The 215,667-nt window shown below is 36.9% G+C and overlaps 3 protein-coding genes and 1 long non-coding RNA gene across 6 annotated transcripts; 2 read left to right on the forward strand and 2 right to left on the reverse strand.

Moving 5' to 3' along the window:
* Window positions 1-24,076: 24,076 nt before the first annotated feature.
* LRRC69 (leucine rich repeat containing 69) lies at window positions 24,077-115,547 on the reverse strand. 3 transcript variants are annotated; one of them, XM_020288913.2, is made up of 10 exons: window positions 115,447-115,547; window positions 115,048-115,157; window positions 112,201-112,386; window positions 95,351-95,477; window positions 92,294-92,366; window positions 86,952-87,147; window positions 79,836-79,907; window positions 47,115-47,219; window positions 41,560-41,739; window positions 24,077-24,453 (listed from the first exon to the last, which is right to left on the reverse strand). In XM_020288913.2, the coding sequence occupies exons 3-10, from the start codon at window positions 112,381-112,383 to the stop codon at window positions 24,343-24,345; spliced, it is 1,047 nt and encodes a 348-aa protein (XP_020144502.1). In that variant the 5' UTR covers window positions 112,384-112,386; window positions 115,048-115,157; window positions 115,447-115,547; the 3' UTR covers window positions 24,077-24,342. The 3 variants fall into 3 exon arrangements, with proteins under 3 accessions (XP_020144502.1, XP_020144504.1, XP_020144501.1); XM_020288915.2 differs by lacking the exon at window positions 115,048-115,157 and having other exon boundaries at window positions 86,952-87,072; XM_020288912.2 differs by lacking the exon at window positions 115,048-115,157.
* Window positions 101,696-117,207, forward strand: LOC105869112 (uncharacterized). The gene is made up of 3 exons (XR_012920184.1): window positions 101,696-101,742; window positions 103,997-104,055; window positions 117,120-117,207. It is a non-coding gene; the product is annotated as an uncharacterized LOC105869112 (long non-coding RNA).
* Window positions 117,208-125,897: 8,690 nt separating this feature from the next.
* OTUD6B (OTU deubiquitinase 6B) lies at window positions 125,898-143,208 on the reverse strand. Its single transcript, XM_012760730.2, has 7 exons — window positions 142,983-143,208; window positions 142,135-142,286; window positions 139,143-139,223; window positions 133,931-134,243; window positions 131,882-131,943; window positions 129,017-129,123; window positions 125,898-128,276 (listed from the first exon to the last, which is right to left on the reverse strand). The coding sequence occupies exons 1-7, from the start codon at window positions 143,200-143,202 to the stop codon at window positions 128,192-128,194; spliced, it is 1,020 nt and encodes a 339-aa protein (XP_012616184.1). The 5' UTR covers window positions 143,203-143,208; the 3' UTR covers window positions 125,898-128,191.
* Window positions 143,209-166,735: 23,527 nt separating this feature from the next.
* On the forward strand, window positions 166,736-214,889 carry PIP4P2 (phosphatidylinositol-4,5-bisphosphate 4-phosphatase 2). The gene is made up of 7 exons (XM_076005168.1): window positions 166,736-166,959; window positions 185,119-185,267; window positions 191,154-191,260; window positions 192,313-192,436; window positions 201,916-201,968; window positions 212,073-212,163; window positions 213,342-214,889. The coding sequence occupies exons 1-7, from the start codon at window positions 166,854-166,856 to the stop codon at window positions 213,483-213,485; spliced, it is 774 nt and encodes a 257-aa protein (XP_075861283.1). The 5' UTR covers window positions 166,736-166,853; the 3' UTR covers window positions 213,486-214,889.
* Window positions 214,890-215,667: the final 778 nt, after the last annotated feature.

Consider the following 215,667-nt stretch of genomic DNA (forward strand, 5'->3'; position numbering starts at 1 on the left):
TCAGATAGCCACTGCCCTGTCTGGGAAAGGAGTGACTAGTTCTCATAAACACACTGTAATTTCTTCTCATGGGCTAAGAAAATAAGTATCACAATTAGCAAATATTTGTGGCTAGAGATCTTCCCTGTCTCTGAAACTGTTCATTCAGTTTTCTCTGTTTCTCTAAGCCTGTAATTACACACTTATGCTAGGGTAACTGAAATTTTTTGAGGAACAACATATGGCTCAAACTATTGTTTGAAGTGTCCCTAACTTTTTTGTGGTGCTGCCGCCTTTTCTCATAACTTTAGGGATGAGTGTTATCTTTTTAAGAAAGTGTGTTACATTTTATAATAGAACAGACAATCAAAGATTTTTATTTTATGATTGTTTCTCTCAGCCCCAAGAAAAAAAAAGACTGCATTTCTGAACTGTTCCACTGGAATTAAACCAAAAAGCCAATATACTAACTGAAGTTAGGGAGCCAAGGAAAAGATTACCATGTATATAGTTTACTGCAGCCCCTTTTAATGCGCATTTGTCTAAAGACTAGAAATCTGGTTTCTGGGATCCTTTAGAATAACAAAGTGCTTGGATCCCTTGGCTATTTCTAAGGTCCCTTGCTGTACTTTCACCCATTGTTTGCAAATTAAAGTGAAGAGTTGCTTTCTGTTTTCCAAAGATCACATCTCTGGCTTTGAATTTGTGCAAAACTGCCTTTCTTTTTAAATACAATGAAAAGAGAGAGAGGGAGAGAGAGAGAGAGACACTTTATTTGTATCTACAGAATAGAATCTTCTTTTTCCAATCGTTTACATCATATTAAATTTCCAAATTATTCAACAGTTCAGGTTTGGAGCCCATAGAGAGAGCCTCATTTAGAGACTAAGTTGTAGCATTTTAACCCTACCTCTTTCCATGAGAGGTGGACTCACCAGGCAAATGTAAATCCACTCTTAATAGAAATGTTATATTGCTTTTCCTTCACAAAAGTCAATCTTTTTTTTTTTTTTTTTTTTTTGAGACAGAGTCTCACTTTGTTGTCCAGGCTAGAGTGAGTGCCGTGGCATCAGCCTAGCTCACAGCAACCTCAAACTCCTGGGCTTGAGTGATCCTTCTGCCTCAGCCCCCCGAGTAGCTGGGACTACAGGCATGCGCCACCATGCCCGGCTAATTTTTTATATATATATCAGTTGGCCAATTAATTTCTTTCTATTTATAGTAGAGACGGGGTCTCGCTCTTGCTCAGGCTGGTTTTGAACTCCTGACCTCGAGCAATCCGCCCGCCTCGGCCTCCCAAGAGCTAGGATTACAGGCGTGAGCCACAGCGCCCGGCCTACAAAAGTCAATCTTTAACTTTGTTTTATATGTTATATTTTATGTGTGCATGTATATATACATGTATACATATGTATACATGTGCACACATGTATACATGTGTGCATGTATATATACATGTATACGTATAGATGTATACATGTATACATATATATAAACACATAAAGTACCAATTAACAGCCATTATTTGTGTAATTACAACCATTTTAAAATTTGTGTTAAATCCTAGTAGCAAAGAATTCACATTAACAGGATTTTCAGAATTGAAGGTGAATTTATATAGAAGTACCTAAATCACATCTGTGCCAGCAATTATTCTAAAACAGTTTAAGATCAGAAAGGAGGAGAAATTAGTTTAATGAAATACTTCTGAAGTCTCCCAATCAAAAAATTCCTAAAATTTAGAATAAATCTTTCCTAAAAATCTTTTTAAAGCTTAAATCTGGACTTCCAATTCCAGATTTTTCCCATTCTACATACATTCATATTAATATTACCTAAAGCATGCCAAATTTTCACTCCAGAGCATGGATCACTCCTACATATAACCAGCAATACCAAAAATACTCAAAATTTTTATGAAGAAATTTCTTCACATGCAAGATTCTTAGAGTAACTTGACCAGCCCATAAAATTCAAGAAGGCTAAATATGTTTATTCAAAAGTTTCAATGACTAAGAGTGGCTTAAAGTTCAGTACTACACACCATCTATATGAGATTCTCAATCCCTATACCAATAAAAAGATGAACTTATTGTCTTCTACTTCATACATGGACCAACAGAAGAATTCTTCTTAAAACCTCATTTGATCATATCAATGATATGTTTGAACTTCAGTGATCTCCAATATCAAACTTAAACTCATTAGCAGAAGCAATATAGACCTTCTCTGTTTCCCTACCCTTACGCTGCCTAGTTTCCTATCAATTCTATTTAATTCAGCATTTTTTTATTGAACAATCATAATTTGCTAGATTCTGTGAAGTGCTGTAGAAGGAAGAGGGGGAGGAGGGGGATATTGTCTCTATATTCTAGGATTTACCATTTCATGAAGAAAATTTGAAAATGTATAACTAACTTAAGGCAGAACAAGATAAATAACAATCAAGTTATACAATAAGTGATGTGGGGAGAAGGGAGAGTTGCATTCTCATTGAGAACAAGGGCTCCTCATCTTGCCTAGACTGTTCTAGCAGGTGAGTATACTCACACACATTACGTTGACTCTTCCGTCTATCTCTATACTAATTTTTTTAGTTGCATGGTCCTTTCCATCTTCTTTACATCTTGAGTAAATGTTTAATTTACTCAATATTTACCTCCTCCATGAAACTTTCCCTGATTTCTCTCCAGTTCTGCTCCTGACAGGTGATCAACATTTAGGTAATTCTCAGTCTATTCGTGGGTGTAGAGCTGCAGTCATTTTCACTGTTTATTGGTTTTCTTCCTTTAAATCTATTTCATGTGATTTTATCCAGTCTGATTCATGAGATTGTAAATTCCTTTTGAGCAAGGATTATTGACATAATTTGCTTTGCCTCTTTTTTTAAGATCCAGTAGAAGGAGCTGTAGACATGGGATTTGCTTAATAAATATTAACAAACAAATGTTTCTACTCCTGAAACCACCCAAAAAATCATTTAGTCTATCTCAGCTTGGTTTCCAGATGGTGCTATTAAAGAATCAGAGAAAATAGGTGGAAAGAAAATGAGAATTAGAGACACCAGGAGGAAAACAAGAAGAGATTTTTATCTTCCTCAATTTCTCCCAGTTCTCTCACAATCTAAGGAAAGTTCTTTGTTCAACACAGTTCTTTTTTCTAATATTATAGAATCTGGAGAATGGAGAAAAGAAATATTAGATGGGAAACGCAGGAGGAAGGAAGGAGAAAAGGGAGATGTAGAAAACCTCATGAATTAGGGTTTCAGAGAAAATTTTAGAGGGTGGCAGGTAAGAGCCTCTGGGACAGTTACGAAGTGTGAGGGAAATATATATATCGGATCACATGTAACAGTTTTGAGAGACACAGTAAAGACTGAAATTTTTCTCACAATATTTTTGATCGCGGCATGATGATTCTTTGAGAGTGGTCTGTGTGAAGACTGGGACGTCTAAAGCACTGATTTATATCTAGGTTACACCTGGAAATGCAGACGCTAACATTGGAGGGCATCAACTCCAAACTCATACCCACTTCAGAAAGTTGATCTTCCACATTTCTAATAAGAAGACACTACAGAAGGCCCCCACCTGAGGGGGAAGGTGAAGGCTGAAACTAAGGCCGTGCTGCACTCAGAAAGCCACATAACTGGCATGGAATACATCCACACAGGGGAAGCAAGATTTTTTAAGTCCATCAGACAGGGTAACTTTTCCTAATTTACCCAAAGCTTCATATAGGTTAGCACAGTCTTGAATCCAACTTCTGTTTAATCCTTCCAATGACTGAAATGAACAGGTGTAGAAAAATAACTTATTCCAATTTTCAGACATTGTAATTGTTAGAACATTTTTTTCCCAATTATTGAGCCAAAATCTGCTCCTTAAGATGTCTACTCTTTAGTCTTTATCCTAATTCCAGTGACATATAACAATCTTAATCCCAATGACATATAACACATAATTAGGCTTTCAGCTTCAGGCCTAATTAATTTTGTGCTACCCCCCACCCCTAAAAGTTCCGACTTTTTATGGTGCTATTCATTTTAGAAATACTGTTACATGCAAATGTGAATGCACATATATCAGTCAATTACAGTCCTGAAGACTATAATTGTCTTTCTCATGATAGGTCATCAGTACAGCAGGGTGAGCAAAATTCTATGTGCTCAGCAATGCTTGCTAATGTGCCCTACATTGCCTTCTTTGAATTAAGTAGAACTTTCCAATATATTTCTTTTTTTTTTCCTTTCTGCCATTATTTGATAATCTATGACTTATTTTAACCCATTGTAGAAGCCAAAGGGAGATAGCTCTAATGAAGTTTTTTTTAAAAAAAAATGCCTAGAAAATGAATCACTTATTCATTCAAATGCACATTTTACAATGATACAAGACATTTCCAAAGAAATGATAAAGAAAAAAAAAAGGGAATGATAAGAAAGAGGAAGAGGAGGAAGAAAAAGAAGAAAGAGAAAGGAAAGGAAGATAAAAGAGAAAGCAGTAAAGAATAGTAGTTCATTGAGGATTAGTAAAAGCCCTTTCTCATTTCTGACGTACAATTGGTAAACAATAAGTAAAATAATCTGTAACTGGGAACACATCATGGCTTAAGAAGATTTGAAGATGCCAAAATTACCAAGCACAGAACTGGACATTCACCTCCCCAAGAACTGCGTGATTGTGGGTCTGTAACTTGCTTTAGTAGCCCTATTTCTAATTTAACCCCCATGCTAAAGGATATATGTGTCTGTTAGAAGACTATGATTGTGCCTCTTTATGTATGCTTATATTTTTATTCACTACATGATATGTTTTTCATCTTTTTACTTTTAACCTATTTGTGTCTTTATAGTCGAAGCAGGTTTCTTGTAGGTAGTATCTAGTTGGGTCTTGCTGTTTAAATCCAATGTGCAAATCTCTGCCTTATTTAGACCATTTACATTTAATGTGATTATTGATATGGTTGGATTTAAATCTACCACCTTGCTATTTAGTTATCTGTGAATTGTGAGATGTTCTATTCTGGCTAATGAAAACATGAAGTAGGATGGAAATATGGAAACTGTGTGAGTTCCTAGGATTGCTCCTTTTAATCATCCCTCCCTCTTATGTGCTGATATTTACTTTTGCACATGCAGACCTCTGGGGCTCTCTCAGTGCATCTCTCATCTCTCTGGTACTCTGCCATGTGAAATTTAGCTGCTTTGGATTCAGATTCACTAGAATCCTAGGTCCTTCTCTGCAATGCAGGAAGACTGCTGGTCTCCTCACAGGTTCTCTTCTACCCCCCCCCCCCCACACTCTGTTGCACCATGTCTTGCAAACTTTCCTAACAGAAGCTGAGACAATCATAAAGCTTATTTTATTTATTTTGTATCTCTCCAAGATCATTATCATCTGTTGTCTAATGTCAAAAACCTTGACACCATTGCTTTATGTATTATGTCAGGTTATTTTTATTTATTTCAGGCAGGAGTGTAAAACTAATCCCTGTCACTCAAAACTGGCTAGAAATGGAAGTTATCCATTATATAATATGGCTTTCAAATAGTCCACCATAATTATTAACTTCTCCATGACTTATTATGCTTGCCAATTTTCCTTTTAAAATGTGATACCAAAGTTTAATACAACATTAGCTGTGTTCTGAATTTAAAAGTATAAATAGTACCATACAATTAAATTTTAACTTTTTCAAACCCATCTCTGTTAAGTGATATATTCTCCATACATTTTTTATGGAGGAGTTTTTTATAAAAATCTAAACATAACATTTGATTTTAAACCGCATCTGATATCCTGAATCTGGTTAATTAATTTGTTGTGTCAAAATCTTTCTTAATCTTATTCTATTATTACTAATACTGATAATTATGTTTTTCACTTCAACATATTCGCTATTCCTCCGAACATTGTTGTCTGTATGAGTTGGCTCAGGATGTCATAACAAAATGCAATAGACTGGGTGGCTTAAACAACAGGAATTTATTTCTCACAATTCTGGAGGCGGGAAAGCCTAGATCAAAATGCCATTTGATTCTGCTCCTGGTGAGGGCTCTCTTCATGGTTCGCAGATGGCCACCATCTCCCTGTGTCCTCACATGGCATAGAGAGAAAGAGGAAGCTTTCTGGTGTCTCTTCTCATTAGGATACCAATCCTATCATGATGGCTCCTCCCTCGTGACCTCTTCTAACCCTAGTTACTTCCAAAGCTCCCATCTCCAGATTCCATCACATTGAGTGTTAGGGCTGCAACATATGAATTTGGAGGGAAACACAATTCAGTCCATAGCATTACCCAAAAATTGACTAAGCATGCCACATAAGCCTTTATAAAATCATTAACAAATAAGAAAAACCAGACATATCTACTAGTCCTTGGACTTCAGAAGGAAATTTATTTAGTACGAATTATTTGAGAAAAGTCAGTCAAATAGAATTTTTTTTCATTTTGTCTAAAAAGGTATTGTAAGAACTCATGTCAAACTAATTACTGAAATCAAATGTATTATGTCTTTAACAGTCATGTATTACAACTTTTCAATACATACTTCTATTAAAAATGATATTGAGGCCGGGCGCTGTGGCTCACGCCTGTAATCCTAGCTCTTGGGAGGCCAAGGCGGGCGGATTGCTCAAGGTCAGGAGTTCAAAACCAGCCTGAGCAAGAGCGAGACCCCGTCTCTACTATAAAACAGAAAGAAATTAATTGGCCAACTGATATGTATATATAAAAAAATTAGCCGGGCATGGTGGCACATGCCTGTAGTCCCAGCTACTCGGGAGGCTGAGGCAGAAGGATCACTCGAGCCCAGGAGTTTGAGGTTGCTGTGAGCTAGGCTGACGCCACGGCACTCACTCTAGCCTGGACAACAAAGTGAGACTCTGTCTCAAAAAAAAAAAAAAAAAAAAAAATGATATTGAAGTTTGTCTAAAAACTTCATTAGACTCCCCTTCTGGATACAGAGTCCCCATCTGGAAGGGATGATAATAGCAGAGAAAAAAATAGAATATACTATTTGTTGTATTACTCAGAAGAAAAATGGCTAAAATACTTCATACAGTCAATATTGTTCCATAGGGATCAGTTCTCAAAAAAGTAAATTTCCCTGACATTATCAAAATAGTGTTGACATTCAAGGGAAATTTTCAAAACTAGAGGAAATTCAAAACTAGCCTAGATCTTATAGTGTTAGCCTCATTAAATCTCTTTAAGTTGAAATAATACTAGAGGTCACCTCCAACTAAAAGGACTCAAGCAATGTAGAAATAATTTTTATAATAGTTCTGAGAGATGTTCTCTTGGCTTTTTATGTGCAAAGTTGCACTTGTGAGAGATGGTAGCTTGGCTTTTGATGCAATATTCTAAGATGCTAGACATAATTACTTTTAGGGCTCTTAATTGTTAACAAGGAATGTTTTTATCAAAAGACAATTATCAGATATGTAGAAATATGAGTATGTGTACAAAGTTAAAAAGTAATCAAACTGCTCTCATGTATATGATTTAAAAGGTCAAGAATTAAAACTCAAGTTCCTACTCATCCATTGCTTTGACTTTCAAGCTTCATGGCTTGGTATTGTGTTCTTTGTGTCAAGGATCAATAGAGCAAAATGCAGAACATTTGTACTTTGATAAAAATTGAGAAGCTATTTATTTTTGCCAATATTTTTCTTCACCTTTCTGGTTATTAAATAATCAAATTACTACTATAAAAGATAAGATTTAGGAAAGTATAGAAAATTGTTAATAAAGAAAAAAATATGTTCCATAATCACACTGTAGATTTAAATTTGGGTATAGTTTGTTCTAGTTTTTTTTTTTCCTATGAAATGTTTTTCTTTACATAGTAGAGGCACTATGATACACATCACTTTTCATTTCACTGAACTTTATATCATATGCCTTTGATATGTCATCAAAAACTCTGAGAGAACACCATTTTTTAAAGACTACATAATATCCCTTCAAAAAGATGTACCATAGTTTACACACTCATTTCCCAAAGAGTTGCTTCCAATTTTTTTATTACCACAGATAACACTGGGACAAACATCTTTGGGCATAAGTCTTTATCCAGATTTCTAATTATTTCCTTATAAGTAGAATTATTAGGGTCCAAGTGTCAAAGAATCATTACTAATGATGTCATTTTTATTGGTAGATATTTTTCCCATGCTCCAATTAGGCTTTTCTGGGTCAACATCCCAGATATTTAATAAACTCATTTTTTGAGTGGTCTAACTCAACAGTCATGTGTTGACCTCTACAACACTTAACGATGTCTAGTTTTCTGGATCAATTAACTTTGCATCCAAAATCAGAGCATTCTTGCTTAGACTTTCCTGGGACCTTAAAGACATGGAATATATTTTTCTTTTGAGCTTGTTTTTACTTGCTGGTTTACATTCCACAACTGACAGCATAATTCAAGTATGGGCTACCACTAATGTCTTGTTCCCTAAAAGCACATAATAGTATTCAGAAATTCTCAGTGCTCAAGCTTATTTGTCTCAAGCCGGCAAATTGAGTGTCTAAGTATAACTCAGACAGTGGAGCCAAAGTACCGTGATAGGAAAAGGGATGGTGAATAATTACAGATTTATCATTTATTGGAAGATGTAGACATGTTCACAAACCATTCTGGTTTGTTGAAAATTCAAAATTTTAAGGGACTTTTTAGGCCTTCCACAAAGCATTTCTTTCACTTCAAGAAGTAGCAAGTAAGGAATAGTTCCAGAATTCTCATTCTCCCCATTAATTAGTGGTACAACTGAAATTTACTCTAGAAGTTTCAAGGATTACATTATGGTGATATTTTGTACCATATTTACTGCATTACTGGGAGCAAAATATATATATATATATATATTAGGGCAGATAAACCAACCCTTAAGGAACCCATTAGTTTTTATTCATGCCAAAAGGAACATAACAAACAAGAAATATTGGAAGTATTGTACTGTGGAGCCAGACAACCAACCAGCACATTGGCAAGCCAAACTGAAATTCAATGCCAACTTTTCAAGGTCTTTGAGGGAAAGATTTAGATAGAGTACCAAGGACAATGCTTGGCATATGGGAGAGGCAGTGATAAATGCTTATTGTTGGCACCCGTAAATTTCTTTCATTAGTTGTTAAGATAATTTGAATAATGTTTGAGTCTTTCAACAGTTTTTAGTTGCATTTTTTGTTTGTTTGTTTGTTTCTTTGTTTCTTTGTTTGTTTGTTTTTAGAGACAGGGTCTTACTTTGTCACCCAGGCCGGAGTGCAGTGGCATGATCCCAGTTCACTGTAGCCTCCAATCCTCAGACTCAAGTGATCCTCCCACCTCAGCCTCCTGAGTCACTAGGACTACAGGTGCTTAACACCATGTCCAGCTACTTTTTTAAAATTTTTAAAAACTTTTGTAGAGATGGGGTCTTATTATGTTGCTCAGGCTGGTCTCTAACTCCTGGGCTCAGGCAATCCTCTTGTCTCGGCCTCCAAAAGTGCTGGAATTACAGGGGAGAGCCACCACATCCATCCTTGTTGTTACTATTTGAAGTCACTGCTTTATAGGTTACTTTAAAAATGTTTTAATCAGAATGTTTTTGATACATCTCCACAGAGTACCATACCCAAGAAGTCCCAGTCATGAGGGAGAGTTATATTTCAGGATACTTAATACAATTGGGATGGTAGGAGATTTTAAAACCAAGGACCTTAAGAGTTCAAGGTCTAAACTGCCCTTCTGGAATTTATTCTTGATAACAGGAATAAGACAGATTGTATATATGATCTTTCCCACATTCTAACCAACATCTTATGCAGATAATGCTCAAAAAGTGAAGCTAGCAAAAGTGGCTATATCACATCAATACAACAATTTCTGAACCTGATGACCCACTTTGAGTATAGGATAAAAAAATATTTTCATATCCCACCTCCATTACCATGAGCCCTCTCAAAGAGCAACCAATTGAAGGTAGAGAGTGTATCAACTTATCCATACTCCAGAAAAATAAAGAAACCCCACCACAAGAATATGCCTTTTATTCCTGGCAGCTGTGGGATGACCATCAGTTAAGACTGAGTTGGGGAAAATGGAATACAATGTCTTTCCTGCTAATCTCAAATTCTTTTGAAGAATCCTCTGTTGTTGATAATATAATCAGATTGAAAATTCAATAGATAGATTCAAAAACATAGTAAAAGTAAAACCCACATAGTGAAAAACTGGGGGACCACAGAATGTCAAAGAGGAATGTTTTTATGTGACGAGGTATACAGTGATACTGTTATTATAATAGAGATGGAGAATGGGAATCTTGGAATCTACCACAAGAAGGTGATGATTACACCATAGCAAATGATACTGAGAGGGTGAAATAAAGGATTAGAGATAGAAGTCCATCAAATACAGACAAAAGAAAAGGAAAGACGAAGCCTTCAAGAAATATGGAATTTAGCCATTAGAAAGTTGTATAGTGAAGTCTGGGAGAGAAGGTTTATTGCAGTAGTGGGTGCAGACACCAGAGTTCAGTTGGTTGAAGAATGAGTGAGTAACATAAAAATAGAGGCTACTCTTTCAACGAGAACTAAACAGAATGCAGACGAAGCTCAAGGTTTTTAAGGTAGAAATCTCTAATCATGTTTATAGATTAGGAAAAGACATGGCAGATAGAAAAAGAGTGAAAATGGGCCAAGCATGATGATAACAGATGGAGCAAGTTGGACAGAGGCAATAAGCAAAAACATTAAGTCCACAGATTACAGGAGCATCTTTTTTTTAAAAAAAAAATATCTATTTTTCAGACAGGAGTGAAGGGGAAAATACACAGAAGGGAAAGAGTGCAAGATAGAGGGGAAACAAATTGAGTTTTTGTTAAACAGTTCCAAATTATCAGGAGTAATAGTGGAGGCAGCATTGCCAGATTTAGCAAACAAAAATGCAAGGCACCTAATTAAATTTGAATTTTAGATACACAAGGGATATTTTCTTGTAGTATAGGTATGTCCCATGCAATATTTGGGACATACTTAACACAAAAAATAAATGTATTTGTTGTTTATCTAAAATTCACAGTTTTCCAGGAGACATATTATAGAAGTCTTTTATCCAAAACACAAATTCAAATGGGCATCCTGAGTATTTTGGTGTAGTGAACTGGGCTGGAAACACAGTTACAGAGTTTGGGTCATGTTCTACCAGTGGACACCAGCTTGCTGTGTGATCGGGACCACATCTGTCTAGGAGGGGGCAGCAGTGACAGTCGGATGGGTTTGAATTCCAGTTCTGCCACGGCTGGGCTTTGTAATGATCAGCCAGTTTGGTTGACAGAAAGATTAAGCGAAATAATTGGCTGAGAGCACAAAGCACGAAGGCTGTCACAGAGTAAGCAGTTGACAAATATTAGCCATTGGTGTGGTGGTGAATGGCATTAGGAAAAGTTCTACCAGCAGTCTTTTGTTTTGTCCCATGCATATATAAACTGCATACAGTAGATAGTATTATCGGAACTATTTGTAATAATATTGATAATCAGTGTTAGTTTGATTTCAGACTTCTAAATCAGACATTCATGTTTAAACTATAAACAGCACGTTTATAATAAACATAAGCAACAGTGCTTCCTGTCGTAACTTTTACAAGGTTAGTGCCTTTCCTGCCCTGACTCTTGAAGCAGCAGTGCCACCTAGTGGTTGTGAAGTCAATAATGACCAGTTAAGAACACCTGGGTAAAAGTGGCAGGCTTTCTCAGCACAGAACTTACTGAATTTCTATCAGTGATCAATATTGATGGTAAGTGATATTTCATGTGGCATATTACATCAATTCGTCTCACTTTTCCCCATTAAAACGTGTGCACTCTACCAACACGCCTTCACTTAACTCCACCTGACAGACTAACTTTGTGAAAGAAACACTCCTGCTGCCCAGGAGGTTTTAATTATGCAATTACTCAAATAGTTCTGGACGTCTCATAGCTTCTTCTAACTCTATTATTCCCTAGAAACTTTGGCAGAAGGGGAGGGAGAAATGAGCAGAGCTGGAAATATGAAGCCTTAAGGCTTTCTCAATTACCAGCTTCAATTTTTTTTTTTTTCATTCTATTTAGGTTAGAGGTTTTTATTTTCTTTCTCATGCAGTCAAGAGGATCTATGCTTTTCCTTTGGAAAAGAAAAGAAATTTTCCCAAAATCCAAATTAAGATTTACATATTTGATTACCAATTTTGTCTCTGTATTAATTGGGGACCGGTGTCTGCTCCAGATATATTATGTAGCTTCTGCCCTGAGGGCTTCTTAAAGAAATGAGAGATTTCTAGCTTATAAAGATACGCATGTAAGTAAAATTTTCAAGAAAAAAAATAGCAAACGGGGCAGTTTTTGTTTGCTTCCAGAAATGTCAAGAGAAATTAAGAATCCCAAGTAGCCTTTGGGGGAGATTTTACTCTGACCCCATTTAATCTATTTCTTATGTGAGAGTATTATAGAATCCCAAACTAGAATCCCATGGTCTAGTGGTCAGAAGATGGTTAAATTAAGTAAACTTGGCATTCAAACTGGTAATACATCAACTCAGATATGGCTCAAGAGTTATTAATCAATGACTGTTAGAAGTATTTCCTGAGTTTGTTTGTGAGAAACATATATATTTCAAACGTTGGTTAGAAATCAGTCCTTTTAAAGAACCAAGCTTTTTTCAGATATATTTTTAAAATCCCCAATGATTTTCAATTACTGAATGTTTCTGTGGCTCCCAGACCTTTTACAGATTTTTCCTCCCCCAGGCTCCCCTTCACCCAAAATCTTTCATAAATATTTCATAGCTGACACTGTTTCACAATGTCTCTAGACTGGTGGGAATTCTGATTTGCTCTCCTTTTTTTTTATTCTGACAGGAATGAGTAAAGATATGAACATGGATAATTTATTAGACTCTGCATGCCACAGTCCTTCAAGTCAGTCCCAAACATCAGTGAGAATATGTCTCCAGTAATATTTCTTTCCATCCCCTCTAACTCTCCTTTTCTTCTTGCTGCTTATTTTTGGGACTTTAGGGCCTAAGCCCTCAATGACCAGAGCTAGACGGCTTAGACACAATTCTTATCCTGCAGAAATTCCAGGAACTTACTTCCCTTTGGGGCTCCAACTCCTACACACCTGGGAAATCTGCAGTGCATCAATGATCACTCCTGTAAGAAAAGCTAAATTTGAAGTAACAGGAGATATCGTGCAGTCCTCTTCAACTCATTTAAGAGTCAGATGAGGAAAAGAATCATATGTTCCTCCCTGAGTTTACTTCTTAGCTGAATATGTCTGAGAAAATCAAGTAGCAACACAAAGACTATCTAACAATAATAGCATGTCTACTCATTGAATGAGAAGATTGTTTCTAATCACAGTTATTTCCCATCTGAAAAAAATATATATGGTTCTCATACAGGTTTAGCTGTTTTATTTAAGAGCATGAGATAGTTCAATGTTTAATTTCTCAATTCCCTCATGAGACTTGAGAATAGACCAGGTATTTTACGAAGCCCCCAAAAAAGGGCAAGGACAGGTGCCCTTTACTGCCAAGTCTCTTGGCAGCACTTTCATAACAAAAACAGAAGAGCCACCCAATTTTAATGCATGCAAGAACCATGACTATGTGTCATTACTTTACCAATGGCTTAATGGTTAAAGCTACTTGGCTTCTTAAGAGACCTAGGAGAGTTTCCTTATGCACAAACCAATTAATGAGGCTTTGAGGGGGCACCCTGAAAATGATAGGTTTAACATTTGGAGCAAAAATAAAGAAGAAAACTTCACGACATGGCCAACAGACTTGCTTAAAGCCAATTAAGTTATAGAGCTAGTGAGGTCCAAAATATATTCCTAACCAACATTACACACCACAGAAGGATGGTGGTGACGCTTTGAAGAGCAAGAAAAAAACAGATACCAGAACTCTCAGAGAATCGAAGATTATAGAATTGAATTGAAGAGTATACTAGACTAAAGAGAAATTAAACTATGTGAAATATAAAAATGATTTTAAGATTCACGGCAAACTGGCATTAAATCCTTTCTTCTTATGGACCCAGTCTTCTACATCTGCCATTGGATCCATTAGGAATAAGCAGATGTTTCTGAAAACCTGAATTTAAAATATCATCCTTAAGAGTATTGGAGAACAGGAGAGCTAAAGAGCAGAGAGAATAGGTGCAGGAGGGTGGAAGGCTGTTCTGAGGGCTGGCAGCAAGTAACAGCATTAAAGTATCTAAAAAGTAGCATGTGTGTAGCAACAACAAAGTTGAAAAGATTCTTATGGGAATTCTGGCTCTCTGGAAGACTCTGAGCAAAGCACAGGCATTTTGGAAATGAAACACATTGAACTAAACAGGGAGCTGAGAATGTTAGGCTTTGCCACTGACACAGTGTGGTTTTGGGCAAGTTGCTTTACCTTTTCAGGTTTCAGGAACATATTTGTTTGAAAAGTGAGATGACATCAGGTTCCATGCCACTGTCACACATCTTCTAAGGGGCAAGCTACTTACTGTCCTTTCACACCATCGCTTCGGTGGCCAACTTCTTCCCTCCTTTTTTATCCTCATGTTACCTCTTCTCCCCTTCTGGGCTCATCCCCCTTTGCATTATTGCAAGGACCGACCTGATACATCTTAACTAGGCTCAAATAAATTATCTTCTGTTTGAGGGTTTCTTCTTCATCAGAGTCTCACAAGGATACCAAAAAAAAGCACAATTTAAATACAATCAGGCAAGTCCGCGGAAGCATCTTTCCAACCCAGGGCATTCTCCACCAACTTGGAAGCGTTCCCAACATACTTCAGTTCTTCCCATGAACGTGAAGCAGATTTCTTGGCCAGAATCGCCAAGCCTTAATTTGTCAGTAATCACCAGCTTTCAGAAATGCATCGCCTTTCTTGGAATCACAGAACCCAAAGGAGCTCCATGAGATCATTTCATCCAATCATCTATATGCTCTAAATGCTTTTTCCCTAGAAAAATCAACATTTTGTTTAGACTGAAGCTTCATTAGAGGTATATTATAAGCCTGCTAGGCATAGGCAGTGCCCGATTCTTTTATACAATACTTAAACAGCCTTGTGGATGTCCTATCAGCAAACGCCAGCTCCACAAAATAGGCCACTTCAGGATGTTTGGCAACATCATCACTAGTTCTCCCCTCCTCGTCCCCTACTCAAGCGTTCTGACACTTTAATTTCCCCAAATCAAGCCACTATGACTTCCTTAGATGCTTCTGAAATTCAACAGGACATGTTCAAGCAAAAGAACTGATCATGGGACATGTGTCCTAGGAAATCTATTGGTACTAAGAAAATGGGAATGTCTTAAGAAATACAGTACTGTATAGTGGAAAAGTACTTTTCTAACAATAATCCCTTTCATGAAAAGAGAGGTTTGGAATCAGTAATAAAATACCTGGAGTCTATTTCCTAACAGATTCTCTCAGTTTCTCTAAATACCTCTCTAAAAACATAATGTTTCAGAATGCTGGTTCATAATACAGACTCTATATATGAAGAAAAATACCAATAACATATTATAAACAGATTCATTTGGTTAGAAATAAATAATCCCCCAAAATGTTTAGATTGAAAGAACTTAGTTCAATGAATATTTCTTTCAGGAAGGTTAAACTTTATTTTTTGCATATGTACTTTTAAAACACATTCAGAGAAAAAAATTAACTTCAGATCAATTTTATTTTTTTTAACAAGTAATTCTGGTCCTAAATGGACTTTGTCATCTTGGAAATCTTGGGTCATTTTTGTTATATTACACACTAAAATAATCATATAACATAACAGATGACAATTACATGTACCTACTTTTCTAAAAGATGACACAAAGGCCCGGCACTATGAATAGGAAGTTTTTATTAGATCAGAAGAAAGGGACGGTAGTAATGCCAGATGATTTTCTCACCTCCAGTTCCTGCCTACCTATGGAAGAGAATCAACATAAGGAAGAAAGACAACGCACATGCATGTGTGTGCACACACACAGTTGTCCCCAGCCTTTTGGGCACCAGGGACCTGTTTCATGAAAGACAATTTTTCCACAGACTGGGGCCAGGGAGGAAGGGGATGGTTTGGGGATGATTCAAGCACATTACATTTTTTGTGCATTTGATTTCTATTCTTATTACATTGTAATATACAATGAAATAATTATACAAGTCACCATAATGCAGAATCAGTGGGAGCCCTGAGCTTGTTTTCCTTCAACTAGACAGTCCCATCTGGGGGTGATGGGAGACGGTTAATTTCTTATGGTCTCTGTGTAGTCAAACCTCTCTGCTAATGATAATCTGTGTTTGCAGCCACTCCCCAGCACTGGCATCACCACCTCAGCTCCCCCTCAGATCATCAGGCATTAGATACTCATAAGGAGCAAGCAACCTAGATACTTTGCATGTGCGGTTTACGGTAGGGTTCGCACTCCTATGAGAATCTAATGCCACCACTCACCGGACAGGAGGCAGAGCTCAGACGGTGATGTGAGCCATGAGGAGTGGCTGTAAATACAGATGAAGCTTCACTGGCTTGCCTGCCATTCACCTTCTGCTGTGTGGCCTGGTTCCTAACAGGCCACGGACCAGTACAAGTCCATGGCCCAGGCGTTGGGGACTGCAGCATAAACACATACACACACATTTTCCTGTGTCATACTGTACTTGTCTCTTGCCTGGAAATGAGGAACCTAACAGCTACCTACTGGTTCCATCTTTTTTCTTACAGTTTTAGGGTTTAAAATAATCCCCCTTAAACTGCAAATGGGAAAACAGTGATTCAGAGTGCCAGAGTCTTAATTCCTCAGGGGCAAAGAAAATAAAAAAGAAACAAAAACAAAAGAAAGGTTTTTCATCACAGACACAGCCAGACCTTACTAGGTGGCACCCTTCCAAAAGTACTTCTGGTGAATTTGAAACAGGCTCGTGTGTGCCTTTGGCCTTTCCCCCTGGCCCCTCATTAATGGAGCTTTCTGTACATGTCCCTTGATCTTTGCTCTCTGGGACTATAATGTATAAGGAAAGGAGTTGTTTATTTGTTAGAATCCTATCCAGAGCTAGTCTAAAAGGGGACTTATATTTGCAGGAGAACAGCAACAAAAGTATCACCTTTTTGTTTCTTTGAAACCATAGTCATCAGCTGATATAAGGATATGATTCATTGCTCATCAGAATCCATGGCTTTGATCATATTTTTCTTTCCAGTAGCCTGCTGAGTGTCTTCAATAACGTCCAGCTAGTATCCTTCATTTCCCATGTCTAAAATCAAAGTCATCGTTTCCCACCAAATCCAACCTCTCTTTCTGAATCCTTTACCTTGCTACTAGCCATGCACCTTCTTACAGATACCCAGATAAGGCACAGATAAGAGAAAGCTTGGTGGTGTCTATGTCTCCACCTCCTTCTTTGCTCTTTGATGTTCAATCAGTTCTGTCTCTAAAATAAAAGTCTTCTAAATGTATCTCTCATGTTCAATTCCCATTGCCATTAGCTCAACTCTCGTTCAGAGTATTCGTGTGGACTCTTACTATATACCCCAATCTGTCTTTTTACTCCTTTCTTGTTCCCTCTTCATTCATCTTGCACACTGTTGCTGTTACCTTCGACCATTTGGTGTTTTTAGCATGCAATGTAAGTAAAGCATAAGTTTCTAGAAATTTAAGGTCCTCCATGACACCAATTACAAGCATTGACTGAACACGCAGTGTGCTGCCAGGCTACGTGCTTTCCATTCATTAATCCATCCCATTCATTCAACCCTCATACAGTAACCTGTTTCTGTGTTACAGGTAGTGAGGTTGCTGACAGAGGCCCAGAGAGGTGAGGAAACTTGCCTACAGTCAACTGCTGTAAGTAGAAGAGCATGAGCAAAGTGTGCCTGGACCCAGTAGGAAGAAACAAGGAAGTGTTCCAATTAGAGGGAACTGCATATAAGAGGCCCAGGTGGGAGTAGCATGGGAGCTTCAGGGCACTGAACAGATGACGGCTGGAGAGAAGTGAGCTTAAGGAAAGAGTGGCAAGAGGTGAGACCAGGGAAGAGGTAAGGAAAGCTAAATCATACAGTGCCTATGAGGCATGTTAAGGAGTTTGGACTTTGTCTAGAACTTAACTGGTGGCCAGTGAGTATTTCTATGTATGCTTTGGTTCAGAGCAGTGTATTCATCATAGACAAAAACTAGAAAAGGCTCAGGATGGAGAATTGGTAAACAAACTTTATTCCAGCTACATCATGGAATACTGTTCAGTAATAAAAAAAGAGCGAGCTCTTGATATATGCAACAATATGGATGAATCTTGAAACCATTATGCTGAGTGGGGGAAAAAGCCTTACAGAAAAGAATACATCATTGTATGATTTCTTTTAGATGAAGTTCTAAAACAAACAAAATCTATCAAGGAAAAAAATCAGAATAATGGTTACTTATAGTAAACAGAATAATGAGGCAGGCAGGACTTTACTGGAAAGTAGGCTTGCCAGATGAAATGCAGGATTCTTAGTAAATTTGGAATTTTCAAATAAATGTAGAATTTCTTAAGAATCTCTATGCTCCAGACAATATTGATGACATTAGTATACTAAAAATGTATTCATTGTTTTGCTGAAATTCAAATTGACCTAAGCATTCTGTATTTTTATTTGTGAAATCCAGCAAGCTTATAGTGAAGAGACATGAGAGAACTTTTGGGAGGGGGTATGGTAATGTTCCATATCTTGATAAAGGTTTGGAAATGCATTTGCCAAAGTCATGTAAATTTGTGCAAATGGAGTGTTCATTTGTGTAAGAAAGAAAAGTATGGAACTCTAATTACTGATATGCAATATTAGAAGGGAAATATACTGATGTCTGCAACTAACTTCAAAATGCATAAAAATACAATGGATTAATGACTGGATAAAGGGATGAATAGATATATAATAAGGCAAACATAATAAAATGCTAATTATAGCATCTAGTTCATGGGCATGTGGGTATTCATTGTAAAATACTTCCAACTTTTCTGTGTGTATGAGGATTTTTATAATATAAAGTTAAGGGAGTAAAATCCCTGCCCTGCCCTCATGGAGTTTGTATTATAGTGGAGTAAGACAGACAATAAATAAAACTGGCAAGTATATTGCAGAGTGAAATAGTAGATGAAGGATGGGAGAGACAGAAGGGAATGGCTTTTGTGCATGCTGGGGTGGCCTCATGGTTTTAAAAAGGATGGCCAGGGTGGACTTCCTGAAGGATGTGGGGGCACGAACCTGAAGATCACAGGGAAGAGTGGTCCAGGCAGAGAAAACAGGACATTGAGAGTGAGGCTGGTGGGATTCGAGCAGAGAGAGTTTGATCTGACGTATTTTAAAGGAATCCTTCTCTGTTCATTGTGCTGGGAACAGATAATAGTTCTCCAAGGCATTGTCCATTTTTAAGTTTAAATAATGTCCTCCCTATGAGAGGTAGCAGTAGATATTTGTTCAGCAATTATAAACATGAAATGAAAATCACTCAGTGGAATATGGACATTTTACTCTTTTAAGTAGTACTTTCTTTTTCCAACCAGTGTTACTTACTTGACCGAGGCATTTTCATTCGTCAGTTTTAAAACATTTTCTTTCTTTTTTTTTTTTTTTGAGACAGAGTCTCACTCTGTTGCCCAGGCTAGAGTGAGTGCCGTGGCTTCAGCCTGGCTCACAGCAACCTCAATCTCCGGGGCTCAGCGATCCTACTGCCTCAGCCTCCCGAGTAGCTGGGACTACAGGCATGCGCCACCATGCCCGGCTAATTTTTTGTATATATATATTTTAGTTGGTCAATTAATTTATTTCTATTTTTGGTAGAGACGGGGTCTTGCTCAGGCTGGTTTCGAACTCCTGACCTTGAGCAATCCGCCCGCCTCGGCCTCCCAAAGTGCTAGGATTATAGGCGTGAGCCACCACGCCCGGCCTTAAAACACTTTCAATGCACTTTTTGTACTCTATTTGGAAAGATAAAATAATAAACTATATGGATCCCCTGATTTCTTCAGCCACAACAGAAAGAAATCACAGACTTTGGTTGTATAAAGTGACCAAGGCTTTTTCTAATTTTACTAGGAGAGTGGTGGCTATGATCCGGCTTCTGCATCCTCCAACACACCCACCTTCTTCCTCTCTCCACATATTCATAAGAATAAAGGGCATTATGTGATTTCACATAAGGTGGGTCTTGTGCAGCCCCTGCCCCGTGCTGTCTGCCTGCAACCCAGGACCCAGGCTTCACGCTGACCGACTCCCTCCACTTGGGTCTGCAGTGATGCTGACAAGCCCCAACTTTCTTCCTGAGGCCCAAACGCTCGCCAGATCTCTCAGCTGCCCTTGGATAGCCTGACTCTGTGAGCTGCTGGGTCCTGTGCCTTCCCCAGCCCACTTTCTAAAGCAGCCTTGCTCTTCTAGTTTTTGTAGCTCATTCTCTCACCCACCCCTACACCCACGTTCGCATGCAGCAATGCCCTACTAGCCATCTTCACTCACTCCAGCCATGAATCTAGACACCGGGCGCATGTCCTGGACTCCCTTCAACCTCAGGTGACTTCTCTGGTCCCTCAGAGGCCTCTAGTGGGATGAGGACCTTTTAAAAGTCCTCTCACTCATCCTGGTGTGCTATGGCAGCTCTCTGAGTCTCAAAAATCCCTTTGGAACTCAGGTCAGGAGGCTTCGTGCTATTGGGAGCCCTGTGGCCTGCAGAAGGCTCCCAAAGTACCAGCAGTGGGTTTGCAGATTAAGCTGCCCAGGGACTTTCTCAGAGTCAAGAGGCAAAAATATTGTTTAGCAAGAGCAAGTGACTTAACCATTTATTTTCTCACAGCTGCAGTCCAGAAAATAACCTAGCCAACAAGGAACATGCAAAGACATATTTTATGAAGAAATACCAAGGAGACTTCCAAGTGTCATTCTGGAGATTTTAGAAGCCTTACCAAGTAAAAACATCAAGTCTGCCTTCATTTAAAACTTTCATAGTAATCTCCATTAATAAATATGTTAACTTAAAGAAAATAATGTTTTTTCAACTCAAAAGTCCCCCAAAACCAAATATTCTTAATGGTTTATTGCTTTGATTATAGAAAAATAATATCAATACTTTATAGACAGATCTAGCAACTTTTTCCCCAATGGATTCAACTAACAGCATTCTGAAAAGTTGTTATCCCTTTTTAATTCTCCTTCTGAGGCAAATCTGAGTTAAAAACAAAAAAACAAAAATTCCAGCTGAGGCAGGCAGATTGCTCGAGGTCAGGAGTTCGAAACCAGCCTGAGCAAGAGCAAGACCCTGTCTCTACTATAAATAGAAAGAAATTAATTGTCCAACTAATATATATAGAAAAAATTAGCTGGGCATGATGGCGCAAGCCTGTAGTCCCAGATACTGGGGAGGCTGAGGCAGTAGGACTGCTTGAGCCCAGGAGATTGAGGTTGCTGTGAACTAGGCTGATGCCACTGCACTCACTCTAGCCTGGAAAACAAAGCGAGACTCTGTCTCAAAAAAAAAAAAAGCAAAAAACAAAAATTCCAGAGAGCACCCATGGAAGAGACCAAAAGAGGAGAAAAATTGAATCTAGATAATTCACAGAAAGTCAATGCTCTTGTTGCTTCAACTTCACTAGAATAAATAAACGTTGGTTGTAATTGTTAGAAAATGAAAATATTTTGCAGTGCTTCAGATCCCAACAGTAGCATTTCAGATGGATTACAGATTAGCATGAAAATACTACACACTCACATGCACATACACACCCACGTGCACATACACACTCACATATATGTAGAGTAAGATTGATTACATTTATGATTTAATTAACCAATGATTCAGAATGTGGGCTGGCCAGAAGCCGAGGCATCTTTCCCCAATCTGGTTCCCACAGTGATGCTTGATACATGACCATGCGCCCGGTAACACTAAATCAGAGTCATGATCTTTTTGAGCACATCTTTAGTCTGGGCTTTTAGCCTTTTAAATACTCAACTGGTTCCTATTCATTATATCCGTAGAGGCCACACATTTACTGCTTCAGATGTCTGATCAAATGTTACCTTATCAGATCCGGACCGCCCTATATAAAAAAGTATTCCCTATCTTCAGAGTCCTACTTTACTTCTCTTCAAAGTACTTACCACCGTACCATCAGTCTGTTGCTCATGGTCTGCCTCCCTCCATTAGAAATTAAGCTTTATGAGAGCAAGAGCCTTGCCCATTTTGTTCATTGCTACATGCATAGACCAGAGAACAGTGCCTGGTGAATAGTAGCCCCTCAGCAGATATGTGTCTAATAAATGTATACATGGGAAAAGGACAATTTGTGAAGAAGAGATTCTGTTCTGTTTGAGATATGTTGAAATGGCGAAGCTTGGAAACATGGGTTAAGCAGGGAGAAAGAGATTTAGGAGGTACCCTCCCAGGGGTGATAAATGAAGCTGAATGAAACTGGTGGGAGTAGATGATTCATTTGGTAAAGAAAAAGTGCTAAGCGGGAAGAAAACAGGACTGAGTGGAAAATCCCACAGAAATCTTGTTTTTAAGAGCAAGGTAGAGAAAAGAATTCAATTAAAGGGATGGAAAAAGGAATGACCCTAAGGCTTATAGTTCCAAGAGGCAGAAGATGTTCTGTCGAGCCCAAACCAAGTGGACCACCGGCCAGATGAGGAGCAGGTAGGCTGGGGAGAAGCACTGTTGACCTTAAAGGCCAGTTGCCATGGGATGGTGGGGCAAAAACCAGGCTGCAGGCCCTTGAAATAGAAGGACAGAGAGAGAGTGGTGAAAGTATAAGGAGTCAACATTTTCTTTCATGTCACCTGAGATGGGAAAATGGATAAAATTTCTTCCCTAGGACCAAGTTGACACATAAATTGTGGCTGAGATCATGGGATAAAAACAGTAGACAAAACGCTTTTTCAATAGCAACAGGATGAAAATTTTTCCCTAATCAAAATCAACTTTCTGAGTGGTAGTTTTCCCTCAATAAGGCTACGTGTAGTTTATTCCTGTAACTCATTTTTAATGAGCTCCTGTGTCTTTCATTTGTACTTTGGGTTGTTTTTTTTTTTTGTTTTATTTTTGTTTAAAATGCATTCTTGGTTAATGGAGCCTTTAGAAAGTTACCTTGAGGCTTCATTGCTGTCTCAGGGGGGGCCTGAACCTTGTTCTGCAGAGTTGAGGGCCTCTTTGCTGTGCTCCATTGATTCAGCTTCCCAGTTATGCCAGAGGCAACTCTGATGCATAAGGAAATATATCCTGAGTTGAACTCACAAAAGGCCTAGCTAGGAGGGTGACATGGTAAATGAGACTCCATTCTGCTTTCCTCAAAAAGGACCACTGAGCAGTTACATGAAAAAATATATTTCTAGGGGTGTCTAAATATAAAATTATGATTAAATTTCTAGCTTTTATGAATACATAGCAGTCCCATCTGTGTCTACCCTGTGATTTGAAAGTATGCAAAAAAAATCACCTAGAGGATTTGTTAAAATAGAGATCACTGGGCCACACTCCCAGAGTTTCTGGTTCAGTAGTTCTGTGGTAAGACCAGATAATTTCCATTTCTAACAGGTTCTCAAGTGATGTGGGCATAGGCTGTGCTCAACAGAAAGAACCTCACTTTCAAGAACCACTGGTCTATGCTATATATTTCCATAAGTATACTATATATTTCCATAACTTCTTAACCTAACTTTCTGTTGTCCCTCAAATAAAGTGAGCCAAATTCTCATTTCAGCACTACTACCATGGCTTCTGTACATTTCTCTTGTGAAAAATGTTTTTTTTAAAAAAAAAAAAATTGAAATGTTAAAAACAGTAACAAAGTGATGTGAAGAGTTACCAAACCTGAGTTTCCAGGTTTCTAAGCGTTTTTAAGTAGAAGGAAGGTCAATAGATATTAGTGGCTCAAATGAAATCACACAACTGTAATACAACTACCTAGCACTAAAAAGTGATTCTCTTTCAACTGCAAAACATTGATAAAATAAATACTTACTTTTCCCAAAGTCTCCCAATACTTATCTAGAAAAGGAAGGTGATAGTCATAAAATGACAGGAAAAAATAACACTCATTTGCCACAAAGATCTTTATTTTTCCATGTTTTATTATGTTTTCAGACCAAAGAAAAAATGGCACACCCAGAATCGAAACGAGCTAAAGGCAGATTGTAGTGCTTCAACTGGAAACTTTATAATTGAATTATTTTTCTTCCTTTGAGTAGTAGTGTGTGGACAAAGACAACGAGCACAGTATGGTGTCATAAATAGGGTCTGACTGACTGAGTGCAGAGCTGACCCGGCAAGTCGAGTGGTGTTCTCAACGAGCATCTCACCTGTCCTACGCCTGACCAATTGCAAAGAGGTTACGGCCACGATGAATAAAACATTTGTGACAACAGGTGAATGTTTGGAGAGGTACCAGATGTAGATTTTTGCTTATCTTCCAGTTCTAAAAAGTAAGCATTAAAAATAAAATTAAGGCAGTGCTTAATAAATATTTTTGATTACAATAAATATTTGCTTTCTCAGAGGGTTCAGAACACTGATTTCTAAAGAACACCCTATTCTATTTATGGTTGATTTGTTCTTTTCCCACACACAAATAAACAAACTTAACTAGTTAAGAAAGGTATGCTGAACACTAAACAAAATTCAAATGATAGTAGATTATATGCACACTTGGGAAAAGAATCCTTATTCAATAAATGATGCTGGGAAAATTAGATAACCACATGTACAAGACTGAAACAGGATCTGCACCTCTCACCACTCACAAAAATCAACTCACAATGGATAACAGGCTTTAACCTAAGGCATGAAGCCATAAGAATTCTAGAAGAGGCTCGGAAAACTCCTCTAGACATTGGCCTAGGCAAAGAATTTATTAAGAAGACTCCACAGGCAATTACAGCAACAATAAAAATAAATAGATGGGACCTGATGAAATTAAAAGCTTTCTACACGGCCAAGAAAATAATCAAAAGAGGGAACAGACAATCTACAGAACAAGAGAAAATATTTGCATGCTACACATCCGATAAAGGGCCGATAACCAGAATCTACAAAGGACTCAAGCGAATCAGCAAGAAAACATCAAACAACTCCATTAAAAAGTGGGGAAGAAAAAAAAAGAAAAGAAAAAAGAAAAGAAAAAAAAAAGTGGGGAAAAGACATGAACAGAAGCTTTTCAAAAGGTAGACTAATGGCCAATAAAACATATGAAAAAATGCTCAACATCTCTAATCATCAGGGAAATGCAATTCAAAACCACAATGAGATATCACCTAACTCCAGTGAGAATGTTTTTTATCAAAAAGTCCCCAAACCAAAGCAACAGATGTTGGTGTGGATGTGGAGAGAAAAGAATACTTATACATTGTTGATGAGACTGCAAACTAATTCAACCTCTATGGAAAGTAGTAAGTATGGAGATACCTGAAAGAACTAAAAGTAGGCCTACCATTTGATCCAGCAATTCCACTACTGGGTATTCACTCAAAGGAAAAAAAGACATTGTATAAAAAAGACACCTGCACTCCATTGTGTATAGCAGGACAACTCACAATTGCAAAGATGTGGAAACAACCTAAGTGCCCATCAGTACATGATTAATAAAATGGATTAATGGATTGATAAAATATGGCATATATATACCATGGAGTACTACTCAGCCATAGAAAAGGTGAACTAATACCTTTTGTAACAACCTGGATGGAAATGGAGACCATCCTCCTAAGTGAAGTATCCGAAGAATGGAAAAACAAACACCACATGTACTCACTATTAAATTGGAACTAAATGATCAACACTCATGTATACATATGGTAGTAAAATTCAATGGAAATCAAGCAGTTGGGAGGGGGGAGAGGGGACAGGTAAATTCACATCTAACAGGTACAATGCACACTATCTGGGTGATGGACCCACTTATAACTTTGACTCAAGCTGTGCAAAAGTAATTCATGTAACCAAAATGTTTGTGCCTGTGTAATATTCTGAAATAAAAAAATAAAAATAAAATAAAAAGATTACATGTGCTTTTATACAAACATATTCTTATAGAGTCTAACCATAAAGTATTTGGGATGAAGATGAAAAATGGAACAGAATCTGCATGAACCTGACTTCTGTCCTACAGGGGTATTCAATCGATCAATCAGCAAATATTTACTGAACTTCACAATGGACATCTGGGTTTTGCCTGCCCAGAAGCCATTTCCCATGGAAATCCATCTTCCTAACATTCTTTGTCCATTGTCCACATGTTCATTAAGATCTTCACTGGCTGAGCCTCAGGCAAGGTTCCCAATACATGACTTAAGTTTTATACTTCAAGTATCTCTGATCTTACTTCTCAGTGCACAAAACAGGCAGTTAGAACCCTGTTAGCCAGTGTAGTGTACACACCCTAGCCACTTATGTTTGGGATAATGGCAACCACGAAAGCTTACCATCTGTATGCTTTGTAACCAACTTCTGAATTCAACACAACTCTCAGAGAGAGAATCCAAAACGGAGTCACACAGCTAGTAGTGTAATCGGTTGACAATGCTACCTAGTTTTACTGTGAAAGCATTTGGCCAACATCGTCACAGCACACAATGAGAGATTTGATTACTGTTCTGTTCACTCTTCCACGAAAGAACTTTGAGATCCCATTTAAAGGTTCAAACAGGTAAGCATGGTTATTAGTCCACCCTTGAGAGCGTAACAGCCTTCCAACCCCGGCGATAGAGCAGTGGGGAGCCAAGGTCGTAGGTCACGTGACCCTCAAGTCCACCTTCAGCAGTGACTGTGAGGCACTGAGAAGGACACGTGGCCCTATCCTAAGCATAAAACATTGTGGATGAAGGTGAAACATGGTACAGAATATCTACAAACCTGGCTTCTTTCCTACAAAGATGTTTAGTATGTTTAGTTGATTAATCAGCAAACATTTATCGAACTCCCGAGTGGGCATCTCAATTTTGCCTGTCCGGCATCCATTTCCCATTCTGCTGGCACAGAAGCTTACTTTTCCTTTTGGTGAGTCACCTCCCTTCAAGTCTCAGTGCATATGTTCGTGGAGAAAGAGGGCAACTGATTTCACTCCCTGGTTCAAGATACCACCATGTAACTCGGGCCCAGCCAACAACCCAACCACCTCGCTCTGACAATGATGATTGGTCTGGGTTAAGCACATAGTGCAAGACAGTCAGGAAAGCCAATGAGCATCAGCCACAGGACTTTCTAAATCTACTATTCCTCTACTCCCCAAAGGTGCAATTTAGGAAACAAAGCTGAAAACAAAGCTAAGACAACATAAAGCAGAAACAATAAAAGAACAGATTCCTAGTGACAACTTTGGGAATCTTATCTAGCCATGCCTAAATATTCAGATAGACCCATCCCTGGACTTTCTTTATGACTTGAGTTAGTATGTGAATTGGGTTTCTTTAACTTGCAACCAAGAGTCCTGATAAATTATAAGTAACCTAAAAGCTGCTCAACATTAGGCAAAGTGCCAAGGATACAAAGATATATAGCAAACAATCCCTGCTTCTAAGAATCTTTTTAGCATCTAGTTGGAAAGACAATAAACACACACACACACACACACAAGATAACTAGAAACAGATGGCTCAACTCACTTATGGGTTATGTATGAGTGAAAAGAAGGAAGATACCACTATAAGCTGCATATTAAGCAAGATTTCACAATATAAGAAAAAGGTGAGCTGGGTTTGAAGAGTGAGAAGGATGCGGGTCTCTGGAGAAGAAGAAAAAGGGCATTTCAGGAAGGGTGAACTATGACAGTATAAATTCAAGAATGTGCACATTGTATTGGAGAAACAATACAGTATAAACAATAAATAGACCATAAAATGTGAAATCATGGGATATCAACAACAAATACATTAGTCCAGAAGTAAAAAGAATTACATATTTTTCCAATGACAGACACATAACCATGTATAATATTTTAAATCTACTCTATATGGCATAATATTGATTATCTAACTAGATTATAATGGTTAAGTGATGAAATTGTGTTTGGAGAACTAAACGACAAAAATTAAAAGCCAAATGTAAAAACAAGCACCACATATACTCACCAGAAAATTGGTATTAACAGATCAGCACCTAAGTGAACACATAGGAACTACATTTATTGGGTGTTGGGCAGGTGGGAGGGGGGAGGAGGGGATGGGTATATACATACATAATGAGTGTGATGTGCACTGTCTGGGGGATGGTCACGCTTGAAGCTCTGACTTGAGGAGGGAGGGGGGGCCTGGGCAATATACGTAACCTTAAAATTTGTACCCCCATAATATGCTGAAATAATAATAATAAAAAAAGCTAAACGTGGTCTTTTCCCTTTCCCTATAGTAGACAACCCTCTCACCCAACCATCTCTTCCTGACTACTTCTGTAACATAACTTAGCTAGAACTAAAGAACTATTGAAAATAAACCATGCTATGTACATTTCACTCAGTTCCTGTTCAGGAAACTAGGACAAATAACAGAGCCAGGAACCAAGAGGAGGAGGTTAGAGAAAGAAACAAACATAAACCAAGGAAGAAGGCAGGGCATCTGATTTGCTTTGTCCAGTTTCTCCTTGAGGTGAAAAGTTTATAATAGAAACTATTAAAGGCATTTTCTATTTCCACTGTGGTTTTAGCCATTTCCCTTGTGCCATTAAGAAATTGCAAGCAGGAATGCAAAGTGTCTGTGTCCCTCTTTCCCCTTATAGATGGGGATACTGTCTAGTTAATTAGAATAAAATGAATGTTTTATTTAGCTTTTTAGGAGCTTATTTAAGTAAAGTCCCATCATCAGTTTGATAGTGAATGTGAAACTTTGCTGATGATTCTTCTCTAACTTAGTAATTTCTATTTCTCATAAGATATTTCTCAGAGACATGAATTGTTTTTGGAAATTTAAAAAGATTTGACATCATTCCTTGGTAATACCCTTTTCCATCTAGACTCATGTCTTCAGTAATGTTTGCATGACAAAAGAAATTCACTAAAACTTTACCACTTGATACTCATTTAAATTTCTATTTTTATTTGTGGCCTTATTGCATTTGTTTCTACCAGTATGACATATGTCCATTTCAAATGAGCATATTACCAAGGAATAAAGACACTCCCTCTTGTAAAGGAGCTCTTTTCACAAACTTCAGTTAACAGAACTTCAGGACAATTACTGCTTTAGTCATTATTTGCAGATAGAATTTAAAACACTCAATGAAATATCCTTTTAGCTAATCCAAGGTCAGAGAAGAGGAAAAGGAGTTGGTCTATGATTATGCTTTTATTTTGAAAAGATATCATTTTAAGCTTTAGAAAGTGAAATTCTATACTAAAGTTTTATTTTTAACCCTTAACATTTCCCTTACATAGACTAGGTCCCCTACTTGTTTGCATTGTACTTAGCGCTCAGCGTTTCCTGCTTACATCAGGCCATCAACTACCTATGGAGTGACTAAAAATGATGTTTAAAATCCAAGATGAGTGTTCCGGATGACAACTCCTCCATGTCAGCGGTGATAAGTCCAGCAATGGGCACTGCTCTGAAGTTAACTGCTCCATTTAGGAACGGTAGCCATACATTTGGATTTGCCAACAATAGTCCTGGCTTCCTGCTGTTTGTCCAGCTATTATTAATAATAATGTCCACTTTCACTCTCAAAAGCATCTTAGCTTAGATGATACATTCTATGGTCTTTCCCCCCCTGGGGGCACTTTGGACTGAGCAGAAATGAGAAAGAAAATTCTGCTCATGTTCCAGCCAGCCATGCAGCTCAAGGGCATTCTCTCCCCTGCAGAGTGGTCCTGCTCTCTAACACCACCCGGGCACAATCAGTGTCCTTTGAACTTCACGTGGAAGGTTCAAGGTTTTGGTGATGCACTGCTTTGGGTAAATAAACTAAAGCCGGATACAATTTAAGATTCTTTAGAAGAAGAAAAATCATAAATACCGCACAAAACTGTGCCTCTAGCTGGCAGTTTAAGAACAAAAGGGAGAGTTCTCTAAAAGGATAAGAGGACTTCTAGTAGTTAAAGTAATCAAGACACAGTGCATGAGTTAATTTACATTGTAATTGTTTTTGCTATTTTCTGAATAAAATAATAAGGAATATACATACCATTTCAATTTTTCTAAACAATAAATACTTATTACTTTCATGACTGTTTAGAATTAGAAATGTGATGCCTTCTGATCCTCTTAATGCCTGATATACGTTAAATTGACTAACCACGGCATAAATGTTTTAAAACCTGCATTCATTTTCACAGTTGGCTGGTTGAAATGATCGGTTTCATAAATGAATGTCAGTGGTATCTTAACAGTAATAACTTTTTACTGCAAAGTGAGATTTTACTCTAAAAGTAATGAGTAAAATTATTAAATGTAATCTTATGTTTCATTACTGGCAGCTTGTCATAAAAAAGGAATTAAAGTTACAAATTTTCATTTATTTTCATAAAGTAGATGAACGTTTTCACTCATTTATAGGGAGACCTACTCAGTCTAATCTCTTTTGAGGGTAGTTTTAATTACATTACATCATTCAATACAGGGTTAAGAGTTCATGTTCCAAACTGTTCCCTCCCTAAACTATTCAACTTTAAAGGAATCTGGGGAAATGTTAAGTTCAGCTAACGAAACTATAAGAAATGAAAACTATCAAATGCATATCTTGGGCACAGGATCATTCAAGTGTTTGGAAAGGATTTTATGAGACTATTTAAGTTACCTCTAAGTCATTGTTCAAATATGGCCCAAGTTAGTAGTAACTAAAAGGGATTACTTTTGTTGCTGTTTCAAAGATTTATATCATTAGTAGCTAATATTGAAATATCAATTACATAGAAATTATTGATAATTCCATAATTGCTAAGGACTAACTGAACTCAGATGGCAGCGCTATGACATTTGGAAAAAGGCAAAAGCATCTGGATGAATTATGGTAAAGGTTAATATTTGAGATTGAGTAAAACTTTTCATCAACTGCTTCCCAATCCTCCTCTCACTATTTCAAAAGGCAAGCATGACATAATCTCACATTCACCTGAATAGAAGCAATTACAATTCAATATTTGGTTGTTTCTGTATTTTATGTCAATAATAAAGACTCTTTTATCGTTCAGTTTCTCCCTCCTTTCAACGCAAACCCTGTTAGAAGCAGAACATTCTGTAGAGCACAACAAGGGCACCCAGACATTTATCAAATGGGTTCTCCCTTCTTGCTAAAGTATTTACTGTAAAGATCAGCAGTCTCTAAGTTTAGATCCTGAAGATATAATTAAGAAACTTTAAAAATTTTAATAGAAAGGGATGCTTCTAGGCAAAGTAGTTTTTGTATAATTTCTGTCTACTTAAGTGGAAAAGCAGTATAAAACTCTAATGATATATAAAAGCAACTGCTTACCAATGTGGTTAATCTGATTATTATCCCCAAGTATTTTGGACATGTTTTCACTCTGCTTGCACTCTGGAAACAGGGAACTAAACAACCACATTAAAAATAATTCTTCAGTTGACAAGGATCTGGTAACATATATTCAAATCTCAATTTTCTTGATCAATTTGTAACAATTTTAAATATCCTTAAATTTATTTAGTATTATCAACAAATCTGTACTATATGCTTATACTAATTTCATTGTCATATACTTTTTCACTATCATATACTTACTAAATGTTACTAGTTTAACTTTTTAAACGATCCGATTAAGGTTAGAATCAATGCTTACTTCAAAGTAAAACAATGTTCCTTTTTAAAATTTTCTGACATTCCTATGCCTTTTGCCTATCAATGTATCTAGAAATATAATTCTACCTTTTGAGTTATTTTCTCTTAGTGCTTTGAAGACATTATACCATTTTTTTCTGTCATCTATTACTGGCTATGAGAAATCCGCTTTCAATCAATTGTCACTTTTTTATAGGTGATCGATCTCTTTTTAATATTTTGTTCATCTTTAGCTCTTACTAGTTTCACTTCGGTGGTATACAGTTTTACGAAAATGTGTCTATGTATGGATTTGTTCTTGTTTATTCCACTTGGCATTCACTGCGCTTTTTTATCTGACATTGTGTGTTTCTTCAATATTTGAACATTTTCAAATAGTTAGGATTCCTAACATTTCCATTAGTTAGGATCTATACCCTGGTATCTGGCTTATTTTTTTAACCATTATGTTTTAAACCCATGCTATATTCTTATGCCACTCTGTTGCTATTTTTATAATGTACTCAGACATATTTAATTGAGAAAAATATATTGTCACTTCCCTCTAAATGTTTAAACTTAAATTATGTAGATAACAGATGTCTTTATTCTCCTATTCTTTCTTCCATCTTTATTGTTTCTTCAGTGATGACTAATGTTAACTCAATGTGTGTGTGTGTGTGTGTGTGTGTGTGTGTGTGTGCGTGCGCGCACGCATATGTGTGTGTTTAAAATCTTGTAAGAAAATTCTCCCATCTATCCGAGCTAAACGCTAGAGGTTTCTATGTTGTACTCTGCAACTCAACAGAAGAAAAGCCTCATCTCTTTCACGTGGCAGTGTTTTGAATATATGAAAGTAGCTCTTGGGAGTAACTGTATCACCATCAATCAATGAATTTATTTGCACTTTCTTTTATGGTTCAAAATAAAAATGTACATGCTACAGTGTGGCAAAAAGATACCTGAAGGTAGTATCAGGAGGTATCAGGTAAGCTAAATTACTAATTCTATTATTTGATAGATTTGAAACTTGTGAATAAGCTACTTAACTTTGCTTACCTGTGGCATGAAGACAATGAAAACTAAATCACAAAGCTAATATGAGTATCAGGAACTCATGTTACTCAAACATCACCCCCTTACTCAAACATCACCCCCTTAGACTCCTAAGTAGTTGTTTGCTCTGTCTGTGACTCTGTAGCATGGGTACATAACGCCTTATGATAATGCTTATAATACTATATTTTAATAAATAGTCTTTGATCTTCTCAATAGCAGGGACTGTATGTTATTGATCTTTGGATTCCGACAGCCTAACACAGTACCTTGCGTATAGTTAGCACCCAATAAGGGTATTAGAAGAAAAATATATTAAAAAGTCACTTTGTAAGTGGAAAAGCACTACCATTATTTACCAGTTGTTTAAAAGCATTATTTATTAGTTGTTTAAACTTTAATACCCCCTCTTTTTGACTTAGTCAATCCTTTAAGGTGATAGAATAGCAGAGGCTTATGTATGATACAGTAACCAAATTCTAGTCCTATTAATTCCTAAAAGTAGCAGTGCATATTCAAAACACTAAACTCTTCCTGAGTTGGTGTACAACATAGGCTAATTTTAATTTTCATCTTCTACTAGCTCCTTTCACAGCCTACAATCATGCACATATTTACTCATCCTCAAAATCTTTCCTGAAGCCTTACCTCACTGCCAAGAAATATCCTATAGCTCCCCTAACTTTTCCCTTTCCATTTCTTGGAGATTAGTCAGGATTGCTGGCTTCACTTCCGTGTTCCCATCAGGCTTCCAACGGGTGCAGCCTACTTCCAGCCCTGCCACTTAATGGCACAAAGAACACTATCTTCCTCCTCCAATATTCAGCCCTGTTTTTTCTCGTCAGCTCTGCATCTCTCAACTTGGCATCTTTAATGAGCTCTTTCTTGAGCCCAAATTGGAGTGAAAGAGCAATGAAATGTTCTCGTGGCCACAGAATAGTGTGGAAGTGGTTGAAAAAGTACCAGCAAACCAAAAGGGACTTCAACGTCAGAACAAGAAGACAGAGAACATAGACGGAGAAGAAGAGATCAGTGGGAAGTAGACCACTCCCCAGAAGCCACCATCAAGTTACGACCATATTTGAGGTCTAAACAGGATGAGCACGCACACCTCAGAGGATGCCCACAAGACACAGAGGACACTGGCAGAACATATGGCTCGTATTTCCTAACACCACGACACAACTTAAGAACTCCACAGGTTGCATAACACAGGGAGAAAGGGAGTGGAAGGAAATTCTAAAGGATCAAGATTAAATCTGAGTGACCTAAAACCACCACATAAGCCTTGAATTACTTAGAATAAGTTTTCCAGTAGAATGAGGGCCCAAATAGAAGGTAAGTTCAGTAGAAGAAAATGTAAGAATGTCCTATTTACTGCACGTCTATATTTTACAGCTGAAAATGTTGTACCCACTCTGCACGTGTTCCAATTGTTCTTTCTCGTTCTCTTTTGCTGACCCCTGCTTTTGCTCATCCTATAATACTGTTGTCTTCAATGGTTCTGTCCTTTTGGTCTTCTCACCTACTGGGTTGGTCTCCTTGAGCAATCTTCATTCCCATGGCTTCAAGCAGCACTTATATAAATAGTCCTTAAATCTACATCACCAGGTCCAACCCCTCTTTGTCAAATCAAAATGTCATCTTGCTATTTCACTTGCTTTAACAACTGTAGGTAGCTGTTGTGCACTAAATTTGTGTCACTTCAAAATCCATATGTCTTAATTCTCAATATCTCTGAGTGTCACTAATTTAAAGTGGTTAAATTACATTTAAATAAGGTCAGTTAAGGTGGGTGGCCCTAATCCAATATGACTAATATTCTTATGAGAAGAGGAAATTTGGATATGGACATGTATAGAAGGAAGATCATGTTGAAGACTCAAGAAAAATGTAGCCACATACAAGCCCAGAAGAGAGGCCACAGAAGCAGCCAACCCTTTTTTTCGTTTTTGTTTTTTTGTGGAGAGAAAAGGTCTTGCTCTGCTGCCCAGGCTGGAGTGCAGTGGCACTGTGATAGCTCACTGCAGCCTCAAACCCTTGGGCTCAGGTAATCGTCATACCTCAGCCTCCCAAGTAGCTAGGACTATAGATGTGTGCCACCACACCCAGCTAATTTTTTTATTTTTTGTAGAGACAGGGTCTCACTATATTGCCCAGGCTGGCCTCAAACTCCTAAGCTCAAGCAATCCTCCCATCTCAGCCTTCCAAAGTGCTGGAATTACAGGCATGAGCCAACACAACTGGCCTAGCCAACCCTTCTGACACCTTGGTCTCAGACTTCTGTCCTCCAGAATTATGAAAAGATAAATTCCTGTTGTGTAAGCCACCAGGCTGTGGTACTTTGTTAGGGCAGCCCTCATAACTAATACAGTACCTTTCGAAATTGAGTTCACACTTCATACACGTCATCCTCTCCCACTGCTTCTCTCTCCAACCTTGTCTCTCATCTCTCATCCCCCACCTTCAGTGAGTTCCCTGTACTCACTGTGCAACTTATCTGTTACCTCTGCACAGGCAGTTGCCTCACCTGAAATGCCTGTCCACTAGTTCTTTATCTATTCTCACGCCTTCCTATCCTCCAAATCACATCTCCAAGCAATGCTTCTTAAAATAATTCTAACCTTTATTATGTATTCTCCAAGTGCCCAACACAATCACTGTGACAGGCCCCAGGGATAAACAAGGGAATGCTCCTTCTCCTCATACACCCTGTGCACTGCCACATCTACTTATCACAAGAATGCAATCATTCTTTCTTGTCTGAAGGCCTTGATTTTTTTTTTTTTAAAAGAAGCTATCCTTACTGAGCACCTACTGTGCTAAGTGCTGCTTGCCTTCACACTACCTCATACACCCCTCATCACAGCCCTGCGCCACAGGCACTATTATTACTGACATCTGACAGGTGAGAAAGCTTAGCCTGGAAGAGGAAATTGAGACGATGCAAGTGGCAAGTGGCAGGGCTGGTCATCACACCTAACTCGTCAGGTTCCAATCCCCTTATGACCCCACTTCTCCCCGCTTCTCCCGGGAACATGTGAGTTCTGGATTCCCAGCCCCTGACAAAGGACCTGACACACAGTAGGCAAAAGGTAAATAGGTTTGAGTAGGTAAATAAATGATGACAGTAGTTGTTTCTTTAACATAAATGTCTGAAATTCAGTTGAAGTGAATGGGGGGTGGTAACTGGGTTGGACATAAGGAAGGTGGCCCAGCCTGTCTGTTTAAGAACAAGGAATAACGTGTGGGTTCCCTCCCCAGACCTTCCACTTGGCAGCTTGGTGAATTTGGCAGAATTACTTAATTCTCTGGGCCTGGGATTTTACACTGGTGTCATGGGGTTATTTTGGACATTAATTGAGGTACTCCAGGTGACATGTTTAGCATGACACTAGGCAAACACTCAGCACCAAATAAATGTTGGCTCTGATTACTTTTACTAGGTTGCAATTTCTGAAAGAGAGACTTGAAATGAGACTAGCAGCTCCACAGGCGATTTTGAGAAAGAATCTGTCAGAGCACAAATGAACATGGCAACATGTCCAAGGTGTTCAGAACATGGCCAGTGGAAAGCAGGGTGTTTTGGTAACTTGCTCCAAGTAATCTGCTAGACTGTACTCATTAAATGTCTCTTGAACACAGCAATCCATTCCAGATGATAAAGTAAACAATTCACAAGTAGGTTACGTATGTGATCAAGATTATTTATTTACTCCCAACTTGAGAACCAACATACATTTCTATCCTCAATTTCCCACTAATGAGCTCTCTCTCTCTCTTTTTGTTTAATGTCCAGCTGGTTTTGACTTTTAAATTTATCCTCAAACTATCATTCCAATGTTCTCTTTAGCTACATGGCTAATTCTAGGTCCAGGGTCGTTTTTTTTTTGTTTTGTTTTGTTTTTTCTTAAACTTTAACATCATCCCTCATTGGCAGTATCTCTGCCAGATTTTTCTCTATGACACTCTTGACGTAATATATTGACAACCTAATAAAAAGAGGAGCTGCTATTCAAATCCAGATATTCTGATTTTATCATTCATTCGCTAGAAATAAAATATTTATCAAGCATTGTGTTAAACTATATATAAGAGAGCAAATACTCAAATACTCTCTCTATGTATGGTGAGCAAAAACAAAATGGTCTTTGGATTTCTTGAGCTTGAGGTTCAATGGTAGAGACATAAAACATCAAGTAAATAAAAAAAAAAAACTTCAAATTTGCTAAATGCCCTGGTGACCACCAAACTTTCTGGTATAAATACTGAGTCAACTTTAACAAAGACATTTCCATAGCAAGAGCATCAGGAATTGAAAGACTGAACAACTGAAATGGCTATTTCCTATTATAAATAACTTTTATAGAAAAACTCTACAGTAGAGCCCAATATTCATGTAAGTGAGTTGAGGATGCTTTCTCTTATTAGATGTTTCTTTTTCATCTTTTTTTCTTACACGAGGGTAAGTCTAGTACAAATATAAATTTTACATGACTGGATCAAGAGAAAAGTTCTCTAGCCTTCCTTTTAGGCTCCCAATTCCTCAGAAAGTATTTTGCAAACCTGGTACCAAACTGGATTTTGTCGATGGTATGAATTTGTTAGAAATGATTTCTAGAAGGAGTGAGACATAATCTTTCTTGATTATTTTAGCACCGTTCCTTCGTGCTAAGTGTGAGCTCATCCACGAAGAAGTGACGGCAGCAGGGTATTCACACGTAACATTTTAAAGTACTTAGCAGTTTCAAAATCTCTGGTAAAGGACATTGTTGAGAAAAATGTTAGTAGCTCTATATCACAATGACAGCTGACTTAAATCTTTTACTTATTACTTGCTCTGGGGATCCTGATAGTCTATTGTACTCCTATGTAAACACCTGATATCAGGTGATGTGAACCCCAGTGGTAGTTCCCTGACTTCATTCTACAGGATTATAAATTACCTAGCTGACCTGGCTGTCGTAAAATCTGTGCTTTGCTTCCTGGAAAGCAAGCAGGGCAGTAGTGGGAACCACCACAGCCTACGCATGGGTTAGCATATCTGAACTAACCTACGTGTTTTCTGGCCCATAAATACTGTGTCATCTATTGCCACTCTTAGTAAAAGCTCTCGACTTGGTATGAAGGACAGATTTATTATTTATGTATTTATTTATTTATATTTTTCATAATTATAATCTGTTCTTTTATTTTTGCCCTAGAAAGTCACACAATCTCTATAGGTAGGCCACTTTCTTGGCTTGTGTTAACATCAAATTTGTTGTAAGACGAGATGTACCCTTAAAGGCAGAAAATAACAAGAGGTAAGGCCAATGGAGAGAAATATCAAAAATCGGTGACTCTAGGTAAAACGTATACAAAAATGGTTCACTGTACTATTATTCACTCAAGTTGTGTGTTGCTTTCCAATTTTTCAAAATAAAAAGTTTGTGGGAAAAAAAACAGTTTGTCTTTACTGAACTTCATCATGAACAGCGCATGTCGTGAATTTCATGAAAGTTTCACAACTACAGTTTTGAAAAGGATAGTGCAGTTCTGGCATGTAAGTGGCGATGATCTCATCCAGCAGTTAGAAACTTTAAACCTACGAAGCCACAAGTAATAATGCTAGTGAAAATGCATGCTCCTCATTCGCATGCGCTCATCGAGTATCCTTTGGGAAGCGCAGGCTTTGAGAGGCCTAATCCCAGCACCTCAGATCCTCAGTAACGCGGCAGTCTCGTGTGCAGGAGCCTCTGTTCTGCTTCCAGCAGGATAAATTGAAAGCCTTTCAGCATATGAATTCTAAGCAGCAGACTGACAGCAAACTGTAGGATGTGCCCGAAAGCAGTAAAGATTCTCGCTGGTTCCAGAGTAGGGCCCGTATTAAGGTGTGTTTGTCGTTTTCTAGGACTCCACAGTGAAACCGTCCCTTTACATCCCCTCCTTTTCTTCTTTTACCATTACCCATACCACACCCTTGTCACGAAAGCTAATTTATTAATTCATATATTCAACCAATGATTTCACCTTGTTAGTATATGCAAGGCAGCAAAGGAGGCCTTGTTTACTAAGGTGAGGAAAACACAGTCCTTTCCCTGTGGTACCAGGACAACCCGAAACAGGTAGAGAAGAAACTCCCAGCCCTGGCTGCACATAAAAAATCAACTGGGACCCTTTATAGAAATGTGGATGACCAGGCCCTACCCCCACAGAGTCTAAGTTAGTAGGTCTAGGGTAGGATATCTGTTTTTAAAAGCTCTATTGGTAAATTTAGTGAGTGCCTAGCAATAAGACAGGTGTAAACAGACTCACAACTCAGGTCCTTTATTGGCACAAAGGCTACTGGAGTCTAACAACACCCTAAATCATTAGAAAGGCAGGATTTAGAATCAATCTCTTCAGAGAAAGAATATTAAAGGTCATATATCTAGCTCCCCACCACCACACACACACACACACACACACACACACACACACACACACACACACACACACACACATACACACTCCCCTAACACTAAATCCTAGATTCCTCAGCATGCCTAACAGACTGGATAGGAGTCTATGCCTTCTTGTTGCTCATGCTCTGTGATTTTGCAGGAATCTCACACTCACCCATGTCCCAAATAAAGCCTGTATCTCTCCTCAACAAATCTGCTTTTCCCTTACTCCTTTTACTTCCCTATTTCAGTAAAAAAAAAAAAAAAAAAAAATTTGCATCCACGCAATTCTGTAGGCCAGAAAACTGGGGGTCTAAGTCTCATTACTTCTTGCTCCCAGATCTGTCTCCAATCCACCCACTTCTTTCCAACACCACCACCCCCATCATCTCTCACCTGGTTTGGAAAAAATAGCCACCTGCCTAATGTCCTCAATTCCTTGCCCCCCTCTAATTCATTCTCTACTCAGAAGTTATCTTTTTAGAATGTAAATTAGAATATGTCACTCTTTGACTTAAAATTCTTCAATTGTGTCTCATCACCCAGTGAATAAAAGCCAGATTTCTAACGTGGACTACACGATACTTGGTGATCTAACACCTGCCTGCCTCAATTCATCTATTCATTTAATATTCTACTCACTCCAAACCATTTTTCATTTCTCCAAATCAGAAAATGATTTCCCATCTCAAAGGCTTAATACACACTGTTCCTACTACCTGGAAATGTTCTTCCCTACCTCTTTATCTGACCAACTTCTTCTTTTCCTTTAGGTGTCATTTAAAATATCCTTTCCTCAGTGAGAACTTCCCTTACCCCTAATTTAAAGGAGGGCTTCCCTGTTACTGTTGCTGGTGGAACTCCTCTGTTACGAGTTGCTTTGTGTTCTCTTCAAAATTCATATGTTGAAGTCCTAAGCCCAGTGCTTCTGAAAGTGATCTCCTTTGGAAATAGGGCCTTTGCAGAGGTGGTCAAGTTACAATGAGGTCAGTTAGGTTGGACCCTAATCAGAAATGACTTTTGTCCTCATAAGAAGAAGAACTTTGGATACACATGCACATAGAAAAAAGATAATGTGAAGAGAAAGAAGGAGAAGACAGCCATCTATAGGCTCAGGAGAGAAGCCTGAAACAGCGAGTCTTCCTCACAGCCCTCAGACGGAACCAGCCCTGCTGACACCTTGGTTTTGTACTTCCAGCCTCCAGAATTGTGAGACAATCACTTTTTCTTGTTTAAGCCACCCAGTTTGTAGTACTAATACTTTGTTACAGCAGCCCTAGCAAACTAATATACCATTCTTATAGGTCCTAATATTTATCAGCATTTATAACTGGGTTTATTTGTTTCCTGTTTATCTCCCTCACCAGATGATAGTCTTTAGAATGGTGGGAACTGCATCTCTTTTTATTTATTTAACATTCTCAGCAACCACTGTACTAATGCTGGCTCAAGGGAGGCCAAGTGTTCACCAAAAGCAGAAAGGAAATTTTGGTGATAAGAGCAAATATTGGATAGTTTAAAACAGATATTGGAAAACTACAGTCCCGAGGCCAAATTTGGCCCACCTCCTGTTTTCGTCAGACTTGAGAGCTCAGAATGGTTTCCACATTTTTAAATGGTTGAAGACAATCAAAATAAAATAATATTTCAAGACATGTGAACAATATATGAAATTCAAATTCACAAATAAAGTTTTGTTAGAACACAGATACACTTATTTACATGTTGTCTAGGGCTGCTTTCATGCTACAGAGGGGAGTCAAGCAGTTGTGACAAAGATCGAGTTGTCCACAAAGCTTAAGATATTTACTATTAATATCTGGCCATTTACAGAAAAAAAGAGGTTTACTGACTCCTGTTCTAGGATGTGTTCTATGGGCTCCCAGAACTGCCCCGGGGTACACAACTCTTGGGTGACATAATGTTGTGGGTGCACACTCTGGTGCATATCCAATGTGCTAGAACATTCTCAAGACATCCACGAACCAGCACATTCACCTTTTCTCTACCAACAAGTCCGCAACAGACTATTGAACAGTTCTTCTCCCAAGGAGAACATAGTTCTAGTTTTATTATTAAGGTTGATAAACAAAAGGGAATTGCTGATTAAAAATTTTCAACTGTCATGAAATTTTGCTACAATGTATATATTGTGATAAATGAGGGAGTCTATAAATGAAAGTGGAATGAGTTATGATCATTGCAGACATATCCAAATTTGTCTATCCAAAATTAACATGCTATCATAGAAGTCAATTCTTCAGTACAAATGTAGCTAGTATTGGCTGATTTAAATAAGGACAAAAGACAGAAGTAGGTGTTATTCAAACGGCAGCACCATTTACCTTTGGTGGACGAACAAACCGAACACATTCCAGCCATGGGGTTATAAAGGGCTTCCCACACACAGCACATGATTTTTCCTGAGCGATTTTGTTCTTGACCTCTGGGTACCATTCTAAGGCATGCATTAGGAGAGGATTCTGTTCTGCTAGCTCATTCATTATAAATCGTAATGTTATTTCCTAAATTGAAAAAGAAGAATATGGTTCCTCAGGTTATTTTTTTCTTTCTTTCTTTTTTTTTTTTTGTAGCAGTCACTTTCTGACCAAGTCATGTTATTTTCCAAATAACTATCTTATATTACATTGATTGCCATTTCAGTAGATCAAATATTTGGTTTATTCCTCAGATATTGTTAAATTAAGACTCTGTAGTATAGTTAATGAATTACGTTATAAATGACTGTCACTGCACATAAGTTTGGTTTTCATTAATGGAAGAACAGTAAGTTGTATGCACTGTAATATTTCTATGTCTCTTACATATAACAATCCAAGTCATAATAAATTTACAGTCCATATTTTATAAAGTTAGATATAGTTTGGGTCCAAATTTGGTACCTCTCATTACAATAAGCAAAGACAATACAAACTTTGAGACTGGATTCAAAAATTGATTCTGTCATATTCACCAAGGTCTAAATCCTCTACTTAAACTGTGGTGCACAGACTGCATCACCTGGGAGCTGATTAGAAATGCAGACTCTCAGACACACTCCAGACCTACTGAGTCAAAATCTGCACTCTAACACGGTCCTCAGGTAATCAGTATGCACATTAAAGGTTGAGAGGCAATAGTCTAAATCACTTGCAGCACTGAGCACCTGCATAGCGTCATCTTGGTAAAGAGCAATGATTTCTATGAACTAAATCTCTGAATTCAGTCTGTGCTAAACCTATGCACATAGACGTGATCAGAAAACTGACTTTGTGCAATAATAATATTATATTTTTATGGTGCTTTTTAAAAAATTTTGGGATATTACAGGGGTACAAACATTTTGGTTACATAAATTGCTTTTGTACCATTACAGTCAAAGTTATAAGTGTACCTGTCCCCCAGATAGTCTGCGTTGTACCCACTAGGTATGAATTTACCCATCCCCTCCAAAGAGATGGTGAAGAAATGGAAGTTACCTTTCACTAGGCCATCAGCGACATCATCATCCCCAAATAAAAATATATTATATAATACATAGAATTAAATCTTCATTTGACCAAGCAAAGAAAACAAATAAACATTTGCCAAAGCCCACTAAATGTTCTCCATTGTTTATGCCAGTAGCATGGAAGTCCTGTATAAACAGTCCTGTTTGTTACACAAACACTGCTTGAAATTTTAATAGTGTTTGGGGATGGTTTATTTGGGACTTTTTTTTTCTGACCCAAGTGAAAGATTTCCCCATAGTATTAAAATAGTCCACATCAGGCTCTGATAGGAATCTCTAGAAATACATCCATCCATACATACTCTTTCACTTATTGACCCCAGTTCAAATCTTGAACAATTTTAAAAATAACAACAGAATTCTATAAAATGCTCTGTCCCTGTTTCCTGTTCCCCTGTCCCTCCCAGTTAAAACAAGCACCAAGCAAAGCTGCCTTGATACAGCAAACAGCCCTGGCTGGCTAGGTTCCTAAACTGCATGACTTCCTACCCACTTAAGCGCCTTCTTCTGGCTAGTTACAAGACTGAGGTCCTGCTTTCACACTAACATTACGGGGACTCCTAAATCAGAGTCACCCTCTCTGTCACCCTCTCTCCAACTACTTAAGCAGAGCATAGCGTGTGATTCTGAGTGATATACTTATCATACAGGTGGGCTTTCACCTACACGAACTCAGTGACTAGGTCTCACCACAGAGCTGCAGAAAACTTATAGAGAAGGATTCTCTCCCCAAAATAGGAGATGGTAGAAGAATTTACTGCAGTACATGGGACCTGTGGATAGGTCCATCCAGATCACTTTTTCCATTTATGATTTCTGGACCCAGGCATGTTTGCTGCACTCAGTCTATCACTTGACAACTCTTACATCACCCATTAATTTATATTCTTCTCCTACTCGCTGCCAATGGGTTACTTTGGAAGAATAACATATACCATTAAAATATAAAGCTATTACTTGGAAATGTGAGGGTATATAAAATAAGATACTGTTGGCATGACCAAGAGTATTTTTTAGGACACCTCTTAGAGATACATTCAGTGTGGTTTTTGAGAATAGACAATTTAATGATAGTCTGATTCTAGTGTTATTTAAAAGTCAAGAAATCTTTTGTGGCTAAATTGTTCCTTTTGAATACTATACATGTTATTTCGTGAGAATATCTGTAAGCTAACTATATACATTCAAATCCATCATAAATTGAAATGAGGTTGCATGTGTATTCTTTTACTTTTCCTTATGTGTGATTTTTATTTTATTATTAAATACTATTAAATAAATATTATTAAATAGTTTTATAAGTATAAAAATTATAAAGTATAAAAAGAATGAATACTTAGAAGGAACAATAAACTTTGGAACTATGATATAATCAATCCTTACTGTGTGTATGACAGGCACTAAAATACTGCATCAAGAGCAAATATTCTGAGCAGAGTCAACTGTTAGTAGATACATAGGTGCAAATCCTGTCTGTATGCCATATTATCTATGTGATCCTATTTGGACAAGTCCTTAACTTCTCTGATCTTGGATATCTCATCTAAAATAGAGATTTTTCCCAACACTAACCCATAGAGTTTGGAGAATTAAATTAGATAACAATGGTAAAACACTTAAACTGGCATGTATCATAATAATGCAGTATATTGTGGTTAATAATTTATATAATCTGGTCATTAGCATTAAATTTTAGTTCATAAATCTCTGAGGTGAAGCAGTTTGTAAAAATCTTTACCAAGTCCCTAGTAATCATGTATTTGAAAAGAAAAATTACAAGATGTTTTTAAAATAAAAAGGAAAGAAAATTTTATAAAATTAAAAAAAAAAGAAAAAAAAAATCTTTACCAAGGCATAGCCTGTATCAAAGCCCTATAATTCTTTGACACCCAAAGGAGTTTAATCAGTAACATTGACCAAATGCCCAGTACAAATGCCTTTAAGTACAAATATAAAAAGTATAATCAATCTGTCACCTAAGAAAAATTTTTACAGGTAAGTTCAAAAATGCTCAAATAATTTATATACTGCAAGCAAAAATAGGTATTTCTACTAAATATATTTTAAAAATTAACTCTTGTGCTCCTGGACCTTACAATTTTGAAAATTAGAAGACAGAAATACTGCTCTCTCATTTTGAATCTTGGTTCTAGCCACAGGGCAACATTCTTGCCCTTGAGGGCTCTCTGTCAGACTGCTACCACAGCATGTTAATTGCTCACTCAGCCTCCTCCAGGAACCAGGACTTCTTCCAGACCACAACTAACTACGCTGTCTCAGTTTCCTTCACTTTTCTGCCCCCCCCCCCATCTAAGCCAATATTGCAGCAGGGGGTCTGGAGTCCAACTGCTGCAGTTGGCAACCTTGTCCCAACACTTAGTAGCTCTGTGACCTTGGGCAAGTTATCTGACCTCTCCGTATCTCAGGTTTTTTATCTATAAAAAGGGAACAACAATGCCCCTATCTTTTCAGGATTAACAAAGGAATAAATTAGTTTATTCCTGCTAAGTGCTTAGAACAGTGCCTTACCCATAGGAAATTTAAAATAAGTGTAAGCTACTACTATTATTATTATTCTGAAATGCTTGATGCAAGAAGAAAAAAATAGTTTATAAAGGAGTTTTAAAAATTAAATACTACAGTTTTAAATATTGTTTACAATTACATTTATTTATTTATTTATTTATTTATTTATTTATTTATTTATTTATTGTTTTTGAGACAGAGTCTCACTCTGTTGCCTGGGCTAGAGTGCCATGACGTCAGCCCAGCTCACAGCAACCTCAAACTCCTGGGCTCAAGCAATCCTACTGCCTCAGCCTCCCGAGTAGCTGGGACTACAGGCATGTGCCACCATGCCTGGCTAATTTTTTCTATATATACTAGTTGGCCAATTAGTTTCTTTCTATTTATAGTAGAGATGGGGTCTCGCTCTTCCTCAGGCTGGTTTTGAACTCCTGACCTTGAGCCATCCGCCTGCCTTGGCCTCCCAGAGTGCTAGGATTATAGGCCTGAGCCACTGCCAGGCTTACAATTACATTTCAAATGAAAAATATTTTTACACAAGAGTAGAAAAGAATGCTATTTGTGGAAATAGTCTCTGAAAGGGAATAAGTTTGAAAAGAACTAATCAAACTTTAAAAGCTACCAGTTCTTTCCTAGGGATACTATGGACATGAGCTAGAAATTCACCATGAGAGTGGTCATTGTAGCTTTGTTTATAAAGGCCAAAAATCTAGAAAGTTATTAATAATCTAAACATCCAATATTTAAAACTATTATGGGGAATTAGTTAAAAATATTATGATGTCATCATATAACAAATTGCCATGCATTCATCAAAAAAAGATATCACAGTCTGAGTTTGGGGATTTTTTTTAACTGGTTGAAAAGATATTCACAATACTTTGAGTGAAAAAAAACAAGTCTTTAGTATGTAGCTTTTGAACTCATCTTTAATAAAAAAATGTATATATTCTGGATACATAGAAAGTTTTAAAAGAATAAATGCCAGAGAGAAGAATGGTTATATCTCTGCATACTGAATTCTTAATATTTTTATCAACTTCTAATGACTTATTTTTTTCTAATTTCTCTAAATGAGCTCATATTAATTTTGTAGTATGCAACTGTTTAAAAATCAGCATATTACAAGTTTTTATTTCCTTCTTTGCTCATCTGTGTTTTCTAGTTTTCTGTATGTAGTAAACATGTATGACTTATGCAATAAGAAAAAAAAATTTTTGAAAACAAGGTTGGCTGTTTCCTGCAGCCAGGAAAGTTGAATCCTATGCAATTCCTAAAAGTCTTATAACGATCCTGCACATTCAGCTACACACCCAAGTGGATCTGGGAACTCCAAATTCATGATGCAAAATCGCAGTCCAATGTGGAAAGATCTGCAACTTTGGCTTGTTTATTACCAAAAGAGCCCTCTCATGTGCTTTCCTGTTCCTTCTTTTGATGCCATCAACTGGTTTTACTGAAGTAAACATGCTTTCTGGATTATATTCCCTTATCCAGTAGGGATGGTGACAAACAGAAAGAGGATGGGAAAGGCAAAAACCTCACTAAGAATAAACCACATACGTAGTGAGACAACATTGAAAAAATACTCGAAGGCTAAAGTCAAAATGAATTTCTCTCTTTTCTTTTCATCCAGCAAAATATTTCCATTTCTCTGAATTAAGTCACTCTGGACATCAGAGAGGGTTACACACTAGATTCTGTAAGCAAGCGGAGAAGATTACGTGTAGGATCTGCATTGCCAACGCACTAGGGTTACGTTAATCATTGGCTGGCTTGGCGAGAATGTTTTAACTGAAAACTCTTTAAAACTTAAATCATGGCTTTGGTGTGAAGACTTGTGTGAATGAAGTAAGGCTTCACCTGTAGGCTCCAGACATCGTCCTCCTTGAGTGCAGCGAAAATTGGCTGCTTTAGGAACAGTGGGTTTCCCTCACAGTAGAATTCCCTCAGCTTCAGATTCTGAAACTTTTAAAACAAAATAAAAATGTTATGGCACAACAAAATAACAAACTTTACCTCTGAAGCTACATCTTCAATAAAATAAGATTAAAATAACTTTATTTAGGGTTTGTAATTCACATTAGCATTTTTTTTTCTTCGAGACAAGGTCTCACTCTGTTGTGCTTCTGTGTAGGCTAGAGCACAATGGCATCAGCCTAGCTCACAGCAACCTCAAACTCATGGGCTCAACTGATCCCCCTGCCTCAGCCTCCCCAGTAGCGGGGACTACAGGCACATGCCACCATACCAGGCTAAATTTTGTAGTTTTTGTAGAAATAGGGTCTCCTTATGTTGCTCAGACGAGTCTTGAACTCCTGGCTTCAAGCAATCCTCCCCCCTCAACTTCCCAAGGGGCTAGGATTACAGGATTACAGGCATGAGCCAACATGCCCAGCCCTTGGTATTTTGACTTTAGTTGCTAGAAACAAATATTTATATGCAAATATAACATTTGCAAATGTTATATTTGTTAGAAAACCAAGCATAATGAAAAATAACATTCTAAAATATACCAAACTCCAGATCTCAAAGACTATCTTATGATCCATATATGTTCAATGAGGAAGGTAAAAGAAATATTGGAACATTAGAATGTTCTCATTATAACCTGTTGTACATAGTGAAAATAAAGACAGAAGGAAAATGTATGCTTCATAAGGATATTTAATCTTCTACGTAGAAAATCTAAAACCAACTGGAGTATACCACTTTGGTAGAAAAGTAAGAGATTTCCTTATGTTAATACCATCCCTTGCCTCCCAAGAACCCATGTGGCTTCTAAAGTTAAACTAATTTAGGGAGTTACTTTTCTGAGCCTAAATTTCAGTTATAAAATGAAAACAATAAGACCTATCTTCCGTGAAATGCTGGTAAACCAGTTCCCCGGAAAGAAAAAATTAAAAAGCCCTGATTTGTGGTGTGTGTTGACTGCATGGTGTAAAATGCTCCTACAATAGCTGATTTAAGTCACTGAACACAGAGTTGCAAAGAGACATGCAAAATCAGCTCACCTGAGCCAGGATGAGCTGGCTTCACACCACTGCATCTCACAATATTTATGGGAGAATTAGGGGTATTGCTGTGATTTCAGCTCAGGATTTGAAACATATAAAGCACTCACCAAATTAAACATAATTGCTTTAAAACATCTTTCTGGGGCATCATGTCATTAAGTCTCAAAAGTTACAGGAAAGCTTGTACAACATAGACAAGATTTTAAAATAAAATATAGAGCTCAAGGCCACGCTAGTGTCACCTTGAGTCCTGGTCTCAAAACAGACATTCTAATTTTCTGAATTCAGTTTCCTGTGTTATCCATCTCAAAGGAAAACCTAAAGAGTTGAATTCAATGGCAGCCCTAAGTGAGTGTTTGGTGTGCTCAAATGAAAAGGGGCATTCCTTGTGCTTATTGTTCTATATAACTGTCATGTTTTCCTCTCTGTCCTAAAGAATATCATTTGGAAATTTATAACTAAACTCACAGGCCTTTTTATAAAAAAAAAAAAAAAAACTGATGCAAAGTTGAACACCTTGGTATATCTAAATATCATTTCAAATTTGGCCATGGGTCAAAGGGCATGCATTTCTCTTCTGGGGTTATGTTTTTCTTTCTTCAAGTCCTGTCACTATTCTTCCATCAAACACAGCAACTCACTGTACATAATCTATCAGAAAGAAGTTATCTGAATGGAAAGAAAATTCAATAATAGCCTATGCCTTACAGCAGTTAAGTCCCAATAAGCTAAAGTCACACAATCTATTGATGTCCCCTCTCAGTAAGTTGCAGTGTGACATCTTTCATCCCCTCTTTCTACATACACTATTTAGTTTCCTGTCAGCCTGGCTTCTTGAGAAAATAACATTCTTTGCCATTATAGTCACTCCAGCAGTAAAATCAGCTACATTCTCCCCTGATAACAAAATGCTGATAGGGCTTCTCAGAGTCTTCGCACATCCCTATTGAAACAACTAGTGTTATGAGTTTAATCTCAATTGGGGCCATTTTGCAGGCATTTTTGTTGTCACAACAAAACGATGGGGAGAGTGCTGCTGGCACCAAGTTGGTGAAGGCCAGGGATGCTGCTGAGCATCCTACAGTACACAGGACAGCCCCCACGGCGAGGGATTATCAGGCCCAAAATGTCAATAGTGCTGAAGTTGAGTGGCCTGGTTTAGAGGCACAAGAGCATAAAATGTCACCGAACCCATTGGATCTGGAAAGGAGATTGGCAGCTGGAGGGAGATGAAGGTTCAAAGGAAGGTTTTTATTTATTTAACAAAAAAGGCTTGAGTATGAGATGGTGTGTGCCAATATAGAGAAATTTAGGGAGAGGAGAAAGAAGGAATAACTAAAAGAGAAATGATCAGGTGAAGAACAGAATGATCTCTGGATATTAATGTCTTTTAATTATCTTCTCCTTTGTGGCCAGAGGGAAGGAAGTGCAAGTGTACCCATGGATAACTTTGAAGGTGCAGTGTTGGATGGTTGAAGGAGTCAGACATGATCCCTTCAATTTTGTCTTTGAAACAGAGAGGAAGACTATATACTAGGTGAGGTCTGAGGCAAGATGTCAATGTGGATGGAGACAGGAAGAAAGTAGTAAAGGTTTGGGATGTCCTACAATTTTCAGAAAAGGAACCTGGACAGGGACACACCAAAATATTGTACAGAAGTGCTGAGGGCTCCATGGTCATCTACATATTAGTGGTGATGGCCCCTGTCTGCGTAAGTATGTGCTTCCCTTTAGGATTCAGCACCCCAGATCCAACATTAAGAATTTGCATCTATTCCTGAAAATGCCCTGGAGGAAAAAGTTAAAAAAAAAATAAAATAAAAAGAAGTAAAAACAAACAAAAAAGAATATTAAAAAAAAAAAAAGAATTTGCAGAATGAGTATGTCATAAAATAAGCAAATTAGCATATTTCATGCACTACAAATTAAAGGCCATAACTCATCCTTTATGATTTAGTATGGATAGAGAAAGAAATAACAATATACAGCTCTAAGGGACTCGGAGTAAAAGGAGAAGTAGAGGGACATGAAGTCTCAATGGCCGAAATGAAAAGATGTGGATATAAAGCAAGAAGAGAGCTGAACATAGGATGAACCAATGTGCATATTGCCACACTGGACTTTAATTCTTCAAATTTAGAACAGGGGAAGGTGATGCCAAAGTCTAGACGTGACTGTGCTTGTGTTTGCTGAAATGAAGACTGGAGAAGCTCATTAAAATCAAGGATTCAAACAGAAAACTTTGAGGCTAAGTTTTTGTATCAACTACTTTCCTGAAAAACAGTTGCAAATGTTTGGCTGTCTACCGGAAATCTCCAGCTTGAATTCCCACAAACACCTGAAAATTTGAACACTGCAAGCCTGAACTCACGTTTCCCCCACATTTTGCCTTTTCCTTTTTCTAATCACTCACATCAAATTTCTCACCACGTGCTGTCAATTCTATCTTCTTAAAACTTTCAGAATCAATCTTCTCTTTCCATCCCCGCATCCCATTCACCTCCTCACCACCCCTCACAATCTTCTCCTACTCCTTGTTCCTCAGCCTTGATGAGGGCTTTGTCTTATGTGAACCATTGCAATAACACCGTAATTGGTCTCAGTGCAAAGTTTTCCTAATGAAATGGTCTTTTAAAATGAAAGTCTGGTCATACTACAGCCTTGCTTAAAACTTTTCAAGGCTCCCTTTTGTCCATAAGGATAAATTCAAAAGCCCTCATGTGTCCTACTCAGTTCTCCTTGGCCTACTCTACCGTGTTTCCCCGAAAAGAAGACCTACCCATAAAATAGGCCCTAGCAGGATTTCTAAGCATTTGAACAATATAAGCCCTGCCCGGAAAGTTAAGACCTAGTGATGGGCGTGGCTACACAGCGTATCTGCACAACCCATGCATTTGGTCTCGGTAAAGAAGATGAGCAGCCCTTCTCATTTGCCCCATGAGAGCTCTATTGCTCGACATGAGAGATTGGGGCCAATGGTTCTAAAGGAAATAGAGTTGCAAGAAACTCAGGATGGAATTGGGGGTTTGGAAAGTTATGATGATGTTCCAGAAGAAGACGACTTAACTATATTTGAATAAATGTAAATTATTGTACCGTACTTAAAAAAAATATACATTCCCTGAAAATAAGCCCTAGGGTGTCTTCTTGAGGAAAAATAAATATAAGACCCTGTCTTATTTTGGGGGAAACATGGTACAACAGTATAGCCTGGTAAGCCCCATCTTCATCCTTCTAAGCCAACCATACAGAGGTACTTAGAGATCTCACAACAGGCCTGTGATTTATCTCACATTTATTATCCATGCTATACTTTTTTACTCTCCCCACACCCAGATCATCTCTTCCAGACTAAAATATCCTGCCTCTAAGCTTCTCCAGCCTCTGTCAAATGTTTCCTTGTCTCCTCCTTGGGCCCCATGTATAAATGCATCATACCCCCTATAAATACTCTGAGATAATCATTGTTGAAAACTCTACCTTCATCTATCAGACTTTAGTCTCTTTAGGAACTATGTCTTAAGAGACTAAATAAAGCAAGCTCAAAAATTCAGTATCGAATGCATAGCTGATGTTCAATAAATAAATGAACATCTTCTCAGAAACCCTAAGCACATCCAGCTACCCCAGGCACCCAAGATTTTCAAAGGCCTTCATCTCCAGACTTGGTAAATTCTTATAACTGTTCCCACAAAGCCCCAGGCCTCAGGAACAATAATACAAATTCAGCAAGTCCTTCTGTCGCCTCAGACCAGCCTAAAGTAATGGAGGAGGCCAGTTTTAGCAAGAGCAGTTTTAATGTAAACAGAGAGAAAGGAGGCTGAGATTTCAGATGGAATTAAAAACAGAACCAATAAGCTGGCTATGGCAAATTACCCTGCACGCTGCAGGCTGTCTCAAAGCTCACAGTTACCCCTTTAGTGGGAAGTGGGATTTCTGAATAGGCTTAAGGTTGAGTTTCGAGGAGGATAAGATTTAAATGTGGGGGCTATAGCATCCAAAAAATAGATTCAATCAACAATTCTGAAAAAGGGTATGAATAATGTTTGTGACCAATGGGAAATTCAAGAAACTGTAAGATGAACTTGATATCTAATCAGAATTGTGTAATGATTAGGCAGATGATATCATCTGCATAGAAGAAAGCCAAAAAATCTATCCTGGGAACCCCCTCTCCCGGCCTGCATGAGTGGGAGGAAAAATAGGCAGAAAGTGACTTAGGGTCATAATCCTTCAGGATCTGCTGGATAATTGTGACAAAAGAAGCTCCTCAGAGGAACTTGAAGAGAGGAGGCTAGGAGCCAAGCCGGGAAGGAGGAAGATAAGCCAGCCTATAAACACACTCACACTCACACACTCTGAGACCTTCCACTTTCTGGCCAGAGAAAAGCAGCTGAAGTCCGACGCCCAAGCCCAGGCCCTTCCCTGTCTTTAATACCTTCAGGCCTCTCCATTTAAGCAGTGCAGAAAGAACTGATCTGGAAGCACTTATTTGTGTCACCTCACAGTCCTCACCCCATGTGTGCTTTAAACCCCACTTCTGCCCTTGAACTACCTGAGAGCCCACAGCCTGAAAGAACCTCTGTTTCTACTCTGCCCAGTGTGTGCTCCTCCACCCATGGGATCCCTTTACAACATAAATCAGATCACATTGGCCCCTGCTCAGAACCATCAAGGGGTTTCTCATCTGACTCAAAATTGCTCATTCCTCACCCTGGTTTACAGGACTCTGTTAGACTCAGAATGAATCGTGTTTTCCTCACCCTGGTGTACGGGACTCTGTTATGATTTCTTCCCTGTACAATCTCTGTGGCCTCATCGCTAGTGCTTGCTCTCTCACTTTCTCCATCTCTCTCTCTCTCTCCACCCTGGTAACATTGGCTTTCTTCCCAAGCGTTCTCCACCGTGGGGCCTTTGCATTTCCCTGTTCTTGGAACAGTTTGGTCTCAGCTCTGTCCACACCATTATAAGTCAGAATAAAATGCAATAAGATCGTCAGCAGTTTGAGAGGGGAAGCACTTATGATCCAAAGACTCAATAAGCAGAGGTTTTCATTAACGTGCAAAAGCATCATGAAGACTTTCTCATATGTGCATGAGATATGTACCTTAGCCAAAGAAAATTACTCAGGACACACAGCAGCTGAAGGAGAGTAACAAAAAGCAAGAATGTAGGGGATATACTCTTTTCACCTGTCAAAATGCAAAGAATAAAAATTAGAACACACACTGCTCCAGTGAAAACAAGATTAGGGCGATCTGGAAACACATTGGCAATGTCATTTAAAAGATTGAAAGTTATTCTTATTACCCTTTGAGTAATTCTACTTAAAGGAATTTATTCAAAAGAAATATTTAAAATAGGAACAAATATTTATGCATAAAATGTATCTCTCAACATTACTTAAAATTTTTTTAGAAAACCTCTTTCCTATATACAAAAATGCCTGGCAAGTTATGTTATATACTCGAATCCTCTGAATCCTTGGACTCTCTGACTTTTCATTTCCTATGTCTCAAAAAACCTAACCTTGTGTCTTCCCTGATATCAGCTTTCCTTGCCTCTGCACCCAAGCAAACAGGTGCTGTCTTGCAGAGTTACATCTCAGGACTCACCATAAATTCATCATCACCAACTTCCAGTGTGCCCTCAGTGATTGCTGGCAAGTCCAATCTAGTTAACATGCTCATCTAACCACATTTTCTTTACTGACTACTCACAATTCTTTACCTGGTCATGAAATAGTTCTCCCCAGAGCCTAGCACATTGTCTTTTCATTTTATGTTCCTTTTCCCTTGGCAATTTTACCACACTCATGACTTTGATTAAATCTCCATGGCAATCACTCTGGATCCACATCCTATAGCCAACTGTGCACTCAAAGTCTTCACATGGGGGGTGTCTTAAGTATACACCAAACTCACTGTGTCCAAGACTGAACCCATGATCCGCCCTCATATCGACCCACCAACTTGGGTCCTAATGTTGCCTAGTAAATGACAGAGGGAAACAGGAAGATAAAAACAAAAAGCTACTTCTGTGCTTATCAAAACATTTGCCTCAATTTTATATATTAATTGTATAGTCTCAAAATTTAGGAACATATTCCTTTTTGTTAGATTGCCCCAGAATCTTTTCTCTCTATTAGGGAGAAAATCATCTAAGTTAATTGCAGAGAATAAAATATTACCTAGATAAAACAAGTTAACAGCTTATCAAGGTGTTATTTTAAGTGGACCAGGAAGAGAAGAGGCCATATCAATTGTAGCACACAACTTTTCATCTGCTGCAAACAGAAATGAAATAGACTCTTCCAGTCCTGGACTCTTTCCAACCCATTTTACTCTGTCATCCATCATATTTCATCACATTTCATCCATCACAGGAACTTGGTAAACCCATGACACAAGAGTAGGAGAAGAGAAGCAGAAAATCTTTAGTGTTGGAAGATATTATAATAAACCCTAGGAAGTTTGAAAAGAGACAGAGGTAGAAAGAGAAATCAATACATATTGTTAACCCTGCCATTCTACTGCTAACATCTACAATCCCTTGTTCCTCAAATATTTCATTTGCATTTCTCCTTATTCTCTTACTTTCTGCTTTTGAAAAGAAAATGTTCCACTTTCCAATTGGACTGGTTATCATTTGTTGAGTACCAAACCCAGGAGCGTTTCAGAGCAGTGATTGTGTAAACCTGTATAAAGGTCTAATACTATTGGCATCAAAAGAGCCATTTTTGCTCATTATATTAAAATGAGCTTAACAAAATAAATAATTCTTAAATAATTATCTTGAAGTGTGATTTTTATTAAATGTATATAGATAAATGTAGTTGGTTCCTGTATGATTTTATCCAAATAAAATAGAATATGCAATTGAATATTTGCCTGAAATCATGTCTAAGAATCAAATCAGATGGAAAATAAAAATATTTGTCAGATCTTTCATATAATACTTAACAAATAACTTAATAGAAAATAACCAAAATTTCTTTAAAAACCTGTTAACATTTACCCTTTTCAGAATTGAGGCTATTCCTCATATAATACATAAATATGTGCATTGTAAGTTTTGATACTATCCATTCAAAATTGCCATCCATGGTACAGACTGTACATTCTTTATGTGTTAGTTAAACAATCCTTGATTAAAAGATATTGCAATTAGAAATAGAGAGGCTGAAGCAGGATGATGACTTGAGGCCAGGAGTTCTAGATCACCCTAGTCAACATAGTGAGACCATGTCTCTACCAAAAAAAAAAAAAAAAATTAAAAATTAGCCAGGCATGTTAGTCCTAGTTACTTAGGAGGCTGAAGCAGGAAGATGGCTTGAGCCCAGGAGTTCAAGGCTATAGTGAGCTATGATTATGCCACTGCACTACAGTCTGGGAAACAGAGTGAGACCCTGTCTCTAATAAAAATAATTTTTAAATTTTTCAAAAAGAAAGTAATTCAGATCTGATTTCCATCCCACCAAAAAAGGCTATAATAACCAATTTTTAATAAAATAACCACATAGTTAAATAACTATAAACATAAGTAAATCAATTAAATAGGACAATATTATAATATTTCAAATATATTTAAACTTATTTACTGTGATGATTAATTTTATGTGTCAACTTCACTGGGCCATGGAGTACCCATATATTTGGCTAAACATGGACTAAACCACAGGCTCTGTGGGCTTGCAGCTTGCAGACAGCAGATAGTGGAGTGGTATTTCTCAGCCTTTGTGATCACAGAGCCAATTATTTATAATAAATCTCTTTCTGGGAGGCAGGGGATCCCATTGGTTCTATTTCTTTGGCAAACTCTAACATGTCTATTTAAGAGATATCATGGAGAGGGATGGTGCCTGAAACCATAACCCAAAGAAACCATTAAGGAAAGAGGCAATGAAAATATGATGGCAACTGGCAGATGAAAATGCCATAAAATAAATTTTATAATAGAGATACTCACAAAATGTTAAGTCATCATATGTGAGAGATAAGAGATGACTCATAAAGGAGATGTTGTTGCACTGGACAAGAAGGAAATACACCAAAATGTGAAGAGTGGTCATCTCCAGAGAGGATCTAGAGTGGTCCTTTAAAGTATGTCAGATAATGTCACTCCTCTGTTCAAAGGATTCCAATAGTGTCACATCCCACTGAGAACTTAGCCCTGGCTCTCAAGATACTTAAAAATTAGTCAAGGATACCATCAGACATATACTAGGGCCACCAAACTTTCCCTACTCTTTTGGTGCTCCACCTTCTAAGTGCCATCACCCTCCCAGGGACCCTGTCACCTGCACATTTTACTACCCTGTCACATGATTCTACTGCTTGGAAACTGAACTGTCTGAACAAGGGCTTAACTCTTGAACCAAAGAAAGCCAGTCATAGCCTGGCTACAAATTATGTTTCAATCATCTAGAATCAAAAGCTATGGCCTAATAACATGTTCTTTGGGGAATCTGAACCAAGAACGATGGAAATGATTTGCCATTTAATTCTGAAAGCTGAAATGGAACAGCTATTGTGTCAGGAACTGGAGCGTCTGCAGTGGGCTATGTACACACTAAGGTTGTAAGGGAGCAGAAACAAGGTAGAAGTAGATGAAGCATTTGGAATATGGCTACATTATACGAATAGTGTAACAGGTGTGATGACCTACATGTTCATGGAGTGGAAGATTCCAGAACCTCCTTGAACTGAAAACCACATGCTGGCTCCAGCACCTCTGAGTTCTGTCCAGCCTCACCGTATCTCCTGTTTCAGTCTCCGTGAGATTCTTACTACTCCTTCCTATGTAACTTTAATTACACTCTATTTATGTTGCAACCAAAGAACCAAAAGAAAGCCGGCACAGTAATTTCAACATGTCATAGATTTTTCTTGCCTCACCCTCAGCAGATAGATAAGTTTCCCCAATGTCTCTGAATTGCTCCAAACAACCTCATGGCTGCTTTTTTGGTGAATTCTCCTTTGCAACATGTAAAAATCCACTCCCTTCTCTCAATCTAAGATTCTCAATACTTAGTCATTTACTTTTTAGAAACAGTCTTCTTTTCAGGTTTTTATAGCCAGTTATATAATTAGTACCTCTCCACTGAATAGGGGAGCCATACACCTAGAGATGCACTTTCATCCACATTTGTAATCCTCACAGACCTGTGAGAAAAGCAGGAATGAGCAGTCACCAAACTCTATAATAGGCACTTTCCTCGGGGAATAACAAAGATGTGAAAGTTCCAAATCTCTCTGCTGGGATAGTCTACAATTCAAACTGGAGAATTCCATTTTAAAATTTATTCAGACCAGGCAACAATTCATAGCAGCAAACTAGAAGAAAGATATTCAAAGACTTTGTGAAAGCTGTTCATGGTTTGAAAACTAATTGTGGGATCTTTGGTCTTCCATATTTCTTATCCTGACAGGAAATTAAAACTTGAGTGGCCAAATTCATGATGAGAACCACAGAAAGAATGTCAGTTTGTAGCTTCTGACTTGGTTTCCACACAAAACCAGGTGTGGTTTTAAATAAAGCCTCTCAAAGGCATAGCATCTTTGATTCCACTAGTATATTTTCACTCTTCTTCATTCATACTAGATATTCAAGGGATTCTTGAGGGCTTTTCTTTACCTTCACTTCAGTCACTACTTTAACCAAAAAACCCCCTGATTTTTAGCTTTTCACATAACTTTATCTGTACTTAATAGTAGACTAGAGAAAGCACTGGGCTTAAAGGATGGGGACTGGGTTCAATTCATATCTTCCACACAACCTCTGGGTACATGTCATTTATATTAACAGTATCTGATCCTGTTCCTCACCTATAAATAAGAGTAATAGTATCCATCTCACTGAATTGTGACGATCAAATGAGGGATGTTTAAAGAACTTAGTAAACTTTAAGACAGTGTAGAAAATTAAGGTACTACACCAACGTGTAGTCCATTATCTAAAGTAGGCAAAGCACATTTCTTGCCTTCTTTCAATAAAAAAAAGGCTTGTTAGGATCAGCCACTATTTTTTCTTTTTCCCTCCCGATCCCCATTACTGTTATGGTCTGAATGCTTGTATCGTTCCAAAATTCATATGTTGAAACAATCCCCAAATGTGACAGTATTAAGAGGTGGCCCATTCAGGAGGTGATTGGTTCATGAGAACTCCACCCTCAGGAATGGGATTAGTAACCTTAGAAAAAGAGGCCCAAGGGATCCTGTCTAGCTTTCCATCATGTGAGGACAGAGCTACAATACACCATCTTTGAAGCAGAGAGCAAGCCCTCACCACCAGATACCAAATCTGATGGCTGGCCGCTTGATCTTAGATAGTCTAAATTTATAAATAATTTTTATAGTTCATAAATTACCCAGTCTAAGGTCTTTTTTTTACAGTAACCCAAATAGATTAAGATGATTACTTTGTTCCCATTAATCTCTGCCAGGCAAGAGTGAAGGCACTTTAATATCCTGCAAGCTTATTAGTAAATTGATACAAGTACTTTCAGTTTCAAGATGGTAAAACTAGGCACATTTAGTAGTCTCCCTCTCCCATGCCAAATCCTGGAAATGATAAGAATATAAACTTTAAAATAATAATACATAAATAGCCACTTAAACACAGGAAGATAATTTCTCCCAGGAACAGAAACCACACGTAGATGGCATCAAGAGAAGAAGGAAGCATCAACCCAGGATGAATATGGAAGCCCAGGGAAGAAGTTCCACCAAAAAATAATTAGGGGATTTCAATATGCAGAGGTAGTAGAGACCTTCAGAGAAGAATGGGCTCAAGGAACAACTGTCAGAGGGATCACTATAATCTCTTCTGGAAATAGGCAAGATGGTGGACTCAACCCCCGACTCTTTACCCCATAGCCACACTCTACTCCCATCTCTACCTCCTTCCCCTGCATCCCACACAACTATGGCCTTGTAGGAGATGTGCCTTGAGTAGACAGAGAAGCTGGGTCCCTGAGTGGATTGCATCACCAGAGAGAAATCAGAATGCATTGCACTTGCTGGCATATTTCAACCATTTCCACACTCTCACTGATCAACGCAAACTCCTGTCAGAACTTTTTTCTCTCCTATAACGTAAACTGCAGAAACAGATGCCAGTCTTTCAGGGGAACCTCAAGTACCCCAAATTAAAAAAATAAGCTGAAAGTTTAAAAATGAAATGACCTGATAATCATTGAGTGCCAATGCCATTAGAGATAATAGATGGGAGAATTTATAGCAGAGGAAAGAGAGCTAATAGGATAGAACTATAAAATAATTAGTATAATTAATACATTCAGAGAGATGTGTGAAATATTGCTTACATAAAGCAAGAAGTAATAAAAAAGAACCAATTTGAAAACTTGGAAATGTTTACTTAACAAAAGCTTTCTGAAGCAAAATTTGACATTTATCAAATCAGAAAAAGTGTCATAATTTTCGATCTGGAAATTACATTTCTAGAAATCTTTCCTAAAGGAAGAACTAATGGTAAATACAAAGAGTAGTTACGCTTGAATTTATGGAAGAATTTTTATTGTGTTAAGAAGTCTTAAAATTCCTACCTACCAAAAATATAAAAGACTATTTAATTACACATATATCAGTGCTAAATAGCCATTAGAGACAATGATGTAGGAAAATATTTTAAACCATGGGGAAATATTTACAATAAAAAATAAAATGGTATGTTATAAGACATGTACCGGAATGTATAAATAATACACTAATATGTACAAATAATACTAATTTTACTAACACATTAACATGTGTGCATATTCTATCTTTTGAAAAAAATTATATGTGCATGTGTTTATATGTACTCACACACATATTTTTAAAAAAACATAAAAATAGTAAAGAAATAAATCAATATGTTGATATGATTCCCACCCCTCCTTGGTCAGATCATGAGTAATTTTGCTTTTCTTTTTTATTAATACCTATATATATTTTCCAAATAATCTGCAGTGAAAAGAAATTTTTAAAAGATTTTCCATTAATCATTATATTTCTGTCACTCTTATTGAGACTACCAACCTGTAAACCTTCAGAAGACACATTTGGGAATGACAGCATTAGGAGACGGACTCCTCCTATACTGGGTTGAAAGACTGAAAATATAGCTTCCCAACATGGATAGAATTTTCCCAGGGCTAAAAATATTTCAAGAGTTTCAAGAAAACTATATCAACATCTGTGCTTATTCTAAGATTTTCTCAGAAGTTTGAAAACTCTCCCACATGTCTGGCAGATGAGGTAAAAAAAAAAAAAGTAAGAAATGCTTTTTTCATGTTCTGTACTGATTCAGCTTATACATTTCAATTGAGGGGCATGATATCATTGCCAAATGGTAAAAATTGATTTTGAGGGGAGGTGAAAAAATCTTAGATATTAAAATAGTTTATGGCATCAACTTACAGGGAAATTTGGCAAGGTGAAAAAGAAAAAAAAAGATAAAGTAATTTAGTTATTATAAAAAAACAAAAATAAAAATAAATAAAATAGTTTATGGCCATCTAAAGCTCAATCTTATCTGACAATATAAACTTTTATACAGAATAGTTCTTATATTAAAATTTCAAGGTGAGGGGGTAGTTATAAGGGGGAAAATGTCTAGTAAGTCTCCCAGGTGAGGACAAAGAATAATGAAAAAAAAATGTTACATATCCAGGGAAGGGGGTCAAGATGGCTAACTAGAGACATGGCTTGCTGGACCAACCTAGAGGGAAGGAAGGGTTTCAGATAAAGGAGAGGGGAGAAAAGACAGCTTAGGTATAGGTCAGAGAGAAGTGCCAGAGCCTGCCAAGGACCTCATGGAGGAAAATTGAGAAGCAGAGAAGGAAGACATTAAAGGAAAAAAGGCGAGGAGCAAACCCAGAAAGGCTCAGAGCCCAGTGAAGGGGTAAGGGGGATCCCTTTTGTTTCTCCCATACTCCTTTGGTGATCAGTGGGCTACTACATTACTTGGATGCCCCCATGAGGCCAAGCACTGCAGTGACTGTGGAATTATGGGGAGAACTTGCATGATCCCAGAGCTTGGACATTTCATGTGGGCTTCCCCTCCAGGGAGACTGCAACCAGAGGAACAGTGGGAGCCAACAGTGGGAGCCCCTCTCTCCAGCTGGTGCATCTTCCAGTCTGAGGTTTCCACAGAAAGGGGAGCTCCACACCTTTCCCCTTGAGGACCTTCAGTGGAGCTGGGGAGCCCAATCTCGGAGATGCACACCAGTGGGTCAACCATGCAGACCAGATTCTGTGCCCCTCTGGATTCTGAAGGTTGCTGAGGGACACAGGGGGAGGTTTGGGAGTTGGACTCGGGAGGCGAGGGAGCCGACATGGGTAGAACTGATGGGAGAATCCTGTGGGGGAGGGAGAGTTCCAGACATGGCAATTTGTGGAAGCTCCCATCTCCCTCACAGAAAAGCCACCCTGTCAGACTAGGGTGGGTCCTATGGCAGGGAAGACTCCAGCCCATGGCACTGTAGCAACCAAGTGTGGCACATGTTCAGGTGTGCTCATTTGCAACCAGACGCCAGAGGGCAAGGGTAACATAAGAGGGACAGAGATCACTCCCAACAGCCATTTGAGGAATTGCAGCTCCTCCCTCATGAGCATCATTTCTGGTCTAGAGAGCCTGCCTTGACCTCCGCCCAGCAGCTCCCTCTAACAGCTGGGGAAATTACTGAGCCATGAGAAGACTTTGCAAAGCCTTCCACGGTCACACAACATAACCAAGCCCAGTCTCCCTCCTCCACCAACCTCTGCTGTGGTGGTGATCAAGCAACCCCCGAGAGCTATAAGGCCCCTCCCAAAAGGGACTAGAGCTTATCACAGGCACAAAAGAACGTCTCTGCAGTTGGCTCTTTCCCACATCGACTACTGACAGGGAGAACAATTGTGTAGCTCATTATAGCATCTACCAACTGAATCAAACAGGACATGGTTGATTCTTATAAGCATGGCCTACCATCACAGAGATTAAGCTGGGGGTGCCAAAACAATTCATGCTGCTGGGAAGAGGTGAAAACAGCAGGATAGAAGCAACCTGAGGGGACACTGCTTTTTAGAAGAGAGACAAAAGTTATATGCAGCTCAATCTGTGTTGGGTCTTCCTTGTCCACTATAAAGTTCTGGGCTGACTGGGGGGCTACTCAGTGTCTGTGCAGAGACACTGCACCAGAAAGCAGGTGCAGCCAAGACCTGGTGCCCACCAATCCCAGGTTTCTGCAACCAATGCCATCCTGACCACTCTAGTGGATGAAGCCAGGTCCATGTGGGACCCAGCCTTCCGGCAGTAGCCTTTGCATCATTCCCACCAGGCCAGGGAGGGAAGAGATGCTCCTTCATGTTGTGCTCTGTGACTAGGGGCTGATCATACCTCCTCCTCAGAGTAGGAGCTAAACAGAGGAGGAGCCCCAAACACAACAGGTGCCACTTGGTAATCCTGGGGCAATTGCCCCAGTGGGTCCTAGGTGTAGGGGAGAACCTTGGCTGGCCAGCAGTTCTGGCCTACCTACATGGATCCTGGACCCCTGAGACAAACCCCTGCCTGCATGACTGGGCAACTATAGTCCCCATGCTGGTAGAACAGCCCCCCATATGGGCAGCTCTGCCCACAAAATCTTGCTGTGCCCAAGTATGAGACTCTGCCTCTGTAGCTCCAGGGCCCCTGCCAGGCTTGAGACTCCAGAGTTGTGCCTAGAACCCACGACCCCAATCCTGAGTCCCCACCACTATCACTGAGCCAGCAGAACCTCCGTGAGGTCCAATACTTTACTTGGGACCCCCAGCCCTGAGTTGCTGTGACTCCTCGACTTGGTTCGAGAGAGTTCCCAGCAAAGTAGAACAGGCTCCCTACAATCCTATTAACCCAGAGCTGACAGAAGAGAGAGGAGTGAGATGAGAAGTAACAAGCAAAAGAACCCTGGCAGCATGAAAAAAACAAAATAGTTTTACACCACCAAGGGAATAAAATGGAGCTACGGTATTGGATTCTACCCACAAGGAAATTGCCAAAATGACAGAAATGGAATTCAAAATATGTATGGCAAATAAGATGAATGGAATTGAAGAGAAAGTTGAAAACCAACAAAAAGAAGCCAAAAAAATATTTCAGGAAATCAATGAAAAAATAAAAAAGTCACTAGAGAGCTAGACAACATAAGAAAGGATATAATAGAACTTAAAGTAATGAAAGAGTCATTTAGGAAATTTTCAAAACACAGCAGAAAGCTTTAACGACAGGCTAAATGAAGGAGAAGAAAGAATTCAGAGCTTGAAGAAAAGAATCACAAGATAACCCAGTCATTCAAAGAGGCAGAGCTGAGTATTAAAAAGAACAAGCAATCACTGAGAGAGATGTGGGACTTGGCGAAGCAAACTAACATTTAAATTATAGGTATCCCTAAGGGAGCAGAAGAAAGAGCTAAAAGCATGGAAAACCTATTTGAGGAAATTATTGAGGAAAATTTCCCTGGTACCACCAGAAATTCAGACATATAGATACAAGATGGACATCAAACACTGGGAAGACTCACAGCAAATAGCTCATCTCCAAGCCACAAAGCAATTAACCTGGGAAAGTCAAAATGAAGAAGAAAAGTCTGGAAACAGCAAGATGAAAGCATCAAATAACCTTCAAAGGAAAATAATCATCAGCCTAACTGCAGACTTCTCAGTGGAAACCTTACACACAAGAAGGGATTAGGGCCCCATCTTTAATTGACTTAAACAGAAAAATGGCCAGCCTAGAATTTTGTATCCTGGAAAAATAAGTTTCACAATTTATAGGGAAATTAAGGCTTTTCCAGATAAGCGAACACTGAGGGAATTTGCCATGACCAGACCTGCCCTACATGAAATAGTTAGAACAGCACTATACATATATCAGCACAACAGATACCCACTAGTGTGAATTCATCTTAAAAAAAAAACAACACCAAAAATTACAACTCTTATAAAACAATAGAACAAGAGGTAAAACAAACCAATAAAGGACTATTCAAAAGGATAAATAGGCCAACATCCCATATATTGGTGCTATCAATTAATGTTAACAGATTGAATGCTCCTCTCAAAAGACACAGGCTGGCTGAATGGATTAAAAAACACAACCCCAGTATCTTCTGTCTCTGGGAAACACATCTAAACAACAAAGATGTACACAGACTCAATGTGAAAGGATGGAAAAAAAAAAACAAACAGTCCATGCAAATGGAAATCAAAAGAGAGCAAGTGTAGCCATTCTCATATCCGATAAAATTGACTTGAAGTCAGCAAAGGTAAAGAAAGACAAAGAGGGTCATTACATAATGGTAAAGTTATACAATGGTGAGTGATTCACCATTATATAATGGTGAGTGATTCAACAAGAAGACATAACAATGTTAAATATTTATGCACCTAACACAGGAGCTACCAGGTACACAAAGCAAATTTTACTAGAGCTAAGCAAAAAATATATAACACCATCATGGGTTTCTATATTTGGTTTGACATGTATGTTAACATGTATTCTATTATCTTCTAAGAACTTTAAGTGGTTTATAATAGAAGACATAAAAATTGCAGCCAATAAAATTAGAAATCAAAATATAGGAAAAGATGATTCTAAAACTGTAGTCTCTTAATTTTTTTTTCTGAACTTCTTGGCAGTCATGGCAAAAGGAATATTAAAGGGTTTATATAATTTTAATTATCTGATAAAGTTAAAAATATATAACTATAATAGAAATGTAATGCAGCTATTAAGCAGAGATTTACCTTAATGTGGTCTTGGGAGAATGAAGAACGCACAGTCCTCTAAAGGAAAGTGGAACAGGAAAGCAATATACAACCAAGCAAATTGGAAGTTGAGGGAGGTGGGATCAAGATGGAGATAAATTCTCACATAAAGGTCAAAGAAGATTCCTGAGATTCTTTCAATGTTTGTGACTTGTCATTGGATAAAACGCAGGGAAACGGCCATGATCAGGCCATTCAGTCATTCATTCATTCAACAAATATATACTGCATGTTTATTAATTGCCAAGCACTGCTCTAGGCAATAAGAATACAGCAATGAACAAAGAGGTGAATACCCTGTTCTCATGGAAATTTGCATTCTACTGGGGGTAAAAGAATGGAGGGTGAACACGCAGAAACAATAAGCAAGCAAACAAATAAATAAGTATATATTTATTACAGTGGTAAGTGCCATACAGAAAATTTTAAATTTTGATTGCTATATTGATTGGGTGGTCAGGAAAAGCTTCTCTGAGGAGTTGATATCTGAGCTGAGACCTATATGATAACAAAGAGCCAGCCACAGAAAGACCAAAAGGGCGACTATTCCTCCAGAAAGGCAGGAAACAAGAAGACCATGATACCACTTAGTCAGAGAGCCAGACATTGTACCTATACATCAGCAAAAGAATAGTTTGATTGAGTCAGAGTTAGAATGCTTTGCTACTCCCACTTCTGATGCCTGTAGAAGACTCCTAGAAATTATCAGAGGTGAATGTTCACAAGAAAAGGAAAATAAATGTATTGGTTGTTGAAGAAAGCAAATGGATTTTTCAGAATGAAGTTATTCAAGTTTTTCTAGTCTCTTAATGAAATCTATTATAAACTTTCAATTCTACAATCTGAAGAGAAACCAGAGTATCAAAAAAACTTTAAATTTTTGTAATGGAAAACAAGGTAACTCAGGCAAACATTTCAATGAACATAAGTAACAAATATTATATATATATATATATATATATATATATATATATATATATATATATTAAAGAGCTTAAAATAACATCAGGAAAAACCAAGATCTAGGAGCAGACAGATATCCAGAGAAATAAGTGCTACATTTGGAATCACTTTTGCTGTCCTGAGATCAAAAAGGTGTTCATCAAAAAATAAGGATACATCAGACATTATCTAGGCCCACATAGATATCAGTGCAGCTTTGGATTTTCTATGTGATACTTAAGAATGGAAACCGCCTTAAAGTGGTATGATATTATTACTGTCTCCATTGAATTAAAGTGATGTCATATTATTTTTTCATGCAAAAGCAAATGAAAATTTTATCTAAGAATTTACCTCACTAAGCCTTTAAGTTATTTTCAAAAATAATTTTTCAAATATAATGTCCAAATCATAATCAAAAATAAAAAACTATATTAGAAGAAATGATGGTATACAAGGTTGAAAACTGTTTCTCTGGAGAAATCTGTCTGATATGAATGAATGAATGAATCTGCACAAACAATGAATAACAGAAATCTCCCCAAAAGTTCTCTCCAATATTGGATTTTCAGCCTCAAGTATTAAAACACCTATGCTTAACATGTTCTGGGAAATAAAAGCCAACTTTAAAAGTTTCAGGAGATAACTTAAAAATATTTAAAAAAAAAACAGTGTATTTGAAAAAGAAACAACCAAAAATTGTACCAATAAATAAAATTTAAAATAATAACCTAAAGGATGGGCTTAACAACATACAGATATAGCTCAAGAGTAAATTATTAAATTATAAAATATATCAGGAGAACATATTTAGAATGAAGCATAAAAAACAAAAGAATAGAAAACACGATAAAGTGCTCTATGATTATGCTTGTGAATAGCCACTGCACTCCAGCCTGGGCAACATAGCAAGATCCGATCTCTAAAAAAAATATATTTTGAGACTTTCAAGAACTTCAAAAATAAACTTGAAGAAATAAGAGTTTCTGAACTTGAAGATAGGTCTTTTAAAATAGTTAGACACACAAAAAATTAAATTAAATTAAAAAGAATGAAGAAAATCTATGGGACATATAGAACACCATTAAGCAAACAAATATTTGCATTATGGAAGTTACAAAAGATAAGAACCATAAGGTCATCTCAATAGATATAGAAAATATATTTCATAAAATTCAATACCTCTTCATGATAAAAACTCTCAACAAATAAGGTATAGAACAAATGCACCTCAATACAATAAAGGTCATATATGAGAAACCCCTAGCTACCACTATACTCAATGAGGAAACCTTTCAGAAAGAAAAAGTTGAAAGCTTTTCCTTTAAAATCTGGAACAAGACAAGGATTCTCATTTTACTACTCTTATTCAACATAATACTAGAAGTCCTAGAGTAATTAGGCAAGAGAAAGAAATAATAGGCACTCAAAATGGAAAAGAGGAAGTCAAATTGTCCTTCTTTGCAAATGACATGATCTTATACATGGAAAAACCAAAACACTCCACCAAAGAATTGTTAGAATTAATAAATAAATTTAGTAAAGTTGCAGGATACAAAATCAACATACAAAAATCAGTATTTCTGTACAGCAATAATGAAAAAGACATCAAGAAAGAAATACCATTTATAATAGTTACAAAAATAAAACAAAAAACCTAGAAATAAATTTACGCAAGGAGGTGAAAGAGCTCCACAATGAAAACTACAAAACACAGATAAAAGAAATTAAAGAGGACACAAGAAAATGGAAAGACACTTTATGTTCATGGACTGGAAGAATTAGTATTGCTAAAATGACTGTATTACTCAAAGCAGTCTACAGAGTCAATGTAATCCCTATCAAAATATCAATGGTATTCTTCAGAGAAGGAGAAAAAAATTCTAAAATTCATATGGAGCCACAAAAGACCCCAAAAGAGCCAAAGTAATCCTGAGGGGGCAAAAAAAGTAGAGGCATCCCACTACCTGACTTCAAAATATACTACAAGACTATAATAACCAAAAAGCATGGTACTTTTATAAAAACGGACACTTAGACTCAAGGAACAGAATAGAGAACCCAGAAATAAGTCAATATATTTACATCCAACTGATTTCAACAAAGGTGCCAAGAATATACATTAGGGAAAGGATAGCCCCTTCAATAAGCAGTGCTGGAAAAACTGGATATCCACACACAGAAGGATGAAACTAAACCCCTACTTCTCACCATGTACAAAAATCAAATCTAAATGAATGAAAGACTTAAATGTAAGACCCGAAACTATAAAACTATTAGAAGAAAATATGGGGGAAATGCTTTAGGACATTGGTCTGGGCAAAGATTTTATGAGTAAGACTTCAAAACCACAGGCAAATAAAGCAAAAATAGAGAAGTAGGATTACATCAAATTAAAAAGTTCCTACACAACAAAGGAAACAATCAACTGAGTGAAGAAACAGTCTGTAGAATGTGAGAAAGTATTTGCAAATGATTCATCCTACAAGGTATTAACATATATAAGAACTCAAACAACTCAACAGCATAAAAACAAATAACACAATTAAAAATGGACAAAAGATCTGAATAGACATTTCTCAAATGACCAACAAGTAAGTACATGAAAAAATGTTCAACATCACTAATTTTCAGGGATATGCAAATCAAAACTACAATGAGATATCAACTCACCCCGGTTAGAATGACTATCACCAAAGAGACAAAAAATAACAAATGCTGGCAAGGATGTAGAGAAAAAGGAACTCAAACTGTTGGTAGGAATGTAAATTAGCACAATCATTATGGAAAACAGTTATGGAAGTCTCCCAGAAAAACTAAAAATAGAACTACCATATGTTCCAGGAATTCCACTACTGGTTATTGATTCAAAGGAAAGGAAATTAGTATATCAAAGAGATATCTGCACCCCCATGTTTACAGGACTATGATTCACAGTAGCCAAGATATGGAATCAACCTAAGTGTCCACCACTGGATAAGTGGATACAGAAAGTATGGCATATATACACAGTAGAATACTATTCATCCATAAAAAAGAATGAAATACTGTCATGTGAGGCAACATGGAAGAATCTGGAGGACATTATGTTAAGTGAAATAAGTCAGACAGAAATATAAAGACCCCATGTTATCACTCATATATGTGAGCTCATAGTAGTAGAGAGTAGAATTGTGGTAATTGTTACAGAAGCTGGAAAGGGTAGGGAGAAAGAAGGGATAGAGAGAGGTTGGTTAATGGATGGATACAAAATTACAGCTAGATAGGAGGAATAAGTTCAGTGTTCCATAGCACTGTAGGGTGACTATAGTGAATATAATTCATTGTATATTTTCAAGTAGCAAATTTTCAAAAAGATAGGATTTTGAATGTTTCCAACAGAAAGAAATGAGAAATGTTTGAAGTGATAGAAATGCTAATAAATCTGACTTGATCATTACACCTTGCATATATATATATCAAAATCTCACTCTATACCCCATAAACAAGTACAATTATTATATGACAATTAAAAATTGTAAAAATAATGAAGATGGGTAAATAGATTTATTTAAAGTTCTTGCATTATCTAAGAAGAGGGTGTAAGTACCAATTAATAATAATAGTATTATTATTGGAAGTGGAAGAATTTTTTTTTAATTTTTAGGATAGTCGGTTAAAACAAAAGTAATATGGTATAAAACTTCCTTACTAAGATTTTAAAAACTGAATCATAAAAATACCTAATCATTTCAAAAGAAGACAAGAAAAGAGAATGTAAGGAACAAAGAATGAGTAAAACAAATTAAAAATACATAGTAAGATATTTATTTTACCCAAATAAATCAAAAATTACATTAAATTTAGATGAACTAAATACTGCAATTTAAAGAAAAAGATTACTACATTGGATTTTTAAAAATGAAGTATCATATGGTATTTATAAAAGATATATCTAAAATATAAGGATATAGAAAGGTTGAAAGTAAGGAGTGTAAATAAAGTATATAAACATGAATCAAAATAGTACTATTATAAATAGCTATATTAATATCAAAAAATTAAACTTTAAAGCCAAAAGCATTATTAGTAAGAGTTCAGAATATATGAGCATGGGGCAAGTGATCAAAATTTTAACAAGCACCATTGCTGATTCTTCTGTACTCCAAAATCTATTTGATAAGGATATATTTTATAAGGATTAAGGCCTGGAAAATATAAAAGAATAAATAGTAAATCCCTTAAATCAGGGTTTCTCAATCTGAACACCAACATGGTGGACCAGATAATACTTGGTTATGGGCAACTGTCCTAAGCATTACAGAATGTTTAGCAGGATCTCTGGCCTCTACTCAGTAGACACCAACAGTACCACTCCTCAGTTTTGACAACCAAAAATGTTTCCAGATATTGTCAAATATCTCTGGGACAGGGGGTGCAAAATTTTCCCCAGTTGAAAACCACTGCCTTAGAACAACTTTGTGATTACTCGTTACAAATTAATGATGTTTCAGACAGAGCAAAGCAGTCATGTTTGTTAGGTAAAATACATATCCACCCACCCACCCATCTATCTATCCATCCACCCATCAAGTATTTATTTGGTGCCTATTGTGTGCCAGGCACTGTTCTAGGCATTTGGAATACATCAGAGTAAAGAGACAAAAGTCTCTGCCTGCAAAGAGATTATTTGGTGAGGGGTGGAGGAAGATAGAAATCACTGAAATAAAAATCAATGCTTAAACAGTTTGCAAAAGAGCCACATTACTATATTTCAATCAAACTTTCTCTTTAAAATATTTCTCATTCTTTACTAAGTTTACTCTCTGATAAGTACTGGCCCTGACTTTGAAATCATTTGAACTTCACATTTGTCATAAGGCAGAAAACATGGAAGCTCTGACTCTCAGATTTTCTGAGCAAATATGCCTTTCCTTCCTACCTCTCAACAAGTGAGGTGGATATTGCTTAAATTTTGGAATCTTCATTTTAAAGATAAGCAAAGCATCCCTTTTATCTCCTCAATCACTTCCATTAGCCACTTGGCTAGAAGAATAAAATTTCCAAGGGAAGCTAAACACTGCTCACCAACCACCACACCATGTGAAACAGGGTCCTATGCAGCACACACATTTTTCAGGCCTCCAGGACCAGCCTATCTTTAATTTTGATAAAATCACATATGGAAGTATTAATTGAAAATCAGATTAATAATTTAGCTACACAGAGAATAACAATTGTACACCCTAACTTAATTGGGCCCTTGATTTTTAAACCAGAGTTTGCAAAAAAAAAAAAAAAAAAAAAATCATCATTGCATCCAGGGTAAATTTCATGAATTTTCTCTATGCTTTCATTCCAAAAAAAGTCTACCCGTGACATTTTAGAATTAGAATGGAGAAAGAAGCAATAACATATAATTCAACACCCTTCTCTTTACCCACCCCCATATAAGAACTAGCAGAAAACATGATCTCATTCTCATAAAAGTAGTGACAGGGAAAGCATTTAGTCAAGTTTTGGAACTCACTAATTCTATATTAGCTAAGCTTACATCACTTACATAAAACCGCAGAACCCACATGGGGTTTCCATTAGGAAAGTATTGGCCTGTATCCCATTTTTTAAAAGGTCAGTGAATGTTGTTTTAAATGTATGTCTCCTAATAAACTGAGCCACTGAAGGCAACATTGACAACCAAAGAAAAATATAGTATTTTCAAATCAGGGTCAAATTTTAGAGAGGCATTTAATGAGCTTCAAGGACAGAGTATAGCTTTCCTCAATACTCAACAGAGACAGAAAATAAAGTATCCATATGGGAACAAGAACAAAGTGGATCTCTAATGTTGCGATTCAAAAGAGGCCGAATAGCAAAGAAGATGAGGTGAACAACTGGGATTTCTCATGGCTATTTGAGCAAAACGGATACTTTAAACAAAATCACTAGATTGTGCTGATATTTGGGGATGTTGTTGACCCCAGTTTTATGGACACTTCAATGTGTATCATTTTTAAACTTTCAGGCTATTTTCTAACCATCTTGAGAAAGAAGTTGGAAAGTTTTGATGGAGGTTTTGATACAAGGCAAGTGTCACGATTTCACTTTCCCAAGGAGTTTCTTTCCCACAATTGTATTGCATTTTCTAGACCATTCAAGGACAGTTTTGATCAGGGACATGTTGAAATTGGAAATATAACATTCTCCAAGTGTTCAATCGGTTTCACAGAAACACTTCTTTTAAGCCAAAACTAAATGATTTCCCTGGGAATGTTTGTGTGTATGTGCACATATTTGTGTGTAAATGCTCATACATGGAAATCATTCTATTGAAGGCAAATGAGTTCATTTGTAAACAATGAAAGTCATTTAAAAGTAAAAAGGTTTTCTTCACTTGACTTTGTATTAAGCAAAAAAAAGGTGAAATAACAAAAGACCCTGGGAACATTTGTGAAATAGTTAGGCTTTATGAATTAGACAAGTGTCAGGCAGAGTGACAGCAAACCAGGGTCTGTACCATGCTAGATGTCAGACAGTGTCTAAACTCAAGGACAGCATAGCAAGATATGCCAAGACTGGTGTGGATCAAAATCCATCAGTATTGGCTATGAATAGAAAGAATCACTATAAACTAAAAATCCGAGAAAAAACCTGGGTAAGAAGTTGGCAGCAATTTGAGTAAAGAGTCTAAGAAAAAGGAAGTTCAGTAACAAGGGATCCTAGTTTCCAAGAAATCTAGTCTGGCAATCAGCAACCAAGTGAGCCAAGAAGGAGGGGGAAAGGATGAGACAGAAATAAGTAGAGAATCAATCTTTACCCAGGGAAAGGGTTCTATTTTTTTGCCTAACCAAGGTAGGCCAAAAGAAGGCAAATGGGTCTGCAGATGAAAATAACATGGAATAGCTATTTGGCAAAGAGAACATGGAGAGTAAGAAGCAGAGTGTGCTGCTGAAACCGTGCCACCTTTGTGCACCCTTGGTCCAGACCAGTAGTTACCCTGGAACTTGCAAGTTAGAATCAATTATTCAAGTGATCTCATGGCTTTGAAAGCCTTCAAAGACACCCATGAATTTGGGGTGGATTCAGTGGTAAGGTAGCTCAGATCAAACCGAAAGATGAAAAGAAGACATCTGATATCTATCATGTGCCAAGCACTAATAAAGGATTTGTATACATTATCTCATTTAGTCATTCATTCTATCATTGCTGACCACCGACTATTGTGTCAGACATTTTCCTGACAGTGTTATGATACAATGTTATTAATATCCCCAACTTACACAGGAAAAACAAACAAACAAAACAGAGTAATTGAGCTATGTGTCCAAGGTAACACAACTGGTAAGTTGTTAAGCGAGGCAAATTTAATTTTTGTTTGGGAATAATGGATTCAGATCTTGTGTTCACTATTCAAACAATTTGTGTTTCTGGGAAAGTTGCTTACATTTTTTTCTCTCCTGTGTTTCTCATACTGCAAAAGGGGAAATGCTTTCACTATTCTCTAACTTGATTGATGATAATGCTAAAGAATTCTTGAGGGAAAAGGGGAACACTGATGAAATGGAATAGGTGCTATAACTACTATCCCCCATAAATAGTCCAAGCATAATTTTTCTCATGACAACACCATTGCACGAAGCTTTCCCTCCTTGTATTTTTGTTCTTATAAAAACACTATGTGCCTACAAACCTTAGCGATGTACAAATACTTAAGATTCTTAACTTTGACACAGAATCTGTTTATGTAAGCTACAGATTCAATGAATGCTAATATCATGAATTTGAAACTGAAAGAAAGCAGCAACTGTGGAAAATGTAGCTTTGGCCATAATTTATATCTTTTTAAGTATACTTCTTGTCTATTCTCAGCAAAACACTTTCTCACAAGCTGTCGCATTTATCTGTGTCCTTATAAATGTTTTAGCTAAACCTGAGTTTCACTTCCAAACTACAACCACCTGTTGTCAATGGGAAATTTTATAAAGACAAAATGCAGAAACGATTAAAAGTAACAGGGTAAAGATTTGGGCCTTCCCACAATTTCTCCAAAATAAAATTTAGCGTTAAAGTCACATGCTAAAAACCTCTTCAACATTTAGATTGATGAATCAGGAAGCTTTGTCAATGGTATACATGCACCAAGTACATCTATAGTGTGACTGAAGAGGAATAAGGCTAACTCGATTAAGCAACATACAAAACAGAGCCTCCAAATGGAAAGGCATTCCTTGTGTTCACATACCAAAATTCTAGTTTCTATGTCAAATATTTTTCCCAGTACACAAGAATTCTATTGTTCAAGGAATATTCCTTGAGTATCATTTTAGTCAAGGACACAGTGAAATTCTCAGAACCCAAACTCCCAATTAGATAAAAGAAATGCCTTATTTATTTGTGTAGCATAACAGGGACCATCCTTGCCCGTCACTCCTGGGGCAAAGAACAGATTCTCAGAGGCAGTGTGCCAACGTGGAAGGAGTCCTGAGCTTACAATCAAGTGTCCAGAGTGCAAGTTCCAGCTCTACCACTGCTCTGTAACTCAGGCCAGTGGTTCTCCAAGTGCAGTCACCAAACTTGCAGCATAAGTATCACCTGAGAACTTAATAGAAATGCAAATTTGGGGGCCCCAAACTCACTGGCTCAGAAACGCTAGGGGTGGGGACCCAGCTCTCCGAGTTTCACAAGCCATCCAGGGGATTCCCATGCACCCTCAGGTTTGAGGGTAACAGCTTCAGACAAATTACTTCTCTGGAGCCTCAATATTCTCAGCTCCAAATAGGAATAATGATAGAGCCAGGTGTGGTGGCTCATGCCTGGAATCCCAGCAATTTTGGGAGGCCGAGGTAGAAGGAGCATTTGAGGCCAGGAGTTTGAGACCAGGCTAGGCAACACAGTGAGATCCTGTCTCTACAAACAAACAACAACAAACTTGAAAATTAGCCAGGCATGGTGGTGCATGCCTATAGTTTAGCTACTCAGGAGGCTGAGGCAGGAGGATCACTTGAGCCCAGGAGTTTAAGGTTGCAGTGAGCTATGATCATGCCACTGCACTCTAGCGTGGGCAACAGAGTCTCTTTAAAAAAAAAAAAAAAAAGAAAGAAAGAAAGAATGATACCAAATCTATCTTCTTCAAAGGATTATTCAATATCAAATAGATTTGACAGCATGGAAAACTACTTTGCAAACTTGCAAATTACTAGCTAATGGCAAAGTATTGATCAAGAAAGATAACTTTTAACACCATTTCTCAATTTGAAAAGAAGTCATAATACTTCGTTTAGGTGGTTAGATAGATCGCTCATGGAGAATTCTAACAAAGAGCATTACTGAAATGTGAAGTTTTTCTGTTCGGTCTGCAATGTTTTATATGTGATATTTTGTTATAAACTTCACATTAAAGACAAACCTCATGGTGCCCCCTGGTGATGACTATTAAAACTTTTTCTCACTTTTGTCAGGTCATCTTCTTCAAGTGATTGCAGTTTGAAAAATAACTGGACTCCTGAGGGGAAAAGGAGCCAGAGAAAGAAGACCTATGTTTAAAAGATTTTTTTAAAAATTGTTTCAAAGGAACTATAAAACTCAGTAATTTACTTTCCTTTCTGTCGAAAGGACTCAATCACAACTACTTCAGAGACTGGGTTTTCTACCCTAGGGAAAGAGATTAGTAACCCTTTCTTCCAAGAAATCCCACTATGATATCTTACCCAAATCCCTTCTGCAGCAAATAACTGTGTATTTTTTCTTGTTCCACTATCAAAAGTTATAAAGGCAACTGGTCACTTTCCCCCTTCCTATTTTGAATTCAGTGATGAAATTACCACCTACCTCCCCCCTTCTTTTTCAAAGCTAATTAATGCCAGTTTCTTTAATTTTTCTAATTTTAAATTCCTTTACTATTTATCCTTTTCTTAGGACCTCACCAGGGCCCACTTCAATTTTTAGAGATTTCTTAAAATACAAATTCCAGAGTTCCCACAGAGCAACACCCATATTTGTCCACCTGACTCTCCAGAGTTAGGAGCGAGTGTGGCCACCACGTTTGTTGAATTGAATTGTCATATAAGCCTCACATAGGAGAGATTACGTCTGCTGCACAGACAGTTGGTAGATAGAGTGCTAAAGAGTTCAGTGTTCTACGAAAGTATAATGCTTGAAGAGTGTCCCCCCAAAATTCATGTCCACAGGCAACCTCAGATGTGACCTTACTTGGAAACAGTCTTTGCAGATATAACTAGTTAAGATGAGGTCATACTGGATTAGGGTGGGCCACAATTCATTATTCTAAGAAGTGAAAACAAAGAAATGTTACTTTAAGCCCCAGTTTGTGATACTTTGTTATGGCAGCCCTAGGGAACTAACACACCAAGCATCACTGTTTCCTGCACTAACTTAACAACTGGCAGTGTTTCCATAGATTGTCCACTGTCCACTACAGGCCATATTTCAGAAATGTTACTCTCCCACCGAGAGATAAAAATAAAAGACATTTTTTCAGATCATCCTTTTCCTCAAAGGCTTGTTAATTCAAAATCTGATTCTAATCCCAGCAATAAATTAAAATGTAAGAAAAAGTGACCATATGATAAAGAAAAGGTACAAGAACACCCAATCATTAAAAATTGCATATTTGAAGAATATTCATTTAGGGAAAGTACTCAATATACAATGTTAAGTGAAAATGAAAAAGTAAGATACACACTTATTTATGTAGTATAATTTCAATTTTAATTTTTTTAAGTGAGCATATAAAAATGAGATGTTTGAAGAAAATAATGAACAGTGATATCTCTGGGAGATAAATGTAAAGGTATCTTACAGCTTCTTCTTTCTGTACTTATTTATTTTCCACATTTTCTATAATGAATGAGTTATTTCTATAACTAGATAAATGCTACTTACAAAAGGAAAAATGAAGAAAGGGGAACTAAATGGGTAGAAAAAAAATTATCTTAAAATAAATCTTAATACCTATTCATTCAAGAAACAGAGGACACTTTGCAAATGACTAAAATAAAAAATTTGATATGTCTTAAATTGGAATTAGATATCAAATACCTTTACATGAGAACCTGGGAATGTACTGAAATTGGGCAATAATATATCAAATCATATCAGCCTCCAAGTTTTGCTTTCTCTCTACTGATCTTTCTACTATTTTTTTTTTTTTTTTGAGACAGAGTCTCACTTTGTTGCCCAGGCTAGAGTGAGTGCCCTGGCATCAGCCTAGCTCATAGCAACCTCAAACTCCTGGGCTCAAGCAATCCTACTGCCTCAGCCTCCTGAGTAGCTGGGACTACAGGCATGCGCCACCATGCCCGGCTAATTTTTTCTATATATATCTTAGTTGGCCAATTAACTTCTTTCTATTTATAGTAGAGACAGGGTCTCGCTCTTGCTCAGGCTGGTTTTGAACTCCTGACCTCGAGCAATCCATCAGCTTTAGCCTCCCAGATAATCATCAACTAGATTTAGTCATCTATCCTCTATGTCCATCACTTGTCCCATCATTTACCTCATCTATGAAATGTGGAAAACTTTGATTTTGAACATCTTGGACCAAAATAATTTGAAACAGTTGGACCAAAGCTCAGATAAATGCACAGATGATCTTATTGTAGAGTGTTTGCTGAAATTTCTGAAATAGGTGCTACAAAGATGGAATCAACTCAGATCCTGTCAAAATTATTTTAAATTAATGGGACCTAAGTAATGGTGTTTAAAATTAGAAGTAAAAAGTAGAACAGAGGATACTAGAGGCTGGGAAAGGTAGGGGGAAAGGAGGGATAAGGAGAGATGTGTTAAATGATACAAAATTAAAGCTAGACAGGAGGAATAAGTTCTAGTATTCTATACCACTACAAGATGACTATAGTTAACAATAACATATTACATAGTTTTAAATAGCTAGAAGAAGGATACTGAATGTCCCCAACACAAAGAAATGATAAATGTTTGACATGGTTGATATACTGATTACTCTGATCTGATCACTATACATTATATGTATTGAAACATCACTATGTACCCCATGAATATATGCAATTATTATTTGTCAATTTAAAAAATGTAAATACAGAATCACTTTGTAGAAGAAACAACAAATTAATAGCGCTACTAAGGTGAATACTAAATACAGTTTAGGAACATTTTTTAGATTTATTCATTTAACAAATATTTGAGTTGAAATCCAAGACACTGCAGGTATAGAGGTGAGAGTATTCCTTCTCTTTGGAAGCTTACCGTCTAAGAGCGAGGCAGACTTAAAAAAAGAATTACTCTATTATATGGCCCAAGCTACAGTGGTACCATGAGAAGTTTGCTTTGGAAGTCAGACAGGTATCACAGGACATGAAGAGTTGAATTAAGACCCCAAGGATGAATAAAATCGTGTAGCATTTTTTAGGTCAATAGTAACAATATCCAATTCTTACTAAACATTCAATCCTGTATATTTTTGGAAACAATGTGGTGATTCCTTTAAAAATTAAACATGGAATTACCACATACTTCAGGAAGTACACTTCTGGTTATATTCACAGAGAAACTGAAAGCAGAGACTAGAACAAATTTGTACACCCATGTTCATAGCAACATTATTCACAATAGCCAAAAGGTGGAAATAACCCAAGTGTCCATCCATAAATGAGTGGATAGAAAAAATGTGGTATATACATGTAATTGAACATTATTCGGCCTTAAAAAGGAAGGATACTCTGATCCATGTGGTCAGATGGATGAATTTTAAAGACGTTATAATAAGTGAAATAAGTCAGCCACCAAAGGACAAATATTGTAGGATTCTACTTATATGAGGCACTTAGAGTAGTCAAATTCAGAGACAGAGAGTAGATTTGTGGTTGCAAAGGAGTGGGAAAACATCCTATTTCAGAATATTTATATTATAGAAACTTCTTAAAATAGGTGCTACAAAGGAGTGGAGAGTTAGTGTTTAATGAATACAGAGTTTCATTTGGAGAAGGTGAAAAAGTTCTGGAGATGGTTGGTGGTGATACTTGTACAACAATGTAAAGGTTCTTAATGCCACAGACTCTACACTTAAAATGGTTAAGATGGTAAATTTTGTTATGAATATTTTACCACAATAAGAAGCCTGTATTTGTTTCTAAAACAAAAACTTGCACTCATTTTTTCATATTTAAATGATCCTCAGTATAAAATATTACTCTAGGGGGTGAAAGGGACTGATATCTCAATTTGGAGCAGATTAATCAGAAAAACAATTCATGTATCAACAACTATTTATTGAAGATCTTCTGGATTGATGGGCTTCTCATTATTACCTTGAATGCTCAAGATGCTCACTTGGATATGAAAATGCAATATGAAAAACTGTCATTTCTTTTCCAAAAGTTAGAATTTGCCAAGATGAATGGTTTCTCAGTTAGTTGAAATAAAACAAGTTCAAAATTCATTCCCAAATGGAAAATGATGCATTTTTCATTGTTTATGGCTTAAAAACAACTAACAAAAGTGTCACCTTTGGATTAATTACAAGGGATAAAAATTTATGCTCTGGAAAGTAATATTTTCAAAAAGTCTGAGGTGACCAAAAGCAGTGTGTAATAACCAAAAAATTTAATCATAACTGATATATTAAAATATTTATGATAGCAATTAGAGTTCATTCAGTTCAAACAAGTTCAGCAGGCACAGAACACAAAGAAAAGCATGGGAGGAAACAGTTTTTGAAATTCTAAAACAAAGCAAAACTTTGAGTCATTTGTATAATTTAAGCTTCCAGTTACTACAGGTTTTACTGTCTGCTCATACTTTTCTATTCGCAATGGCATAAACAAAATTATTTTTCAATTATAATAGAAGTTGACTTTACTTACTCCTAATGGAAATATCTGAATAAGATTTCCAGCTATGTCTAGGATTCTTAGCTTTTTAAGTTCACAAATTTCCTGTGTCAGAAAACAAAAGAGAGAGAAAGATATTTTAAAATCTAACATTTAATATCATTAGTGTTTTTTTAAGCTCGAACTTGATGGAGGTGACCATCTTTTCTAATTGCCTACTCAATTCTTCAGCACATCTTTCCCAAGGGGATCCCTATGTCCTAGATATCTTTGAGTTCTGCATTTCCTCTGACCACTCCAGGGCAACATAACTTGGTAGCTATGAGTTAGACTACTTCTACATTCAAATCTCACCTCTGGCAGTTACTAACTATAACTAACTATGGGCAAATTTCTTAATTTTTTTGTACTTCAATTTCCCCATATCATTCCATTTGTAAAACGTAAATGTTAATAGAAGCCCCAACTTCCTATGGTTGTTGAATGGATTAAATGAGTCACTAAGCATCTGAAAGTGCTTACTAAAGGACCTAATATGTGCACTCAATAGATATTTTGTATATTAATATAGAAAGAATTCTTGAGAAACAAAAAACAGATATAATCCTGGACAACTCCACCAGTATTTATTAAGCAACTATCTCTTGCTCAGCACTGTGCTATCACAACCCTTTCCTTATAAAGGAAATAAAATCTGTCACTGTCTCTATCTACATGGCCAATGTGACTCTGCATTACCATAGTAACCACCTAGTTGTTATGGTGCATCTGGATTCTGGTATTTCTACTAGTAAGCAAAGAATAAGTACTTTTCAAAACCAGAAACATCAAAAACATTTCAAAAATTGAAAGCTATTGGTATAACTTACTAAATGGTCCCAACCACTCGTAGAGGTATTTCTGAAATGTCACTCATATTTTGATGGCCAAACCTCTCCGTAGGGAGATGGTATGTCTCTTTAGTCATGACTACTGTTTTCCTCTTCAGTCTTATCGCATGTTATCATACGCTGCATTCTCTGGAAGCAGATGCTGAGATGGAATTTGAGGGACTAGAGGTTTATTGGGGATCCACTCTGTAAGAGACAGGGTCAGGAAGCAAGACTGGGCAGATGGGAAGTTGAGGTGGGATCCAGACTCAGTAAAACCTTGTTCAACTGAGTGGGGAGCTCTAGAATGGATGTTGCCCATCCAAGTTGTTCTCCATCAGGCAGAAATGGCCAAGCCTTTAGACCCCTTCCTTGCTCTGTCACAGGATGTGGGATGCTCTAGAAAAGCATGACCTTTTCCTAGAGATCAAGAAAAGAGCTCTCTGCAGCAAAGGCAGACCCTGAAAGAGCTGACAGCTGGAGGCTGTCTGCCATCACCACTCCCTACAGCTAGGCAGCAAGTCCTTGAAGGGGTATCTGCTGTGTACCACATGTGTGCTCCTCTTGTTCAGTCTTCCATAGTCTTCCATCGCCATCATATGCGCCTTAGCATTGTATTCGCCACAGAGATGTTCAGACTCTTGATTTGTTCTGTCAGTATCCACGTGTTAAGATATAAAGACTTCTCACTCTACCTGAAAACACTTGGTAGCGTTCCTTCTGTTGCTGTTGGCTCTTTTTTTCATGTGTTTGTTATTGCTGCCCTGACTGCTGCTGTTACTGCTGTTGATATTTTTGTTACTATCTTTTTTTTTTCTCTTTGCATCTGCACATTCCCCACAAGTCTTTAATGAAGGATTAAACAATTACAAATAGGCCATAACTAAGTTATTGCTGAGAATGATAAGTGTTACAAAGGGTTAAGAATACAGATTTATGGGGAAAACAATAGGACATTTGGTGTTAGAAGGTCAGAAAAGGCTTCCTGGAAAAAAAAAATAAAATTTAAGCTGAGATTTTTTTGAGATCTTTGGGGCGTATAGTGGTCCATTAAGAGGAAACAGTTGTTTGGGATAAAGTATAAGTGTGATGTAATGGTTAATTTTAGGTGTCAATTTGACTAGATTAAGGAAGAATCTAGAGAACTGGCCACACATTACTTCTGAGTGTGTCTGTGAGGGTGTTTCCAGAGGTGACTGGTTTGTGAGTTGGTGGACCAAGTGGGGAAGATCTGCACTCAAAGTGTTTGGGCACCATCCAACGGGGCAGGGATCTGGACAAAAAAAAATAAATGGCAGAGGAAAGGTGATTTCCTCCCTTGCTCCTGGGGCTAGGACACTATTCTTCTCATGTCCTTGGACATCAGAGCTCCAGGCTCTCCAGCCTTTGGACTTTAGGACTTAAACCAGTGCCCACACTCTTCCTCACCCAGGTTCTCAAGCCTTTGGCCTCCAACTGAGAATTACCCCATCAGCTTCCTTAGTTCTTGGGCTTTCAGACTTGGCCTGAGCCACACTACCAGCACCCCAAGGATCTCCAGCTTGCAGACAGCCTGTTGTGGGACTTCTCAGTGTCCATAATCATGTGTGCCAATTCCCTTAGAAATTCCTTCTTGTATATCCATTGATCGATGTAAATGTCTTACTGGTTACATCTCTCTGGAAAACTCTGACTAATAATACATCTAGTATAGCTAAATCACAGACTGAGCAAAAAGCACTAAGGAAGGAGGAGGTCAGGTTATGAAGGGCCTTTTATGAATGCCATGTGTATTAGTTAGGATTCTTTAGGTTGCAAATGAACAGAAACTCAACCCAAATTGACAAATAGGTAAATTGACTAGGTAACAGGGAAATTAAACAAAAAATGCTGACACTATATATGGCTGGTTCCAGGTGCTCTATAAGGTCATCATCTCTTTCTATTGTGGTAACATCATTAAAGTTAGTCCCTCCCAAAGAGTGGCAAGATAGACACCGGCATATCTGGACTTACATTCCTCCAAGTTATCAATCCCAGAACAAAGAATAATACACTTATTTCTGCCAGTCCAGCAAAGTTCCATGTCTTTGGCCTAGCTTAAGTCATATGCCTATCTTCAAACAAATCACTATGTCCAGTGTGATGGAATATTCTAAATGGCCAGTCCTGGCCTGACCAGTGGGTCACATCAGCACTAGGCAAACCTTACAGATTAAGGAAGGGAAGATTTCACAACATCAAATCATGACACCATTGTGGGAAGAAGCAGAAATGGATGCTTGGTAGACAAAAACAACACATGTCTGGTATGCTGTGTTGAAGAGCTTAGATTTCATATAAAGCAACCATATATTTCATGTCAACTATATACTGGGCACTGAGTTAGAGGCTAGTATTCACTACAAAAAAAGAGTTTTCAGTTAAATTTAGGAAACGCTTTCTTAACAAAGTCAAGCAGCTTTAATGCAGGACTTCTCAGTACTTTAAAAATGCTAATATATTTTGTGAACCTCTAAGAAGGAGTTATAGCACCTTAGTCAGTTTGGGCTGCCATACAAAGTACTGCAGACTGACCAGTTTACAAACAACCGAAATGTACTTTTCACAGTTCCGGAGGCTGGAAAATCAGGTGGCAGCATAGTCAGGTTATGGTGAGAGTCCTCTTCCAGGTGGCAGGGTGCTGACTTCTTATTGTGTCCTCACATGGCCAAGAAAAAGCTAACGATCTCTCTAGGATACCTTTTATAAGGGCACTAATCCCATTCATCAGGGCTCCTTTCTCACGATTTCATTACTTCCCAAAGGCACCACCTCCTAATATCATCACATTGGGCATTAGGATGATATTAGGAGGCAGAGTCTTTTTTTTTTTTATTTTTTTTGAGACAGAGTCTCACTCTTATAGCCCAGGCTAGAGTGCCATGTGGCATCAGCCTAGCTCACAGCAACCTTAAATTCCTGGGCTCAAGCGATCCTCCTGCCTCAGCCTCTCAAGTAGCTGGGACTATAGGCATGCACCACCATGCTCGGCTCATTTTTTCTATATATGTTTAGTTGTCTAGCTAATTTTTTTCTATTTTTAGTAGAGATGGGGTCTCACTCTTGCTCAGGCTGGTCTTGAACTCCTGAGCTCAAACAATGCACCCGCCTCGGCCTCCCAGAGTGCTAGGATTACAGGCGTGAGTCACCACACCCGGCCTATCCTTTAACAATAATAAATTGTTGGAGGAGACAAACATTCAGTCCATAATGGCATCTTTTACCACATATTTTCTCAGAGGAATATGCAGGACTCATGTTCTTTGGAGAATACTTTGGGAAATGATGCATTAGGCCATATGTGGATCATTCTTATTTTAGCTCCTAATTACCTACCCTTGTTTATGATATTTGAAATTCTTTGCTGGTATTTTCAAACACTGCTGCCATTATGACCAGCCCACAAATCTAGCTACCTTATTTCTACAGCAACAAGAAGTAGATGTTTACATTTCCGTAGTGTGATTCAAATGTATACCCTGAATTATGATTTTTCTAATACCCAGTTTCACCTGTTGAATTACAGTTTCATGAAGGTTGGGTCTTAAAATTAAATAGAACCCTTCTTGATAAAAATTAAAGTGTTTCATATACTGTCTCTTTTAATTCTTCTACTTAAAAATACATATCCTCAAATCCAAAGAGATTAGCCTTCCATGACCTCACCTACCATAAAAGTGTAAAAGTTTTGTCTGAAGAACACATTGATCAGTCTCAGGTTCATGTTTTTCTCAATGGGTTATTTGTTTATACTCCATAACACGTTAGAGAAATGAATGAAGTGCATGACCTACTAGGAGTGGGATATAAAATATAAACACAAAATGCACATTCATGCAGATATACACATAATTTATAATGTGCTAGCAAATGGTTCATAATTTGTTCTTTATCAAAACAAATGAGCATTTTCCATAATGCCTCATAATTTATAATGCAGACCAAAAATAACAATGATAGATTGAATCATATTAAATGTCTAAGGATATAAATGATCATAGGTATTATTTACATGAAAGTTCAGGATAGAACTGGGTAGCATTTAAATTCTTAAAATCTTAAACTTCTTGGGACTTATAAAATTATAGTAAGAGTAATGACTTACAGGACAGAGCTTTAAGTCAGACAGACATGGGTTTGGACCCCTTTCCTATCCTTTATAAACTGTATCCAACTTATACAACCTCTCCATTCCTTATTCTAAAATAGGGATAAGAAGAAGATCCGTGACATAGAGTAGTTATGAAAAATAAATGATATAATGCTTCATTGATGCTGCTGCTGCTGTTGCTGCTGTTGTTATTATTTTCTCCTCAAACAAAGAAGTTAAACTTTTAATAGATTTATTTTGTAATTTCAAGATATTTTCTTGCTTATAGAAATTGGGATGTTAAGGAACTTTTTTTTTTTTTTTTTTTGAGACAGAGTCTCGCTTTCTTGCCTAGGCTAGAATGAGTGCCGTGGCATCAGCCTAGCTCACAGCAACCTCAAACTCCTGGGCTCAAGCAATCCTCCTGCCTCTGCCTCCTAAGTAGCTGGGACTACAGGCATGTGCCACCATGCCCGGCTAATTTTTTCTATATATATTATTTGGCCAATTAATTTCTTTCTATTTATAGTAGAGACGGGGTCTCGCTCTTGCTCAGGCTGGTTTCGAACTCCTGACCTCGAGCAATCCGCCCGCCTCGGCCTCCAAAAGAGCTAGGATTACAGGCGTGAGCCACCGCGCCCGGCCTGATGTTAAGGAACTTAAGAATAAAATTTTGAAATATACTGATTTATAGCCTCCCACTTTGGCATAGTTTCACAGGTCACATTACAGAATGTGTATATATAGATTTTTTTTTTTTGAGAGTCTCACTCTGTCACACAGGCTGGAGTGCAGTGGTGCAACCATTGCTCATTGCAATCTCAAATTCCTGGGCTCAAGGGATCCGCCTGCCTCACCTCTCAAGTAACTAGAATTTCAAGTGTCCACCAGCATGCCCAGTTAATTTTTTTTTTTATTTTTTTTTTATTTTTGTAGAGACAGGGTCTCACTATGCCCAGGCTGGTCTCAAACTCCTGACCTCAAGTGATCCTTCTGCCTCAGCCTCCCAAAGTGCTGGGATTACAGGCAGGAGCCATTGCAGCAAGTCAGAGTTTTAAAGCAAATATCCTCCTGAGAGAAAAAAAAAATGAAACCATAGGGATTTTCCATTTATATGTGTACTCTATTGATTTGCTACTTTTTATTCCTCAATTTCCTATACAACATGCATTACATATCAAATTAATTCTAATTTGCATAAGGAAGGAAGATAAATCCATTGACAGGTTCCTAATAGGAAAGCACTCTCAAACTGGGAAATTTAAGGAGAGTTTAATAAAAGTTTGGCCAGGTTTAGGGAATGAGGTTCCCTAAACCAAGAAAAGTGGTTCCCTAGACCCACAAAGTTCCCAAAAGCTAGCAGCAGGGAATTCTTTACATCACGGTAGGTCAACAAAGGGAAATTAATAAGAGGATCACCTGATATTATCTGTAGCCTTCCAGAAAGGCACACAGGCAATCCACAGCACCCTGCCAGAGAAGGACCATGGGAATGCCATGGGGTACTCACTACCCTTTCACTTCCTGCCCTTTCACCTCCTGCCCTTTCACTTCCTGCCCTTTCACCTCCTGCCCTTTCACTTCCTGCCCTTTCACTTCCTGCCCTTTCACTTCCTGCTAGTGCCTCCCATTGGCCATATCCAAGAGGAAGCCAGAGGACGGAGGAGCTCACTGATACCCATACAGTTCAGACTCCCCGGCACAGAGCAGGAGGGAGAAGGATGGAGAATGGATATGGAGGGAAAATGGAAGAACAGAATGAACTTGTATTTTGTCCTGTATATAGAGTTTCCAGATAGAATGTATCACTTAAATTTAAATCTCAGACAAACAATGAATAATTTTTGTAAATGTATATCTTACATAATACTTGGGACCTACTCATACCAAAAAAAAAAAAAAATTTATTCATTGTTTTATCTGAAATTAAAATTTAAGTGAGCACCCTGCATTTTTATTTACTAAATCTGGTAGCTCTAGCTATGTAAAATAATCGAAATTTGAACCTCCCTCTGTCATAGGGATTCGGGAATTGACTACATCTAATCTGAGGGAAGGCAAGTGATGGCTGCACTCAGATAACAAAACCTAATTTAAAACCACCTCCCCACCATATTGAAATGAGTTCTCCCCCAACAAGAAAATAATGTGACCCCAGGTTTTGCTTACCTCTGGCAAAGTTTCAATGTCGTTACAGGCCAGACAAAGCTTCTGGAGCTTCTTTAAGGACCCAATCTCTCCGGGTATGCAAATGAGCTTATTGTGGTTAAGTTGAAGTTCGGAAAGATTTCTAAGGAAACAAAGTTCTCTAGGAAGGCAGGCTAGCCGGTTATGATTTATACTCAAATACTTAAGACGTTTTAATCTAAAAAAAAAAGTATATGAATGAAACTCACAAGAATAAGAAAGTCCATTGTTTAGGCACAACTTATCAGAAGTGAGGTGTCTATTTTTTGTAACTTATCCAAATCTTACTTCAATCAAGTGTTTATAACTACTGTAAATCATTTGAGCATAGAAAGTCTTTGCTGAAATTTAATTTTTAAACATATTTTGTAATCAGGTGGTTTATGTTCAAAATATGCTATATAACCAAAACCTAGATTTTAAACAAAGAAAATTCTATTTTTCATTCTTTATGCAAACACATTGGCCATGAGGAAGCTAAGGAACAGAGAAGGACATAGACATACATATGCATACGTACACGTGGATATAGATAGATATAAGTATATATAGAGAGATACAGATGCATCCAGTACCATACAGATGTGAGTACTGTTTAATTGCCATGGAAGTTGCAAAGATGGACCAGCCAAAACTTTCACTCTTTTGGATATCATGGTTCAGAAGGAAATGCCATAAAGTGAGAACAGAAAATGCCTTGGTTTGGGAGGAAAAGATTAAGGAAATTTGAGTCTATAATTACAGATATGGTACCTGAGGTAAATCACAAGTTATTTGAAAGAACTGACATTTTGAATTTGGCCTTCAATAACAGAACTTCTAAAACAGGGCAACCAGAGGGAATAGTAAGCTAGGAAAATGTTATGAATAAAGAAACAGAAGGGAATTAACACTACCAAGCACCAACTATGTACCTGTGCATTAGATTTAATCATCAGCGTAACTGAGGTTGGAATTCTTACCCTTATTTTATTTTATTTTATTTATTTATTTATTGAGACAGTCTCACTCCGTTGCCCTGAGTAGAGTGCTATAGCGTCAGCCTAGTTCACGGCAACCTCAAACTCCTGGGCTCAAGTGATCCTCCTGCCTCAGGCTCCTGAGTAGCTGGGACTACAGGTGGACACTGCCACGCCTGGCTAATTTTTTTCTATATTTAGTGGAGACAGGGTCTCGCTCTTGTTCAGGCTGGTCACAAACTCCTGACCTCAAGTGATCCTCCTGCTTCGGCCTCCCACAGTGCTAGGATTATAGTTGTGAGCCACCATGCCTGGCCATTACCCTTATTTTAGAAATGAGGAAAATAAAGGATCAGAGGTAGTTGATACCTTGTCCAAATTACCTATCTAGTAGGTAACGGTGTCAAAATTCACATGCACTTGTGTCTAATTGTGAAGCTAAAAGTAAAGATAAATAATGGCCTCAAGTTTGAAGTGTGTTGAGATTGAAGTAATAACTGAATGGGGGTTGAAATTTTTAGGCAGTTGAAAATGGGAGACTGGAAGGTAGAGGAGCTATTAGTGCTAGCGAAGGGAAGTTAGGGCAAGACTCTATTGACACACTAATAGAAGCCACTTGAATAGTGAAGACTGACAGGAAGGACAACGGAAGAAAAAGGGTAGGGAGCAGAAAGAAGAAGCCAGTGGAAAGATTTTTGAGAGAAAGGAACACCTGACCATTAAAAACTAAAAGCACCCAGAGAAGTCATGAGCAGAGAAATAGAAAAAGAACCAGGGTTGCAAGGAATTTCTAAAGATGTGGGAGAAGAATATTTCAAAATTAAAGAGATGGTCAAAAGTTTAAATGTTAAACAGAGGTAATTCAAATTAAACAAAACTAGCAGAGTTAAAAGCAGGGTCACAAACTGCAAAGTCAAAAGCTCCATGAAATTAATAAAAGACATGAGGCACCTTCACAATGAAAACTATAAATCATAATTGAGAAATTTAAAGGGGCTCTAAATAAAAGCAGAGATACATTATGTTCATCTACAGAAAGAAAAAAATATTGCTAAGATGCCAATTTTTCCAATATTGATCTATGGATTCAGTGAGATCCAAATGAAAATCTTAACACTTTCTTCTGTATAAAAATTGACAAATCATTTTAAAATTTATATGGAAATCTGAAGGAGCCAGAATAGCTAAAACAATTATAAAGAAGAACAAAGTTAAGGGACTCACATTACCTGACCTCAAAGCTTACAATACAGCTACAGTAATCAAGATAGTGTGGTGTTGAGAAATGATAGGGCTATGGTCTGCAGATAGACACAAAAATATATATAGATATAAGATAGACACACACACACACATATATGCACACACACACACACTACATGATTCTATTTGTTTAGTTCTAGGCCAGGTGAAACTAATTTGTAAAGATCCAAATCAGAGTATTGGTTGCCTATGAGAGGTAAGAATTCACTAGAAGTGTGCATGAGGAAATTTCTGGGCTGAAGGAGATGTTCTGTATACTATTGGTATGTATATTTGTCAAAACTCATTGAATTGTACACATGAGTTTTATGTAATTTTTATTCAGTAGAGATAAAAGGCCACCAGATCTGGCTACCTAAAGGACATTAGTGACCTCTGGAAAAGATCTACAGTAGAATGGAGAGGGCAGAAAAGCATTTGCAAGGGGCTAGGCAGAAAGCAAAAGCAATAGACAGACAGCACTTTAGAGAGAAACAGGAAGCAAGAGAGAAAGGGAAGAAATAGACCAATGGACATTAAGAGGCTGAAAGAAGGGAATCAAAGGAGCTTAAATTTCTCAGTAAAATAGTGAGTAAAGTTGTTTGCAGAGTCTAGAGGGTCAAAGGAGGACAACTCAGTATTTAAAAGAGTGAAAAAGTGTGAGATCCTGTAGAGAAGAGGATGGGGAATTTTCTTCACTAATCATTGTTATAATCATTACTTTAATTGACTGTACTCTGGATTACTATATTGTAGGAGTTGGCTTTCCATTTTTCGTTACTTCAAGGCATTAAACCAAGGTCAGAGCCCATTGCTCATTTGTCCATCATTTGGGTGAGTAAAGAGGAAGAGGAGAAACAAGTATCTGCCATTGTTTCTGTTTCAACAAGGCAGGGAAGACTTACTACTTTTTGAAAGGAATACTATAGGAGATGTACTAGCAGCTTGTTTCTGTCCTCTGTCCTCCCCAGGAGGTTGAAGAATAGCTTCACTGATGGGTGAATTTGGAGAAAGAACTCAGCCTGTTAGCTTAGTCCCTTCCTCTGTCCCTCTCTTTCTTTCAGAGAGATTCTGTCCCCTGGATGCCCGCATTCTCCTTCTCTTCCTCTAGTTGTGCAGCTCTGCTCATGACAGAGTTGTTTAGTGGTAAAACTTTACCTGCCCAGGTTTGACTCCATGACCATGAACCAATACTTTATAGTTTAGGCAAGCCAAAAAAACCCAAAAAACAAAAACAAAACTCCTCTCTTCTCCTCCTGAGTTGTGAATAAACTGAGAAATAAGACACAGGATTCAGAAATCAAACTTAAGCATAGAGCTGCCATAACCACTCTCAGACTCCCTGCTAGTCCTCCTCTGAATTAAATATACCAGCCCATCACGGCCTGCCCTGCTGAAGCAGCTACTTCGTTCATGGCAAGGCACGAGGAGGACGTCAAGCCACGCATGCTCAATACGTCTCCCACATTCACCAAGAAGACACTTTTGTCTCTGGTGACAAAAGGACTGAATGAGGGGGACAGAAAGAAGCTACAATGAAAATAACAACCAATCACAATATTATAAAAACTAACATCCATTGAGCACTCACTCATCCTTACTATCTTTTATGTCCCAGGCTGAACCCTAAATACTTTTTATGGATTAAGTACCATTATCATCATCATTTTGCATATGAAAACATTAAGGTAATGAAAGGTGAAGAAATTTTCCCAGGGCCAGAAAATGGAATTTTGCTCAGGGAGATGACCAATCACTTACATCTGGGAAACAGAATATGAACAACCCAGAATTATAATATTAATAACTATAAAACAGCATGGACCTATTATGTACTTTGCACTCCCACTTTTTTCAGTGAAAGCTTTCATTTACTTTTCATTTACTTCAATACTTCTAACATATTACCTCAGATTTACATGATTCTTTGAATATTATATTTTGTACTCCAAACAGAGCTAAATTTACTAAACTGTGAAGTCATAATATGTTATAGCTACAAGGACCTTGAAGTTCATCGACTCAAAATTTTTCCTTTAAAATTGAGGTCCAAAATCATTAAATTATTTGCCCAAAGTCATAAGATTCGTTGCACAAAGATATGGCCTGAACCTCATTCACCAGATCTTCCAAGGTATTTTTTTCTCCATTATATCATCATCAATACATATATCAATTGATAAGCTGAATAAGTGAAAAAGTAAGCAGACATCTGTTGGCATTTTCATTGTCGTAAATACTTCTCTTTTACAGAAATTACATCAATTCAATTTTTTTTTATAGTTGCTCTGACTTAAAATATTACTTTCCCTGTAAAAATCTATTTTGGAAAAATAATGTGTTGGCTAGAGGTAGAGGCTAGTGAATTGGTATAGACTTCAGGTGGGGCAGAAAGCCATGTGTTGAGGACTGTTCATAGTTTTGTATTCTCGGTTAAAACTCTGGATGTTCTTCCACAGTAATACATCTGTTTCTGTACAACAGGCAATAAAGAGTCTCCAAAGTAGACCTTAGAAGAGTTCTCTCTCCAGCTCTCAGAGGAAAAGCCCAAGAGGGCATTTTGCCTACAGAAGGACAAGGCCCTCAGCTGGCTGCAGAAAGGCACTGTCATGGCAGCCTACCTGTGCAGATGTGCAGGTTAAGGGAAAACAGCAATTTTTTTTTTTGGGGGGGGGCTTAATGTCAATAAAATGTGGGGTTTTGTTTTATGAAAATGACATCGTAGTTTTCAACCCCTTGATTTTATATTACCTTTTCCATCAAGTTCAAAAGAGACTTTATAACTCTCATGTGAAATAAAATTTAATGTTTCCAGTTCTGTAGCTGAACAAACTCCAAGAACCCTAGAGCTGGGAAATCAATAAGACCGCCAACTTTAGAACTTGATGTTTCAAATCCTCATGTTGACACTTAGACTACCTAGTCATGTTGTGTCTCATTTCTCTGAAGTGTTTAAGGAATCATCTGCTTAAAATTAGTGGCTCGCCCCAGTCCCTCAGATCCCTCTTTGCTATGCACAAATCCCACCAGGGCTAGATGCCAGGCACAACGCTTTCAGATGACCCGGGTGGAGATTGGGGGAGGCGTGATGTTTTAGCCAAGTCTCACTATAAACAAAATTACCTGCTGACTTCTTGAGGAAGCCACGTAAGCTGATTTTTGTTCAGATTAAGCAGGATCAAATTTTGTAAGCCATCTGTTAGAAAATAATTTGAGTCACTTTAGCCACCTGTTAGATAATTTTTAGTCACTTTTCTAAACACCTTTGTTTTTCTTCTGGTTTCTTGCCTTGGCCAAGAGTCATTTGGTTGCTGGGAACAGATACCTTCTTAAACTAGGTCAAACAAAACAGGAGAATTTTTTTCCCCAGCCTCCAGAACTATGAGAAAAAAGAGGGAATTTATCACATAGTTAAAAAGCTCAGTCATGGTTCCCGAGGACAGAGAGTACAACCAGGCTCACCACAAACCGGAACCAGAAACTAAAAGGCACCCAAAACCCAAGAACGTACTCTTCTTTGCAGAATATATCAGTTAGTTTCTCATTACAATTTCTCTCAGTTTCATATTTATATCTTCTCACTACTCCCCCATTCTTTCTCTTTTTAACATATCTGCTCCATTTTTCTATGTATCATAACCATCCCACAATTCCTGAGTTTGCATGTTCTGAGACAGCAGAGAGAGTTCTCAAACTCAAATGCCTACTGGCATCAAGAAGATAACACCAAGTCTGTTGTCACGTAGGAATGTGATTGCAGTGTTCGCTAATCTTTCTTTTTTAAAATAGACCCGAAAAGCCAGAGATCCAGACTTTTATGTGAACTCTCCTGATTTGAAAATCTGGGTACTTAATTCAAAGTTTTTAAAAGGCTGAGAAAACAGAATCAACCTGTTTATGAACCAGATTCAGCCCATCGGCCACCAGTTTGCAACCTCTGTCTCAGGTCATGAGATCATCTCATACCTATTAAACTGTTTTAGACTGTATCACAGTCCCCAGGGAAGAAAAAATATGACTGATTCAGCCTGGGAGCCATGTATAGCCCTGTCAATCTGCTCTGGGCAGGGGACAGGGGCATGTCATACTATGTGGCTATACAAATCCATGCTGGTCAGCATTCAACTCCCCAACATCAAACTACTTCTGCCCTTGGATAATCAGGAGACTGGACATAAAACATTATTTATGCCAATCACATGTGATCTTCAAAGTTCAAATATAAAAAAATATAGGAATTAAAAACCTTCAAGGGCATTGTACACAGATTTTATATACTCATATAAATATATCTGTAGATACAGATACAGATGTAAATCTAAATATAGGTATAGAGATATATATATACCTAAACTGCTATCTCAAATTTAAGGGCAACATGAGGAAAAAAATTCCTTTAGAGCCTTAAATTAGCATAAATTAGGATGCTCAATATTGTTTATAGGCATCAAGCTATGCTTAATTTGATCCCCTCAGTATAGGCCACGGAATATTTTTGTATATTCAATTACATGGCTTTAATTTTTTTTATGTGTAAGTTGTTTTCCTCCTAATTGTAATTGGACTCTAAGCCTATGGCTTTGTATATATATATATATATATATATATATATATATATATATATATATAATCTGCATAAGTATCAATAATTGTTTCTTATAGTTATTATTTTGAGAAAGAATATTTTTCCAAGATAGATGATCTAAGATTTTAAAGTACCTTTAAAGAGATGGTACTAGACATACATATTGAGTGCGATGTGCACCATCTAGGGGATGGACACACTTGAAGTTCTGACTTTGGGGGGAGGAGGGACAAGGGAAACATACATAACCTAAACATTTGTCCCCCAGAATATGCTGAAATAAAAAAAAAAAGAGAGGGATGGTACTAGAGTGTGTTTGTGCTATTTGCCAACTATAACCCCTAATTTAATGCTGTATATGAGCATGCACTTATTAAATTCTGGTTGAAAATGACAATGATTATATATAGCACTCATGCCTCAAAAGCTCACAGAAATGTATAAATTTTAAAATATATCTCTAGTTGTACCATTGGGGACCAACACATGAAGTGGTAAAGTGCCTATGTGAGCTAATAAAGCTATAAAAATCATGTGGATCTCTTTATCCTGCATCTGTTCTTAAACCCACTTTACCTGGATTGAACAAGAAGAGTGTTATATTGAATGAAGAAATTATTAGTTTACAGAAACACAAAGAAAAGATCCTTATTGGATCTCATATCTTCTCTTTAAAATTCTCCCCAAATTGATTTAAATTCCGCATCTTGATCAAAGATTGTGGCAGTATCTGAGACAGAATAAAAATTGAAAAGAACAAAGAGAGCTGGAGAGTTTTCCTTGATTCGATTTTCAAATACAATTCTCTCTGGCTCAAAAAAGGGGTCTCAGATTCAAGAGTCTGATTGCACACTGATTCTGTAAAGTGGAAAATAATTAACACTAATGCTTAACTTATTTTTGTAGGTCTACATATACATATATATATGATACAACAATTGGAAAAAAGGGTTGCCTTCAAAATTCCTTAATTTCAAAAGTAGTATGTAAATATCTCCAACAACAAAAAAATAGATTAAAACATGTAAAATTCTTTTTCATTTCAGTCCTCTTGTTTTTTTTTTTCAGGCAGGGTCTTGTTTTGTTGCCCAGGCTGGAGTGCAGTGGTGTCATCATAGCTCACTGCAACCTCAAACTCCTGGGCTCAGCTGATCCTTCTGCCTCAGCCTCCCTACAGCTGAACTTCATGAGTGTGCCACCACACCAGCCTTATTTATTATTATTATTATTTTTTCATAGAGACAGGGTCTCACTATGTTGCCCAGGCTGATCTCAAACTCCTGGCCTCAAGCTATCCTTCTGTGTTAGCCTCCCAAAGTGCTGGGATTATAAGTATGAGCCACCGAACCTAGCCAAGGAATATAGCAAATTATTAAAGATCCTTTTTTTTTTTAGATATTGGATCTCCCTCTGTCACCCAGGTTGGAGGGCAGTAATGCAATTGTAGCTCACTGCAGCTTTGTGTTCCTGGGCTCAAGCAATCCTCCCACCTCAGCTTCCCACCTACAGGCATGTACCACCTTGTCAGTCCCATATTATTAAATACAAGGAATTAAATTTGACACTATAATGTTGCTCTTCTTTGACTAACTTACCACATGCTCCAGGTGCAAATCTACCGATTCTGTTTCCAAATAAATGGAGCTTCTTCAGGGTTGTAAGATATTTCATCTCTTCTGGAACTTCTTCTAAAAGATTGTTTCCCAGATTTAGTGCTGTCAACTGCAAACACATAGAGATTTAATGCATTCATACATTATTCACCTTCAAATGAAAAAAAGAAATAATTTAAGCTCCTTTGCTCAGAACTATGTAACCTAAGAAAACTTCAAAATAATCTTAAAACAATGATTTTACTTATTTAACTTACACCTAAAATTATCTTTATAAATAAAGTTCGTTTGAGCATCATGCTCACTTTATGTTAATTAAACCACAATTTAATTTTTAATTAGAGCACTTAACTTCATTAAAATTGTATTACAAACTATTCCACAGATGTTTAAAAACACAACTGATATGAAAAAATAAATAAATAAAATAAATTTAAAAAATTAAAAAACAAAATAAAAACACAACTGATGATCCATTCATAACTCACTTGAGCAACACAGGAGTATCCTAACATTAACTCATAAAATCAAACCATTAAAAACTCAGCAATGGGACTAATTTCCTGAAATCAGAAACAGAGCCAAATATCTGAGGTCCTCCTGGCATACTCCTCCCAAATGAGCTATCTCATTTAGGCTGATAAGACTACTCTATAATGTGGATGGCGGGGGGCATTAACTTGGATGTCACTCTGTGTGGTCACAAAGTTTACAAACGCAACTATGGAAATGGTCTAAGTAGGGAAGAAAAGATCTGCCCTATACATACCTGTTCTACAAATGACAGGTTGGTCAGATGTAGGATGAACTGCACAACATAAGGAGTTAGAAAGTTCATCTTTGCTGTTGAAATCCAATAAATCAGTGATAAAGGATTGTTCTCTAAAACATGGTAATTTTCTTTAATGTGAAATCTAATTGTAATTTCCAAGATACAAAAAGAGTCTTTTCTTTCACCCTCAAACATATTTTTTCATTCAAATTTAATTCCCAACTACAAACTTTAGAATTTTAACATTAAGTATAAAAGAAAAGAAATCATGGGAGTTTTAACAAACTAAAGAATTTATATAAGACAAGAAAAATAATTAAGGAGAAAATTTAGGCAATTTACAATTTCTATTTAAATGTCACCTAGTACTTGTTATAGATGTATGATAATGATTTAAATTAATATAAAGAAATAGACATAGATATATTTACAATAAAATTTCTTATCCTATGAATTCATGGTAAAGGTTTTATTTCCATATATGCTTTTGTCTGAGAATTACCATTATCCTATTTTTAAAAAGTACAATACATCTACCATCTTGGAGGCCTTATTCCATTGTAAAGATGAAGTTAAAATATATTCCTGTAGCTATTGGAATGAAAAGACTTAATCCAGAGGTTGTGACTGTATTAGTGTCCTATCACTGCTGAAACAAATTACCACAAACTTTGTGGCTTAAAACAGCACAAATTTATCTTATAGTTCTGGAGATCAGAAATCAGAAATGGGTCTCACTGACCTAAAATTAAGATGTTGGTAGGGCTGTGCTCCTTCCTGGAAACTCCAGGGGATGATCTGTTTTTTCGCCTTTTCTGGCTTCCAGAGCCTTCCTGCATTCCTTGGCTTGTAGTCCCCTTTCATCTTTAAAGCCAGCAATGGCTGGTTGAGTCTTTCTCAAAGCACATCACGCTGATGCTGACTCTTCCACATTGAAAGACCCTCATAATTACACTGGGTCCACCCAGATATTCTAGGGTCATCTCCCCATTTCCAGGTCAGCTGACTATCAACCTTAATTCCCCTTTGCCACATAACCTCACATATTCACAGGATGTGGGCATCTTTGGAAGTCCATCCGTTATTTGCCTACCACAGTGACTATTTGAACTTTCATTTCTCAAAAGGAGGTAGATTTCAGTTTTTGGTATTAATTTAGTGAACAGTACATAGCAGTCAACCAGTGCTGAGAGCCCAGAACAATCTATGTGAGGACTGGTGAGATACGCAAGAGTGTCAGGTATTGTGAAATGTCCCAGATTTTATCCAACTTGCAAGCTGACAAGTGAACATGCCACAGTTTCATGAATACCAGTAGAATATACGAGATCCATGAGAAAGAAACAAAAGACAGTTTATTAGAGTAATAGCAGTGTCCAGAATATCACTGTTTTTCACAGGCAATACAAAGGAAGCAAAGAGATACTGAGATGTGAAGTGGATTATGTTACAAAAGAGGAATTGTGAGCTTAGGGACCCTGAATCTTTTATAATGGGCAGTAAGCATGCCTGCCTTTTGCTCCACGGGGAGACACTGTCTCTAACTTCCAAGGCTGTCTGCTATGTAAACATCCTTGAAAAGTTAGTCCAGAACAAAGGCGGCCTGGCCTGTGTCTCTGCTTACGAGATGTGCAGAAGTGTGAGAGACTCATAGTGAATTGTCTCCCAAAAAAGAGATAGCAACATACATATTTAAAGTAAATAGGTAAAATTAAACAAGAAACAGCTTGTGATTCCCACATTATTTTCCATGTATTTCTGAGGACACAGAATGCATAGTGTTCATTTTGCATATTACTGTAACTTCTCATCCATGAGTTAGATATATTTTTGTCCTTGTGCTTTATAGAATCTAAGGATAAGGCCCACACACATGAAGATAACACAGCAACTTAATTTCATAGTATATCAGAGGGAAATCACAGGATATAATCAAGTTTAACTATAAAGTGGGTGGGTTTCGGTTTTCATTTGGTTTTGGTTTTTTGTGGGTTTTTTGTTGCTTAGAAATACATCCATAAACAAATAATGAAAAAAATGTGGTCTAATGTACCCATACTCTAAATGAGCATATATCCATCTTTAAGGAAGCAGCAGGTGGGTCACTATTGACTAAAAAACATTCATTGTATGGATAAGACTCATTAAAAAACATTCACTGTATGGATAAGACGTGTAACATCTTTGCCTTCAAGGCACTTATTCGGTAACAGTAAGAAATTAATGAATGACTAAGAAAATTAATAACAACAATAACAGGCAGTAATTAGGTCTCTACAGGTAATTGAAAGAGTGAGGAGTGTAGTGACTGGTTGATCAGGAGAGCCTGTCTTAGAAGCTGAGATTTAAGCTGAGATCTGAGTGACAACAAGGAAGAAGAAATAGCCAAAATAAAGAGCCAAGAGCAAGAACATTCTTGGTGAGTCTTGAGAGGTGGCTGATGTGACTAAGCTAGTGGGTAGAAGGACACTCAGCAAAAGTGAGGTTGGACTACATACCATGTTTCCCTGAAAATAAGACAGGGTCTTATATTTATTTTTCCTCAAGAAGACACCCTAGGGCTTATTTTTGGGGGATGTGTTATTTTTCCCTCAAAGCCTCAGCTTGCAGCTGGCACAGGATGGCGGGACCTGACAGAGACAGCCGACCTTGTTGGTGGGGCTGCCCGCACCTTTCCTGTCACCTCTTGGATAGTAGCTGTCACAATGGGGCAGATGAGAAGAGCTGCTCATCTTCTTTACTGCTCCCAGACGAAATGCATGGGTTGTGCATATACACTGCGTAGCCACACCCATCACTAGGTCTTATTTTCGGGGTAGGGCTTATATTGCGCAAATGCTCAGAAAACCTGATAGGGATTATTTTATGGGTAGGTCTTCTTTTCGGGGAAACACGGTACTTGGAGCAGATTATGCATGGCTTTTTAAACCAGGGTAGGGGTTGGGGTTTCACTTAAGTGCAGTGAGAAATGACTGCAGGATTTTAGGTAGAAGTGTACACTATTTGACATGAGTATTATTAGCAGGACCACCCTGGCAGCTGTATGAATTAGAGTCTGCGGGGAGAGTAAGAGGTGCAGCACAGAGAGCACAGAGACATCACTGCAGTGGTCCAGGTGAGAGGCTACGGCATGGGCTAGGAAGGTGGTCTTAGAGGTGGACAGAGATGTAGATGGGTTGGGGATATGCTTTGGATAAAAAGACAGAAGGTTGTGAGATGTAGGAGAAATAGAAGAATCATTGATAACACTTAGCTTTGGAACTTGAGTACCTGAGATGTGGAAAACTGAAACAAGGGCAGATTGGGAGGAGGGATAAGGAATCAAGAGTTTTGTTCTATCCATGTTAAAATCAAGATGCCTGTAAGATCTTTAAATGGAAATGTCAATGCAGTTGTAAATGCAATTCTAGAGTTCTCTGAAGGAGTCAAGACCACAGGACAAATTCATGAGCCTTCAATAAGTAAAAGGCACCATGTGGGATTGTAAGAGATTGCCGTGGATGAGAGTGTGGGGAGAGGATTGAGCCTAGAAGAGGAAGAGACCAAAAAGTAGTTGTCAGGAAAGGAGAAAGGAAGGACAGGGCACCTGTATCCTCTGGCAAACCAATGCCTTTTATTGAGCCACTGCTCAATAGTCAGCTACTGTGAATTTTTCCTGTTGAGGACTTTCTCCTGCATCCTTCTCAGAATTTCCTTTGACTGCAAAGAGGAGCTTACCTGGATGTGCACGGGAGGTTATGCCTCTACTTGATCCTCCCAGACAGCCTCTAGCCCAGGACAGATGCAGGGATATAACAGCCCAGTCCCCCCGCCCCTGTAGTGCCAGACAGGCTCCAGAGCTCTGATGGGATACAGCTGAGGCTCAATTTCTCCTGAAACCAAGTCTTTGGTCTCTCCTGAAACCTTGGGTCTTTCCCCACCCTGTCCAGATTCCCTTACTCCCTTACAGGTTTCTCCTGAGAGTACCCAGAGCACAAAAATCTGTTTCAGGATTTCCAAGAAATATAGTGTAACAGAATCCAAGAGGAAAGAAAAGGAAAAGTGTTTTAAGAAGAAGGAAGTTGTGGGTCAAATCCCAGGGGTAGGTTAAGTAAAATTAAAGCATAGAAATAACCACTGGATTTAGCAATAGGAAAGTCATTAGTGACCTTGAAAACAGGGGTGAAGTGTTGGGAAGGAAAGTCTGTTTGAAGTGGGCTGTGGAGAAAATGTGAGAAAGCAAACACAATGACTAATAGATGATTCTTGTAAGAGCTTTTGCTATGAAGGGGAACTAGAAAATGAGGAAGAAGCCGGAGGTATTTTTCCCCTAAGTTAAAAGATAGTATAGTTTATTTATATGCTGATGAAAATCATCCCATAGAGAATCAGAATCTAATGGGATAAATACAGGGATACGTGCGGAATCAAAATCGTTTAGATGAGAGGAGAGAGGATCCAAAGTGCAAGTGGGGACTGGCCTTAGCTAAGAGCAGGAGCTTCATCAGGGTAGTGGGAAGGAAGGCAGGGAAGGTGAGTGAAGGTCAGGTCAGTGGATTGTTTTGGTGACGGAAGGATAAGGGAGGTCCTGATAGCATCTGTTTTCTTAGCGAAATATGAAACAGTCATCTGCTGGGTGGAGGAGATGAAGAGGTGTGAGGAAAGAGAAAAAGATTATTTGAAAAGCAATCTAGGCAAATGCAGTAGAGTGGCTGACAGCCACAGTTGGTTATCTGATCTAACTTAGCTCCCAAGATGTTGTAAAATGGATAGATGACCCAGGGAAAGACACTTTATCTGGATGATGCAGTAACCACACGGTCCTTGGCTAAAAAAGGATACCATGTGAGCCGAATTCTGAGCTCCACACCCAAGAATGTGACCTGTGGAAGATTAAGAGGGTTCACCAAAATACCTCAAATTGCAAAGAATTTCAAAGTCAAAACTAAGATGAAGTGAAAGGAGCTGAAATCATTCTTCATAGAACAGAATAACCAAAGGAAGATTCACTGTTAGCCTTTAAGTTCACAAAGGTCTCTTAAAGACCAGTTGGTAGCAGTTATACTCTGTTGCCATGGCAAATATGTCAGAGCTTTAGCACAGATTACTTAAATTTTACAGAAAGGTCCAGAGACTTTGTAGCAAGGATTGACATACTTTTGAGAAGTACCTGAAGACCCAACCTAGATGATTCATTAATTTGATTATTTTTATAGGTCAATTATATTTTTTGAATGTCATTATATTGATATGTCTATATTTTTATTATATACCTAGTACTATTCTCAATACCAAAGAAATGACAGTGAACAAGACACACAAGATCCCTCTCTATAATGCTTACCTGCTGGGAAGTCAGACAATAAATAAGTAAATAAATAATTTGGATAATGAGAAGAACAGTTATATTGGGTCATTAGAGAAGCTCTCTCTAAGGAGATGGCACTTGATATTAAATATTTGGGATACCTTATTGTTCCAAATGGTGTTTTCCTAACAAAGAGTTGCAGAAATGGCAGGTACCCAGAAAGGCATATGCAGTGAGTGTTTCATTAGCAACAGTCTCTATGGTTACAGGTAGTTCCTGAGGGAGGGCTTTAGTCATATAACAAATAACTACATGGTAAGTTTGAAAACTTGCATCTTTTCAATAATTATCTATAGCATGAAGTTCTATTGGCATTTTAAGAAAGTAACTGTCCCTTGGAAACTGTCATGTTGCTATAGATTAAAAAATATCATTGCCAATAACTGATTTCTTACAGACCCATGACCCAGGGAATCACAGCATCTTACAATTAGAAGAAAATTTTATAAGTCACCTATAGTCTAACATACATAATGCAGGTGAACAACTATAGACCTTCCTCATGATAACACCCAGTAATGGGGTAGTGCTTTTATCTTGGTAGAAGTTCTATCTATCTATCTATCTATCTATCTATCTATCTATCTATCTATCTAGTTTTTTTATGTTTAGTCTCTCTGAAACTTCTACACAACTATTCTAAAAGCAATCATAAAAAATATTTGTACTCCCTCTTCTCTCTCCCACACAACAATCTTTCAGATTTTTGGAGATTGCTATCATTTTTCCTCTGAATCTGCTCCATTGTCCCCTTAACCATTTCCCTGAGGGCATAATTTCCAGACCCCTGACCATCGTGGCCACTCTCTAATTTTTGTGAGTACTCCACTCCGCACACATGGAGCCTGGGGTGAGACAGGAAATGAGATCTCATAGCACAGATGCTTGTGGGACCACTGGGTCTCCCTCAAGCAGAGGACTACACTCCTATTAATCCAGCCTAACATGGCATGCACTCTTTCAGCAACAGGACCCATTATTGATGCATAATTAATTGTGTCTGTGGCCAACAAAAACCCCTAAGTTCACTGTCAAGCAGATATCCCACATCCTGGACTTGAGCAATTGAATTCTTTCCTTAACCTAAATGTAGGAATTTACATTTATCCCTGTTAAAAAAAATTGTATCCTGTTGGTTTTGGCTCTTAAGATATCTCCAGTGGATCACTCTAAATTCAAAGTCTCAAACTGGACAATGTCCATGGACACATTAGATCTGTTTTTCCTGTCCTCACTTTGGTTAATAAACCCTCCATTCTCATAATCCTATGGTGATCAAACATTGGAACTAACTAGAACTTCTTTCTCTCTCTCCATCTAAATTCAATCTGTCACTTAGTTCTAGTCTCAGAATTCTTTTTAGATATACCTTTTTCAGCTCTACTCCATTGCAATAACCCTAGCACTAGTACACATCACTGCCTGCCTATAGTATTACACAGCTAAAGAATGCAAAGATGTATTATTACTTAAATACCCTTAATCCAATCTTACTAGATTATATCTAAACAGCTGCACAAATGATCAGTCCATAAGGAATTTCCCTACTCAAAACATCCTAAACGTTTCCAACCTCTATGTAGCCTTTTCTATATCTCTGTAAACTTGCCCCAAATAATGTCTGTCTATCCTAACTCTTCATAAATTTGATTTGATTTCTTTGATTGTATCGACCCACTCATACCTCAAAGTTATAACCTTTCTGTGGCCTGCCTTAAAATAGACGTGTGTTTCCTCTTTCATCATGGATATGAGATAAGCATCTCAATGTCCATTGATGCCTTTGGATTATCTAGAATGTAGATTCAATGTATAGGAATCATTTTCTAAGTAGGAGAAAAGAAAATAAGAAATTTAAGAAGAAAAAGTACTGAATAGTTTATTAACGACGATACTAATGCTAACATTGAAATAGAATTTAATATGTTCCAAACACTATGCCAAGCAATCTTGAACATTGCCTAATGTGGACCCCACAATAACCCTGATTTTATAGAAAAGACATTTGAGGTGCAGGCTAATATTTATGGTGAAATGACATAGCTTTACTCTGTGGCTCATACTCCTAACTTCTACTCTACACTGTCTTCAGTAATATGCTGCCTATTTTTAAAAAGAATTTACTATTGCTCAGAATGATCATACACATGCATTTGGTAGAATTATATATATGCATATACCCATACACGTTCACACACACAATGGGATTTATATACAACACATGGAATTCTCATGTTAAATATTCTTGTCCTATTGATGTGCATGCTCTTTGGTCAGTTTTGTGCATCAGGCAAAGCACAGGCTTTGTAGACCATACATGTTTGCTATACAACATACTAGATATGTGATCTCAGGCAAGTCACTCAAATTCCTAAGCCTCCCTTTCTTTTTTACAATGGGGATACTAGCATTTACTTCTTAGGCTTGCCTTAAGGATTAGAGACATTTTAATAAAGTGTCTGGCAAATAGTAGATATTAAAATATTAAATGCTAACTATAATCTTTTAGGCCCAGGAGAAGACTGTGGAGCAAAATGTTAGACATACATGGCACTAGAAACACAGTTGGTACGTAATATATATGTTAAGACTTCTATCAGTTTTCAAATTTTAAGCCTGCTTGTTTTCTTAATGATTTCTAACTCATTTTTTTAAAAAAGATTACTAAATTCTCAGCTGCATTTTTTATGAGGTATGGAACATTAAATTTAATAGGTTAGAAACCATGATTAAATTACAAACATATATTTATTACCCAGTTCATGGTGAAGAACCACACATGTCAGGTTTAGCTGCAGAAGCAATGCCCGTAAACATGCAAAAGGATCAGAAGGCTTCCATGTTCAGGGTCAACCATGGGCACAGGAACCTGAAGCAGCCTCGCTGGCAGTGCCAAGGCACAACTCCACGGTCAGCTTTGTTCACCCTTGGAACTCTCTAACCATAGCTGTGGGGCACAGTTACTAACAGCAATCCTATTTTCCCCTCCTGTGATATTTGACTGCATTTAGAACATCACTTTGTTTTATAAATTCCAAAAGGGGAATATCTGATGGAAACTAAAAGACTGATATATCTTTCCAGATGTTTGGGCCAAAATTTAAGGAACATTTTTAGACTGAAATAGTTTAAAGAACCATTCCTGTACATATCAGAATTTATAGAGCAGTGAATTCCATCCACTGAATTAAGCCCGAACTCATAGCTTGAAATCTGGATATGACTAAAAAATGAAGTTTTAAACTTCATATTATTTTTTTAAAAAATAATATTGGTTTCAACAGAACTTTTAAATACACCATTCTGATGTGACAATGATCCACTAGAGATGGTTACTGGCTGGACCACCACCAGTTCACCAGTTTCTTCCTGGTCCCCTTTTCTCATATATGTTACCCACTGGAAGCATGTGAGTTTTTTCAACCTCTCTGTGAAATAGATGGCCCACAAAAGAAAATCCCATCCTATTATTTAATAACTTGCACCACCCATTACTTCAAACTATTTCTTGCAACTTCTTTTTTGTCTCTGTGTATGTGTGTGGTGAGAACACTTAGCAAATTTTCAGTATTTGGTATAGTATTAACCACAGTCACATTAGATCTCCCAAATGTATCTGTCTTCCATAACTGAAACTTTGTACCCTTTGACCACACCTCCCCTTACCTCTCTCCCTTCAAACCCTTATAACTACCACCCTACTCTCTGTTTCTATGAGTCTGACATTTTTAGATTACACACATAAGTAATATCACATAGTATTTGTATTTCTACATCTAGTTTATTTCACTTAGCATAATGTCTTCCAGGTTCATCCATGTTATTGAAAAGGGCAGAATTTTCTTCTCTTCTAAGGCTGAATGATATTTCATTGTATATACAGTCAAGCATTGCTTAATGATGGGGATTCCAAAAAATAATAGGCAATTTTGTCATTGCACGAACATCCTAGAGTGCCCTTACACAAACCTAAGTGGTATAGCCTACCACACACATAGGCCTAGGCTATACAAACCTACACAGTATGTTACTGTACTGAATACTGTAGGCAGCTATAACACAGTGGTAAATATTTGTGGATTTAAACACCTAAATATAGACAAGGTATAGTAAAAATAGTTATTATAGTTTTATAGAACCACCATTTAATACGTGGTTCATTATTGAGTGAAACAGCTATTATACATCACATGATTGTGTATATATATATATGGTATACATCTATAAATACACACATACCACATTTTCTTGATACATTCAACCATTGATGAACATTTTCGTTAAGTTTATTACTAAGCATTTTATTCTTTTTGTTGCTATTGTAAATGGGATTGTTCTCTTGATTTCCTTTTCAGGTAGTTTATGGTTTGTATATAGAATTATGATTGATTTTTATATATTGATTTTGTAGCCTGCAACTTTACTGAATTCATTTATTAGTTCTAACAGGTTTTTTGTTGAGTCTTTAGGATGTTCTAGGTATATGATTATGCCATCTTCAAATAGAGATAACATTATTTCTTTTCCAATTTGGTTGTCCTTTTCTTGTTTAATTGTTCCAACTAGGACTGAGTATTGGAAAAAAGTGATGAAAGTGGTTATCTTTGCCTTATACTGGATCTTAAAGGAAAAACTTTCAGTTTTTCCCCCACTGATTATGATGTTAGCTGTGGGGGTTTCATGCATGGCTTTTACTATGTTAAGTTCCTTCTATACCTATTTTATTGAGAGTTTTAATCATGAATGAATGTTGAACTTTGTTAAATGCTTTCCTTGCATCTATTGACATGATGGCGTGGGTTTTTTTCTTTCATTCTGTTAATGCATTAGATCACATTGACTGATATGTACATGTTGGGGTCCTCAGTGGTGAAGGCTACTGGGGTCCACCTGATCTCTTTCTCTTTTGTATATTAGTGATTCATGTACATATTTTATCTCTGCTAATAAGTTGGAAATTTTGCAATGACAGAGCTAGATGTGTTTCATCTAGCATTCAAAAAACAGTGTCAAGCATGTAACAGCTGCTCAATAAATATTAGTTGAATGCTGTCTGCTTAGATCATTTCTGTAAGCTAATGGTTCAAACTGTAGAAAACTCATCATGACGCCACATAATTTTTTTTTTCAAAATCAAATATCTTTTGAGCTCAGTCTGCTCCAGTCTGCCCAGCTTGATTCATTTCCTTCTAATGGGCTCTGTGCTTCCTTTATTCTAGTCATCTGCTCATTATCACTAACCCCTGTATTTAATTCAACATAGTGTCTAACATACATAGGCCTAGAACTGAGACTAGGCAACCTCTCTTACATTTAATTATTATATGCTTGTAGCTGTTAATTACCACTAGAAACCCTATGCTATTTATGTCTTTCAATTACTTGTTTTTAATGATATTCATGACTAACTTGAATAAAAACTTTTAAACACACACACACACACACACACATATATATTTATATAAGCTCAAATGTTCATCTTTATCTGGAAGTCTGTCTTCTTAATGTAAATCATAGCTTGGTGATACCATTTTGGAACAAACTATTAGATCACTTGACTATAACATAATATTTCACACACAGTAGCTACTATGAAGGTTCTGAAGGGATGTTAGCCATTATGTGAAATGTTAATCTTTAAATTCCTTAAGGAGAGTGAATACTCACATTCACTATAACCAAATAGTAGATAATAGAGTGTCAGACTCTGTAAACTATTTTGTAAAACTAACTGAATTAAATTAATGAGAGAAAAATAACATGGATTTTACATTTTTGAATTAATATGTATATGACCAAGTGGGGAGCATTACGGTTCACCCTCTTAACTTTTAGAAATGCCTCTTTTTAGAAATCTGTGGCATCTTTAAAACCACTGTTCAATACAACTGCCAAAATGCTGCTTCTTAAACCAGCAGTTCCTGAAGGAATTTGCTTATGTGAATAACTGCCAATTTCAAAACTATCATTTAATTTTGCAGTAACTTTCTAACATATAAAGTCAGATTTCTCAAAACAATTATAATTTCATTAGAAACTGAGGGAGGTTTACAAGGGCCACCATGGTATATAATCTCTAGATACTTTGTGGAGACCTCTACAACCTCTTAGTTCTGGCCCCTTAAAGACCAAAGTTAAGGCCAGTGTCATGGAATTGGCACATCTCACTCACTAAATGTAGGAAGGGATCTCTACTGCATTCGTAGTAAAAGTATTAACAAGGCATTACCTTTTAACACCCTGTCAGAAGCTTCATAAGGAAAGAATACATAAGGAAGGACAAGTGTTCCAAATCATCAGAAAAGAGAATTACAACACAAAACTGACATTCAATGAAAACGTAAAATCCTAAGTGTTTGGAAGAACTAAGCATTTGGAAATCTGAATGAGAGCAGGGGTAAAATTTCCTAAGTAACCAGTATGGATAAGGCATTATAAATGAGGTAGGTAATGTTGACCACAACTTTAGGAACTAGGAATGATGAGGCCCATTTTACAGACAACTCCAGTGAGGCATGGAGGAATTTTATGAGCTGTTCTATATCACCAGGCTGGAAAATGAGGAGAAGGTCAATTAAGTCTCTTCTACGTGCCTGCCTGCCAGCTAGAGGGAGAAGCTGGAGTTCCAGTAGAGTCTGGGAGGCTTAATGCAGGCCTGGGCTAGGGAGCAGAGGCACAGGAGGAATAAAAGGAGCTTGGGGCAGATAAATTCTCTAGGTGCCCCTGCACCAGGACCAGATACAACGGATACAATAAACCAGGATAATGCATCCCTGTTTTAATAGCCAGGCTTAGAAAATAGGAGGAATCACCTACTTGCTGGAGGAAGAAAAGATTTCCACTGGATGAGACGGGAGAAAGGAAAGGCCTGTGCTGACCAACAGTATAAATTATATAAGATCCTTTCTGTTCTGCTAGGGCTAGAGAGAAAGACCAGAATACCCAAGGAGGAAGAGATAGGGGAAGTCTTTGCATGTGGACATCTCTCTCCTGTTCCTCTGCATAATTCTTACCCTTCAGATGTTAGCTCAGTTGTTCTTCCTCAGAATCACCTTCCCCAACTCCTGAGAAGAGACTCTCATGGCACAATACAAATCTCCTTCACAGCACTTTTCACAATTGTAATTTTGTATTTATTTGTATGTTTGATTACCTTTCCCCACTAAACCTGAGAATAGGGATACATGAATGATTTTGTTCCTTTTTATATTGCCACCACCTAGCAGAGTCTACTACAGGCACACATAGCTAGCTATTAAATATAAGAATGAATGAATGAAGTTGATTGGGTTAGGGGTCATTAAGGACAATAAACACATGAAAAGGAGAGATTAGGGACACAGCAACAAATTTGCAAACTACCCAATTATGCTTGGAGTTGGCATTATTTACTGTCAGTTGTTTATGGTCAAATAACAAGTTTTGGCAGACCATATCTTTGTCCTGGGCGGCTACACAAGTGAGCAGCAGAAGGGGAACATTGCCACACTGCCATTAGACTTTACGATGCATGGCCACAAAGCTGCACACAATTAGAGATGATGGCTGTTTGTTTCTTTGGGGATTTAAAAATTATGGATAATTTACCTATGAGAGACTTTTATTCCTATGTGATTCCATAATCATGATGGTACTGTGTTTGGTTAAGCTGGACTTTGAAAATTGTTTCCATTCTATTCCATTGAAGTTGACATTATATGACTTACTAGGTGCCAAGTAATAAGGACAGCACAAGGTCTTTGCCCTCAAAACTCATAAAGTGCTCCTTTGAAAATTATTGACATCCCAGCACTTCAACAGTCATAGGCCAAATGCATTCACTATAAATTAGGACATTAACCCATTTTTTTTCTTACCATTAGAAGTGATTGGAATTTTGCAAAGCTTCACTAATCAAATTAGCAAAGTAAAAAGAAGAGGTAGGATCTGTATTCTCTAAAGAACTCCCTCTCTCCCATTTAATCATTATTGCTACTTACACCATAATGTTAATACTAATCATAATAGCAACTAAAATTTATTGGAAAGTTCTATGTGCCATGGAATTTTATATATGTTAACATTTAATTTAATCTCCAAACATGAAGTCAGGGACCATATTTTGTACACACTTGTATCCTCAGGAAATGAATGGTAAATATTTGTTAAAAGAATAATGTACAAAAATGGGGGGTGGGAACAATCCATGCAGTGTTCAAATCCATGCAGGCAACTCAGTTTTTGTTTTTAGGAACTATAAATTGAACACTACACCGTGGTAAATTTTACTCTAAACAAATAGAATAATTAAACAATAGAGCTGAAAGCAACCTCCAAAGAGACCTCATTTTATAGATGTGTATACTGTTTGGGTGACCTTTGACAAGTAACCTCTTCCTGAACCATAAATTTTATTAACAGTATGAGGGTCATAACGTCCTTACAAGATTACAGAAAATGAATAAAGAACTCCTAGCATTGTGCCTGGCTCCCAATAAATGGTTGATATTATTCTAGTTGATTGCATTGTGTGAGTGCAGAAATTTTAAAGTATTATCTTTAAGAACTTCAATAAAATCACGACTTTTTTAATACTTTGCATGCTGTGGAAGATATGACCCAAAAATCAGTACATTGGGGCAAACTGGACTTCCTATGATGACAAAAGGCTAGCCCAAAACACAAGCACAGAATAGGCAAAGCTAAGTGAAGCAAAAGTAGTAGGTGGATAGGTAGTTCCGATCATTATTGATAAAAAGTATGACCTGTAGCAACACAAGAAAGAATTAAAACTAACTTTTGAAAAGTACATTTGGGAAATTCATAGAAAACTGATAAATAATAATTATGGTCATTGAACTCTCACATACATGTTGCCAAGTTATGAAGCCCAGTAGGACACTCTGGGGACACATGTGGCCTCTGACACGTCAGCTGACAGCCACAACATGCCTTGCACCTTCTACCCGCCTTATTTTCTCCTTAGTGCTAATCACTACCTCACATCCTATTTTGCTTAGTTGTTTCTTACATCTCTTCTGACTAGACTGTAAACTCTATGAAGGCAGGGGTTTCCACCTGTTTCACCCATTATTGAATCACTAGTTCCCAATGCCTGAGACACAGATGGTGCTCAACTCTTATTTGTAGATTGAACAAATGAAGGCAGAAATTGGGGCCCAGAGAGATTAAGTGCTTTATATTCAGCTGGTAAGTAGCTGAACCAGTTATAGATTTAATCATGGTTATAATTGATAGGATGTAAATACTATAAATCTTATAAAAGTAAGAAATTTAGAGGGAGAAGAAAGGAAGGAGAGCTGAAGGCAGATTATAGAGGCTGATACTGTCATCTTACAATGTGAGGAGTAAGAAGAGACTGTAGTTAATGAAAGAAGAAATAAAAGTGTAATAATATTAAATGATAACTATGGAGAAACTAAACATATTAATATAACTTTATTTGTGTGATGAAGAAGAATGATGTCTAAAATAGACAAATCAAAAAAAGATGAGTTCAAAGTGGTTACATATGGAGATCAGGATTAAGGGTCAGGGAAAGTAGACAGAAGATAGCTTCTTATTATCATATATTTTTTGTAGTATTCAATTTTCTTTTTTTTTAATTTTATTTATTATTTTTTTTATTCAACCTCAAACTTGTGTTCTATCAATTTTCTTAAAACAATATGCAGTAATGGAAATAAAATTCAAGCGAGGGAGAGAATGGGTTTGTGGCTCAGTTAAGTCCTACATTTTATTTGCACAGAAACTTCTCTGTCCCATTAGAAAAGTCCAAGTTCTTGTACTATAACTACAAGTGCACTCTTTGAAGTTACTGCTGAAGAGGAAATTTGTGAATATTACCCCATTTCTTGTAAAGATACAACCGTTGATTACAAGTTCAAATAAATTTTTAAACCTAAAAGGAAATAATGAAAGGTGAAGGTAAGAAAATAGAGATTTATTTTTTTTGGAATTCTGATCTCAAAATTAGTGAGCTACAATCCCTTAGCTGTGTATAGCTATGTTCTTTTAGTGTTGATGACAGTTCACAAGTAAACAGAAAGAAAATTACAAAGGTAAGATCCCTTGCCTTCTCTCAACCTCAAGATTTTAGAATCTTGAGTTTCACACTGTTAGGCAGAAATGTTTTACACAAGCATCTGGGATTCATTCATGTCAACTGTAAAAGAGTATTCTTTATATAATATATTAACCTTCTTTTAAAGACTATTTCAGAAGAAATGAACTTATTTTCTATTCCCTGCCAATACTCCATTTCAAAGTTTCAGCCTGCTCTAGGACACTAAAAAGGAACCCCCTTTTCCTACATCCTAAATGTCTCTTCACTCCACATGCAAAAGCTTCAGGATGGTCCCTAGGATCAACAGCATCTCCAGGATCCTCAAACCTACTTGCAGATGTGAGCCCCCATGGGAGATGAGCAGATCCAGGCTTCCAACCCCTTTCCAGATGACAGCCTCCAGAAAGATGAGCATTGCAGAGACCTACTCCTCTGATTCCAGATGTGGGCCAAAGAGCACATGTATAAATTGCAACATCTTCTCTCCCTAGCACATGTAATTCCCTAAACCAGAAAGCTTTCTGATGTCTCTCCAACACCACACTGCATTGTCTCCAGAGACATCAAAGTCTTATTATTCTGTCTCTCACCTCTTTTCTCTCTTCCTATTTTCCATCCTCAATCCAAAAAGATAGGCTGTTCCTCACCTGGGTCAAGATGCTTATCTCTGGGCACACTTTGGAAATTAGGTTATTCTGAAGTAGTAGAATCCTCAGGCCGGGCAGTCTTCCTAATGCTGAAGGCATCTTTTTCATCTTCTTCCCATTCAAAGTAATAATCTTAGTGTTTTTACCACCATACAATGCTTTTATTAACAATCTCTCAGCCATGATCTTGGAAGAGAAGTAGAAAATGAAGAAGGTAACCATTAAGGATTAGAGTTCTTTATTATGCAGCTTTAGAACCTCTAATTGCAGAATTTTTGTGTCATGGAAACAAAAACATTCTGACATCGCAATATTGAAGGTGGAAGGCACTAAATGATTTTCTATGTAAAAGGTAGGGAGAAGAAACGGCTGGTCCAGGTTTGGGGCAGAAAATGTACAAGATAAGCCTACGATATCTTATGCCAGAGACATGGAATTTATCAAAGACTAATGAAATCACATCAAAAAAACACAGAAGCCAACTTCTAGGAGCTCCCAATAGTCTAAAATATTGAGGATCAGAAAAAATAATCTAGAGTGGACTAAAACACAAAACATATTAAAATCTAAGAGCTCATAATGGCATTTTATTTAAAAAGGAACTTATTAATCACATTGGGAGTTGCTAGGGCACCGACTCAATCTCAAAATTGATAAAGGAAAAAAAACTTAAGCATTTACTCTGCTCTTCCAATACAAACTGCATGTCAGTATAACCTAATAGTTAATAAAGTTCTTACTCACAGAGGAATTGAAGTTAATAAATGAGGGAGGAAAACAGCTTTGGAAAAAAATCACTATTTTTGTAAATTCTAATAAAATAATGAATCTATGCAAAAATCATAATTGGATGCTAAAAGTATTAGATGAAAGGTTGATGAGAAATTTAATAAGTAAGTGATCGGGCTAATAACCCACTAATCAATTTTAGCATCATTAAAATTGAGACAATCACATATTATAAGCCTTATGAAGTGATGCAATAAAAAGTACATAGCACCACCTATGAAATGTTCTTGCCCCCAAATTAAACCTGAATCTAATCATGGCTTCAAGATGTAACTACCATTTACAAAAATAGGAGGACTAGAGAAGACATTTGTCTCAGGGAAGCACTCAGACAAATCTATAACACGGAAAATTCTACATGGCAAATGACACAAAGTTTCACCAACAAATCAATGCCATTAATAAAAAGGACGGGAAACTGCTATGGAGTAAACTTAAGACAAATAACCACCAAATGCAACGTCTGGACTGTATTTGAATTCTTACTTGAATAAAATATCTGGGAGTCAATCAGGAAAACTTGTTCATGGGCTAGGTAGCAGATGATAGGAAATATTCTGTTATGTGTGAAAATGGTGTGATGGTAGTTTTAATTTTTAAATGAGCTTAACATTTAGAAATGCAGACTGAAATTTTCAGGTGAAATATAATGATGTCTTCAGGTTTCTTTAAAATAATCCAGGGGGCGGGGGAAACTGAGTGGAAGAAAACAGATCAAACAAGATTGAAAAAATGTTGATAATTATTAATGCTGAGTAATAGGTACATAAGAGTTCATTATACTAGTCTTATTATATTTGTGTATGTTTAAGAAGTTCCAAACGAAAGATTAAAACAAAGACAAAAAGGAGAGGAAGGAGGATGAGCTGTACCCAGAGATAGTTGATCCCAACCCTATTTGTACCCAGATATGAGGAGGCCTGGAGGCATTTGGGTACATATATATATGTGCCACATTTAGATTGCTGAACTTGAACACTGTAACTTGAACTTTATAAAATACATTCTGTACTAAAAGCACTCTGTACACAAATCAATTCTTCCTTTGGAATTCAGACTTCATTTGTTCATTCAACTAATATTTACTGAGCACATACTACCTGCCCGACACTGTTGTAGGCACTGGAAATAGAGGAATGAATGAAAAAGGAAAAAAAAAAAAAAAAAAAACTTTTTTCAGGGAAAATACTTTCTATTATATAGTAGGAGAAGAAAGACAACCAAGAAGAATAAGCAAATCTAGCATGTTAGATGGTGATCGGTACCAAGGAAAAATAATAAAGCAGGAAAGGGAAACAGGGAGTACAGGAAGAGAGAAGTTCACATGTTTAAATAGGATGACCAGGGAAGGCTTCGGGGAGAATGCTGTTAGAGACAAGACCTTTTCCAATAAGAAGGTAAAGCAAGTACCAAAGTTATAAGAAAAAGGATCACTAAATTTATAAAGGTATTATAATAATAAACATCTCTAGTGTCACAACTGTAAAATAAGAGGTGCTGATTAATAGTGACATTCAGTTGCTAAAATGATAAAATAATTTTTCAGCTTCTTAATCACTGCTCTTTGACTTATCTCTTCCAAACTTATCTTTCAACCGGTTGACTCTGAAATTAGTTTACTTTCCTAAGAATAATAAAGCTAATACTATCTAAACAAACTGATAAGGCTTTTTAAAAATCTCATGATAATTATCATCTCTAAAGTAATTATTGTGTGGCTGTAACACAGCTGACGCTGTTCAAACACTGGCAATTTATTAACAGGCCACTGCAATCTAACACTGCTTTCTGTTAATTTGCTGAACTCAGAAAACATTCTAGGTCCAAACAAAAATGGTAAACATTCTTGATTCCCTTTTCTCCCTTCCTTCCATTATGCAATCAATACTGTTAATGCCACCTGTTCCAATTATCTATCACTGGGAAACAAATCACCATACAACTTAATTGCTTAAAACAAGATTTATTTACAAATCTTAATTTGGGCAGAGCTTGCATATACTTCTCTTGGTGACAGCTCAAGGGCTAGAAGCATAATTCATCTAAAGGCTCATTTACCTACATCTGGTGGTAGATGCTGGCTGTTGGCTAGGATCTCAGAGTGGTCAGCCTACACATGTAGCCTCTTCAATGTGACTTGGGCTTCCTCCCAACATGGTGGCTTGGTTCTAAAGGTGAGCATCCCAAGAGAAAGTGGAATGGAAGCTGTATCACTTTCGTGGCCCTGCTTCAGAAGTCATGCAGCATCACTTCAGCTACATCCATTTCACTAGAAGCAAGTCACTGAGGCCAGCCCATATTCAAAAGAAGACAAATTAGACTCTGCCTCCTGATGGCAAGTGACCAAAAATTTGTGGACATGTTCTAAAATCTATCACAGCCCACCCTGTGGTCATGAGCTATTTAGACTCCTTTCATATGCACAATAGAGATACTCTTTCCCAAGAACCCTCTTACCCAAAAGTTTCATCCATTAAAGAATCAGGTCCAGAGATCTTGTCATCTAAATTAGGTCCAAAGGTGGGTACAGCTCCTCAGGGACAATTCCTTCAGTTCAGTTTGAGTACAGTTCATTGACTTGGCGACCTATGAACTAAAGACACAAGTTATCTGTCCCCATATATCCAGAATACAATAATGGGTGCAACACAGGGCAGGCAATAGTCCCATTCAAAAAAAAGAGGAAAAATCAGAGAGACAAAGCAGCCACTGGTTCATAGCAATCCTGAAATCTAACTAGGCATGTTGTCAGTTCCTTGATTAGGGCTCAATCCTACTGCCTAGGGTTAGCTCTTGGTTCCCTTCTTTGGGCTCTTGATTCCATTCTCTGAATTTCTTTCCTTTTCCATAAAAGGTAACCAATGTTTGCCAAGTAGTTTTCTCAGACTGCTTTCTGTCCATAGAAGTTCAAGTTTCCAAAGGCCTCTCTTCATATTTTTTTTCCTTTTTTTTTTTTTTAGCTACAGCTTTATTGAGCTATAATTCAATGCACCAATTTAAAGTATACAATTTGGTTGGGCACAGAGACTGATACCTGTAATCTCAGCACGTTAGGAGGTCAAGGCAGGAGGATCGTTTGAGGCCAGGAGTTCAAACCCAGCCTGGGCAATACAGTAAAACAAACCCCGTCTCTACAAGAAAATTAGCTGTGTGTGGTGGTGCACACCTGTAATCCTCGCTACTTAGGAGGCTCAGGCAGGAGGATCACTTGAGCCCAGAAGTTTGAGGCTACAGGGAGTTATGATCGTGCCACTGCACTCCAGTCTGGGACACAGAGTGAGGCCCTGTCTCTTAAATAATAAAAGTATACAATTCAATGGCTTTTAGTATATTCACCAAGTTGTATATGATCACCACAATCAATTTTAGAACACTTTCATCACCCCAAAAGAAAGCCTGTAGCCTTAACAATCACTCTCCATTCCCCCCATTGACCCCAACACAAGTGCATGTTAATTCTTGAGTGGATTGATAAAATGTGGTATATGTATACAATGGAGTACTACTCAACCATAAAAAATGAATTAATACCTTTTGCAACAATCTGGATGGAAATGGACAACGTTCTTATAAGTGAAGTATTGCAAGAATGGGAAAACAAACACCACATGTACTCACTATTAAATTGGAACTAACTGATCAGCACTCACATGCACAGATGTAAGTAAAACACAGCAGAAATAAGGCAGGTTGGGGAGAGAGGGGATGGGTACATGTACACTAATGGGTACAATGTACACTATCTGGGTGATGGGCACACTCATAACTTTGACTCAAGCAGGACAAAAGCATCCACGTAACCAAAACAGTTGTATCCCACTAATATTCTGATATTAAATATATATATATATATCACCAACAGCCTCCTGGAGTGACCTTAGGCCCTTGTTAAGCCTCTTAAAAGCTCTTCTTAACAAACACTCAAGGCCCAGTCCCAAAACTCTTACTACATGACTTATTTTGTTGTAGCAGCAAATTCTGTGTCGAGATTCAATTAAATATATATATAACAAAAACAATTAGGAATTATATAGAATATGGTATTTATTTTATGAATTTGAGCTTATGTAATTCTGGAAGCTGGATAAGCCATTTATGTGCAGCTTTTGCTTTTTTCTTCTTCTTCTCAGCTACTTCTGGGCATTGACAGCCGTTGCTCTTGTGCCAGGAGATGTGCCTGCCCAAGATCCAGACCAGCTAAAGAAGATCTGGCAGGAATGGGAGAAACTGCAGGCTCAGCTGTGAATTCAATCCATGACCCAGCAAATCAGCAAGTGTGCGTGATATTAATAACTGAAGCTCCTTTACAGATTGCATTGATTTTCCAAGCTCCCTTTTCACTTGTGACTTTCAAACTTTGTGCATAATGTCTCTTCTAGCCAGGACTGACCTGAAACTACACAGAGAAGGGGATCCTGGGATAGAGTCTGAGCTTAGCTTAGTTGATTCAATACAGATGTATCACATCACCACCATTCACATCTGTCTGCTTCTCTTTGCACTGCTGATATCATAGGCCAAAGTCTAATCACCTCTTACCTGCACCACTCTCTGCTTCCATTATACACTCTGCATTGCACTGTCACCAGCCATCTTTCTACAATAAATCTATGCCTGCAACATACAATCTTGTCATGACCCTTCACTGCTTAGAAGTTAAAATCCCAATTATTAAGACTAAAAATTAATCACAGTCTAGCCCCAACTATTTCACATGCCACTTCCTTTAACTAACCCTGTACTCTACCCTTAGGAGACCACTTGCTATTCCGCAACAGCATGGAGTATATTTACCCCTTTGCTCAAGCTGTTCATTTGGCCTTTATACCTTTTTTACCTCTCTACCTCCCTGTTTCTAATCCTTTGAGGAACCTGATAAAATATTTCTACTGTTGTTTTTCTTGAACCATGACCTGCCCAGGCATAATTAAGTGCCTCAACATCTATGTTTAAAGAGGACTTTATACAAACTCCAGTTTCGCATTTTATACTTTGTATTTTTGTTCTTTTCATATTTTTTCCTTGCTATATTAAGCCACGTTTGAATAGCATTCTCTAACATCATACTTGGTATGGGGCAGACATGTACTAAATGTTCATTAAGTTAAATTGACAATTTTACTTGAGATGTTGTCCAAAAGAGTACCTTATTTAAATCTATCAGTGGCATAAGTTCATACAAATATAGGAAAAAAGAAAAGTGAGGGTCACAGAAGTTAAAAACATCAAGTGACTACTATTTGGCAGGCATTGTCCAAGATGCATAGTATACAAATGAGACATAGTCATTGTTCTCAAAGAGCTGACAGTCTAGAAGGAAATTAGAAATGATATGAGATAATTCATTTATCAAATATTTACTAAGTACCCATTACATGCCAGGCACCATTACAGCACTGAGGCACTGGGAACACTTCCTGAACAAGATAGATTATTGGCCCAGATTAGAGCATTGGCTTCTACCATGAAGCCAACAGTGCAACACAATAAGGTAAACGCTAATTTAAAGAAGTACAGAAAGAGGCAAAGAGCCTGGTCTGTTGGTTCAAGGAAGATTTCCTGCTGTTGAGTCCAGTCATAACGGAGTAAAAAGAATTAACCAGTTGATGAAATAAATATGAAGGGGGGAAAAATATTTAAATAAAAGAATCATGAAGAAAAGGTTCAGAGGCATGAAAAACACAGAGCCATGGGGAATATAAATAATTAATTCTAGCGCATAAGTCTAAAAAAAAGAGTGATGGGAGATGACACTGGAGGGGTACACAAGACCAGTCTTTCATGAAAGCTCTCCTTTAAATACCACAATAAAGAGAGGGGGAACAACTGGAGAGTTTAGGTGAGATCCAGAATTTATTTTAATCAGATATGGTAAGATGCATATACATGGAAGTGATTGTCATGAAGGAAGTCTGTACTCAGATCCCTAGAAACAGGAGGCTCGGCATGCCATGCAGGGCCACGTGTTCAGGAGGGCAGTGAGGGTAAAGTCCAGGCCAGAGCGTTTATTGGGATTTCCACGAGAAAGACAAAGCAGGGAAGGACAGTTTAGGACATGCTAGTTTGAGTAATTCTGGTGGGCCTGAGGCCATAGGGGTGGTCCCTAGGTGTCTCGTACCTGGCCTTGGGATAATAATGAAGGGAAACTCCTAAGGTGCATAGGCCAGACAGAGGAGGTGTGGCTCAGGACTGTTAGTTTGCATAAGGCATGCTCCAGTCTGTGCCCAATCTTTGCTATCTCCAATAAGAGCAGTCTCTCCCAAGCCAAACAGGTTTTTTAAGATGTCAAAGCATCATGATATACAGAACATTTTAAAAATATAAACAATACAGGAAGGCCATATTCAGATTTGTATTTCTGGCAGTTCACTTGTGTAACATAAAGGAAGAAGGTTCAAGGGAATAAGACTGGAGGCAGGGACAGCAATCATTAGTATGAGGCTTCGGTACTATTCCACCTAACAGAGAAAGAAGGGACAGAGATGAAATGATAGGTTATAACACGGGGAAGATTGTGACAAACCACAATTTAGGATGTGAAGGGGGAGATGAGAGTTGGGTAATAATTGGCAGTGGATTGCTGTGGCATAGATACAGGTTTATTAAGACATTTAAACCAAAGAAGATATAGAAAAAGTGATAGAGTTTGCTCTTTTAAGGTTTTGAGTTTTGACCTGCATCTTAAACACCCTCTCTATGGATGGCCTGCTGAAAATTAAAGGGTTGCTGATCTCTCTGCTGTAGAGATTAGCTTTGTGGAAAGTCAGCATCTGGAGCTTTCCCAGCAACCAGAAATCAATCCATTTGGCAGAAAAATTGAAAAATCACCAGATTTTTTGAGACAGCATCAGCCTGTGAATTCAGCACAGAACTAGGAACCTAAAGTTGAATGTTAATCTAGACAGAGTTATTGACTTACTATGTAAACTTAGAAAGTCAGTCAAACTGGCTATACCTATCTCTCTTCTCATCAGTAAAACAACAAGAAATACCAAGCTATTCCACTGAGATTGTGTGGGAAATAGCTAACTCATGATTATAAACTACTTGGGAAGTATAAAGTGCTGTGAGAATGCTAAAATATATAGCATCCTAGGACCTCAAGGACCCTCAAAGTAAAACAATCATTAATTTTATTAACACAGGGAAGGCTCATTCTACTTATTAACACTCCATAATACAAAAGAACCCGGCTAATTCTTACTATCAGAGGGACTTTTGTGACAAATTTAAACATTTTGAAAAGCTGGAAAAATGCATGAAAAACAGAAGTTTATAAACACAGGCTATGGCAGAAACCAATGGACTATTTGATTTGTTTTGGCAAGCTTATTTTGTGATTAAAACGTGATCTGACACTTGGGGTAAAAGTTTCAAACATGGGTAGATGCTTCATGTACTTGAAAACTACCATAGAAATTCTGTCCTGTAATAAAGAAGGGTATTAGGTTTCCCTTGGTTAGTTTTCTTTTTAAATATGGAAATGGAAGGTTTGATCTAAAGGGCTTTGGGTTCTCAAAGGCCTGCCTTCTAAGGTCACTTGCTAGCTATGTAGCTTGAGCAAGTTATTTATTCTTAACCTTTTCAAGTCTCATTTCCATTACCTTTAAAACAGAGATGAAATATCAACCCCTGCTTTCTGTGAGGAGTAAATAAGCCACACATCAAAGCATTTAACACACTACTGGGCACAAAGTAAGTGCTCAAGGAAAGGTAGTTATGTTTGCTTTTGTACAATCTCACATACACATCCAAATCAAGACCTCCACTTTTTTGTCAACAAATATCAGGTGTGCATGCACTACCCTTGGGGCTGATAGGTGCTAACACATGCCCAGTGTGGGACCTATCTCCCTGCTGCCACTTGCATGCCACTATCCTCTTCTTTATACCAGCTTTACTTCAACTTATTACTTAGATATCTGAGTGCACTCTTTTTTTTTTTTTTTTTTTTTTTTTTTTTTTTGAGACAGAGTCTCGCTTGTTGCCCAGGCTAGAGTGAGTGCCGTGGCGTCAGCCTAGCTCACAGCAACCTCAAACTCCTGGCTCAAGCAATCCTGCTGCCTCAGCCTCCCAAGTAGCTGGGACTACAGGCATGCGCCACCATGCCCGGCTAATTTTATATATATATTAGTTGGCCAATTAATTTATTTCTATTTATAGTAGAGACGGGGTCTCGCTCTTGCTCAGGCTGGTTTCGAACTCCTGACCTCGAGCAATCCGCCCGCCTCAGCCTCCCAGAGTGCTAGGATTACAGGCGTGAGCCACCGCGCCCGGCTCTGAGTGCACTCTTGTTAGAGGGGTTCAAATGAGGGTCTTGGTTGCAAATGTTATACAAACCCTTAAATTGGTTATATGGTTGAAAATATATTAGCAGTTCACAGACTTTAAAACAGGAAGAGATTTATAAGGAATAGAGTTATCCATTCTTAATTTTGTCCAGTAAGGTCGTTTTTAAAAATTCACTCTCAACTACTATCACCATAATTTCATAAAAGGACATTTTAAACCTTTATGCTAAAGGAATATAACATATACATTTCTTTAAATTAAATAAATTTGCTTTATGAAAAAGTCACTATCTTGTACGAAATTTTGTTATTTTGCCAATGGGATCAGTTTATAGACCAGCATTTACTTATCACCAGGATGAATAAACCTCTCGATATTCTACTCAAACACACACATACAAATACATATACATATTTTTTATATTTTTCAGAAGCTTCTACCAAATATTAAACACCATAGAAAACAAAAGGAAGTAGCTAATCAAAGTAAAAAGTAGCAATGAATAGATTAGAAAATAGAACATTGAGATTAAACCAAGACCAGTAAGATAGCTAAACATCCACAAAGTCTAATTAAGTAAGGAATAAACCAAAAGGGGGAACATAAAGGGAAATGGTCTAAGATAATGCCAGGGTTTTGGCTTGGGAACTAGGCATCTTTGACTGAGACAAGAAATTTAAGTTAGCAGACCAGGTGGAGATGGTGGTGGGCACATAGGAACAGGAGTGCATGCCCAGCCACCACTCAGCTCTTGTTGAGTGCTGCCATAAGGAAATCCTGGCTATGTTGACTGCCTTTTTGAGAAGCTGGAAATATGGATTTTTAGGTGAAATCTCCCAGTTCTTACATGCTACCAACCAATGCCTTTGGTTTCTTGGATATATCACTTCACAGGCCAAACAAAATACATCTCAGGGCCACATTCAGCCCACTAGTTTGGAAACTGTGATATAGTATGAGAAAGAAGGTCAGGAGTAACATACTGAAGGATGGTCAAAAAAAAGAGGCTCAGAACACGCTTAAGGAGGAAGAAGCAGCCAACAGTAGTATTATGGGAAGAGAGAACTTCAAGGAAGGAACACTCTACAGTGTTGAATGCAGCAGAGACTTCCAGTAAGGTAAGGACAAGTTAGTAATGCTTTTAGAAACAATTTCAGTGGTGTAGCAGAGGCTAAATCCAGATTGTTGTGAGTAAAAATAAATAAATTTTATGTACATATATATATGTTTAAAACCACAAGGTTAAATAAATAGCTCCATGTGCAAATGGTATCATTTTCAGCAATTAAAACAAGCTTTGTTAACAGATTACAGCATACACAAAATATTTCTTAAAAGCATTTGAAAATTCTTTGTGGGGTTTAGGAAAGGTGTTATCTTAAGTCACATTAATTCACTCACAATATCAAGAGTTTAACAACTCACTTAAGAATATCAAAACCAAATCTGACAACCTCTATGTCGATCGAGAATCTTGACAGTTAAATTCTAAACAGAATATAAATGTCAAACTTTGAGATACTTGATAGGAAGCAAAACAAATACTATGAAGATTTGTAACCTTCTTATAGCAGATACTTCCTTGGTCTCATAATGTCCTACAAGCTAATGAAAATTCCTACATGCTGAATACCAAGGGCAGCAGTGAAACCTCCCCTTATTCCAGCATCCCAAAGCTGTTCTTTATGAACCACCTTGACAGTCCCACTTGTGCAGAAGAGATTAATACCCTCCCTATCATGCTTTTGCCTCCTTTCTAGGTGACATAGACAAAAAAAATAATAATAATAACCATTATTCTCATAAATACTATACAGAGAATATGCTAAAATGCTAGCTATACTATCTAAACTTTCCTATTTATCTTTATAGTTCTCCTTTTAGGGAAATACTAGTATTCCTATTTTATAACAAACAAACTGGAGTTCTGAAAGGTTAGTGCATGCCAGGGTCAAGATTTAAATAGTCTTGATCCCAAATGCCACTATTTTCAGTGCATGTGAAAATGCTTAGTAATGTTCATCAAATGCTCCAGCCCCCTGCCTTCAGGATGCTGCGCTTCTGTACACTCTCTTATTTGGGTGAGGCCATGTGACTAATTCCAGCCAATGAACAGAAATAAGATGTGTTTCATCTAAGCCACAGAACTTATTTGCTGAAGTGAGACCCTTCAGAATGCTCTCTTCTAACAGTTTGAGATGGTGACAACTCAAATCGCTTGGGTCCTAGAGTGTAAAAATGTAGAGCAGATCCCGCAGCCAACTTGCAAAATGTGGCACATAAAAGATACACTCCTTTGCTAATAAAATATCAAAATTTTCGAGTTGTTGCCACAGCATACCCTAGGCTTATTGTGAATGCTACCCCCAGTGATCTCAAAAGTCAATGAAACACATTTCAGTGGGTCAGGGTATAAAAAGAAAAGAAAAAAAAAAAGTTAAGGTCCACTCAGCCTTTCAAAACAGATTCATGTAAAGTCTGGTATTAGGCAGATGCCAAAATTATGAAAAGCAGATGAACAGCTGCCTAATGTGCCCAAGTTTTGACCTAAAATATATTCCTTACAACTTTCCAGATTCTTTAGCAATAAAACTTATGATTTAGTAAGTGGTTCTCAACTAGGGGCGATTTTATCTCCATGGAGACTTTTGTTCTCACAACTCTCAAATGGGTACTACTGGCACTTAGTGAGGGAAGGGTGCTGCTAAACTTACAAAGCATAGAAAAGACCCCACAACGAGGAATTGTCAACTCAAAATCTAACAGTGCCACTGCTGAACAACTCTGATCTAGGTGTATAAAGCCTTTCCAATCTCAGTGTGGGAGTACAAGGAAAATGCCTGATTCAAAAATAACAATTTACTTTTTAAAGTGAGGACATTATTTTTGCTCATCAAACTCATGCGTCAGAGTTCTTATTAATCCCCACATTGATGCTGTAAGGGCTAAAATTATAAACAGCCAATGTCTTTCCTTCTGTCAATACAAGGGTGATACAGAGAATAAGCAGGTGATAGAACACAAATCAGCTCTAGTCGGAGAATTGAAAACTCAACAACCTTATAGAAAGGCAATGATTTGTTTCAGTAAGGCATACTTGTTTGTCATACTGATTATACTGAAATAAGACAGCTATAAACTTCATGTTCAATACATTAACAGAGCTTTTAATATTTCTTTGACCTATACACTTATTTTATAGGATCCTTATATTTTATGCAGATTAACTAAAATCAGACATTGTCCTAATTGGTACATGATGATAAATGAACTGTAGCATGTTATTAGAAGGTAAGAAAAAAGAAAGCTCTCTTGGGTTCCCTTCCTCACTTCAACTGACCAAAAGACTTGAATTCATCCAGGGGCAGGGTAAATGAGGAAGCAGGCCTTTTGTGAGTAAGCACAATTCTAAATCATTTCCGTCTCTCTATTCCCAGGTCTATTAGCCTAACAGTGGCTACTCCTCAGTCATATCCTATCTTCTTAATTGATATGCTAACACTATTAACAGTTATTAGGCACCTAATATATAGATAAGCCAGGCAATGTGCCAGATATTTTCACAGTAGTCAACAAGAAGTTTTTGTTTCTAAGCACGTAACAGACTAGGGAAAAAACAGATTGAAAAACAACTAAATACAAGTAAATAATTACAAGTGTGCAGGTACTAGAAAGAAATGTGCATTAACTAGACCTAACCTAGCCCAGGTGGGAGGAGTCAGGGAGACTTGTGAGGTAGATGATATTTAAGCTGAGAGCAGGGGGACAAATAAGCTAGGTAAAGCAGGTTGGGTAAAGCATTCAACTCTGAGAGGTAGTTCAAAGGCCCTTGAGTAGGAGAACACTGTGGGTAAAGGATGCTTCCTAAACTTGCGTTAAAAAAAAGAATTAGAAACCCCATGAATTCTAAACTAGATATTAGAATGATTTAAGTTAGGAGAGAAGAATCATGTATGTGAAAACAGGAGACAGGGAAAAAAACTCTCACGTATTCAATAAATGTAAAAACAGTATGAAATCACTACATATATTCTCAGAAAATTGGCTGATTCGCTACTTCAGCTAGGTCATGACAAGAAGATGCTATGTTAACAATCGTGTGAAAATGTTAATTTGCACAAACGTTTTTCTTACTGTCCCACATTCTTGCAAATAAATGTTTACTCTTTTAATAATACCCATTAATTCATTTACTCTTTTAATAATACCCATTAATTCATTACTCTTTTAATAATACCCAATAATTCATTTACTCTAAATAAACCTTCATTATTCTAAATGGTTCTGATCTTCTAACTGATTTCTAAGAGCCATGGCTTAAATGACTACTACTTTATTACCTCCCTCTACTCTGGGGCATAAGGCTGTGCTCATATATTTACCCAAATCCCTTCAATGCAAAAATCTAGGATTGTATTATTCTTGATTATGTATGAAGACAAAATAAAGGCTGGATAAAATTCTAAAGCAAAATGAGTTTTCTCTATTTCTAAAACTGTTAAAGAATGAGAATTTGAACAAACAAATGTTGATTTAATTCATTCATCTTTTATTCTTTTTTTGGCAACCATCAGATAATATGAGCAAAACTATATTGCTCACTATAGTTACACACATTCTTTTTTGCTTTATACAATTTGTAAACATATTTAAGTGGATAAAATTGTTGGCTAAAGACACATTCCAGAATTCTGACATATACTTTTCCAAGTTAGGACAAAAGAAAGCTTATGTAACTTCCATTAGAACATCATCATACAGCAAACGAAATTATGTATATGTTGCTTTTAAATTAACATCTGCCATTTTTTTAAAGACTTTTTTAGCTTATGGATAAAATGATATTTATCTGAAGTTTTATAAAGGAATAGACCATACAGAAAACTTGTATACAAGTTTTCTTGTATACAAAAACTGACCATAACAAAACTTGTTATGGTCAAGAAACTGACCATACAAAACTTGTTCATAAACACATTGGCCACTTAAAAATTTAAAAATATAAAAATGAAATGAAAATTAAACATATAATAAAGAAAATTCTAACTCTTGTCAGAAAAAAAGTTACCAATAAGTTATTTTATTTTAGAATACTTTAGATGTAAATATAATTTATAATACTAGGTTCAATGATATCTTGCTTTATTACTTTTTAATGCTGACATTTTAAAGTAACAGATTACTTCAAAATAAACCCAAAGTGTTTAGTATTTTATAATTTCATTCTTTTATTAATTTCAGATCCCCAAAAATTCAGATCAAGGGTTATAAAGCAAGCTGCCTTTCAAATATATTTTGTTTGGCAGGGAGAATGGTTTTTAATCTCATGAGTGGAATGTCTTCAGGAAGTAGAAAATTCTTCCTGCTCTCATTGGCCACAGTCCCTACCAGTGCCCCACATTGTCACCTGCTGGGCATGTGAGACTGACACCCATTTTTAATATTATAAATATTTACTTATAAAAATTAGTTGTATTTATGAAGCAAAAATTCAAATGTTATAAACTCGATGCTAAATCTTACTAGTTATATAACTAATTTGGGAAAAATAGATCAAACCAAAAGTCTCATTTTCATAATACTTCCTTACATAACAAATTATCAAACACATTTGTACATATAGGTACAATCTTCTTAGAAAGAATACTGTTACGAGTAACCTGAAGTCTGAGCTGAATAAATCATTCACACAGAAAAATACTGTGTACTGATTTTACTATGCAGGTCTTAGCTCTCAAACAGTGGCTTTCAACTTTATCCATACGTGCAACATAAAAATTCTCAAATATTTGAATTGAAAGAAAAGTAACATTAATCAGGCTAATAAAATAACAAGTAACAAAGGTTTTCTTCTAATCTTGGATAATGAAGCAAAAAAAAAGAAAAACAATCTTAAAGAATGAAGACATCTGAGATGTAAGGCGAATCACAAAAGAAGAAACATTTTAAGTAAATGTGGCCTTGGACATTTTACACTGCCACTCCCTCAACTTGTACAAGCTAAAGAATAAAAGAAGCCACAAAACGTTTCTTAGTGAAAAAGGCATAAGGAAAGCAAAGCAGCTGAGTGGTAATGGAAAGAACACAGCAGAAAATATAAAAACGTGGAGTTATGAAAGAAATCAAGAGATGATGGTACTAACTCCAGTATGAAGTTTAAGAAACACCAAAGTATAACAAATAAATTAGAAAGACAGGAATCTATTAGGCCTTTTTTACACCCAAATAAAAGACTAATCCCTAATTCTTTAGAGTTTTAAATCTGATAGAGAACACCTATTTACCTTTGAATTTGTCTCATTTCTTTAAACTTAACAACTGATTCCTATCTGAATAAATATTTAAAAATTCTTAATTATTAAAGCAAGTTTTTCAGCTGCACTTCGATGAGTGTTATATAAAAAGCTTCACTGCATTAATCCCATCAATACCAAGGTTACTGCAATCAAGTTCATTTTATAAGCATTAATTAAATTTAACACAATACATTATTGCAATGACAAAAAGACTGAGTCATTCCACTTCTTCAAGAATAATTACATCGAAATGGTTATTTTGAAAGCTTTTAGTAACAAGGGGGAAGAATTAAAAATATTTAAATATTCCAACACAGAACAGAATATCCAAGATCCAACATAAATAGAAAGTATCAGCAAATAGGGTACCATCTTGGTCTATGAATGATGTTTTCCACAATGGGCTTACAAGTTTTTAAAATTCCACTAAAAGGACACTGGTTAAAGTTCATCTTTGATATAGTTCTAAAAAGGCTATTAGTAAGTAGCTTTGCCATAAAATTGATTTAAGGTAGTTGTGTTTTTCAGTAGCATTCAGAACAATTCAGCATTTGGTAGGAATACTTAGATCGGCACACTATAAGCTAAAACATAATTGTGTAACATTTTGTAAACTAGCTGCAATTTTCAGTAGCTGTGTTTACCAACGGTGTAACAGAATTATAATGTTCTCCTAAGCCATATGCATGTCTCATATATCTGAAATGAAAAAAGAAGAAATGAGTAGTTTTGATGAAGTAATTTATTGTATATCAATGCATAGTATGTATATAAACCAAACACTCTGAATGACTCAGGTCACAGCGGTATCATTCAACAGACTATATGGATGTATTAATGAAGAGCTCAACATTATCTGAAAAGTATCAGCAGCCAGCAAAACCAGGTTCAATCACTTAAGGGAAAATGGAAAGGCTGAGATGCTGAGTGCCTACTAATCTTAAATTTTCACCGAAATTGTAGCCATTAATGGCTGACTACCTTAGTGGTTTAGTTAATAAACCCTAGAGCCAACAGCGAACCCTCTATGCTATGTTTCAGAAGAGATTTCTCAATCACGTATTTTCAGGATGTGATGAAAAAATCTCTAAGGAATAAACAAGCAACATGAATATATCTCAGCTTTAACACTTGTTGAAACTTTCAGCATGATTAGATGTCAAACCAGGACAATACACAAAACAGTCTTAAAATTTTGTAACCTTTAGAAATGACTTTATTCTTAACTCATACACAATAATAAATCACTAGGGCTTACAAAATTATATAAATCACATATTTTGACAATGCTATCTAGTTCTATAACTGCCTTTAACATAAAAATTAACTCAGCTGAAGATAGTTATTTTGATTAATCAACATATACAACCTAAAATCTTTTATACTCCTTTTTGTTCTAATTATGAAAAATAAAACAGTAAAAATTTCTAGGTACTTACACAAGTATTAATGGTTTTTTTGGATATTCTTCACCAACTATAATAGGAGGAGAATCTGCCTGTATTATCTCTATTGGTGTTTGTAAAATGTGAGACAGAGCTCTTAACTATAGGGAAAAACAATGTATTAGTACAGAAAATAAAAATGTAAATGGCATTCAACTTATAAACTACTGCAGTACACACAAACAAGGCAACCAGTCAGAGCAGGGATGTGCTCTGATCAACTACACAGAGAGCCTGTCACATAGTGGGCACTTAATAAATACTTGTTGAATAAACAAATAAATAGAATACAGGTTGTGTTATCACTTATCCAAAATGCTTGGGACCAGAAGTGTTTCAGATTTTGGATTTTTTCAGATTTTGAAATATTTGCGTATACTACATGAGATATCTTAGGGATGGGACCCAAGTCTAAACACGAGATTCATTTATGTTTTAAATACACCTTATACACATAGCCTGAAATTAATTTTATATAATATTTTTAATAATTTTGTACAAGAAACAAAGTTTTGACTGCGTTTTTACTACAACCTGTCACATGAGGTCAGGTGTGAAATTTTTCACTTGTGGCACAATATTGGGACTCAAAAAGGTTTGGATTTTAGACAGTTTTGAATTTCAAATTTTGGGATTAGGGATGTTCAACTTATTAAATCAAATGCAGAGGTTTCTCAACAGCTTTGTAAAAATATTAGTGCCATATGTAATGAAGTGGATTGGGTTTATTATACTTATCTCTACTTTTTAACATGCTTGAAAAATTCCACAATAAGAAGATTTTTAAGATAACCACTGTCCAAGCACTAGATCAAATCAATTACAATGTGGGAGGGAAGAGAGCAGGGCAGAAAAGGAGGTTTACTTTTTTAAAAGAGTTTCAGAAGATTCTAATGGACAACCAGTGTTGAGAACCACTGTTCTATAATTTTTGAGGCCTTAATAAAATGAATATGTATATGAACTGTACTGCCTTCTCAAGGAATTTCCATATGATTAACATATGCAATTTTAAGTAGTGTTATATCATATAATATAAAATTAGAGCCTAAAGTGAGATGAATAATAGTTAATAATGAATATTAATGCTAACATTTTTTAGACTTACTATGGCGAAACACTCTAAGCACTTTACGTATATTAATTCATTCAATCCTAACAATAATATTATGAAGGGATAGGTATTATGGGACAGGAGTTATTTTAAAGACCTAGAATCTGAGGCAGAGAAAGGTTAAGAGACTTGTCAAAGTCAAGCATTAGGAAATTAAATGACCTGCACTTAACTGAGAAAGTCTGATTCTAGATCCCAAGTTCATAAACAAATTAATCATTAACAGTCTTCAGTCACAGTGCCCTGATCTACGTATTTACAAGAATACCCCATCAAGAATATAGTCCTTTTTGGGGTCTTAAAAGAACGTAAGAAATTACTTCACAAATATGGCAAGGGTTCTATGTCGCATGGTGGCAACTTCCCATACTCTATAAGTAAAATGTTCCCATGAAGCACATTTTTCTTATAATAATTAAAATTGACCCCACAGTAAAAGAGCAACTTTATTTCAAATGAATTCACAATTTATGAGTAAATGCTCTTCAAAGGATGTTTTAAAAGGCTTTTCTTAAATAAAGTTGATTAGGTTTCTAATACTTCTATGAATTTGTGATCCTTATAAGAAAGTTCAAGCATCTTTAATTATTCCTAATATAGTCACAAAGCTAGTATAAAAACTTCCTGAGTTTTAGAGACCCAGGAGAGGCATAGAAAACTAATGGATACAGTTCCCTCTGGTGGAGAGGTACAAATACAGCACTGCTAAAAAAAAAGATTTTGGAGAACACTGATGTCACATCTTCAAGCAACACAGTTCTTGAAGTGAATTATTTAGAGCCACCGACTATTCAAGATGTTTAGTCATATAATCATTATTATACAGTACTATTAATAATACTGCTAGATTCATCCACTTAGCCCTTAAAAACACTTATGCACATACTCCCTGCCTTATTTAATGTTCACAAATGTTCAGTACAGGGGTTTTATTAATTATTATCCCTATTCCCTAATGAAGAAACTCAAGCTCTGGAGATTGGCCGACTTCCCCAAAACAAAGAAGTGGAAGAAATGCCAGGACCCTAACCTAGGATTTGCCTTTTTATCCTAATACCTGGGCTGCTTCATTCCCACTTGGCTCACTTAAGTGTTTTGTTTATTTTGTTTTAAAGAAACAAAGTTAATGGTACGATTAAAAAAATCAGACCTATGAAAATCTTGATAACTCCCTACAAATAACCTAACAAAATGTTTTCTTAAATATGAATTTTAATGCATCAACCACTGCTTTCAAGTAAGTCCTGTCACTATCAACTAGGAATTCAAAACACACTTTAATAGATGTGTTGTGGTAGGATCTGACTTGTAATTTCACATTTTTTCTATTTTTGATGTAAAGATATTACTTTTCCATTAGTACCTTTTATCAGCTAAAACAATAGGGCTAATTTTACTTTACTTTTCAGTAAAATTTTCACTTTCATAAGTCCAGAAAACCAAATATATTGCCAGTGGCAGCATCACAAGTGAAAAGACTTACACAGATCTAACACCACCTTCTTCAACACACAGATCTAGCACTAAGCTAGCTATTTCAAATGAAACAGAGCTTTGCTTCCTTAAGGTACATACTTTAAACAAAGGCCTACCAATGTTAACTCCCTATTTCTTTGTCAATGGACAAACAGCAAATATATAAAGAAAAGGAATCCTCAATGCGAAATTGAGATCAGCTGAAAAATGTTTGCAAACTACAGAAGGAATTAACAACCCACAATCACTGTGAATAATTACAAACTTACCTCAAGCTGGCCTCCCCATGCGGCTGTGTTTACAATATCATCACAGTATTTTCCAAACTCTTCTGTAGAGAATAGATCAGAATATAGTACTTAATAATCTTCATACTCATGTTAAAAGATCCCTTTTATAGCTTCCACAATCCTTGATGAAAATGCCCAAGTTATGAACATGCTCCCTCACTACAAGTACCTTCCAGAATTTAATCTATCCCCCAGATTCAAACTTAATTCATCCCAAATTATCACCATCTTTCCATCCAAGAGCAAAGCAATTCATTTCTGCTTCTCTCCCTCAGCCTTAGGCCCAGGGACTTTATCTATGTAACAAACCTACTTCCTTCTCATTACCTGAAGCAATGATCCCCAAATTACCACCATTTTAATTATTCTGGCATGTATTTTGAAGCCCAAACCTATATCCCAAAGAATAGCATGAAGGACTAAAAAATGTAGCCCCTGTCCAATCAGTTTCACTGTAAGACCCTATCAGAGATGTATGAAGAGAATCAGGGTAGAAGTACAAATGAGTTGAAATTCCTTCGCCAGAGGAAGGAAATAGTGCCTTCAAATAGTGCCTCCACTTGTTATTTTGGAAGCACCTAATTATTTGCATAAATATCAGTTCTATCCAAGGAAAAGGCTTTTCAGATCAGCCCTAAGAGAAGGATTAAAATACTTAATCACTGAATTTACAAGGGGCATATCTTGTGCATACACCTTAATATACAGCATGTTAAAACGGGAAACAAACATCCTTCCTGTTCAGAGAGTGGGGGTGGGAGGGAATTATGGATTTCTAGAAGAAAAATAGGTCCCATGTTTTGTCTCATTTACTGTTAAATCCTCAGTGTTCAGAACAAGTCTAGAATAGTGCCTGGCACACAGTGGTCTTCAATAACTACTGGTTGAATAAATGAAGATAATTAACTCTTTTGTCTTTTTCTCTGACTCAGCGTACAAAGTGTTGATAGATCTCCAGAATGACTATAGGTATATCTAATTCTGTAGCCAATTAATTTCTCATAGCTGTCATATTGGAAATGTTAACATATCTCTTGTTTTAGGCCATTGCTATTTTCTAAATTACCAGAATTTGCTATGGCACACAAAAACACATTTTTCCATTTATCTTGATATATGCAGAGGTAACATCATATATGGCTCTGCTATAATTATCTCCAAAATGATTATTAAATCATTGAAACTCCCCAGCTCAGTTAGCTGTAGGGGCATTTGAGAGGAGGTGGCAGTTTGTACGCTGACTTTGCTCTACCTCCTTCCAAGGAGGACAGACTCCATTAAAGGAAAATCAACCTTAACCTTCCCCTCTTCAACCTTCAACTCATCCTGGCCACAAGACTTGCTCCCAGTGGATACTGCCAAACCTGCCTTCTTCTCTCAGGTACTAACTTTCCTCTATTCCATTCTTTACTCCCCTGAAACTCTCTCCTATTTTTACTTCCTCTCTTCTTCATTTGCTAGTTGTGTATTTTTACCTTCCCATAAATCTGTTAATGGTAATTATTAAAAGTATACAGAAGAAAGGAGGTTATTAACTCGTTTCTGGTTTTGCAAAGTCAAATTTTACTTGAATATTGATCTTCCTAATTACAGCTGATTGAGAATAAAATTTAATCTCCCCCAAAGTATAGGATAAAAGGAGAAATTAGTTTTCCTAAACATTCTCTGCTTATGGTCTTCAGGACGTATATATATTTCTAGAGTCTTGTCAAAGCTTACCTTCCTCTATTCTTAACTTTGTTAAATATGAATTTAACATATTTTTTTCATTAATCCTGTTCCTACTTTTATCTCATATAAAACAATATATTTTAACTACAAAATGATTAAGTACTGAAAAGATTTTAATAAAGCAAAATGTACCAGGATTATTAAAATTATAGAAAATAATTCTGCCTAAATTTTGTGGTGTTTTTTCCTCATTAGGGTCTGTATGGATTCATTTTATGCTCAGTCCAGGAAGCACTTTATTTAAAAACTACAACCACCAATAGCAACAACAAAACATAGTAGAGAAAAATATATTACCTGGAGTATACATATCTCCAGTATTGGGATTTGTTAAAAATGGCAGAAAGTCTTCTACATGGCTTTGCATATACTTAGCAGTTTGACATCTTAAGGCAACCACAGTAAGAGTGCCATCCTGTTCTTTCAGTTGATCTTCAATGGCTCTATACATACAGTGGCCATCAGATGGAATCTGTTTAATTTCCAACTGTCTAACTGCCAATATTTGAGCAAGTTTTTCACTTTCTACATGTCTGGCTCCAGATAAGTTCTCGATTTCAGCTTCAGCTATCCTTTCTTCTCGTTCCTTCTCCAATGCAGCTTTTTTTTCCTAAAAAGAAGGGAACATAGGAGAATTAATTAGTAATAATTAGGCTAATTCTCATTTATTAAGGGGATAGAGATAAAAGAGTCTCAAAACTTTTTGCCATTTTTCTCCCTTCTCCCAAATGCACTACCACATTGATCATTTCATCATTTATAAAAGTATATGCCAAGTTTCTAAAAACTTTACTGATTTCAAAATATTTAAGACTGAGTTGTCCTAAACCTTAAAGCACATTATTATTGTATTTAAGTCCATGCTAATCTAAGCTTCTTAACTTACCACTCCACCAGTGAGGTGTTAATCTGCCAAAGTGTTTAGTAGGGTACAGGCAGACAGTCTTTTATCTAGCTTTTTTTAAAAAAGTATACACACACACACACATTTAACAAATAGATAAAAACATTCTTCTTTAAAAAAAATTAAAATATTACAGATAGACTAAAATTCCCCCTAAAAAACACTGCCATCCCAGTGCTTGATGCAGAGGTTTGGTGTGTATCCTTCTAGATTGTTTTTCTATACATTTTAATTAACATGGTATATTCATAGAAAACATATAGAAATGTTTTTTAACAAAAGTGGTATCGTGTCTTACATTCTGCAATGTGCTTTCATTATTCAAATGTCTTAAGAGATTCTCCCTCTTATGCACGCATGGCAGCATATGCAAGGATGGGGTGAGCTGAGGTCAATGGGAAATTTGTGACATGAAGAATAGATAGGAGGTGGGATGGGAAAGTTAGGGAAGAGAAAAAAAATCCTGATAGCTGGACTAGTAAGGATCACAAGCCAGAAAACACTATATGTTTCACAGCTAGAAACAGTTCACAGAGCTATAGTACCAGAGAAAAACCTCAAGAGATGAGGTTGGGAACAACAAAGAAAGGTATATAGTTAATATATATTAAGTCTGTGCTTACATACTGTTAAAAAAAAAAACTAGAAAAGCCGGGCGCGGTGGCTCACGCCTGTAATCCTAGCACTCTGGGAGGCCGAGGCAGGCGGATTGCTCGAGGTCAGGAGTTCAAAACCAGCCTGAGCGAGACCCCATCTCTACCATAAAAATAGAAATTAATTGGTCAACTAATATATATAATATAAAAATCAGCCGGGCATGGTGGCTCATGCCTGTAGTCCCAGCTACTCGGGAGGCTGAGGCAGGAGGATCGCTTCAGCCCAGGAGTTTGAGGTTGCTGTGAGCTAGGCTGACGCCACGGCACTCACTCTAGCCTAGGCAAGAAAGCAAGACTCTGTCTCAAAAAAAAAAAAAAAATTGAAAGATATACAAAAAATATTTCTAGTGCTTTTCTCTAGATGACAGAATTCCAAAATAACTTGTATTTTGGTGTGTGTCTGTGTGCTTTTCTGCATCTTTCTAATTCTCTACTGTATGTTTTATTTGTACACTCAGGGAGGAAACTGCTTTCTAATTTAAATGGATAAAAACAGTTAAACTAAATTCTACAAATCTTGATGTTAATAGTATATTACAGTAAAGGATTCGGTAGACCAAGAGTATAGAAAGGTAAAGACTTTCATACTCCTAAGCTCTAACTCCTTAGGGCAAAAGAAATGAATGGGAAGGCAAATTTCAATTAAACTTAACCACCATATATACTCGTACTAACTGCTTGTTATGTGCCATGCTAGATGAACCTGAAGTGATTTCCAAGTTACCTGAATCAAAAGCAGTATTATCTTCCTAATAAAACATAAGCCTATTTAAGAGTTTTCCTCCCCACTGAAACCATAACAGAAGTAATATGAACCAATTTATATTACTCCATACCTACAACTGTGAATCACAGAGGCATAAAATCTTAAAACACAAGGTGGCACTATTACTTTATAAAACACTAAAAAAGTTTCAGAGGGGAGAGGAAGAATAAGCACCTTAGATATCATCTAATTCAAAACCCCTCATTTTCCTCTTCTGAGGAAACAGCACGCAGAAAGATTTCCAAAGGCCATACAGCTGGTTAGAGCAGAGTGGGGACCAAGGACAACACAGAGAACTCCTCTATCCAGGCACCTGAATCAGAATAAAAGTTGGAGCAGATGGGAGCTAGAATTAATGATGTCATGTACTATTTACTGGAAGAGTGGAACTTTATACTATCTTCAAAACTGTTTAAGACTCTAAAATACTAATTCTAATCATTTTGGTTTTATTCCTCATGCTTTGCTTCAGTATTACAAAAAAACTGACTTTCCTTCCCAGGGCACTAGATAAGAAATCCATTGGATTCTTTTCCCAGCAATGTATAGTTTCCCAATAGTACTAGGCAAATTAGTTTCTACAATCATAGTACTAGAGATTGAATAGCATCAATAAGGTCTAATGAAAACATACATAAGATAAAAATAGCATGTAAATCATAAATATATTGTTGGTAAAACTAGATATATGTTGAAATATTAATACAGCAAAAACAACTCAAAAAGAATCTTAAGAGCTGGGCACTAGACCTGGGTTTGTATCCAACTTTCAGTATGCCATTGAGATAACCTGCATCTCAGCTTTCTTGTTTGGAAAACAAGCTCTCATATTTCATATTTTTAGTACCCAGGTCTTCTGAGTTCTACTTTGGACTCTTTTTTTCTCTCTCTTTTTGAGACAGGTCTTTCTCTATCGTCATGGCTAGAGTACAGTGGCATGATCACAGCTCACAGCAACCTCAAACTCCTGGGCTCAAGTGATCCTGGTGCCTCAGCCTCCCTAGTAGCTGTGACCAGAAACATGCTTGGCTAGTATTTTTTTAATTTTTTGTAGAGGCTGGTCTCCAACTCCTGGCCCAAGCCATTCCCCAGCCTTGGCCTCTCAAAGTGCTGGAATTACAGGCGCTCAGCCTACTTTGGACTCTCTCTATCATACCAAAAAGCTTCTCAGTTCTTTGCATTAAATAAAATACCCTATGTTTTTCTAGTAAGAGATCCACTCTACAATATTCCATGACAGTCTTACAATAAATCTTCATAAACTTTTATCATGTTTTTCATGTATCTTTCCAAAAAATAAACACTATTAGTTAATTGGCTTTTCATTCCTTGGTGCCTTTAGCAAAAAGAGAAGTTCCAAATAATCCGATACTCAATTATTCATCACTGATTTCAGGTTCCATTTTCTTAAGCATTATAAACTTTTAGTGTTTTCTGTTCCAGAATCCCATTAACATAACCAAGTAATAAGAAACTGGGCATTACTTCTAGGGCATCTTCTCTCCCAGTGTCAAACTGGCTGACTATAAAAGACACTAGATTGTTTTGAGGGTATAACTGAAAAGATTATTAATATCAGCTGTGCAGTATTTGAGGGAAAAAAGTAACAAAATTTTTGAGACAAGTAGGGAGTTTTCTTTTTATTTGTTTTGTTGCCTAAGGGTCCAGGTGGGGATGAACAAGTTTTGATAAAGACATGAGGGAGTTGTGTCCTTATGTTTTCCAGAATTAAACAGGCTATTATAAGATGTTTCAATTACTAAATAGAGGTGATCCCAATAAATATTTTGTTATGGTACTGGCACAAGCTAGATAACAATTGTGGGATCATCATAAAAAGAATGCATACCAGAAACAGATACCCTCCAAGATACCAGGAGATCTAAATCTCATGATTCTATATTCTATGAAATTCATAATTATATTTACTCAAAATAAAATTTTATACTAGTATGAAAAATGTTTGACTATTTGCAACTTAATCCACTTTCAAACAAAAAAGACATTCCTCAAAGTTTAACTTTTTAAGAAGCATACTATGCAGTACTTAACACAGTAAACAATACTATCATTTGTTGACCCATTAGTTCTCCAGGCCTTATGTTAAGAGATTTGGAAAGAGTATATTATGTAATATTCACAATAACTCTATGAAGTAGGTATTACTTGCATCCATTTAATAGATGTGAAAATGAGACTTAAAGAAGTTAAGAAATCTTATATAAAGTATAACAGTAAATGAAACTTAAAGCTCATCTGTCTGACACTAAACTCCATACTCTACTAAATTATGCACTACTAAATCATAAGATGGAAAGCTAATTTAAAAATATGCGTTTAAATCCCAGAACACATCAAGTGTCAGTAAAATAATTTGGGGACTGAAACGATTGGATTTAATCCTCTTTTTCTTTTTCAAAGTCAAATGGCCTTACCTAACTAATCTCATTCCTATGTTGATATCATGAACTCGCAACTCCCAATAAATCAGTTTCTTTACAGCTCTTTGATAACGTACTATTTCATTCTCACATTTGTTTTTGTGTACGATACTTCTCCTATTTGGACTATCCCACCTAAATAATTATATTTCCCTCAAATTCCAACTCATTATTTTAACACTTAGCATAATGAACTTTATCTTCTTTACATATTCATCATAATTAACTACTATATAGCCACCTACATAATTATCTGAGAGTTTTGTATATTACATATCTTAACTTCTAGGTTCAAATTCTTGTTTCTCATTCAATACCACAGTTTTTAGCCAAGGTTGTGTATCAGAATCATCTGGGCCCACATTCTGAAGATTCTAAGTCTGGGATCATCTATTTGTTTAAAAATAAAAATCCTTTGCAAACCTGCTTCCCAGACCTACCCTCCTACGAGAAGTTTAAACTGAACATGTCTTTCTATATTATCTTATGCCATTTTCCTCTCTATAAAATGGGGATAAGAAATCCTACTTCACAGCATTGTTGTCAATACTAAATCAGATTTCATATAAGCAGCTCAGCATAGTATCTGGTACATAGCAAGTGCTTAATAAATGTTGTTAGTTCAGGTCTCTTGACAAGGAAATCCACCTTTTTCTTTTTTCATTTCTTTCCTATACAACACCTACAATAGTATTGAGCACACAAGCACTAACTTATATACTTGGTGACATGACTTTCATACCCGTCTCTTTTGTGCTTTTGATATCCGAGGTGGCTGATTCTCAAGAACCAAGTTTGAAATGTTAACAGCAACACAATCTATCTGAAGGAAACAAAAAGCATTAAGTCAATGGAAAACACTTTTAAATTATTACTGAAAGCATTAGGTCATTAAATTATTGTTGAAAATCACAAATATGGCCAATCCCACATTTCAAATTTGATAACAGCACTAGACACCATATTAGATAATAAGGTTTCGTCTTCTTTCTCTATTTTTTATGGGAGAATTTGTCAGATTCCTAAGAAGCTTCCTTTTAGCTCTTCAAAGATAATGTTCATGCCTGCATGCTTTCCTTCCTTCTTAGAATGCCTACTCCATTAATGTAAATGTAGTACTATATTTGCTATAAGTGCCAATTCATTCAGCACTCCACTGTTCCTTTCTCTGAATGCTGATAGTACATATAAGACGCAGGTCCTGTGCTGGCTCATGGCTCAGTTCATTACTACCTCCATAACCTCAATTGTGCTGCAAGGGCCTTCTCCACCTTTATTAGCCAGAACTTGATGAGCACTGATTCTTGACCCTAGTAACAACGTGAAATTTTCCTATCCTTTCCCATTTACAAAATAACTGCAGACAAAATATATTTAATTTAAAATATCAAATATTACAACCAATCCTAAAGAACAAAGATGCTACACTTACAGCTATTAGGATGAGTAGCTACTATTTTATTACTGTAAGCCCAGTTTTCAGTATAATACATACATAAAACAACTGAGGGCCTTTAATACAGAGACAGAAGTCTCCAAAGGCTATGTTCCCAATGATCAAAATATCTTAATCAGCTAGACTTAAAAGGGGGATTAATCAACTTCAGTGAAATTAGGAATCTTAGAATTTTTTGAAAGAATCTGCTAAATTTTACTAATTGCTATACTGACAACAGGCAACATATAGAAATGCATCTGAAAAACAAACAAAAGAGCAATGATATAAAAATTTAAGTGGTGTACAGAAAAGAAAAGTTTAAACTAATGAAAAAGACAACAGCTCAAATAAGATAGGAGTATGTATTTTAACATTTGGACACTATGTAGCTTAAAAATCAAACACTTTTGTCCTTGGAAACCTAGCAAAGAAATCTCAAAATTGAAAGGCCTGAGAGAGTAAAAACTATCTCACTAATAGAAAAGATAGAGAGACAGTTAAGAATACCACAATTGTGGCTCACGCCTGTAATCTTAGCACTCTGGGAGGCTGACGCGGGCGGACTGCTTGAGGTCAGGAGTTCGAAACCAGGCTGAGCAAGAGCGAAACCCCATCTCTACTATAAATAGAAAGAAATTAATTGGACAACTAAGATATATATAGAAAAAATTAGCCAGGCATGGTGGTGCAATGGCTGTAGTCCCAGCTACTCGGGAGGCTTAGGCAGGAGGATCGCTGAGCCCAGGAGTTTGAGGTTGCTATGAGCTAGGCTGCTGCCACGGTACTTACTCTAGCCTGGGCAACAAAGCAACAAAGCAAGACTCTGTCTCAAAAAAAAAAAAAATACCACAATTGTAATGACACAATTAACACCCGGAGCATCATCCCTTGTTACCTGGAGATGAAGTATATTAAGGGCAAAAAAGACCAGAATCTTTGATGACTGGCTAATAAAGTTTGAAAAATTGAGACTGTATTTAATGTAAGGACATTATAAAGCAATATAGATGAGCTGTTCCCCTTGTCAACAGCATATCAAAAATGTACCAAATGAACTTTCTAACTATTAAAAGTGGAGTGAAGTTATGGTGCCTATGATCCTTCATATCCAAAGCCCATATAATAAACTACCACACTATACAAAGTTATAACAGAATCCAGGATTCACATCCTAGGGTAAGACAATTCTGATTTTTTTTTTTGAGACAGAGTCTTACTCTGTTGCCCATGCTGAGTGCCATGGAGTCAGCCTAGCTCACAGCAACCTGAAACTCCTGGGCTCAAGTGATCCTCCTGCCTCAGCCTCCCCAGTGGCTGGGATACAGGCATGCACCACCATGCCCGGAGATATATATATATATATTTTTTTTTTTTTTTAGTTGTCCAGCTAATTTCTTTCTATATTTTTAGTAGAGATGGGGGGGTCTCACTCTTTCTCAGGCTGGTCTCGAACTTGTGAACACAACCTCAACTTGTGAACGCAAACATGTCTTGGCTTCCCAAAGTGCTAGGATTATAGGCGTTAGCCACCACGCCTGGCTGACAATTCTGATTTTGAATTCTAGTGTTGGCACTAAAGAGGTGTCAGGACTTCAGGACAAAGTTCTTATTCTAAGTCTGTTTCTCACTTAAAAATGGGATTATCTACACTTACTTCATAGGCAATATCTCAGAGTATGTTACTGAGGATTAAATGAGATAATACGTAATACTTTAAACAAAGTGCTTAGCACACATATATTAACCACAATGATAAAATAAATATTAGTTAAAATGATGAAAGTTAGGATGATCCAATTTACCCAAGAAACATCAGTAAAGTTTCCATTCAGTACAACTTGTTCATAAATCACTTTTATAATTTAAAAATGACTTCTCATGTGTTGTCCCATTTGATTACAAAAACCTGTGATTAGACAGCAGTGATATTTGTATCTTACTATAGGTGGAGAAATTTATGCTCAGGAAGATTAAGAAACTTTGCTCAGGTTACAATCTTATTCTGTGGCAATTCTGGGACTAGAAGTCTGGTCTTTCAGCTTTCATTTGGTGAAGCTTCATCTTTTGAGCAAGTAAACAGGTAAAGAAGTGTAGTCCTTTCTTTCCTGATCTCCCTTACAAAAAAACACTGCCATGTAAACCTGGTCACAAAAATATTAATGAGAGGTGATGCACGAGCATGACTGAGTGACTTCATTTTCCTGCCAATTTTATGATTTTATATAATAAGCAGTGCAACAGAAGTGGAAAGTAGTTTTCAAATGCTGTGGGCAAAGGCAAACATTATTTCATATACCTTATTCTCCTTAGAAGTCAGCTTCAATTGCTCCAGTTCTTCTCTATGTTTCTGCTCCATTTCTTTTTCCAACTTAGCAACATCTTCAGTGAGTTGCTTCCTCCTCTTTTTGTCATTCTTGGGAACAGCATTCTTCATACCCTGAATTTTGGCTGAAAAGTCACCAAAATCATTAAGTCAGACACCCAGGAAAAAGAGGAAATGAGAAACAAGCACCAAGAAGGAGATGGTAAGGGGAGAAAGGTATAGAAAAAGTAATTATGGAAGCAAGAAGAGTCATCACGTAACAATCGGACACCTACAGAGAAGAGCCCAGATGAAGCTGAGACACTCTTCCCTAAATTTTTTTTAAAAACCCTCGGTAACATAACCTTGAATTTGTTTGATGGGACAGGAGGAGGAAAAAGAAAAAAACTGAAGCAAGTTTTAAATCTTTCAAGCATCCCTTCTGGGCCCTCAAAACTAAGATTGAGGCCATTTAAAATGTACCCATTAGGGCCCAATGTCGGTAACTGGAGCAGGAATAGGAAAGGGAGGCGTAAGGGGATTGGGAGGCGCGCAGTCTGGGTCCAAGATCCGAGACTTTGAGGTATTCTCTGACATGTGCACCCGGGCTGCGGCGTAGGATAGAAGTAAGCGGCAGGCCTCAGACGAAGAAACCTCCGAAGGCTGGGGGATTAAGGGGCCGCTGGTGCAGGGAAGATGGAAAAGAACAGACCATTTGCTATTTTGGAAAAGTCTAGGAGGATCCAGGTAAATTGCCCCTTATGATTCCTCAGAAGAGACTTTGCCACGCGCCCTTCCCTGGGTCTGGGCGGCTTCTAGATTCCCACTTCCTTCCCCATCACCTTGCAACTCCTTCTTCTCTTTGCGATGCCTTCTCACCAGCTGCTCCTCCTCATCAAGCTCTTCGGTCAAGTCAGCCTCCATGTCGACTAGGTAGCCCAGCGCACGAGCTGGAAGAAACTTGCACCGCCAGCTAGCCGGCACCTTCCACCCCTCAACCCTCACCCGGGGCGCCATTGGCCCCGGCTGGGACCCAGTCCCGCCTTCAAGGCGGCACCACATCTAAGCCGAGCCATTGGAACAAGGGAAAAGTTGAATGTGATGCTGCGCGTGCGCACTACCGTGACCCTGCTCTGATAGGTCGGGGAGACGGGGGAGGAACGAAAGGGCGCGTGAAGGTTGCGGCTGCACGGGCTGGAGTTTGCGGCTGCGCGATTGGCCAGCGCACCAGAGCCCCAAGGCTACGCGCCCTGTCGTAAGGCGCGCAGAGATGACGTCACGAAAACCATTTTTGACAGTTATTTCGTTCGGTGCTTGGGAAGTCCTCCTTTAATCTTCGATTTGGGTCCCTGTCGCTAGGAAGAGCTCCTGGAAAGGTAAGAAAGAAAAATGAAACATTTTAATAAAACCGTCGATAATTATTAATGGGAATCTTTGGGACACAGGGAATTAAGTTCTGTTTCTTATTTTTAAGGTCGTAATACCACAGTTCAGAAGAAAGAACCGCTAAGTAATCGAGAAAATGCCTCCTCTTGAAACAGATATAATGGTGCAAACAGAAGAGATAGAAAGGATTGAGACTCGTATAATACAGAGTCTTAAAGACTTATGCACAATGATAAAGAGAGTAATGTCAGAGCGTTTGGAAAGTATCAGGGAGTTGAGAGAGTTAACGGAAATGTGCAAGCTGGATTGGCCGCAAAATCAAATTACTGAAGTAAATGCAGAACAAGACAAACTCTCAGAGAACGCAGAGAAAAGGGAAAAAGAAATTAAAATAAGAAGAGAGGAGAAAAAGAGAGAGCCAGAAGGCCGGTCCAGGAGATACAATCTACGCATAATAGGACTACCTGAAACAGAGGACAAAGCAAATGGAGCTGAAACAATAATTAAGGAACTAATTGAAGAAAATTTTCCAGAATTGAAGATTGAATTAGATCTACAAGTAGAAACAGCTCATAGGGTACCTTTAAAATTTAACGAAAAGAAAGCTACACCTAGACATATCCTGGTGACATTTTTAAATTACAAGGATAAAGATAAAATTTTGCAAGCATCCAGACAGAGAAAGCAGGTTACCTATAAAGGGATAAAAGTCAGGCTGACCTCAGATTTCTCTCTTGCAACTCTAAATGCCAGAAGACAATGGAACAATATTTACAGAGTTTTAAGGGAAAATAATTTTGAGCCAAGAATTATGTACCCTGCCAAGTTATCATTTCTGTATGAAGGCAACTGGAAGACATTCTCAGATATGCAGGGGTTAAGAAAGTATATCAACCAAGAACCTTCCTTGAAAATTTTGCTCTATGATTTACTGCACCCAAGAGAGAGCCAGAATTAAAATAACTAAAGTAGGGAGGCAGTTGTTTGAAAGAATTAATGGTAAACACTAAAATTAGTTAAGGAACATTAAGTTTAAATTGTTATATACAGAGTATTAAAACTAAATACAAAAACAGAAATGTAAACTGGATCTAAATTTTCAGTTTAGATAGATTTAAACTGTGAAAGGGAATGCCAGATGTTCAATATATTGGCATATTGGACAAATACTGTTTTATTTTCAACGTGTATTGTAGATAAAGATATGCATGTTCTTCAGCTAAACATAAGTAAAATGAAAGGGTTTTGTCACTGTAGACAGGACAAATAGAATAAAAACATTCTGAATATTGATCTGTCAAAATTGAAAAGCAGTCAAAATAGGCTTTTTCCACTTGTTTTTAATCATAGGAGGGGAAAACATAGCAAGTTTTCCATAAGGTTAATACTTGTTGAGGAGAGGGTGGATAAAACCTTGTAGTATTTACATGTTGCATGGGGAAAAACAATAGTTACTGCATCATATAATAGTTCATATAAGTAAATCTGACATTAAAATAAGTGTTAGGAACAAAAATAGAATATATACATTCCAATTTTTTGGATTACAGAGGAAGTGGTAAGAAAACAAAACATAGCAAAAGAAAAACAGAAAGGAAGCATTAAAATTAGTACATAATAGATTGGCAGGTGTACAGATGGGTTATAAACTGGTTAAATATCCCTATTAAAAAATTGAAATTGGGTAAAAAATCAGTCTCTAACCTGGGATACTCACATTTGTATAAAACAAAGGAAAAAAGATTTAAAGATAATAGAGAGTATAGGTCATAGAAATAGAAACAGCAACATTTTTCATTGGACAAAATCCATATCACATATTTTGTATAAAACATACAGTAAAGTATGTAACATTTAAGAGATTTTATGTGATAAATAACATGGCATTCATATGCAAAACAAATGTGCCATATCTTGATGTGGGTTTTATGTAAATCAATATACATGTATTTAAAGATATGTACATTTAAAATTAGTAAATTTTATGTACTTAAAATTCATTGAGTAATCCTTCAAATAAAGAGAATCTGTATAGCAAAAACTGTTGGACTCTGATTTCAACACTTACGGTCTTTGGTAAATCAAGTAAGTAGAAAGTTAAGAGGTAAAGAATAGTTAAATAGTTGAAAGTTATGTATGTATAATATATTTTACCTTTTTACCTTATTTTCATGCTTTTCAAATTATCCTGAAGTACTAGGATGCAAAGAAAACGTTAATGTATTTCTAGAAAGTACAAATGGCCACATTGCAAAAAATCTTAGAAAATAATGTTTAAACAATGAGAAATTACATACTTGGAATTTTGAAAATGTTCTTAACGTTTGTGTCAAAGCAAACTATAAATACTGATGACTTAGGAAATGCAACATTGAAGATAAGTATTGTAGGGAATGGGCGTAGAAAAGGGAATTCAAACACTAAGTGAAGAATGAATTATGCACATAGGAGAGACTCAGTAACTGAAGTTTTAAATTGTGCTGTCTTTCAAATGAGGTAGTAATCTGCCTCATAAGTGGATTTACTCCCAATAAAAGCTGTTCTCAGTGCCACAATTAACTTCTTGGTGATAGAGTTCACCCAATTAGGTTTTAAGGTAACATGATGGTTTCTCAAAGAAGGGGAAACAAAAGACTCCTGTCTTACCTCCACCCCCCACTGCTTGTTCTCCCCTTCTCAGACCTCATTATGTAATAACAATCTTGATCTGTAGTCTCTTTATTGAAAAGTATGGCCCTCAAAAGCAGCATCAGCATTGCCTGGGAACTTGTTACAAATGCAGTATCTCAAATCAATAGCAGCATGATATTAGATCATAAAATAATAGGGTTTGGTAGTATGTGCCTATAATACCAATTACTTGGGAGGCTGAGGTGAGAAGATCCCTTGAGCCCCAGGAGTTTGAGGCTACAGTGAGCTATGATCTTGCCACTGCACTGTTGAGCAAGACCCCATTTGTGAAAAAAATTATTAATCATCTATAAGCCTTCCTAGCACCATGCATTGTACATTGTGAATGCTCAATAAATGTTAATATTATTTATTCATTTATTTTTTAGAAACTGTCTCACTATGTTACCTAGGCTGGTCTCAAAGCAATCCTCCTGCCTTAGCCTTCCAAAGCCTAGGATTCCAGGCAGGCATGAGTCACTGCACCCAGCCCTATCTGCAAACTTTTAAAAAATCTATAATGGCACATCCATTGTTTCTTTATAGGTAATAATTTGTAATTCACTATTACATATCTATATATAGTTGCTTTTTGTTACTGGTTGTAGTTCTATAAAATCACTCAATGAATACTGAATTATTGTTTATAAGAGAAATGCAGGCCGGGCGCTGTGGCTCACGCCTGTAATCCTAGCTCTTGGGAGGCCGAGGCGGGCGGATTGCTCAAGGTCAGGAGTTCAAAACCAGCCTGAGCAAGAGCGAGACCCCGTCTCTACTATAAATAGAAAGAAATTAATTGGCCAACTGATATATATATAAAAAATTAGCCGGGCATGGTGGCGCATGCCTGTAGTCCCAGCTACTCGGGAGGCTGAGGCAGAAGGATCACTCAAGCCCAGGAGTTTGAGGTTGCTGTGAGCTAGGCTGATGCCACGGCACTCACTCTAGCCTGGACAACAAAGCGAGACTCTGTCTCAAAAAAAAAAAAAAAAAAAAAAGAGAAATGCAGGGTTAGGTTCCTGCAAGTCTCTGGTCACAGGATTTTCATCAACTGATCAATACATAACCTTGTCTCAAGATACCTTATTTAATATACATTATTGATTCATTAACACTGAACTCACTCATGGCCAACAGCACTATAACTCATGCCTTAACAAAGCTTATCTAAAAATATTTTCTCTGTAAGGCACATCATAGCCTTCTTTTACTTAGGGACACTAGACAGCACTAGGGCCATTTTAGGCAGCAAAATCACTAAGAAAAAACACAAAAATACAGTAGCTGTAGCATGAAAAAGAGGCCTTATGAGAGCTGAACCAAAAAGGCATCACCTTTTTCCACCTCAGCTAGGAATGTGCGTGTCAGGTAACTCAAATTTTAGGTGATTTTGCACATGCACATGTCCATGAATGACCATGTAAGTGCCATGAGTATTGATTTGGGTATTACAAATAAATTTTAGTAAGCAAAGTCACAAATACAAAATCTGTGAAAAATTAATATTGACTAATTCAACATGTTTTTGTTCAGTTCCTTTCACATTCAATTTTTGGAAGTTGCATTTCTTCTAATAAAGCCTAAAAATGCAGGCCTTTCTTGGGAGAGAATAACACTGCTGACTCCCACAGAGTTCAGGATCAGTGCAAAGGTTCTGAAGGACTTGTGCATAGTTACTATAAACTACTCAGCAGATTGCTGCTTTCCTTTCAGTTGGCACTGGTTGTCAGTGAGCCAGAAGGCCCACTGTCCATATCTGTGTTTCTACCGAAGGTAAATATGTTTCAAAAAAAAGGGGAGAAAACATAATTTTTAGTGTAAGTGAAGAATATTCTTTGTATCTAAATATGGAAAAAAGTATATGTATGTAAAAAAAATCCCATTTAAGATGTGATTATGAAACAACTCCATGTGAGTATTTACTAACATAATTTTGGTCTTAGGAAGGAAATAGGTTTGTCTTGTGTCTCATTGAATCTCTTGTGCTACATATATTTCTTGAAATACTATGGGTACTAAATAAATATTTGCAATATATAAACATGAAGACTTTCACAAATAAAGGAGAGAGTAGGAACTCTTCTTTAATATTAAGAAGTATCAAATATATTCACTAATTCAAAAACTTTTTCTTCTACAATTTTTACTTAAGTTGGAGGCAGAAATACATGTTGTCTGAGAGTCACAATATGCATTAAGTGCAGTCTCATGTTTAGATTTTTTTTATTTAGATTTTTAAAAAATTCTTCCTATTCTTTCTTTCCACTGATATTTAATGAGTAACTGCTATGGTCCAGGTACTTTAAGAAATGCTACGTAAACATTGGCGAGCTAAAAAGAGATATATTCTTTTTCTTATAAAGACATTATTTACTTGTTTGTAACACATTTTTAAAAGATAGTTTCTCCTAGAAAGCTATATCAGAAAATTTGCAATTATTTGAGTAGACTTTAATAATTTAAGGAAAATATGAAACATTAATACCATCAAGTCAAATAGCTATTATAAGGCAGCAATAACTGAAATTTTAAAGTTTTCTCTAACAACTGTTATAATAGCACATGCAATTCTTAAAATTATTGTCTTCCTTTTTAAATTCTATTATCTTAATGTTTCATTTGGAAAGACTGGAATACATGATGCAAATAACAGGAAACACACCTTGAGAGAAAGGAACAACGAAAGGGATGGCAGCTAAGATAATAACCAGATGCAGATAATCTTGGGGAAGGGGAAGAAGAGGAGTGGTAATGTAGAATTGAGGTTGATGGCCAAAGTGAACAGCCTAATTTTCAGATTCAAGAGCAGATCATCCTAATAGAACTGAACAAGATAGATTTTGGTAGATTGTGACTAAAAATAATGAGATTAAAGGATTGTAATAGCTACTGCCATCTGTATACGGCTTCATACTTCTCCACATAACCAATCTCTATGTAAGAGTCAGTTACAGTTAAAAACAAAGGATTTGAGACCAGATGTCTTGGGTCGGGGTTCCAATTCTAACACTTAAGGCTAGTTATTAATATGATGAATGAGTTTCAGTGTCTATGTCGATAAAAATGTGTCTTCTAGTAGTACCTGCTTTGAGGATAAACTGAGATGATTCAAAAAAGTAGTAAGCCCTCATTAAAAAATGTTAGCTACTGTTATTATCAAAGGTAATCCAAATTTATTGTCAGAAATGTCACTTGAGATAGAAATAAAGTATAACAATTCCTGGCTTCCTCGATTGGCTCACTTTTTCATTGCTACCAGTGCTGACCTGGGCAGTAAATAGATCAAAAACCCCATATCCACTAGGGTCAGGATATCATCTGGCCTCTGCTTAGCAACTCTGAGCTTATAACTGTGTCCTCCAAGCTGCAGCCTTCCCCTATATTTTCTAAGTCCATATGACGAGGTGTCCACCCCACCTACTCCCAGCTCTCGAGCCTTCTGATTTCTGTTGCTGACACTGCAGCACCTGATTGAATTTAAGCCCACTTCACTAATACCCAACAACCTGTAGAGCCCACACTAGCCCTTTCACCACAGAAGTGAGACCTGTCCCTCTGATTATTGGCTTCTAACTCTTCATCAGCTAGCTCACTGCCCTTCTAATGTGGAATTCCAGTTCTTCCTAGACTCCCTTGCTTCTGCACCTTCACTGCTGTATCAGATGCCTTTGGGCACTGATTTGATCTGGAGCAAGCTAGTTTTCCCTGACCATTTGGACAGTGCTAACCAACCCCTGCAACAGCCCACCCTATGTTCATATCAATTCTCCTATTTATGCTTGCTTAGTTTTGATACCCCACCTTTCCCTTTCAAAATAATGAACATTTCCTAGGATGCACCAAAACCAAGCCAGTCTGAGTGGTGGTGTAGAAAGCATGGAGATGTTTCATGAGATAAGAAATCAGGGATTGGATGTCATATGGTTCAATAGTATTATCTGTCCTACTTATTGCACAGGTTTCTGTGAAGTATGAGAGTCTATATATAAATCATATTTTAAACTATAAATTGTGTGTGTGTGTGTGTGTGTGTGTGTGTGTGTGTGTGTGTGTGTGTGTGACTTCTGGCTTTCCCTTCTGCTTTCTAGTCATATCTCCATTTCCCTGATATGACTATCGTATTGTGTTCTTCTCACTCACTTTCTTTTTCTTTTCTTTCTTTCTTATCTTCCACCCCCATCCCCCTACTCCTCATGTCCCTTACACTTTTCCATGCAATAGGCTGCTGTTTCTCTATGGAAGGGCAGCGTGACTCCAAGTCCAGCTTTCACAGTAGCTCCCGTCTTCTCTCTGATACATGTGATGGGATTGGACAAGTCAATGCTTAGGGCACAGTATGTGTCTTCATACAATGGAATAAGTGCAAATCTGAAAAGAATGAAACTGATAATTTATATGTTGATATGGAAAGATCTCCAAAATAGATTATTAGGTGAAAACAAGATATAGACAAATGTATACAGAATTATCCAATTTATGTAAGTAAAAAAGGCACTCAGCATCTTGCATTACATTCGTTTTGGGAAAGGCTACGGTAAACAAATGACATCTTTTCTCCACCTTTTAAAGGAGCTAGGTATTTTGACCCAGCAATTCCACTATTATTTATAGAAATTTTACACTGGAGAACCAAATTTTTATAGTTGTATAATTTTTGCAAGATACTTATGGCAACGATTTTATTTTAATAGCAAAAAATTGGAAATAATGTTAGTGTCCAATGTTAAGAAATTATTATAACACTGTCTGTCTGCCTATCATTTAGTTTTGCTCTCTTCAGTTTATCTTTATAAAGAAGTTTGTTTTCTCTTCTTTAGTTAATAGTTCTTATGGCAATAAATGACCACTGCCAGGCTTGTACTGTAGAATTGGTATGTTCTTCCTAGACAGGGCAGATATAACTTTCCATTATTATGATTCCTTACCTCTATAAGAGTAAACTTCATACTGGATTTTGTTTAAACATAGGACCATTTCTAAGGGCTTGTGATTACGTAAAGGTGCATTAAAATGGCAAACATGCAACTACCTGTATTCAAAGATTCTTTTTCAGATAGGTAGTTCATATTTGTTTAAATTAACATGTAAGTTAAATTCAGCTAAATAAATCCTTAAAGTCTTCCAGATTACTATTAGTAAAAAGCATTTGGCCGGGCGCGGTGGCTCACGCCTGTAATCCTAGCTCTCTGGGAGGCCGAGGCAGGCGGATCGTTTGAGTTCAGGAGTTCGAAACCAACCTGAGCAAGAGCGAGACCCCGTCTCTACTATAAATAGAAAGAAATTAATTGGCCAACTAATATATATATATACAAAAAAATTAGCCGGGCATGGTGGCACATGCCTGTAGTCCCAGCTACTCGGGAGGCTGAGGCAGAAGGATTGCTTGAGCCCAGGAGTTTGAGGTTGCTGTGAGCTAGGCTGATGCCACGGCACTCACTCTAGCCTGGGCAACAAAGTGAGACTCTGTCTCAAAAAAAAAAAAAAAAAAATCATTTGGAAAAGAAAATACTTGTTGCTCAAAGAAGTAATCTTAACTTCTTCCTAAAAGAGGTAAGACTAGTAATCAAAATATTGGTACAAATAACAAAAATGTTAGTGGAATCTGTGCGCACAAAATTTTTCCCCAAATATTCCTTAATTACATTACTTACTCATTGTTTTTTGCCTTATTAGTAACAGCATTTTTTGTAAGGTTTGATTGCTTAAGAATTAGATGCTCCCTTAACTGTGTTTCCATGGTGTTTTCTTCATAATATCCATCAGTGTAGAAATATTTTACTTTTCTAAATATGTGTCACACTAAGCTGTAAACTCATCAGGATTAGAAGTCATGCTTTCTTCACTTTTTATATCCCCACACTTAAGACAGTGTTTGTACAGAGTAAGCAATCAATAAGTGATGTTTATGATTGAAGGAAAGGCCAGATGATAAGAATATCTGGTAGAAGAAAGCAAACAAGTAGTGGTCAAACTTGGAACTTTCTAATATTGTTATAATGAAAGAACTTCAAATATTTTAAAATTTTATATTATCTTACTGATTGATCCTGTGAAACATTTTGCATTGATTTATTTTTCTTATCCTCTGTTTAAATAGATATAGGACAAAAAATAATAGAAATATTTGTTTAGTGCTTATATATTTTATTTTAGTCAATGTTTCCTAAAAGGAAATTTATTTTATTCTCTTTAAGAGATATTTTCAATTTTAAGAAACTTTTGTTTTAAGTCACATATAAGCGCAGATCTTTCTTGTCTCAGCCCACCTAAAACTTACCTATTTATTGATGATTATTACTCTGGGTAGAAGTTAGTTATATTTTTATCAAGGGGTTATTTTTTGTGAAAGAGTCTCACTTTTGTTTTTCTATATTTTACTTTCTTCTAGTTTTCTTGCTTTATGTTAACTGACTCATATTAATTAAGAAAAAATAAGTTAAGAAGAATTGAGAATTTTATCTGAGAAAATTTATGGATGGAGTGGTCCATAACTAGACAAAATTTAAGAGTCAGGAAAAGACCATGAAGAGGGCTTCCCTTTGTGTTATGGTGTGGAGAAATCCTTCTCTGGTAGTCAGAATAATGGTCCAACAAAAATGTTCACATACTAAACTCCAGAAACTGAATATTCTACCTTACTTGGCATCTGAGTCCATTTGTGCTGCTATAAAAAAATACTTGAGGCCTGGCGCGGTGGCTCACGCTTGTAATCCTAGCTCTCTGGGAGGCCGAGGCGGGTGGATTGCTCAAGGTCAGGAGTTCGAAACCAACCTGAGCAAGAGCGAGACCCCTGTCTCTACTATAAATAGAAAGAAATTAATTGGCTAACTAATATATATAGGAAAAATTAGCCGGGCATGGTGGCACATGTCTGTAGTCCCAGCCACTTGGGAAGCTGAGGCAGCAGGATTGCTTGAGCCCAGGAGTTTGAGGTTGCTGTGAGCTAGGCTGATGCCACGGCACTCACTCTAGTCCGGGCAACAAAGTGAGACTCTGTCTCAAAAAAAAAAAAAAAAAATACTTGAGACCGGGCAATTTATAAACAACAGAAGTTTATTTCTCACAATTTTGGAGGCTGGGAAGTCCAAGAACGGCCATTGGCAAAATTGGTGTCTGATAAGGGCTATTCTCTACTTACAAGATGATACTTTATCACTGGTCCTCTGGATGGGACAGATGCTATGTCCTCATATGGCATAAGGGACAGAGGGAAAAAGAGGATGAACCCACTTCCTCTAACCCTTTTTAAAGGGCTCTACTCCCTTTCATGAGCACTCTGCTCTCATGATTTAATCACCTCCTAAAAGGTCCACCTATTCATACTATAACACTGGCAATTAAGTTTTAACATACAAATTTGGGGGTGACACTTTTAAACCATTGCACATGGCAAAAGAGACTTTGCAGATGAAATTAAGTTAAGGATATTAAAATGGAAAGATTATCTTGGATTATCCATGTGAATAATCACAAGGGTCCTTATAAGCGAACAGAGAAGGCAGGTGAGTCATAGGCAGAGATTTAAAGATGCTGTACTGCTGGCTTTGCAGATGGAGGAAGAAATTGGCCATGAGCTAGGGGGTGCTGGTGGTCTCTTAAAGCAGGAAAAAGTAAGAAAATGAATTCTCCAGAGTCTCCACAGAGGAATGCAGCATTGCTGATGGCTTGATTTTAGCCTAGTGAAACCATTTTGGATTTCTGACCTTCAGAACTGTAAGATATTGAAAATAAATTCGCATTGTATTCAGCCACTCAGTTTGTGGTAATTTGTTGCAGCAGCAATAGGTAATTACTACATCTTCCTAATGGTATGCTACATAAATGGTATTACTGGTAAAGAAAAAAAAAAAAAAGCCCCTCCTATCATGCAGGCCAGTGTTGGAGACAGCTGCTTGTGGTCAGTTTAGCTCGTCTGACTAGTCAGCATTAACTTAGTGTGGCCAGGGTAATAGGTGGGAGCAGTGGGAATATGTGGCAAGTGACGTTGGTGACAAACCATGCAGGCATACAAGGCAGGATTACACAGAAAGACTGGGTGACCTGAGGCACTTCCTTAATTGTCAGATGACCAAATAGAGAGAGCAGCCTTGAGCCTGAATGTTCAATAGGCATGAGAGAGACCCGGCAGGAGATGGCACTCTGCTGTCTGTATCATGTACTCTTAACCTGAGCTGGGAAACAATGAGGATAGGAGTTCTATCAGCAAAAGAAGACAGTTTGATGTTTTGTGGACTATGAATTACAGAAAGAAATTATAAAGAAAGATCATATACAGAGACAGCATATAGGCAGATATTAAAAAATATTTTACAATAGACAAACCATAAAACTAGGAAGAATATATTTGCCTTATTTAGTACAAGCTTATAACTTTCAAAGGTTGTCCGGGACTGAAGGTGATGGGTACTTTCTTCAGGCTGTTGCAACACAGAAGGAGTGTTTTCTGGAAAATGAGAAATAAGAGGGGTTTTACATGTTGAAGAAGCAATGTTGCAAGTTTGGTGGGCTTTGGTCAGGTAGGTATTGCAATCTTCCAGAAAAGGTATGTGTGTGTGTGAGAGAGAGAGAGACAGAGACAGAGACAGAGATGACCTGTTTGATTCCATTGTGTCTGTTCTTGGAATTGTTAATGCAAAGAGGGAATTCAAGGGAGTGAATCAGTCCCTCAGTATCAGGGAGCACAAATGTAAGTGTCCAGTCAGAGAAGAACATTTTGCATTTCTTCACACAGGCAAAAGATTAATACATTTGATATATGAAGATAAAGAAATTCACTATAACTCTTTTGATATCTTTATTAGTTAGGAAATACACCTCCCGCTGTAATTGATACACCCTGAACTCTCAGTGGCTTAACACAATAAAGTATATTTCTTGCTCACAAAACACTGCAAAACTGCTGTTCTGGGTGGGCAGCTCTCCTATAAACAGTCATTTAGTTTGCTGAGACCCTTCCTTCTTGTGCCACTTCCAGCATGTGACTCCTACAGGGTTCTCTCTCGCCATCTAGCTTAGAAGAGAAAAGAGCATGGAGGATCACATGAGAGGTTTTCATGGGCAAGTCTGCAAGTACTCTACATCACTTCCAGTGACCTTCCACTGGCCAGAATTTGGACATTTAACTACCCCTAAGTACAAGGATGGCTATTAAACCATTAATATTTTTAAATAAACTGATAATATACCATGTTATTTTCTTAGGCAGTGAGAAATGTGTAGTTTCGGACACCACAAGTGAGGGTAAAAGATATTTCTCAGGTTTCAGGGAATAATTTGAAATTATGTATCCCAAAGATGTGTATAGTCTTTGATCCAGTCTTCCAATTAAAAGAAATTTAAAGTGTTCAAAGACTGATTGAAGGCATCCTTGATTTCCGTCATTCATAGTCTACACCAAATCCATCAGCAAATCATATTAGATCTCCACTCGCTATATATCCAGAGTCTGATCCCTCTTTCCACGTCTACTCCTTCTTTTTCACCTATAATCTAATTTTAACGAAGCAGCCATTGTAATCCTTTTAAAACCCATGTCATCTCATGTCACTCTTCAAAAGCTTCCAAGAGCTCCGTAGTTTTCTCATCTCAGAGGAAAAGCCCAACTGGCCCCATGTCATCTGCCCCACCCTCATCCGTGCCAAGCAGCTCTGGTCTCATCTCTTACTCCTGACCTGCCCTCCCAACTCCCTCGCTCAGGCTGCACAGACTTCCTTGTCTTCCTGCATATGCTGAGCAAGTTTCCTCCTCAGGGCTTTGCTGTTTACTGTCCACATTTCTTCTCCAGTCAGTGAAGCTGATCCTCATCCCTCCATGTAAGAAAGCAATGTATGCCTCCACCCATTTTCCTCCATCTCTCCACAACATTTATCTTCATCTGATATAGTATATACCCTTGTTGAACTGAACGTTGTCTATCTTCTTTTGTAATTAGGTCAGGGATTTTTGCATCCCTTTAAAACAGTGCCTGGTGCATAGAAGGCACTCAATAAACGTTGGCTGAATGAATGACTAGTAAAATACTGCAAAAATGATGAAACATTGAAAAATAGAGGACTGGTTAAATACACTGGGGTGATGCACTTAATGGGTCAGTCAGACAAAATGGAATCAAAAGCAGAAAATAAAACCAGATTCTGTATTTCACAGGAGGAAGTGCTGGAAATACCAATTTCTAAAGAGTTAACAGTTATTTTTCTTACCTAATTGGTTTCTAAAACCATAGGAAAAGGAAGTTTCTCATCCTAAATTATGTTTTTACATTCATCAACTGATTCTATAGTCTCAAATAGGTTTCTCTCTGTGACGTGTGTGTATGTGTATGTGTGTGTGTGTGTGTGTGTGTGTGTGTGTGTGTGTGTCTCCAAGGGCTAAATGGATTTTTAAAAACTAATCTTATTCTTTGCAGATTGCATTAGTCAGCTTGGGCTGCCATAACATAATACCACAGACTGCATAGTTTAAAGATCGGACATTTATTTTTTCGCAGTTCTGGAGGTTGTGAGTCCAAGATCAGGGTTTGGTTTCTGGTAGGTAGGGCCTCCTGACTTGCAGGCTGCTGCTTTCTCATTGTGTCCTAACATGGCCTTTCCTTGGTGCATGCTTGTGGAGAGAATGAGTGAGTAAACAAGCTTTTTGGTTTCTCTTCTTATAAGGGCACTCATGCTATTGAATTAAGAACCCACCCTTATGGCTTCATTAACCTTCATTACCTCCTAAATGTCTTATCTCCAAACAAAGTCACACTGGGCATTAGGCTTTAACATGTGAATGTGGGAGAATGGCACAATTCAGTCACAGGTGTATTTACCACTTTTATATAAAAAGAAAACGAGTAACTAAACCTATTTTCCATTACAACTAGTATTGAATTTTTCTGGGCTTTCTTCTCAAGATGTTTCTAAAAATCCCGGGAATATTAGTTAAATAATAACATCTGAGAATATTATTCTAGTTGAGACTGTTAATTTGGAAACATTAGCAAAAACACTAAGTGATAAGAATTATACATCAAAACCAAATTTTGTTGGTAGAAAAAATGCACTGTTCAGAAGGTTAAATGCTTCAATAAAGAATAAAATTACTTTTTAAAAACTCTTTTAACTCTAAGACACACATGCCTACAAATTTTTCAGAGAAAATTGTTTGAGATAGTGAAACATACCTGTTGGAGATCCTTCAAGGCAGCAGTTATAATGCTTAATTACATACCAGCTCTAGTAGTTTTGGGTCTGGAAACATCATTATAAACTAAGATGACATGATGTTAACATGTTCAGATGATATTCCCCATATATAGGCAAAAGTATTTTTGACCAAAATTATTTGTTATAATGGTGACTAGTATAACAAGTAGTCACATTTTTCAATACATATTGGCAATCTTCCCAACCTCTTCTTACAATTTTGTTTACTTCCATCATTAGGAAAGGTTTGTCTTAATATTGTCTCATCTTGTAGCTTCAGCATTTAGAACCAAATAATTATATTTATTAGTCAAAAATGCTTGAATAAAGGAGAGCATGAATTTGAGGCAACAGCCATATATATTTTTATATGTATCTATCTATATCTATAGGCTATTAAATAAACTGAACTTGTTGAGGTACAAATAGAAATGTTTATAGTTTTCTCCAAATACTGCCCAAATGGGGCCATTTTAAATTCTCACTTGTCTCTTGTAGCAGATATCTTATCAATTCATCACATATGTAGTAAATTCTATAATTTATTTGTCAATTTTAGTGATTAAAAATCCACTCCATCTAAAAATCCGATTTCCTATGCAAATTAATGATTTCCTCCTTTTAGTCACCTGTGAGCATCGTGGCTTGAGGGACTTGAAATGGGGATGGAGAGTATGGTCTTTTTACTTCTTTCCCATTTCCTATCTTGGGAACAAGAGCACAGTTTGCCTCTGGGCCACAGCTTCTTTGTCTTCTAGATTCTAGCTTCTATGACTGGACACAAGGAGGAATCAGAGGGTCTAACTGGGCCACTGTTGTAGTCTTCCTTCCTCTGGTTGACCCTAATTCTTGGGACAACACTGACTATTCATTGACAATGCACTCTAGATAGCAGGCACTGGAATACTAGATTTCTAGAGGAGACACAAATGTGAGTTCTTTCAAGAGCCTTCCAAGTACATCGTGTCCTGCTTCACCTTGTCCAACCCTCTGAAGCTCTTGCATTTTACTGGTACACTCCATAGGCTCTTGTTGCTGGTTTTTTTCACCTAGTGGTTAGCTTTTCGTGTTAGTGTCAGCATGATGGTACAAGCACAGCTATTTTTTGTAGTGCTCACTTGGCCTACCAGAAACTCACATGTTCTCATCAAAGCAGAAGTGTCAGCTAAGCTACACCACGGGCCTCTCTGTCCTGCCATCAATCTCCAGTTCTTTTTTTTCCTGTTCACATAGACTTTGGGAAGATCGACTACCCTGTGTTCTAATTTTATGTACAACTAAAAAATAAGGTGCTAGATTTCCTTTTTTTGCAGATGCTCCCAAACTTTGTGAGTGACTCCCTTAGACCCCTTCTCCCTTGGCTTTTCAGAGAGGGGCAGGGGAAAGCCATGGGAGTGCTTCCTAAGCCAACAAATCGAGACTCAAATAGTTACTATTTTCCTCCTTCCCATTCTCCTGATTGATTATATGATTTGGGGTAATTGTGGCTAATTAGGGGCCAGATCTGCAGATTTCATATGTAGCATACTTAGTGCTTCTTTGTCCTCATGTTTGTACCTTAGCTGTGTTTTGGATAGCACAGAAAGCTTCACAACATCAAGTTACATGTCCTCTATAGAATTTTGCATTTCAGTCTTTTGTATTCCACTGTTTTTTTTGGGGGGATGCTTATAGAGCTTTTATCATATTTTCCTTTTATCAGTGCCCTGTGAGATGTAGGATAGCTACCCCCATTTTGCTGATGAAACTGAGACAACAAAAGGGAATCTAGGAATCATTAATTAAAAAAAAAACTTTACTGAGTGTCAGCTATGTTATGTATGTGGTCCTATCCTAGAGACTATAAAGGAAACAAGTAGTTTTTGCCTATATATATGTATATATGTCAAATAGAATAAAAACTATTTCTAAGTTATGAGATCATGGTGAAAAGTATCATGAAATATAACAGAGAAAAAATTAATTCCAACCCCAGCATTTGAACAGGGCTTTGAAGGATTGGCAAGACTACAAAAGGCTGGAGCTCTGGACCACCAAGACAAGAGGCTTGAGCTCTCTGGAGAGTTTTTTCCTGTAACATTAATACCAGTACCAGCAGAACTCCCATGATGCCCCTCTCTAAAGAACTGCTCAGTTGAGAGAGAACCATGCGGTCTAGTCTTTTCCCCTAAATATCTGGAGCTAATACAGGGAAATGGGATTCCTTCTGGTCCCTACTGCCATAGTTCCATTCCTCATCCGTACCTTAGCCTTCCTGCATCACCTGACTAGGCTACACTAGTGCTGTGGTAGGCTGTTGTCTGGCTCTAGCCCTTTGTCCACCTTCCTGGACTCTTCTGTGACTCAGTTAAGCCTTCAGCCCTCCTCTATTGTTTCTGCAAAATGTTGTGCCCTTTTCAACTCCTGAACGTGGCCTTGTTCTCTCAGATTATTACTCTGTCTGCTGGAAATGGAAATGAATCCCATAGAGCTGAAGGTAAAACTGTTTAGCCTGGGCTTGGTAGAGTACCCATCCTTCAGTTTCCCTAACCTAAGAACCAGCTTCCTGCGTTTCCAGGTTATGAATATAATAAAGGGGCATATGTTAACCTTCATGTGATGTCTAAATACCTGTTTCCTGAACCCTGACAGTGTCCCTCTAGGCCCCTTAATAGGCATTTCCAAATGACCTAGGAACCTCCGTACCTACATACAACCTTCCTAGGCCTGTTGAGGTATTCTAGAGTTTGTGCATTAAGCACTGAGACTGCACATTGAGATCCTACCATATAACTGAAAGGTAAGTGTGAATGGATTAATGAGTTAAAAATATAAACATCTTTTCGCTCATTGTGCTTATAGCTTAGTTTAATAATACCTTTCCCCTAGTTTTCCTTCAGATAGATATAAAAAGGGAGAGTGGTAAAACAAAGCTTATATTTATGGCAAATCTATATGCCAAGGACTAGTAGTATGTCCCGCAGAGTTTCTGGTTTAATTATTATAAATACCCCATGTGGGAGGTATAATATCATTTCTTTTTTATAGACTAAGACACATGAGATGTAGAGAGGTTAAACTAGCTTAACTAAGATCACCACTCAGAGGTAGGAGATTCAAACATAATTCTGTCTGATTTCCAAGCCTGGGCTCCCTCTATCACAGAGAAGAAAGAGAAGTCAGGATTACAAAGTGGAACTCATATTTTGATATACTTCTCAGACTTTAGAATCTCATATAAGCCTTTCCAAAAGCATTATGTCTTGTGAAAAATTCTCCTTCGTCATTCTCTATGGTTTTCTTACACGAAATATTGTTTACAGCTGTGATAGATCACTATATAAGGCCCCCAGTGAATCACACGTCCCTGTACACCATGCCTCTCTGAACGTGTCATTGCCATACCTTCCATCAAAAGACCAAACATACCCCTCCACCTTCAATATGGCCTGGCCTGTGACTCAGTCTGACCAGTAGAATGCTGCAGATGTAACCTTGCACTTGTTAAGGCCTTGCAGCATCTGCCTTTTCCCTCCAGTGATCCTATCCTGAGACAGGCATGCAATGAAGAAACCTGGGATGAAACAGCATTTGGAAAGAGCGGTTCGGCCAACCAGATTTCTCTGCTAAGCTCAGCCCCCAGCCAATCCACCAGCTGAATGCATCTGCCTAAGCGGGTGCAGGGGAGACTTGGCAGAAAACTACCTGGCTAACGTTCAAGATTGTAAAAAATATAGTACATTGATATTTTAATCCACTAAGTTTTAGGATAGTGGATTCTTACAAAGCAATAGAGAACACAACATGATACCGAAAGTACAAAGCAACAGATAAAGCCAGCAGAAATTGCTAGTAAAAATACAAATCAATAGATAAAGGTAGCAAATTGTATTTTTCTAACAAAACTCCAAATACATGCCGTTATCTTTGGGGCCAGGCGCAGGCCAATGCTGGAAGGGGTGGAAGGAGACAGTGAGGCTAGAAGAGCAGGGAGGAAATTGCAATTGGAAACTAGAGAACAACATGGACCAATTGATTGTTGCCTGCAGCAAGTTGGAAGGTAGAAATGTGTTTAATGAACTTCTTGATTTCACTAATTTCCATGAATAATATAAAAAGTGACAACTAGCTGTGTTTGATAAGGTATTGCAAGAAAAAGTTTGCATTTTCTATTGATGCCATAGAGATTACCACAAATTTAGCAGTTTAAATGACACAAATTAATTAATGTTTTTGGCTAGTTGATTTGGCAGGTGAGTTATTACACACTCCTTAGAGGATTCTGATGACACAAATGTATTATGTTATTGTTCTGTAAGTCAGAAGTCCAACATGGCCCTCACCAGGCTAAAATCAAGGTATCAGCAGGGATATGTCCCTTCAAGAGGCTGTAGGGGAAGATCCATATCCAGTTGTTTGCAGAATCCAGTTCTTTGTGTTATAGAACACGTTTTCTTGCTGCTGTAAACTGAAGGTCATTCCTAGCTGCTAGAGGTCATGCATACTCCTTGGTCTCTTTCCTTCATCTTGAAAGCCAGCAATGTAGGTTAAGTCCTTCTCCTCACATTTTTAATTTCTCCTCTGAATCTCTCTGACCACAGCTGGGAAAGATTCTCAGCTTTTAAAGACTCAGGATTAGGTTTGGACCACCTGGATCATTCAGGATAATCTCCCCATATGAAGGTCTGCACCCAGATCATATCTACAAAATCCCTTTTGCTAAGTAAGGTAAAATATTCTCAAGTTCTGGGGATTAGAGTATGCACATATTTGGGGAGGCATTTTGTTGTCTACTACAGAGGTGAACTAAAGAAGGAGCTTTCAATTTGCAATAGAATTCAGGGGAAATATAGGGACCCCAAAACAGTCTTTCATTCAGTAAAAGATACTCTATCTAAGAAATGGCCTCAGGATAAAAATTCAAATCAAGGATGTAGCTGTAAAACCCCTCTTTAAAATCTCTGAGAGACTCCAGCAGTGACTTGGAGACTTCCTTAAATAGATAAAGGGGCTTCTAAGAATATGAAGGGCCTCAATTGTGGCCCAGAAGTCAGAAGTCCAACATGGCCTTTGAGATACCTGCCTCAAAAAAAAAAAATTGTGATTTTTGGTGCATAGGCAAACCCCAGTCAGATTCCCTGGCAATCCACACATTTCTCTTCAGCTCTTAAGGAAGTTGTATCAATTTGGATTAAAATTGATGGAGCCAGTTCAAAATGGAAAGAGGCCTCTGGAGTCCCAACTTTGTTAGGGCAGAAGGCAGGCTGAGAAAGCCACTCACCTGCAAACAGGAGCCACTTCTTATGGAAAAGCATTGATTCAGTTGGAAGGGCCAAGAGCTGAGGAGAGCAGTAGATGAGGAGGAGGAGTGACACCGGTCCTACTGGAACTGTGTACAAGTAAAAGAGGATCCCCTGCCTCTGGGGTTAAGGAAACTGGTGACATGTACTGAGCTGGATTTCAGAGTTCTGTGGTCCAGTGTACACTATGTACCTGTTTTTAGAAATGCTATCCACCCCCACCAACTGCTGTTATCCTGTTCCTGTTCCACTGTTAAATGTTGGGGTGAGCATGGGGGGAGATAAAAAGGGCATGTACTTTGTAGTTCCCATGTCTCTGGACCTACAGACGCTGTACCCAAGGAGCTGAACCTGTAGAATCATGCCCAAGGAACTTTGTGTGCACCTGGACTTGATTTAGGTGACAAGCTACACAAAGTTGATTTTGGTGATTAAGTGAGATTTTGGGGTCTTAGAAGTGAATACTATAGTTCGCCTATTAGAGGGACATGAACCACTCTGACCAGTGGGCAGACTGTGGTAGATCGTTCTATAACAATGTGCAATGAATCATGCCTTGCCATGTGACATTGCTACCCCTCCCATGAAGAGATGGAATCTATTCCTCCACTGGCCTTGTGACTTCCTTTGATCATGAAAAGTGGCCTCTGGGTGCTCAATTTTGTTTGGACGGAAGGCAGGCTGGGAAAGCTACTCATGGTAGAAGAATATGAAAGGAGTGACACAGAGCCTGGATCTTAGCGGTCCCTTAGCTTCTACCATCACAGTCTTAGAATACTGCTCTGAGACAATGAGGCATGTGAAGAATCTGGAATGGAGACTCTATGGAGAGATCTGCCTGCCATCCCTACTGTCCCTGCTAAGCCCAACTCCCAGCAAACCTGCCAGCTGAATGCAGCTGCCTGAGTAAAGCCGGCAGGTCTGACAGAATCACCACCCAATCAACCTACAGAATCATGAAAAATACCAACTCGTGTTGTTCCAAGCCACTGAGTATTGCTGCAGTTTGTTACTCAGTAGCAGGTAACTGGAATAGCAGCTTAAGTACATTACCTCTCACACGTTGTCAGTTTATTTTATTTATTCCACAGACACATTAGCTCATCTCATGAATAGAGATGGCAACGTACCATAATCATAAAAACACCGTGGATTGGTGAGTATTATTTAACAATTATTGAGTAACCATAAACCACAGTATTATCTTTAAACTAGGATAAAGTGATACTCCTCTAGACAAAGCTTTTTGCTTTTTGTGAAAGTTGACATTGCTGCAAATATAATCTCAGCTTATTCACCACCTTTTATAGTTTAAATAGAGCAATTGCCATTAGCTTCAAATCAGTTCTGAAATGGATGGAGAAACCATGTAAAGAAGTAAAGAAAAAACAAATAAAAAAACCCTTATCCTGATTATTACCTGGGTAAAAAAGAAATCTTAGCTGAAGAGAAATAATGGAATAATAAAAACATTGGTCAGTCAGATGGCCAAACTGTCATCTTTATCAAATAGTCAAGAAATGCTCTTAATATTTTGGGCCAATTTGTTTTAGTAAGATTCTGGGACTATGTAGATCTGTTCATTCACTTATTTGATTATTTATTTTGCAAATATCTAGTGCTTACCAATGAGCCAAGCATTGTGCTAGATACTGGAGATAAAATCATTAATAAGATAGATATGGTTTCTGACCTCATAAAGTCAGTTGGGGTTGGAGGGTGGGCGATGAGTGAGTAATGGAAAAGCAAATACACTGTCACAATGAAGTGTGATAGGTCACATGATAGGATACTATATTAATAAGATTTTATTGATTCTTCTTATAATTTTCTTTAACTCAGTAGCCTCCAGGGCACAAGATAAAAATACCCTGTTCATTTTTAAGTTATAGGCACTTTTGCAGGGTGTGCTTCATCTTGATCTTTCACTTCCAGGTTCCGAGACCTATAAATGCCCTTGGGTTATATCATTTGGGAATCCTTGTATTGTATTGTATTGTATTGTATTGTATTGTATTGTATGCTTCTGTATTGTATTGTATTGTATTGTATTGAATGCTTCTGACTCACAAAAGATGCTGCATAAGAGAAAACATCTTTATTTGATTTTCCTTTAAGATGGTGCCTAAATGAATTTTTCTGGAAGAAAGAGTATGTCTTCAGAGAGCAAAAAAAAAAAAAAAAAAAAAAAAGCGAGGACCCTTCTTAATGTAATATGAGAAGTGGTTTCAAATGTCTGAAGTCTGCTTTTCCTCATGCCCATTGAAATCTACAGCTGGAAATACCAGTCTTATTTTCAGTTTGCTTTTGACTATGCTGTTTCTCAGGCATCTTGAGGACTGATAGAATGTCCTAGTTATCTTTGTAGATCCAGTGAAGGAGTAATAAATGTTTTTTGAGTGACTCAAAGAATCACTGCAGGAAAATTATCATTCGAGACCATAACTACTTTCCTATTGCATTTTTATTTGGGCATGTTTGTGATACACTTTTTTGTTGTTTTATTTTTTCCGTGATGGAGTTTTGCTCTGTTGCCCTGGCTGTACTTGAACTCCTGGCCTCTAGGGAGCCACCTGACTCAGCTTCCCAAGTATCTGTGACTACAGGTGTGCACAACCACGTGCCTGGTTATGTTTGAAGCTTTGATTTGCTTTTGTTTTCATGTAAACCACTTTAGGATAATATGGCAAACTACCAAAAAGGAAAATGAAAAATAAGCTAAACAATAAAGAAAATAAGGCAAGAACTGTGCTTTAAAAAAATAATCAATGATACTTGTTAAAGCACAATAAGGAAGACTTCACTCAGGACCATTTTGATAGGTATAAGAACCACTGCAATGGGGTCTTGCCTTGGGGGAGAAGAGATTAGGCCGAACTCCAGATGCAGCATGGGCTAGTGGGAATTTATAGCCAAGGAGCAGAGTTGGGGGTGGGGCATTAGTGGGTGGAAAATTAAGAGGACACATCAGGGATAAGGGGGATTCTGGCTAAAATCACCGAACAGGATTCTTCCTGGAGACAGGCCAGGTTGATAAATATCACTTGGAGGATGTTGGAGGATGAGGAAGCTGACGAGATATCAATATCGAGAATGGGGGGTTTTTGCTAAACTAACTTAAATTCTTTGCTGAAAGTGGATTTTACAAGGAAGTGCACAGATGGACTCAGCAGAAGTATCAGAAGCCTGTCTAAAGTTTGGCCAAGCAAAAAATCTTTGTTAGTGCTTAGCTTTTGTTTTTCTTTTGTAACTCTCTTCACAAGTGAAAGATTATTTTAAAACATTACCTCAAGAAAATTGTTTTTAATTGCCTTGTGTTATTCACAAACCTCACTGTTGCATGTGTGGCAGGGACAGTGTAGTACACAAGGGAACTAAAATGGCAACCTATTTAGTAAAATGAAACTTGTAAAAGCTAACGCACTGCATGCTTCCAATAAGGTAGTGTTATCAGAGCGCCCAGCAGGTAATGCCAACAGTCATGTGGTTAGCAAATCAACAAGGAAACGTAGGGAATGCCAATACTCTTGCAACAGATGTTGAAAAATAATTTCGTAACAAAAGAACCCCTTAAGAAGGAATTGATAACCCCAGGAGTAAGCTTTTCCTCATACAATTGCTGCAAAGTTTGATAGCCAAGAATGAGTCCCTCCTCCCTAGAGGAGCTAAACTTGATATCTGTCTTTGCTCTAGTTTTCCTGTAATCAAGTCATAGGCCTTTTCTTTGAGTCCCTAGCAGGATGCTCTTTTTAAATTTTTTTTCTTTTTCTTCTTCTTTTTTTTAAAAATCCATCTTCTTAGAGAAAAAGACTTATCACCGCAGCATCCCAAGTGCCCCCTGCTCCCTTCCGGTTACTTGGCACCTTCTCCTCCTGGCTTTTCCCAGTCGGCCCTGATTCGTTCCCCCGACTCCCAGGCTGGCAGGGCGCCCTCCTGCAACTCCTTCCCCTCCTCCCGCTCCCGGGCTCGCGCGCTCTCTCCGCTCCCCGCCCCCGCCGCGCCTCCCTGCGGCTTCCCTTCCCCCGCCCCTCCGTCCCGCACCCTCCCCGCCCCTCCCCCCGCCTGCTGCCTTGTGACACATCCCCGGCCCTCCCGGAGGCGGCAGCAGCGGCCGCAGGAGCAGCAGCGCGAGCCGCCACCTCCGCCGAGGCCGCAGCCCCGGCTCCGCCGCCCCCGGGCCGCCGCTGCCGCAGTCATGGCTGCAGACGGGGTGGACGAGCGCTCGCCGCTGCTGTCCGCATCGCAGTCCGGGAACGTCACTCCCACCGCCCCGCCGTACTTGCAAGAGACCAGCCCCAGAGGTAAGGCCGGCGGAGACCTTTCTCCTCTCCAAGAGCAAGCCTAGAAGGATAAAGCCCTGGGAGTTGTAGCTTAGAGATGGAGGCGAGCCTCTCTCACTTGTGCGCAGGGGAGAAGGATGCATGCTGGAAAGCTCCACCGCAGGGCTTTTCTGGTGGTGGCGGTGGTGTGTGTGTGTGTGTGTGTGTGTGTGTGTGTGTGTGTGTGTGTGTATTTCACCACTTCTTATGCAGGGCTACCGGGATGTGACATGAATTTCCCAAGCTGTGCTTTGCTGTTTTCAGAGCAGCCCCCAAGTGCAGCTGGGAGGTGGTGCAGATTTTTCACAATCATTCAGAAATCCTTTCCCATTGCTGAGAAACCGGGAGTACTGCTCACCTTGGCATCCGTCCTTGAAAGGGCTTCAGCTGGAAAAATATGCATCTCCTACTATTCACTCACCAGCGCTCTCTTCTATCAGGGAATTGCCTTACCAAAACGAGTACCGTTGATCAATAGTCCTAACATGTCTGCAATTCCTGCCCTCCGTTATTACTCCTATTTGTAAGGAACATGTGTTAGCTTTAGTTGTGAATGAGAAGGAAGAACCTTACTTCCGATAGAAGGGAAGGTGGGGGTATTTTAAATGCATATCTGGGTGAGATTGAAATTAACTTGTAAAAAGTAACCCAAGTTAATACTGTATATATTTCTATTTATTTTTCTTCCCAAGATAGAGTCAAGAAAGAATAAATAGTAATGGTGTCAGAAGAAGCAAGAGGAGTGTCTATTTACCAAACTACTTGATTTATTTAAAGAGTTATCTTTGTTCTAAGCCTTTTAATTGATTACTATAGTAAAAGAATAAGGTAGAGTCACGAGTTACAGAAAATGGAAGGCAAGATTTTAAAAAACCACTTAGGGTAGTGAAGATTGATCAAAAACGACATTTGCAAATGTAGCGTAAGTGCACCTCTCTCTTCTTTGGCTGACTGTAAGTGAAGTTTAAGAACCCAACGTGACAAAATTAATGCTTTTGAAAAATATAGGCTGATCATGTTTCTTGTAATACAACTTTTCTAAGTTCAAGTCTGGAATTGGAGCAGCTGTAGAGCAGATTGAACTTGCCTGGTATTTAAAACTTCACTTAACACACTGTCACTTGAAAATCAGCTCTCTAGATCCTAATCCACACTTACCAAGAAGCAGGACAAAGGAAAGATGTTTAGCTATAAATAATCTAATGTGATCAGTAGTTTAGAAATAAGGTGCAAAATGGAATAGACTCACTTACAGAAAACTCTTGGGTCATGTTTGTTGGTCAGCATTAAACTTGTATCAGAGGACTCCAGGTAGGAGAATTTCCTTTAATGGGCCAATTTGATATTAATATTTTACTGTTTTCTGAATTGTTTGGTATAGAATAGGCTTAAAAACTTATTAAAGAATGTTTCATCTTCATCAAGTCAGCATTTTTTGGCAAGATATTTGACAATTAATTAAGAGACAGAGTTTGGACATAAGTAACTATCCTCTACCCTGTTTTCATGCCCTCTATCTTGGATCCAGGTTTTTGTAGTTTTAGTCAACTAGTGGCTAAATTATTCATGAAAAATGGTCACACTCATGGACCTACTTGTAGACTTCTTTATTATTTGTAATATATTTGTTTAACCTAACACGATTCCTCAAACTACACAATAAACACTAGTTCCAGTTCAGCCACTAAAAAAAAAAGTAGTTTAATTCTAGAAAACTTTTAACAACCACAGAAAGTCAGTGATTTAGCAAAAAGCTCTTTCTGTCTTATGGTAAATTTTTTTCTTAACTGATGAATGAATCAGGTTAGATATTAATAATTTGAAAAACTGATTTCATATGGCATAATACCTATGAAGCAAGAAGCATAAATGAGAAGTAAAGGCTTTTTCTTGGGGGGGGATTGACAGAATATCTTTTCTTGATAAATAACAAGTAGCATCTTCATAAATATTATGAGTAATACACAAGATCTAATTCTGGAAGACCACCACCATTCATTCATTCATTTGGCAGGACAATGTCCCTAGCCCTGCTGTAGGTGAACAAGACTGATCAAACCCATGCCCCTGTGGAGCCTATGCCATAATGAGGAGAAAGAATAAGTAAACACATGATTGAATTATTTCAGATTGTAAAAAAAAATTCTGTCATTAGACCAAATGTTTTTAGTAGTTGAAAACAATTAGAATTGACAATTAGAATTCAAAAGATCAGAACTAGAATGTAGTTTCTGATAATGAACTTTAGTTTATGATATCATTTGTAATTACTCAGACTTTTATTTTTTTTTTAAAGTTAAGAGCCATGACTAGTGAATATTTTCTCCAATGCAACCCTTTGCTCTTTGTGTCACCTTCTAAAGAACAGGAATGTTAGTTACCACCCCCAAGATGACATGTTCCATTTCAGGTTGAAAGTTGGTAGAGTATTTATTTCTAGACAGGTTATTAATAATGTAGTGGAAGCAGTTAGTATTATGCCTCTGGTTTTAGTGCAAGAAAAATCACGTGTGGTCTGTGTAACAATCCTCCAGGGTTTCTAAGTGGAATGCTTCTAGTGGTCTCTACTGTCAATACTGGATTCCTGCATAGAGTAGAAAATCAGCTCTCTCCTGATTACATGCTTCATTTGGTATACTTGCCAGCTACTGATTAGGTATGGAAATTAAAACTGAAGACAGTTTTAGACTCATTTGAAAGGGGATTGGAAGAAATATCACAAGATTTCTATAGTTTGAATATATTAATTGATTCCTTTATACCTACGTTCCTATAATTTTTTTTGTAGGTATGATGTGGCAAAAGAATATGACCTTTAAATTTATAAGATTTCCTCTGTGAAAATGCTTTATGTTTTGGGTAGTCTCATTATCTACATATTAAATATGGGAATATGATTATATATTTCACTGTAATTCATAAAAGGAAAAAATAATTTGATATCCAGAGTCAGACAGTTTGATTGACTTGGTTTATTTCTTTGGTTCATTCAGTAAATAAATATTTGAGTACCAGCCAAGCTCCATGATAGGAGGGGGAAAACAGGCATACATGGCTCCTCTTCCAGTGTAGTGGTAATATTGAGACATAAATTACATAATCACACAAATAAATGCAAAATACAGTGGTGATAAGGACAGTGATGGAAATGAATCCAGTATCTTGAGAGGATAAATTAAGATTTAACCTGTTTAGGGGAGTCAGGGAAGTCTTTTGTGAAGCTCGATTGAGATCTGAAAGTTGAGCAGGAGTTAACTTGGCAAATGGGAGATTAGAAGAGCATTCTAGGCAAAAAAAAAAAAAAGTGGTATGGGCAAAGCCTTTTTAGCAGGGTGGAGTGTGGCAAATACAAGGAACTTAAGAAAGGCCAATGTGGCTAAAGAGTAGTAGGAAATGTGCTGCAAAATGGGATTGCAGAGGTAATGTGGTTGATGTTCTCCAAAGACTGTCTTCCACCTCCAAAAAACTATGTCTTCTGATATTCAGACTCTCCTTTAGTTCCCCCTCTTGAATCTGGGCTGGCCCCATGACTTGATTTTGACTTCTAGAATAAGATATAAGATATGCTGAATGACTTTGGAGGCTAGGTCAGGAGAGGTTTCACAGCTTTTGTCTCAAGTCTCTTGTAAAGTGCACTCTGGGAAAAAGTAACCTGTCATGTAGGAAGTGGAACATGCTGAGACTACCATGCTTTAAGGAACCTGAAACTAGGCTACATGGAGAGAAAGATGCTTGATCAGCCCTCAGACATGTGTGTGAAGATGCCATCTTGGATACCCAGCCCAGTTGAGTCTTCAGATGACTCCAGCCCTAGCCAAATTTTTACTACAACTGCATAAGAGACTCTAGGTGATAACCACCCAACTGAGGCTGAGTAACCACAGAATCACGAGTGCTAATATCAAATTGTTGTTTTAAGATACTAAGATTTTGGGTGATTTGTTCTGCAGCCATAGGTAACCAGAACAATGAAGATGAGTCAATCCATCCAGGGCATTGTTTGTCATGTTAAGGAATTTTGCCTTAAGCAAAGGGATGCCTGGGTTAGATGTTTGCTTATTTTTTAATCACTCTATAGAGTAGAGGATGAATTAGAGGATTGGCTAGAGAAGATACAGATAGATGGCTTTCTTGACTGCTGTAATAATTTCAGGCAGATTCGGTGAACTTTTTTTTTTTTTTTGAGACAGAGTCTCGCTTTGTTGCCCAGGCTAGAGTGAGTGCCGTGGCGTCAGCCTAGCTCACAGCAACCTCAAACTCCTGGGCTCGAGTGATCCTTCTGCCTCAGCCTCCCGGGTAGCTGGGACTACAGGCATGCGCCACCATGCCCGGCTAATTTTTTTTATATATATATATCAGTTGGCCAATTAATTTCTTTCTATTTATAGTAGAGACGGGGTCTCGCTCAGGCTGGTTTTGAACTCCTGACCTTGAGCAATCCGCCCGCCTCGGCCTCCCAAGAGCTAGGATTACAGGCGTGAGCCACAGCGCCCGGCCTAGATTCGGTGAACTTTGAAGGTAGTTTGGACTCAGGTGGTAGTAGAGGTGGAGAGACAAGGGATGATATTCAGGAGGTGTATTGAACAGGACTTGATGATGGATTGCACAAAAGAGTGAGAGAGAGGCGGCAAGGATATCTCCTAGAAGTTTAGCTTATACAACTCAATGATGTGATTACCTACCCTAAGACAGAGAAGACCAGATGAGGACCAAGTTTTGGGGAACGTTGATCATGAGCTTAGTTTTAGACATGTTGCATTTCAGATGCTTTCAAATATCCAAGAACAGATGCGACAATCAGGACTAAGAAATGTAGGACTAAGAAATGAGGCTTGGGCTGAAAATATAAAATTGTGCATTATTTGCATATTGGTGACAGCTCAATACATGGATGTTGACTCAGAGATTCCCAGAGCCCCACCAGTGTGCCATGGATATGCCTCAATGAAATATACGTGTGCTAAGATATTGATTAAAGCCTTCAGGCCACTGGCCTCCAGCTCAGAGCAGCCCCACAAATACTGTTGTTTTCTCTATGCACCTCAATGTGGAAAAGTTTGGGAAGCTCCAAATGAGATCACCTAGGGAGAAAGAGTAAAGTAAGAAGAGGAGAGAGCCTGGGCAAAGCTTTGAAAAACTCTCATGTTTAATGGTTAGATAGAGGAAGATGAACCTAATTGCCAGTGAGGTAGGGAGAAAACCAGGAGATGATAATATCACAGAATCAAGAAGCAGAAAATACTTCAAGCACAAGAAGGAGTCATCATGTGAAAGCTGCAAAGAAGAACAAAAAGATAAGGACAAAAATGTCTTTTGAACTGAGTATCATGGAGGTCATTAGGGACCTTAGAGAGAGTTGTTTATATTTGTTTATATTCAAGTCCTTTTTAAAGAATTGAAGAATTATTCATTTCTATCTCATGTCATCATCTAATATACCTTTATTTTAATTGCAAACTTACTTTGAAGCAGCTTAATTTCAATAAAGAGATTAATATTACTTCAGTCTGAAACACATTTAGGTTTCCTATGAAGCAGTAATTGTGTTTTAGAAGGCATCACCATATCCCTGTCACCTTTGTTTCACTTTTTTTAAAAGTGTAAATTTGAAATTGCTTAAGGAAATATTTTCAGTGACTGTACAAAGAAAATAAATTGACTCCTGGTTTGAGAGATAAGTTATTAATATTTAATATGTACTCTTGTTCTTTGTTGGAAATCCTGTAGTACCTAAGGTTTATTTTTAGTGATGCTCTTATGTCCCATACCTGGAGAAGTCTAAGGTTAGATGGTGCCTTAGTTTAATGTGGGGGTAAATCTTAGTTCACCTGTAACTATGCTCTACACTAGACTAGACTTCTACTGAGTTAGAGAGCTTGAACATATTTTGGCAAAGTCTTTGCATCCTTGCAGCATTTAAGGTTGACTGTGGATTGGCAGGAAGAGATGATGAAGCCCCAGGAGCCCATACCACATACAACCCACTGTAAGGTCAGATTAAATTCTAACTTTATTTGTTAAGGATTCTGAAACCCTCTGCAAGCCAGGTTGTTGTAATGAGCCCGAAAATATGCAGCATATTTGACAGCAGCTTCCTAAAGCTACCCTGGGGCCCCAGGATGGTGTGCACCCACTGCGATACTGAACAAGCACCGTCTTGCTGAACATGAGAAGCCTGATTTTGTGCTATGTTAATGCTAATGCTCTATTTAAGGAAATTTTTCCAACTGGTTCGTGAATCAAAATCTCCTTCACTGAGGCCACATCCTTGTCAAGTGAAAAAAGAGCCCAAACTTTGTTTAGTATCTGCTTCTAGCTTTCTAGCATGGTGACAAGCCCATTTCCCATTATAGTCTTTCTCCATTTTTCTGTAGGCATCAGGCTCCAAGAGTTTTCTGTATTCTGTTTTATAATGCCCACATTTCCTTCTGTCTCTACCCAGCATCTTTAAAACATTAATCAAGAAATGTTTCATTAGTTCAGTCATCCTTTCAAATATTTGAGTGCCTGTTATACTACTCCAGATGCTAGGGAGCTTATATTCCAGTGAGAGACACATACAGTAAGCATTATAATTTCTGAAAATGGAGGAAATAAAGCAGGATATGAGGCTAGAGAGTAACTGTCTGGGTGGGGGGTGTTTTATATGGGTGTTCAGAAAGTTGTCCTGGAGATAACAATCGCCCAGACACCTGGAAAGTGAGTTGGAACCAGCCATTGGAAGATTTGGGAAAGAGTGTGCCAGGCAATGGGAACAGCAAGTATAAATAAAAATTTGCTATTTTAAAAACAAGGAGAAGGCCAGGTGTGGTGGCTCACGCCTGTAATCCTAGCACTCTGGGAGGCTGAGGCGGGCGATTGCTTGAGGTCAGGAGTTCGAAATCAGCCTGAGCGAGACCCCGTCTCTACTATAAATAGAAAGAAATTAATTGGCCAACTAATATATATAGAAAAAATTAGCCGGGCATGGTGGTGCATGCCTGTAGTCCCAGCTACTCAGTAGGCTTAGGCAGTAGGGTTGCTTGAGCCCAGGAGTTTGAGGTTGCTGTGAGCTAGGCTGACACCAGGGCACTCACTCTAGCTTAGGCAACAAAGCGTGACTCTATCTCAAAAAATAAAATAAAATAAAATAAAAAATAAAAACAAGGAGGACAATAGCATGGTGACTTAGAGAAAGTGTGGTGGAAGAGGTCAGAGATGTAGATGAGGGAAGCCCAGGAGAGTTTTCTATTCCATACTCAGAATTGTTTCCTGGGGACAATAAGAAGCCATGGGGAGTTTGGAGCAAAGGAGAGACATAAAACATTTTACTTTTTAGGAAGATCATCCTGGGTAGTGTCTGGAGCAAGGATTATTGAGAGGGAAATGAGAAGCAGCTACTAAGACATGAGACTAATTAGGATGCTGCAAGAGTAGAAGCAACAAGAGGATGGTGTGTGAACCAGGGCAGAGGTGAAGGAAACACTGAGGTGTGATTGGAGTCAGGATGTGTTTTAAACATAGAGCAGCAGGATGTGCTGATGGATTGAATCACTGGAAAGAAAGGAGTCACAAATCTCCCAAAATGACCTAAGCAACTACATATACTACCTTGTACCTAGAGGTAGGCACTCAAGGGGAGGAGCTGGCCACGTGTATGTGAGAGGGAGATGGATAGTGGAAATCAATATTCTGTTTCAGACATGTTGAGTTTGCAGTACCTTTAGTCTTGATTCAATTGGAGATGTTGAGTAGACAGTTGGATGTAGAAGTCTGGAGTCTGAGGAGACACTGGGGTTGGAAAGTAAATTTCATTCAACAATTATTTATTAAATATATGAAAACATTTCCCTTTGTAGTGGGAGATGATGCTCTTGAATTTCCGTTTATTTCCAAGGACTATGCAAACTCTTTTCAGAAATGTCCAACTTTTAGAGAATTCTGTTAAAAATTTTACATGATTTGCCAGATGGATACAGATGTTAGCCAGATGGATACAGATGTTGGAGAGGAGAGTTAGCCGGATGGATGTGCATAACCATCTTTGAAGGCAATAAGCAAGTCTCTGGGAAGTGATCCAAATGGAAACCCTAATCCTTCCATTTTGGGAAAAAGCAGACAACCCTGCATATAGCTTTGTGCTCAGCTGTTCTGGGTTTCATTTTTATAATGACTAAGAGGTATTCAATAAACCAGGAATGACATCCCTTTAATAGCTCTTAAAAGGGAATACATCGCTCCTGCTGTTTTCTATTCTTTTGAGAAGGCTTCTCTTTTTGGGGGGTTTTTTTCGGTAAAGGGATTTTTTTTTTCTGTAAGAAGAAAAATGTATATGAGAAAAGCAAAAAACATGACTCCTTTTCCTGGGCTTCAATGAGTTGTTCAAGCACCGTGGAATTAAATCCTTTCATACTCTCAGAGAAGATCTACTACCTGCTTTGTTTGACTTGGTAGACCTGAGACTTGAATTATTTCTTATCTCTTCTTTACTGCCAGTTTGACCTTAGAATAGTTACTTTACATCTCAAGGCCTCAGTTTTCCACATTTATAAAAGGAGTGGTATGTTTTGTTCTCTTTGGCTTTTGTGTTTTATGACACAGTTATTCTCTGTAAGGAATTTAGATACACCTAAGAAAGTACATCTGTAACTTTAAAATGTAGATGCTTATTATCCTTTCTTACCTCACTCTTTTACTTCCAATGCCCCTCTTTCACTTAAATTCCTATTCTAGTATCTTTTGAAGTTGGAAAGATAGCATATTGAACATTAAGGAGTGTTACATGGTTCTTTTGGGAATCAGGAGCCCAAATAGCATGCAATGTCTTATTCCTCTATAGAATGTATTAATATTTGTGTGTGCTACTTGACTAATTAGAGCATTTTATTCTAAGCATTTACTTCTAAAGGCAATGGCAAAACCTTTCTTCCTTTCATATTTTGTTGAGATATTTAAGCTTGGTTATTTTATAATATGGATTTTAAAGCAATATGCAAGAAAACCCCTAACTGTTTGATGTTTGAAGATGTCATTTCTACAGAGGGAATATTTGGGGGAAAGTGTGTTACAGGATGAAATGTTATGGTTTCAGAGATTAAGTGCTAAGATTCACCATACAGAGGAGGAACAATATATAGAAATGGTAGTGAGTAGATTTAAAGTAAGAAGATTTTCAAACACCTTTTAGGCCATAAGACACTTTCCAAATAAATACTAATTTTCACTGAGCTGTATGGATTCTGCAAACTAATACAAAATTATTTAAAAATTTTGGAACAAAAGCAGTTTCCAGATTTATAGAACACAGGAGTCCTGTTCTACTTCTCTATACAGAATACTTTGCCAGGCTCAGCAAAATGAGTATTTGGATTTGCTGTCAGCCCCTAATGAGGACATAGGTCATTATTAAAAGTGTCAGATATGCCTGAATACAAGATGATCTAAGTGAAAGCCATATGGTCTTTTACGACCCAGTCTCAAAAGTCAAATCTAGTGTTGTTTCTGCCATGATGTATTGGCCAAAGCAGTAATAAACCACCTGGATTCAAGGTGAAGGCACAAAGACTTCACCTTTCAATGGGAGAAGTGTCAAAGGAGTTGTGGCTAGGTTATATTAATAAAACGACCACAATAAGCCATGTCACATCCACAAAATTAAACAATATGTAGCTGGAAAAGAAATTATTCAATTCTATGTACTATTATGAAAAAGATTGCCAGGATATATTGTAAAGTGAAAAAAGCAAGATGAAGAACAGTATATAAAGCATACTCTCTTTTGTGTAAGAAAGATGGAGGGAATGAGAATAGTTATCTGTGTGTATTACCTGTACTAGCTTCAAGAACACTGGAAGGATACATAAGAACAATAACATAAGTGGAAATCTCTGAAGTCAGACATGATGGATGGGCGCAAGAGTTGGAATAATAATTCTGAGCATACACCTATTTCACATTATTTTGATTTTTGAGCCATGCAAATATATTATTAATAAAAATTCAATATATCATAAAAATATACTTTGGCCACGTTATATTCTTAATACTTGAACAGTTTATCTTGATTAGTATCCTGAACATTTTAACAAACAGCCATTTTTTAGACTTTGTGCCCACATCTCTGTACAGGTCCTTGCAGTTGTACCTCTTAAATTTCATCATGTTTGATTTGGTCCATTACTCCAGCCTGTCAAGATCTTAGTAGCCAGAGTCCTGTTTTTAAGATGGAAAACAGCACTATGTACACACTTTTCCCTAACACCATACTCGTTGCCTCATCCGGTATCATTTATTAGCTATTTCTATTCTTTTCTAGATGGAGATTAACTTTTTACTTCCTGTAGGTAGATGAATAGGAAAGGGATTCTGAAAACTATAACTTCCAATTTGTACCCATTCATCGAAGCCTTTTTCTTTCATGCAGTCTTTTCTAATCTCTGTTGTTGGAATATATATATATTCCCAAAGTAATATCTTGCAACATTTCTGTTATATATCTTAAAACTTATTTGTATATGGGATCCTATAGGGAGTGATAAGGAGGGAGACAGGATTCCTGTCTCATCTATGAGCCTTATCACAGTCACTTGCATACGATCTTGACATATGACACGTAACCAATACCAGTTTCGTGAATGAACGATAGACCAAGAAAACAAGGAAGGATGGCATGATGGTGATGATGAAGTCACTTAGGGAGTGAAGGTTTTACAGGGAGCTGGAGTAATTTGAGAACAGAAGACTGAAGTGATCCAGCAGAGCATGTGGCCAGTTCCATTTTCCTCATTAAAAATGTCCACATGACAAAGAGAGGAACTCTGTGGCTGTAACCCGTGCTGGCTACAATGGGAACTGCTATCTTAGGCGTAACTTCTGCTTAACTTTTTGTATTTCTATAGAAATTTCTGTATTTCAAAATGAAATTTAGTTAACCCATGGACTAAAAATACATATGCAATAGAATTTAAAGGATCTATTCACTAAATATCTTTCAGAACTTATTGTATGCTTGCAAAAATATTGATTCTAAGAGGCTGATCAGACCCCCATGTATATATTTGATTTTGCTCAGATTTATGGTGTATATGTCCCAAGTTCCAAAATTACTATTGACTTTTTATCTAAAATATATTAATCTGTAGGTTATTTAAAAAGTAAGTGGGGGAAATATTTTAGGATAGAAAAATACAGATTATAACATAATAGTTCATATATTTTACCACCAGATTTTATTGGACCTTAACATTGTATCATACAGTTTCATATATTTAACCAAATAAAATGTTACAAATCTGGTTGAACTGTCTCCTCTCCACCATACACTGAGGTCACCTTTTTCTCTCATATCTTCTTTTATCCAAAATATCTTAAAACAAATTTCTGGTTCAACTATATATAAGTGCATTTTGTAACTGTGGTTTATGAATACTTGTAACCTGTAAGTTATCATTTAATGTGTACACCTAGTTATTTACAAAGGCGTCCCTTGCTTTCCCTTAGAAAATACACACAGCCTGTGATAGTGAGGTGAGCTTTCTAGGAAGAGTGACAGAATAGGGATCCTTTGCCTCATCATGCCAATGGAAGAGTTTCTTAATTTCTAGGCTTGTGCATTTTTGCACCAGAAGCAAAAATTTTTGCACCAGAAGCACAAATTTTATTGTTTTCTGTAATAAAAATAAGTATCTATTTTTCTTGCAACACATGCTTTCTTGAAAGCAATATTGTAAACAACAAACTAAGAATGGGGTCATGCAAACACACACTATGATTTCACAAAAATCATGCCAGAAAAATTGCATGTTTTGAATTATAAATAAAGTAATTGATAAAGTGAGAGAATATATAACTTATAAACTGTCTATACTTGAAGAAAACACCAGGGCCATAGGTGAAATGTATCATCAGGATAAAGTAGAGATTGACTTATGAGAACTATAAGCCCTTGGTTGCTTTTTCTGTACTATGCTAGAGATGTTCTGGCATCTCAACCTCATTAAATGTTGATGACAAAAGTGTCATCAACCAACAAGTAAACTCTTAGAGCTACTTCTAGTTTAAAACAAGCATCAAATCCAAAAAATCTGGCTCGTTTCAGTATTACGTTCCATCCTCTTTGGTTTAACACCCTTAGGATCCACTTCCACAAATATTCTAAGGTTTCTGACAATATATACTATCAAAACCTTGCAATTCTCTTGATGTAGAAGCTGCATCTTACTGAGTTAGTCTTTGTATTTGCCCTTCTGGAATATGTTTAGGTTTGACTCTAGTTATGAGTCTTGAAACAACAAAGGGTTTTGAGGGTGGATTTTAAGAAGAATGGCCATCCCCTTGTCAGGCAGCTGCCTCAGGTAAGGTCATGAGTTTTCCAGCAAGGGAAGACTTGGATCCTTAGACATAAGAGGAAAAGATATTTTCCATTTGCAAGAGAGGCTCAGAGTGACTTAGGAATTTAAGATTCTGAGCTCTGTTTGAGCAAAACCAGATGTCCTCATTCCAAGTTTCACTCCTTTGCATTCAATGTCTTAACTTTCAATGAGAGGCTTCTAAGGCTATGGATTTATCTGATGTTATAATTTTGCAATCTGCACAATGAAGTTTTGTGTTTGATTTCCAGCAGTATATTCCCTTTGTTAATTAGAAATGTGATACTTTTAAGACTGCAATAGAAGTTCTCTGGTTCTCTAACTGTAACTTGAGCTGAGAGCTTAAAGACCTGAAATTTTCATTTTCTGTCTGTAAGGGTGCAGTGGATTTATAGGAATCCATCTACCTCTCAGTCCATATGGTAATTATTACTGCCATAATGATCACGTGATGGAGCCACAACCATCACTATCAACTATAGTGGATGATCTGATTTATCAGGATGGCACCATATGCTATGAATTTACCATCCCATTTACTTTTGGTAGTAATCTCAACATGGCATTCAGGCTCTAGTTGACCAAACCATTCCTCCAATTCCATCTATGAGGGTTTGTTTCCTGAGATCACTTCTGGTATGAGTTTCTGTACAGTCAGGACTGGTTAGATGACAGAAACCACAAAATAGAATTTAATATAAAGAATTGTTAATCAGGTATAAAGTTATTAACTAGGTAACTGAGAGGTAAACATATTACTTGAAGGTATCGAGGAGGTAGCAGGAAGCAGCTACCATGACTAGGGCTGAGAGAATAAAGTGAAGAGATTGGAACTGTTAAAACTTGGTCATGTAGAGGAGGCGTCCTGCAAAACTGAAACATGACTTCTGAAGAAGAGGCAGTGGCCCCCTGGTGCTGCTGGTGTCTCTGGACTCTGGGAAAAGACCCTGTGCAGCCGGGGAAAGGGCACTGGCTTAGCTGGTGCTGAGGTCTCTCTGAGCAGGGGAACAATGAAGCTGGTTCTGGCAAATGTTGAAAACTGCCAACTGGCTTCAGGGTTCCTATGGGAAAGAACTGCTGCCTCCAGGGTGAAGCAGCACTCCTGGGACGACATTTGGAGAAACAGCAAGCAGGTTGGGAGCAAACAGGTAACAAATAAAAGGAACTAATCCCTTCCTCCTCCAGCCTTGCTGTGGCTCCTCTGTCACCTCCTGTTAACAGAGCATACCCTGGAGCCAGTTGACAAAACCAAATTATAGTTTTGCAAAGTTCCAGCTCCAACATCATAAAGGAGAGTAGAGAAGGGTGAATTGGAGCTGAGGTCAGTAACCTGATTACCAGCACATTCGCCTTCTAATCTGACTTTAGCCAGGGAAATCCTTCCAAGAGTCTCATGGCCCTGGGAGAACATTCTCCAAGCTTTCCTAGAATAGTTTTATTTCTTTGGTTTCAGAGAAGGAGAGGAACAGAAAGTGATCTTCTCTTTCTTTTTGTTGAACTGGACTGGAGAAGTTTGGCAGTAAAAACAGCTATCCCATAGTGGCCAAGCTTGGTCTGTCTCTACCCATGCTCTCTGCAAAGATCCTAAGGGAAAATGAATCCCTGCAATGAAAATTGGGGGAGAAAATAGCCAGGCTTTCTTCTCAGGCTGCTCCTTTGTACTTTTCTTGCTCCTCTTATAATCATAATATCCTACAATATTTCTCATTTTAATCTGATATTATTTTTCAATTTTGATACAACATCTTTGTCAAGGGCCTGAAGGGCTGAGTGTAAAGATTGTGTCAATGCAATAAGTGAATTAAACTGGCAAATATTACCATAAAGGTCAGAGCAATCCAACAAAACAATTTCAATCTCTAAAATGCTGGAGGATGTATTTGGAAAAAAAATGAAGAACGGATTAATACATCAGGATGAATTAGCAAGACAGGAGGGCTGTTTGGCATAAAATAGATAAATTAAGTCGATGTTTGTGATGGGAAAATGTAATCTGATCACTTGTGGGTTTACAGAATAATAATGGTTCCTTCTGAGTGTTTTAGAAAGACCATTATGTATGCCTTGTGATCCACATGCTTTCATTCTGTCCTTTTGATGAGTTACAGATTTTCTATGAAATTTTTATTACCATGAAATGATTCCTTTTTTATACTGTCATTTTCCCCCCTGACTCAATCCTTCTCTTCCTCCTCCTAATCTCCTTTAACCCAGATCTGATTCTCCAGAAATCTTCATTATCAATCAGATTCTTGCCTCTTTCTATAAAATCTCTTCATTGGTCCTTATATATTTTTTTCATATATTGTCATTATTTATTAAGGGAGACAGCTATTATTATGGAGAGATCTCTGGGACAGGAGTTAGCTCTTGGCTTTGGTAAAGTTCTTCATAACCCTTAAAAAGTTAGAATCTCTGGGCTTTAGTTTTCTTCTTTGTAAAATATAATTCCTAAGATTGTTTGAATTTCTGACATTGTGCTATTCTGGAGCTTTGAGGGAGTTTTTCTTAGGATTAAGGACTACTGGCCTGACAAATATTGCTCACATGGAGGGAAAAAGCTTAAGGGCAAACCTCATAGAGAAAATGACCATTGTTTAACATATTAACTGCCATATGAGTTGTATTTAACTCAGGCTAGTTTTGAGCCCAGGGCCTCGTGAAGCAAAATCTGGGCAAAACCCTGCAGTTGATTCATGAAAATCTTACTTGTTGATGTTCCTATTGTTACAATTAATATTGACAAGTTAATTCTAAAAATGTGGACTAAATGAATAAAAGTCAATAAATTTCATTTTAAATCAAATTAGAAAGGATCATTTTGTTTTCAAAGTTTTTATTCTATTTTCATAATAAAGCACTGTGGCCCCAAGGAAGACTTTTTTTTTCTAGAATGGCAGTCAATGTGTTAAATAACAAGTAAGACTCTTCCAAAATGAGGAATTCTTGTGACTTTCAATATCTAGTGATCTTGGGTTCTGAGATTACAGGGGATTTTTAAGTTTAAAATAGGTATAATAGTGGCAATCTGTTGTTTTAAAGTGCAAAGACAAAATGAATAAATCAAAGTTGCTAATTATTGTAGATTCACTAACTGTAATTTCTCGAATTACAAGTCCCTTACAAGAGAAGATAGAGCTACAGGTGAAGGTTTCCTTGAGTAAAATTGGATTGATAGGGAGAAGCCAAAAGTATAAGAAATATCTCTAAAAGAGTGTAGAGCTGAAGTAATGGACAGAAAATTGAAATCAAAGGCCCGGAAGCAATGATTAGTGAAGCAATTAGGCTGCAACATCTGTCATTCTATTGATCCCTTGGATGGATTCCATTTATCTGGTGGCCAGGCCAGCGTCCCCTGACTATTTCCCCTCTCCCCATGCCTAATTTGGAGTAGGTATTCTTCTCTATACAAGAAGGCCTTGTTTTCAGTCAAGCTGCACTCCTTTGCTAGGACCCTAGCTCCTCTGCAAAGAGAGTAGTGGTAATATCCCTTGTGTTATTTTTCCAAGAGAGATAGATGTGTCTGATAAATTTCAGTGATTCTCTCATTCATTGATTCATTCCACCATGCAATAAACACTTAGTCAGCATCTATCATAGACCAGGCACTGTGACAAGTGCTGGTGAATCTGTAGTGAGCAAGCCAGATGTGCCCCTGGCCATATGGGATTTATAGTTCCTCTTGTTTTAGATTTCTAATCCTCACTGGCTGTTGTGTCCTCCTCCTTCCACTTTCCAAGCCTCCAAAGAGTAGAGTCAAGCATATTTTTTTTGCCATTGAAGGCTTTCTCTTTTGACAGATTAAAATTCATGTAGTGTGAATCTTAGAGGAACAATTCACAGGTTTTTGTTGGCTCTGATGCACTTCAGGTGATTCTAAAGATCACTTTCTGAACTTTTCTTAGGAGAATCCTTTGAGCAAAGCTTTTGCTTGATGGAATGAATGGGCTTCAGTGTTCTTTTGTGTAGTTGCAATGTTTTGCCTCCTCTTCTCACCCCAAATGGACTTGTTTTCATTATAAAATTGTCTTGATTGTCTTTAATTTTTTTTTTTTCTATCATTCTGTGTGAGATGGAGACCTGGGATTATGGGAGAACTACTTCTTGTTACTTCACAACTCAGGGACAAGAGAGGAAACCAACTTTTATTAATAATGCTACTACAAATAATTATTAAAACAATATTCGTTATTATACAGCAGGCCGTGTGTCTTGAATTTCTAGTGAAGAACATATTCTTTTCCCCGGGAACAATGCCCTCTGTATTGAGACTTGATAAAGTAACCTGCACATTGTAAGGCTTTAAGCGTATTGTTGACTCATTTTTCCTTTAACCTATTTTAATCTTCTTGATTAATACATTACAGGCCATTCTGGATCAAGCCCAAATTCCTTCAAGGATATGAAGCTATTTTTAAAATTTAAGACACGTATAGCTCATTTTGAAGTTCAATGTTTGGCAGTGTTGTGGTATAAGCCTCCCAGAAATGAGAGCATATTGTCATTTCAAACTGGCCCCTTTCAGAGCCTTGGCTGCTGCAGAAATTTGGCTTATGAATCGTTTGAATGAATACCACTTGTTGTTCATCCTTAGCAATCTGAAAAAAATCTCTGTGATGAACCCGAGGATGCCAGGTGTTAATATGTGGATTTTAAACATAATGTGTTGCACTCTAACTCTTTTTGAAATATCACAGAGTTCGGAATCTAATGAAGTGGATGGGAAACTTCTATTTTGAAAATAGCTCTTTTTATGATTAGCTATTGTGAAGCTATTTTGTAGTGTTACAGAAGCCCCTTGAGATGTCATTTCTCTCTAGTGGTGCTTCAATCATGTGTTAGGGTATGGCTTTTTCTAAATGCTCTAAGACCATGCCTTACCTTGAAAGGGCCTTCTATGTCTCTAGTTGAGAAAGCTGCAGAAAGGGGTTAGGCAGTCCATTTTAGAAATCCCATTCCAGAGTAGTATATCAAAAGTTTTTTTCTGATATTTTTTGTAACAGATATATACTTCTGGTATTAATAGATGAACAGTTAATGCTGAAAATGGCCCTCCAACCTTTACTGAGTCAACTTAAGTTGACCCACGCAAAAAAAAAAAAACCCAGTGTGTTTGTGTGTGTCTTTCTTTGTATTATGGGAGTTTTTAAACATACACAAAAGTAGTATGAAACATACACAAAAGTAATATGAAACATACACGAAAATAGTACGGTAAGTTTAGTTTTCCCTTCATTTTTGTCTCTTTTTGACTGTCTCTAAAATCTTGTTTTATTCTTACTATAGCAAGCTGTCATTGTACTGGTTCTAGTATAAAGAGCATGGCAGCTACACAATTTATGTGTCTGTACAAGCAATTTTAAAACTTTGCTTTCATCTATCATTTCTGTTTCTTGGTATAGTCAGATCACTAAGTGTTAGATTTTGACTTTAGGCATAAATCACCACTCTCCTATTGCAGGCTTTATGAATTTACACATAGGAATGGAGTGGATATTTTGAGTATAGATTAATAAAAGGAAACTAGGTTATGGGGGTAGACTAGGCAAACATGATTTGTATTTTATCAGAGTTAAGAATTATTCTGCTTGACAAGATAGTCTTGTGCATTTTTATATGCATGTTTATGCTCTAAAACTAAGATAAATTGTGAGCTTTAAAAACATAAATAAAACAATGTGGGAAAATTTTAGTTTTTGACTTTAGTTTCTACTTTACTGCTACTGCTTAATATGCTCAAGCCAGCCATAATAGTTTCTCTGAGACTCTGATTCAGTGACTAATTCCTTTTCAGCGGAACTCCCACCTCCATATACAGCCATTGCCAGTCCAGATGCCAGTGGTATTCCAGTAATAAACTGCCGTGTGTGCCAGTCCCTAATCAATTTGGACGGCAAGCTTCACCAGCATGTGGTTAAGTGTACAGTTTGCAATGAAGCTACGGTAAGTGGAGATTTCCATTAATAAAAGCATAAATTGTTATCTGACGTCTTATTTTTAAAGGAAGTACTTCAATAATGTTACTTAAAAGTAGTTGTGGGCTGGATACAAATATGGCAATCTTTTGTAGTACTTTCTTCTCTCTTTCATCATAGAAGGATGTCTCCATGTGTTTAAAGCTAACTCCATTAAGAGAATTTCATGGTGAATTTAAATATAATGCCATTTGACTTTTTACTTTCTAAAACAAAACTGACCATTGTAGTTATTTATAAATATCTTCAGTATTTATCCACAATCACAACTAAATCCATTCTGGTTTTTACTTAACTGAAAATACTGTAAACTGAACTTCATGACAAATGTGTATTTTGTCCTTATTATACAGAAAATTATTTAAACTTGTTTTATGTCTGTAGGATGTCAGTATTGTTTTCCTGGGTGTTGGTGATTATGCATTTATTATTGACATATGTGCCAAAGGGTTTATAAATAGTTTGGTATTTTATTCTATTTATTTAATATTAATTTAGTGAAATGTTGAAAAAATTTGAAGGGTATTTTTTTTAATGAAATTTCAGGAGCAACTAAATTTGAAGCAAAAATTGTACAGTTTCAAGTAATAAACTGGTAAAGTGTATACAGGTTTAGATGAAATATGTTTTTACTATCATAGTTAGGCTTTGTTTTTAAAATTTCCATCTCTTTCAAAATCTACAATTAAATATTAAGTTAATTTTTGGTGTTTGTATTTTTTCCTCTTTAGAAATGTCTTTAAAAAGTCAGCTAGTGATTACTGTGTCTTGAAGAACCATAAAACATGGATACTAAGCTTTATATGTTTTATAGAAAAGTCATAAAATAAAACCTAAGTCATGAAGCAATATATTTCATTGTAAATAATTTTTTCTATAAAGGACATCATTTGGAGAAGAACTTCATTGTATAAATAGATTATACCTATCAAACCAGCTATTTTCATTATAAGCTGAACACTGACTAGTGAATTTAATTAGCATTAACTTCTTTAGTTTTCTTTGCAGAGTTGACAAGCAAATAAAGGTTGTTAGATGTAAATAGCAATTACAAAAAACAGTGCCTGAAAGGTTTTTTTGGATTTGATTTTAGTGTTAATTTCTTCTCCAATTCTTCCACCCATACCAACTTTTGTTGTTTAATAAGAAGAAAAAAAGAGTTTTAAGTTTTATGATTACACTTGGAAGTAATACAGAACAGACTAGGTCATTTACGCAGGAATCTCAAAGTCCCCATGGATTTAGCGAACAGCGTCAATCTGACTACTTAGAAGGATGAGTGCATACAAGATCAATGGGGCTTGGCAATGAGTGTACTACTTCTGGACATAAGAGAAATTGTGCTGAAATTTTTATATAATTACTGCCCCTGTGGAGTAAAGAAATATCAATAATTCTAGAAAAAATGAATAGTATCTAATCAGATTGCCTTGTGTAGAATCATAACATTACAGAAGAGGAAAAAAGTGGGAAAAAAAGAAGTCTTCCTGGAGTGCCTTAACATACAACTTGCTAATGTTTCAAATGTAAGTTGATCTTAAATTTATGAATGAAGAAGTGTTAGGCACCTAGGAGCTTCTTTGGAGAAATCACCGGTTGAAAACAACAGATACAAAGGGCTAAGGTCCAACAGAGAAGTTCCCTTATCACGGTCCCTTGTTCAGTTTTGCTAGGATTCATTTTCCTTAGGTCACCTAAAACAAAATATCAATGTGTCTCTCCTCCCACGCAGCCACTCGGATAGGAACCTGATATACCTGTGGAGATTAAAAAACAAAACAAACAACAAAATAAGGTTAATAAAAGTCCTTTTTATTTCAGTAGATAGATTTGGGAAGGGAAGTAAGGATGTGTGTGTTGTTGTGTGTATTGTGTGTATATGTGTGTGTGAGAGAAAAAGAGAGAGACTTGGAGAATGCAGAATTTAGTGTTAAAGGAGAAATGATTTCTAGGACAAGTTAATGGAAAATTTGAGAAGTCCTGGAGAAAGAGTGGTGCAGTACTTGACTGTGTACCTGAGTAGGAGCTTGAGATTTGGAGGCTGACAGGTTGGGGTTTGAATCCTAGCTCTGCTGCTTAGTAGCTATTAATACATTTCCATGGGACTTCTCTAAACATGCATATTCTCATATAAAGTGGTATAATTTTTATAATAATCCTACCTCATTGGGTTGCCGTTGGGACGATAGGGTTAAAATGCTCAACACAATGGCTTGGGACATAAGAATTCATTTTACCAAGTAAGAAGTTTAAAACTTACACATAAGGCCGGGCGCGGTGGCTCACGCCTGTAATCCTAGCACTCTGGGAGGCCGAGGCGGGCGGATTGCTCAAGGTCAGGAGTTCAAAACCAGCCTGAGCGAGACCCCGTCTCTACCATAAAATAGAAAGAAATTAATTGGCAAACTAATATATATAATATAAAAATCAGCCGGGGATGGTGGCTCGTGCCTGTAGTCCCAGCTACTCGGGAGGCTGAGGCAGGAGGATCGCTTGAGCCCAGGAGTTTGAGGTTGCTGTGAGCTAGGATGACGCCACGGCACTCACTCTAACCTGGGCAAGAAAGCGAGACTCTGTCTCAAAAAAAAAAAAAAAAAAACAAAAAAAAAAACTTACACATAAGTGCAATGTCCAAGTCCTTTTTTTTCCTCACTTCACTGCAGACCAGACATTACTAGCATGGTCTAGCACCAAGGAGAGGACAAGGGCTAGTTCAATTGCCTTATTTTTAAAATGAGGGAACTGAGGTGAGAATAAAATATAAAAATAAACACTGTCATTTGTCAAGCACACATTTACTTAATTGTAAATTTCAAATATTCAGAAATTAACCCAATTTATGTTTTTCTCGATACTTTAGAAACTGTAGGTAAATGTTTAAGAGGCTTGTGAAATCTATATATTCATATTTAGTTATCTTTAATGTAGTTTAATGGCTTATTGCTAACTTTTATCTATTTCTACTAATGTTATTTACCTAAATTTTTAAATATTTTTAAATTATTGCACACACTTAAAACATACCAAAATAATTGTATATAGTACAAACAATTCCCATATGCCCTTCCCTCACATTCCCCAAATGTTAACATTTTACTATAGTAGCTTTCTCTAAATGAATAATCTTTTCCCAGAATCTTTTATGATAATTGCAGACATGGTGCTCTTTTACCCCTAAATATCTTAGTGTAAATTTCCTAAAAACAAGGTTATTCACTTACACACAGTACAATTATCAAATGCAGGAAATTAACATTGATACAATACTGTTATCTAATCTGCTAACCTAATTTATGTTTCTCCAATTGTCCTATTAATGTCCTTTATGAAAAAAAACAAAACCTAGTCCAGCAGTCAAACCAGAATCACATGTTGCATTTGATTGTCATGCTTCTTTAATGTCCGCTTGTCTGAAACTTTTTCTTTGTCTTTTATTACCTTTACATTTTCAAAAAGTACAAGCAAGATACATTGTAGAGTATCTCTCAGTTTTGTCTAATATTTCCTTATGATTAGCTTCAGGTTACACATTTTTGACAGAAATGCCACAGGAGTGATGGTCTGTTCCTTTCAGTGCATCATAAATTATTTAGTTTAACAAGCTGGTGTCCTGTTAAGGTTATTAAATACAAAATGTCCTATTTCCTTAAGTACTAAGTTTGACAATTGATATCCCTGACATTTCCCTTTGACATATATTGGTTTATTTTTGAAGGTACATCCTCAGTGCTTCAAACACACGTTTTGGCTTGCCATTATTTCTCAAATTTTTTTAAAGCATTTTTTGTGAAACTATGGATGAATCAAAAATTTGTGTTGTTTTCCAATATAAGTTTCGTCATGGAGCCAATGCAGTGCAGACAGCCGGAAATATCAACGAAGTGTTTGGTAAGGATGTGGCTAATGAACATACAGGATGTCCATGGTTTGAGAAATTCTGTCCTGGTGATTTTATTATACTCTTGAAAATGAGCCATGTGGGTGACCTGGGACCAAGGTGGACAACAATGAGCTGGAAGTTGTAGTGGAAGTGAATCCATCTCAACCTACGTGTAAATTATTAATGGCAGCAAGGTTTGACCTTACTATTCCAACAATATTGGGTCATCTGAAACAAATCAGCAAGATAAAGAAGCTGGATAGATAGATAGATGGCTTCCACATGAGTTAAACAAGTGTCAGAAGAGAAATCGTCTCGAAGCTGGCCTTTCTTTGCTGCCACGATATAAAGGCGAACCATTTCTATACCGTGTTGTTACATGTGATGAAAAATGGATTATTTTTGACAATCTCCAAGCATTTGGCACAATAGTTGGATAAAGATGAAGTGCCCAAACACAGTCCAAACTGAATATTCATCCAAAAAAGCTAATGGTGTATGTTTGGTGGTCCAGCACTGGTATTATCCACTACACCTGGTCAATCGATTACAGCGGATGTCTACTGCAACTAGTTGGATGAAATAATGAGGATGCTTGTGATTAAGCAGCCAAGATTGGTCAATAGGGACAGGCCAATCCTCTGCAAGACAACAGTATGTTACACAAACAACGCTGCTCAAACTGCAGAGGCTGGACTTGGAAACTCTCTGTCATCTACCATATTCACCAGACCTTGCACCAACTGACTGCCACTTCTTCCAGGCTTTGGACCACTTCTTGCAAGGAAAACACATTTCAATTCTCAGCAAGCTTTAGAAAACACCCTTCGCAATTTCATCGCCGTTCACTCTCCAGGCTTCTTCGCTGCTGGCATAAACAAGCTACTGTTAAGATAGCAAAACTGTGTCAGTAGTTTCAGTGCATACTTTGATTATTTGTACTGCTTATTTGAGATATAATAAACTACACTTTTGATTCCAAATTGGACATTTCATATTTACTGACCTAATTTACTGACCTACAAACTAATTTTGATATATTCCCTTAATAGTATTGCAAGGAGTGCTTTCTTTGGTCTGTTTATTCTTGCTTTTAAATTTACTATAGTTTTGTTTTTTTTTTTAAGAAATACTAGTATGAAAAGCGATTACAAATCTTTAAGTTAAAGTAGGTCATGAAATAAATCACTTATTATATTCTAATAAGTAGAGTTTAAGAAAAATTCAAGTTCAGCTGGGCACAGTGTGGCTCACACCTGTAATCCTACCACTCTGGGAGGCTGAGGCAGGTGGATTGCTTGAGCTCAGGAATTTGAGACCAACCTGAGGAAGAGCGAGACCATGCCTCTACTATAATAAAAATAGAAAAATTAACTGGGCGTTGTGGTGCTCGCCTGTAGTCCCAGCTTCTTGGGGAGGCTGAGGCAGGAAGATCTCTTGAGCTCAGGAGTTGGAGGTTGCAGTGAGCTATGATGATGCCACTGCAATCTATCCTGGGTGACAGAGTGAGACTCTGTCTCAAAAAAAAAAAAAATTCAAGGTATCATGTACTCCTGTTTCCCATTATTCTTCTTACTGAGTTCATTGAGCTCATTCTTTGCGGACAGGTGCATGAATCCTCAGTAGATGTTTACATGTGGCAAGACAGATAGATGACACATAGTGTTGTGAACTTTAAAGAGAAAACATCTCTTGGTGTGCACTAAATATTCCTCCCATATTAAAAGGCCAGTACAAACTAATTTTGAAATATGCCCTTAATAATTAAATCTCTACAGGCCCCCAAATTTCATAGAATGCTTGCCAACATTTGTGCTGTTTGACATCACTGGCAATGTACTTTTCCTTAAATTGTACTTTGAAAGCACTATAGGGAGCCTTAGTTTTAACAGAATCATTTCCTTTTTAAACACAAACTTTAGCAATCTGTACTCTGGTTAATTTGCTGCGCTTACATTTTCTTCTCTTATCTAGCCAATCAAAAACCCCCCAACAGGGAAGAAATATGTTAGATGCCCTTGTAATTGTCTCCTCATATGTAAGGACACATCTCGGCGAATAGGATGTCCGAGACCCAACTGGTAAGAGATAAAGATTCATTCATTAATTCATTTGTTCATTCAACAAGTATTTATTAAAGGCTTATTGTGTGCCAGGCTTTGTTCTAGACAGTCTTTACCCTCAAAGTAATTACAGGACCTAGATTTTTTTTTTGTTAATGATATGTTTAGTTTGAATTTAACAGGCATAGGTATTTTAGGTTATAATATTCTTAAATGAGCAATGAATGTTATCTTTATGTTATGTAAGTAATTAATGTGCTATAATACATCAGTGACTTTTTGAACTTATTTGGAAATAACCAGTTATTTTATCTTTGATATAATTAATCTTAACCTGGAAGTGTTTTAGTTGTCATTGTGTATCTCTTTGTATGCTACACTAGTCTTTGCTGAGCATATTATATATAATAAATTCTGGAATTATTTGCCCATGCCAAATGCCATTATAGATGTACCCAGACACAAGTATATAAGGTATTTTTTTTCTGTGATCTCTCTGGCTTTTCAATCAGTACATGAATCATTTACAGCCCCATCTGATGGTAGACTGGAGAATAGAAAGGAAAGGAGGCTCCCATTTTGCTTTCTTTTTATCTTTGATTAAATAGCCATCAAGGAATACCAAACTGCTCAGAGAAATTTGGTTTTAAGCCAGGACTTTGATACCTTACTGGCACACACATTTTAGTTGATCTAGAATATTTTTAACTAATTGAATCTTCTACCAAACTTGGACTGTCTTCCTAGATAAGGAATGATAACTGTTTTCTGATTTGAACTTACAAAAACTTGGAAATGGCAGTTAAATGGTTCCCAAGGTCATTGATTAGGACCAATGCTATAATATATGGTTTCTCTCCCAGTATAAAAAGACTCATATTTTTTTTTGTTTGTTTTTGAAAGACTATTGCTATATTCTGTGATTTTGGCTCTAAAACTTGACACATTAATTTATAAAACAAGTATAACATATTTTCACTGATACAGTTCATATTTTTGGCCATATGTTGCAGGCTTTTTTCTCAGTCCATTTTTGGGATAGTGAAGTTGTTTCCTTTCTCTTTCTATAGTAGACGCATAATTAACCTTGGCCCAGTAATGCTTATTTCTGAAGAACAACCAGCTCAACCTGCATTGCCAGTCCAACCAGAAGGTACAAGAGTCGTGTGTGGGCACTGTGGAAACACATTCCTGGTAAGTAACTGGACGTTTGTCATAGGGCATCAATCTGTAAATATGGATCATGAACTTATAGATTTGACCAATGCTCATAGTCTTGTAGTTTTTTTGTCCAAGTGCAAATCGATTAAAACAGAGTCTTATTTAGGAAAATAGTTAAGCAGAGTGGAGCTAGGATGTACAGCATCTTTTGTGAATTATATAACGGTGCATCCTCTGATTGGCTCAATTCCCAAAAGGATTCTCTCCTTCTAAGCCAATGAAAAACAATATCCCTTCCTCTAAGCTTAGCTCCATGGGTATCTTGGCTTGGTGAGCACCTAAATCTTAGCCCTAGTCTTACCTACTCAGCAGAGCACAAAGTACACAATCTCTTGCTTCATGGCTTCTAGATTCAAGAAAAACTCTTAATATAATTTATCAAAAATTTTCTGACTTTTAAGAATTATTTTTTGGTGTGAAGAAAGAGACTTAACACCAATACTCAGAAAAACCATTAGATAAAAAAGAAAATATAGTTAATTTGGTATGAACAAAAGTTATAGAAGTTGTTGCTTTACTATTTCTAACTTGAACTCAAAGTCTGATTTTTAAAAAGTTAATTTCATATTGACTTACCCGTTCAGAAAGGGTAAGTTTTTCTTTTGTTGTTTAGCCTATATAGGAGACCGAGGATTTTGTTTAGAACTTGAGTATTAAAGATACCTTCTGGAGTGTAGGCCTGGGTGTGTATAAACAAGATCTGCTGTCACTAAGGAATGGATGAGCTTAATGAAGTATAAGTGATTTGCTTTATTTCTTCCTGATTTTTACTTTTATTAAAGTAATTCATGTATATAATTCTAAATTTCAGATAGGACTGCAGTCTCCTCATCTAGCTGACCAACAGTTACCATCCCTCAGATACTTTCAATTCTTTCAGCTGTTCTGCTAATATTCACTTCCAAGTGTTTAAATTGTTTGCTTATCCTTTTGCTTTTTGATTAAGCAATTTTAGACATAACCCACTACATTGTAAAAATGCAAGGATTTAACACTTGTATACTTTCCCACTCATATTCTTTTCCCCACTTCCATATTCTCAGTAGAGTTATAACATTTTATTCAATTAATAATTAAAATTTACATTTTTTCTTTTTATTTTTTTATTATCGTTTTTGTTTTTGAGATAAGGTCTCGTTATGTCACCCAGGCTAGAGTACAGTGGTATGATCATAGCTCATTGCATCCTCCAACTTCTGGGCTCAAGCTATTTTCCATGTGCCATCGTGCCTGGCTAATTGTTTTTTAAATTTTTTATGGAGATGAGGTCTTGCTATGTTGCCCAGGCTGGTCTCAAACTCCTGGCCTCAAGTGATCCTCCCATCTCAGCCACCCAAAGTGCTGGTATTACAGGCATGAGCCACCGTACCTGGCCTACATTTTTTATGATTAGGTAAATTATGTTCACAGCTGAACCAAGTAATATGGTACATTTTTCTCCTGTATGGCTTTTAACATTTGCTTGGATTTGTAAATAATTGCCCCTCTTCTCTGGATTTAAAAAATTTTCTATATAGTAATATTAATTCTTCACATATTCTTTTATACAACTATAAAATTCCTGTCGATATAGTCAAACACACAAGAGAATCTATTATTTAGGCTTCCTGCTATACAGCTATCATCCTGGGACTTCCCTTTGCCATCATCCTGCAAATTCCTTTTACCTCTTTCCTGTGTTGGATCCTGTGCCATTCTTGGTTATTGGTTAATTCCTTTATTTTGGTGGAGTGCATCTTCTCTTTGCTTTCTGGAAATATGCAGGGAAATAAATTGGAGCCCTTTTATTTCTTAAGTGGTATTTAATCTCATCTCACATTCACTTCATAATTCATCCAGATGTACAGTCCTAGGTTGCCAGTTGTTTCCTCTCAGAAATTTGAAAGCTTGGCTCCATTGTTGATGAGATCAGTTGCAATTCTGACTCCTGATCCTTTTGATACTACATATTTTTTTTCCTTTCTCTTTCCTCATGGATTTTCTCCAGTGTTCTGAAATTTCATGAAGATATGTCTTAGCGAGGGTCTTTATGAGCTCATCATCTGGATACTTAGTGGGCTGTCTTTTAGTCCACTCTATTTTCTCTGTTCCCTCTTTCTAGAACTTATGTTAGATCACCTGAACTGACTCTCTCTCTTTTTTTACATTTTCTTTTAAATTTTGGCTTTTTGTTTTACTTGGAAACTTCTTTTACTCTGTCTTCTAAACGTAATTGAAATTTTTAATTTTAGATGATATAAGTTAGTTTTCAATTTCAAAGAGCCTTTGTTTGTTCTGATTATTTTTCTTTTTTTTTCAAGGCATTCCCTTCTTTATGGCATCTTTCTGAAGCTATTCATTGTATTTGTTTCTAAGGTATTGCTCTTCTCTATGCCTTGTCTTTGTTTTCTCCCCACTTTTTAAATTTTTTTAAAAATTTCTTTTTTTATATTTTTCAAAAAGATGGGGTCTTGCAGTATTCCCCAAGCTGGCCTGGTCTTGAACCCCTAGACTCATGTGATCCTACTGCCTCAGTATTTGTTTTTCCTTTATGAAAGACATTTTATTCAAAATTTCATTTATGTTTGAGAGTAAGTCACTGATTGGAATCTCAATGCGTGCCACTAGGGGCTAATGATGATGACTTCTCTTCCTCCTCCTCCTCTTATTCTTCCTCTTCCCTCCTCTCCCATATTTCCTCCTCTTTCTTTGAAAATCTGTCAACTATTAGTATCAATTGGTCTTTTTTTAGGGCAAGTTTCTCTGGAGAAGGACCCTCCAGTCTCTTGTGAGTGATACACCTGAGAGACAGCATTGTAGGAGCTAAGGGAGATAATAGGGGTGAATATCTTATCCACTGTTCAGGCTACAGACTTTAATTTCTTTGTTTTTAGAATGAGTTGTATTCTTGCCTTCTGTGCCTGGTGTTCCCAAGTCCATAGGATCTCTAGTCAAATTTATCTTCAGAATAAATAACTCTTTACTTACGTGTGTTGGGAAGGGGTACTTTCTGGTTTTGTGATATGGAGGAAGAATTTACAATCATACTTCTCGTTGTTTTTCCCAGCTTTATTGGGGTTTGATTGACAAACAAATTATATATATATATATATATATATATATATATATATATATATATATATATTTAAGGCGTACAACTTGATGTTTTGATATACATAAATTGTGAAATGATTACCATAATCAACGTAATTAAACTGTTTGATGACCTCCTATAGTTACCTTTTGTATGTGTGGTGAGAACACTTAAGATCTACTTGTTTAGTAAATTTCAAGTATAATACAGTATTGTAAGCTATAGTCACTATGCTGTACATTAGATCTGCAGAACTTATTCATCCTGCCTAACTGAAACTTTGTACTCTTTGACTAACATCTCCCCATTCCCCACCTGCCTGCGAGCCCCTGGCAACTATCACTATGATCATGCAGCATTTGTCTTTCTGTATCTGGCTTATTTCACTTAACATAACATACTCCAGGTTCATTCATATTGCCACAAATGGCAGGATTTCCTTCTTTTTAAAAGCTTAATAATATTTTGTTGTATGTATATACCACAATTTCTTTATCCATTCATCTGCTGACAGACATTTGGGTTGTTTCCATATCTTGGTTATTGTGAATAATGCTGCAATGAACTTGGGAGTGTGATCCTCCTGTTGTTATTCCCAGTGTTAACTCTACCTTTGAAAATACCTGGTAGATCCACTACCTGACTTAATCTGGGTTCTTCAGTGTGAGCCAGCCTGCTGTCATTGGCCTATCTTTCTATAGGCAGTCAAGTTTCAACATCCTTTATACTAAGTGAGTTGCGAAGTACCCATCTGCTTTCTGTTGTCCAAAAATTTGAAGTCATTTCCCCTCTGTTTTCTTTTTTTGTCTTTATGGAATTATATAATTTTAAATTGATTTACTATTATTTTAGTCAGGTTTGGAAAAAGAAATAGAAATACATGCATTTATTCAATTTACTACATTTAATCAGAATTGCTAGGATTTCTCTGATCTGGTAGGACAAAATAAGTTTTTTTCCTTGCATTTATATTTCATTGCTTGGATCAGTGACTAAGTACATGAATTAGAAAATAAACTTGGTGGGGATAGGTAACAATTTTCTTTTTAAAAATCACTATATATTGATTTAATATAGGGTAATATACTCTGTAGATACCAATACGTATAAAGTGAATTGACTAAATATATATTGAACATATTTGTTTTCCTTTTCTTTCCTATATGTGAATAAATTATATTTTGAAAGTAATGCAATTTAAAAATCTTCAAAATAGATGTTTTTCAACTCACTTCAGGAATCTCCCTATCTCCCTTCCACAAATATCTTGCATTCTACTCTGTTATGCTTTATATTTCAGATCCTTGCCTTGAATAATCCTTGTAGTCACATTACAAATGAGCCGATTTCATTTATTCAGTAATATATATTGAGTGTGTACGAGGCACTGGGCTAGGCACTGGGGAAACAGCAGTGAATTAGAAGTATGGTCTCTGTTTTCGTGGAGTCTTATAATCTTATAGGAGGGAAAAGATATTTATTATAAAACGAATTATATGAAATGTGTTTAGACTAGATAGGGAGATACAGTGTTCTTAGTGCACACACAGAAGCACCTAACCTAGAGTAAGTGACATTATCCTAAGATTAATGGAAAGCTACAAAAGAGCTTTTATGCTTAATTTTGTATATGTGATGCTGTGTATAGAATGGATTGCTTAGGGGCAAGCCAGAAGATGTATAAGACTAGATGCTTAGCTTTTATTATCCAGCAAAGTGATGATGATGATGATCAGGAATAGCATAAAGAATCTGCGAGAGAGAATTGACTGTGCTATTAATAGGATGGAAAAGGAAATGAGGAAAAAAGGAAAATCAAAGACAGCTGTTAAAAAGGCTTATATTTAATTTTTTGGAATTATCTGGCAGTGAATTCTAGAAAAGGATCCAAATTGAGAGTTTAGATGGATATGTATATGCTATGGTTTTTAATATTTTTAAATATAACTTATACATTTAAATATTTTTCCTCCAGAAGAAAATTACTAAAGTAATATGCAAGCCTGACACTAACTTCTAAAACCTGTCTCTTTCTTATTTAATATTCAGTGCAGGCAAGTGAATCATATTATTATATTAACACAGTAATTATGATTGAAAACTTTAATTCTTTAGCAAGGAAAGATGTTTTGGATTAAAATATGATATTTGAAGATGATCTCAAAATTTCTGGAAAACAAAATTTTGGGCAATTAGGGGAACTCTGGTCATAACTATAGGGTGAATATTGCTTTTGAAAGTTTCAGATTAATGAGAAATGCTCAGTGTTATGAAGAGTACATCACCTACAAAGCTCTTAATTCTGACTTGCAGCCATATCATTATTATGCTGATCATGAAAAATCTTATATCCTTTGTAGTATGTTCTTTGCCCTTCAAACTTTTAACTATTGGGATAATTCATTTACTTATTCCCTACTTTGTTTCAGCCTTGGCTTGCAAGGCCCAAGAGCAATTGAAACAACTTACAAAGACATTAAGTTCAATAAGATTAAAAACAAAATATGAGAAAAAAATCAAGAAGAATAAAAAATAGGGAAGAAAAATAACATGAAGTCATGCATAAGAATATAAGTATGTATAGTATTCAGTCCTGTACAGTTGATAAAATTAGGCAGAATCTTAGCTGAGTTTCCAGAGTCAATGAAAAGAGGAAACATGATCTGTTACAAGATATTTATAATATTTTAACAAAAAGATCACATGGGAAAACTTTTGATGAACTACTGAGACCTGAGAGAGAATTCTCCTGAGGATTAAGATAAAAGAACTATTGTGTGTGACATGGTTTTTATCATTCAAAAAAATTTATAATAATTTAGTTTTTCTTCCACCAAAAGAAAATTACTAAAGTAATATGCAAGCCAAATATATTCTCTATATTCTCATAACATCCTTCTGTGTATAATAACATCTTAATGTTATTATACTGTGTTAATATAATGTTAGTATAATGTTAGTATAATGTTATTATACTGTGTTAAGTATAATAACATTATACTTAATGTTATTATACTGTGTATAATAACATCTATATCAGTGTTATTATAATACTAAAGTTAAATTTGCTAGGAATTCACACTATTCATTTCACAGCCTAGCTGGCACCCTGGATAAAGTTTAGAAAAGCTAGATATGTGTTTTCCAAAGTGTATTCAATGGCACATTAATGTTATAGGTTAATAAGAAGCTATGTGAGTAAAGAGTTGCATGATCATTGGGAATTGCTAGGATAAAAAGAAAATAAACAGATTTTTTATAGGAGTATTCTGTAGCATTTTTATTAATAGCATGCATCATTGTTAATATTCAAGAGGGATTTTTCACATTGCATGTCCAAAGATTTTTTTTGTCCTCCAAACAATTTTGAGTGGATCATCTACCCAGAGTAGTGTTTTGAGGGAGATTGTTTGAAAAATAGTTTCTCAGAAGAATAAAGTGAATATTTAACCTTCAGCTAGTCCTCCATGAATGTAAAGAAATTTCTTAAAACAAGTGAACAGCAGAGTTTAATACTGCATTTTGGGGGAGCCTGTGTTCTCTGCTGATCAAAGGTATATGGAGATGTTTTTGTTGATCAGTGTCTGACTGAGAGGTTGTTATTCTTTAATAAATACTAACACAGCTCACAATATGTGACTGAATTATAGATAATGGTTCAGACTTTGCCCTTGAAATGGGCTAATTTTATTCACTTGGACACAAGGACAGAGGGTTTGGTACTATAGTAGAGAAGGACAGCGGGATTTTTTTGGTTTTATTTTCCGAGACAGAGTCTCACTGTGTTGCCCAGGCTAGAGTGAGTGCCGTGGTCAGCCTAGCTCACAGCAACCTCAAACTCCTGGGCTCAAGCAATCCTCCTGCCTCAGCCTCCTGAGTAGCTGGGACTACAGGCATGCGCCACCATGCCCGGCTAATTTTTTCTATATATTTTTATTTGGCCAATTAATTTCTTTCTATTTTTAGTAGAGACAGGGTCTCCCCTTTGCTCAGGCTGGTTTCCAACTCCTGACCTTGAGCAATCCTCCCACGTTGGCCTCCCAGAGTGCTAGGATTACAGGCATGAGCCACCATGCCTGGCCAGGACAGTGGTTTTGAATATACTTCAAAGTGTTACCAGTTGCCTATTATATCCATTTATATATATATATATATATATATATTCCATCAGGGTGTTATTAAAATTACTAGTTTTAAGTGGTATAACGTTTTATGAGTCTTCTAATATTAGTTGCAAAATAGAACTTGTGGAAATTATTCATTTGTTACATAAAATAGTTAGAAATCAAATATTGGAAGACCTGTTCTAAAAATTATTGAGTTTTAGAGAAATTACTTTTAATCTTTCTGATAGACATAATAAGATTTTTTATCTGTCAAGACGTCAAAGTCCGGCAATAAAATTTCATGAGTTCAGGGGTAGGATTTTAGATAAGAGAACAGTAGTAAGTTAACTTATTTTCAAAAGCATAGGTATTTGCATTCATTTGAATAGATTATGACAAATTTATTTCTAATAATAGATGGCTTTTCTGCTCTTAGTTTGCTGCATGTAAGGGAGTAGTTGGAGATAACAACAAAACCAGATGTGTTAGGTTGCTGGCTGTGTAATTTACTAATTATACAATAAAGTCTCAGCCATTTATCAGCTACTATTTATTTTACCACACATAATTTATGCTAAAATGAAGAACACTATAAAATGATAATACTGGACTAATCTCCTTAGGTTGGTTATCTGAAATTCTAGAATTTCTATGCCAATGTGTTAACCTTAAGTCTTAGATTTTGGGTTACTCCTGACTCAAGAGTTTTTATCATTGGTTTCTCACATGATTTTGTTGCTTTTAACTATGAAACACTTAAATGTGTTATTTATAAATAACATTTGAAATGATACTACAAAGTTTAGCGACTATCTTAAATCTATTGCATGAACATAAAAAAAGCACTCATTATTATATTTTTTTATTCTTTCATTGCTTAATATTCTATACCAATTTCTATAGAAATCTATATAAATCTCTGCTCAGCACATGAAATAACAATTATAGAATTTTCACTATTAAGAGTAACTTTGAAATATATCAACTTGTTACAAAGTATAAGTAATAAGAGAAATACTTGCTGCTGCTTGAACAAAAATGTGTTCTTGGGTTGACATTCGCAGATATTGAAAAAGAATCATTTTTGAGAGTGAACAGTACTGTAAAGTTTCATTTCTATTTTATCTCAGGACTGTTTCTACTGTGACTGAGAGAGATCATATCAAGGTTAACTAAATTTCATGAGGTTTAACATAAAAATGAAGAAAAAGGAGTCCAGGAAACTCAAAGCTGTTTGTTCTTTTCTTAAATATAATTATAAAAGAAAAAGTAAAAAAGAAAAAAAGCATGGATCAGATATTTTCAAAAAATTAAAACATTCGAGGATGCATAAATTATTGAAACCTCACTGTACCTAGAATCTGAGCCTTCTGAAAGGAAAAGGTGGTGAACTAGAGTCCCAAACAAAGTTAATTTTAATAAAGGATTTGTTTTGATGATAGAACTGCTGAAGTCCTTAAAGAAATTCCCCTAAAACTATAAAGAAAGTAATCCTTATGAGAAGGCATATACAAAAATAAGATGGAAGTTGTTGGAAAGCCATTTTTCAAAGTATATTTTATGGGATAAAGGTTTACTTTAAATTTATATTGCACATTCTTTCAAACACTACCTACTACCCTTAAGCCATCTCAAGTATCTGAAATTATTTCCTGTGGGGAAGGTGCCACATTCTTCTACTTACACTTACGGTGAAGAAAATTTAAAGAGAAAATTGTACCCTAGAAGTAGAGTGTTTTTGTTACATCGTGTGAGCAACGACAGAACAGGAACAGTTCCATGACTTTAGTTCTACCTGTATCTAATTTGTTTAGTTTATGTACTCGGTGCCTTTCCCACATAAGTAGAATAAATAGTTGCATTTTAGTAATGAATCTAAATATTCAAGTATTTAAAAGGCTAGCCCTCAGGACTTAAAGGAAAAATGACTTTGAAGATACATAAAGTATGTTTTTATTCCCTGGAGGTGAACTGAGACTTACAGCCATAAGAGATGACCTTAATCACGGCATTACATTCAATTTTGATTGTAAAAGCAACCTAGATTGCGTCAGAACCTTGGAAAAGTCATGGGAACTGTTTCTGAGAGAGATCACAAACTGTATTTTTATTTTAAGAGAGGAGGAGGGAAGTGTTGGAGCTCACGTAACTATGAGAGGGTGATTACTTCTGTTGTGATCCCTGATGACATTTAAACTAAAAGAAACATTTTATCAGATTGGATAGTTTTCAGTTGTTTTTCTTTTCAATTCCTCTCTTTATTTATTTTACAGTGGATGGAACTGAGGTTCAACACTCTGGCAAAATGCCCACACTGCAAAAAAATGTAAGTTCCCTATCATTGGAAATACCATTAAGTATTTGAGAACTATTTAGAGTTCAGAATACCCAAGTAGATTTTGATTTTAAGACATGCTATAGAATGAATGCATGCTTAATATATTTATGTTTTTTAAGACTAAAAATCATCCTTAAGCTAATTGATATATTCCATTTTGAAATTAAAATGATTTTCTTGATTATCATTCTCTAAAGGGAAATAAATCTAAGAAAGTGAAATTGCTAAAAATTATCAGTAACTTAGTAAGGATTTCCAAATGTCCTAAGAGGTTACAATCTATCACAATTAATCTAAAATTTATTTTTATAAAATGGGCTGTAATCGAGGGGAAAATCCAAATTGTTTTAGAGTTCATAATTAGGTGGTTAATAGCCTTTTTCATCTCTTGTCTGGTAAAATTATCACCAACAGCAAAGTTTGTATAATTATTTGTCTGTCTTAACAATTCAGTCTTTTTCTCTCTATTCCCAATTGGTGTACCTGTGTAAAATAACATAAGGCAATATAAAAATGGGAAATAATATAAGACATTTTGATTAAAGACATTTTGTGGCAGCTGTGTTGGGGGTCCCAAGATTCCTTGATTTTCTAGGAGAACTTACAGGAATTTGTATAGAGTTGTATTCACAGACATGATTTATTACAGCAAAAGTATTATAAAGCAAAATCAGCCAAGGGAGAAGGCACATGGGACAATGTCTAGAGGAAACCAGGACAAACTTCCATAGTCCTTTCCTACTGGAGTACTCCAGCAATGAGTTGTTAGCACATATGTAAAATGTTATCTACCAAGGAAGCTCTTTAGAAACTCAGTGTCCACAGTTTCTATTGGAGCTGGTCACCTACTACCTAGCACAAACCAAATGTCCCAGAAGGAAAGCAGGTGTTTAGCATAAACCATATTGTTTACACAAACAACTGACACTTAATAAACCACTCTTAGCAGTTAGGGAATAGTGGGAACTCTCCCAAAATCTAAGTTCTCAGATGCCAGCTAAGGGCTAACCTTACAAGTAGGACTTTCTAAGGATAGCAGTCCCAGGCCTGTTACATTCTTTCCTGCACAACATCTATTTGGATAACATCCTTTTAATTAAAACATTCTTCTGTTTGCCACTTATATTTGTGAATTATAACTTAACCAAGGGAAATTAAGCTGCAGGTTTTGACAATTCAATTTTTATAATTGAAAATATGGGATCATACTTTAATTTGTGTGACGTTAGTATGATACAAATACCTTATCTACTTTGAGAGTCAAGAGATTCCAAGCATGGTTTCTAGGAGAAAATAATTAAAAAGTGTCTGAAAAGTAGAGTATGTGTAACAAAATATCTCTATCTCTGCTAGCTCTCATTCCAACTAATGGTAAATGCAGCCTTATGAGAATAGCTTCTTTACAGCATATTTTAGCTTCTAAAGAACAGATATTTTCTTTTTTATTTGTGAAATTAATCATTCAAATCCAAATTCTTAAATTTATTGAATCTAGTAGAAGTGTGTACATGGAGAAACAAAGAGGCTAACCCTAAATAAGTAAAGAGGAAAATATATATGTGTTTGAGGGACATTCCCACACTCCTCCCTCAATGTATGTGACTATGCAAGTGAATGATAAGTATTTTGGTCTATTATCTGTGTTTTCACAAAAATGTACAAAATTAAATTGCAGATATTTTTTCTGAGAACATTAAATTGGATTGAAAAAACTTACAGAAAATGAAAACCAGAGACTTCTTGTGGTTAGCAGATTGTGTGCTAAGCGCAGTGGTAGTTGCTTTATATATGCATATGTACTCACTGTAATCTTTACAGCAATCCTGGAATACAGGGATTATTATCCTCATTATACAGATGAGAAACTGTTAAGAAAGGTTAAAGATTTTTGCTCAAGGGACTTGCTTATTTTAGTACAATGGCAATATTTTTGCTAATAATAATGAAGTATTGAATGTTTAGATACTCTGTGATTTGTTAAATCATCACAAGGCCGTGTATTAATATGAAGAAGAATTTGTCTCAACTACTTAGGGAACAACTTACATAGAAATTCACATGGACTAAATCAGCTTAAACATTATTCTGAGAGGAAGGTTTGTAGAACTGCAGTCACATGCTAAACATGGGAGGACTCGGGACTTTCATTACTTACTTGAGTGCAGACACTGTTGTCACATGAACACTCCTAATTGCTATCTAGATTTCTTTTTTTTTTCTTTTTTGAATTTTTTTTCATAACAAAATGATTGGCCATCTGTTGGATTAAGATTCTGAGACTGAATTTTATTTCTTTTTTTTTTTTTTTTTTTTGAGACAGAGTCTCACTTTGTTGCCCAGGCTAGAGTGAGTGCCCTGGCATCAGGCTAGCTTACAGCAACCTCAAACTCCTGGGCTCAAGCAATCCTGCTGCCTCAGCCTCCTGAGCAGCTGGGCCTACAGGCATATGCCACCATGCCCGGCTAATTTTTTCTATATATATTAGTTGGCCCATTAATTTCTTTCTGTTTATAGTAAAGACAGGGTCTCACTCTTGCTCAGGCTGGTTTCGGACTCCTGACCTTGAGCAATCCGCCTGCCTCGGCCTTCCAGAGTGCTAGGACTACAGGCATGAGCCACCACGCCTGGCCTGAATTTTATTTCTTTAAACACAAATATCCTAAAATTATTTTTAAGTCACAGGAGTTACTAAATTATTACTGTGAAACAAATGTGTAATGTGCTTATTTCACAAAATGTGTGGGGAAAGTTTCCCCAGAATTCCAAAGACCAAGGGAGCGTTTTCTCTCATCCAGCACTGTTTCTTACCCCTGCAGTAGCTGGGACTATTGCAGCTGAAGGCAATGTTTTCTTTTAATTGAGCAGCTGTGGCCACCCCTGGACTAGAGAGGTATTAAATAGTTCTAGTGTTCTGAAATATAGCTTGGACTATATTTCCATGCAAATGTTATAAGGAACCTAAGACTGGTAGAGAAACTTATTTAATCCATGATAATTATAATTGAATATTATCTCTTTCACATCACACTTGTACTCCTGTATGAATCACCTCCCACCCTTTTAAACACTAGACCCTTACTCTCAAATGTTAACCTTTTATGTTGCCATTTCATGCTATATTTTATAATTATTCATCAATTCAACAAACAGTTTTGTGCTAGGTATGGGCTATTTGAAATAAAGGATATAATCTTGTCTTTAAGGAACTTAGTCTTGTAGACACTAGAAGGAGAATAGACAACTACAAATAAGTTTTTTAGTGCTTTGCAAGAGGTATAGCCAGCATGCTCTTCTATGCAGAATACCTAATCCAGATTGGAGGGAAAGGAAGTATGAGAGAGGGTTTTTGGGAGGGAGGTTGACAACCATCTCAAGATATTTTTCACATAATTCCCACTTATCTTTCATTACTTAGTTCATATATCACTCCCTCCTGTGTAGATGTTCTACTAAGGAAATGGAATAGGGAGGATTGAATGTAAAGGGATAAGAGAGAAAGATTAGGGTCAAGGATGACCTTATTTCCGAGAGGCTGTAGAACCACTTACTAAGATAGGGAATGCGGTATCTAGAAGAAATGTGTCTGGCTGAGGATGATAAATTCATTTTGAACATATTAAATATAAGGGGAGTCCGGGTTTGCTCGATTGGCTGAGTCTTCATCCTATCCATCTGCTTTTCCAATCAGCAGTCTTGGATCAATATGGCCATGGCTTCTCCTTTCCTTTACCAAGATAACTGAGAGCTGAAAAAATTCTATATTGATTAGCTCTTTACAAACGTATAGCTTTATACTTTAGCTAAACCCTTATTCTATATTCCTTTTTTATGTGCTTGATTTACTGCCTCCTCCATTCCCCCAAACAGCTGTTTCTAGATATTTACTGTTCTTCTTAAACCCCCAACCTCAGTATCCCCAACTCTCCCAGTCTCAGCCCATGAGCTGCCTCCTATCTCTCTAAGACAATTGAGGCTGTCTGTGAACTCCTTTATTTTTTACACTCCCCACCCATAAACTTGTCTACGTCTATGCTCACTCATTTCCTCTTCTCAGAGAGATGTAGGTCTCTTCTTTCCAAGGCTTATGTCCCCATTTGATTATGGCATCCCATTCTGTCTGGAGTAAAGCACAATAGGTTATCAGGCCCCATTAGGCCACTGAATTTGCTCTGATAAAATTCATATCCCAATTACAAAATCTGATAGTTTGGTCCTCATCTTGCTTGTTTTCTCTGTAACATTTGGTTCTGTTGATTATCCTGGGTGTGCAATGGTTAATTTTAGGTGTCAATTTGACTAGACTAAAGAATACCTAGAGAACTAGTAAAGCATTACTTCCAGATACGTCTGTGAGGGTGTTTCTAGAGGAGACTGGTGTGTGAGTTGGTGGACTGAGTGGGGAGGATCTGCCCTTGATGTGGGCACACACCATCCAATTGGCTGGGGGCCTGCATGGGAAAAAAGAAAGGACGAGGAAAGGTGATTTTCTCTTCTTTTCTCCTGGAACTTGGATACTCTTCTCCCTGCTCTTGGATGGCAGAACTCCAGTTCTCTTTGGCTTTTGGACTTCAGGACTTGTACCAGCAGTCCTCCACGTCCTCAGGCCTTCAACTTCAGACTGAGAATTACACCAGCACCTTCCCTGATTCTGAGGCTTTTGGACTTGGACTGAACCATGCTACCCACATCTCAAGGTTTCCAGTTTACAGACAGCCTGGCATGGGATTTCTCAGCCTCCATAATCGCCTGAGCCAATTCTCCTAATAAATTGCCTCTTTATCTATCTATCTATCTATCTATCTATCTATCTATCTATCTATCTCTCTCTCTCTCTCTCTCTCTCTCTCTCTCTCTCTCTCTCTCTCTCTCTACCTACCTACCTATCTATCTACCTACCTATCTATCTATCTCCTGTTGGTTTGACCTCTCTGGAGCACCCTGACTAATACATTAGGATTTTTCCTTAAAATTTGTTCTTTTCCTGGTTTCCGATACTACTTTCTCTTGAGTTTCTCCCACTTCTCAGAACACTCCTTTGTTGGCTTCATTTCTTTTTCCAAGTTGTCAAATATTGCTGTATGCCAGGGTTGGAACTTAATCACATTATATCTGTGTTTTCTTTTATGTTCCTATGTTATTTATATGCCATTAAATCACTCCAGATCTTTCTTTGGGGCTTCAGATATAAATATACAATCTCTATTCACTATTCACCGATAGTTACTTCAACCTGATATCTCATGGTCATTTCAAACACAATCTGGTCAACTTCCCCACTTCCCTCTGTAAACTAATATTTCTTGTATGATGATTAATATATAACATTATTATATGTTATAAATTATATAATAATGTTATTATATGTTATATATATATCATAATATTATTATATGTTATATATATTTGTGTTGTCCCATCTGCCCAACTGACCAAGCCAGAAATCTAAATGTGTGTTTTCATCATTCTCCATCTTCAGATGGTAATGTGCTATCTATTCTGTCTCTTGACATTTCAATTCTATGCTCTTATTCTCACTATTTCTACTTTAGTTCATCCTGAAAGTTCATACTTTCAGCATCTCTCTGAAGACCACTGCAGTGGTTTTCTAATTTATCTCTTGGCCTTCAACCTTGCAGTTCTTTATCCATTTACTAGAATAATAGTCCCTAAATGCATATATCATTTTAAACTCCTTGGCTTTCGATCTTTTAGTAGTTCCCAAATTCATGGTCATGGCATGCAGTTATCCAGGTTGTTTATTGCACAACCCAAGAAGGTGCCATTTCCATTCTTAGGTTTGTCAATTTAGTGGCATATAAAGTATTATGAGGAAGGACTCAGAATAAAACCAAAAGAATTTACTTGCCATAAATGTACCATGTGGTTTACTATAGGCCTAGTGCCTAAAATCTAAAATCAAACTATAGGCAAAGTATATAAAGCCCTCTGGTTTTAAATCTTTGCCTAACTTTTCTGGTAGTATCTTTGTTTTCCTTCACCTCTACACACAACCCCCTATATCTCCCAGCCTCAAGAAATTCTTCTACTTCCATAAACATATTATACAGTTTCTTGCTTCTGTCCCTGAATCTTATCCTGCTAGCCCTAAAATGGCCTGGCTAGTTCCTTCTTCATCCCAATCTACCTGGAAAATACCTGTTTAACCTCACAAATTAAATTAGCTAAAACATCCCTTGTTTTTACTACTCATCTGCAGAAAACTTTCTCTGACAGAAAGTTTATTTTGCTGCTTGTTCATTGGACAATTCTTTTTTATACCTGAACAATGCTATTGTTCTAAGCTAAAATGACTGACTCCCTCATCCATTCACATTTTACTCTGTCCTTTAAGCCCCACCTAATAAATTCTTTCCTGGCTAACTCCTCTAAAAATTATAATGTTAAGAACATTGCTTGGCATCTTTTTCCCTTATCAATTTGTATAGCACTAGCTATTAGCATTTTCCAGATGTCCCTCGTAATCCTAGTATTCATAGAGTATTTTTGTAAAGGGGAAGGTTGATAATTTGAAGAGTGAATAGTTAGGTGTTTGGGAACATTGAATGATCTTTTCCTCCTGGAGATTCACTGTCAACATCTTTGCATATGCTCTTGACTTTCACATCATTGTAAATGCATAGCTCAGCTCACATGAAAGTTAAGAAAATCCCTAGGGACCAAAAATTAAAATGAAATGACAACTAAGGATATACTAAGGATATTTGCAAATGCTAGGAACCTAGAACCTTGAGTTTTAGTGTCCAGGTAAAGAATGAGAGGGAAAGCATTGGCCCAAAATAAAGTGGAGGGGGTTGGAATACCACTCCCTCCCAATAAAGTCCTTAAAGTACTATTCTCCAAGAAAAGAGTAAGTCAGGAAAAAAAATCCACCAGAAAAGATTACAAAGTGAATTTATAATAACAGTGAATTTAAATTTATATTTCATGTCATTTATAAGATCTAGAAAAGTGTCCCAGAAATCTATTTAAAGTGGTTTAGGTTGTTATCACTCTAGGGAACCTACGAAAAGCAAATAAAAATTCTCTGAGGATGAAGGCATCCCTAACCTCTGCATAGCAGGATTTCTTATGTTAAGATCTGCCAAAATAAGTTTTCCACAAAAATTGCTAACCATATGAGGAAACAGGTACCATAAGCATAATCAGCATTGATAAAAAAAAATAACAAAATTAGATTCCTAAAAATTTCAGATTTATAATTATTTTATACAGAATACGTTATAGCCATGTCAAAGATATTTTAAAAAGTAAAAATAAGAGAATCCAAATAAGAGATCATTAAAAAATGCCCAAGTACTCACAATACTCACAAAAGCCTGTACATGAGTGTCTGTAGCAAGTTTGACATATGCAACAGCTTGGATGGATTGAATTTGTGCTGAGTGAAAAATGGTAGTCACACAAGTTTACCGAAAATAAGATTTGATTTATGTAACATTTTTTGAATGATAAAATTTTTGAAATGGCAGCAGGTAATGGTGGTGTAGTGGGCACAGAATGCAGGCTGGGCAGAAAGGAGAGTGTGCTTACAAAAGGATCCTTACAGTGATAGACTGTTCTGTATCTTGACTATGGTGAGGGATGCATGAACCTACACATGTGATAAAATTGTGTAAAATTAAAACATGCATATACACATGAATGTAAGTAAAATGATAAATATGAATGTTGGTGAACTGTGTAAACATTAATATCCTATTAATAATATTGTATTTTAGTTTTGCAAGATGTTACCATTGGGGAAATTGGGTAGAAGTTACATGAAATCTCTCTGTATTGTTTATTACAACTACCTGTGGATCTATAATTGTCTCAAATATTTTAAGAAACTAGATATATTTAAAAAGAAACAATATAACTTCTATAAATCAAATGTTATTTTAAAATGCAATAGACAGATTGAAGAGCAGATCAGATAAAGCTGAAGACTAAAGTTGTGGATTGGAACATAGAGGTAAGCAAAGTAGCCAGAATCCCGCATAGAGTGACAAAGATGAAAGTAAGATTAAGAGAACATATATTCTAGGATGTCTAATATATATCTAATCTAAAAAGAAAAAAAAATACAGAATGGGGTAGGTGCATTCAAGAGATAATCTCTAAGAATTTTCAAATCTATGAAAGATAATTGTGAAAATGAATGAACTAGATCTTCACATATCATTATGGAAGGCTCATGTAGAGTATTATGCAAATAAAAAGGGCAAGTCACAGAAGCATACAGTTAACACAAACACATATAAAGTTTTAACACATGCAAAACAATATTATGTGTTATATATGTATTAAATATGTAAGACATTTTATTATTCATGTAGTAGGTGCTTGTTGGTCATTCCCTTATCCCTGTTATGAGATGGCTTCTGTGATTTGCCCTTTTTATTTGCATTTGAGTTGTAGTGTAGCAGTAGGTTATTTCTTTTCTGGGAAGACTTCTCAGAAGTAGGTACTGTTTCAGTTGAGTGATTAAAAAAGGGCATGGATTTTCTAAGCAGAATTCATGCATTGAAATTAATATTCTGAAGTGTATTCTCTTGGCTCACAAACCGCTCTAATATTCACTTAGAACCTTTGATTTATTCAATAAGTGATTCTAATAAGCTTAATTGGCTTCCAATGCATGGTAGATTAGAGACTGGCAGAGGCAGACACACAGGTAATAATAAGAAACAACAACCAGCTGCGAGGTCTAGGGCAGGAAAATCCACCAAATGGATGTATAGGAATTAAAGCCAAAAATAGTCTAAGGCTAAATGTAACACAAAGTCAATGAATCCTACATGCCCTAGTAATTCCAGATAGCAAGCTGGGCAGTACAGTCATTAATGATGGCCCCAGGTCATCCAGATATTGATGTTTAGGTTCAAGTACTCAGGAAACTTTATGATGTATTTTTGTAGCAAATTTCATCAATTTTTAAAGATATTTGAGAATTAAAGGATATAATTTTTATGCACAACTAACCTCTTTGGAATAGCACATTTCTAAATTATGCCTGTGTTTTACTTATTCAGCAGCCATTCCTTGAGAGAATACTGTGTTAGGCATGATATTGACACTGGCCACACAAAGGTGAATCAGATACTTTATTATGTCATTCATTAACACAGTGGCTGGCATATGGTATGTGTTAATAAATACATGTATATTTAGACAGAGAAGAAAGTCCTAATTTGGCTGTTTGATCTCTGCTATACTTGTATCATTTTGAAAATTACTAAAATTGGACGTGGAAACAGCTAAATACTATTGGATTTGGAATTTCAGTTAAGAAGGATGATAGCAATATATACTTTTATAAGTTTCCTAGAGACTTTTTGGCAGTATGTATTAAAGGATTTTAAAAAGTTTAACCTGATTAACTTTGTAATCCTAATTCTAAGAAAAAAAAAGCCTTAAGAAAATGATGAAAAAAAAGCACAATGCTTTTAAATGATGCTTTTGTGGCATTATTTATCATAATGAAAAAACACTTTTAAGTATAGCATAGCAGAAAATTGGTTAATTATGTTATATCCATCCATCAGAATTCCAGTTTGACAGTACTTCATGATATAGGAAAATTCATGGTAAGTTACAAAAAATGGCTAGAGGAAAATATGCCAAAATGTTGAATGACTATTTTATGGTAGTGGGATTATAGGTAATTTTCCTTTTTATTCTTTACTCTATTTTCCAAATTTTCTACACTAAACGCATATCATTATAACTGTGAAAAAAATCAAATGCTATTTGTAAGATAGGCCTGATTTTCCATTCTAGGGTAGATGTTTTTGGAAATAAACTTTTATCTTGGACGATTATTAGAGACCACAATGGATTTTTGTGGATATTATCAATGAGCAAAGCTTGAACTTTGTGTAAAGCCACAATACCATAAATTCACCATTTATGATTTTGTCACTCATTAAAAATGATATTTTTATGCATGTTCTTATCTATAAAGCTGAATAAATGAATAAAAGTATACAAAATAATGTTATTAAATCCATGGATAAGAATTCACAAAGATGAAATGGAAAATCTTTATGTAAATACTTAATGTTCTCTTTTGCTTTCATGACTTTGCAGCTCCTCAGTGGGTAGTGCACTTCCGCGAAGACGCTGCTGTGCATATATTACCATTGGAATGATATGCATTTTCATTGGAGTTGGATTAACCGTGAGTATTACTTTGTTATTAGAAATCTTTCCTCTCAACTTTATCAATAGTCAGTGATGAGACTTGGGACAACATTCAGTGATCCCTGAAGAGGCTGCCTCTTTGGCATGCCAAGCCCCAAACCTTCTGAAGGACTGTGGGCAATCAGAAACTCAATCCATTGACCTGGGGTTTTGCTTTTGTTTTTGTTTTTTTGTTTTGCTTTTTTGTTTTTGAGGCAGAGTTTTGCTCTGTCACTTGGGCTGGAGTGCAGTGGTGTCATAATAGTTCACTGCAACCTCAAACTCCTGGGTTCAAGCAATTTTCCTGCCTCAGCCTCCCTAGTAGCTGGGGCTACAGGCGCGTGGCACTATATCCAGCCAGTTTTTTCTATTTTTTTATAGAGACAGGGTCTCACTCTTGCTCAGGATGGTCTTGAACTCCTGGCCTCAAGCAATCTTCCTGCCTCAGCCTACCAAAATGCTAGGATTATAAGCCTGAGCCACCATGCTCAGCCCATGGACCTGTTTTTAATGGAACTTTCCCATCCAGGTGAAATGATGTCTTTAGACGCCTCTGAAAGTCCTTGCCATTGGGGACTTTACCATCCATTTAACAAAAACCTATTTGTTTTTATTTAGTTCTAGAACAAATTTTGCTTGGCCTCAGGGTATCTTATATTCAGAACAACATTCTTTCAACTGTGGAGAGATCTAAAAAATCATTCTTCTCTTTATTCAAGTCAAGCAGAGATTTACTGCCCATATGAAGATGGCTGGCTTATTTTGAGAGGAGACTGAAGCTAAGCAGTTAGCATTGGTATTATGCCAGCAGAGGAAGGAACTGATCTGTTTTGCTGCCATTTACTTTCCATGTTCCTTTGTTCCTCAGTTAGTACACCTGGTCCCATATTATTAGCAATGTCTTACTGTGTCCCATGGGAACAAGAAGTTACACAGATTAAACTCCTTTTAGAGATAACATATTTTAATGCAGTTTGTTTACTTCATAAAATTTTTACTTAATATAAGTAGCAATATTGTCTGCCAGTTATAGTCAACAGATACACCTACTCTCATTTTATTATATAAAGACTTTGTGGCTTTAGTATGGGAATATATTTCATAAAAACACAAATTCTGTAAGCAAATTTTTTTAAAGTTTCTAATATTTTGTTTTTATATTGGTTTTTGTTTTAGGTTGGCACCCAGGATTTTGCAAGGAGATTTCATGCAACCTATGTTTCTTGGGCAATAGCTTATCTCTTAGGTTTGATCTGCCTTATCCGAGCTTGTTACTGGGGAGCCATAAGAGTCAGTTATCCAGAACACAGTTTTGCATAAGCTTGCTTATGATTCAGTGATGCAGGTGAGAGTGTCTAGCAGTTCTTGATAAGCTACTCTGGACATCTTTAAATTATTTATCCTAATGGATTCCATTCTGATTTATGTATAATCATTTCAAGACTTTGGGAGTCTTTGATGAACAAATGCTCATTGCACTACATTATATGCAAATAGTTTGTTTTGCTGCTAGGATCTCAAATTGGAACAATAAAGCTGTGTTTTCATGTTCGTTTACATCTCTTAAAGATATTTTTGGATTTGTTACCAAACATTACATATAATAGCAGCCTTTCATTATTTTTAAATCAGTTATTTCATTACTTGCTGATCTGTGAGTATTCCCAAGAAGTGTTTATAAATGTTTCTACAATAGTTTCACCTTTATACTTACATTTTAATTAAACAGTATCAAAATTGCTTGCTTAAAATCTAAGCAATATGCATTTTGCTTGAACTGCTTACAGTAACTTTAACCTAAGATTATAGTGACCTTATTCAGGAAAAATAATTTAGTGTACCTTCAAAGACTTGACATTCTTGTCAGAGAAAAAAGAACATTTCTAGATACTGTATGCTTGTTTTTTTGTTGTTTGTAGAAAGATGCAATATTTTGGTAGTAATTTAAAATACAAGAATGAAAATATTTATTTGTCCACAGTTGGAAATGTTGGATAAATGTCTTCTCTCGAAGATCACAGGACTTCTTATGTTTCATTTTTGTCATTTACCAGTTATAAAAGATCTGGTTTGGATTTATGGAATTTAATGTTAATCAGCTGTATGTATTCCTTTATAGGGACTGGAAGAAGTATTTCATGTAACATGTTTTGTAAAACTTAAACAATTTAATCAAAAATATATTTATATTGGGTTGTGCTCCTTTTCATTAGATCACGATAAATTTTTCTTATTGGGATAATTATGTACTACTTGTATATGAAGGGAGCCTATGACATTTTACATTAGCAAAAATGTTAGGTTAGAGGTACTCTTACCATTCTTCTCAAAAATAACTGATCAGATAATTATACAAATTATTCAAGAAAATAGATCACAAACAAAGAGCAACATTGTTTTCTAAGAATTCACTAGGATTTATGGAATCAGCTCTCGCACTGCCCATCTTTGCAGTTTTGAAAAATAAATTGCTTATTAAGAAGTAATATTCTAAAGTCTTTAATGTAATAGAATTAGCTGAGTAAGTTAATTGGTAATTCCAGGGATAAGACTAATATTTTAAATTATTTATGTTCCTGAATAGTTTAAAAATGTATTCATCAGAGAATTTGGAGCAAAATATACATGTAAACGTCACAGAGTAAATGATAAATGTATCAATGCAGTAGCTCAGGATTATATGTACCTTTGAAAATACACTAATAAAGATTATTGTTCAAAAGTTACCTTGTTCTATTCCATTAAAAAATAATGTTGTTTTCAAAATTTCCTTGAGATCTTTCTCTTAAGTTTTCATGTTTTAGAATATGTATGGTTCTTTATATAATATTCATTAATGTTTTCTGTTATTTTCATTATTTTATTTTTAAAATATAGGTTTTAAGTCCATTTGTAATACACTCGATGTGGGTATGGAATTATTTCTTTTCCTAATGGTTAGCAGCATTGTATATTGAACAATCCATTCTTTCCCACGTTGATTTGAAATCCCACACTAAATTATATGCTACATGATTGTATTCCTTCTGAAATACAAATCCATGAGAGCAAGAACCCTGGCAGTCCTGTTCACTGTTTTATTACCACTTAGAACAGTTCCTAATGTACAGTCTAGTGTATATGTGCTCAATATACATGAATGAAATATATGAATGAATAAATGAATGAATTGGTATTTTAAATTCTTATATATATTTGGGACTGTACTTTATATTTTGAACATTAATGTATATAGGTAGATATTTGTATAATATTTTCTTGGGTTAAGGAAAGACTTTTCAAGTAGAATGTAAAAGCAGAAGTAATATATGAAAGGATAGATAGAATGGATGATTAAGACAAAACAAACAAAAATCGTAAGTGAAGCCAAAAGACAAACTGATGAAGATTTTATAAAATAGTAGAAAGATTTAATCTTTATTGGAAGGGACTAAACACATGAAAAAGTAATTCACAAATAAAGAAATACAGTAGGAAATAAATACCATTGTTTTCAATTTAT

The sequence above is a fragment of the Microcebus murinus genome, chromosome 7 (assembly GCF_040939455.1).
Source record: "Microcebus murinus isolate Inina chromosome 7, M.murinus_Inina_mat1.0, whole genome shotgun sequence".
Taxonomy (NCBI): domain Eukaryota; kingdom Metazoa; phylum Chordata; class Mammalia; order Primates; family Cheirogaleidae; genus Microcebus; species Microcebus murinus.

Bases quoted from the DNA above. Each gene is read 5' to 3' on its own strand.
- PIP4P2 (XM_076005168.1), top strand. From the start codon at position 166,854: ATGGCTGCAGACGGGGTGGACGAGCGCTCGCCGCTGCTGTCCGCATCG. The intron at 185,268-191,153 runs GTAAGTGGAGAT...TCTCTTATCTAG, and splicing joins CAGTTTGCAATGAAGCTACG to CCAATCAAAAACCCCCCAAC. The intron at 191,261-192,312 runs GTAAGAGATAAA...CTCTTTCTATAG, and splicing joins GGATGTCCGAGACCCAACTG to TAGACGCATAATTAACCTTG.
- LRRC69 (XM_020288912.2), bottom strand. From the start codon at position 112,383: ATGGCTGAGAGATTGTTAATAAAAGCATTGTATGGTGGTAAAAACACT. The intron at 41,740-47,114 runs GTGAAGCCTTAC...TTTTCAATTTAG, and splicing joins ACGATGTCTGGAGCCTACAG to GAAATAACATTACGATTTAT. The intron at 24,454-41,559 runs GTAAATGGTGCT...CTTACTTTTTAG, and splicing joins GGTTTGTTCGTCCACCAAAG to AACTGGAAGATAAGCAAAAA.
- OTUD6B (XM_012760730.2), bottom strand. From the start codon at position 143,202: ATGTGGTGCCGCCTTGAAGGCGGGACTGGGTCCCAGCCGGGGCCAATG. The intron at 134,244-139,142 runs GTATGAAAGTCA...CCTTCTTTTTAG, and splicing joins CAAAAGCACAAAAGAGACGG to GAAAAAAAAGCTGCATTGGA. The intron at 128,277-129,016 runs GTAAGTACCTAG...TTTTCATTTCAG, and splicing joins AAAAAACCATTAATACTTGT to ATATATGAGACATGCATATG.